The sequence below is a fragment of the Paroedura picta genome, chromosome 2, assembly GCF_049243985.1.
Source record: "Paroedura picta isolate Pp20150507F chromosome 2, Ppicta_v3.0, whole genome shotgun sequence".
Classification (NCBI taxonomy): domain Eukaryota; kingdom Metazoa; phylum Chordata; class Lepidosauria; order Squamata; family Gekkonidae; genus Paroedura; species Paroedura picta.
This window is the reverse complement of record NC_135370.1, coordinates 899,097-1,130,655: the sequence shown is the minus strand read 5'-3', so window position 1 is coordinate 1,130,655 and position 231,559 is coordinate 899,097. Positions and strand designations below refer to the sequence as shown.

The 231,559-nt window shown below is 49.8% G+C and overlaps 6 protein-coding genes across 13 annotated transcripts; 4 read left to right on the top strand and 2 right to left on the bottom strand.

Moving 5' to 3' along the window:
- Window positions 1-5,496: 5,496 nt before the first annotated feature.
- MPP4 (MAGUK p55 scaffold protein 4) lies at window positions 5,497-52,223 on the top strand. 3 transcript variants are annotated; one of them, XM_077319159.1, is made up of 21 exons: window positions 5,497-5,979; window positions 8,482-8,544; window positions 9,527-9,648; window positions 11,167-11,244; window positions 11,361-11,441; window positions 12,400-12,531; window positions 14,015-14,096; window positions 18,538-18,623; window positions 19,186-19,257; window positions 20,252-20,448; window positions 20,706-20,770; window positions 24,623-24,640; window positions 26,710-26,748; window positions 32,695-32,709; window positions 34,683-34,724; window positions 38,320-38,490; window positions 40,275-40,355; window positions 46,733-46,826; window positions 47,572-47,680; window positions 49,275-49,409; window positions 51,764-52,223. In XM_077319159.1, the coding sequence occupies exons 2-21, from the start codon at window positions 8,487-8,489 to the stop codon at window positions 51,953-51,955; spliced, it is 1,869 nt and encodes a 622-aa protein (XP_077175274.1). In that variant the 5' UTR covers window positions 5,497-5,979; window positions 8,482-8,486; the 3' UTR covers window positions 51,956-52,223. The 3 variants fall into 3 exon arrangements, with proteins under 3 accessions (XP_077175274.1, XP_077175273.1, XP_077175272.1); XM_077319158.1 differs by having other exon boundaries at window positions 8,482-8,571; window positions 26,713-26,748; XM_077319157.1 differs by having other exon boundaries at window positions 5,498-5,979; window positions 8,482-8,571.
- A 1,537-nt stretch (window positions 52,224-53,760) lies between these two features.
- On the top strand, window positions 53,761-89,838 carry CATSPERT (catsper channel auxiliary subunit tau). Its single transcript, XM_077319155.1, has 17 exons — window positions 53,761-54,152; window positions 55,625-55,711; window positions 57,221-57,272; window positions 59,264-59,415; window positions 61,019-61,141; window positions 62,542-62,586; window positions 63,082-63,150; window positions 65,647-65,738; window positions 68,564-68,713; window positions 70,346-70,460; window positions 72,043-72,112; window positions 73,228-73,265; window positions 75,402-75,791; window positions 80,788-80,854; window positions 81,922-81,968; window positions 84,752-87,556; window positions 89,484-89,838. Exons 1-17 carry the CDS (start codon window positions 53,832-53,834, stop codon window positions 89,820-89,822), a joined length of 4,962 nt encoding a protein of 1,653 aa, XP_077175270.1. The 5' UTR covers window positions 53,761-53,831; the 3' UTR covers window positions 89,823-89,838.
- A 1,395-nt stretch (window positions 89,839-91,233) lies between these two features.
- Window positions 91,234-113,955, bottom strand: STRADB (STE20 related adaptor beta). 3 transcript variants are annotated; one of them, XM_077319152.1, is made up of 13 exons: window positions 113,831-113,955; window positions 111,786-111,842; window positions 110,919-110,999; window positions 107,490-107,513; window positions 106,381-106,483; window positions 104,372-104,493; window positions 103,488-103,596; window positions 102,871-102,994; window positions 101,820-101,991; window positions 100,682-100,786; window positions 98,839-99,065; window positions 97,065-97,107; window positions 91,234-93,391 (listed from the first exon to the last, which is right to left on the bottom strand). In XM_077319152.1, the coding sequence occupies exons 2-13, from the start codon at window positions 111,795-111,797 to the stop codon at window positions 93,239-93,241; spliced, it is 1,275 nt and encodes a 424-aa protein (XP_077175267.1). In that variant the 5' UTR covers window positions 111,798-111,842; window positions 113,831-113,955; the 3' UTR covers window positions 91,234-93,238. The 3 variants fall into 3 exon arrangements, with proteins under 3 accessions (XP_077175267.1, XP_077175268.1, XP_077175269.1); XM_077319153.1 differs by lacking the exon at window positions 107,490-107,513 and having other exon boundaries at window positions 113,831-113,951; XM_077319154.1 differs by lacking the exons at window positions 107,490-107,513; window positions 113,831-113,955 and adding an exon at window positions 109,706-109,818 and having other exon boundaries at window positions 111,786-111,848.
- On the top strand, window positions 113,858-158,589 carry TRAK2 (trafficking kinesin protein 2). 3 transcript variants are annotated; one of them, XM_077319149.1, is made up of 16 exons: window positions 113,858-114,030; window positions 125,753-126,023; window positions 127,095-127,286; window positions 134,724-134,800; window positions 137,353-137,469; window positions 138,525-138,734; window positions 140,716-140,794; window positions 142,140-142,270; window positions 142,367-142,441; window positions 143,359-143,496; window positions 146,080-146,156; window positions 147,489-147,683; window positions 150,274-150,572; window positions 152,577-152,852; window positions 154,663-154,762; window positions 155,873-158,589. In XM_077319149.1, exons 2-16 carry the CDS (start codon window positions 125,987-125,989, stop codon window positions 156,543-156,545), a joined length of 2,676 nt encoding a protein of 891 aa, XP_077175264.1. In that variant the 5' UTR covers window positions 113,858-114,030; window positions 125,753-125,986; the 3' UTR covers window positions 156,546-158,589. The 3 variants fall into 3 exon arrangements, with proteins under 3 accessions (XP_077175264.1, XP_077175265.1, XP_077175266.1); XM_077319150.1 differs by lacking the exon at window positions 113,858-114,030 and adding an exon at window positions 119,518-119,641; XM_077319151.1 differs by lacking the exons at window positions 113,858-114,030; window positions 125,753-126,023; window positions 127,095-127,286 and adding an exon at window positions 132,424-132,731.
- A 5,331-nt stretch (window positions 158,590-163,920) lies between these two features.
- Window positions 163,921-196,418, top strand: FLACC1 (flagellum associated containing coiled-coil domains 1). The gene is made up of 16 exons (XM_077319148.1): window positions 163,921-164,075; window positions 167,395-167,535; window positions 169,833-169,907; window positions 171,688-171,745; window positions 172,975-173,111; window positions 176,479-176,496; window positions 177,159-177,252; window positions 179,203-179,264; window positions 180,363-180,460; window positions 182,459-182,511; window positions 184,702-184,801; window positions 185,918-186,021; window positions 188,325-188,387; window positions 190,852-190,941; window positions 193,433-193,542; window positions 196,223-196,418. Coding segments are annotated over exons 1-16 (1,272 nt in total). The 5' UTR covers window positions 163,921-164,073; the 3' UTR covers window positions 196,290-196,418.
- Window positions 196,419-197,195: 777 nt separating this feature from the next.
- Window positions 197,196-219,444, bottom strand: LOC143828973 (caspase-8-like). 2 transcript variants are annotated; one of them, XM_077319146.1, is made up of 10 exons: window positions 219,092-219,444; window positions 217,755-217,857; window positions 215,029-215,164; window positions 213,608-213,699; window positions 212,076-212,109; window positions 208,222-208,281; window positions 205,301-205,386; window positions 204,370-204,472; window positions 202,051-202,570; window positions 197,196-198,904 (listed from the first exon to the last, which is right to left on the bottom strand). In XM_077319146.1, exons 1-10 carry the CDS (start codon window positions 219,403-219,405, stop codon window positions 198,742-198,744), a joined length of 1,611 nt encoding a protein of 536 aa, XP_077175261.1. In that variant the 5' UTR covers window positions 219,406-219,444; the 3' UTR covers window positions 197,196-198,741. The 2 variants fall into 2 exon arrangements, with proteins under 2 accessions (XP_077175261.1, XP_077175262.1); XM_077319147.1 differs by having other exon boundaries at window positions 204,370-204,469.
- Window positions 219,445-231,559: the final 12,115 nt, after the last annotated feature.

Sequence of the window (231,559 nt, the reverse complement as noted above, 5' to 3'; positions counted from 1 at the left end):
CACCTTGTGACACCTGCATTTAGGAAAATAACAATCAACTTCAGAGGACATGAACAATATCCAACAACAGCTAATAATTCACACCTGTTGTCTTTGGACAGACAGGGCCTCAGTCTTTCTGACTTCCGTGGAAGAGGCACAAACTGGTAGCTGAGCTCTGCATTGGGAGGTCTTCTGCTCTTCACATAGTCTCTGGTATCCTTGAAGGCTCAAGATGAAAGGAATCAGGGTGCAGAGAACAGTACAACTCTTTACCTAAAAATGTTGATCTATAGTTGTTATACCCAGGCTGAATCTGCATGGAGCTTTTCTTCCAATCCCAGGTTGATTCAATCTCTGCCGTCTCCACTGAATGCGATTTCCATTTTGATTTTGGGGGGCTTTAAATTTTAAACAAGCAGGATTGATCTGGAGTGACCCTACCTTTTCCCCACAATATCCTGGAGTGGATATAACCCTCAACATTTGAAATTTCGGCATGCGTAAAGGTGCAGCTCTCTGCTTTTCCCCAAAATAACTTGCTGCCTCCAGCCTCCAAAACTATAGAAAAGCACTAATTGGCTAGAGCTTCAGTTCAAAGCCTTCCTTTGTTCCCAGGTTTCAAGGCTTCCCTTAAAAGGGAAGCCCTAACTTATCTCGGCAAAAGCCCTAACTTCTCTTGGCAGAGATTTTCCTCTTGGATTTATTCCTTCTCCTCTGCTGTGTCCAATCCTCTTCTCCCCCCCCCCCCGGAAGGGAAGACCCGAGTTCCTCAATCTGAATTCAGCAGGATTCACAATGGAATAAACTAAGTGCAGAATCAGCCCTGGTCTGGATGAGGGCAGCTGAGTTTGTCCAAAATGCAACAGTGTCATAGGGCACTGTCAACAGACTAAGGTGTGTCATGACATCTTGTGGGAGAGGAGAGGAAATTGGTAGATTAGTAGTGTGATGGTGGAAAGGAGAGGTATGGGGAGAGGAGGGAGGACAGGGTGCGACCCAGAAGCATTCATGCGCCCTACCCTTCTGAAATTGCTACAGAATGGGATACGCCTGGATGAGCCTAGCTAGGGACTGCTTTGCACGTGGCTTCTATCCCCCTGGGGCTGGGCTCTCTTGGACTCAGACAGCTCAGTCCTAAGTCTGTTTTCTTCTGCATGGAAATCATATTTTGGTCATGTCACGAGAAGGGAGGAATCACTAGAGAAGACAATAATGAACGTGGCAGGAAAAAAGGAAGACTCAACAGAAGAGGACTTGACTTCAATTTCCAAGTCCTGAGCAAGACTGCTAGTAACAAGAGGACTTGGGGGACGTCATGGATCCAGAGGGTCTCCATCCATGGGAAGTGACTTGATGGCACTGGGCATGCACACAACACACATAAATCATTTATTTTCATCCTAGTAGGGCAGGGGTGGCCAAACTGTGGCTCTTCAGATGTCCGTGGACTACAATTCCCATGAATAAGCCATAAAAGACTGTCATGAAAAGCTGAGAAAAGGTTTCTATGAATGCCAAGTGCCTCCTTCCATATTTTATTGAATAAGTTTGTGTTTGAAAATGCTTTTGCACAGGCATTTGAAATCCCTTTCTAACTGGTAGCTATTTTAGTTTCTCATCTTTTGAAATCCAAACTATGACTTCTTCAAAGTCTTAGATGATCTGAAGCTCATTATCCTCTGCACGGGCTTCCTCGGGAGGTGGTGGGTTCTCCTTCTTTGGAAGTTCTTAAGCAGAGGCTGAAGAGCCATCTGACGGAGAGGCTGATTTTATGAACTTAGGTGGATTGTGGGGGGCAGGCAGGAAAGGATGTGCCAGGGTTTGTCTCTTGTGGTCCTCCCTTGCATACCCAAGAGATTTTTGGTGTGGGGGGGGATCATTTGACCATGAAATTAGGGGTCACTGTGGGTGGGCAGGTAGTTGTGCATTGTGCAGGGGGTTGGACTAGATGACCCTGGAGATCCCTTCCAACTCTATGATTCTGTGCATTGTCTGGGATGGGAAGGGATTCCTAACAGAAATGACCTCTTTTCTTCCCTGCTTCTTTTGAGAGAAGTAAAGGTAAAGGTGAAGGTATCCCCTGTGCAAGCACCGAGTCATGTCTGACCCTTGGGGTGACGCCCTCCAGCGTTTTCATGGCAGACTCAATACGGGGTGGTTTGCCAGTGCCTTCCCCAGTCATTACCGTTTACCCCCCAGCAAGCTGGGTACTCATTTTACCAACCTCGGAAGGATGAATCAACCTTGAGCCGGCTGCTGGGATCGAACTCCCAGCCTCATGGGCAAAGCTTACAGACGGCTGCCTTACCACTCTGCGCCACAAGAGGCTCTTTTGAGAGAAGTAGAGAGGTAGAATTCCTCGGGACCTTTTCTCTGGGCAGCCAATAATACTTTATGTTGCCATTTGACAAAATGCCCTTCAGTAGATCAGATCATGTCACCTAAGGAGGATCTACCACCATGCTGGTGACCAGAGGGTGCCGTTCCCCTTGACGCCCGGCTGGCACTCAGCCATGGTGGGCGAGGGTTGGTTTTTACTGCCATGATTTACTGCCATGATTTATGTTTTGTATGCATTTTATTAGGGGTTTTATTGTAATTGGCCAATCTTGTAAGCCTCCATGAGCCTCATGTTGAGAGTGGCGGGAAATAAATATCAGTAAAATGGGACAATTCCCCTTGCAGATCTCCTCTACAAGCAACTGGCTAGAAAAGTACACAATTGGTGCCTAAAGAAAACATGATAGACACAAATTTAGCAACCAATAAAGCTACATCTGGATCACTATCCAGCATCAGGGAATAACAATCCCCACTGAAAATTATTAAAAACAGGTAAAATCCAGCAATTTCTAAGAATAGTTTTTAAAAGGAGCGTCTATCTATTGAATAATTGCTGCCTACATGTGGGGGATTTGAAATGGAAAAGTGTGGATAGAGAGATGGGATTTTTGTCTCTACCAAAAGTTTGCCACTGACCTCAAGGGCCCTGCTGTCTAATCCTGCCTGTGTTTATCCTGGAGTAAGTCCTCTTGAGCTCAGGGGGACTTGCTGCCAAGTAATTGTGCACAGGAGCGTAACCTCACAACAACTCCAGAAAGCAGCTGTAGCAAGTCTACGCAAGCAGAGTTCTTTAATAGACCTTTGCACAGAGGTGTTCAGGGCTTGGATAATCTGGTCCTCTTTATCCACTAAAAACTGTTCCCGGGTAGGCTGGGGGTGAGTTTGGAATCTAAGCAGGGTCAGCCATGGTCAGTTCTAGGGATGTGCAAGGGGGGGGGGGAAGTGGACCGTTTCAGATTACGTCTCAATCGCTTTGGCCCAAATCTGATTAGTCCAAATCACCCATAGTATTTTCAGATTCAGCCAAATCCAAATCGATTTGGTGCCATTAAAGTCTCTGGGGATTTCCCCCTTTTGTCTTTTCTGGGCACTGGGGAGTGGGGGTTATTATTTCCGATATTGAGGGGGAGGGAAATAGATTCTCTGGTCTGTTCTTAAATTCCCATCTTTTTGAAACCTGGGGGTTCTTCTGAGGAAAGACTCCTGCAGCCGCACTGCAAGTTTGGTGCCTCTACCTCAACCCGCCCCCCTCCCCCAGAAGACAAAAAGGGGGGACTTTCTCCTTTCTCTTTCCCTTTAAAACTTAAATGGCTGCTTGTCTGAATTGGCGAATCATGGCAAATTGCAATTCAGGGATTGATTTGGCCATTTAAACTTGTTGGGGAATGCTGATTCAGCTTATTTGTGCCTGAATCAAAGCTGATTCAGATACTTTTCAGCCAATCCAAATCAAATTGCACACTAGGAAGGAACCACCAAGGGCAGGAATCCAAATCACTAGCGTTTCCCAGCCCCAGTGGGAAGGGGGAGCTGGCAACCCTGGCAGCCGAAATCCTGAACATTTCCCTCCTTACCTGAAGGCTGCCCCAACCCCCAACCCCCACCCCCCACCCCGAGATAGATTTGGGCCTTTGAAAGGGCCCTCGGGTTTTTCTTTCTGACTCATCCAGCAGGGAATATTGGGGCAGGCCAGATCCAGGCGGGGAAACTCCTGGAGATATGAGGAGGACCTCAGTGGTGTACAAGGCTAGGGAGTCCCCTCCAAAGTGGCCGTTTTCTCCAGAGGACCTGATCTCTCCAGTCCGGAGAGGAGCTGCAACTTCAGGGGATCCCCAGGCCCCACCAGGAGGCTGGCATCTCTCGTCTTTATCTGCAAAATGTTTGTTTTCTTAGCTGCTTTTCCCATTCTTCAAGAAAAGAATGGGACAGCTTTGCTAAATCCCAGTGTTCGGCAGCTTGGCTGTGTAGTGTATAGAAAGATTCTTTAAAGGAGTGTGCCCCAAACTACACCGAAAAGTCTGGATATTTGGTCCGCCACAACTAAAGGAAGACATCCAGAGACAGCGGGAGTCATCTGGCAACAGTTTGCAAGAGCGAGTGGAAGTGTGCAGAGAATTAATGCAAATGTGCAGGGCCCTGATCTCGGGCTCCCCCTCTGGCATCCCCAGTGAGGTCATGCCGAAGGCCTCCTTGAGACGGCAGAGAGCCAAGCCCGGTCTGAAGAGGGCTGCAGGTCTTTCACACAAGCCAAGTAACGCCATTTCTACCACTTCAGCAACTGTTTGTGTGCACAGGTCAGTTCTGTGTCTCTCTGGATCCTGCCTCGGACCTCAGGCTCCGTCCCCGGCAGACCCCCCCACCCACTACGGTCTGCAAGTAGATGTTGTCTTTCCACGCAGCCAAGCCCAGGGGCAAGGTGGACTGAAGTGGCCTGGTTTCGTGGATGGGAGAGAGCATGAGGCAGCTTCTTTGGCCGAGTTGCCAGTTCTGGGTTAGGAAATACCTAGATGTGGGGGAGGGGGCCTGGGAAGGGCTTGGGTGGCCCAGCGAGGGACCTCAGCAAAGTGCAAGGCCTCAGTCCACCCTCCAAAAGCTGGGAAATGGTCTCTGGTGCCGGGAGACCAGTTGTAATAGTGGGACATCTCCAGGCCCCAACTGGAGGCCACCAAGGCTAGTCATGTGTTCTTGGATTGAGTCATCTGCCATCTTAAGATCCCCGAAAGGGGTCCAAAGAGATAGGAAGATGGTCCTTTAAAAGGACAGCCAGGAGCAGAGGGCTGGAAGAATTCTTCTAAACCAGGAGCCTCTAAAAACTCTGAGGAATCTGATAAACTTTGCTGTATCGTTTTTCCTATCAGTCTTTTAAAATTTCTTGGGATGAAGTTATCGGAAGAGTTGGGTCACTCCAACACCACCATTTCTTCTCCTCTGGAAGGGGAGGGGAGGGGTCCCAGGTGGGCGTGTCCACAGCCCTGCTTCCCAACCCTATTCTGCACCTTCACACCACCTCTGGAGCCTGAAGAACATTTCAGGGGTTTCTCAATAGTAAAAAAGTTGAGAGAGGCTGTTTTGGAGGGTGGATCTCACTGGTCTGACCTCCCTGACCGCCCCTGGCCCCACCCCCAGGTCTCCAGGAGTTCCCCAGCTTAGATCCGGCATCTCCTACCGGTGGCCGCGGGGAGACCACCTGGCAGCCCAGTTTGAGAGACATGCTTGTCTTGCCAGGGCACTCCCTGTTCTTGCCCTGCTTTTCCTCTCTCTGATGTCACGTGCCCCATTTCCTGCTCTCCAATCCCCGAGGAGCGGCTGGTTTGCCGTCGGGTGGCATTATCTTCAGGCATTGGCTGCACTCCCGAATGTACCAGGTGGCTGCGCGAATTGGGCTCTCTTGGATTCTGTTTTCTTCCCCCCTGTTCTTCCTAGTTACCTCCTCATCTGCTGCAGCAGAAGAAAGGGAGCATGTTCTAAATATAGGCCCTAAGAAGGGCAGTAAAAGTGACAGTAATTCCTTCGCCTCTGGTAAGAAGATTGAGGTAATTCATCTCCTGCTGCACTCTACAAGTTTCCCATCTGCAGGACGATCCGGGAGGGGAATGGCGGCCGCCTGGCCCGGCTGACTCGGGAGACAGCGATTCGGAGCGCACGATATTCCCGGTCAGTATGCTGGTTCACTTGCTTGCCTTTGGATGCATTTTAGTGCAATGGATGTCTCGTTCCTACTTTACACGTAGCATTTTGGTATTTTGTAAATTTTCCACATAACAAGTGTATTTGTGCTTATAGCATCCTGCTGATTTTCACAGCACTCTGTTCTTCTTGGAGTCAGTGAATTTCAGGCTAAGATATTCAGTGGTGTGATAGCCGCTTGTAACGGACAGAAAACACTTGAAGGAGGGCAGGGCCAGGCTCCTGTTGGCGACCGAGGAGAGGAATCCCAGTCATGGGTTTATATTACAGGCAGAAAGAAACCAGGTGGAGAGAGAGAGAGAGATTTACAGTAAGTGGAGCACAGCAGTGGGATGGGCTGCCTGGGGAGGTGGTGAGTTCCTTCTTCAAGCAGCAGCTGCACAGATATTTATCCTGGATGTTTTAGGCTGAGCTTGCATTGGGTTGGACTAGACGGCCTCTGTGGACCCTTCCAACTCTATGATGCTATGAAAATAATTGTCTTGTAAGTGCAAACAGGATTACTGTTCACAGAGGACTGGACGGCCACTAGCCTTCCCTCTGAGGCCCAGATTTTTCAAAGACTACACCAGGCATTAGAGAATTACTTTGGGGGGCGGGGGGAGCACATGGATTTTTCTTCTCACCCCTCGTGATGGTAGTTCATAGTCTGACGAAGAGTGCTTGCACTCGAAAGCTCACACCTTGAATAAATCTTTGTTGCTCTTGAAGGTGCCTGACTGGACTCTGATGTTGTTGTTTTATTGGTGCAAATCATCTTTTCGCAAAGTTGGTCCAAGCGTTAAAATACTGAGCTCAGCTTTAGCCCAGCATGCATCCCCTGCAATAACAACCAAACTAATCTCTTCTTTTCACATTTCTTAACCCCCGCCCGGACTAAATAAAGCCATAAGGGCTTGGGGGGAGGAGTTAGGGCGGGCTCTGTCCGGGATGAGGAAGGGTGCCGATTGGCCCCTTCCTCCGGACAGACAATCAGCGGGGCCAATCGGCAGGCACGAACCGCCTGCCGATTGGCCGGTGCGTGGGACATGGCAGCCTGCCAACTCGCCGGCCGCACGCTGCCCCGCTAGCGCCCGCTGTATTTGGAAGTACAGCGGGCTTGATAACTAGTTTTACATATTCCTGTCAATTTAAATAGGTTATCTTTCAGATAACCTATTTAAATCATGTGAGTTAACAAACTTTAAACAGAGGTGAAAGTTTCCCTTTTTAACAGAAGCTAACTTTGTTCCAGGGGATCCCCTCATTCCCTCAAGGTTAGCGCAACATGGAATGTTGAGTTCATCCAAAGTGCATTCAAATGTGGTTGTTTGCTGATGAGGAAATGAGGTGTTTTTCCTTGGCAGCTTGATGCATTGATCTTGCATTTTCTGATTGGAATATGGATGTGCAAACCTCACAAGCACCTATTGGGTAATGTCTGTGGCATCACTCATTGGGATGATGCCTCTTTTCTTCCCCTGCATCGGTGCTTCCCCTTCTTTCCTTTTTTCCCCTCTTACTGAAGTGGGAAAACCTCTTGGGAATGTTGGTTTTGTGTTTAATAAAGAATTGGGGCCAGCTGGAAAGACCTTGTGTTATAATTCCCCATCTAGATATAAACAATCTTAGCTTTCCTAAAGATAAATCAGCTGGTATTAATAGAGGGTGGTCAGGTCTCCTCCTGGCAAACTCCACTTTCTGCTGCCACTCAGTCAATTAGCAGAAGAATTAATAATTTAAAAATTGCCCCCAGCACCATGGCATGCTGCCACTCCCAGAAAAGCCCAGAATTGACTACTCTAGGAGTCACCAGAAACTGTATTGCAAGGGTAGCCAAACTGTGGCTCTCCAGATGTTCATGGACTACAATTTCCATGAGCCCCTGCCAGGCTGGCAGGAGCTCATGGGAACTGTAGTCCATGGACACACAGTACGGCCATCCCTGATCTATGATTTTACCCCCTCGTATTCCTGCTCCCCCCCCCCAAAAAAAATCTCAGGTTAGATGCCAGTCATCAGTTGGCAACCAAGCCTCAAAAGTTAGTCTTTTGGTCACTCTAAACGAAATTTGAAGAGATCTGTAAACGGAACGCATCTATTTATTTAACCCCCGCAAAGCTCTCCAGTGTTACCACCCTTATAATTAGAAGCTCCGACAGAAAAGTCAATATTCTTAAGGTCCCGTTCACCCTGTCTAAAAGGGTAGGAGCTACTTCCTTGTGGTCTGTTTCCTTGCCTCTCAAGCAGGGACTGCAGAATATCCTCCATATCCCATTTCTGTCTTCGGCATCCCATAATATCCTTGGCATCCCTCATTATCCCAGGAAGGCAGTTCCAGAGATTCACATGTTGAATATTTAAAAGCCTTCTCCGATCAGAAAGGGCATCATTCTTCCTAAAGTACAAAATCTTATATGAAACAATATAAATGGCTTTACATGGTGCTTTGTTTCCTAGTTATGCGTTTGTTGTTGTTTTTTAATGCAGAATACATGATCCGCTCAGGGAGACGGGGGGAATCTGCAAGAATGAAGGAGAAAACGGAGAAAGGTGCTTCACTGGGCAGTCATGAAAATGGTGTGGTCCTTATTTCCCTTTCTGCAAATGTTTCATATTGTGGAAACCATTCCATAAAAATAATAGCAGATATTGCTAAGATCTACATGTAGACGAACCTCACTGTCTGCTTAGAGACACATGCCTATTTTCATTGAAACATATACCTTTTAAAATTGCTCAGTAGCTAGGGGTTTTTTTTTAGAAAAGCAAAATTTGCTTTAATAATTTGTTTACAATATTCGTATACTACCCTTCTGATAGGCTCAGGACAGGTACAGTAAACAAAGCTGAGGCAAAGTATGAGAACAATTCACAAAAATACAAATATTAAGAAAAAATGTTCTGCCGTCAATGTTCGCCATGTCCCCTGCCACGCCCCCAGAAGAGACATCACTTACCTGCACCCTTAGCCCTCCTTTAGCTCCCTTCCCCCACCTTCACCACTACTAAAAAAGGAGTAGACGTAGGAGCTGAGGAGACAGCCCAGACCCCCCCCCCCCGTGGTCCACGGACCCCTGGCGGGGAATCCCTGCCCTAAAGGCTTGCACAAGGAACCTGGTAATCAAGCCCGCTGTATTGCCAGGGGCTCCCTTGCCTAGCGCCCGCTGTATTTTAAGTACAGTGGGCTTGATTACTAGTATAGTTTATAATTCCATTTCAGGAATGCAGCTTGGTATCCATAGTTTTGTAGCATAATCCAACAACATGACGTGGCTGCAAACTTTAGTCTGGAGAGCCCAAGAAGTCCTGCTAAGGCTGCGGACGCATACCATTTCCCCTTGTCCCTTTTTCAAATGGCCCAGTGGGAATACTGGAGCTCCCATAATCCAACACTGTTGTGTACAAAACCAGGCTATGTCTAGTGTCACTTGACTTGCTTATGCTGTGTCTTGCCATTATCCCAACAAGATGTCTGTAGATAAATTTGGGGAATTTATCTAACTTTGTATTGTCTGTGGGGTTTCGGGATTAGGTTTATCGCACATCCTGTCTCTGGTCCTGCAAGAGCTAAGCCAGTTCTACAAAAGAGACCTCAACGGGGCTAGCGTCTTGTATGACCTCCTCCGCTCGCCATGGCTGCAGTCTCTTCTTAAGGTGACTCCTCTTCCATCGAGAACCAACTCGTTTTAGAAACGGCTGTGCTTCCCCCAGCAGCCCACGGAATATATTTCTGGCTGTGTCATCTAGGATTAATTTTAACTATATTTCATGGTGGAGAATTGTGATGATCAAAGGTTTGGGGTACAAAGAGAATTCATTCTTCCACAAGTGATTTGCTGTCTCCAGCTCTGCATGGGGTGTTTCAGTTGATTTTTGTCTGAGAGGGAAAAAAGTGGGTGTTACATAAGAAACTCTATTCCCGCTCAGGACACGAAGCATCCTGAATCATCTGTTCTCATCTAAAAGCTGGGGCACTGTGCGGCTCACCCCTAATTCCACAATCTCTATGAACAGCTACAGTGGCACCAGTCCTCACACCCATTCTTATGGGACCCAGACCCTCGTCTGGTTCAGGAAATCAAATTTATGACCCTTTTCTGATTTGCAAAGTGAACTGAAGAACTGCGGCAAAGTCCCACAAATGTTGATGCAGTTTGTGTGAAGTTCACTCAGGGGTCTTTGGGACCATCTCAAAAGCCCTTTAGGAGTCTCTGGAGGGGGGGAGAGAAATGAGTCAAGGAGGGGATGAAGTTGAGCAAACGGTGTTATGAGTAGGTTGCTCGTTGCTGTGATTATTAAAGGTAAAAGTAAAGGTATCCCCTGTGCAAGCACCAGGTCATGTCTGACCCTTGGGGTGACGCCCTCCAGCGTTTTCATGGCAGACTCAATACGGGGTGGTTTGCCAGTGCCTTCCCCAGTCATTACCGTTTACCCCCCAGCAAGCAAGCTGGGTACTCATTTTACCGACCTCAGAAGGATGGAAGGCTGAGTCAACCTTGAGCCGGCTGCTGGGATCGAACTCCCAGCCTCATGGGCAGAGCTTCAGACTGCATGTCTGCTGCCTTACCACCCTGCGCCACAAGAGGCTCATTCATACATGCTATTAGGTGGAAGCTAATTCGCAGGGATTCCCTTGGGGTGTGGTATGCAGTAGTTCTAGTCATAGAACGGCCAGCAGTGCCTTTACTGGGTTCCATTGCGGTGCTAGAACGGCAAATGGTTGACTTGTGTTATACAGCAGTGCTTTTTTGGGCAGTTGGGTGTACTGGTTTTGTGCCAGTTTGGTGTAGTGGATTTCTAGTCTGGCCAGCCGGGTTCGATTCTGCACTCCCCCACATGCAGCCAGCTGGGTGGACCTTGGCCTAGTCACAGCACTGATAGAGCTATTCTGACCAAGCAGGAATCTCAAGGCTCTCTCAGCCTCACCCACCTCACAGGGTGTCTGTAGTGTGGAGAGGAAAGGGAAGGCAACTAGAAGCCACTTTGAGACTCCTTCAGGTTGGAAAAGAGGCCCCTCCAGGCAAGGCAGATGCTTATGACTGAAACCCACCTGGAAGGAAATGGGGTAGTGATGGGGAGGAAAGTGTAGAACGTGGGTCCAGCACCCCCATCTGCTTCATTTATGTTTCCCACCTGATACTGTTCTTGATTTCTTGATCCTTCTACGCTTAGGTTTATGAATGTCTCCATCAGTACATCAAAAGGAGGCCAGTTCCAGTTACGCCGCATGCACGCTCGTTGACCCAGGAGGTAAGGTGGGCAGACTGGGGGCTGACCCTCTCTGACAGGAAACAGCCCTGTACTTTTCTTGTGGTTTTCACACACCCTTTCTGAAGGTTCACCCAGTGTTCCTCTCTCCTCCTCAGGTAGCGGAGTTGTTGCGTGGAGTCCACCCGTCTTCAGAGGTCAGGGAGCTGAGGCGACTTTTACGTAGCCCCCACCTGAAGGCAAGTACTGATTCACCCCCAAAATGTGTCACATGGCAGGTTGGTTGGAAGGAGGAGGAGCAGAAGATTATGAAGATGTAGAGTTGAAAGAGGACAACTGGTTTCTAGACGACCTTTTCTGTTCTGCCAACTGGCCACTCAGTGTTTTATTACCATGAAAATATGATTATTATTTGGGGAGGGCCTGTGGCTCAGTGGAAGAACATTTGCTTGGCATGCAGAAGGTTCCAGGTTCAATCCCCAGTGGCATCTCCAGGGCTGGGCCAATCGAGGATGGGAAAATATCTCACAGCGGTACAGCTGCTAACAGCCGAGGACACGATGCTGACTTTGATGGGCCACAGTTTCATGTTTGCCTTGGGATATCTGGTTCATATAGCAGAGCCTCCCCCTTCATAAATGTGTGATACGGAGTTCAGTAAATAAATCTCCCAAGAAGTATATTGCAAAAAAAAAAAGTTAACTCACATTTTTTTTTCTCAAGTAGATCCAGTTCACATTCAGGTTGCAGTTGAAAGAAGAGACAGGAGTCTGATCTTAAGAGTCTTTCCCCCATCCCAAATGTCCAGCTTGTTCAGCATGATCTGTGGGGATGTGTGAGGGCAGGAGAGGCCTGCAGAGACATGTTTCTCCATGGAAGGCCATGTGCAGACAGTGAGAGGACAAAGAAATGAGAGAGGAGGGGCTGGAGGAGACCTTGTAGGTTAAGACAAAGGGAGTGTCCAGGCATGCTGAGTCACTCTCTCCAATGTGTTTATGCATAATAGGAAAGTTCCCAATCCCTGGCATCTCCAGTTGTCCCCAGGATCCGTCCCCAAATCTCCAGAAGTTTCCCAACTGGGATCTGGCAACCCTATCCTGGTAACCCCCCCTGTCAACTGGAATACATTTTCCCACAGATGACTTCCCAGAATTTGCATTCCGAGGTGGCCTAATTCTTCCGTTTCCATCCTTACAGGCTTTACTTTCGGCCCACGACACCGTGGCCCAGAAGGATTACGAACCGATTCTTCCACCTCTGCCAGACAACATCCCGGAGAACGAGGAAGCCATGCGGATTGTCTGCCTCGTGAAGAACAAACAGCCCCTCGTAAAGTCCCATTTTAGATTTCAACTTGTACAACCTATTCTAGAAACAAATGTCCCCCCCAAGTTCTAAAGTATGACATACAAAACTGGGGTCTCCTCCCCCTTTCACTTGTGTTCATTATGCTAAATTCAAGCTTACTTTGAAACTTATGTTTAAAGGTAGGATGCTCTTCTAAGGCTGAGGATGTCCTTGTGGGCGGAAGATTTAGTGGCAAAGAAATTTCTTCTAAAGGACCTGGCCAGATATCAGAAGTGGTTTAAGGACTCACGGGCCCTCGCAGAGGACAAATGTGGTGGGAGCAGCCAGACTGGGGGCAGAGGGCCCCCCCTCCGTGGAAAGGGGTGTCCCTCCACGTGTCCTTAAAGAAGGGAAAGGGGGCAAGAGAGAGGCTAGGGCCCTGATCCATGGGGGGGAGGCATTGTGTGGGGCGCAGGGCCTGTAGCACGTGCTAAACTGGCCCTGGCAGATAACGCTGTTTTTAGATTTAGATTAAAGCGGTGCCCAGCAACACCTTTGTGGCACATGTCAAGTGTTTTTAGGAAAGGTGTGAAGCCGGGTCGTCTTTCGCCCAGCAAGACTTCTGGTGACTTTTGGAGATTTGATTGGCTTTGCGGATTTTTTAAATGTTACATTGGCAGCGGCTGTCACCAGGGCACAAGGATCTGCCTCCGGGGAGGGCGGTATATAAGTATGATAAATCACTCAATCAATCAATCAATCAATCACATAACTGAAGTTAAGCTTCGGCAGCCATTTTGTGGCCGGCCCTGCCCCCCGCAGCAGCCATTTTGCAGCAGCTGATTGGTTGCTGTGCCCACCAAGCTGTGTCAGAATTCGTAATGAGCCTGCAGGCTAGAAAAGTTTTGGGACTCCTGATTTAGATCACACTTTACCTGTTTTTCTAAAACTGTTGGCTGCTGTGAGAAACACACCGCTGCCTTAGATGGACCCCTGGCCTGATTCAGCAGGTTCTCCTCCTGTTCTTATGCTTTCAGCCTGGATTTTTCTACATATGAGTAGAGGTTTCCGACATTATGATCCTGCCCGTCCTCCAAGGAGGGTCAGTCCATGGTTCTCCTTCTCATGATTTCTTTCAAATGATCCTGTTAGAAATAGAGCTATGGGAGATAGTGTGGCTTTCATATTAATGAAATCCGGTTGTGTGGTGGCTCATATTGGGTGCTTCTTCAGAAACATGATCCCTCTCTCTGCTAGCTTGGATCCTGCCTGTCCGTTGGCTCAATAGCAAGGGTGGCCAAACCAGATGTCCATGGACTACAGTGCTGGCAGGGGCTCATGGCAATTGTAGTCCATGGACATCTGGAGAGCCAAGGGGGCAGGCAGAGGTTGGCAGAAAAATGGACCGTCTGCAGAAGGGAGTAACATCTCCATGCAAACTCTTCCTGCCCTCTCTAATACTCTACACTTTGAATGAATACAATGGGAAAAGAAAAGGCATAATGCATTTTAATTTTCCTCCTAGGGGGCCACTATTAAACGCCACGAGCTCACCGGAGACATCACGGTGGCAAGAGTCATCCATGGCGGCCTGGCAGACAGAAGTGGTAAGATTAATTCAAAAGGCCCGTCAAGGAAGGGGTGGTGGGTAGCGGCTTTGTAGCGGGGGAAAGGGGGAAAGGTGTGCCGTGGGGTACTGGGCATGGTGACCTTTTGTGAACCCTTTTCAGAGCAAACTGAACAAAGACCTTTCCTTTGAACAGGATGGGTGCAATCTCAAGAGAATGCCTGTTTCTAATACTGGAGAAAGAGCATTTTGTTTTGCCTTTTTAAAAATCCCCCCACCCTTCTCCCCCCTCCCCCCACCCCACTCTTTTTTGCTGTGGACCTTTATATAAAGACGTCTTTTTGGCTTTGCCTTTTCAGTCCTGGCCCCCACCTGGTGGAATGAGCTCCCGGAAGAGCTGCGGGCCCTGCAGGATTTGTCTGCTTTCCGCAGGGCCTGCAAAATGGAGCTCTTCCGCCAGGCTTATGGTTGAGGCCGGCGCCTCGACGGTAGATCGGACCCCTCTCCAAGGTCATCTGATGGTGGTTGTTACTCCCCCTGGAGATGGGTTTTGTGGTAGTTGCCACTGCTGGTGTGGACTAGGTTGGGAATCGCCGGTTTTCTGATGGGTTTTATTGTATTAGGGGTTTTAAATGGGATTTTACTGATTGTGACGGCCACGAGCGTTACGGGAGTGGCATGATATAAATCAAATAAATAAATAAATAATTTTATTATTGGCTGCAGAGGAGAGGACGCGCAGTAATGGGTTTAAACTTCAAGTACAACGATATAGGCTAGATATCAGGAAAAAAATTTTCACAGTCAGAGTAGTTCAGCAGAGGTGGTGAGCTCCCCCTCACTGGCAGTCTTCAAGCAAAGGTTGGATGCACACTTTTCTTGGATGCTTTAGGATGCTTAGGGCTGATCCTGCGTTGAGCAGGGGGTTGGACTAGATGGCCTGTGTGGCCCCTTCCAACTCTATGATTCTATGATTCTAGTTCATCAGTGGAATAGGCTGCCTAAGGAGGTGGTGAGCTCCCCCTCACTGGCAGTCTTCAAGCAAAGGTTGGATACACGCTTTTCTTGGATGCTTTAGGATGCTTTGGGCTGATCCTGCGTTGATCAGGGGGTTGGACTAGATGGCCTGTATGGCCCCTTCCAACTCTAGGATTCTATTATTCTAGTTCAGCAGTGGAATAGGCTGCCTAAGGAGGTGGTGAGCTCTCCCTCACTGGCAGTCTTCAAGCAAAGGTTGGATGCACATTTTTCTTGGATGCTTTAGGATGCTTTGGGCTGATCCTGCGTTGATCAGGGGGTTGGACTAGATGGCCTGTATGGCCCCTTCCAACTCTAGGATTCTATTATTCTAGTTCAGCAGAGGAATGGGCTGCCTAAGGAGGTGGTGAGCTCCCCCTCACTGGCAGTCTTCAAGCAAAGGTTGGATACACACTTTTCTTGGATGCTTTAGGATGCTTAGGGCTGATCCTGCGTTGAGCAGGGGGTTGGACTAGATGGCCTGTATGGCCCCTTCCCACTCTATGATTCTAATTAATTAATTAATTGATTGATTAATTAATTAATTAATAAAATCTATTTCTCCAGAAAATTTAACTTAATCTCCTCCCCATGTGCCAGACTTTTGAGTTATTTTCTTCTTGGTCTACTACTGCTCAGGAAGAATGCCTTCTCAGTAGGTCAGTCTAGATGTTCTCCGGAGGAACTAAGTGGCAGCAACTGATGACTAGTGTACTTTTGGAGTTTCCCAGAAAAGAAAGATGCCTTTCCCCCTTCCCAGCATAACAGGGCCCATGTCCACTAATGCTTCTTTCTCACTGTCGATAGCCACAACCTGCTGTTGTAATTCCTAAGAGTCCACTGTACTTTTGGCTACAGCTGGAAAGGGTGAGGCCAAAAATGTCTGTAATCAGCCCTGTGCTCAAGGGGTTGGATCCAGACTAAAATGTCCAGCGTCAGAACGGAGCTTCCCTGCCTCCCCCGTCACCCACAGCCCAAGGGTCTCCAAGAACTCTCCAAGAAATGCTTCTTCCAGCGGAGAGGAGACCCCAAGGAACAGCCTCAGGAAGGGGAAAATCAACAGAAATGGCCGGTTAAATCTAAACCTAACCCATGAATATCACCGGATATAAGCCACTGTTCTTTTCTTAGCTGTAATGCCTGAGAAATACCGCTGCTCCCTGGCTAGCCCACTAGGGACAAAACCACACCTTACAGCGGGGGTAGTCAACCTGTGATCCTCCAGATGTCCATGGACTACAATTCCCATGAGCCCCCTGCCAGCAAATGCTGCCAGGGGCTCATGGGAATTTTAGTCCATGGACATCTGGAGGATCACAGGTTGACTAGCCCTGCCTTACAGCACACACGGGTGGCCACTGATGCTATTTTAAATGGAAAGGTAGTCCCTGGGCTGTTTCAGCACTTGGGAAACCATCTGGGGAGGGGGAGAGACAAAGTCAAACACACCTCCAGCCAGGAGTGGATTAGGAAGTGCCAGCGGCCCAGGAACCAGCTGACCTGAATGACCCCCGCTGTGCTCCATTCCAGCACTACAGGGCCATTCGTCTTAGCAAGGCCAGCAATGGGCATTATCTCACCTGCTATGCTGGCCTCCAGACTGGAAGCAGGAGGAAGATGGTGAGCAGGCACAAAGTGCTGACTGATGAGTAGGGAGGCCAGCCTCCAGGTGCTACCTGGGGATCCCCTGGAATTACAGCTCATCTCCAGACCAAAGAGATCCCCAGAGAAAATGGCTGCTTGAGAGGGTGGGCTGCATAGCATTAGATTTCACGGAGATCTTTCTCCATGTCAAATCCCCCCAAATCTTCCCCCAGGTCACTCCTGAATTGTTGAGAGAAGAGATGTTTCTGTGAGCTGGAAAGGCTGTGCTAAAACTGTGGAGAATTGTTCTAGGATGGCTCTGCCATTGTCCCCCCAGTGTCCTCCCCAGGGCTCCTTTCCTTGGGCACATATCTAGACACGGATCCCAGGTGGCTGAGTGAGTCCACTGAGGAAACAAGAATGAAAGGTCATCCGGGTCTTTTTGTGATTCTGAGATTTGGGAGTGGAGCCTGGGGAGGACAGGGACCCCAGTGGGGTACAATGCCAGAGAGTCCCCCCCTCCCCAAGCACCCTCTCTGTGGTTTGGAGCCGAGCTGTCATTCAGGAGGATCCCCAGGTCCCCCCTGGAGACTGGCAACCCTGCCCACTCCTCCAGTACTTGGGCTTTCTAGGCAAGCTTGAGCAGACTTTCTCAGCCAGGGTTCTGCGAGACCCTGGGGTTTCTTGACTGCCCTGGAAGGGTTTCCCAAGTGGGTGGGAGGGAATGAGTTTTTACAGAAGAGATCTGTAAGATCTGAGACCTCACTCCCAGAAGGAGAACAGCAGGATCTGGTCCCCAGCTGAATGAGGGAAACGGTCAGTAGAAGAAGAAGAAGAAGAGTTGGTTCTTATATGCTGCTTTTCCCTACCCGAAGAAGGGCTCAAAGTGGCTTACAATCGCCTTCCCTTTCCTCTCCCCACAACAGACACCCTGTGGGGTGGGTGAGGCTGAGAGAGCCCTGAGATTACTGAAGAAGAAGAAGAAGAGTTGGTTCTTATATGCCACTTTTCCCTACCCGAAGGAGGCTCAAAGCGGCTTACAATCGCCTTCCCTTTCCTCTCCCCACAACAGACACCCTGTGAGGGAGGGGAGGCTGAGAGAGCCCTGAGATTACTGAAGAAGAAGAGTTGGTTCTTAGATGCCGCTTTTCCCTACCTGAAGAAGGGCTCAAAGCGGCTTACACAGACACCCTGTGGGGTGGGTGAGGCTGAGAGAGCGCTGATATCACTGCCCGGTCAGAACAGTTTTATCAGTGCCGTGGCGAGCCCAAGGTCACCCAGCTGGCTGCACGAGGGGGAGCGCAGAATCGAACTGGCATGCCAGATTAGAAGTCCCCACTCTTAACCACTACACCAAACTGGCTCTCAGTTAGTGGTTCGATTTTGATTTTGATACTGATGTTGGTATCGATAGTAACAGTTTTATTAAGGGGAATTATGGGGTTTTATTGTATTTTATCTTTTTATCTTGTGAACCGCTGTGACCCCACTTGGGAACGGTGGTATATAACTGCAATAATAAATAATTTTTTACATTAGTCAAACATTTATTGAGTGATAGAATCATAGAATCATAGAGTTGGAAGGGACCTCCAGGATATGACCATACATGGTCATGTTGACCTGCCCCCCTCCCAAAATGGCCAATGATGGGAAAGTGGGGAGGGGAGGGGCCCTGTCCACGGCTATGCCTCGCACCACTTGTGGGGTTTCTCAAAGCCTAGAGAGCTGTAAAAGGGTTGAGACCGGCTGAGGCTGCATCTCATCAGGGTCAGCTCTGAGGCCAAGCGGCCTCTCCTGGAAGCGCAGCATGTCCTTGCCCCCCGCCCCCCCCCCGTCTTCTTGGGTGAGGCTCCTCATGCCGGCCTCTTCCGTTGCAGGGCTGCTGTATGCTGGAGACAAACTGGTGGAGGTGAACGGCGTTCCAGTGGAGGGGCTGGAGCCGGAACAAGTCATCCACATTCTGGTACAGTCCTACACAGATCTTAAGAGCACCCAACAGCAGCATAGAATGGAAGTAAACATCAGGACAGGCGCCTAGGACTGTTGGCCCCATGTGGTCCATGATGTTGGCTTTTGTGCGAGCCATTGCTATAATTTGCATATGCTCTTTTGGGGCACCACATGCTGTATGGATTACTCCCCCCCCCTCCGTGATTTCCCTGCTTTGACAGGTTCATGCTGTTATTTTAGGGGGACCCTCTGGAATTACAGCGCCTCTCTGGACTACATAATTCAGCTCCCCTGGAGAAAATGGCTGCTTTGGAGGGTGGAGTCTGTGCCATTGCCCTCCCTAGGCCCTCCCCACTGCCCTCCCTAGGCTCCACCCCCAATCTCCAGGGGTTTCCCAAGCTGGGTCCAGCGACTCTACCCCCCACTCCTGTCAGTGTCCCAGGGGACCAGGAAACCCTGGATTTGCTTGAGGGGTCAATATCTGTCAAGGACTCAAGCCTGGGAGTCACTGGCAGTTAAAATTTGGGATGAGAATAACAACCTCCCCCCCCTTTTTTCCCCCTGCCTTCTTGCAGTCCCAGCCCCAGGGGACCATCATGTTCAAGCTGATTCCTGTTTCAGATCGACCCGTCAGTAATCAGACAATGGTAAGCACAGATACTTCTCCAGAGCTTGATTCAGGGAACCCAGTGAAGGGGATGGAGTTCATTTTTTAAAAATTCCATCTAAACCTCCGGAAGGAGTTCCTGACAGTCAGAGCGGTTCCTCAGTGGAACAGGCTTCCTCGGGAGGTGGTGGGTTCTCCTTCTTTGGAGGAGGGGCTGGATAGTCATCCAACAGAAATGCTGAGTCTGTGAACTCAGGCGGATGGTGGGCAGCAGGGATGGGGTCTGAGCTTGCGTCTTGTGGCCCTTCCTTGCATGGCCAGGGAAATGCTGGTTGCCCCTTGAGGTCAGAAGGCAAATTTCCTCCAGACCAGACTGGCCAGGGATTCTGGGTCTTTTCAGGATGGGGGCATCATCTGGCCATGGAAATGGGGTCACGGGGGGTGGGCAGGTAGTTGTGAATTTCACGTATTCTGCAGGAGGTTGGACTAAATCAGTTGGTTCAAAGGAAGCCAGGCCAGTGGGAGATCAAGCCACTCTTTAATAGGACCTTACCATGGTGGCACAAGAACCAAACTGAACCTCCCACCCCCCCCCCCCCAGCATATATACACAGGACCGACAATGGATCTTCCTGCACAATTGGTCAGTTTCAGGTTTAAACTGATTGGATGCAGCTGATGGGATCTAGTGGCATGTTGGTCCATTACATGTCTGCTTGGATCCTGCCTCGGACCTCAAGCTTAGCCCTCAGCAGACACACAAACACAACTCCCGAGGAATCTCAAGCACACGTTTTTTTGTCTCGCTGTCAGCTTCTACGCTCTGCAGGCCACTGGGAGGCTGGCCAATCCAGTCGGTTCTCCTGATCCTGGCTGAGAATGACACAGGACTCGGTGTGATTCAGCTGTAATTCAGTTGGAGGGGGGGGGGGAACCAGACCCAGGCTGATGCCGGTCAGCTCTGACTAAAGTGGTACTCAGCGGTTCACACATCTGGAGCGATTCTTTTTCTGTCTTCCATGTGGCTGCGTCAGCTGTATGTGCGTGCGATGGCCGACTACTGGCCCCTTCAGGACCCCACCATTCCTTGTGCCGATGCAGGGCTTCCGTTTAAGAAGGGAGAGATTCTTCAGATCGTCGACCAGAACGACAACCTCTGGTGGCAGGCGAGGAAAGTCTCGGACCTCAGCGCCTGCGCCGGGCTGATCCCCTCCAATCACCTTCTGAAGAGGTAATCTAGACCAAATATTATAGGGCTGGGGTTGGACTAGATGACCCTGGAGGTCCCTCCCACCTCCATGTTTGTATGAAATGGCTGCTCTTCTGAGTGGGTGAGATTTCATTACTGACATTTTTAGCTTCTTAACCAGTCTGCTGGTTCTTCCCTTTTCTCATCAATTAGTGGTCCAGTGATGGAGCTCAGTTTAAGACCTAGAGATATTCTGGCCTGTTTTCTTAATGTGTTACACTTTTTATTTCCTTGTTCAGGAAGCAGCGGGAATTCTGGTGGTCTCAGCCCCTCCAGCCTCACCCGTGTCTCAAGTCAACCATCTGTGAGTGCAAAGGTTGTTGCCAGTTGTGAGGGGCAGATGTTTCTCCTTCCCTTAAAGGACGAATAAATTGGGAAATGATTGTGCTCTTAAATAAATAGCTATTTCATTTGTTCATTTTCATGTTGACCCCAAAATTGCTCCTGGCTCTTCATGGGACTACCTGATGATCATTAAAGAGCTCTCTGTCGGAAGCATGTTTGCTGTTTTTAAACAGCTTAATAGGGAGGAAAAATAACACCCCATATCAAAGGGACCCCGTATGAACATATGGGCTTCCTCTTGCTTCCTTCAGGGGGTTCTCCCATTAATACAGTTGACCTCCTCTCTCAGCCCCACTTACCTCACAGGGGTCTGTTGTGTGAAGAGGTAGGAAAGGTGTTTGTAAGAAACTCTGAGACACGCTGGGCTTGCTGGGTGACCTTGGGCCAGTCCAAGCTCTCTCAGAGCTCTCCCAGCCCCACCTACCCCGCAGGGTGTTCCTTGCGGGGAGAGGAAGGGAAAGGGGGTTGTCAGGTCCTCTGTGACTCCTTTGGGTATAAAAACCTAGTTCTTCTCCTCTTTATCTTCAGACTACAAGTGATGCTGTCATTTCCCTCCAGGGCACCAAAAACTCATTTCCACATATGAAGTTTTTATTAAAGGAACAAGACATTTTTCTCCAGACCTTTGGGCCAAAGGATTGCCAGGTCTCCTGCTATCACAGAGCAAGAAGCCGCTGCTGAGGCAAACAATAAACCTTGTGAAATCAGACATGAGAGCAGCCTCCTCTTGGCTATTCTTTCTCTGCTCTCTTTGCTTGTTCTCTATTTGTCGGGACTTTTGCCAGAACAGGATCCTGGTAATGTCTGTTTTCAATGGAGAAAAACTTTCCTCAGGGGAAAGTCCTCCAAGGAATTGACACTTTCTCCCCCTGCTGTCAAGAGCTGTCGGCCGCTTGTATACCATTACTAAGAAGGTTTAAAACAAGCTGTTGGATTCTGATCCGTTGCATTAAGAAAACTGACTAATTAGAGCGGTGGTCCGTAACCTTTTTTAGGCTGCAGACCGGGGGGGGAGGGCGATCCAGCTGCTGCGCATGCACAGCAGCCCATGCGCAAATGCGCACGCATGGCAGCCCATGTACAAATGTGCATGCGTAGCAGGTCCACGCATGCGCATTTGCACCATGCGCATGTGCGAAACTGCCGCGCATGTGCGTTTGCGCCGGCGACCGCGCTTCCCTCTCCCCCCCTCCCGCAAAAAGAAGCTTGCCGGGACGCAAGCTAATCGCTTGCGGCGTGGGAAGTTTCTTACTGGGGGGGGGGGCGGGGAGAGGGAGCCGCGGCCCGGTGGTTGGGGACCACTGAATTAGAGGACTTCCCACTGAGGAAAGTTGTTTTCCAAGGCCCCCTGGGACGTTCACCTGGTCCTGGCCCCAGCCTGGTGGACTGAGCTCCCGGAAGAGCTACGGGCCCTGTTGGAACTGTCAGCTTTCCGCAGGGCCTGTAAGACGGAGCTCTTCCGCCAGGCGTATGGTTGAGGCCAGGGTGAGTCCGGAGTTTCCACTGATGGATCCCTCCGCTTTGGTACATCTGGACCCTCACTCCCAACGAGGAAGAGCTCTGGCCCTCCCCTCTACAGTTGGGCAGAGGGAGAGGGTGGGGGGTTAGAACGCTTTATCGCCATCTTTTAATGCTTTTAATGCTTAGTGTTGATGTTTATTTTAATGGGTTTTAATGGGGTTATACTGGTTTTTATTGTTTTATCGTGAACTGCCGCACGTCCAAATGGAATGCAGTGGTAAGTAAATACATAAATAAATAGATAAATACTAAAATGGACGTTACCAGGAGGCCATTCGGGTAGAAGTCCTGACAAATAAAGAGCAAGCAAAGAAAGACTAGGCCGCTCTCGGTTTTGATTTCATGAGGTTTACTGTTTGCCTTAGGATAGGTCTCTTGTTCTGCTCTGGTCTCGTGCTGTAGCAGACAACTGGGAGGTCTCGTCAGCTGAAGACAATGATCAACCAAGAAAACAAGCTAGCGAGGTGACTCTGATAAAAAGTATCCTTGGGCAAATCTTTCAGGTATTTTTTTCCAAGTAATGCAGTCTTTAGAATATCCCATAGACCATTGGTTCAACACATTCAAAACACTGTTTTCAACATTTCAAGTTAAGGGGGATCAGAGTTCGAGGTAGGCTGTAGCCACGTTGATGCCCCATAAATAAGGGTGACCACTTGCCCCCTTGATCCCTGTCCATCTTGGCTGCTCAGAGAGGGCGGCCAGTGGATAGGAGGCCCTCTCAGGGACATTATCAACCTCTCCCTGTCTACTGGGGAGTTCCCTGAGGTGCTGAAGGAGGCAGTGGTTCGTCCTTTACTAAAGAAACCCTCACTGGATCCATGGGCCCTGGCCAGCTACCACCCATCTTGCGTTTCTGGGTAAGGGAGTTGACAGGGCTGCCGCAGGAAACTTCAGCACTCAACCCATACCAGTCGGGTTTCCGTCCTGGCTGTGGGGTGGAGATGGTGCTGGTCGCCCTGTTGGGTGATCTCCGGGGCCAGCTGCAGAGGGGCGGTTCAGCCATTCTTGTGATGAATGAATCTGTTGGCCCGTTTGACGAGGTCCACCACGAGCTCTTGGCCCACCACCTCACCGGGAGAGAGATACACGGGAAAGCCCTTCAGTGGCTGCTCTCCGGACACAGAGGGTTGCAGTGGGAGAAGGATTTTTGCGCTCTTTTGGCTCCCCTGTGGAATGCCACCCAGACTTTTAAAGATCTTTATGCTCCCTCTGGCCCAGCTGGTCCGGAGTTTGTAAGGCAGAGCTCTTCCACCAGGTCTTTGTTGGAGGCCAGGGCACAGAAGGTCTGAGAGGCATCTCCAAATTAGACATCTAACGATTTTCCGAGGCACTGGGGAGGGGTGGCTGGAAAATGGGGTGGAGCTGGGAGGTTATTTCTCACCTCCGGGACTTTATAAGGGAGGGCTGATAATGGTGTTCATTTTTATGTGGGGTTTTATCTTTTATGTAACCTGCCGTGAGTTGGCTCACCGATAGCTGTGAGAAAGAAATCCATAAATAAATAATAACTTAAACATTTGAAAAGCATTTTTTGAATTGTTTGAATCAATGGTCTATGGGGTATTCTAAAGATTGCATTACTATAACTCAGAAGTTGTCATGAGGATCCTTTTATGAGGTCTCTCGCTATGGCAGGAGTCTTCCTGCTGGAAAACCCCAAATTCTGTGTGCTCCACAACCACACTGGCAGCACATCCTCAAGCCCCTGCTAGAGTTGCCGGGTCCCTCGTAGCGGCTAGGGTGGGGGTAGGGGTGGGGGTGGGGGGCACACTTAATGGGAGCAGGGTGGAGCGCTGAACATGAGCGTGTTGTGAACCAAAAGTGACATCGGCACATTGGGGGTATCTCTGGCTTTGGGGCTGTGGTAGAATTGGGCAAAGACTCTATGGTAGGCAGATCATGTTAATTTCTGGCCTTCTTCCCTTTTGGGGGGATTAATGGGGAAGGCGTGGGGGATCTCTACTCCAGTCAGGGAGTCTGGGAACCCTAGTCCCTGCCTCCCAGCTCCCACCAGCTGTCAGGCCGTCGGCAACCCTGTTGTGAAGTCTGCTTGTGAAGTCTAATGATTTATGCGGCTACACCTTCCATTCACTTGGACATGCAAGACGCTGTGTCAAAAGTAGCTCTGTGTTTTTATTAGAAGTTGATCGATTACGATGTTGATCCATATTATCGTCTCTTAGATGAAATGATGCAACGTTTTGTTCCCAGCAACAAAACCCTTCAGGTCTCCTGTGTGTGTGTTTTTGTTTTTAAATAACTGCTTCTGTGGATCTGCTGTGGACAGTGAGTACGGTGGAAGAAGGTGAGTAGAATCTGTTTCTTTCTGCCCCCTTGCCCAGCGCAGGACAGCTGCATCGGAGTCTAGAGGAGACCCACACTTCTCTTGATCAGCACCAGTGATTTGCGTTGGGTGCTCTCTCCTGGAAGCATCTGCAAAGACTAAATTGGTGGACTCCCCCCCCCCCACTTCACTAAGTTTAGCGTGTCACATATGGAGTGCTGCATTTTGTTTATTAGGCCTTTGTCTCTGCAAAGTAAATATAGAATTTAGGAACAACCCTGCTTTTAGGCTTGTTAAAACCCCCAATCACTGCGGGGAATCCCCCACCCCCAAGTCCTGCTGTCTGCTCCCACTCCAAGCCTTGAAGCTTTACCACAGAGTTCCTGGCAGTTCCTAGAACTACCCGCCCTTCTGGCTAAAGCCTCTGCTGAATTCTCAATCAGCAGACTCACTTGTTGGAAGAAAATCTTGTTGAGAAAAAGAACAAACAGAGAACCCAGGTTCCTTGAGAGCCAGCTTGGTGTAGTGGTTAGAATTGCGGACTTCTAATCTGGCAAGCCGGGTTTGATTCCCCGCTCCTCCTCCACTTGCAGCCAGCTGGGTGACCTGAGACTAGTCACAGCACTGAGAAAGCTGTTCTGACCAAGCAGGAATATCAGGGCTCTCTCAGCCTCCCCTCCCTCACAGGGAGTCTGTTGTGGGGAGAGGAAAGGGATTGTAAGTCACTTTGAGACTCCTTCAGGGAGAGAAAAGCGGCATATAAGAACCAACTCTTCTTCTCCTTCTGTAATATCAGGGCTTTCTCAGCCTCCCCTCCCTCACAGGGTGTCTGTTATGGGGAGAGGAAAGGGAAGGCGACTGTAAGCCGCTTTGAGCCCCCTTCAGGTAGAGAAAAGCGGCATATAAGAACCAACTCTTCTTCTTCTTCTTCTTCTTCCTTGCAAAAGCTGAAAAACCAAGCTGGCAAGCAGACCATAAGCTCAGTCCCCTCCCCACAATTTGAAATGAGGTAAACTGGACGAGATACAAGGTATGAACGTCATTTACCATGCAAAAGCATGTGCAACAGCTTAGACTAGGGGTGGCCAGACTGTGGCTCTCCAGATGTCCGTGGACCACAATTCCCATGAGCCCCTGCCAGCAGTTTGGACATCTGGAGAGCCACAGTCTGGCCACCCCTGGTCAGACTCTGCAAAGACATTCCTAAAAAGTACATCAAACTCGGAAGGTCAAAGCGATAAAACGCTCCCAGGAGATTTGTGAGGTCTCTAAGCTATAAAAATGACACAGCTTAAATAGGTCAAGGAAACGTAGCAAGAACAGGAGAAGGAGTGAGCAGGCAACTGGGGAACATGTGAACATGTCTTGACACCCAGAAATGTGCTCTCAATCCCAGTTCTCCCACATGAGTGCTGCCTGAAAATTAGATGGTATAAAACATTCCCCCCTCACTCTGGTTTCTCAAAGAAATCACAACCCGAGGCTGCTTTTCCCACTGCCAGGAAAGACTTAGAGGTACATGAATGGAGGTAACAGGAGAGGACCCACCGTCTTGACAGATGGGCGGAAGAGAAAGAGCAGCCTCCACTCCACACAAGTGGTCCCAGCCCACCCCACATGGGATGTGGCCCAGAGTGGCCCTGATGCTGTAGGGTTGCCAGGCAGCCAAGGACAGGGGATCCCCAGCTCCTGTTTCTCGGCACAGTTCTGATGAGAGGCTGTTGGGACCTACAGCATGATGCCAGTTCTGCGGAGATCTGGAAGTGACATTGGTCCTCTCTCTAGGAATTGGCAGAAGTTCTGTGCTGTTACTACAGAGTTTTTGGCACTTCCTAGAGAGGCATGACATCAAGCCACTACGTATGTGGAAATGAGATCCTCAGTTGTGATCTGAGACCTTTTTGCTCTATCCTTTGCACCATCAGAAGCAAATTACTGCTGCACCCTAGCACAGGGTTGAAATCTTAGAGACAAACTGTAAGGATTGAATAATGGTGTGGATTATTGATTGTACTTAGAGATTTAGATTTCCTGCATCACTGCGGCCTCAATCAGGTTCTTTTCTCACTTTTGCTTGCAACCCGGTAAAGAAGATGACATGCAGATCGATGAGAAGTGTGTGGAAACAGGTAATGTTGTGTCCAGAGAGAAGGGCCAGAAACCCTCTCCCCTGTCACCAAAAAGGGATCTGCCCCCGTAGGTCTTGATTAGCGATGGGCTGACAGCATAAGCAGACTACTGGTGTGTCTGTCCAGAAAAGGAAAACCAAGGTGGTCGTTAGAGCCAATACTTGATCTGGAAAGGATCAGCATCAGTTGGGCACCAGCCCCTGGGGGGAACGCTGGACTCTGGGTGGTGCATCTCTCTTTCAAGTGTTTATTTTAAATCATGAGTATTCGAGTGGCCAGTAAAACATTTTACATTTTAAATATCAGCCACGGAGGTGTAGCTAATCCCAGTGGCTTGATGGTTCTTCTGGCACAAGAACTGGTATCCAGTTCCCATTTTATTTTATGACAAGGCAATTCCCAATTTATATACTGCCGCTCCCCATTGGTCTTGTAGCGGTTCACAAAATAAAACATTAAAATACAATAAGACCCAATTAAACAACCAAGGCAGCCGTGGTCCCATCCTCCTCACCCAAACCTATCCCACCTCGTTCTCTACCCCAGGGGTAGTCAAACTGCGGCCCTCCAGATGTCCATGGACTACAATTCCCATGAGCCCCTGCCAGCGTTTGCTGGCAGGGGCTCATGGGAATTGTAGTCCACGGACACCTGGAGGGCCGCAGTTTGACTACCCCTGCTCTACCCTATGTGGAGTCTTCTTCCATGCTAAGGGCTGGATGGTGAAGCCAGAGCACCGTGGCCCAGCCCAGCCCAGCCCAGCCCAATCACATCGGAGTTTAGAAGCTAAGCTGGGCTGGCCCTGGCTAGGATTTGGATGGGAGACCTCCAAGGCAGAGGCGGGTTCCTGTGCAGAGGCAGACAGGGGCAAGATCCCTCTGAATGTATCTTGCTTCAAAATCCCTACAAGGTCACCCTTGTCGGGGTCTTCTTATGGTGCTGTGTTCTATTCCTGAAACAAAGGGGCTTTCCGCACCGGGATCCTTATAGCAAATTGTTTGCTGAACGAAAAATCGCCATTTAAAATAGTGGAATTCGTCATTATGCATACCTGACTTTGTAGTGGAATCCAGTTGCGTTTCTATCGTTTCCCAAAGGCTTCCGGTCTCAGCAAAAATCGCTAGCCAGGAAGCGCTATTGCCGAGCTCGTCCCGCTCCTGGCCGTCAAGCAGCCAATGGGCAGCCGTTAGCATGCTCCCAAATAGCCCCTTTCCCTTTAAGAAAGGTTTTTTTTTTTAAAAAAACACACCCATTGCAACGAATATGTGTTGATTCGTTGCAACGGAGAGACCCATCAGCTGGCAGGTGTGTTTGAGCTGTCATTTCATCGTTGCCACGCTCCTCCCGAGTAAAAAAAAAAATCCCCCCCCCCCTCACGGGCCCGATTTTCGGCCGAAAACAATGTAAAAAATAAAGGGAAAATACATCAGCAAACGGGCTTCTCTGTGCTTAGTGACTAAACAGCTCTGGGGAGGGACTGAAGCCGGGGAAGCCTCTAAACAGAGGTTCGCTGGTGGGTTGAACTTCACTCGCTCGGAGGAAAAAAAATGGCGATCGCTTTGCCGGAAGATCAGAGGAGAGAGCCAGGGGGAGGGACTTTGTAGAAACCACAACAATGGTAACACACAGAACTTTCCCACTAGTGTTGCAGATTGGTTGCAGGAGTGTAGCGCTTTCCGGAGGGTGAATCCACTTTTGGGGATTTCCCTGAAAGCGCTACAAGGAAGCGCTTTTTGCGGATCGGTTTCAGGTGTGTGGCAGATTGTCAACGACGTTGTGCATAATGGCAAATCAGTAGCGTTTTCAATTGGCAACCATTGTGTGATTTTGAAGGCGTGCGAAAAGCCCCAAAGTTTTGCTTCACGTTCTGCGTTTGCCTAATTTGGGGGACTTCTGCCATAGAGGACAGCCATACGTCACCTGCGACTTGAAAACGGGAAAAGTGGAATCCGAAAGAGTTACCCCACTCCAAGCCCACCCACCGTCTTCAATGGGCTGGGTGTCGGCAGAGCCTAAATTTGCAAAGAGATACGAAGCACCAAGCTGCTTAAAAGAATGAAAGAGTTGTGTTGAGAAGAGAAACCACTTTGCATATATACAGAGAGAGATTTCCAACTGTCTGACTACCTACCCTCTTCCGCTTTTCATTCTGCTCTGTTCGCAAGGAGGAAGAAAGAGTGCTCAGGGGAGAAGGAAGCCTCCAAGTGAGCTATTCAGGAGGCTGTTTGAAAATATCGGGAAGTTCCTCATCTCAATATGCTAATTACCCATCTCCCCTGACCCCCCTGCAGGGTGCTCTTTTTATGTTGCAGATCTTGCAGATCCCAAGACTCCGAGGGAATAACGCTGCTTAGGGTTGCACTGTAAAGAGCTTAAACATTAAATCCTGCAGGGAAATGCAAAAAACAAAATTAGCAACGTCAAATGAAATACTCTAAAGGGAAGCCACGGGCTGCCTTGCCCTTAAATGAAGGACCAATCCGTTGCATAAATCCAGTACTATCCTCCGGACTCTGACTTTGTAAGTCTGATCCAGTTTGCTGAGTTTTGCGTTCTTAATTCCAAGGGGAAGAAAGAAGGAGCCTCAGGGGTGGGCAGTACAGAAAGATAAATAAACAAACAAACAAATACATTCTGACTGTTTAATAAGCTTGAACTCAAAGCCTCTCTTAATAACCTCAAATGCTTAAGTGGAAGGCCGTCTTCCTGGTCAATATTTTGTTGTATAATCTTTCAGTGCATTTTGTATGTTTCAGCATATAAAATAGACTTGAAATCATAGAACCATAGAGTTGGAAGGGACCTACAGGGTCATCTAGTCCAACCCCCTGCACTAGGCAGGACACTCACAACTACCTGCTCACCCACAGTGACCCCCATTTCATGCCCATAAATCTCCAGAATCCAGCCTGGCCTGGAGGGAATTCACCCACCATCCCACAGTGGCAATCAGCACTTCCCTGGGGATGCCAGGAAGGGCCACAAGAGACAAACCCTGGCCCATCCCCTCCTGCCCACCCACTCACCATCTGCCTAAGATCATAAGAACAGCCTCTCCGTCAGATGACTATCTAGCCTCTGCTGAAAAACTTCCAAAGAAGGAGAACCCACCACCTCCCAAGGAAGCCTGTTCCACTAAGGAACCACTCTGTCAGGAACTTCTTCCAGATGTTTAGCCGAAAATTCTTTTGAATTAATTTCAAGCCATTGGTTCTGGTCCAACCCTCTGGGGCAACAGAAAACAACTCTGCTCCATCTTCTATACAGCAGTCCCTCAAGTATTTGAAGATGATCATCTTAGTCATCTTCTTTCCAGGTTAAACAAACCAAACTCCTGCAGCCTTTCCTCATACGACTTGGTCTCCAGACCCCCCCCCCATCTTCCTAGCCCTCCTCTGGACATGCTCCAGTTTCTCTACATCCATCTGCAGTTGTGGTGCCCAAAACTGAACAGAGGACTCCAAGTGAGGTCTTACCAGAGTGGAGTAAAGCGGTAACATCACCTCGCATACTTCTTTAAATACAGGCCAAAATCTCGTTTTCCTTTTTAGCCACCGAATCACACAGCTGACTCATATTCACTGTCTGATCTACTAAGACCCCCAGATCCTTTTCACACGTACTGCTGCCAAGACAAGTCTCGCCCATCCTCTAGGGATGCATGAGTTTTCCTACCTAAATTAAGAACTGTACATTTATAATTATTGAAATTCATCATATTCATTTTAACCCAGTTTTTAGCCTGTCAAGATCACCCTGTATACTGATTCTGTCTTATGGTGTGTTTGCTACCCCTCCCAGTTTAGTATCATCTGCAAATTTAATAAGCACCCCCTCTATTCCTTCATCTAAATCATTTATGAATTTGTTAACTAACACAGGGCCCAGGACAGATCTCTGAGGCCCTCCACTTGTCACTCCTCTCCAAGAAGATGGTGAACCATTTACAAGCACCCTCTGTCAACTAGTTCTCAATCCACCTAACAGTAATAGGATCCATACTGCATTTTACCAACTTGCCAATAAGAATATCATGCGGGATCTTATCAAAAGCCTTACTGAAATCAAGATAAACAATGTACACAGCAGTCTCCTGATCTAGCAAGGTAGTCACTTTCTAAAAATAAGAGATAAGGCTAGTCTGACGTGACGTGTTCTTGTGAAAGCCAGGCATTGAAAGTACATTATCCAACATGTGCAGTGTGTGGGGGGGAATTATACCCCAATGCCCTCCGGTTCCCATGGGTGGGGAAATCCTTTCTGATGCATTAGAATGATCTGAGAGAGGGATAGTATTGAAATTAAATATATTTGCTATTTTTGCTTACTGGATGACTTAAAAGATGAGGAAACTTTTGAGTCTGGTAAGTAGAAGTCTTTTTTTTTTTTAAGATTTGGGTTGTTAAATCATCCTTTTAATAGAGTTTCAAAGTATGTGGTAGAAAGGAGATTAAACTGTTCTGTCCCGAAAATGGACGATGACATCTTTGAGCAAAGTTTTGTTTCTAGTTCTGGAAAGCCATTTTGTCACGGCTTCTCTGTGATTTCCAAGTTGAAGATTTGCATGGCCAGCGCTTAAACCAGCTGGGTCCTCTTCTCTTTAACAACAGGGCTGTGCACATTACGGTGAGAAATGCCGAACGAGGCAGGTGCCAGTAAGGACAGATCAGGAGATTACATTACATAACTGAAGGCCTAATTGACTTCATCGTGTCCTTATTACTCTAGACTGAGGAGGATCCAATTTGGGCCCCTCAAGCATCAGGATGCATTTGTGCATTAGAAACCTAAAATGGGGCAGGTCACTCAGGATGTCTGAAGTCTTCCCTTCCCCGAGAAGAGAAAGGAAATGCGAATGGTCACAGTCCCTGGGAGATGGGATTAGGGTTGCCAGGCGACAATAGTGATCCCTGTGGATTCCAATGGCTTCGGCTGCTCTGCATGGAGTCCGTGGCAGGATATACCCTACGAGGTTCCTGCCCTTCCCAAACTCCACGCTCTTAAGGCACCCCCCCCCCCAAATCTCCAGGTATTTCCCAATCCAGAGCTGGCAACCCCAGATGAGATGCTATATTTTCCCCATTTTCCGAGCAGAACTTTTTAAAAAATCCTTAACCAACTATATTTCACTCCATATCCGAGAATTTTTCAGAGAATTCAGCAGGACAGAGCAAGTCAAGCGGGTAGCTCTCGTGGTTGTTTGCAGGGCCAGTTTATCCATGTAGCACAGGCCACAGGGCCCGTGTGTAGCCTTCCCTTCCCGCCATAGATCAGGGCCATAGCCTCTGACCTCCCCCCTTTTCCCTCTTCAAGGACACCCGTTCACACCACCCCCAGTCTGGCTGCTCCCACCCCCAGGGGACTCTGCTAGGGCTCCACGAGTGCTGAAGCTGGCTCTGGGGCTACAGGCCCCGCAGATCCTTAAACCTTGTAGTTTGGTGTTATGATCTCCTGGAGGAGATCACAGAACGATGGTAAATATGAATATCTCAAGGGGAGGTTTGAAACTGCAGGTGGAAACGGGTTTGCCCAGAGCTTTTTGTTGAAATAACTCAGAAGAGACAATGAGGCCAACGGGGATTTTAAAAAGTCAAGGAAAGGTGAAAGTGGAACTTTCCTTAGGACCGGACTGACTCTCAAGAGACTGAAGAAGCTGGTCGATGTGGAATCGAGACGTGAAATTTTGAAACTAGGTTGATGGAGTCGTAATGATAAGATCAGAAATACATGTCCTTGCGAAATATTTTGGAGAGGCTCGTAAGATGGTCAGCCTTTGTACTACCCTGCTTGTTCCATTGTGTTTAAGTTCCGGTAAACTTCATCAATCAATCGAACGATCAATTTTGGTCCACTCAGATGTGGCCTGGAAGTTCTGAGATCCCTCATTTTTAACACGTCTTCTTCTTCTTCTTCTTCTTCTTCTTCTGTTCTCTTCCTGTAAACCAGAGGAGCTTAAAGAAGGTAATCTGAACATTTCCTTTCCATTGGAGATTATATGGTTGTCAGTCATGTTTCTTACTGTCAGGAAACGGAAAGGCCCTGATGTGGCACTGATTTGTAAAAGCTGTACGGGATGACAGATTGTCGTCTTATCTGATAAACAGGCGCAGAGGTTAATGCAATGGCCCCTGTGGAACAGGACATCAGTGTTTGCTTACTGAATGGAAACACATCTGAGTGATGCAGGCACTAATTAGCCGCGGGGGCCCAGCCTAGCCCCAGGTGGCCAGACCTTGGGAGCTCAACAGGGTTGGCCAAGGTTGGTCTTTGGATGGGAGACCACCAAGAAAGACCACGTTTGCTGGGCAGAAGAAGACAAATGGCCTTGAAAACCTCATGATGGGTCACCATAAGGCACTTGCAAATTAATAGCACTTAATTATTGCCTTGACCTGAATGTAGGGTTGCCAGCCTCTACATGGGGCTTGGAGACCTCTCAGAATGACAGCTGATCTCTACAGAGATCAATTCCCCAGGAGAAAATGGTTGCTTTGAAGGGTGTCCTTCTATGGCATTGTGCCCTGCTGAGGTCCCCTGCCTTTGTCAGGCTCCACCCCCAAATCACCAGGGATTTCCCTACCCACAGCTAGAGAGCCCACCCCTGCCAGTACATGCTCATGGGAATCGTAGTCCCCATGGTCTGGCCACCCCTGCCCTACCTGAATGGCCCAGGCTAGCACAGCTTCACCATATCTCCAAAATCAACTAAGGTCAGCTCTAGTTAGTTCTTGGATGGGAGTCCACCAAGGAATGGGTTAGTACAGGGGTAGTCAACCTGTGGTCCTCCAGATGTCCATGGACTACAATTCCCATGAGCCACCACCAGCATTTGCTGGCAGGGGCCCATGGGAATTGTAGTCCATGGACATCTGGAGGACCACAGGTTGACTACCCCGGGGTTAGTCCACGGAGACAGACAATGGCAAGACACCCCTGAACACCTCTTGCCTTGAAAATCCCGTGGAGCTGCCATAAATTGGCTGCAGTTTGGAAGAAAAAAGGTCCGTCATCTGGCCGGACAGAGATGCTCCTTATGCATGTTGTGGCTGCAGACGGGACTTGTGGATATAACAGGGTTGATTGCACGCAGTGCCAGTCCATGAAGTCCATGGAAAATGGGTTAACGCAGGGATCCCAAAGCACTCTGTCTCTCGTAGCAGACAAGTGTCTCTGAACAGAACAGCACGACTCTGGAGTAGGGACTCCGGGCTACTCCTGGGGGAGAAATACCCAGATATCTTTGGCTAGAGGGACATCTGCCAGGGATAATGCCACAGAACCCTCCCTCCCAAGAGGGTATTGTCTCCAGATAAACAATTCTCCATTGTCTGAGGTCAGTTGTAATTCCAGGAGCTCTCCAGGTCCCACCTGGAGGCTGGCAACCCTACAATAGATGGAGTTCCTATTGTGAAAAGTTGCTTCTGGTTATATAATGATTTATATCATATTGAAAAATATTGGACATTTCCCCCTCAATACACTTCCCTGTCTTGTTCTTCTAGCTCCTTTCACATCTACTGTATTGGGAAGGGGGGAAAGGTGAAAGTCAACATAATTCACTTTCACATCTACTGTGTGGAGGGAGGGGAAAAGCCAGTCGTCCAGTGGCACATTAAAAAAAAAATGATTGTTTTCATCTCTCTGGGGTGGCCAAACTGTGGCTCCCTAGATGCTCATGGACATCCATGGACACCTGGAGAGCCCCAGTCTGGCCACCCCTGGTCTAGCATGTACTTCCAGGGAGTGGATTCTGCTTGTCAGTTGTGTACAAGATTCTGCGAAAATAAAGGCTGTGGAGTCCTCAAGGGGCCCCTAGGCACTTGTCTAATTTTGTTTCGACAGACTAACATGACTATCCCTCTGGAGCACTTTGACACTCCCTGTCCTTTCTCATTGTCCTCCCTCGCTTGCATGTGGCGGCTTTCGCATCCTAGAAGAGGAAGAATTCACTGGATCCGGTCAGCAAGTCTTTGTTGGTAGGTGGTCATTTTGAGATAGATGAAAGGTTTGCTGTTGCATCCCCAGATGTCCCTCTGCTCTTCCTTTCCCTTTGTCCTCCAAACAATCTGTTTTCCTTTAATCTGCTTATGGCAACTGCACTTAGAATCATCTGAGGATCATAAAGCTGTAGAGCTGGAAGGGGCCATACAGGTTCAGCCTCCAGCATCCAGGAGAAGGATCTGTCCAGCTGCTGCTTGAAGACGGCCAGTGAGGGGGAGCTCCCCACCTCCTCAGGCAGCCCCTTCCTCTGCTGAACTAGACTCCTAGAATCCTAGAGTGGGAAGGGGTCATGCAGGCCATCTAGTCCCACCCCCTGCTCAGTGCAGGATCAGCCTCAGGCATCCAGGAGAAGGATCTGTCCAGCTGCTGCTTGAAGACGGCCAGTGAGGGGGAGCTCCCCACCTCCTTAGGCAGCCCCTTCCACTGCTGAACTAGACTCCTAGAATCCTAGTGGGAAGGGGCCATGGAGGCCATCTAGTCCCACCCCCTGCTCAGTGCAGGATCAGCCTCAAGCATCCAGGAGAAGGATCTGTCCAACTGCTGCTTGAAAATGGCCAGTGAGGGGGAGCTCCCCACCTCCTTAGGCAGCCCCTTCTACTGCTGAACTAGACTCCTAGAATCCTAGAGTGGGAAGGGGACATGCAGGTCATCTAGTCCCACCCCCTGCTCAGTGCAGGATCAGCCTCAAGCATCCAGGATCAGTCTCTGTCCACCCACTGCTTGAAGACGGCCAGTGAGGGGGAGCTCCCCACCTCCTGAGGCAGCCCATTCCACTGCTGAACTGGACTCCTAGAATCCCAGAGTGGGAAGGGGACATGCAGGTCATCTAGTCCCACCCCCTGCTCAGTGCAGGATCAGCCTCAAGCATCCAGGAGAAGGATCTCTCCAGCCACTGCTTGAAGACCACCAGTGAGGGGGAGCTCCCCACCTCCTTAGGCAGCCCCTTCCTCTGCTGAACTAGACTCCTAGAATCCTAGAGTGGGAAGGGGCCATGCAGGCCATCTAGTCCCACCCCCTGCTCAGTGCAGGATCAGCCTCCAGCATCCAGGAGAAGGATCTGTCCAGCCGCTGCTTGAAGACGGCCAGTGAGGGGGAGCTCCCCACCTCCTTAGGCAGCCCCTTCCTCTGCTGAACTAGACTCCTAGAATCCTAGAGTGGGAAGGGGCCATGAAGGCCATCTAGTCCCACCCCCTGCTCAGTGCAGGATCAGCCTCCAGCATCCAGGAGAAGGATCTGTCCAGCCGCTGCTTGAAGACGGCCAGTGAGGGGGAGCTCCCCACCTCCTTAGGCAGCCCCTTCCTCTGCTGAACTAGACTCCTAGAATCCTAGAGTGGGAAGGGTCCATGAAGGCCATCCAGTCCCACCCCCTGCTCAGTGCAGGATCAGCCTCCAGCATCCAGGAGAAGGATCTGTCCAGCCGCTCCTTGAAGACGGCCAGTGAGGGGGAGCTCCCCACCTCCTCAGGCAGCCCCTTCCTCTGCTGAACTAGACTCCTAGAATCCTAGAGTGGGAAGGGGCCATGGAGGCCATCTAGTTCACCCCCTGCTCAGGGCAGGATCAGCCTCAAGCATCCAGGAGAAGGATCTGTCCAGCCGCTCCTTGAAGACGGCCAGTGAGGGGGAGCTCCCCACCTCCTCAGGCAGCCCCTTCCTCTGCTGAACTAGACTCCTAGAATCCTAGAGTGGGAAGGGGCCATGGAGGCCATCTAGTTCACCCCCTGCTCAGGGCAGGATCAGCCTCAAGCATCCAGGAGAAGGATCTGTCCAGCCGCTCCTTGAAGACGGCCAGTGAGGGGGAGCTCCCCACCTCCTCAGGCAGCCCCTTCCTCTGCTGAACTAGACTCCTAGAATCCCAGAGTGGGAAGGGGCCATGCAGGCCATCTAGTCCCACCCCCTGCTTAGTGCAGGATCAGCCTCCAGCATCCAGGAGAAGGATCTGTCCAGCCGCTGCTTGAAGACGGCCAGTGAGGGGGAGCTCCCCACCTCCTCAGGCAGCCCCTTCCTCTGCTGAACTAGACTCCTAGAATCCCAGAGTGGGAAGGGGCCATGGAGGCCATCCAGTCCCACCCCCTGCTCAGTGCCTCCAGCCTCCAGGAGAAGGATCTGTCCAGCCGGCACTTGAAGCCCACTAGCACCACCTCATTAGGCAGCCCATTCCACTATTCTTTGAAAAATTATTTGTTAATCTCCTGTCTGATACTTTTTAAAGATCTGTTAACCCTAAGCCTCTGTCACTCATGACTCCTTCTGCCGTGGATCTGTTTTGCAAAACATCTTAATTTCGCATCTATCCACAGCAGTAGCAGACGGGCTCATGAAGGATCATCTAACAATGGCTATGAAAGCAAACCTGAGTCATATTGGGAGGGTGGTAGAGAAAAACAAACAAACACACATTTATTTATATTCCACTTTTCTCCCCAAGGGGAACCTAAAACATCATTCTCCTCTCCCCTGGTTTCTCCTCACAACAGCCCTGTGAGGTGGGTGAGGCTGAGAGGACGTGACTCTGCACACTCCCGTGGGGGGGACTGGGTTTTCGAACTGGAGCTTCCCAGACCCTAATCGGACACTGGCGGCCTGTGGCTTCTGTGTCTCCAGACCTCTGAGCCCCACGGCCGCGGACCAAGCAGCCAATGGTGACGCTGGGCTAGCGGCTGCTGGAACAGGATCCCACTGCGCAGCTGGCAGGGGGCGAGGAGGGGGCTCACCAGGCACTGGGAGTTCATTGGCAGGTTGCAACGACATGCCCCCCAGGGCCCGTTTATCCATGTAGCACGTGCTCTGGGGCCCACTTTTCCTCCTCCCCCCTTTGCCCTCTTTAAGATTACATGGAATGGCAGCCCTTTCCCTCGGCCCCCAGTCTGGCTGCTCCCACAGCAGCAATTGTGGTCTGCCAGGGCCCCACAAACCTTTAAACTGGCTCTGGTGCTACTGGCCCTTGAGTCCTTAAACCCACATGATGCCCACATGACTTCCGGTGTGACCTGGCAGTGCCGCAGGCGTGTGAGGGACATCAGGACAACGCTCCGACTCTGGGGCAAAGATGGGAGCATGGCCCAGATATTCCTTACGTGCCTCTGGCCCTTCTGGGTCACACTGAGCTCCCAGGGGCACACTGCTGACCTGGCGGGTATTCCGCCCTTGTTTTGGAAGCAACCCCCTCCCCAGCCAGCGGATTGGTGGCAGAGAGGCGGGGCCTGGCAGCAGGAGACCCTTGCCCCCACCGAGGGGGGGGGGGTCTGGCATCAGATAGGCCTTGAGTTTGGTCAGCAAGGCAGTTCTTGAGTCCGTTCAGAACAGCCGTCCCTGAGCTTCCAGGTTTTGCTAAACGACACCGGGGGGAGAAGTGAGGTGGGAACCGTGGCATTAACTGTGGCAACAGGAAGAACGGGGGCGGCTCAGTCCAGGGGGCTGCAGACACCCTAGAAGGATCTGGTCCCACCAAACCCAGGAGCACCATGATCGGTTGTAGACCTAGGAACATTTGATGCGCTGAAAAATGTCAACCTGGCAGACCTGCCCCTTTTGTTCAACGACTGGTCTTTCTGTCTCTTTCTGTCTCCCCCAGCTGGCTTCCGCAGAAGCATGCGCCTGTGTCGCCGGAAATCGCGCAGCAGCCACTCGCCGTGCTATGCGCGCTGCCCCAATGCCTGCTACAGCGCTGTGGCGGCGCCTTATGAAGAGGTGGTGAGGTACCAGAGACACCCTGTGGACCGGCACAGACTAATCGTGCTCGTGGGTAAGCTGCATTGACTTCCAGCTGCGCCGTATGGGCAGCCTGGCACGACAGGACGGAAAGCATTGGTGGTGAGCTTGACCCATCCGAGTCACGAATGGGAGGGAGGCGTCGGACTGGCTTTCCTGGAAATGCAGCTTCTTGAAGCTGACCTCTTGAAAGGAAAGTTCTGTCTTCTGGAAATGCGGAGCTCTGGGGTAGCTGAAGAAAAGCAGAACTTTGAGTAGCTCAGGCAGGAAGTACGGAGTTCCCAGAATGAATGGACAGGTTGCAGCAAGTCTCTTTAGAAAAGCCGATGCACACAACCTCATGCTCTCTAGTGCAGGAGCCTCCAGCCTTTCTGAGCCTTCCGGGCCCTTGGGAATTCTGTCGCAGCTCTCTGGGTGAAGCCCAGAATGGCTGCCATGAAATGGCTGTCAGAGGAAGCGGAGTCGGCCACAACAGGATTGCCCCAGCTCCACTGCAGAAACGCAGGGCAGTTCCTGGGCTGTGGGGGCAACATTTCAAAAAATCTGCCCAGTCAACCAAACTGCAATAGGCAATCAGAAGCCTTGCTGGGCAAGAGCCCTGCCTGGCCCCACCCACTTCCTAAAAACACTTGACAGGCAAGAGAAAAGGTATCGGCAGCACACTGGGGATGCCTGCTACGGTATAATCACTTTGAGGGGACCATAAGGACAGAGGCCACGAGGGGAGTCTCTGCAGGAGTCACTCCATAAAGAGCAGCCACTGTATGTTCACTCTGTCTGTGCATCAGTTGTGTTGTTATGGTCAAACTTGCCCGAGAAGTGCTGGGCAGAGGGAGTAAACACTGCAGCACAATATAAGATATTCAAAGGTGACTGGCAAAATGCCATACGAGGCTTGTACTGGCAGAAAGCCTAGCCACACATGAAAACATGTGGAGCCAAAGCCTATGCTTGTGTCTTGTACAAAGGACCCAACAGAACCAGGGTGAGCCTAGAGCTGCCTGTGGTGGTGGTGGTGGTGGGGGCCCTGCTGCCAGAACCTGCTCTCAGCCACTGGTCAGCCAGCCAATGGAGGATCGAATGGACTGGTAGAAAGGAGGTCTAGACCATGTCGCCAGCATCGTCACACCAGTGACTTACAGGTGACACTATGGTATTTGAGTAAAATCTCTATTGTAGAAGCTAGTTTTACCATATAGTTTTGCTCAAATATCAGAGCATCACCCAGAAGTCACGGGCATGGTGACATCACTTCCTGTGCAATGCTGGCCACATGGCCTCCTCCTCCTTTCTCCCCTACTGCTACTAGTTGTTTGGAGGAACCTGAAAAACATAGGTGAGCATGGAAGACGGTCAAGCATGTAAAACTGCTCCCTAGATTACTTCAAATATAATAGTATGAGGGGATGAGAGATCCTGGCAGTCTTCAAGCAAAGGTTGGATACACACTTTTCTTGGATGCTTTAGGATGCTTTGGGCTGATCCTGCACTGAGCAGGGGGTTGGACTAGATGGCCTGTATGGCCCCTTCCAACTCTATGGTTCTGTGATTCTGTGATCCTTTTTGATATGGAGAGTATTTTGATCTCTTCTGCTCAGTTCCTCATGGTGCTCATATGATTTGATTTCCATGCAGTGATTTTGTTGTGTTATTTGAACAAATTGAGCTGTAACAGCAGACTTCAGCAGGGGTAACTTGACAAGTGTGTGGGTCCGTGGAGTTTTGAGAAAGGTCTTTGTGGGAGGGAGGTGAAAACCCTGAAGCAGGGGCTTGCAGTGTTCACACAGGAGTTATCTGTGCTTCTCTTTAAATACTCAGGTCCTTCAGGGGTTGGAGTGAATGAACTACGACGGCGACTTATTGGCGTCAACCCCCATCAGTTTCAGAGCGCAGTGCCACGTATGTAACGTCCTCTTTCTATAGTATTAACCCTAGCAGCAGAAGGAGAGGGCATGTGATGGGGCACACCATTTGGGCCTTGATAGCTGTTTGTGGACCTCAGATGATGCAGATGATACCACTCTAATGGCAGAAAGTGAACAGAAACTAAAGAGCCTGTTGATGCGGGTGAAGGAGGAGAGTGCAAAAGTTGGCTTGAAACTCAACATCAAGAAAACGAAGATCATGGCATCCGGCCCTCTCAATTCCTGGCAAATAGATGGGGAAAAATGGAGGTAGTGACAGATTTTATTTTCCTGGGCTCCAAGATCACTGCAGATGGGGACTGCAGCAAAAAGACGCTTGCTCCTGGGGAGGAAAGCTATGGCAAATCTAGACAGCATCCTAAAAAGCAGAGACATCACCCTGCCAACAAAAGTGCGTTTAGTCAAGGCTATGGTATTCCCAGTTGCAATGTATGGCTGCGAAAGTTGGACCATAAGGAAGGCCGAGCGTCAAAGAATTGAGGCTTTTGAACTCTGGTGCTGGAGAAGACTCTTGCGAGTCCCTTGGACTGCAAGGCGAACAAACCGGTCAGTCCTAGAGGAGATCAGCCCTGACTACTCCTTAGAAGGCCAGATCCTGTAGATACTTTGGCCACCTCATAAGAAGGAAGGACTCCCTGGAGAAGAGCCTGATGCTGGGAGTGATTGAGGGCAAAAGAAGAAGGGGACGACAGAGAATGAGGTGGCTGGATGGAGTCACTGAAGCAGTAGGTGCAAACTTAAATGGACTCCGGGGAATGGTAGAGGACAGGAAGGCTTGGAGGATCATTGTCCATGGGGTCGCGATGGGTCGGACACGACTTCGCACCTAACAACAAGCTGTTTGTGGTGAGATTTTTGTGACCCACACAGAACTTTCAAGACTAGGGATCCCCTGAACCAGTGGTCCCCGGGCCGCGGGCCGCGGCCCAGTGTCGGGCCATGAAGGCCTTGGCGCCGGGACGCAGCTCCCTCTTTCCGCCCCCCCCCAAAGCGAGAAGCTCGCCAGGCCATGAGCATGCCAAAGCAGCCGATTAGCTCGCGGCCCGGCAAGCTTCTTGTTTCGGGGGGGGGGGGAAGAGAAGCTTGCTGAGCCGCAAGCTAATCAGCTGCTTTGGCGGCCGATTTGCTGGCGGCCCAGAGGGGCCAGGAGAGGGAGCCACAGCCGCTGGCATGGCGGCGGTGCAAACGCACATGCGCGGACTGCCGCGCACACGCGTTTGCACGCCAGTCCACACATGCACGTTTGCGCTGGGGCTGCCGTGCGTGCGCGGGGCCCCAGGCCGCCCTCTTCCGCCACTCCAGAGCAGCGGTCTGCAGCAACCGGAAGGTTGCGGACCACTGCCCTGAACTATGACTCATCTCAAGTTTTAGCATTTCTAACACTCCCCCTACAAGCCTTGGTTCTTTGTTTATATTCCTCCTTGGTTATCAGGTCCTCCTTCCATTCCCTAAATGAGTCTCTTTTATTACTCAGTTCTTTTGAAAGCTGTTTGTGGAGCCACCCTGGTTTCTGTAGGTTCCTCCCAGTTTTCCTTATCAAGGGAATCGTCTGTGATTGTGCCTTCAGCATTTCACTTCTGAGAAACTCCCAACCTTTGTTAAAATTTGTTTGTTAAATTTGTTTGTTAATATTTGCTTTCCTTAAGTCCAGCCTGAATGTGTGCCTACATACAGCTTTCCTTTTCCCCAAGATCAGAAAGTCCAAAATCACATGGTCACGACTACCAAGCGCACCCGCCTCTTTTACTTCATCAACCAGTTCTTCCCTACTTGTAAGAATCAAGTCTAAAATAACAGACCCCCTGGTTGCCCCTTCTACTTTCTGGGAAATGAAGTTGTCATCAAGATAAGTCAAGAATTTATTGGGCTTTTCATTTTTAGCAGAGCTGGTCTTCCAACAGATATCTGGGTAACTCAATCATTGTGCCCATTGTGCCTATTTAAAAAAAAGGTGGCTCCAGCTCTCCAGAAAATTACCGCCCTATTAGCCTTCTATCCATTGCCAGCAAAATGTATGCCAAACATCTAGAACTTAAACTCCTAGATTGGGTGACTTCAAATGACCTAATAGGTTCTGAACAAATTGGCTTCACTAAAAACTGTTCCACCATAGACCACTGCTTAACCCTCTACTCTCTTGCAGACAAATATCTTCATACAGGTAGGAGGAAACTCTATGTAGCTTTTGTTGACCTCAAGGGTGCATTTGATTTTATCTCCAGGTGTTTACTATGGAGAAAATTGCAAGACCTTAATATTGATTTGCGCCTATTACTACTTCTAATGAACGTCCATTCCAAAAATACCTGTCAGGTTAAACTTACTGAAAAGGGTCATTTAACTAATCAAATTCCCATCCTGAGAGGAGTTAAACAAGGCTGGGTCCTTGCTCCTCACTTATTCAACCTCTTTTTACATGATCTTCCAAAAACCCTAAGACTCACAAACGGTCATCCACCCAAACTAGATAAACTGCCAATCCCACTTCTTCTATATGCTGATGACACCGTCTTGCTTTCCCATTCCAGAATTGGTCTGATTAGATACCTGAATGCTTTCCACGAATATTGCCAACTCAATGACCTATCGATAAACTTAAAAAAAAAACAAAGTGATGGTCTTTGCACAGAAGTGGTCTCCCTCAAACTGGCGCATTGGTGGTCATAAAATCGAGCAGGTCAAATGTTTCAAATACCTAGGAATCACCTTCCAACATAATTTACACTGGACCAAACACAGAAATAGGATTACTTTGCAGGCTAACTGTTCCATTACCCATCTAAACCGTTTTTTCTTCCTTAAAGGCAATCAGTTTGTCCCAGCTGTCTGTCGTGTGTTTGACTCTAAAATTCTTCCCCAAATTTTATATGGTATCCCTCTGTGGATTTCAGGTTTTAACAAAAACATAGAGAGGTTACAGTCGGCCTTCCTCTGGCAGATTTTGAGAACTCCAATTTGCGTCCCTTACTCCTCTTTATGTCTTGAAACTGGACACAATCTTCTTGAAACTAAGGCCTGGATTTTCACCTTTAAATATTGGCTAAAACTGCATTTTAGGGTTTGATCAGATAGTCTATTGGCCTGTTTACTGAGAGACACTTTTAAATTTAAATGGTTCTCTACCATCCTGACTACACTCCAACAAATTGGCATTGACTACGATTACATCCTATCTCTGAATGAATCCTCCATTATGTACCAGATCAAACAAAGGCTACTTGATCAGGAATTTCAAAAAATCCATCCCACTGTTCCAGCAATCTGCTCTCCCCGTGCGCTTGGTCTCCAAGTGAAGCACGGGATAATGCCGGCTTATTTCCATAACTTGGCAAATCCCCTCCATCGCAGAGCGTTTTCGCTTGCTCGGCTTAACGCCTTTCCATCTAAAGTATTACAAGGGAGATTTGCCAAGATCCCCTTCGAAAACAGACTATGCACCTGTGAATCAAGTTCTCCTGACACCATCCAACATATCCTACTGGATTGTCCCTTGTTCACTCAACAGAGAAGGCATATCATACCTCTCATACCAAAACGGAGAAACCATTCAAGAGACCTGATTTGCCAATTTTTACTGAGTGATAAGGATGCCGACATCACTTTTATTACGGCTGAATTTCTGTCCTCAGTTTTTAAATTTAAACTGTCTGATGTATCCTGACTAACTTTGTTTATCCTGCTTATCTGCTTTATGCCAATAAAGGTATTGTATTGTATTATTGTTATTGGGTAATTGAAATCTCCCATGACCATGAGGTCCCGTCTCTCTGAGAATTTTGCAACCTGGTCTAGGAGCATCTCATCCAAGTCGTCTGTCTAGCCTGGGTGTCTGTAGCAGACCCCCACCATAATGCCACTATTATTTCCTACTCCTTTTATTTTTACCCAAAGACTCTCAGCTGAATTCTCATGCTTGTTGTTGTTATGTGAGAAGTCGTGTCCGACCCATCGCGACCCCATGGACAATGATCCTCCAGGCCTTCCTGTCCTCTACCATTCCCCAGAATCCATTTAAGTTTGCACCTACTGCTTCAGTGACTCCATCCATCCACCTCATTCTCTGTCGTCCCCTTCTTCTTTTGCCCTCGATCTCTCCCAGCATTAGGCTCTTCTCCAGGGAGTCCTTCCTTCTCATGAGGTGGCCAAAGTATCTGAGTTTCATCTTCAGGATCTGGCTTTCTAAGGAGCAGTCTGGGCTGATCTCCTCTAGGACTGAGTGGTTTGTTCGCCTTGCAGTCCAAGGGACTCGCAAGGGTCTTCTCCAGCACCAGAGTTCAAAAGCCTCAATTCTTTGACGCTCGGCCTTCCTTATGGTCCAACTTTCGCAGCCATACATTGCAACTGGGAATACCATAGCCTTGACTAAACGCACTTTTGTTGGCAGGGTGATGTCTCTGCTTTTTAGGATGCTGTCTAGATTTGCCATAGCTTTCCTCCCCAGGAACAAGCGTCTTTTAATTTCTTCGCTGCAGTCCCCATCTGCAGTGATCTTGGAGCCCAGGAAAATAAAATCTGTCACTATCTCCATTTCTTCCCCATCTCATGCTTACACAGATGTATTTCCTCACACGTATATATATCTTAACATATAGTGCTGATCCTCCCCCTTCTTTGTCTGTCCCTTTTAAATAAGTTGTACCCCTCAATCCTATTATTCCAGATGTGTTATCCCTGGTTTCCGTAATGCCTATTAGATCATAGTCCCCTTCTGATGGGAGGACTTCTAGTTCTCCCTGCTTGTTTCCCAGACTCTGCGCATTAGTGTAGAGACATCGCAATCCTTCCTACGAATACCCGGGGGCTTCAGTTTTTGAACTTTCCTGTAAGTTATTCTGCAGTAAAGGGGTGTCTTTCCTTGGGCTTTACGAGTCTTTCCACCGTTTCCATCACATCCTTGATTCTCAAGCCAGGTAGACAGCAGACCTCCTGAGACAACAGGTCTGGTCGACTCCCTTTGGCTTCTACTCCTCTCAATAGAGAATCCACAATTACCAGAACACCTATCCTAGTCTTAATATATTGGGGATCAAAAGGGCTAGTCCTCTCATCCGCAGAGGCCTGTGAAATACCTTCTGAGCTTCGGTAGAGTTGGGAGAACAGCCCTTGTTCCTGGGGCCCAGAGTCACTGTCTATGGCAGGGGTAGTCAAACTGCGGCCCTCCAGATGTCCATGGACTACAATTCCCAGGAGCCCCCTGCCAGCATTCGCTGGCAGGGGGCTCCTGGGAATTGTAGTCCATGGACATCTGGAGGGCCACAGTTTGACTACCCCTGGTCTACGGGCAGATCCTGGAGACGATTTCTGAGTGTCAGAGGGGCAGAACATCTCCTTGTTTTTCGACACCTCTGGGTAACGTTCTTCCATCCGCTGTCCTCTTGTACCTGGTTCTCCTCTTATTGGTGAGCCACCTTTCCCACCTCTCCTAATTGCTCTCCAAAAAGTGCTCCATGAGTTCTTTCTAACTCTCCCTTGTAGAATGAAGTGTGGACAGGCGTTCTTGTAGCTTCTGAGCCTTCTCCTCCAGGAGTGCTCCTAACCTGCACTTGATGCATTTGTATTTAAAGCTTCTCTGTAAAAATACAAACATGGCACAGAGAGTGGAAGTCACAGCCTCTGGTCCGTCACCAGCTACGCCGCTTTGATCCATTGCGGGAAGAAGCAGACCCCGTCTGCAAACTCTGGAACACTTACAGAGTCTTCTGGCTTGATCCACAAGTCAAATGTCCTTTAGCTTTCCTACTTTCCTGCTCTGGCAAGCAACAGCCTTTTCTAGCCCAAAGGCCCACCCAAAAGAGGGTGGCCTTAGCAGTCAGCCCCAGGCAAAACTGCCACCTAATTCAGATCAGCTAGTGCAATTAGCTGCAATCCCCCATCACCCAGGCAAGGAAGAGACAAAAAACAGCAACACTCAAACAGCCCCCCCCCTCCTGCAGCCCATCTGCCCTCACACATGGTAAGAAACAAAGCAACACTCACCAGTAGCTCCCGAGCTGGCACTTTCTCCTTCTCCCTGCCCAGCTGCTTGTTCATGGTTGTATTCCTCAGATCTTCTTGAAATGGATTGTATTGACAGAGAAGGGACTGAAAGATCTTCTTGCCATATCTTGTCTTCACTCATTTTTTTTTTTTTTTGCCCCTAAACTGAATGCCATTTCTGAGGGTCTTCTGACTTTGGAGGCTTGGGTGGCATGCAGAACGGACAGGAGTAGAAAAGGAAAAGTTTGCCACAGGGCTTTTGACACAGGCTGGATCCAATGTTGAATGCTTATGCCTTGCCACAAATTTCCATCCTAATATTAATGTACAAATCTATTTAAATGTTTTCAATAAAGCGAATATTCCTTTAAACAGACACAACACGGGCTCAGAAGAGCTATGAAGACAATGGCAGAGAATATCACTATGTATCACGGGAAATATTTGAAAACATGGTATATAGTCACAGGTAATTCTTGGCTTTCCTTTGTTTCCTTAAATCTTCCTTTTTTAGCTCAAGGAGACATGAACCATGTGGCCACATGCTTGGATTGCAGGGTCAGTTAGATAGTGCTTGGTATCTTCCTATTTAACACAAGAGTCATGATAACGCTTCAACTGGTATTCCACTGTTAACTGATATGTATTTCTAAACATGTCACGTAGCTGTACCAAACATCTGAAGACTTATTTTTTTCACTCAAGGATCACATAAAGAGATCTTGCAGCTGAATCCTTGATGATTTTTAAATCCTCTTATGTATCTGACATGGTCTTTCTGCATAACTTCCAGATAATTTTGTCATCGTTGAACACAAAGATCTTAATTTTCTTTAAAGCACATCAGAATTGTTTGTCTCTACTTTGTATTGTTCTCAGCTCTGGATAGTCCTGACCTCAGATGCTAATCAGGGTCGGTCCTGCTTGGATGGGAGACCAACAACAAATACCGGGGTCACCATGCCGAGGCAGGCAATGGCAAACCATCTCTGGACATTTCTTGCCTTGAAAACTGGATGGGTTGCCAGAAGTTAGCTGAGAGCTGATGGCTAAAAGAAATACACACTCACCTGTGAACTGCAGCATCTATTAATGCTCACCGAGCTGGAATAACATGGGAATGTTGCCAGGCCTCCACACGTACCAGTGTCAGAGAATGTTACCTGAAGTAAGCCCTCTCACTTTACTCCTCTTTCTGTTGGTCCTATTTGCAGAATGTTGGAGTACGGAGAATACAAAGGAAACCTCTACGGCACGAGCACTGATGCTGTACGCGCAGTGCATGATGAAGGGAAAATCTGCGTCATAGATTTGGAGCCTCAGGTGAATGAGAAGAATTTGAATGCCTGAGTTTTATGGATCCAGCTGTTCCACTGAAACAAGAAGTAGCTGGACCAAATACAACAAATGGGTCCATGCTGATGGTGAACAGAATCTTGTAAAGACTCCAGTGTTAAGAGAACGTATTTTGTCAAACTTGTAATATAATAAATATGGCACTCAGTGAATAATTGGGTTACTGTTAATTCTGGAGAAAGTCTTTATTTATTTTCTTAGATTTTTATACTGCCCTCCCATATGGCCCAGGGCAGTATACATGAGGACATAGAACATTATACATTAATAACAATATATCAGTAACAATTCCAACAGTAAATATAAGTTTAACAGGTTACCATAATAAACGTATCGAACAATTTCAATAGAACAACTTTAACAAAGCCCCTAGGGATGTCAGAAACGTTCAGATTATGGAGGGTATGATTTGAGGGGGATGTTTCAAGGTCAGATTAACCTCAGTCGAATGTCTAGTGGAGGAGCTTCCTTTTGCAGGCCCTGCAGAATTCTGGGAGTTTGGTCAGGGCCCTGATCTCTTCAGGGCACCCGTTCCACCGAGAAGGCGCTGGCCCTTGTTGAGGTCCGATGTGCTTCTCTGGGGCTCGGGATCCGTAGCCAGTTGGAGGTGGCAGAGCATAAGGCTCTTTGAGGCTCTTTTATCTTCAATCCAGGATTGTCTTTGGTCTTACTGATCTCCATGGGTTCAAAGCCAAGCTAGACAAGATATGAAATGAATGCATTTTTCCTTTGTGGACTGTACAGCTGCTTCAGACATGACCTGATGGGGCTGAAAGGGGGGTGGTTAGCCCCCCACTTCCCACTTCCCAATACCTTGGCCCCAGTTGTGCCTGAGTCTCTGGAGATGCTTTTTAAAAAACTGCAGTAAATTTGATGAGGAATCACCGATTGTCTCAACTACTCCGGCCCTCAAATAGGAAAGTTTAAATGCAGGGCTGGAGCCTGTGGCCGGGACCCAAAGGACCCAACAGCTGTTTCCATGCACACCAGGGTCCTTGTGTTTCTTAAAGATGCTCCATAGCAACTTGCCTTCAAATGAGTTGTTTGAAAACTGCCCTGCTCTGATGTTAAAAGGGGGGGGGGGGGGAAATCCCACTTGGAAGCTAAATCAATTCTTTGCTTCCTGGTCTACAACACTTTCAGTTTCAAAGGGTAGCCATCTTGGTCTGTAGACAACAAGCTAGACTGAAGACCAGTAGCCCCTTAGAGACCAGGAGATTGTGGGGGTGTAAGTTTTTGAGAGTCAAAGCTCCCTTTGTCCGAGAGCTTTGGCTCTTGAAAGCTCATACCTGAACATCTGGTTGATCTCTAAGGGGCTACTAGATTTGAATCTAGCTTATCGAGCACAGACCAACATAGCTACCCTCTGAAACTATCAGTGTTGATGACCAGGAAGCAAAGAGTTGTTTTCACTTGAATCTATCTTGTCTACACTGTTGTTGCTTCTTAAAAATGAATAAACAATGACTTGTTTTTAATGGGGATAAAACCGGGACAGGATAAATGCTCTTAATTCAGTTCAGCAAACTGAAATGACTCCTTTTGTTTTGCGGTCTTGTAGAATATTCAACTGGCTCGTACTCATGAACTGAAACCCTACATTATATTTATTAAGCCGTCGAGTGTCAGTTGCATGAAGCAATCCCGGAAAAATGCCCGGATTATCACAGACTATTACGTGAACATGAAGTTTAAGGTGAGCATCACAAGGGTTATCTGACTTGTGTGGCATTACTGGGGACATAGCCAGCATGCTGTGCATTTTTGTTTTATTTTGAATGGGTTGTTATCACCTTCTATGGATGGCTCAAGCTAATCTGGTCAGCTCTTGGAAGCTAAGCAAGGTCAGCCCTTTGCTAGTACCTAGATCAGGGGTAGTCAAACCGCGGCCCTCCAGATGTCCATGGACTACAATTCCCACGAGCCCCTGGGAATTGTAGTCCATGGACATCTGGAGGGCCACAGTTTGACTACCCCTGACCTAGATGGAAGGGGGTTGGTCAGTCAACATGACCAAAGATGTATCACCAAATAAATGTTTTAACAAATTTTAAAAATATATTTAAAAATAATCAACTCTCACGCATTTGGGAAACCCTTCCCAGGGTTTCATGAAATCCAGGTTGAGAAAGCTGGACCTATGGGTTTACCATAAATTGGCTGCAACTTGACATGAAATAATGACTTACCTGTCCAGGTAAAGTTTAAGAGTTAACAGTTGAATTCAGTTTTATCAGAATTTTTATTTATTTATTTGATTTATTACTCACCGCTACCAGTGAGTTACAATGATAAAACCTCACAATAAAATGATAAAATAACCCTTAAAATCATTCCCTCCTGAGGGATGAAATACTAATCCTCCCGCTGCCCCCGTCCCGCTCAACAGCCTCCCTCTAGTGCCTCAGAGAAGAAGTTTAGGGGAGCCGGCTGTCAGGGTGAGGCGGGAGAGGGGCCTCTCATCTCAACTGCCCTGGCCCCAACCAAACGCTTGGTGGAAGAGCTCCATCTTGCAGGCCCTGTGGAACGGAGAAGGCTCCATCAGGGCTTTCCGCTCTTCCGGGAGCTCATTCCACCAGGTCGGAAAAGGCCAAGAGTACCTCTCGTGGGCTGGGGATCAACAGCGGATTAGTACTCACAGAGCACAACACCCTGTGGGGGAGCATAAGGCAATAGGCAGTCCCTCAGATAGGTGGGGACCAGACTACAGAGGGCCATAAAGATTAGCACCAAAACCTTGAACTTGATCCGGAATGCAACTGGCAACCAATGCAGCTGCCTCAGCACTGGCTGGATATGGGCCCTCCAAGATGCTTCAGTGAAGACCCTAGCAGCTGCATTCCACATCAGCTGTAATTTCCAGGTCAAAGACGAAGGAAGGCCTGAATAGAGCGAGTCAACAAAGTCAATCCTGGAGGTGACTGTCATATGGATCACCATGGCTAGGTGCTCTGGGGACAGATAGGGCGCTAGTAGCCTCACCTGGCGTAGATGGAAAAGCACCTGGCGGGCTACTTTCAGGGCCTATGTCTCCATGGATAAAGAGGCATCAGGAATCACCCCCCGATTCCTGGGGGAGGGCGAGATGTTCAGCTGCAACCCCGCCAGGCTGCATAAGCATGCTTCCTGATCTGATCTTTTCTTACCCTGCTATAGGACCTCTGTCTGGGAGGGGCTGAGTTTTAGGCCTCTGCTCAAGCCATTCAGCCACGGCTTCTAGACATCTGGTGAATGATTCCATGGGGGGAGGGGGAGGCCAGGTGGCCGTCCACCAGCCCCAAACACTGGACCAATGAAGCCAGAGGGAGCATATAGATGTTAAGAAGTGTGAGGGAGGGAACTATCCCCCCTGCGGAACTCCACAAGGGAGTTGAAAGGGGTGCAACGACTCTTCCCCCACTGCCACCTGTGTCCAGTTCTGCAGGAAGGAGATGAGCCACTGAAGGGCTGCCCCACGTATCCCAGATGTGGTGTGGCAGTGGGCTAACAAATGGTTGACTGCGTTAAATGTGGCCGACAGATCTAACATCACAAGGACAGCTGAACCGCCCCTATCTGGCTGGCACTGGCAGTCATCTGTCAGAGTGATCAGCACTGTCTCCCCTCCATGGCCCGGACGGAAGCCAGACTGGTATGGGTCCAGTGCTGATGCTTCATCCAAGGGTGCCAGGAGCTGGTCCACGGCAACCACCTTGCCCAGAAACATAAGCTGCAAGACTGGGTGGTGGTTGGCCGGGTCCTGTAAAGGGCGAACCACCTTCAGTGCCCCCAAGGAACTCCCCAGATGACAAGGAGAGATTAATATTATCCCTGAGGGGGCCTCCTATCAGCTGATCACAGCTGCTGTTCTAATATTCTTTACAAGTCATTTTCCCCCCCCCCCCCACACACAATCTCACCTACTCCATAGGATTATTCAGGGTATAAAATAAAGGAGACTCATACATGCCAACCTGTAAAAACAATGGGATTTAAAAACCCTAGGTAACAGAAAATGAGACATGTTGGAAGGCACTTTCCGTTTCTCATGGTTCTATTTTCTACACTCAGGAAGAAGATTTGCAGGAAATGGAAGAGTCAGCTAAAAAAATGGAGGTTCAGTTTGGGCAGTTCTTTGACCATGTTATTGTGAACGATAACTTAGAGGAGGCCTGCACACAGTTGCTGACTGCTGTCCGCAGAGCACAAGATGAGCCCCAGTGGGTCCCAGCAACATGGATCTGCTCAGACAATCAGCCGTAACTTTCAGGAGTAGCCAGCTTCACAAAAACTATAGTTTCTGCTTCCTGGCAACCATAATCCTAATGCAAGGGTTCAAAGACAGACATATCTTTGCAGGGAATGCAGAGGACTAGGCAAAGCACGACTGCAAGATGTAATCATAGTGTTCTGTGGCATGCCTAAACACTGTATGTTCAGTTAACATTACTTTTATTTTTAAAAATGGTTGCATTGTAGTCTATCATTTTAATTGTTAAGAAAATAAAAGGGATCTATTTTGCTGAACCTCTCCATGCGAGCCTGTTGTATTTATCCAATGAATCAATTTCCATGCTTTTAAATTTTGTAGATCTTTTGGGTCTTTCCTACAATAAATGAGGGAATCCTGTTCAAAATGGAATTTCTTTCAGAAGGGAAGATCAGTAGATATATGCACTAAAGATTTTTTAAAATGTTATTAATGGAGATCGGTGGGAAGGGCCTGGTCTAACCCAGTCTTGTCAGATCTTGGAAACTCAGCACTTGACTGAATACCACCCAGGAACAGTCTGCAGAGGAAGGCCATGGCAAACCTTGGCAGGGTCACCACAAGGCAGGGGCAACTTGACAACATTATATAGGTGTTAACTGAGATTGCTTCCTTTAATTGCTGGCTCTTCTGCTTTCAACTGCTAATGAGAATTAAAGTCTTCACTACGTCAACTAAAAGTCTGTGGCTTGCCAGGGATATTGCAGAATTGGATTTTGTAATGTTCAAATTCAGCATATTAATATGGTTTTGCTTATTTCTCATACTAGTGAAAGAATTACACTGGGTATTGAAACCCATTTCCTGTGGTTTTAGTGACTTTTCTCCAGGCTTTCAAGCATATCTTTGAGGTTGTAGGAATGTACTTTTCCTAACTGAAATCCAGCAGTGATTACCAAGATGCTGAATTCTCTTCCCAGTCCTGATTCCTGCTTTGGAGGTATTACGGATCCAATTCCAAAATGTATATCTTTTTATTATTATGTGTATGGCCAACCATGTGCAGATTGCCAACTAATTCCTGTTCAGAGCCATGGTATACACATCTGTCCATGCAGTATAATGTGTCCACTAGGATATGGAAGCTTGCCAAATTACATAGGAGCACAAGAACTTACCAGCTCTAACAGACTGGCCACTGATGGACCTCACCATGAATCCATCCAATCCCATCTATGCTATCAATCACAGTTGCATCCTGTGGCAGGGAGTTCCAAATGCCTCACTGAGTGATGCAGATCTTCCCCTTGAGCCCGTCCACAATACGTAGCTAGTTACACTTCCTCTGCCTAACCCTTTCCTCTCAAGATTGTGGTGTAAAACTGAGGAAGGGGGAAAAGACCCCAAAAGGCACCCTGTGACATAAAGATGTTCTGCAGAGATAATAGTGCTGCTGCAATTGTGAGAAGCCAGGGGGGGGGGTATTTCCAAGGGGGCGCACTCTGCTTGGCCTCAAAGTCTCTGCATCCTTAGACGTTCATCTTGTCCTGCTAATAAGAACAGCAGAGCACCGGGAAGCCCAACCGGGACTGATTCAAGGAGGGAGCGTGTGAGCGCAGGCACTCTGTGCGGCAGGCGGCATTCTGTGCAGGCACTCGCGCGCTCCCTCCTTGCGCCAGTCTCGGTTGGGCTTCCCGGGGCTCTGGCGCCGTGGTGCCCCTTCGGGCCCGCACTGATGCTGATAAGGGCCCGATTCCTCGCTCGCTCGCTCGCGGCCGCCCGGTCCCCTCTGCCTCCTCCCGAGGCGTCGGAACGCGGCCGGATTGTGACGCCGCCGCCGCCGCCGCCGTCGTGGGCGGCCTCCGGGCGTGGGCAGAGCGGCTCCGTCCGTCCGTCCGTCCCCTGCCCGGTCCTGCCCTGCCAGCCGCCATGCGGGGCGCGGGGCCTGCGCAGGATTCGCTGGTGCCCCCGAGCGGGGCCGGGGCCGGGGCCGGGCCGGGGGGGCGGCGCAGCAGCTGGCTGGACTCGATCCAGTGGGCGCTGTCCGGGTCGGGGGGCGCGCGGCGCGGGAGCGTGGCGCAGAGCAGCCACAGCGGGTCGTCGGAGCAGAGCTCTTCGGGCCACGAGTCCTCCTCGGCCGCCTCGGCCTTCTCGCGCCTGTCCGTGTCCACGCTGCTCGGCCTCTCCGCGCCCGCCGCCCGCACCTCCGCCGAGAAGCCCAAGGGCGAGAAGGCGCGCACCCTGCTCAAGGTGCCGCCCCGGGGTCCCTTTCGGAGCTCCTTCCACTGGGAGGGCCCGGGGGCCTCAATCTGGGGCCCCTCTGAGCAGAGGGCCAACACGGGCTTCCTTCTCGGGTGGCGAATCTCCTGCGCAGCTGCAAAGACCGCTCGTTTCCTGATGATGACCCCAGAGAAAAGGGCTGCTTTAGAGCAGGGGGGGTCAACCTGTGGACTACAATGACCATGAGCCCCTGCCCTAGAGCAGGGGGGGTCAACCTGTGGTCCTCCAGATGTCCATGGACTACAATGACCATGAGCCCCTGCCCTAGAGCAGGGGTGGTCAACCTGTGGTCCATGGACTACAATGACCATGAGCCCCTGCCAGCATTTGCTACCCCTGCTTTAGAGGGTGGAGCCTGCGGAGGTCCCTCCCCAGACGGGCTCCGGATCCCCAGGATTCTGCAAACCTGGCGTCGGAAGCCCTGCTACCCCGTGACCCTCCTGGCAAACAGTGTGGTGAAAGGTTGCCAAGTTCCAGGGGACCTGGAGATCTCCCAGATTTACAGCTGATTTCCCTACTATGGAAATCACTTGTTTATTAATTACTTACTTAATTTTAACAGATTTATTCCACTTCTCCTGGAAAAATGGCTGCCCCTGCTCTACTGAGAGCCCTCCCTTCCCTGACCTTGCCAAGACCCTACCCTCAAATCTCCAGGGGTGGCAACCCTGTCAAGGATAAAACTCCCAAGCTGCTGCGGCACCTCAAATGCAGCTGCATCCCTTAAGGAGGCCGTGACTAAGCTTGACTCTGGCGTGGCTGAAGTGGCCATTAGGCTGCCCTGGACGTGTCCCACACAGATGGGTGCAATTTAAGCCGTCGCCCTGCAGCAGACAAGAGGTTTAAACGGAACCACTGAGATAACCTGGGAGAGGCTTAGGAAACTACATCTAGCATGGGGGGGGGGGGCTTCTCACTCAAAATCTAGAAATTGGAACCGTCCCAGGGAGACCGGGTGGGCAATGGTCTCAGGATCTGCCAAAACAGGACTGCCTGCAGGGTAGCACTTGTCCCTGCGAAGCGTTACCGTGGCCAGTGGCAGATGTCAATTTCAAAGCCGGGTTCCTCAACCTTTTGGAGCCTGTGGGCAGCCACAAAACGGCAAAGCCATGTTTTTATAAATCTGTACTGCCAATCAAATCTTCACTGCCCAATCAGAAGCCTCGCTGGGCAAAGCCCTTTCCGGGCTCTGCCCACTTTGTGAAAGCACTTGAGGGGGGCAAGCAAAGCTATCGGTGGGTGCCAGGAAGGGTGTTGGCAGGTGTTGGCAGGCGCCTCGGCCCCCCTGGGCACCACATAGCACTGGACTGGCCAGTCTTGCAGGCTTAGCTTGGCCCAATCCAGCAGGACAATTTGTATGTTTATAATTTAATCCTTTTTTCCATTCCTCACAATCAGCTTTGTAGTTAACTGCAGAATCTCATTTCTCATTTATTCTGTAGATATTGTTGAAAAGCCAGAGGAGTCCTGAAAGCTCAGGATCGGAACTGGTCACTGATATCCACAGTTTAGTTCCTTGTGGTGATGTGGTAGGTATGATTAAAAACAAAACAAAAACATGCTCTGAATTATATTTCTCTGACTGCTGAATGATCAGTGGTTCCGTAGCATGACCACAGATGGTTGAGGGCCGTTCATCAACGTCCTTGAGGATCGCTTCCATTTGCTGCTTTTCTTGTTGAACAGATACTGTGGATTCGCTACACATTCTGTTGACTAGTGGAGGCGGGATGTGATTGTCCAGGAAGCATTTTTCACAGAATCACAGAATCATAGAGTGGGAAGGGGCCCTACAGGCCATCTAGTCCAACCCCCTGCTCAACGCAGGATCAGCCCTAAGCATCCTAAAGCATCCAAGAGAAGTGTGTATCCAACCTTTGCTTGAAGACTGCCATATGAAAAAACATTAAATTACTTCCTCAGTAAACTCTAATCTGTTCCACATAATATATTTCTGATCAGGCCTTGGAGGAGGAGCTGGTCTCATGGCTTAAGTGCCACTCAGCGCTTAACACCCACCCAGGGCGGCTGTCCCGCTCATGAATGCCTCCTCCTCCAACCGGCTTGCCTGTCTGTCCAGTGCCCAGCCAATCACCTTCCATCCCCCACCCCTAACCCCCCTCCTCCTTCCACTTCCCTCTGAGGCTCGGAGGCTGCAGTTCCCTGCCGCGTGAGAGCTGCCCCTGCCGGTGAGTTCCCCAACAACTGCCTGCAGCCTTTCCAGGTCCTGGGGGGAGGGGGAGGCCAGCCGCAGAGTTCTTCCGCTCCACCCCCAGTCTAGCACCCGTTATATTCCTGAATGCACCGTGCTTGGCCCCTGGTATAGAATCATAGAGTTGGAAGGGACCTCCTGGGTCATCTAGTCCAACCCCCTGCACTAGGCAGGACACTCACACAACCCTCTCACTCATCCCCTGTCACCTGCCACCCCCTTGAGCCTTCACAGAATCAGCCTCTCCGTCAGATGGCTCTCCAGCCTCTGTTTAGAAATCCCCAAAGATGGAGAACCCACCACCTCCCAAGGAAGCCTGTTCCACTGAGAAACCGCTCTGTCAGGAACGTCTTCTGGAGGTTGAGATGGAATTTAGAATCATAGAATCATAGAGTTGGAAGGGACCTCCTGGGTCATCTAGTCCAACCCCCTGCACCATGCAGGACACTCACAACCGTCTCGCTCCTCCACGATCACCTGCCACCCCCTTGAACCTTTCACAGAATCAGCCTCTCCGTCAGATGGCTCTCCAGCCTCTGTTTAACAATCTCCGAAGATGGAGTCTATACTTTGTGGTTAAGTGCAGAATCTCATTTCTTCTTTACTTCATAGCTGTTGCTGACAAATCCAGAGTGTCCTGAAAGCTCAGGATCTGAACTGATCACGGATGTCGACCGTTCAGTCCCTCTTGCTTGGCTTTCTAAACATTTAGCAACCCTTATGCATAAGGGTTTATAGACATGACTCCATTATATTTATAGACATGACTCCAAAATAGTTCTAAGAGGAAAAATGACTTTCAATTTGATGTTTTGTATTCTGATAGGTCGGCTTGCTGGCTGTTAGTGTGAAGCAGCTGAAAGATTTCACCACAAAATGTATCCTTTTTCCTAGTTCTTCAGGTGTACCAACAGCTCGGCTGTCCAAGAACTGAATTCTGATCATTTAAAAATATATATGCCTGAAGAATAATTACACATTGTGATATTAATATTAGTAGACCCCTGCAGATTTGGATATTATATGACCATTTGGGGATTGAAAGCAAAATATTAGCAGTTATTTTCTATAATTTCTTCACCCAAAAGAATACAAACCACAATGCCAGCAGAACATGGCTAAAGCCAGATTTGAGTCCAGTAGCATCTTAGCTTTTTAAAAAGTTGTTTTCATTTATTCAGAAAAGAGGATGACAGTACAAGAAAGGAGAAAGTTGCTACATATTTCATTTACAGAACTAGGAACATTAAGCTGTTATATCGCAGTATGCCTTATCCATTTTTCAAAAATACTAATCCCCCCTCAAGATTTCATTTCAAAATAACTGCTTCATCAGTTGATATATTCTAATACTGCACTCCGTTTTCTATTAACATCTGATATTTATCTGTTTTGCATCAAATATGTAAGTTTTTATATGTCCATTCTGTGAGATTTGGTGAAGATTCTTTTTTCCATTTTGATGCATATAAAATCCTGGCAGATGTTACCATATATTTAACAAGTTCACTATATGTTTTAATACTGTCTGGTACCATATTTAATAACATACATCCTGGATCTATTGTAAATTTGATTTTCAATATCTTTTTCATTTGATCATAAATCATAACCCAACATTTCTTCTCTTTCTGGCATGTCTACCACATATGATAAATGACATATTTCCAAAATTTTCCATTATAACTTTTATTAACTTTTACTATATGTTTTGTGGCTGTGGTTCATCTGTAAAACATTTTATACAGTAGCACCTTAGCTTTGATTCTTGAAAAATTATCCCTTGAACATTTTGTTGGTCCTTAAGGTGCTACTGGACTCGAATCTAGTGCTTCTACTGGAGACCAGTGGCTAGTTTGCCAGCTTGCAAGAGTGAATATAAGAATCCACCGTCCTAGAAAACTAGAGTCAATTTAGTGAATGAAGTTGCTTCAGTTTTTGTTACCTGCCATGGCCTAAGCACATAACCTCAGCACATAAAAGTAGCCTGTCGTTGTATGCCTAGAACTTACGCGAGGAACAATTTTGCACTGATTTTGAACACCTCAAGGTTTAACAACCTGGTCTGGTGCGGATTTATTTTTCAGAGTGAAATTACACAAAAATGTGTTATCCATTTCCCCACATACAAGTTGGAACTAGGAATACCAGGCCCCCGCACATGCCGCCCCTCCCGCACGCACAAACACACGCTTTCCTACAAAGTGTGTGTGTGTGTGTGTGTGTGTGTGTGTTCAGGGGAGGTGGCGGCAGCAGCAGCAAGGCCTTGTGGGAAGTGTGTGTGTGCATGCTGGGGGGAGGGACAGGGGCTTGGCAGCTTGGGCAGCGAGACAGCCACGGCAGCAGCGGTTACTTAGGATGGCTGGAGATAAAGATGGCGGTTGAGCTACTGCAGGGGAGGGGATCTCCCTCTCTCGCCCTGCTGTGTTTTCTTTGTGCTGTGTCTTGCATGGCAGTGCATATTCATTGCCACGCATCGGCTTCAGTTAAAAATTAAAAGAATCCCCGCTCGGGGGAACTTTGGAGGCACACAGACCTCTGATTGGTTGCCTCCATTGATTGACAGGCTGAGGAGCAGTGACTAAAAGAGCGCATGGCTCTCATTGGTGCCTTTTTCACTGCCAGTGAGAACGGGGAAAGGCGAGATGCCGCGGCAGAGTGCGGAGGGGAGAATTGACTATCACGCAATTGCGGGGAGGAGACATCACGCGATTTTGCCCCACGTGCGGAAGTGGTTAAAATGTCGGTTGTTGAGCTGCCATCCGTGTCGTCTCAGTTGCTCACCATTTTTATAACAGTATTCCTCCATGTTTGTCTTGCAAACTCACATGAAAGGCTTATGCAGTCTTAACTGGAGGTTCTTTTTCAGTCAACGTGAAGCGAGATACCAGCTTACTGGTCCGCATTAGTATTGACAGAATAATGAAATGTACAAATCCCCAAGTTTACAGAGCAAACCAAAAAAACTCCCGGAAGAGCACTACGGTTACTTTTGGAGACGTGAGATATTTTTCGGTCAAGGTATCAATAAGCTATTCCTATCTGGGGTGAAATAGTCTAAAACTCTCCGCTGCCCTCCCGGCCTTGCTGGCCGCTCGTCCCGTTGCTGCTTTGACAGCTGTTTGAGGGGCCCGAGGGGCAGAGAAGCTGAGTGGGTCGCAGGTGCTGCCCCACTGTCAGCCCCCGAACTCAGTCCACTAGAGGAGGCGGGATTGTGGTGAACAGTGGTGGAGGATTGCATAGGATCGCATCCGGCTAGATTTTGAACTCGGTTGCACCTAATCACCCTGTCCGTGCAAGTCCCGTGATTCGCAGCGGAGCCTTTTCCGTGGCCGAAGCGGACGCTGTCCTTGCTTTTTCGTGTGCAGAGAAGCTGGCTGGATCCAGCACAGGCCTTTGAAAGCAGTATTGGGTTGGGGGCCCCCCCCACTGTGATGACCACCTATGACGGTTGTCATTGACGGCCAGCCAGAGCTTGGCTCAAGGGCGTTTCCCGTCCCAGGTGCCGTGTGGCTTGGGTGCCCCTTCCCCTCCAGCCTCTGAACACAAACACAGACCATCAAGTGGCTGCACTACCTGGGAGTAGGGATGGGCATGAACCGCTCACAACCCCACATTCCTTCAGAAATAGGGCCAGTTGTGGGGAAGGTGCCTCCCCCAGGTGTTTCCCAGACCTTTTGTTCAAGTGGATTTGGACCATTTGGACCTGGTAGCGGAGGAGGGAAGCAAAATGGCCCTTTCAAGCTGATAGCAGCTGGGGTGCCCCCCCCCCCCCACTGTAACAGGCTGTTTCAGCCAGCCCTTCCAAGCAGGAGGAGGGAGCAAAATGGCTTGCTTGCAGCCCGTCGGCCTTACGTGGGGATGGGGGCACCGGTCTCCTGTGAGGCCGCACTAGCCAGCTGCAGTCCGTTTACTGCCCTCTCCTTCTACAACAGGCTTGTTTCTGGGCTTCTGGCTAGTTTGGGCTTATGGGATCCATTTGGGAACACCCCAAACTGAACTGGGATTCTCTGGTTTGTGCCCATCCCTACCTGGGAGTAAAGCACGCATGGAACGTATGGGGACTCGCATGTAGGCACAGCATACTGGAGAAACACTGGCTGGGTTCCCTCAGCATCCTACAGCTGCTGTCTGACTGTCCCGCTGTTGTCCCCAGCTCTGGCAGATAGCCTGTCTCAACTTTTTTTACTGTTGATGAACCCCTGAAACATTCCTTGGGCTTTGAGAAACCCCAGAAGGGGAATGATGGTGCAGAATACGGCTGGGAAGCAGAGCTGTGGGCACACCTGCCCTTTCCCCCCCCCCCAGGCCCATCACCCCCCTCCCAGGCTGGGAAGCAGAGCTGTGGGCACACCTGCCCTTTCCCACCCCCTCCAGGCCCATCACTGGCCACTGAAGGGAGGGGGGGTTGGAATGACCATATAGGGTCATGTCACCTGATAAATGTTTAACACATTTTAAAAATACGTAAAATATTAATTAACTCCCACCCATTTGGGAAACCCTTCCGGGGCTGTCAAGAAACCCCTGGTTGAGAAGGCCTGTTCTCGGAGATGGGCTGGCCTCCTCTGAGTGAGTGGGGCTGAACAAAATTGCTGTGTTTGTCCTGTGTTTCAATTCTCAGGTTCCAAACCATAAGAGCGATGCTAGGAATAAAATTGTCCTCGAGTTGGTGGGCTTTGAAGGTCCAAAAGACTTCCCCAGGCTGTTTGGGACGGTAACAATGCACCTTTATGAAGTGATTCAGGTAAGCACAACGCCCTTCTTTGAAACGGAGGAACAGAAATACAGAGAACGCTGGCAGGGGCTCCTGGGAATTGTAGTCCATGGACATCTGGAGGGCCGCAGCTTGACTACCCCTGGTCAAAACCAGCAGCTGTTCCCCGATATTTGTGGTCCCATCTGTGACTGCAGCGGAGTCTTTAAGGACTCTGCCCACACCCATCGATCCTAAAGAAGCAGGCTGGCAGGGCTGCCGTGTTGGCCATCTATGGAAGCCGCCCACCCAATACACGAAGATGCCCATGTGCCTCCATGATGTTTCTCCTTCCCTGCCACTCAGAACACGGAAAGACAAGGAGCAAAGGGAACATAACACCCTCTGTGTGAAAGACTGCAGTACAATCGTTGATTGATTGATTGATTGATTGATTGATTGATTGCATAGCACAGGGGGTTGATGACCCATGAGGTCCCGTCCAACTCTATGATTCTATGATTCTATGATTTCTAGCCCAGCACTCCCTTGAGCAGCTTGTGGCGGGTAACAGTGTCCACATTTCCTTGGTAAAGCCCCAATTAGAATCCCATTAAAACCCACAACAGTTAATCCAATATCCCAGAGACGATAAACCCTCCCCCCCCACCCTGACCAGGAGAAGGAGATGCAGCCCGATGATCTAGCTTAGCCTGGGAGGGGCTGTAATCATCCTTCCCCTGGCCTCAACCAAAGGCCTGGCAGAACAGCTCCATTTTGCAGACCCTGCAGAACTGGGACAGCTCCGTCATGGCCCTCAGCTCTCCCAGGAGCTCATTCCACCAGAAAGGTCAAGGCCAGGTGAACTTCCCTCAGGCCAGGGGGCTCCGACAGATTAGCACCCACAGAGGGAAAAGCCCTGCAGGGGGCAGAAGAAGGCAAGCGGTCACTCAGGTATGCGGGGGGGGGGGGGCAGGTTGCGTATGGCCTTGTGGGTCAATACCGAAACTTTGAACCTGATCCGGGCCTCAACCAGTAACCAACGCAGTTGCCTCAGCGCTGGCTGGATGTGGGCCCTCCGAGGTGTACTTCTGAGGATCCTCACAGCTGCATTTTGTACCAGCTTCAATTATCTGTGCACTACATTCTTGGGAATGCTGCAGGTGCTCATCCCATTTTGCACCATCCCCTTTCCACATGGCAACACGCAGGCCCCTCCAGCTGAAACCAGCCTAATAAAGAGGGCAGACTGGATGGACCCCCGTGGAACAGCACAGGCATTCTTAGCAAACGAAAGATCTCCGGTTCAAGGCCTTTGGTCTCTGCAGCCTTCTGCTTGGAATTGTGACTAACCCATTTGCTTGGATTTGTGTTTTGTTGTCTTTATGTGGTGAACGTTGCAAACGACATCCAACATTTTCCCCATTCTTCTCTCCCTTTCCCCCTTTCAGAAGCAGTCCTTCATTGAAACATGTGCCGTGAGAATCCGAAATATGGTAAACTTTTGTTGTTGTTGTTTTAAAAGTGAAGTAGATGCAGATTGTGGCGGGTTCTCTAAAAGGGCCCATTGCAATTGTAACCTGAAATGCAGTTGTCAAGAAGAGAAACTGGCTTTGATGTTGATAGGCCAGGGAAAAAGGAAGAGTTCTTCCACCCCAGGAGCGTCCTTGCACACGCCAGGATGGTCACGTCAAGAACACTGATTTTTTATCGCTGTATTGACAAGGTGGGAGCTTTCGAGTGCATGCACAGAGTGAGGGGCTGTGCAGGGAGTGCAGGCACTCGAAAGCTCCCACCTTGAATAAATCTTGGTTGGTCTTAAAGGTGCTTCTGGACTCTTGTGCTACTTCAGACCAACACAGCGACCCACTGGAATCTCTGCATATCATAGTAACACATGCGACAGATAGGTCATAAACATGGTTTAGATTTCATTTGTTATTTAAAATACGGGTGTTTTGCACTGGAAGACAGAGTTTTTCTACTTGCAGGTGTTCTGCACAATGGATGTGGAGTACATGTTCTGCTATGGAAGCCTTGGATATGGATATTCCCATCAGGTCACCATTTATTTGCTTCATCAGATTGTTTGCATTTGAGTTGCAGGGCTTCTCTTTTTATTCATCCCCCTATCATATGGCAGAGTTACACATAAGATGCATAAAATAACATAAAATATGCAGCCAACAAGGTGCAATGGTTATGCAGACAGATTGGGGAGTCCCCCTTAATCTAGTCGCAGCTGGGGAGAGTACAAAGAGCTCTGTCACATCTCCCTCGAAAGTGTGATGCTCACGTTCCTGTGACATATGGAAAATAATGTGGGCTGCACCACAATCACATTTGGGATCTGTTTTTTTGCCCCATTTGAACAACAGGTTGCACGACTGCCAAGGCCTTTTCATATTCTCCTCACTGTCTTACATGCTCTACATGGCAAGCCAGATCCTGCTGGCCTCTCACTGGTGCTTATCAAGTTATGAATGTCAAACAACTTATTTCATCCACGTCTGCAGCCACCCATTCCCTAGATAGAAATTTGGTGATTGCAGGATTTGTGTAGATTTTAGAGTCAGGATTTTAGGCTAGGCCCATATCAGCCGTGTCTTTGTGGATGAGCAGCTCTCTCTTTTCAGTTGTCTTTCTGTATTTACAACGAAGAGCATCTTGCGTTCGGAGATGCAGGGCAGCAGGTAGCCTATAGCTCACAAGGGTCAAATTGAGTTAGACATCAAGTTTGTGGGTCAGAAATGCATTGCATATTAAAAAGGGTCCAGATGATCTGGTTGAGAAATCGACTGGGACACGGGAAGATTCCTTCTCAGTCCCATATCAGCCCAAGTATTCTGTGGGCAAGCAGGGAGAATCATCGTGGTGTCCTAGTGGGATAAAAAGATGCCTGCCTTCGTTAACTGGCACAGCGATAAAAGGGGAGGCGAAAGTGCCGGGGAGCCATTGGCTGCACAAGTGGGGCTTCATGTTGACTCGTATGGCGACATGTCAGTTTTCCCAGCAAACAGTGGCTACCCTGGGAGGCCATCGAGGTCGGAGGGGCGTGGGGGGACGGGGGGCGGGATGGGACGTCTCAGTCCCCTGTGCTACTTGTGCCCGGGAAGCACAGAGCTCCCAGAATGGGTGTGTGAGTTGATCTGGGAATATACGTGTAAGACATAGTCAGCCCCCTGCTAATCAAATCTCTCACCCCTCGTTTAGGGTAAATAATTTATCATCCTGCTCCGTCCTCTGCTTGGACTGAGTATTCCGTCTTTTAAAATTAGCCAAGGCTCAAAACATTGTTATGCAGCTATGATGATATGTTACTCTTTTCTCTTTTCATATTTCTTCTGGGTGACATCATATTCTACGTGTAAGAGAGCAATTCCTACTCAATGCCCACATTGGGTTTCAAGTATATTTTCTGCATAGATGTCATTTTCTTGTGCCCAAGAGATATTACCCATTCAGTTATGTAGTAGGAGACTTTTCCTGCAGTCAAATATGCACTCTTAACTTTGCAGAAATATTAGTAAATGCAATCCCTCAAGTTTGGGACTGGACTGAAACAGGGGTAGGAGTCGTTGCCATGTTTCAGCATGTGTCTCAGCCAAGGCTGGCATTTCATTTCATGGCAATTCTGTCCTGCCCATTTGTCATTCCCTCTCTCTTCATTTGGTGTAGCAGGGAGTTAGTGGATACGATCTGCTGTTCAGGAAGCAGGGACAGAATTTGGACAGCGATGATTCCTGATGATGATTGGGGGGGGGGGTCCTGGAGTTCTGGCCCCACTGGTGGACCCCTTGATGGCGCATTGGCCTGGTCCAGCAGGGCTTCTCTTAGGTTCTTCTGCCCAAACTTCATGTTAACATTTTTTGATGAGTGGGACCCAGGTTCCTGGACCCTGCTTGTTTCCCCTACAGTCAAATGAGACCCAGCTTGTAAAAAAAAAAGTAATAAAATATTTGCCCCTTATAAGATGACCGTACATTAGGGGAGCTGTGAGACGGGGCCAAGAAGTCCTCCTCTATGGCTGCCTCCCTCGACTTGCTTCAGGGCTTGAGAACCCCCAGAGGTGGCTTGAGAAACCCCAGAGTATTGTTGCCACTTTACCCAGAGGTGGCACGATCACACAGAATGTGGTTGGGAAGTCATAGCCGGGCACATGCCCACCCAGGCCCCTCCCCACCCTTTCAGGCTCATCACCGGCCATTTTGGGAGGGGGGTACAGGTCAACCTAACCACATATGGTCATATCACCTGGTGTTTTAAGAAATTATTTAAAAATGAATTAACTCCCACCCATTCAGGAAACCCTTCCAGGGCTGAACCCTGGTTGAGAGAGCCTGTTTTAAGGCTAGAGCCAGGCTCCTTGCTGCAGTGGAATAGATTCGCATGCATCTATCGGATTTCTAGACTTGTTGAAACTTTTGCACTCTGCTTCCTCCCCCACATGAGTTACGAGAGAGAGAAATCATAAGAGGAGACCCTAATGAGTAGAGCTGATGGATGCCATGGGCTCCATCCTTATCCAATTTAAAGTAAATGACTTTCCTTTGCAGCTGAAACTGCCAGGAGCAGATCCTGCCAAGGCTGTGGCATATTCCATGTTCATGCGGGTTCCACCACCAAAAGACAGGAAAGATAGTACAAAGTAAGTATTGTTGGCACTTATGTATAGATCTCAGCATACAGCTCCTATGCAAATAGTCACATAATCAGAATTTTACTGTGGAAATTCCAATTTCAAATCCAGCTCATCCAAAAAACATAATATGTGACTTGGGTCTATGGACTTTTCTGCATTCCCATTTTTCTCCCTTATATGTTGTGTCATGGATTTTTTCTGCACATATTTTTCTCCCTCTTAGTGTCAATTTGATATTACATTAATTTGGGTCCAGCATAACTCCTTGCAGATTTAATCTGCAGTTTTTTATGCTGGACATCAAGCTATGTAGTAGTGAACTGACCACTAGAGGGAGCAAAACACAAGAGGAACATGAAAGGGACAAACAATGAAAATGTGGAAAAGCCCTGTGCCTTATAGCCCTGTGCTCAGCACGTGTGGAGAACCTCCGATTGCAAATATGTTGAGCTAGCTTTTAAGCACAAAACCCTCTTTCCCTTCAAAAATACGGTTCAGATTGAGTATGCCCATTTTACTAGGCAGCCCCAAAATGAATGCAAAACAAGGATAAAGCCAAATATTATACTGTTACGTGCTGCTGCTTTCTGACTGTCAGGCATAGAGCTGTAACTCTGGGGGTGAGGGGAGAGCCGACGGCCCGGGTGCCGTGCACACCCGCGGCAGCTGCGCACAAACGCGCATGCTCAGTTGCCACGCATGTGCGTTTTCGCCCCAGGGGGCGGAGAATAGAACAGTCATAATCTTAAAATAGGCAACCGGCAGCACAAGGCGCTACACCCCTCCCGATGGCTGCTGTGAGCGGCCGCCCACCTGCACAGCTTCGAGGGAACTCCGGTCCGGATCCTGATTGAGCCCGCATGAGCCTTATGGGAGGGCGGCCGAGAAACGCAACAAACAAACAAACAAATAATGGTGGGGCCAGGGGATCTCCTCCGCCTCCCATGCCCTTTCAAGTGCCCCATTTCCCCTCTGAAAGAGCGGTGGGAGCCACGGATGCCAGAACATCCAGTTTGGCTGCAATAGACTAGAGCCAGCTTGGGGTCGTGGTCAGGAGCGCCGACTTCTAATCTGGCGAACTGCGTTTGATTCCCCGCTCCTCCTCCACACGCAGCCAGCTGGGTGACCTTGGACTAGTCACAGCACTGATAAGGCTGTTAAGACCGAGCAGTGATCTCAGGGCTCTCTCAGCCTCACCCACCCCACAGGGTGTCTGTTGTGGGGAGAGGAAAGGGAAGGTGACTGGAAGCTGCTTTGAGACTCCTAGTAGAGAAAAGCAGCATATAAGACCCAACTCTTCTTCTTCTTCTTCAGTAATCTCAGGACTCTCTCAGCCTCCCCTCCCTCCCAGGGTGTCCGTTGTGGGGAGAGGAAAGGGAAGGCGACTGGAAGCTGCTTTGAGACTCCTTCGGGTAGAGAAAAGCGGCATATAAGAGCCAACTCTTCTTCTTCTTCTTCCTCTATAATCTCAGGGCTCTCTCAGCCTCCCCTCCCTCACAGGGTGTCTGTTGTGGGGAGAGGAAGGGAAGGCGACTGTAAGCTGCTTTGAGACTCCTTCGGGTAGAGAAAAGCGGCATATAAGAACCAACTCTTCTTCTTCAAATGCCCTACTGAACAGAGTAACCCCCTAAGCTAATTGAAGTCAGCAACGTATTTTAGGATTGCACTAGGAAAGCACAAGTGTTAATTTTCAAGGCACTTTTTTTTTCTTGTAGCTTCTGGAGAGATGTTTTAAGGACAACGAGAAAATCATTTATATTAAGTGTCCTGGGTGTTTAGATCAGTCTTTAACAAACTTTTGACCATGGAAAGTCCTTGAAATAATTTTTCAGAATTCGAGAGCCCCGTAAATGATGTCAGCTGGCCACGCCCCAGAAGTAACTTCACCACCCGCACCCTAAGCCCTCCTTTTGGTCCCTCCCCCCACCTTTACTACTGCCCCCCCCATTCCATGCCACTTCAGAGCTCCTGGGGACCCCCAGGGGTCCACGGCCCCCTGGTTGGGAATCCCTGATTTAGAAAGTGCTTTTACAGTATTAAGTAGTAATGACAGTATTAGATCAGGGTGGGTAACAGTATGTTGTTAGTTGAAGAATTCCAAAATTGTCAGCCCAAAGTACTGTTTTTTAGGATAAAGTTGAGCAGTTAGATTCAAGTCCAGGAGCACCTTAGGCACCAGCAAGAGTTTCAGCTTTTGAGAGTCAAGATCCCTTCGCCAGACACAAGCAATAGTGGAGATCAGAGTCCTTTTGCCACAAGTCTGCTGACCCTGCCCCCATTCACAGGGCATGCAGTGGTTGAGCGGGGCGTCGTGGTGCCAGCTGGGGAATGGCCCCGCAGATGGTTGGTGTGGTGTGCGGCAGCCAAGGTGGTAGCCGTGCTGGCAGGGGGGGTGGCGGCTGAGCTGCCATGGCTGCTGGCGGGCAGGCCAATCAGCGGTGACAGCAGAGGGCTGCGGGAGCACCTTCCTTGTTAGCCAGGCAGCATCTGGCCACGAGGGTGGCTGAGCGCCTCTCGATGTCTTCTGGAGCCGGGCACTCCAGGGGCCGGCCCAATCCCGGTGCGTCCGGCTTAGTTGGATTGGCCCATGCCAATGGAAGCGCAGGCTGGACACCCGGAGGTGTCCCAGACAGTGCTCCACCCAGAGTAGTTTTTCCCCAAATATTAGAGCCTCCAGTGGTTAGGATTGATTATTTCTAGAAAACTGACACTGAAGCCATTCTTAGTTGTAGATGTATAAGAACTTCCACCTGTTTTCAGCACCCTGGAGGATTCTGCGGGGGAAATGCCCTTGAATTCACTTGAATGCCCTCCTTTTTCTGGTCTTGCAGCAACGTCATCAAGCCGCAGCTCATGGACTACCCGGCCTTCTTGTCTCCGGACTTAAACGTCCGCATGGGGAGCTTTGAGCTGGAGCCTCCGGAGGAGACCGAGGAATACAGGAGGCTTCAGCGTGCTTTGCAGGAGCCGCCCCGAGAAAGGCAAGGCAGAGGGCCCCAGGCAGGCACGGGGGATCGGGGCAGGTTTGGGCAGACCGACTGTGGCACTCCAGACGTCTGTGGACTACAGCAACCATGAGCATGCTTGCAGGGGCTCATGGGAATCGTAGTCCATAAACCTGGAGAGCCACAGTTGGGCCTATGGATTAGTTTCCACAGACTGTGCCCATCCCACCAGAAGTCAGCGTTGCGACCTTTGGTGACGATACGAGGGGTGCCCAGGCAGAGAAGCCTCGCGTGACCCTGAGGCCAGGGAGGAAATCCCCCAAGACATAGAGTGTTGAAAGGAAAACTTCCATTTTAGGCAAGTTGATTCAGTTCGCATTCAGAATGCTGTGGAAAAGAGAGGAAGAAGCTGAATCTCAAGTGTACATTCCCTGCCTCCAACGGCCAGCCATTCCAGCACCCTGCGTGGGGGAGGAAGAGGGTGAAGGTGCTACAAGAGGGACCTGCAGAGGGGGGTGACTCCGTGAAGAGCCATACAGGGAACGGGGGAGTGGGTGGACTCCCAGCTGAAGTCAAAGAGGCTGCCGTCCCGTTCACGGAGATGGTGAATTTTCCCAAAAGAGTGGGGGGCAGGTTTTTTTCTGGCTGCTTTGTTAAGAGCGTAGAAATCAAGATGTAGAATTCTGCATTTTATTTATTTATTTATTTTATTTAGATTTTTATACTGCCCTTCCCTATGGCTCTGGGCAGTTTACAGAAAACAATTCAGAACATTTACATGGAACATTTATAACATTTATAACAATATAACAACAATAACATACCCACTGGAACTAGAACAGAATTTCGACAACAATAACTTTGACACACCCTTGGTAGGTTCGACCTCTCAGTCTGGGGTGGGGGGACCCGTGGATGTTATGGGTCAGTCGGCCTCAAGCCAATGCCTGGTGGGAGACCTCCTTTTCCGAAGTGTTTTTCTCCCACTAGCTTCCATCAGCTCCGAGGTATCACCCAGGTTCATGCCCCATTTGGGAGTTTTATGGTTTGGCAAAATCTGCCACATGCAAATATCATGATTTACTTTGGAAAGATGTATTTATTTATTTATGTTTATATTTATATACTGCTGCTCTTGAATGCCTCGTGGCGGTTTATAAGATCGATAAAATACAGTAAAATACCCTAAAATACCCCATTAATACAGTACAACATAGCGACAATAATAACGTAATAGGATGGCGGACAATAAAATACCAGTCCGTCCCTCCGTTCATCATGGGGTCAGTAGCTCTCTCTGTCTCTGGGAGCGAGGATCCTGGTTGACCTCAACTTAGATTGCCTCAAAATAAGTTCTTTTTAAAATTGTATGGGGGGTTTTAGCTGATGTTTTTAGGAATGTCATAATTGTACTTTTTTGTGATTTTAACCTGTATTTAAATTGTTGTTAGCTGCCACAAGCTGGCTGGCCTAAGAGCAGCGGCATACAAATAATAAAATTAAATAAGATTATTTTGTTTTTGCAAACCTAGGGATTTTCTGGATTTGCAATCCCTAAAATGAAATTGTAGACCTCTAAATGGTCACCATGGTTGCCCCCAGTGTGTGGATCTGGCTATTGGCATGGGAGCTAAATATTCTCTACCGTGGTTTCTCCTCTCCTTTTAGGCTGGTGAAAATGAAGCAAGAATATCGGAGTCTGAAAACGTGGCGTGAAAAGGCTGAATATTTAGACCAGCTTATCTTGAAACGAGGGCCCAAGACTAAGACCGGTCTAATGAAGGTGAGGCCAAGAAGCCAGTTACTGGCACCACTGGGACCAGGCTGCAGGGGATAGGCTGTTCCGCAATTCTTCCTTGCAGTCTTTCTTTGTGGTAAGCAAGCTGGCTTTTCAAAACCAGGAGCAGAGGGCTGCTTAACCCCTTCCTCCCCTCACTGCATCTTCAGGATTATCCCCAAAATGAAGGATCGTGGGACTTCTTATTTGGTTCCCAGTTGTAGTTCAGCCCTGCACTTGTGGATCTGATAGCCACGAGACCGTGTGGAGCCTTTTCCTGTTTGCTAGGTGACTCTCCTCTCCGGCCCTTGGAGGATCTAGTCCTGTTGGGATGCTGCTTGTGCTCTCTTTCACCATGACTTAGGTTTCACTGGTGGTGCAGGGATGCCTTTCGGCAGGATAAAGCTGCTCTGGGGTGTGTGGCCCACTGTATTTAGACTTGCCCCTTGCCCTGCATTGCTCTTGGAAGCTAACTGAGCTGGGTTGGTGGGATTGGCCCTCAAGGATAATGACATTCTTCTTTGTGAGAAGTGCCAGCCACCTTGGAAGAGGCTCCAGCAGCCTTAATATTGCTTCAGGCTAAGCTTCTTGCCCAACTCTTATACGGCACAATCCAGTTAGCAGCTTCGGAGAACAGGATGCTGGACTAGATGGAACTGTGGCCTGATCTAAGAGGCTCCAGTCAGTAGGAGAAGACTAGAGCAAGCTTCTCCCTGTTGTGCCTCCAAACCTACAGAACAAAATTCGATGGGATGTGCGCCAGTCAAGCTCTTGGTTTTCAGTGTTAACTCACTCACCCAGAGCAGCCACAAATTGGCAGGAATAATAAATAAATCTTTACTCTTGCCTCCCACCCTTCCTGGCAGCTCAGGGCAGATGATAACATATGTTAACAATCTAGAGACCAGTAAGTCCATTAAAACTTTGTATACATTATATCAGCCCCATTCAATAAAAAAAGGGGGTGGGTTCCAGATCTCCTTGGGGAGGCAGGTCTTCCTTCTGTTTCGGCGAGCACTGAGGCGAGCACTTTTGTTCTTCTGTTTGGCCTCAACCATTGGCCTGGCTGGACAGCTGTGTGACGTGCAAGCCCTACAGAAGCAGCTCCCACAGGGCCCGGGTCTCCTTTGGCAGAGCATTCTGCTAGGCCAGGGGCAGGGCCAAGAAGGCCAGTCTCACCTCTTTGGGGCCAGGGACCCTAAGAAAGTGTGGCTCCGACGACTTCAAGTGGAAGAGTCAGTCCCACAGAGAGAGGGGCCCCAGGCTGTTTAGGGCTCCTTGGCCCCTCGCAGCTGTCAGGAAGTGCAGGAAGAAGGCTTTTGCCTCATGAAGATTCAAGGAAAGAAACTTCCAATCATCTTCAAAAATGATCGTTTGTACAGAATGTGGCATCTTAAATGGTGGTTAGCTGTTAAGGCATATGGAACAGCAATCCCATAAAATGAAACAATATGCATGTTTTTAAAAAAAACCCCACATATATTTGTGACTATCCTCCTTAGCACAAAAAAGGAGAATTATTTGCACTGCTAAGCACAGCTGTCCATTCCACAATTCTGAAACGTTTCTCCCCTTCGCCCCCATGCAGGTGTCTCGATTCAGGCAGTTTGTGGAGAAGGTGCGTCCGCTCTCTAAAGACAGTTCGACCAGTCAAGCAGGTACGCAGAATGGTTGCAATCGGAGGATTAGGCAACATGTCAGTTAGGATTTTCTAACTTTCTAACACTCGTATTTGTAGTTCTTATTTTTAATTTCACTTTGTCAGCAGATAGGAAGAGAAATTGATCTGAATGTTAAACAAACTTAAAAAAATAATAGGAATAACTGTGGAATGGATGAGGGGATGCACTCAGGGGACCCCAGGGTGAAATTCACATCTCTGGCATCCCAGGAGGCGGCCTAGAGCATAACAAACCCAACAAAATGAAAAAGTTTGCACACATGAGGTGCTGTGACAGCCCTCAACCTGTGAACCACCACAAATCTTTCAGGTTCGTGCCCACCCCTAAGGTTACCTATTAATTTTTATCCATTGTAATATAGTCCTAATAGTCTCTGTTGAGGACTATTACTCACTGTGTGGTATGGAAAAGGGAAGATTTTAAGTCAGTTGCAGTTTGTTGAAGATTCATAACAGAAAAAGAGAGAACCTGTCCCAGGCTATCAAAATCAGTTAACAATATATTTATATAATCTCTATTTTAATGATAAATGAAACAACCAGAACGAACTCAAGATTTTGTTCTGTTTTCAAAGTAGACCTTTCATCGGTGGTTGTTTCCTCCTGTGATTTTGAAACTTATCCTAGAAGTTTTCAATATTTATAATTAATTTGTAATCAATATTTGTAATCAAAATCCTATGCATATAATACCGGCCTTCACCTCGCAGGTATGGGAGAGCTTTGTCCAGATACTGTTGAAGATTCATAACAGCTTGGGAAAATCATTTTTTAATTTGTCTGTCAGTCTATCATTACATTTTTAGGCCCCTGCTCCTGGCCAGCCAGAACATAGCGGCTAACAACAGGAAAAACAACACTAAAAGCAGAAAGCCCCTCACAAACCCACAACTAGAAGTCAGGGCCAACCCCCCCTCCCCTGTTCCTCTCTCCCCCAGATACGCCCCCTCCTGAGATGTTATAGGGGGGCTTGGGGGGGCTTGGGGAGGGGCCAGATCATCCGTTCATCAACTGGCCTCGACCAAACGCCTCGCGGAAAAACTCACTTTGCTCAAATATGCTGGTGTCTAATTATTTTTTTCACATCTGCAGAAACAGTAATACGTGAAGAAAAACTCTCTGAATCTCTGGTAGGAATATGCATTATTGCTATATTGTATTATGAAATGAAACCTCTGAGATACTGAAGTAACTGTACAGGTTCTTTGGGTTAGATTACTGTAAGGTAATACAACGGTCTCCAAACCCCTCACCATCTTTGCAGCCCTCCTCCGGACTCACTCCAGTTTCTCTACACCTTTCTCGAATTGTGGTGCCCAAAACTGAACACAGCACTCCAAGTGAGGCCGAACCAGAAAGGAGTAAAGTGGTAACATCAGCTGGCATGATCTAGACCAGGGGTAGTCAAACTGCAGCCCTCTAGATTAGCAATCCCCAACCTGTGGGCTGCGGACCACATGCGGTCCTTTGACTAATTGGAGGTGGGCCCCGAAGGACGCCTTCTCCTCCCCCCCCAGCCCTTTAGTTCATCCCCCCCAGCCCTTTACAACACACTTCATTGTTGTGGCGTGTCTGTATCTTATTTTGAGGGGACGTTTAAACATTACCATAGCGATCAGAGAGCGTTAGGGCAGTGGTTGAGAGTAGAGGAGTAAACTATCCCCCCCCACCGGGCCTCAGTAAAAGGCATTAAGTGGTCCCCGGTGAGTGGTCCCCGGCGTTGAGTGGTCCCCGGTGTTAAAAAGGTTGGGGACCACTGCTCTAGATGTCCATGGACTACAATTCCCACGAGCCCCTGCCAGCATTGTAACAGCCTAAAATCCTGTTTGCCTTTTTAGCTACCGAGTCACACTGCTGACTCACATTCAGTGTCTGGTCTACTAAGACTTCCAGATCCTTTTCACACGTACTACTGCCTAGACAAGTCTCACCTATCCTATAGTGATGCATTTGATTTTTCCTACCTAAATACAGAACTTTACATTTTTCACTATTAAAATTCATTTTATACATTTTAGCCCAGTTTTCCAGCCTGTCACGATCATCCTGTATACTTATTCTGAAGATGGGGACTACATTTGCCCACCTCCAGTCTTCTGGCACTTCACCTGTTCCCCAAGAATTGTCAAAAATAATGGGCAGAGGCTCAGAAACCACATCTGCAAGTTCTTTGAATACCCTTGGATGCAATTAATGTGGCCCAGAAGATTTAGTTTCATTTAAAGAAACTAGGTTTTTATGGACTTACCCCTACACTCATTTGGGTTCCTAGTCTCCGACTCCCGTCCTCATCACAATAAATGATTTCGCCATGTTGAGCAGGATTCCCCTCACAGGAGAAAACTGAGGAGAAGCAGGAATTGAGCAGTTCAGCCCTCTCTTCCTCACCTGTTACAACGTCCCTTTCTGGCCTCCCCAATGGTCCCGCCATGTCCCTATTCTTTTTCTTTGGATATAACTAAAGAACCTTTCTTGTTGTTTTTAGCATTTCTTGCTAGCCTAAGCTCATACTGTGCTTTAGATTTTCTAAGACTCTTCCTAGAAGCGTCAGTTATCTGTTTATATTCCTCCTTGGTTATCAGGTCTAACCCTAACCCTTCTTCTCAGCCAACTGTAAGTCTCTGCATTCTGGATTCAAATCCTACCATTTGCTTGCAAAATACTGAATGTTTCAAAGAGTTCTTTAAACACCATTTCGTGCGAGAGAGGAAGAAGTAAATTAATGGGGGAGCAATTTTTGTCGTGTGAATTTGATTTACCTGTCGAGTTTCAGTTTTGTGCATATTAATTGCAAGTTAAATGGGCATTGATATGCTTTGTTAATTTGTAAGTCAGTTCATGCTGAGAAGAAACAGGATATTTATCTTTAAACCTGAATGGTAAAAATAAAATGCTAAGGAGTAAAGGGGAGGAGAAAGGGTGGGCCCTGTCCATGATAAAAACTCGGAGGGGCGAATCAGGAGCCGCTTTGGGGCTCCTGATTCGCCCCTCCGAATGGCACTCAAGGGCCAAGTGGCCAAATGGGAGCAAAAGCAGCACGGCTGCCCATTGGCTACTTGACCCGTCCTGGGCTGGGCCCGTTTACAAATGGGCTTTGTTTCTGGCATTTCTATAAATAAGCTTTCACCTAAGTAGCTTGAGAAACAGGGTTGAAGTTCCTTCTTGGCAGAAATGTACTTTTCATGTATGTTGGCTCAAATAGTGTATGTGCCTCCCAGTCTCTGTTTTAAACAAGGTCTGTGCTTGTGTCTTCATTATAAAAACAGGCGTCTTTCCGAGACTCTCTGTACGAAATGGCCAGAACTAAATCCGAGCTGCCTTTAGCAGAGCTGAGTGCAGCAACAGACTCGGAGGCAGACTTAGGAAAGGAGGACAATCTGCCAGCATCTGCGGAGACACCAGCTTCTGTTCCAGCACCGGCTGTAACATCTGGCACATCTGTTTCTCATTTGGAGAGTATGGAGAGTACGGAAGGGGGGCTCCACCAAAGATCGGAAACCTCTCTGTCTGGTTCTAGTGAGATCGCAGCAGAATGTTCAGAGACTGGTGATTCGGAAAGCCCTGCTGCGGAAAGCCCCGAGGCCAAAGCTGCAGATGAGGAACCAGCTCCCCCCGTGAAGAAAGAAGCTGCCCTAGAAGATCTACAGTCAGTGAAGGTATCGGCAGGACTGATTGCGTGGTGGCAGGTGGCTTCCCATCTCCCCTTCCGCAGTGACGTTTTCCACGCTTTCATTTTCTGCTGGAGATGCTGAAGTTTTGAGGTTTCCGTTTTCATCTGCCCAGCGCCGGTGGCATTTGGTTAATGGGGATGCCCTCTGGTGAAGGGACACAGGGCCTAGTGGTGGCCGTGTACAAAGCTGTCATTCAGGTTCTTTGGACAATATAGCAGCGTTCTGCCCAGTCATAGAAGCGTGATACGGAGGGCAGGAAATAAATCTCCCAAGATGAATATTGCCAAAAAAGGGTCAACTTGCATCGAGGCAAGTAGATCGAGTTCCCATTCAGGTTGCAGCCCAAGGAAGAGAGAGGAGCCTAATCTCAAGAGTACTTTTCCTTCCACAAAGGGCCAGTTTGTCCGGCATCATGTGGGTGGGACTATGAGGGTGTTGTCCCAACAGGAGAGACCAGCTGAGACTCAGTGCCTCTGTGGAAGGCCAGGTGCTGAGAATGAGAAGGCAACGGGAGAGGAGACGGGGCCTGAGACTCAGGGGGTTTCTCTCCAGTTACAGCCAAGAGAAGCGTCCCAGATTAGGAGAGACCACCGATACACACTGAGATTAACGCAGTGCCCCTCCCTCAATGCCCAGGCATGCTGAGCTGCTTACTCCAACACAAGTAACTAAAAATGTGGTGGGGAAACACACATACGGAATTATCATTGTAAATTACAAAAAAAGCTAAAATTACATTATAATCTTTAATAATCAGATTATAAATATTAAAAACTGCATCAAAACGATCCTTGGTTACATGCCTTCCCTTCGTGTCAAAAAGGAGATGGTTTCTTTGGTGGCTCTGTGCACCCCATGGGAAGGCGAGAGAGGAATGGGAAGGCGACTGAAAGCTGCTTTGAGCCTCCTTCGGGTAGAGAAAAGCAGCATATAAGAACCAACTCTTCTTCTTCTTCTTCAGTACTCTCAGGGCTCTCTCAGCCTCCCCTCCCTCATAGGGGGTCTGTTGTGGGGAGAGGAAAGGGAAGGCGAATGGAAGCCGCTTTGAGCCTCCTTCGGGTAGAGAAAAGCAGCATATAAGAACCAACTCTTCTTCTTCTTCAGTAATCTCAGGGTTCTCTCAGCCTCACCCACCCCACAGGGTGTCTGTTGTGGGGAGAGGAAAGAGAAGGCGACTGTAAGCCGCTTTGAGCCTCCTTCGGGTAGAGAAAAGCAGCATATAAGAACCAACTCTTCTTCTTCTTCAGTAATCTCAGGGCTCCCTCAGCCTCCCTTCCCTCACAGGGCGTCTGTTGTGGGGAGAGGAAAGGGAAGGGGATTGGAAGCCGCTTTGAGACTCCTTCGGGTAGGGAAAAGCGGCATATAAGAACCAACTCTTCTTCTTCTTCAGTAATCTCAGGGCTCCCTCAGCCTCCCTTCCCTCACAGGGCGTCTGTTGTGGGGAGAGGAAAGGGAAGGGGATTGGAAGCTGCTTTGAGACTCCTTCGGGTAGGGAAAAGCGGCATATAAGAACCAACTCTTCTTCTTCTTCTTCTTTCATTGGGCAATGCTTCTTCCTGACCGGATTTATGTAGGAATTCGGACCACGGACTGTCTGGAGAGTTACCTCCGATGGTCCTCATTACCAGTGAAGAGAAACAGAGTACATGGGAAAAGGTTTTACAACTGGATGTTCAGCTCTTTCTCAAGCATGCTATAATTTTAACCCAAACACTGCTGGGTGTCTGTTGCACAGACTTAAACCCCTGAGAAGTCCCTGCAGCTGAAATGCATTGGTTTACATGTATTCTATGTGAACTCTCATTGTAGCTGACCATAGCAAAGATACTTGTGAGTTTCTGGCATTCCCATGTGGACAGGGCCATTTTACGAAAGCCTTTTTTTGCTCTAGGGCAGTGGTGGCCAAAGTACGGCTCTCCAGGTGTCCATAGACTACAATTCTCATGAGTCCCTGCCAGTTGCTAGCAGGGTCTCATGGGAATTGTAGTCCATGGACATCTAACGAGCCACAGTTTGGCCACCCCTGCTCTGTGAAACCACACATTGCTGTATTTAGTGTGCATTTTCCAGTATTTATAATTTGATAAAGCCATGACTTCTTAGGGATTAAAGCTTTCGGAATATAATTTGAGTGTTGTTGTTTTTTGGAAATTACAATGATAATTCTGCATAATCTCATTTTCCCCAGGCTTCTTGGCTCCCTGATCTGTTCCGGAGGGTTGAAATCCCTCCCCCACTTCTTGTTTATGCTAGCAGCGCTACAGCAGACTTAAGCTGCCGTCTTGGAGCACAGGGACACTACAGACTCAGGGCCAGACAATGAATCACAGAAGCTGTGGGGCTGTCCTGTAGCTGCCCACACCATCGTAAAAGTATTTGTAGTCCTTTGAACGTTGCTAGGAGGCTCTGATCCGGATCCGGAGTGGCGCAGCGTCCCCATGAGCTCTGGTTTCGGTACCACATGTTTTGCGGTGCAGGAGCAGCCCTTTCCGTGATGGTTTCTACACTTGATGAGTCCCAGGGGAAAGAGAGGAAAGCTCCTGAAGCCACCATGCTGGGTGCTTAGCCGGGGTCAGAACGACAAATGCTTTTAAAACGGTGTTGGTGGCCACAGGAGGGGCCCATAGACTCTGGCTGTTGTATTTTGTTTCTGATTTTTACAGCCCGCCTGGTGTGTGCCAAACGGTGTGCCAAATTCAGCAATCTCGGTGCCTACCTTCCCCCTGAGTAAAAAAAAGCCTTTTGTAAAATTGCCTTTCTACATGTGGGGGTGTGGGCCCTTCTGCATTTGCTGTGGCTATGAGAGCATCGTGACGCATAGTCCCCATGTGGAAGCAGCCTGAAACTGGTTAACATGCTTTTTTTGCCCACACCGGGCAGAGACCTCTAACAGTGGAATGTACTTCCTTCATGAAAGTATCACTCCCAAGATCCTCTGCAGGAGACATGGCAACTAAAATGACACATCACAGATGAGTGCATAAGATAGAAGCATGCCTTTGGGTAACTTTCACAAACAAACTTTCTCTGTATACTAATGACTGCAAATCTCTCCAACTCTTCCAAAAATATTTTACTTGCATTCCTTTCACTCCTCCAATCATCCTTTCCTGATAACATTAGGATTTTTTTTGTTTTGCCTGTAAATTTCCAGCCACAGGATACCCTAAAATGTATAAAGAACTCACGCTGCTATAAAATAGCTGAGCTTTTCCCATGAAATTCTGAACGGTTGAAAAGACTTGTACTGAACACTGTATGTTGGTACAGACTACTAAGGAGAGCATAATCTGGGAGTTAACAGTTTTGCCGTTTAATTAAGTAGGAGGGCTGCAAGGGATTCTCTGCCACTTTCTCTGCTCCTCCTCACCTGAATGATTCTAGCTTATGCCCCTCTCTCCATAGCAGCCTCAGTGTTGTGTGTGTGTGACGTGCCTTTTGTGTGAGTGTGTCTGTCTGTGTGTGTAAAGTGCCATCAAGTCCCAGCCAACTTATTTACTTATTTATTGTATTTACTAGATCTAAAGCCCATTTTATACTGAAATAAAACGGGCGCTAGATGTCTCCCCCCCTGGGGCGAGCCCTAAAGGCTTCTGCGTTGGCGTTTCTGGGCGCGGTGTCAATGGGGCCGCAGAAGGCTCCCCCGCCATCTTGGGGAAGGCTTGTGCTGGTGCGGGCGTAGGCTGTGGAAAGTGGGCCTACGAATCTTGTGGGCTGGGGGCTCCAGAGCGTCCGGCAGGCATGAGGTCGGTGAGTCTTGGGCGGCTGTGAGGCGGGCAGGCAGGGGCGCGGCGCAGGCGAGTTGGGTGGCGTGGGGGAAGGATTCACGTCCAGTAGGGCGCGCATGCGTGGTATGTTGTGGTGGGGTGGGGGAGGAAGCGACGCATGCGCCGAATGGTGCGCATGCGTGATTCATTCCCATTGTAGTGTGGGAGGTGCGCAGGTCGGACGGGCCGCAGCGTGGATGGGCCTGCAGAAGGGCTCATCCTGCTGGGCAGCTCTGCGGGTGGTACGGAGCGGACGGCGCGGGGGCGTGATGTTTGGGGCATCGGGTGCGGCCGTGGTCGGGGGAGGTGCGGCGATGAGGCGGCGAGACGAACCTTGCTGCGGGCGGGCTTGTGCGGCGGAGGCGGAGGTGCGTGGCTGGGAGCGGAGCGGCTGGGCGGCGGTGTGGCCGTTCGGGGGCGATGTTGTCGGCATTCGGAGGCTGTGAGGGCCTGGCGTGGAGGTCGCGGTGAAGCCGACGGACAGGCGGCGAAGCATGTGGTGGGTCTGCGGGCGGCGGCTGGGTGGGACGGGCGACTGTCATCGGGCTACTTCATTTTAAGACCCCTACTATTTAAACTGTGGCCATTGCTACCAACTAGGAATATTCCTAGCCTTCCAACCCCAAAAGAGAACATTTGCATTTCTATTTTAAAAAAGAGCCCCAAAGAGGATGGACACACACAAAAAGAGGACCTCTGGTGGCTTGAAGCCCTGGTCTTCTTGGGTGGTCTCCCTTGCATGACCCCGCTTAGCCTCTGAGACTTGGCACGATTGGGCTAGACAGGGCCTGAGCTCCGTGCACCAGCTGAAATAATGATGCCAACTGAAACAATTAAGACCATCAGTCCCTATGGTGAGCCTGAGAACTTCTTAGGTAGGTTATAATAAGCCAATACAGAATAAGTGTATTTTGTGCTGCAGCTGTACTGGCCTAAGGTCCATTTGGCTGGCTTATAGTTTGGTGTCTTGGTATCTTCCAGTGTAAATCAAGACATGCATCGGAAAGCTCCCGCCTTGAATCAGTCCTGGTTGGTCTTAAAGGAGCTATTGGACTCTGTTTTTGTTCTGTTAATTTGTTACTTTGGTGCATTATTTGTAGTACAGTTTTAGTATGATGAAGATTAGTGTGCTAAAAATATTCACTTCTACTCCACTGCCTGTTTTTCTACCTCGCTGCTTGCCTGCCTCGCATGTCGCCTCTGGAATGCCGAAGGAATCACGCTCCTGGTCTCAAGGGACTGTGAAATTCACAGAAGAGGTGGAAGCACCCAAAGCATCAGGTAAGGACTTTCAATAGAAACCACCTGGGGTCAGGAGACTGCAGCGCACAGGAAGACAGAGTACACATTCTAGGGCCAGCATCGCCCGCAGTGCTGTTTCAACCATGCTGCAGCTGAAGCCAAAACAGCTCTAGAGTCGGGCTGGCTTTTTAAAGTAATAGTTATTTCTCTTCTCTGGCCTATTAGACCCCCCCCCCCACTTTAATATTTCTGAAAAATTCCAGGTCCAAATATCAATAGAGAAAATACAGATGGGGGGGGGGGTGTCTAATAGACCAGGTCTAATTCCGCACTTACTTTGCTTTTTCCGTTGCAGAATTCAGATTGAGTTGAACTCGGGTCTTCCTCTATCCGCCCCCCTCCCCATTGAAACAGAAAAGTTTTCTGCACATGATTGGGAACGCTCAGAACGGGGAGGGGAGCCAAGCGCAGCAGGAATCTGTTTTCTTGAACGGGGAGGGGGGAAAGGATTGGAGACAGCAGAGGAGGGGAAATAAATCCAAGGGGCAGGTCTCTGTTGAGAGAAGTTAGGGTTTCTGGAGCGCTGTCACTTTAAGGGAAGTCTTGCAACTGGGAACCAGGATGGGAACCTGATGCCTTGGCCAATCAGGGAAGGCTGCTTTGCTCAAAGGCATGGAGCAGTGAGTTAATTAGAAAAAGCAAAAATCTGAACATTTACTCATGGCGTTTTTTTGAAATATCGAGGCTTATATTCACTTCAGGGTATCGCAGGGAGAAGGTAGGGTTACCATGAATCAAGCATGCATGTTGCAGAGGGAAAATATAAAGAGCTCAAAATCAAAATGGAAATCGAATTCAGTGTAGACAGCAAGGATTCATTTGAACTGGGACTAGGTAAAAAGCCACATGCAGACTCCACCTGAATTGAAAAATACCTCTGATTGGCCCTTGGAGATCTGTTAGATCTGTTAGTTATCGATCCCATTCAAATGTTTTGGCCTGTTAATGCCATGGGATCTATTTCAGGTCATGAATGTCTAATTAAAAAAAAATACATTTTGCCTCCTTGGCCCTTTTAACCTTCTGTTTTGGTTCATTGTTTCTAGAATCTGGTGCTGAAATTGTACCGCAGTGGCCCTGGAAGGAAGTGGAGGTAAGAAATAACCAGCATAGCAGATTCAGCATGATGGAAATATCTTGTTAATGGAGTTAATGAAGAGTGGGGGAGGGGGAACAGAATGGCGCCTCACAAGGTTTCCTGTCAAAATTGCCTGTGCCTGGAAAACGGTGCCATGGGGCTGACTTTGCCACCATCTCCAGCTGCTTTCTAGATGGCCTGTCCCAATCCTGCAGACTGTTTTACCAGTATCTTTTTAGGCTGTGCTGTTTCGCATGCATTTATGCCTCGGCTTGCTTATTTTAAAAATGGGCGTGCTTTTCATTTACTTGGTTCATATAGAATTGTCTTATTGAGCTTTTATTGTCTGTTTGGTTGGGAGCCACTTTGAGCAGGTCTGGAGAGGTAGCATGCAAGATACCTAAATAACGCCAAAGTTAGTACCTCTTCCAAAAGGTACTGAACTTTCTGCAAGACGTTTTGGGGGAAATGCCTGGCGAGGTCACTTCTGCTTACTGATCGCCTTGCCCTCCTCCTTCAATACAAGAGCCAGTTTGCAGCATTTTAAAACTAATCTTTGGGGAATGGAAGTCCTTGAACTTACAACAACAAAGAGAGATACCTAGTCTACATAAAAGTTTTTATATTTTATTTTATATTTTGTTGCTCAGGCAAGCTGTAGCACAAAACTCGCACAGTGTTTTAAACCACTGTGAGGTTTCTGTAGATTGCCCCAACAACGAATTCTTGACTTGATGCAAAAAATCAATTTTATTGCCAAGACCTGCTAGTAACAATAGAACCACAGCTTACATCCCTGAGCCCACACTGCCCCTCCAAAATCTTCAAAGAGAAAACAAAGGGAGCTGTGTGAAATCAACATGACCTTATCAAGGACACGACCATCCTAGGAGCAATTGGAAGATGAGTGGGGAATGGTGTGAACACAATCAGGAAGGGGCATCCAACAGGCAAGGGAGTAGAAGCACAAAGGGGCCCCCAAGTTACTCAGGGGAAAGGAAAGAAATGCCTACAACCACATTCCAAAGTGACTATATAATTATGGCAGAAAAGGCACAGAAAAGAGGAAGGCAGCATGGCTGAAATGCACTTGGTATGGATCCTTCTGGAGAGCCAGTTTGGTGTAGTGGTTAGGAGTGCGGACTTCTAATCTGGCATGCCGGGTTCGATTCTGCACTCCCCCACATGCAACCAGCTGGGTGACCTTGGGCTCGCCACGGCACTGATAAAACTGCTCTGACTGAGCAGTGATCTCAGGGCTCTCTCAGCCTCACCCACCCCACAGGGTGTCTGTTGTGGGGAGAGGAAAGGGAAGGCGACTGTAAGCCGCTTTGAGCCTCCTTCGGGTAGGGAAAAGCGGCATATAAGAACCAACTCTTCTTCTTCTTCTTCTCTCCCAGAAATCGTACATTAGCAGAATTGACGCATAGTGACCATTAAGTATTATTTGTATGCCACGTCCCCTATTTTTCTTAGTTGAAGGTTGAGCAGCAAAAAAGATTAAAATTCAAATACAAACATTTATTAAGTGCATGTCAAGAAGATTGAAAACAACATTAGAAGAAGAAGAAGAAGAAAGAAGAAGAAGAAGAAGAAGAAGAAGAAGAAGAAGAAGAAGAAGAAGAGTTGGTTCTTATCTGCCGTTTTTCTCTTAAAAGAAGACATTGTGCAGTATGCACAATTGCACATAATATGACCATAGACCAAACGTGTTCCAAGCCAGAGGGTCTTCATCAGTGGTCTTGTACATAATTTGTGGTTCATACTTCTGAAGATGTGCTAAACATTTGAGTAGGGTTGTGACTCGGTGCTTGCACAGGGGATACCTTTACCTTTTTGAGCCTCTTGTGGCGCAGAGAGGTAAGGCAGCAGACATGCAGTCTGAAAGCTCTGCCCATGAGGCTGGGAGTTCGATCCCAGCAGCCGACTCAGCCTTCCATCCTTCCGAGGTCGGTGAAATGAGTACCCAGCTTGCTACTGGGGGGTAGAACGGTAATGACTGGGGAAGGCACTGGCAAACCTCCCCGTATTGAGTCTGCCATGAAAACGCTGGAGGGCATCACCCCAAGGGTCAGGCATGACCCGGTGCTTGCACAGGGGATACCTTTACCTTTTTTAGAGTAGGGTTGTGTGCAGCGTTGCCCAAATCGGCCGCTCCAGGCTGCCACAGCTGGCACTTCACCGTGCACCTTCCCCCCTGCCCCCCGTGGCGAGGCAGAGGCCGGCACGGCTGATTTGGGCAACGCCACACACAACCCTACTCCAGAGTGAATCCTGTCTTCCAGGAGACTTCCAAACATTCAGAGCGCCAGGAGAAGTGCTCCGCCCCCACCGCTTGGCAGCATGGCATAGGCCAGGGGTAGTCAAACTGCGGCCCTCCAGATGTCCATGGACTACAATTCCCAGGAGCCCCCTGCCAGCATTCGCTGGCAGGGGCTTCTGGGAATTGTAGTCCATGGACATCTGGAGGGCCGCAGTTTGACTACCCCTGGCATTGGCTAATTTCTAAGGGACCGTACGTGGAAGGGAGACAAGCAAGGAAGACTCTGCCGAGGAAGGCCATGGCCAACCAGGTCTACTTCTCACTTGACTTGAAAGCCCCTTGCTGGAGTCACCATAAGTCGGTTGCGATGTGACAGCACTTTACACAACCATGCACAACCACACATTCTTCAGCATGATCCTTCCTGTACGGACCCAGGGCCTGTATAAGATGGCTCCGTCGTCCATAATCGTATTGAAGCCTCGTAAATATCACAGCTTTGTCTTTGTTTCTGTCTTTCTTTCTGTCTTTATAGTTCCAGGAAGCAGTTTTCACAGGGAACAAGTTTGAACCTTTCTTGAGACACATCAAAGGAGTTCAACCCCCGGAACCTCCTAAAGGCAAAGCAGAGGAAACATCCATTTCCAAGAATTTAGAAAAAATGCCCCCACATGTCGAAACCAAAGAACAGGAAGACCAAGATCCTCCTCATCAGATGTCTCCAACAAAAGCGACCAGTAGTTCAGACACAAAGTTAGTTAAGGACGGAAGGCAGCTTTCTATACTAAGATTAATAGAAAAAGGAATTGAACTAGAAGAGGAAAAGCCACAGATGGCTAAAGAGCCAAAGCCACCTGAGAAGACGCTGTCGGAATCAGAAGTAAAACAGGCCCATGATTCTTTTAAGAGGTCTGTTGAAGACTTTCTTGTGAACAGACTCACTAAGGTCATCGCACTGAAATCACTTTTAAGCAAACATGTTGAAAACCTTGTGGAAGACAGACTCTTGGAAGCGGAGATATCTGAAGAGCTCGAAGACAGCATGGATACCGTGGAGAGCGTGCCGGATGCGAAGGGGAAGCATTTGCTTGTGGGACGGACACCCTGCTCCACAGAGAGGCTTTCAGAACAGGACATCAGCGATTTGAAAGCTGCAGCGAGTCAAAACTTGCAGGCCAATCTCATGGGCAAACTCTGTGCCTATGGGATAATCCCAGTCGTAGAGCTAGCTGAGCACAACCAGAAGATCTCTGACTCAAGTGCTGCTGAGGAAGGTTTGGTCAAGAGAAAGAAACCGTTGTCCAAGGAGAACATCTCACAGCCTCAAATAAAAACCGTCAAAGCACTCAGTGACGGTCAGTCAGGAGAAAGTTCCGAGGCAGAATCCATGTCAAGCAGTCAAGAAACCCCACTGGCCATTAAAATCCTAGCAGGAATCAACACAGAGGCAGGCCTAGACAAGGAATGCCCCCCGAAATCTCTGGAAATCATTAGAGTGAGATTACCAGTGAGCACAGAGACAGAGTCAAGTAAGAAATCACTAGATGAACCTAACAAAACTGCTAATGACGCTCTGATTGAAAAACTTTTAAGAACAGAAGTAGCTGGTCTGAAGTCATTTCTAAGCAAAGGACTCCAAGATCACCTTAAAGATAAACTTTTGAAAACTGGATTGAACACAAAAGAAGACTTTCAAAAGGTGTTCCAGAAGTTGGCCTCGACCACAGAAGGTGAATTCATGGTGGCACCGGAGAAAGCTTTTCCTGAAACGAAACGGAAGTCTGCATTCGGCGAAAGTATTCAGAACTTTGTTTTGGACGCGCTTTCAGAAAGTGAGGTTGCCAATCTGAAGTCTGTATTAGACAAAACAATCCAAGACCATCTTTTGGAGAGACTTTCAGAAATAGGATTGATTACAGAGGAAGAGTTGAGGAAAGTACTTGAAAATTTCTTTCCAGTGGTAACCGAAGCGTCCCTACCCACAGGAAACAATGAAAAAGCCTCATTCAAGAAAGGGGAAGATGCACATTCAACATGCTCCTTAACTCAAAGTCTACACGACAGGTTTTCAGAAGAAGAGTTAAAAAACCTCAAGTCTCTCTTGAACAGACTTCTGAAAGAAGATCACAGAGACAAACTGTCCGAATCAGAAATAAAAGGTTTAACATCTGTCCTACAGAAGAACTTTAAGGATCTTCCTATACAGAGCAGTTCTGAAACAGGGATAAGCAAAGAGGTAGAAATAAAGGATGAATGTCAAAGTATACCTTTGCCTAACGTCGAAGAAAGTTCACCGGCGGATACCACTGTCAACGTGTCTGAGAAAGAAAGAAAGAAATCCAAGGACAGCCTTAGCAAAATATTTTTGGGTGAAAAGCCTGGCTTAGGCAAAACACCAGACCTCCCCGTAAACAGCGTTCCTGAAGCAGATAAGGAAACTCAAACCAACGGTTGCCTGTCTCCGCCCAAAAAAGTCACCTTAAAAGGGGAAATGCCAGAGTCTTCTGTTTTGGGTGTAGAAACGCCACAAAGGGAGACTCAGTCCAGGGCCTCTGCACGTCCTCCCAAAAAAGTCAAGCAAAGTCCCAAAAAAGAAAGCTACAGCTTGCAGAGTTCTGACCCACCAGAGGCGCCCAATTCCAGCAGGGGCTTTGAAACCGTATTGAAGAGCCAGCCATTCGATGAGCGTTTGGCGAGGCGCTCCGACCCATTCGTCTCCCCCTCTCTCACGAGGGTGTCTGAACCGTTCGCCTCCTCGTCTTTTCTGAGCGCTCATGATATCGGTGTCCAAACGGAGCTTAAAAATTACCTCTCGAGGCCTCCAGGGTATCTCTCCAAGCCCACCTTTCCCGTAAATCCTCAGACGTTCCTCTTTTTACATTCCGAATCTGAAGAAGAGGCAAAGCTGGCAAGCAGACTCCACCCGAGGTCCAAAAGCAGGAAGAAGCCTGAGAAGTCTTCCCGAAAGGATACTGGGCCACACCATCCGCACCCGGGGGTGCTCCACCCACAAGCCAAGAAGGAAAAGCCCCCCAGCGGGGTGACGCCGAAGGAGGCTGTAAAAGAGAGAGGCAGGAAGCACTTTGAGCCGCCTTCTCCGAGGCACAGCCTGACCGATAACAGGAAGGAGAGTAAGGCAACGGCATCCCCGAGCGCGGGGAGAATGGAAAGCTTCAAGTCGAAAGCTGAGAAGAAGCGGCAGGAAGTCAAGCCCAAAAAGTCATTTAGCAAGCTGTCTGCCCCATCCGACCCACAGCTGCAAAATTTGGAGGAAAATCTTCTGGACAAATCATCTTTGACTAAATTTCCACCTTCTTGGCACACAGCAGGAAATACACCGGTAAGAACCGTGATTGTCTGAATCTTGTGCGTGAAAAAGACGATGAGTGTGACACCTGGATCCCTAGGGTGTGTCCTCGGACGCCTAGGTCTATGCCTAATCAGGTCAGGTGCGTCGGCGGCTGTCCAACATAAATGTTGAAGCCGAATATACCTGAAGAAATATGGCAAACTTTAACGTGAGGATTCCTGTACTGCCTAAAAAAGTTTAATACCAGCTAGTTTAAACTGCACCTAACCACCACAGCGCATACCATTGGTTTGGATTGTGATATATTCCACTCAGCAGTGTTGCTTTCCATGTGTCCCAGATAAGAGTTTCAGAGACCCGAAAGTGCTGTAGAGCTACGTCCACCTTCAGTTTTCTGCCCTGCCAAGGACTGTGGTCAAACTCGATGCCAGCACTGATGCCTTTTTCCTTTGTGTGACCACTGCTGGTGGCTCTTGGGTGGCCTTTCCGAGTAACTCCCTTCCTCCCCGGTTGGTGGCTGGACACCCCCATCCCCTTTCTGGGCCTGCAACATTTTTACATCTGAGCAGTTTTCAACCCTGTAAAAGGATGGCCACTTCGCAATATGTAGACTTCTTTTCTGCTCCCATAGTGATGCCACACTATTCAGGGAAATGTTTTCAGTTTAGTGCACAGGACATCTGTTGAAGTCGCCTTCTGGTGGTTTCTGCAAGAGCTGTGCTGGCTAAAACATCTAGCATTAGAGAGGTCATGTCTAAGGTCCAAGATAATGCTTCTTGGCTGCAATCACAAGGCACATGGCAGAGATTCAAGCCTTGCTGTCCACCTCACTACTGTCCAGCTTCCTGCTTCTTGACACCCAAGTTCCTCCACCCAAAACTTTCTTCCCTGTGGGTATCACAGACCAGCCTTTGGCGATTCTCTCCAGCTTTTCTTTATCCTTATTTATCTCAATGTATAGCCTATCCCATTTGTAAGATAACAGCAACAACGACACGTTTCCCCAAACTCTTTTCTGTCTTAGGGCTTGTCCATATTCTCCATTTGTCCTGCCAGTAAGGTCCTGTTGCTTCCAGGGGGGGGGGGTGGCAGGTTTTTCTGTCCCGTGCATGTTTTGCACCTCCTAGTGGTCAATTCAATATTTCATCAGTTTATGGCTCCTTGTAGATGTAAACCAGATTTTAATGTCAGACGTAAACCAATGTATTGTCAAGTGACCACTAGAGAGGGAAAAAGACATGTAGAGAAGGGGGGAAGGCAGACTTCGCATTAACAGGAACTTACAGGCAAGGAAAATGAAAACGTGAAAAAGCCCTTAGCTGGGAGCTGCAGAGGCAAACCTAATCAAGAATTTTCTCCAATGTTTCTGAAATTTGGCTCAGGGGACATCTGTAATGGGAGGCGTTTCTGTGGTCCAGAGGCTGGCCCGTCCACTTCTCACCTAGAAGGAACACATATTGCCTCTGTGGCCATCCTTTTCCTTGTCCACTTACCGTAATAGCGAAACCAGCAGTCTTGAATGGCATCCCTTATCCCTTAGACTTGCTAAATGTTTCCCCTGCATGTTGACTCTCCATGACTCTCCCTGATCCCCATCCTGTTTGTGCCCATTTTTCTCCAAATAGCTGTTGTTTTTGTGACCAGTCCATGACATCAAGCAGCTCAACCAGTGGAGGAGAGCTCGCAGGGAGCAGCTAGGGCTGTGCCTAGGAGATGCCAGATTATATCCCTTTGGGCATTGACTTAATGTAGAGCGGTTAGCAGTTAGAGGAGTTTGGCCAATGCTGAGGGCGTGCGGAGTGATGAAGAGCAGTGTGTGCAGGATTCTGCAGTGAGCCGGCACTTGAGATCTGAAAAGCTTTGTAAGACATTCACTGTTATGAAGAACTTTGTCATCGTCGTAATTACTATTATTATGCACCCGAATGCTTAAACAACTTTATCTGGTTTTATTTAGAACATTCAAGGCACACTTGATTTAGACATGGACACTTTTAAGCATCTTGAGAAAGCAATAGAAAGGGCTCTGATAGATTTAGGGAAGGCCCCAGAAGGCAGCAGTAGCCAGGCACCGTACTCTGCAAGACCAAACGCTGCTCCAGGGGTTGCTGCCGCAGCCAGAGAGCTGCTCAGGTCCCTGGCTACAAACCCCTCCGCACTTGAGAACCCAAGACGGTCGGCAAGCTCCTTGTCAGAGGCCCTGGACAAGCAAGAACCTGCTTTAAAAATGAGTCCAGAACAGTTGGAGGTTGTCCTCCGGATCCTTCAAAATGTGCTGATGCGGTACATATGTTAATCTTTTCCATAGCTGTCCTGAGCAATAAAATGGTAACTTACGGAGTTCTGGGACATCTGTGGACTTTCTCCAAAAGGTCTGGTTCCTTAAAAAATATCTCTGCTTTCTGTTTCGAATGGGAATATGCCTAAGCAAGGTCTGTTGAAGGTCTTAAACTGGCTAATTCTACATATTTTTGGGGGGTAGTGCTGATTGGTATTCCACATGGCATGTATATAGTGACTAGAGTGTCAGATTAGGTGCTGGCAGATCCAGATGTGAATCCTTTTCTCTGCCAAGGAACTTCACTGGGTGACCTAGGGCCAATCCCACATGCTCAGCCTAGCCTACCTCACAGGGATGTTGTGAGGCTACAGTGGAGAATGATGATGTAAGCTGCTTTGGGTTGCCATGGGGGAGAAAGGCAGGATATCAATGAAATCCGTGCTTCCCATACTGTGTGTGAGCCACGTGTCGGTCCTAGTCTGGACACAGACAGAAGGAAGGGCCGTCTCTGGGTGGGACCCAGCCCCAGCCCTCCTCTGTGCCTGAAGGGAGGGCTGGCTGACTATTTCTCCTCCTCATTGCAAATGCTTCACACCATAAACTGCTACCAGGGAAGAGAAGAGCCAGCACACGCGGAAACCTTCCAGCACTGTGGTGTAGTTTCTAGGGATAAGCAGGAACCTATAGATGTTAAAAAGTGTGGGGGAGAATGTTTTCCCCTGTGGTACCCCACATGGGAGCACAAAGGGGTCAGACAATTCCTCCCCTACTGCAGCCCTCTGTATCCGCTTCCAAAGTAAGACCAGACCAGTGCTGTCCCCCTAATCCCAGTCCCAGCAGGACCGTAAGCAACCACCCGAGAGAAGACACATTGCCCAGTTACTGTATTCATATATGCAAAAGATGCTCATCCCAGTAAACAAAAAAGGAGGGAGCTTCATGCAGACCTTGCATAGAGAGAAGCCAGGCCTTTTACCTGGGCTGGAACACAATCCTAGTGGGGAATCCTCTGTAGGTATTTAAACAGATTATGTCCCTTGGTATACATCAGAGGTAGTCAGCCTGGGGTCCTCCAGATGTTCATGGACTACAATTCCCACGAGCCCCTGCCAGCGTTTGCTGGCAGGGGCTCGTGGGAATTGTAGTCCATGAACATCTGGAGGACCCCAGGCTGACTACCCCTGGTATACATGACCAAAGTGACAGTTCCAAGAGCTGGGATAGGGAATAGGCATTTCTGAGCAACTGGCCCATTCCTTTCGACGTTCTTCCATGGAGTCAGGAATTTGCCCATCAAGTCACATGTTCTAGTGCCAGACATGTGCAAAAGCCCAGCCTTCTCATGAATGTGGGTGTGTGGTCCCATAGCAGTCCAAGTCCTAATGAAACAAGAATATCAGCAGAAACAGATGAGACCAAAACCAACTTTAAACAAGTAGTTTATTTTATTCCAGTTGAACACGTGCGGCAGGGAGATTTTACCTCAGTAGTTTCCTAGTCAAAATAATGCTCGTGACGCTAACTGCATCACGTATCTGATTTAACCTTGTGAGATTACATGCTTATCAGCCATCCAAAAAACAAGCAAGCTAATTATTTTACAGGATCAAATAGAAAAGTACAAGAATAAAATACACTCGTGAATACCTCCGGGTATTAAAAGTCCTCTGAAACGGGATGCCACACAGAGAGCAAAAAAATGTGGTTAACAGTCGTGTTTATTCAGTCATTCACAGTACTGACAGACAGAAGGAGAGGAGGCAGGTGGCGCTTTCCTTTGTGCTCTTGCGACTCTTCGCTTCGGTCATTTGGGCTCATGTGTGTCATCTCGACAAAAAGGACATCAGAAAAACAGGTCAGATGCCGACCGGCGAAAGTCGTCTTTCCTTAGGAGCCAGTTTGCCTTCTCGGAGAAGGTGGAGCAGTGGGGCTCCCACAGACACGCAGCAGGGCACCCATTTCAGCAGGTGATTATTTGTGTGCCTCAACAGGTGTTCTGGCATCATTTATGGGCTTCCTTTCCGTACACGCGGGCCCTGTAGGCCGGGCATGCTACTCGAAAGATGGCCTCCTTTTTGAGTTTTAAGTGGTGTCGTTCCAGATAACTTTCAGAGTATGCATCAAATAATACCATCAAGTAATCTCAGGTTTTTGTTGACTGCTTTAAAAAAATGTATATATTCTGCCTTAGTTGGGTTTTGTGGAGAGGGCAAATGCTCTTTCCCGCAGAGGCAGAAAAGCCCTCGGAACGGAGATATGCTGTCCCATCGCCACTTTTTGCAAATCAGGAAAGGCAAGGGGAAAAGTGCGCATGTGTAGAGTGTTTACGCGACACATCAGAGGGAGACTAGAACGCGGATTTCAGGTCAGCACTTAGAAGGCAGCAACAGAGATGCACTCACCCCTCCCCATGGAGCCCAGCTTAAACAAATGGAGCTTGTTTGGGATAAAACTGCCTTTTTATTCAAGCTAAATTGGGGATTCCCAACTTGGGGTCTCCATGGGCTTTGGCGGGGGTCTGAGGCCTTTCACCTCGTGCCTTAGGGGGCTTGGCCACAGTCGCTTCTGTTGCTCCCCGGTCCCCTCTAGAGCGCACGAGTGAGTGCTCTTGTGCTTTCTGCACCTGGGAGGCTGCGAGGCCTGCACACCTGCGCCCACCATAAACTGCCTCGGTCCTCCTGGAGCCGATTAACGTAGGCGGTGATGTCACTTCCAGTGACATGTCACTACAAGGGGGCGTGGCCAGGAGGCGTGGCCAGCTGACATCATTTCTGGGGCTCCCTGAAGCCTGAAAAATTATTTTAGGGGTTCCTCCATTATCAAAAGGTTGAAAAGGGCTGATCTAAGCTCTCACGGAGCTGGGAACAAGGCACAGGAGAGTCAAGAGGCTTGAGGCAGCTCCTTTCTGTCTAACTGCCACGTGACAGGAAGTAACAGGAAGGCCGGATGAAGCAGCCGAGAAGACAGAAAATGCAGCATCAACATCCCCCCTCCCCTTTTTAGGCACTGCAGTTCTGAGAACACTTGACATTGATGATCGGGGTCTTAGGGACCCTGTTTCCAGGGTGCACACCACCTCCTTTTCTCCCTCCCCTAGCCAAGCCTCCCACAATATACTGGGGGGGGGGAGGAAGGAGATGTTGAAAGTATTTTTCCTCCTCTCGGAGTGAAGGCAATACCTGATCTGTCAGCATCTCAGGCAATCATGCAGACGTGTTCTCAGTGCTACGAGATGCCAGCCTTTCAGAGTCGGGCATGTGGCTCCCACTGGAATCCGCAAGAGGGAGGGAGAGCGGGTGGAGAGTCCAGGCTAGGATGACCTGAACATTGTTTACCATTTTCAAGTATACCGTCAATGCCTACATTTAAAAGCAGCCAAAAAAATCACATTTTTCTGGGAGATGCATGCTGCAAGTAGGACTTCGGTCCCTCTAGAATTCCCAGTATCTCTCTCGCGCATCTGTCCAGACACCCTTGGCCTGACTCCACGCAGCTGGCAAATGCTCCACTGGCATCTGCGACTGGGTGTGTTGCAGGGCGGGAGACAACAGCGACAGTAAGGAACCTCTGCCTTGTTCTTTCACCTGCAAGGGGAGAGTGCAAAGGGGAGAGGAGTGAATTCAGAGCCACAGCACTCCGCAAACAATTCTGAAGCCATTCAGATAAGGACTTTATCCCACCACTGGGGACTGATTGGGACTCTGAAATCCTGGCTCATTCCAGAAAGGGATGCCTTGATGTGAAATGTCACCTCCTTAGTGATAGGGTGGGATGGCGTGTCCTGCTGAAAGGCCGCCTGTGATCACAGGGCACTGCTGCAAACGGCTCCCTGGTGGCGAAGAGTGGCAGCCTCTCCTCTGGAGAGCTGGGCTCAATTCCCAACTCTTCCACATGCAGCCAGCTGGGTGACCTAGGTCCAGTCACAGTCCTGCTAGAGCTCTTCTCCCAGAGCAGTTTTATCAGAGCTCTCTCAGTCCTATCTGCCTCACAGGGGGTCTGTTGTGGGGAGAAGAAGGAAAGGCGATTGTAAACCGCTTTGGGATTCCTTCAGGGAGAGAAAAGTGGGGTATAAAACCAGCGCTTGTTTATGATCCCTTTACATGACCATAAAGCACAGGGCCATTCCCAACAGGAGTCCTTCAGCCATCCTCTAACAGGGGCAGGCGGAACAGAGGGCTCATCTTTGTGGCTTCTGGGACCTGCACCTTCGCAGGGCCTGCCCCGGACAGGAACTCGCAGACACAATCCCAGATGCTCCCAAGAGCTGGCAAAGGATCTGAGACCATCTCAGAACTATTATAAGGGCAAGGGCCTTCTGTCTATAGCCTATCCTAACCTTTGGTGGCTCTAATATTTCGGAAACAACACTTCCAGGCGTCTGGCCTGCACTTCCGCCAATCCGGTCGCGCCCGCCTCTAGAAGCCAGCCACGAGGCACTCAGCCAGCCTCACGGCCAGACCCTGCCGGGCTGATGAGGTGGGCAGTCCCACGGTGCCGAGCCTTCGCCGCCAGCTGACCTGCCCACCATCAGCTATGGTGGGCCAATCTGCAGTGCCGCCGTTGACCTACCCACCAGCGGGGCTCCCGCCTCGGCCACCGCACAGCCGCCCGAACTACTGCGGGGCCATCACCCTGGCCAGCAGTGCAACACCCCCCTCAACCACCAACCCGTCGCCCCTGCCGGAACGCCAAAGGTACGTCGGCTGCTGGCATGTCTGCATTAGCTGAAAATGGGATGTTTAGACTCACTGTGCTTATTTTGGATTGTTTTAAATTAAACCTCCCAGAGCCACCTTCAATGATTAGATCTGTTTGCCATCTCCCCCTCTTTTTTTTGAAATGGTGGGAAGGAAAATATATTTAATGGTGCTTAAGACCTCCTCATGAGAGGTCTCCTGGGCATAAGAGCAGTGAACTGCAACGCAGGATCGGGCAGGTATCGCCGGTCCCTTGAAGGCACGATGTTGCCCCTCACTGAGGCCTGGCTGAGTACAGGGGTCTGCTGGCGAAGGCCATCGTGGCAAGGGGCCACTGAATGCTTCCAGAATGGGGGCAAAAAGCCACAATGCAGCAATGCCAGCCAATATCGCAAGGCAACATCACTCTTGGCTAATCACTCCCCAGGGTGCCCAGAATCAGGGCTAAAACCTGGGGGTCTCCCTGTTGAAGGCAAACAGTTATTTAGTGCTCAGACACAGGAGATGCTTGGGCACATTAAGATGTTCAGATTGACAGCCAAAACATTGGCAACAGTAAGCAAGCAGGTTTTGTATAGTCGGGATCTTCTGCTATTGTGACCAGATGAACCAGCCAATCCTGCCCACTCAATCCCCCAAAACAGAAGGCTAGGGGATGCTAGGGATGGAAATCCCACTTAATCCCCAGGGAATCCACAGCCCCAGCACTGGGGGTCCATTGGATGTCTTCTGGAAACTTATCCTATTGTTCCCATGTTTGGGATCTGTGATAAGACTAATAATCTTGGTTTTGTATATTTACTTGGTGTAGCCTCTGTTTGGCCATTCCCCGTTCCTGATCAATGAAGCGGCAGCTATCCTCAGAGAGTGTTGCTGTATACCTGTGTATTTGTGCGTATCTATATTAGTCCCATGGGGAAGGCACTGGCAAACTACCCCGTATTGAGTCTGCCATGAAAACGCTGGAGGGCGTCACCCCAAGGGTCAGACATGACCCAGTGCTTGCACAGGGGATACCTTTACCTTTTTATATTAGTCCTAAGAGAGTAGGTGAAACACCTCTCCTGTATCGGGGGCGACACTCTAAGACCAGAGCGATCGAGGAGTCCAGAATGCCATGAACAAAAGTCTCCCTCATCTGTCTGTCAAGAGGCTTCTGGTCTGCCAGGATCCCTCTTAAGGGCACTGGCTTCATGCATCCATTCCTGCATTTCCACCTAAGACTTTTCATTATGTATATAACGTGTGGCTTTTTGGCCTCGGGTCTGCAACTTGGTCCTTCATTCACATCTTGCAGTGGCTCCCATGAGGCCATATAGCAGCTGGCTGTATCTGGACGGGCAGGCAGGTTCCCTCTTGACTTTTGCATCCAGTCCTCAGTGAGCCTTGGCCAAGCGGTCCAGGCCGCGCTTCTGCATCGTCTCTGCTCCTGCCCTGTTGGAGTGTGGCATTCTGGGGTCTAGATGACCACAATTTCTGCAATGTTTTTCCAGTGAAAGGACTACTGAGGTTATCCCCCTGGAAAGCAGACCCCCACCTCCTGGGAGGGGGGAGGGAAAAAAGAAAATAACTAGAATCCTTAAGGGATCACCTTTGGTTGAAACTCACTATTCCCTTGACATTATCATGTTGAATGATGTTTCCATTCAACTATCGTCAGTTAAACTAACTACTAATGTTGATGGCCCTATTGGCATCTCTCTGAATTACACATGTTCAGAGGAGTTTTTTTCTGCAGCCTTCATGGCTGGATTACGTCTAATAGACATCTGCAGTAGGGCAACCTGGGCAATGAGCCAGTTTGGTGTAGTGGTTAGGAGTGTGGACTTCTAATCTGGCATGCCGGGTTCGATTCTGCGCTCCCCCACATTCAGCCGGCTGGGTGACCTTGGGCTCCCCACAGCACTGATAAAGCTGTTCTGACCGGGCAGTGATATCAGGGCTCTCTCAGCCTCACCCACCTCACAGGGTGTCTATTGTGGGGAGAGGAAAGGGAGGTGATTGGAAGCCGCTTTGAGACTCCTTCGGGTAGAGAAAAGCGGCATATAAGAACCAACTCTTCTTCAGTAATATCAGGGCTCTCCCAGCCTCACCTCCCTCACAGGGTGTCTGTTGTGGGGAGAGTAAGGGAAGGTGACTGTAAGCCACTTTGAGCCTCCTTCAGGTAGAGAAAAGGGGAGAGTGCAAACCCCTCCCACATCATATGACTCTGGGCAGGAAAAGTCACTCTGTCAGGGGAGCGGTGAGCACTCTTGGGAGCGTCTACATTTTATATATATATAGCTTGCGAGTTCTTCTCTGTGGCAGGCCCTGCGTTAGATGCAGACCCCAGGTGCGACTGCACAGAAGGCCACTCGATGAACACCAGCTACAGGTCAGGGCAACCCTGTTTTCTTTCTCGATCAATGAGTAGCTGGAACCCGCAAGGCTCGGTGTTTTCCATGCTCCACAGAAAGGAAGGGTCTCTACGTGAAGGCACAGGTGGGTTTTCTGGATTGCAGCTTGTGTGATAATCCTTAGCTGCAGGTAGCAAATCTGATAAAAATCACAGTGGGCTCACCTGCTTGAAAAAAGCATGTGACAGGAGTCCTCTTGCTGAAGGCCTAGATCCCGGGAGGAGAAAAACACAAGGCTTAGGAGTTCACCCTTTTGCAGGAGGAGCTGGCTGACCGTTCTCTTCCCCTTCTCCTGTCAACTCTAGCAGAGGTGATTGGTTGGCAGGGAGCAAAATCAAGAAGGAGCTTTCCATTTTCGTCAGAGTTTCTACTTGCTGAAGTTGCTTAACATTTTCAAAAGCCTTCACAGCCTCAGCAAGAGACATTTCATTTTCAGGATCTCCAAAGCTAAACAGCTGTGATACCAAATGGACTGTCAGCCCATTAGAGATTTTTAGCTGATGAATCAATTAAATGGCAGAAGAGTTAAAACAATTTTGAATACTGTCAAAACCTAAATATGAATGTTGAAAGAACAGCAAGATAGCATTATTTGTGTCGTTATTACACCATAAAGTTACCAATTCACATAAGATCACTTTAATAGTTTAGTTTATTGACCAGCGATCCCTTAATATTTTCTAATGGCTTAATCGGATAAACCTTTAGCAATGTGCCCTCCCCAAATCAGCCACCGAAGACCCAGCTGCAGACCTGCCTGGCAAGAGCTCTAAAGCAGCGGTCCCCAACCTGTGGGCTGCGGCCCGGTGGCGGGCCGCGAAGGCCATGGCGCCGGGCCGCGGCTCCCTCTCCCCGCCCCCCCCCGCAGTAAAAAACTTCTCAGGCCGCAAGCTTGCGGCCCGGGAAGCTACTTATTGCGGGAGGGCGGGGAGAGGGAATCGGGGCCGGGCCGCGCCCGTGCGGGCGCGGCCCGATGCGCGGGCGCGGCCCGATGCGGGGGCGTGGCCCGTGCAGGCGCGGGCCGCGGGCCGCGCCCCAATGCCCTGCCGGTCCCCAACCTCCGAAAGGTTGGGGACCACTGCTCTAAAGGGCATTATTCACTTGCACTTTGACGGAGAGCCCATAAAAAGGGGGCCAACTCGCCCCCTGGTGCTGCCTCGGCCCTCTCACCAGAGACACACATCAAGTGGCATCTGAAGCTCAGGAGAGCTGGAGGCCTGGCTCAGCCTGCCTTCCTTGCCCATCGCCTCCAAGTTAGTTGCATTCAGAAGTACAAGTAACAAGAGGGGAGATGGGGGGGACTGAAGGGGCATCTTACGGAGGCGCTTTCTGTTTCCTCCCACTGTGGTCATGGGCCCACGCCAAGGAAAGGGGATGTGAGAAAAGCCAGGGAGTCCCACTCCTCACATTCAATGCTGCACCTCTGGCAAAAGGGGAACGTGCCCCAAATGCACAGATTCACCTCTCTCAATGGGAACATCGGCCTCCAGTCTCAGGAAACAGCTGTCGGCAGATGTATAGAATCCTAGAATCATAGAGTGGGAAGGGACCTCCTGGGTCATCTAGTCCAACCCTCTGCACTAGGCATTTGAACAAGCTTCTGACTTGCCTTTACTGCCTGCAGCCCTGGTGTTTTCATGCAGAAGCATCTGGCTCCCTGAGGACCTTGGCTTTCTTTAGACACATTAAAAAGGGCCCGTGCCTCTGCAGAAGGGAACCAGTTTCCTCCCCCGCCCTCCCTTCCCTGTGAAAAACACATATCTTTCCAAAACAGGATCTAAAGTATATGAAGAGATGTAGAAAATGCCAGGCTCACAGCTAAGATGAGCTTCTCCGCCCCCTGAGGCCTGGCTGGAGCCACACCGTTTTAACTGTGCTATACGAGAACTAAACGCCGCCCTGCTGTGGGCGGTGCTGTTGCCCTTGCTGAGGAATTACCTTTTCTCGGGGTCCTGCTGCAAGCAGAGCTCTATCAAGTTATGAAAAGCAGGCGAGAAGGTCTTGGGTGGGGTCTGCAGCCTTTCACTGGCCGTGGTGTGCATCAGGCTCTCACCGATGCCGGAGTCAATCCCCGACCGAGAATTTTTGATCCTGGACTCACCGCGTGGAAAAGTATTTATGCTCCAGGGACAGTAAGGTGGACCTTTGAGTTTCTGCAGCAGCATCTGATGGGAAAGTTTAAGGCAATGCAGGTTTTAAACACACCCAGCGACTCTCACAGCCTATGGAGGATACACCATACTTAGGAGTGTGTTTATGCCCACTCCGGATTCTTCATTAGAAGCAGTGCCGGGGGGGGGGTCATATTAGTGTAAAGATTTGTCTTTGTGAATGTTCAACTTTCCCCCCACACAGAGCAGCTAGTGTGGGATCCCCATGGAAAAAAACTTCTGCCACTCGCCACTCTTTCTGCAGCACATCATGGATCATTTTGATGATTTCTCAGTGCTACATAGCCATAGGATCACAGAGTCATCCAGTGGGAAGGGGCCATGCAGGCCATCTAGTCTAAGGGGACCAGAGTTTAACATAGGTAAAGCAGGACATCATTGACCGGGGGGGGGGGTCTTGATTAAAAATTTGGTCTATATGGAGCAACAAAATTTGTCATAGAGTGCATAGGACACAAAAATAGTATTGTAATATATATTTTTAAAATTTCAACATAAGAAGAAGGAGAAGAAGAGTTGGTTCTTATATGCCGCTTTTCCCTACCTGAAGAAGGGCTCAAAGCGGCTTACACAGACACCCTGTGGGGTAGGTGAGGCTGAGAGAGCCCTGATATCACTGCTCGGTCAGAACAGTTTTATCAGTGCCATGGCGAGCCCAAGGTCACCAAGCTGGCTGCATGTGGGGGAGCGCAGAATCGAACTTGGCATGCCAGATTAGAATTCCGCACTCCTAACCCTGAGTACAATTTGCCAGATGCCCCCAGATGTTCCTCCAAAAGTGGGACAATCTGGTCACCTTACTCTAGTCCCACCCCCTGCTCAGTGCAGGATCAGCATCAAGCATCCAGGAGAAGGATCTGTCCAGCCGCTGCTTGAAGACAGCCAATGAGGGGGAGCTCCCCACCCCCTGAGGCAGCCCTTTCCCCTGATGAACTACTCAGACTTTGAAAAAAAATTGCCCTGATAGCTAGCTGGTACCGTTCTACATGTGGTTTAAAGCCACTGCTGTAGATCCTATCCTCTGCTGCCAACAGGAACCACTCCCTGCCCTCCTCAATGCGACAACCTTTCAGATCCTTAAAGACAGCCGTCCTGTCCCCTCCCAGCCTCCTCTTCTCCAGGCTCAACATTCCCAAGTCCCTCAGCCTTTTCTTATGGGGCCTGGTCTCCACACACCCCCCCCCAGCCCCCGGATCCTCCTTGTCGCTCTCCTCTGCACCCTCTCCATTTAGTGAACCGGACTGGCTACCAGATACCATCATGCAAGGAAAGCAAAGCTGATTCTGACTGAGTTGCAAGTAATTCTTGGGCTGGCCTCACTGCCAATCCAGTCAGGGATCGCAGAGGAAAAGCAGTGCCGTCCATGATGGGCTCACACTTGCGTCCCTTTTGCAGCCATCAGGAGGAGGGCCAGGAGCTTGGGTGGGGCCGCAGCGGTGGGTGTTTTTGATACAGCATTGTCAAGCATGCTCACAGGCACTGAAGCCCCCTCGCGTTCACCTCAGTCCTGCCTACGCTGTTTCAGAAACATCATTCTCTGCATCACACTCTGTACCAGGCAGGTCTTTAAAGCGGATCGGCTGAGCCACTAGCTGGAGAACTGCACGTACCTGCGTGCGAGGCATGTCCTGGAAGGGCACGCGCCCATTCGCCAGTTCACAGGCTGTAATCCCCACACTGTAGATGTCCGATTTCACATTGTAGCCATAAATATCCTGCGGAAGGAGACGAGCAGTGATCAGCCTCGGCAGCTGTGAATGAGCAAGAGCCTTTGCATGTCAGAAACTGAAGTTCTGCTGCTGTTGGTCCGAGGATTCCCGCACCCGCGGCTGTAGGATGGGAGTTCATATTCTATAAAATTAAACGTGTACTAAATATTCCTTCCCTGAAGCATAAAATTCTGAATGGTGAGGTTATGCGACACGGGGCTTTTCTGTACAGCTGCAATGGTGGGAACCGGGGAGCAGGGATTCTTCCCTTATGTGCTGGGGAGGGAGGGCGGTGTGGTAATGTCAGGCTCTGGGCCAATTCTCTCCAAGGCAAACTCTTGAGTCTTAGAGAGAAACTCCTGAGTTTATTGTTCAGACTGCAAACGGCTACATAGGATGCCTTGCTGATGCAGCTGAAAACATACAAAGGTTAGGAGCAGATCTAGAAAAAAGCCTCCCCCCCCTTTTGTTCCCACCGTCTGTGATCTTACAGGAAGCATCACCACCTCATCAAAGAGCCTGTACAGGCAAGAAAGGTCAGCCTTAATATTCAGAACATGATTGGCATCCAGGTGGCCCAGGGGCCTGACAATCAGGAGGGGAGGGACTTGAGGGAGAGCCAGCTGGTTGCCCCAAGAGGATTCTGGGACCTCGGTCAAGCCACGATGGCATAATCCAGAGGAGACATGACCAGGGTTGCACTTTGGCTGCTTTGGCGAGAACTGAAGCTGCGCTGGTGCTCATCAAAGCATCTGAAACGCGCAACCCTAGACTCGACAGGTATATCCGATTGTGTCAGATCTCAAAGGCTAAGCAATTAGTACGCGGAAGGGAGACCACCAAGGCAGACTCTGCAGAGGACGGCAATCAAAGCCCCTCCCCTCTGCTTCTCGCTGGCCTTGAAATCCCCTTGCCAAATTGCCCTAACTTGGCTGCGACTTGACTGCCCGTGATATACCCCACGAGAGCCGGAGGTTGGAACATTAACCAGGCCTATAGAGGTGATATAGATACACAGCAAGACGCCCTGTTTACTAACCTGTCTCAGTAGTTCAGGACTCAGCCAAGGAAGCACTGATGTACTGAACTCCGGGAAGTCATAGACAGCTTTTAGCCTTTGCCCGTTGTTGATTAAACTGTACAGGTGATTTAAGCCAGATAGGTAAACCAGGCCGTCCCCTGATATCAGTATGTGGCTGGCTTTAATACTTCTGAAACACACATAATAAAGTTTTTATCAGAAGAGGGATTCCAAGAAACACAACTTGAGAGGGTGGCACAGATCATAACTACCTTATCTGTGTTGGAGTGAGAAACTCAGCAAGGCTGGACTGGGGGGGGGGGGGGCTACATCACTCTAAGGCAGGGGTAGTCAAACTGCGGCCCTCCAGATGTCCACGGACTACAATTCCCACAAGCCCCTGCCAGCATTCGCTGGCAGGGGCTTGTGGGAATTGTAGTCCGTGAACATCTGGAGGGCCCCAGTTTGACTACCCCTGCTCTAAGGGTGTACAGGAGTTATCTCCTTGAATACCTCTCTTTGTCGCCCTCTGACTCCTCCTCTATTTGTCTTCCTACTCTCTCCCTTTCATGGGGACACATGCCTCTGTAGCCCTCTCCTGTGGAGACAACGCCTTCACACTCCCCAAAGCTGGCCATTTGTGATAAGGACTCTTCAGATTAGGCGTCTCTCTGTCCTTCCGGCGGCAATCTGAATGTAAACTGAGTCTACGATGAAATGTGGGGTTTCTGCAAGTGACTTCTTGCACTCACTATCACACCTCTAGGCCTGGGCAGACTCTGTTATATGAACCAAATATCCCAATAACCTGAAAGCCGTTCCCCTAAAGCACACAACACATGGAGCCCGCCTGTTGGTGACCTGCAGTCTGTATTAGTTTTGGGGCTGGCGCTGATCACAACAAAGAAGCATTTCTGGGTGTTGGAAATACCAGAGACCAGTGTGCAGGTACTTTCCCTCCTTTGAAGGGCAGAGCCAACGAAAGTGAGAAAAGAACAGCTGAAGCCGACAAGCTTTCACACTGAAAAGAGAGTCTTCTGAACCTCTCCTCCATGCTGCTTGGCCGTACCTGTGGATGTAGCCCTGGTGGTGCATGTAGCTTAGGCCGCTAAGGGCTCCAAACAGGATGTTTCCTATCAGGGCTTCACTCATGCCGTCGGGGAAGTAAGTCCTCAGCAGATGGGCAGCTGAGCCTAGGAGAACCACATGGAAATGGAAAGTCTTCATTGACATCAACAAGCATTCTGAAAACCCAAGAAGACCCACAAAGGGCTTTCGATGTCGCAGAGACTGCTCACGAACACACACGCACACACACTCAAAACACATGGGTCTTGGGACACGACATGATCCAGAAATGGAGGCGCATGTGGCAAAGAAGTCTGGGGGAGCTTTTCTCCTGTCGTTCACTGGCACACCCAGGAGGAGCTACTCCAATGGTTTGGTGGCCTTGGGCATCCAGGCCAGCCTTTTTCCTTGGCCCACTGATCTACGTCTCCCTCTCTTCTTCCTTCCTTCACGTGAACAGAGCCATGGGTTTTTTCAGCATAAGGGCTTTAGAAAAGGAAGCAATTCACCTGGCTCTAGATCACTCTCAGTCCAGGTGCCCTATATGCTCAACTGGCCTGTGCAGATCCAACAAACAGGCATCTTTCTTTGTTTAGCGTCTGCAAAGGGGAGACTTACTATAGGCCATGAATGGAGAAATGACCCACAGCCAGCTTCCAGCGGTGAACACGGCCCAAAGAGTCATGATGTTGGGGTGTCGAAAGACATGGGATAAAGTCACTTCGTCCTGGAGAAGCAAACAAATGTTTTGACCATTCATGAAACAATGGCGTAAAAGTCCGCTACTCGCCTGACGAAAGCCTCTGAATGAAGGGCCCGTGGATTCCTGCAGGGCCAGGAAGGGAAACCCCAGCCACGTGACAAAACTGTCATCTAATCTGATTGTTGCAGTTTCTGGATGTTTTATGGTAATGCAACATTCGTGGTCCGGAACACGTAGAGTTACTATTCTTGAATGACCCTGTGGAACAGCGATTCTCAACCTTTTGCACCTGATGCCTCACCAAGTGCTCTACTGAAGAATTATTACGGAAATAAAGGGGCCACTTCTTCTATAAAGTGCATCTCATGTGTTCCCAGGCATTCCCCTGGCTATATATCTCTTATAGGAATGTTACAGATTTTAAAAAATCGTAGAAACACAAGGGATAATCCCTAGCAGGGAGGGTCAATAGGAAGTAGCACCCCAAGGGCATGGATTGGCATGCAGGGGGAATGGAACACAAGGTGTCCAACATGACTACTAGCATGCCAAAAGATCACAAACGGGTCAGCAGGACGCAGGGCATCCGTGTGCAGGTGGACGAAGAAGCAATTGAGGGGGAGGGAATTCTTCCACCGTCATGGAAACCTGGCACCCCACAGGCGGAGAACCTCTGGTGTAAGAGCACTTGTTCCTGGGGCCTCTACGCATCACTTTTCGGTTTTATAAATCATGATGATGATGGCTTCCTTTACAGCTCACTTCCACTATTCCTTCCAAGGTGAAACGTCTCTTTTACTTGCAAGGCTTTCAAGTGGTCTTCAGAACATCTCTCCAAATCGGTAATCCTGACAGCCACCGGGGTCCCTGTAGGGATGTGACGCGCAAGGAAGACCGAAGTCAAGTTGCTGCATCCCTTTCCTGTGAGCAAGAGAGGAGAGCACTTTCAGCAACTCTGCTGGTTCTCTGAACGATTGCATCACCATGCAGCACTCAAACAATCGTGACATTCTAGACAAGAGACATACAAGAGCCAGTTTGGTGGAGTGTTTAGGAGTGCAGACTTCTAATCTGGCATGCCGGGTTCGATTCTGCGCTCCCCCACATGCAGCCAGCTGGGTGACCTTGGGCTCGCCATGGCACTGATAAAACTGTTCTGACTGAGCAGTGATACCCGGGCTCTCTCAGCCTCACCCACCCCACAGGGTGCCGCCTCCTCCTCCTCCCCCTCCTCCTCCTTCTTTTCTTCTTCTTCTACAAGTTGTAGGACAGCTGCCAGACTGAAACAGGAGACGGCCAATGAAAAGAGTTGGTTCTTATATCCCACTCTTCACTATCGGAAGGAGTCTCAAAGCAGCTTACATGAGCCTTCCCTTCCTCTCCCCACAACAGACACCTTGTGAGGGAGGCGGGGCTGAAAGACCTCTGACAAAACTGCTCAGAGCAGCTCAGGCTAGCCCAAGATCACCCAGCTGGCTACCTGTGGAGGAGGAGTGGGGAATCAAACCCGGCTCTTCCAGATTAGAGGCCACTGCTCTTGACCATGACACCCAGCTAGTTGGTTTTAAGACTGAATCTGGTTTAGCTGAGTACAATCTCATGATTTCAGCAGACGCTAATGTGGCGGCATCTCACAGAACCATAGAGTTGGAGGGGACCTCCAAGGTCATCAGTGCAGGAACTCACAACTACTTGCCCGCCCACAGTGACCCCAATTTCATGCCCAAGTGATCCCCTCCCCCACCAAAAATCCCCAGAATCCAGCCTGGCCAGGGGAATTCACCCACCATCCCACAGTGGCAATCAGCAGTTCCCTGGGGATGCAAGGAAGGGCCACAGGAGACAAACCCTGGCACATCCCTTCCTGCCCACCCACTCACAACCTGCTTAAGTTAATAAAATCAGCCTTTCTGTCAGATGACTATGTAGCCTCTGCTTAAATACCTCCAAAGGAGGAGAGCCCACCACCTCCTGAGGAAGCCTGTTCCACTAAGGAATCTAAAGGACAATAGTCAAGCAAAGTATTTTGCCAGGTCCTACCGCACGATATCTAAAAGGGCAGCAGGGCACAAAGCAAGGGACATTGAGACAATGACCACGAAACTGGGCCTTGAGGCATGATCCTATGAAGGCAGCCAGATGCATCACAGGGCGAGCACCGATCCACAAGCGCTTTCCCCATAACAGTCCCTGAGCAGCCAGCGACAGTTCTGAACACTGTGCAGCAGCAACTCGCAAGGAGACTCTCTGCCCGGAGCCAAATGAGAGCCAGCGCTGGGAAGGGTCTCTGAGGGTGGGTCACTCCTCACAGAAAAGCAGCCCCTCGGGAGGGATGCTACCGCCCAATATTCAGCTCACAACAGAAACCGCCAGCTACTCTGAAGGAACAAGCGACACGATGGCAGATGGGGAAGCATGTGGGAGGAGTAGGAATCGAGATTTTTGTCTCATGGAATTCTTTCTTTCTTTCTTTCTTTCTTTCTTTCTTTCTTTCTTTCTTTCTTTCTTTCTTTCTTTCTTTCTTTCTTTCTTTCTTTCTTTCTTTCTGCTATCAAGTCCCAGCTGACCAAAGGCACCCCCTCCCTGAGTTTTCCAGGCAAGACGCAGAGTGGAAGCTTGCCATTGCCCCTCTCCGGGTCATGACCCTGGTCTTCCTTGGTGGTCTCCCATCCAAATACTGGCCAGGGCCTACCCTGCTTAGCTGCAGAGAGCTGACTGGGCTCACCTGAACCACCCAGGCCGAAGCCTGGAACCACCCACCCAATTAAGCCACGTGGAACGGACCAGTGTTCAGATCACAAGCTGTACCTATTTCCACCTGGAGATCATAATGGGAGACATCAGAGGACCACGAGACTGTTTCATCTCCTCTTCTAGATGACTGGCTCCAAAATACAGCAGACTCATCTGTCTAAATAAGAAACAGATTGTAAACATGAAAAAAAACATGCTGACAGCAGTGAAAGGTCACAAAAGACTTGCACATCTGCCAACAGCCAAACCCAAGCGTCCTTCAGAGGGGAAAATGTAAAGTCTTTTCATTCTGTCTATATTTAGGGGTGGGCTCAAATTTAGGGATGGAGTTTATATGTCCACGTTTCTTAAATCTCTGGACTGGTTAAGTGTTGAGACTAATCAGTTGTTCGAGACAGAAGCCAAGTAATCTGTTGAGAGGAACGGGATAAGGGGAGCAAATAACCATCAAACAGAAATAAGAAAACAAAGAAACTTGGGAGGAACGGGGAAAAGATTCTTAGATGGCCAGTGAAGGAAAGGGAAACAGGGAAGGGAGCAAAAGAATAACCACTGAGGGGGAAGAAATGGAGCCGGCGGGAAGAAAAGGGGAGAAGGAAGATGAGGTGCCCTGTCTGTCAAGCACACGCATCCTGGCTGCAGCAGCAGTGAGCTCTTTACTGGAAAGAGAAGGGACAGACAAGACAACCACCAAGAAAGGAAGGAGCAAGGGCCAGTCACGGAAGCATAGAAGCTGGGAGCTGGCGCTGCTCCTGGGGAAAGTTTTAGGGGCCACTGATGGTGCAGAGGAAACTGTACCCTGTCGGCCTTCTAGGACACGCTGCAGGCTCTCGGCCCAAGCTGGGGAGTCCTCCTGCCGACAGGCCTGCTGAAGCTACCGTCAGATGACACAATAAACTAAGGCTTGATTCAACACCAGTTTATTGAGATGGTCCAAGGGCGCCTGCTCAGCAAATGGGTTTGTTTGGGGGAGCTAAGTGGAGATCTTAAACCTCGGCTTGCACCAAACCAAGAAAGACCAGTCTTGTTCATGAGCAGAAGGTCTCTCCGTGCCCTACGGGCAGAAAAGGCCACATGGAGCAACACAAAACCTTGTTGTCCCAGCCTCTGCCCCTGCTTCTCATTAATCGTGCTCCCTGCCCCCGCCTGTAGTTGTGACTCACCAAGCAGAAGTATGTTGCTTCAGCCTCTCCAGTGGGAAAAATTAAAAGACAGTAGAACAAAAGATCTCACTTATTCATATGCTTTAAGTTTGCCAACACACACAACCAAAAGTGCTCTTCACAGAATGAAGTGACGGTCAACAACAATTCACAACCTGCAATTCCTCCTTCCCAACAAGCCCGTTTTTTTATTTCAAGCAAGGCTGAGTGAGCGCCATGTCCGCGATCCGGGAGTCTTTAGGAGTCTTTTAAAAAGATTATTTCTCAGAAAACAGAAGGTTAGGAACATGGCCACATGGCAAGGGTGCCTGCAAGAAGGCTGCAAAAGATTGTTTCAGATTTAAAAAGGGTTTGGGGAAGGCATTAAAACAGTAGACAGACATAAGGGGAAGGGGAACTGAGGAGGGAGGAAGAACAAGAACAAGAACAAGAACAAGGAGAACAAGAACAATTGGTTCTTATATGCCCCTTTTCTTTACCTGGAGACTCAAAGCGGCTTACAGTCGCCTTCCCATTCCTCTCCCCACAACAGACACCCTGTGAGGGAGGGGAGGCTGAGAGAGCCTTCCCATTCCTCTCCCCACAACAGACACCCTGTGAGGGAGGGGAGGCTGAGAGAGCCTTGAGATTACTGAAGAAGGAGAGTTGGTTCTTATATGCCGCTTTTCTCTCCCAGAAGAAGTCTCAAAGAGGCTTCCATTTGCCTTCCCTTCCTCTCCCCACAACAGACACCCTGTGAGGGAGGGGAGGCTGAGAGAGCCCTGAGATTACTGAAGAAGAAGAAGAGTTGGTTCTTAGATGCCACTTTTCTCTAACCGAAGGAGTCTCAAAGTGGCTTACAGTCACCTTCCCTTTCCTCTCCACACAGCAGACCCCCTTTGAGGTGGGTGAGGCTGAGAGAGCCCTGGTATTACTGCTCAGTTAGAACAACTTTATCAGTGCCGTGGCGAGCCCAAGGTCACCCAGAAGGCTGCATGTGGGGGAGCGGGGAATCAAACTAGGCTCACCAGGTTAGGTGTCGCCATTCCTAACCACTGCACCAAGCCGGCCAGGGGCTTCCCTGAATTTCCCTGCCTAATGACTGTAGCTGGCCATTACAAAGGGATTGTGGGTGGGCAGCATCAGGGAGCTCAGGAGAGCAACCAGGTATTCAGCTTGGAGGCAGGAAAAGAGACAAGCCACAGACCTGAAATGGATTTGCAAAGTGCGGTCCATGTGCACACCCAGGAGACTAGTTAGCATTGTCCAATGGGCACAAATAAGCACGAAGTGCAAGTCAGCTGTCCAGTCCTCAAGGAAGGAGCCAGAAGCCATTTTGTTTGCCACCCCAGCATGCCATGGGCTCTCACCACAGCTGTGCTGCCTCCAGTATCTGAAGGGCACCACAATAAAAGCGCAGATGGCCGAAGAGATGCCCTCTCAGGCCTGCTGGAGGCGGCGGCTTGGGCGTTGCAGTTTCCCAGGGTTTTAATCCTGGCTGACTTCAGTGTCTGAGTGGACTCATCGTCTCCAGGACTTACTTATTAATTTCCCGCCACTCCCTAACAGGCTCGTGGCGGGTAACAACAGTCTTAAAATCCCCATTAAAACCCCTATTAAAAGACTCAAGACCCCCAACGTGGCGGAGAAGGATAACCCACTCCCACCCAACTGCCAAGGCAACGGGGGAAAATGGATGGGAAAAAAAATTGGCCCAAACCGGGTGTTCCCGTTGCCATGGCAACACAGGGGTTCTCGCAATCTACCCATCAGGCTGGCCATACCATTGATCTGACCTTTGGCGCAGGGGTAGAGATGGATCTGGTGGCAAGCAACACTGTCCCGTGGTCAGACCACCATGCCCTGAAGGGTCCCAACCCCTCCGTGTTTGAGTGACGGGCGTATTTTAGCCCACCTGCTGAGACTTATGGAGCCCAAAGGATTCCTGAATGCTCTGCGGGACCCAATGCCTTCCAGAGACCCTCCTGGATCCCTGTCCGTGATGCTTGCTCAAATTGGGCGACCGACAGATAGGAGGCCCTTTGAGGGATACTGCCAACCTCGTCATCCGGAGAGTTCCCTGAAGGGCTTAAGGAGACAGTGGTTCAACCTCTTCTGAAAAAAAAACATTGCTAGAACCGCAGGACCCTGCCAGCTATCACCCGGTCTTGCATTTCTGGGCTGCTGCAGACCAGCTCCTGGCATTCTTGGAAAAAGCTTCGGCCCTTGACCCATACCATTCAGTCTTCTGTCCTGGCAGCATATGAGAACCAACTCTTCTTCTTCACTGTCTGTTCTGACTGAGCAGTAATCTCAGGGCTCCCTCAGCCTCACCTACCTCGCAGGGTGTCTGTTGTGGGGAGAGGAAAGGGGAGGTCAATGTAAGCTGCTTTGAGACTCCTCAGGTAGAGAAAAGCGGCATATATGAACCAACAACAAGATCAACAATACACTAAGTTAAGAAACTCTCACATTCGCCCATCTGTTACCAGACTCGCTTTAAGGTGTGGCCTATCAGATGCAAAGCCCCTCATGGCCTGGGCCCCTCTTATTTGCGGGGATGCCACCACCACTTTGCTCAAGTCAACAGGGACATCTGTTTGTGCCAACCTGCAAATGGACAAAAGTCAACCACTGCCTGAAAAATGTGCTTCCTCCAGCATGGCACCAACCTTGTGGACAGGTTTGCCCAAAAAGTCAGGAAAGCTCCCCCTCTCCTGGCCTTGTACAAACTATGTAGAACTGTTCACGGGCTTTTCTGCAATGGTGATAAGGTTGCACTGTACAAAAACGATTTCTCAGACTTGACTGGAGAAAGGATTAGGGACCACACTGCCGCGACTCACTTGCTGTAAGGAGGTTCCTATTTATGTGGTTTCTGTACTGCTTAACATGTCATGTGAACACTTCTGCTGCCCTTCAGTTCTTTCTGGGGGCTCCGGATGTCTGAAATCCGAGTGCATGGCCACTGAGCGCTCCAAGTTGTCATTTGTACTGACTCACTGTGTGTAATCCGCCTTTATTCCCCGTGAGAAAATGAATGGGCCGCTTAATAAATGGTGAACAATAAAAATACACGGGACTCTCTGAAACAACCAGGAAAAGAGAGATCTATACAACAAGCAGGAGATCCTCAGTGCTGGATGGGTGATCAGGAAATCCACAGAGATTTACTGTGCTGCCTTCACCCGTTTCCACCAGTCCGAGTCAGTCAGTCGCCCAATCTGCGCAGGCGTGGGAGACTTGATCACAGCCATGTTTCAGCTGCAGCTGCTGTGGCTGTATGTGCAGACCCCTCAGACTTCTCAGGCAGGAGCAGCACCAAAGGGGACACCTGGCCAGGACTAAATCGAGTGGGGCTGGCTGAAAATAACAAGGTGTGCTTTTGTACGGCATGCCAGCGAGTGGCCTAAAGTTATTAACATGGACCAAGTAAAGGTTTCCTCTTACCGAGTCTTGACTGCTGCTGTCCTCGGAGTTCTTTTCTGCCCCAAAAGACTCAACTCGTGTCCGTAGAATACAGGAACAGTCCTTGAAATGCATAAATGTTACACAGCACACACTGTATTGCACACCACACAACTCTGTGCTTATTCACAGCCTTAGTGTGCAGTCCTAAGAATACTTTCCTGGCAGTAAGTGCCACTGAATAAAATGGGACTTCCTGGTGAGTAGGCCCATTTAAAAGTGCTCTCTTACTGGCTGATCTATGAGGAGCTGGAACCCTCGCTAAACTGTGAAAGAGCTCATCCAAGAAACATAGTAATGCTGACTAATCCAGATAAGAACAGACAATATTTTTTACAAATCTGGGCACACTAAGCAATTAACTGTTAAATGTTTCCCAAAAATGCTGAAAGGCCAATCCATACGGGGCAGAGATGGCCAAACCGTGGTTCTGCAGATGTCCATGGATTACAGCACGTGCTGGCAGGGGCTCATGGGAATTGTAGTCCATGGACATCTAATGAGCCAGTTTGGCCACCCGATATAGAGCAACTTAAACCAGACAACTGGCTGCATAGAGCTGTGGTCAATGGCTACGTGTTTCTGAGTCAGACCAACCATGGGTCAGCGCTATCGAGTTCTTACTTTCTTGGCTGTAGCCCTTGCTTACAACTCAGAGGAGAACACTCAACAAAGTAGCTGCGGTTCTCCGAGGGCAATATTCTTGAAGAACTGAATTCCCCCATTCCCTCTGTTACCTAAAAAAGATCTAGTAAATTTAACTTAAAGAACCAAAGGTAATTTAAAAAAGAAGCCGTTGTCATGATGGCTTTTAAAAGGAAAGCAAGGGTAGATGAAATACATGCTTACCAAGCAAGACATGGAACTGCCTTAGTTTGTAGGAAATATCACGCAAACCCATTTACCCTGAAAACAAAATATTCAGATTAAGGCGACAGTCAATCCAGCATCCTAATACAAAACAGGCAAAGGTGCCAAGTAAACCACAAACCCCCAGATCTCTCCCCAACTAGGACATCCAAATGACATAGAACTATCTTGGACGTAGCCCTCTCTTGTGGTCTCTTTGTGCCAGAACTACAGCAATTCAAATTCAAGTATCAAGAAATTGCATAGGGTGTTTGGTGTTCAGCTGTGAGGTGTCACGCATTTGTAGAAGCACCACATTTTAAGAGGACACACAATTCCCTGTCGAGAATAAAGCAGAGTGGTTTCCAGCTCTGCCCAGTGCTGACTGCCTGGTGCTCTGAATGTCACACACCTTCCTTACCAGCCCAGCGCCTGACTAAATGAGTTTTCTGCTCTTTTTTTAAAAGCAACAAATAGGTCCTTATATGAATACATTTTCACACAGCATTAAATGCGGGGAAAAGAACACTCTGCCTGAAATCGTGTTGGGACAGGAGGACTACAGCTGCAGACATCTGAATTACCGACTTTTGTGTCTGGGGCCTATGCTGGAAAGGCACCGTCTTGAAGACTAACAATGCTTATTCCAGCATGAGTGCTTGTAAGTTGGAGCTTCTTTCATCAGATCCATATGTAACCTCTGGGGGAGAAAGCAATATTCGGTGCGTAAAAGAGAAGAGCGCGGGATCCGCACCCTTCTCCCTGACAAGTGACACTCCTTGCCTGTCTCCCAATCGCTACTCTGAGAGTAGGGGTTCCCAAAGTGGGTGACTCCCCCCTCCCCCTGCCAGCAGTGGGACGATCCATTGGAGCGGTGAGGAATCCAGCTAGGCACAGGGCTGGCTCCAGGTCCTAAGGGCACCCTCCCCCTCCTCGACCCCCCAGCACCTGCCCCTCTTCCCTTTCCCCCACCAGCCTGCCTCCCGTCTGCGTGAGGGTCCTCTCCCTGCCGGCTGGGGGGCACTCCCAGTGCCCAGGCTAGCCCTGGCTCGTGCCCATCCAGGTGAGCAAACAGTGCTGGGTCCACGTCCTGTCAGCGGCCCGGCCAGAGGGGAGGCTGCAGCTGGCCCTGGCTAGGAGCCTATGTTGACTAGCAAGCGGGCTCACTCCTGAACAAAGGCTTCTCTACAATTTAATCCATTCCAGAGAATCGCAGAGTTGGAGGGGACCTCCAGGGTCATCTGTGCAGCTCCCTCAAAGGAGGCAGGGGGTGGGGGGTGGGGAGACAAACATCCTCCTTAAACAGGTGATAGAACTCAGCAGAACTGACTTCTGAGCAAACGCAGAGTGGGCAGCAAGGCAGCCTCCAGGGCTAAGCGACCGTGACCGGCTTTGTGCCTGTTAGAGAGCACTGGGCTGGACCTACACTAGAGCAGGGCTTCTCCGCCTTCCTCTTGGCCCGGCCCTTTGGCAGGGTTCCTCCTGGGGTGGGGACCCCAGCCATGGAGTGATGCCTTTCACGGGGCCTTTCACAGAGATGAGGCCGAAAGTGGCCCCAGCGGGAAGGTCCTTGGTCCAGGACTGTACAGAAATTGGGCTTTCTCTTCCGGGGGCGCTGCTGGAGGGGCGAGCAGGGGCCCCTGCGGGAGAAGCGGCGACTGTGGCGGGGCCTCCCCCCGCTCAGCCCAGCCGCGACCCCCGTGGAAGACCCCCAGAGGGCTCCTGCGGCTGCGCGGCCCGGGCACGGGGCCTGCGGGGGGGGCGGGGGGGCTCGGGCCTGGCGCTTCTGCTCCTGCGCCCCCGGGAGGGCCACAGCCCCCTGGCCCCAGAGGATGCCGACTCCCGCCGGGAGGAAAGAAGGGAGGAAGGCTGTCCCTGCCCGCCCCGCCCCGCCCCGCCCCGCTCGGGCCCAGCCCTTGGCCGCCCCCCCCCTCCCTGGCCGGAGAGAGCTCTGGCAGGCCTGCTGCGAGGGGACAGCTCTGGCCGGAGCGCAGCGGAGCCCCTGGGGAAGACCCCGCCCCCTCGCCCCTCTCCGACCGACCGACCTCGGCCACGCGGCGGCTCCGCTCCGGCGCCTGAGGGGGACGCGGCTTCCCGGCCACGGCGAGCGGGGGGGAGGGAGGGACTACGAGTCCCGGCAGGCCCCGCGCGGAGAGAGGCCATCCGGGCACCTCCCGCCGCCTCCTCCGGCCCTGCGTCGCCCGCGCCACCCGCCACGGCCACGACCACGACCCCGGCCCGGAGGGTAAGAGGCGGGGGGGCGGGGCGGAGGGAGGGAGGGTCTCCCCCACCCAGGGCCACCCATGGGCCACCCATGGGCCACCCCTGGGCCCTCTAGACCGGGCGGTGTCGCCGGGCGATAAAGGCTTAGCCAGTTCAGAAGGGATCCCCGTGGATGAGGGCCCCCCCCCACCCGGGAAGGGCTGCAGGTCACCTGTGGGAAGCGCCCGCCCCGCCTGGACCCCTGAGGGCCACCCTTCCCCCCCACCCCCCTCCCGCGCCCTCCGGAGACGCGGCTGCCCCGCCCCAACCCCCCCCCCCTGGGTGGCAGGGCAAGCCCCCCTGGGCCCTCCAGAGGCCCACGGACTGCAGTTCCCAGGACTTCCCCTGCCCGCGGGGGCCGACATCTGGAGGGCCCCAGGGGGACTTCCCCTGCCCGTCGCGTGCAGCGGCTTTTAGCCTAAAGCCATTAAATGTATACTTTTTGATCGCTCCAGAAAACCTCTTGGGCACACTCGGCCAGGGCCTCCTGCATCCCCGGGGCTTCTTGGTGGCCCTGGAAGGGCTTCCCTAAGGGGACCAGGTGGAGGGACCTCTGGGGGCACCTGCCAAATGGTACGGATGTTGAAGTTAAATATATATACTATTTTTGCGTTCTATGAAACTTTTTGTTGCTCCATATAGACCAAATTTTAAATCAAGAACCCCCCCTCCCCCCATCAATGGTGTCCCACTTTACCAATGTTAAAATCGGGTCACCTTAGGTTTCCCAAATGAGTGGGAGTTCATGTGTGTGTGGAAGGGAGTGGAAAGCCCCCTCCCCCAGCCGCAGCAGCAGGGCTTTGCAGCCCACAGGGAGGCTGCCCACACACACACAAACACACACACACCCCAGCTCCCCCCCCCCCCCGGCAGGAGTGTCCCTGCGGGCCACAAAGCCCTGTTGCTGCCTCTCTCCTGGTGGGCGACAATGGAGGCCACAGCTGGAGGGGAAGGCCAATCAGGGTGGACCTGGACAGACAGGGCCCTGGACAGTCTCCTCCCAGGAGGCTCTTTCCCAAATATATAAGGGAGCAAAATAGTGTTAAGGATAACATTTATCAGGTGATATGACCATATGTGGTCATGTTAATCCACTCTCTGCTCCCCAAATGGCCAGTGATGGGTCTGCAGGGGGTGGGGAGAGGCCCCAGGGGTGTGTGTGTGTGTGTACACAGCTGTGCTTCCAGTGGCATGTTCACGCAACTTCTGGAGATTCTCGAAGCCATTTCAGGGGTTTCTCGTTGGTAAAAAAGTTGAGAAAGGCTGCTCTAGCCACTACACCACACTGTTGTGTTAACTGTCACTGTTGAGTAGCCAGTAATTTACTTGTAAGAACGATGCACATTGTGCAGTGTGACTGTTCTTCCGTGGTGCGCTTCGTTCCATGTCCTCATCATTTAATGCAGACTGATGGAAAAGCATCCAAACATGGATCCCTGTCATAATTCTTTGTAGTGCGTCATGCATCCTTGGTCTGTTATCTCAGATGTCCAGAAGTCTCAGTGGGACTTCTTCTGGGGCAGTCAGAAGCATGTAGAGCATTTTAGTGTTGGTGTTTCATTATGTCCACAAGATATCAAATATTGCAAGAGGGGGGAATGCCGAAGGGGGAAGAAAGACACAAAGACTCAAATTGTTTCGAATGAAGCTCTAATTGGGGTCTCTGTATCCCCTCCCCGCTATATGGTTCTGATCTAACCCACTGTAGAGTTTGTTGAATGTGCCAGTGGCCGCTTTGCAGGGAGCTCCCCTTTAAGAGATTTAATCCATCCGGGCTGCAATCTGTCACATCATTTATTCCCAACTGTTCTGTCTGGCTCAGCAGAGTAGCCCATGGACAGGAGCCAAACCACTCCGTAAGTGTTGAAAACGTGCTCTTTTGTGCTCATCAGTATGTTGTGATGCTTAGAAAAGAGATTCCCAACCAGGGATCAGCGGTGGTCCCCCAGTGGTCCATGCATGCCCTTTCCCCTTCTAAATCTTAATGGACTTGACCGCAAGCTGGAAAACCAGCCACGTCTGTTGACCCCCTGGCAAGCAAGAGTGAGTTCGCGTGTGGCCTCTGCACCTGGGAGGGGGTGGAGCCTGCATGCCTACTCCGGCTTTAAGCCGCCTTCTGTCCTCCTCGAGCTTGCCAGTCTCTGGGCTCAATTCTTGGCTTCTGCCCTTCTGTCTGGTTTACAGGAGGTAGCAATAAAGGAGGGAGGAGGTAGTGAAATGAGGACGAAGGTGCTGTACTGATGTTGCTTCCAGTGGTGTGCCACTTCTGGGGGCGTGGCTGGGGGGCGTGGCCAGTTGACATCAATTCCAGGGGTCCTCGAAGGAAAATGTATTTAAGGCGCTCCTCCATGGTCAAAAGGTTGGGAAAGGCTGCCCTAGACAGAGGTGTGTGTTAAGGGCTATTAAGTCAACTTATGGCGACCCAATGAACTACTGTCCTCCTAAAAACTGTATCATTAATAGCCTTGCTCAGGCTTGCAAACTGCAGGCTGTAGGAAGTGGTGCATACAAAAGGGATGTTTTTTTCCAGGTACACTTGCAGGAAAACCATCTGGGCACAAATCCTGAAAACCACTTGCACTTTTGATTGAAAGCACTCCTTTTAGGGGAACATCTGGATTCCAGCCAAAGAGCACCACAGAGACCCGCAAGATTCTGGGGATACAGAGGCTTTGTCAGAGATCAGAGCTTTGACTCTCAAAAGCTTATTATACCTCAAATATCTGATTGTTCTCTGCTGCAGACCCACACGGCTGCCCTCCAAAGCTCTTTTTTAGGGGAAGGGTCCACGGCTCAGGGATGGAGCGCCTGCTGGGCACGCAGGAGGCCTCTGACTGGGTCTCTGGCATTTCTCGGTAGAATGTCAAAGACTGGCCGCCCTTCATGCCCCTCATAGATCAAGGATAAGGCGGGTTCTGTGCCTGCCGTGCAGTTCAGGGGCCGATCTCGGGCAGTCGCCATCTGTCAGCCTCGCCTGCTTCACAAGGGTTGCTGTGAGAATAAACTGGTGTTGGTTAGAGAGCGTCCCGGATTTATCCCTCTGACATCTGGTGTGCCGGGTGGGGACATCCATTTGCAGGAAAACAAATGTCAATCTCTCCAGCAAAGCTGGAATTGTGCTGAGCCGAGTTCACCTCTGGGAGAAAGACGTTTCCCGCATGAATTCCTTGCTTGTAAAGCACTCCTTTTTTTTTGAGCCCTGCTCCAGGAGGTGTCCGGTGGATGGATTTATGCATTTAAATAATTGCCAGCTCCAAGTTGAGACGTACCTGGACACTAGGGGGGGGGCAGAGGGGAGGAACCAATGGGGTACAGTGCTCTAGAGTCCACCTCCCAAAGTTGCCCAAAGATCAGTTTGTAATCATGTGTAATCCCAGGAGATCTCAGCCACCACATGGAGGTTGGGAGCCCTGCTCATAGCCTGATCTCATCGGAGCTGGGTCGCTCAGGCAGCCGGCCGCAGTTAGTGGGTGGACGGGAACCAGCAACGAAGTCCAGCAGGGCTGCCATGCAGAAGTTCTAGAGTGTTTTAGAAAGTGTAGAACGTGTTTAGATTAGGGCATCTTGCAGTTTCCCAGCCTGCTCAGGAGTGTTTATAGTTGGACTGCAGTTCTGAAGGGGAGAAGCTTGGCAGGAAGCAACAACAGGCTTGGCTCAGCACAGAGAGCCTGAAAATAGCTCTGACACATGATGCGCCATCAGGGTACTCCCTTCGATCCATTTAAGCATCGTCTCACCCTTTGGTAGTATGCATCTGTTGCCTTATCCTCACGCTAAACTTCACTTTGCAAATGCCTTCTTCCTCCTCCTCCTCCTCCTCAGTGTGCATGTCCATGTTTTTGTGTTTGTGTTACCCTGTTAATTCAAGGAACCGTAGAAGTCCTGGAAGGTGTGTTGAAATGCTAGTCTTCTGAACTCTGGGTGGTGTCAGAGGACCTTTATTGGCCTAGGCCAGGGGTAGTCCAACTGCGGCCCTCCAGATGTCCATGGACTACAATTCCCATGAACGAATGCTGGCAGGGGCTCTTGGGAATTGTAGTCCATGGACATCTGGAGGGCTGCAGTTGGACTACCCCTGGCCTACACTGTGAGTGGTGCTTGCAGTATGTCACTTCCCAGGGGCATTTTGCCTGTTCTACTGGGGGAATTCATACAGCCCCCTTGGACTTACTCAGCATAATCAGCTTTTGAGCCTTTGTGAGAAAGATGGACTAGAACTAGAGCAGGGGTAGTCAGACTGTGGCCCTCCAGATGTCCATGGACTACAATTCCCAGGAGCCCCCTGCCAGCGAATGCTGGCAGGGGGCTCCTGGGAATTGTAGTCCATGGACATCTGGAGGGCCGCAGTTTGACTACCCCTGAACTAGAGGGGTGCTTAAAAAGAAACAAAATTGTCTACTCTGGCAAAAGGCCACTGGAAAGTAACAACACTCACATGAACATGTATGGTCTCAGTCTAGCAGATTACTGTTTTATTCTCTTTCATTTCTGTCAAGCATGCATGTGTTATATTCCGTAGTCTGCATTCCATAACGGTGTTGCAGCAGTTGCCTTCCCCGCAGAGATGCCAGCCTCCAGGTGGCACCTGAGGATCCCCTGGAATTGCAGTTCATCTCCACAAATGTCCAGGTGTTTCCTAGGCTGAAGCCGGCAGCCCTACCTGGCAACCCTACTTCCAAAATAAATTCAGGTGGGCAGCCATGTTGGTCTGAAGTCGGAGAACAAAATTTGAGCCCCACAGCGCCCTAATACCTGTACCTTGAAACCTGATTCCAGCGGCACTTGTATATCTCACTCCTTGGTTGGAATTCCCCAATAAATGTTTGGTGTATCCAGGGAACTCGGCAAGGGCCAAGGCTATTTATGCGGCAGGAAAACTAAAGGTCACGGATAACAAAATTAGCAGCATGCTGTTAAATATAGTCCTGGGGTGGCCCTTGGAAGTTAGCGGCAGCTTTCTTGACTCTTCTGCTGCATCTCATTTCACTGATGCTTTGTCCTGAAGAGTCCCTGCCTGGTTCAGCTGCATTCTACTGATGAGGTTTTGTCCTGAGCTTTAACTCTGCAAAAAATTTTGGGGCTTGGCACAATTAATTTTGAAATAATCATATTGATGTTTAAAATGGGATTGAAGCTCCATCAGTGAAACGTAACTTCCTGTTATGCTCTCAGTTATCATTTCATCTACACTGACTGATACCCGGAATAGGCGAGATGGTTATATTAGGTCGCCGCCATTTCCTGTTTGCTGCTATTTATTATATGTAGAAATTGTTTTAACTCTTTATGGGGATTTTAAATTGTATGGATTTTGCTATTTGTTAACTGCTGTGAGCCAGTTAGTGGGAGCAGCGGTATAAAAATCAAATTAATAATAATAATAACAACAACTTGCTCTTCTATAACCTGGATGAAAGAAGAGATTTTGCAAAACCTTTTTCGTCCATTCATCATATCTCATTTGGTTTAGAAACATAAAATCCCAAAGTGGGAAGGGGCCATGGAGGCCATCTAATACCACCCCCTGCTCAGGGCAGGATCAACCTCGTGCATCCAGGTGAAGGATCTGCCTAGCTGCTGCTTAAAAACCATGGGTGAGTCCCATAGTCCTTAAAATGGGAGGGGATCTCTCTCCTAAGGGAACCTCAGATCCTCTTAGCTGCAGTAATTGATATTCTGTAAGAAAAAAGCAGTGCAGTGAGATTTCACAAATGAAAACATTTGCAGTTAGCAATTGGACGTTTTAATGGCAGATGTTCAGCTGTGGAAAAGCCAGAGGTGCTGCGGGATCCGTCAGGACAGCTGCCTAGAAGCGGGGTTAGCAGAGGAGCAGATGGGAGTGGAGAAGAAATAGAATTGCATTCTGTGTGCTCTAATTTTAACATACAAATGATGATGGTAAATCTAAGTGGAGTAACCTATTGCACAAATCCTTTTATTTTGAGACATTAGCATAGACAAAACCTTTTGATCTTATAGTATTAAACTTATATAGTGTGGCGAGTTCATACTGTGTGACTTGACTACCGGCTTTATTTGACAAAATGTGCTTTCAAAATACTCTGGCCTTTGGATGAATTCTTTATGTATTGATCTTGTTTTCTGCTGTTGGGCTGGCCCAGTTCTCAGCATTTTTCCTGCCCTGGACTCTTCAATGTGTCCTCTACTTTTCCTGCCCTCTTTATTGGGGAGAGGAAGTTGATGACAACCTGTCTCACATGAAAGTCCTTCAAACCCTCAGGAAGCCTCTGTGATTCCCCCCCCCCAAGAGATTGAAGAGGGTTTGTCCAAGCTGCCTTTGTAAACAAAGTGCCACATGGCATGGGGAGGGGGCTGCAGCAAGGAGGAGGCAAAACTCCTCCTTCCCTCCCCACTCCCCCTTGCTCTGTCGGCTTCCCCTGCTAACGGAAGACCAACGTGGGTCATCCCCCCCCTGGTCCCCTGATCCCCTCCTATTGCTCTTTGGGAGAATCACGGGGGTCTGCCAGGGGGATTGGAAACAGAAGTCTGCTTCTGCTGATGCCTGTAGTCTTTGGGATGCCGCCCCCCCATTTGTTCAGCTAGAAAGCTGTCCTCCTGATCTGGGTGGGCCAGGCTAGCCCAGTCCTGAAAGCTAAGCAGGATTGGCCTTGGTGTGTATTTGGATGGGGGACCACCAAAGAAGGTCCAGGGCTGTGCAAGCCCGCTCTGTCCATCTCTTGCCTTGAAAGCCCTATGAGGTTACCAGGAGTCAGCTGTGACTCCACAGCACTTTCCCTTACCTAGAGCCGTGGTTCTCTTTGGCAGCTGAAGCAGCCGGTCCATCCCGAGGCCACGGCACTGGCTGCTGCAGGCTGGAATGGGCACTCTGGCAGCTGAAGCGCCCAACCCTAGTCCGTAGCCACTCTGGAGAGGAGGCTGGCAGGCAGCCGTTTCGCTCCCAGTAGCGGAGGTGCTTCAAACTGTGCCCCTGAAGATGCAGAGGCTGGGGCATATGTGGGAGTGCGCATCGACCATGTGTAGAGTGTCCTAAGTGTTGGACTTCTGGCTAAAAACAAGCTGGCAACCAATGAAGGTTTTTTTCCCAAAACGAATGCGATACAGACCTGCTGGCTGCCCCATGGAGGTTCAGATGGGTGGCCATGCTGGTCTGAAGCAGCAGAACAAGGTTTTGATCCAAGTTCCCGTTGGCTGTGAACTTAATGGGGTGGAGGTCAGCCTCGATTAACTCCCCCCCCCCCTAAAATGTCACCCTGAGTCCCTTGGAGGCAGAGGGGTCCAGGCGATGAGTAAATTTTTTTAAGTATCCAGAATTAAGTTGATAGTTTTGTGGAAAACTTCATAAATTTTAAAAATATTAATTTCTGATGAATTGGACATCAAGATTAGTTACGATGTAAAAAGAAACTAGACCGTGTCTGCTTTGGGAAGCTAAAAGTGAGGCTGCACTGTCTCACATAAACAGTGCTGTACAGTTTTAAAAGGACATGTTCTTGTTTGGATTGTGTTTTTATTGTTGGAGGTTAAAAGCTTTCTTGGATCACTGTCTTAAGCTTTCAAGGAAAAGTATTTTATATAAATAATCTAGATGGATCTGTTGTAAACAGAAGACATTCCAGCGCCCTTGAAAATACATCCTTTCCCCTTGGTTTTAATTTGTAAGGGGAAGTCTCCCTAGCTGATTTATATAATCACTAATGAAGGGAGGAAATCATTTTTTTCTTCATTTTCTTAATATGCCTGAAACAGCTGAGTGAGGTTGATCTAGAACAAAGTAAATAAATAAATAACCTGCTTCCTGTATTGGACTCTCTTCCAGTTGGAGCAGGTCCATTTTCACAAGGAGAACAGTTTTCTAAAGGATGCACATGGTACACGGATACTTAAAGTTTCACTCCAGAGGCACCTTTAAGGCCAAAAAAATGCACTAGGATCAGATTGTCGTAGGTTATGTGGGAACCCATCCGCTGCCACAGCCTGATTACTGCGCCGCTGATGCCGCCAGCGCACTCAAGAGGGCCCTTCTGCTCCCTGTCCCGGGCCTCCTGCTCAGCGGCTGCCCCAGGGGTGGCTCCTGGCCGGCTGCTGGACGGGGCTGGCCTGGTGTTTGTGGCTGGGCCCACAGCACCGATTCTGCAGGCGGCTTTGGCCCTCCCTCCTCCCGGGGAAGGCCTGGAGGGGATCAGGGGAGCTGCTGGCTCCCCACCGGCCAAACCAGGCCAGATGGGTGGCGGAGGTGGAGTGGATTGTGCCTGCCCCTCATCCCGCCAGTGCTGGGCCGGGCTCCCTGTTCGTTGGCACTACTCCCTGCTCCCACTGCCCCGCCTCTTGCCCGGGCCTCCTGCTCTGCCGCCATCTTCCATGGCAGGCCCCCCCCCCAACCCCTGCTGCTGTGTCCGCCGAGTCCAGGCACCCCCCTCTGTGGCTGCCCCCACTGCCGTCCCCATTGTCACCACTGCAGCCGTCGACCCTGATGCTGCTGCTGTTCCCACCTGGTGGAGTTAAAAAACTGAATCAGAAATTAGTAAATTAACTGATATTTATGAAATATCTGGGTCCATAGGGGATAAAAACAGCTCAGATTTTAAAAATGAAGAATTAAACATATTAGACATAAAGACAACGTAAAGATTATTGTATATAAAGCAAAATATTATTAATTAGAAGGAAATGTGCTAAACTAATAGCAAATAGGATCAAAGGAAATCAGGAAAAATATGGATTTCTGGAAGAAAGAAATTTTATAATAATTTGTACGGGGATAATAAGGTAAAGTCTTAAAGGATTGATAAATATGTTAGTAATGCAAACGTCTCACATTTAATTTCTGAAGATATAAGTTAGAGATTCAAATAAAAAGGAATTGATTAATACAGCAATTAACTCATTAAAAACAGGGTAGGCACCAGGAACATATGGATTTACAGCAGTTTTCTATAAACAATTCAAGGAAGTACTGGAATATCTTCTTTAAGATATCAGTCACTAAAACACGGGGGTTAAGGAATACCAAATATTTCATTATATTATGAATCATATCAATTAAGGCATATCATTCCCTTTCTATCACTTTATAAAGAATTAAAGAGACTAAATATTGATAGTGATAATTTAGTGGAATTAGGAAGTCATCAAGTTTTGTCTTCTAAAAAATTGGAGAGAAATATTACTTTGAGTTCAATGTCCACACTACATAGCCCAATATTGACCTTGAAAAAATGGAGGGAAAAATTGTACCCTGGGATCTCTCCCCTTATACCTATTTTTTTTCACCCTGACTTTCAGTCACTTAAACAGTATGATATGGGTGTGAAAGGATACCCAGGTACACAAATATAACGTAAAAATGTTATAAAATCATTAAAAGCAGATGGAGAAGGGGCTCTATCAGATATAAAACGTTTTTTTCCCTCCTGAGTACATGCATCCTCTCTTGGACTGGACTTCTCCCTAAGGAGCAGGAGGACATCTCAGTGGGCATTTCCCACCACTAGCCTAGGGAGGCAGGACTCCTTGGTGGTGGGAGGCACCCTCATCAGTCTTGTTCCTGCCTCGATGGGGAGTAGTAGGCAAGACAACCTTCTCTCACGTCTTTGTCTACTTTGCCCTTATCCTACCAACCAGCTTTATAAATTGTCATACGTGCTGGTCACGCTGAACATACAGGATAAATGGGAGGGCTTGTGGCTCCGTGGCAGAGCATCTGCTTGTTCTGAGAAGGTCCCAGGTTTAATCCCAGCAGTGGAAAGGATCAGGTAGGAGGGGATGGGAAAGACCTCTGCCTGAGACCTGGGACAGCTGCTGCCAGCCTGAGTAGACAAGACTGATTTGAAGGGCCTCGGGTACATTCAGTATAAGACAACTTCATGTGTTAAGCAGATAATGTAGTAAATGAATTCTGAATCACTCGTTGGCAAGTCTTCAGCTATACAGAAAGGGAAAGAAAAGGAGCATTCTCAGAACACTGAGACAGCTGAGGGATTGGACTTTTGGAAGCAAAATAGCTAGGTTTAAACAAAAATTAATTTATATTCCACAAGAGGAGTTGGGATGGGGCCTAACAAATTTAGAGAGATACTTTGAGGCATTTCAAATTAAACATTTATTGGATGCGGAGATAAACAGAGAAAGAAAATGGGTAAGGATAGAAAACGAAGTAAATAAGGGGAAAGGAAAATGGGGGGTGTTTACAAAGAATTTAACATTAGAAACTAAAGAAACAACAGGGCCGAGGGCGATTGCCCTCAGAGCCTGGAAAAGATGGGAAGGAGTATGGTCAGCAGACTTCGTGAAATGGATACCAGTAGAATTACTACAAGAACTAGATGACCCTATATGGTGGGAAAATTTAAAAAAGAAAGGGTTGAATAGAGTAAAGGATTTATTAGACCAATCGGGAGTAATGATATCAAAAGAAAAATGTATGGAATTGTTGGGGGAAAGGAATTGGTTGAGGGTCCACGGACTATACGAGGCTATGAGTAAACTCTCACGCTTAGGGATATTATCTAAGGATAGTCGGATGAAGGGGATTATGCAAAGAATGGAAACTGCAAAAAAAGGAGTAGTGGGGGTGTTATATAAGCTAATGGTAAGCGATGAGGATTATATAGGACGTGTGATTCAAATAAAATGGCAGAGGGACATCCAATTGCCTGATCAAGTAGTACATAAAATTATAAAGGGAAATAAACAGATAAAATTAGACAAATATAAGGAAATGACTAGAAAGTTAATTTGGAAATGGTATAGAACGCCGGCCCAGTTGGCGTATATGATAAAAGGGCTGACCCCAAAATGTTGGCACTGTGGAAAGGATAAGGGATATTATATACATATGTGGTGGGAGTGTACCGAAGTTTCTGAATATTGGAGAAATATAATTCAGGAAATGGAAAATATTCTAGGAATTACAATAGTGAAAGAAGCAAATATGTTGTTTGCAGGTATTTTGGGATATGATTTAAAGGAAAAAAAGGATCTCAAATTATATAAAGCCATGGTACTTGCAATACAAGCCGCTGTTGCTAGGGGATGGAAAGATAAATCAAAGTGGACATGGGAAAGCTGGTTTCAGTATCTCTATGAGGATGTTAGCTCTGAAATTGTGATCTGTTTAAGAGGGGAGGCCTTATGGGAAGAGAAAAAGGAAAGGATAAATAGTAATTGGACAAAGTATTTCCATTGGTTGAGGTCGACTGGGAACAGGGAGAGTAAGAATAAAGCCTTGAGCGGGATCAAGAAGCTGTGTACATGGTTGAAAGAGTTATAAGGAAACGGCAGGTAGGGTGGAGGGTGGGGGTGGAGTGAGGGAGGGAGAAAATGAGAAATGTAATTATAACATGAACAACTATTGTCAATAATCAAGATTGAATAAAATTTATTTTGTTGAAAAAAAAAAAAAGAACACTGAGACAGAAAATCATGAGCTTATTTTACTTGGAGTTTGTTGGGCAGAGTGGAATTAAGTAAATTGATGGGAGTATTTTGTTAGATGCTTCTGCAGGAGCTAAAATTTGGTGCTTGTGGATTAACTTGGGATTAGTTTTGCGAGGTGATCATTAGTGAATTGTTATCTGATTATTTGTTGTGTTATGACAACAGTACCAGGGGCACGTTTGTAAGATGCTCTGTTTGCTTGTGCTTTGAGTTCCGTTCATTAGCGTCTGGAACTTCTTTACACCCATACTTTTAATAGCTGCCTGCCTGTCTGTGTGTCTTTCAAGGTGACAGCTGTTCCAGGAAGAGCCTAAGGATGAGGTCCAAGTGGCAGAGCTGTCATCAACAAGTCTAAATTCCTCAGCCTACAAACCTCAACTGAGGAGAACTTACCGGCAGTGTCATGGCGAGTGGATGGTCCTCCTAACCCAAAGCCATCTTTCAACCAGAGTGAGAAGGGGCAATGCACAACGTAAAGCCAGGATGTCGTTTCCAGACAACTGAAGCGTGAAGCAAACCTCATGAATTTCAACCGCCGAGATTCAGAGAGCATCGCGGGTAAGATGGGAGGCTTTAGAAGTCATGCTGGCAATCGTTTTCAGGACCCCTTTAAATCTGAGATAATAGGCAGCTTTAGGACAAAACGAGACTTCACAGGCTATTGTGGTGGGGTTGCTTTGGGGAGAATAGGAAGCTTCCCCACAGGAGCAGAAGATGGAAAAAGGATAATTGCAGTACGAGAGAGAGAGAGAGAGAGAGAGAGAGAGAGAGAGAGAGAGAGAGAGAGAGAGAGAGAGAGAGAACTAACTAACTAACTAACTAACTAACTAACTAACTAACTAACTAACTAGAGCTGGAAACCCTGGTTGAGAAAGCCCGTCCTACCCTGTAGGGCGGGGGTGGCTAATCTGTGGCTCTCCAGAAGCCCTCCTTGGCTTGCAATTGTGGGGAACCCCTGCCGGCGTGTAGAGTGACAGGTGAGAGGACCGGTGCTTATCTGCAGACCATGGAGAGTTTTTGCGTGTTGTGAGATGTGCTAGAGAAAACCATTTTATTTGCCAGTATGTTTGTTGTGAGTCCTTTTGAGAGTTCCGGTGGAAAGGCCCTGTGAGGGATAAATGACCTGCCCCTTTTAGAGCCTGGTACTTTATTGCACATTCAGGTACACCCGGTCTCCTCAGAATATATGTTTACATTGGGATTGCAAAGAGAAGGCTGGTCCCTCGTTTGCAACTTGCATAGGGGGAAGAATGCTAACGTGGGAGAGCTACCTGTTCTGCAGATTGGTCATAAGAACTATTAATTTCATTCATCCAAATGAATCTGTAGTCTGAGAGCTAATTTCCAATAATATGGATTAGACCAAAGCTTGAGTCCAACGGCACCTTTAAGACCAACAATGTATAATTCTGGGTATAATTATTATACTTTGTTGCTCTTAAAGGTGCCACTGGAGTCAAACTTTGTTGTGTTGCTGGAGACCCACCTGAATCCATCTGCATGGGTTTGTCCAGTGTGTGATTTGAAAACGGGTGAATTTTTTCCAGCTCACTTCCCAAACCAGACCTGCAGCTTCGGCTTGTCCTTGATGAACTTGTGTCACACACGCTGCCTGCTGATACCTTTTAGATACCTGCCCTGAGGACCTCCCTGAAGTTGAGCTGGTGAGCCTGCTAGAAGAACAGCTGCCGCAGTACAAATTGCGCGTGGACTCCTTGTATCTCTCCGAAAATGAAGACTGGGCCCCGACTCCAGGCCACCACGGCCCCCTCCCTGAAATCACCTCTCCGGTCCTTGCCCAGGAGACCTTCCGTTACATGAGTAGGTATTTCTGTTCCTGTCAATGGCACCTTTCTTTCTTGAAAGACAGAAGCTTTCAGTCATGACTGAGCCGGGTGATGATGTGGGACAAAATGGGGGGGGGGGGGGGTTGGTGGCCTGCGAAGCATTTGCACACTAGAAATGCTCTTCAGGTGGATAAGTCGGTTAATGACCACGGACCTACCGTGAGTGACACAGTCTGGCTTCTGTTCCTTTGCATGAGGGCATCACTGTCAGGCCCCGGAGGAGGAGAAAGGGGGCCCAAGGAGAGCCGTGTGGGGCTTCCAGTGGATTGGACAGGAGACATTTTATTCCCAGCATTTCACCCTCTCTCTCTCTCTCTCTCCATCCACACTGCCTGCCAATATCTTAGGGTATCACTATCACTATTTTAAATTTTTTATTTTTATTTGATCCATTACAGTTTGGGCAAACGTGAATAGTTAGATAAATCTGCACGATTTTTCTCATAATGAGTTTGAAAAACGTTGGCCTTGGATGCTGGGTAACCTGAAGTTCCTATGTGATTTTTTTTTAAGATTATAGTTGTAATAGTCTGTGCAAAATCCACAAACTGGTATGTTTATTGGGGAAATCGTCTTCTGTGAGTTGAGCTGTAAAGGGCATTATAGCACCGGTATCCATACAGTAGAGTGAGTAGAACATAGAATCATAGAATTGGAAGGGACCTCCAGGGTCACCTAGTCCAACCCTCTGTGCAAGGCAGGACTCACAACTACCTGACCCCAATTCCATGCCCAAGTGATGCCCCCACCCAAAATCCAGCCTGGCCTGGAGGGAATTCACCAGATGCTGAAGTGTGTCCCTGAAGTCCAGGTCCAGTGGGCAGTGGTTGGCTAACACTGGCTCTTGCGGCCTGCCTGTTCTGCAGTGGAAGTTTTCAGCTGTTTCACGTGAAGAGTGCAAGAGTTACTCACAGGTTTGCATCCTGGGCTGCATTTCTGGAAGGCTGTTTATTCTTTGAAGGTGGCAGTGCACAGGGAGAGGGAAGCCAGAGAGAACAGGATTATTACTCACACTGCATAGTTTTATTACAGAACTATAATCAAAACTGTAAACCTGAATTGTTGCTGTCAGTGTGAAGACCACAGCATTGTGTTTAGTTTTTTCTTAAACTAAACATCGGTCACTCACCATACAAAGTTAACCTGCAGGGAATCCAAGGCATGTGGAATTGCACACGAGCAGAAGGAAGGGGAGTGTGTGGGTCATAATATTTGTTCCGAGGAACTTTTGTTTTTTGGTGCCATGGTTGGGTAAACAACAGTGGGGCGGGGGGGGGGGGGGGCGTGGGGAGCAAGGCACAGGAGCTAAAAAGAATTCCAGGCTGTTTAAAAATGGTTGTTTGGTTACCATAGAAAATATTGATCTCAAGGGGAGGGCAAGGCCCAGAAAACAAACAGAGTCTTGGAATCTTTCTTCTTCTTTCTTGAGGTTGTGTGTATGTCGGGGGTGGGGTTAAAGGTTTCATTTACAGCACAGTAAAAATATCAATACTGGTTAAATATTGAAGAATACAACTTTATATGCCCTCCCTTTGATCAAATACCTTTAACCTGTAGTGCCTTTGCCAAATGAATTGCTTTGTGTACGATTCACTTTCTGACTCCAGAAAAACAAAGCTCTGGGGTGGGGTGGGGTGGGGTGGGGTGACTGGGGAACATTAGATGAGCAAAGATGGAGCCCAGGGGCACCTTTAAGACCAACCGCTTTAGTCAAGGGAGGACTTTCCATTCTTCTGCCTTAAAGGAAACTTGGCTGGCCTTACAAGTGCTGCTGCCGGACTCCACTGTGCCAGACCCCCCTGGGGAGGGCGGAATCAGACCCGGCTTGCCAGATGAGAAGTCCGCACTCGGAACCACCACACCAGGCTGGCTTGCGCTCTGCAGGAGCAGTGGTTGGAGTGGCTGCAAAGAAGGGGAGGAATAGCACGATACGTTAAGAATATAGAGCCAGTTTGGTGCAGTGGTCAGGAGTGCGGACTTCTAATCTGGTGAGCCAGGTTCAATTCTGCACTCCCCCACATGCAGCCAGCTGGGTGACCGTGGGTTCTCCATGGCACTGATAAAACTGTTCTCTCCGAGCAGGAATATTAGCGCTTTCTCAATCTGACCCACCTCACAAGGTGTCTGTTGTGGGGAGAGGAAAGGGAAGGTAACTGTAAGCCACTTTGAGACTCCTTAGAGAAAAGCGGCATAGAAGAATCAAGAAGAGTGCTTGCACTCGAAAGCTCACGCCTTGAATAAATCTTTGTTGGTCTTAAAGGTGCTACCATCCATATGGGAGGAATAACTATTCAGCAAAGGTCCAGTCTCTTCCTTGCATGAGAAGGGTAAAAATAAAAGGAGTAGAAAATAATAGTGGTATTATGGTGAGGGTCTGCTATAGACCACCAGGCCAGGCAGAGGACTTGGATGAGATGCTTCTAGGCCAGATTCTCAGGCAGACCGGACCTCATGGTCATGGGAGTTTTCAATTACCCAGATATCTGTTGGAAGACCAGCTCTGCTAAAAATGAAAAGCCCAATAAATTCTTGACTTGTCTTGCTGACAACTTCATTTCCCAGAAAGTAGAAGGGGCAACCAGGGGGTCTGTTATTTTAGATTTGATTCTTACCAGTAGGGAAGAACTGGTTGATGAAGTAAAAGAGGCGGGTACGCTTGGTAGTCGTGACCATGTGATTCTGGTCTTTCTGATCTTGGGGAAGAGAAAAGCTGTGCATAGTCACACATACAGGCTGGACTTCACAGGAGCAAATTTTAACAAACTCCCACAGCCAGAATCCCGTGGTCAGAAAAACCTAAGGAAATGAAAGTCCAAGGAAGTCAGGAGTTTCTCAGAAGTGAAATGCTGAAGGCTCAATTGCTGACAATTCCCTTGATAAGGAAAACTGGGAGGAACCTACAGAAACCAGCGTGGCTCCATAAACAGCTTACCAAAGAATTCAGTGATAAGCGAGACTCATTAGGAAATGGAAGGAGGGCCATATAACCAAGGAGGAATGTAAACAAACAACCAATGCTTGTAGGGGGAGTGGTAGAAAAGCTAAAGCTCAGTATGAGCTTAGGCTAGCAAGAAATGCTAAAAACAACAAAAAGGGTTCTTTAGTTATGTTCAAAGTAAGAAAAAGAATAAGGACATGATAGGACCATTGCAGGGAATCCAAAGGTTGGGTTGCAAAATTTTTTTTTTTTTAAAGAAGCTTTATGTGACATGGGTGGGAATGCCCTGGTGACTGAGAGCTGGGCAAAAGCTGAGAGAGGGGCCTCTGGAAGGGCATGTTTTAGAAGTTGGGCTCCAAACCAGATACCTTGACCTTAGAAAGACTAGTTGGAGCAGCACCTCACAGATTAATCTTTGCCACCCAGCAAGCTTTTCGATGTTGGTTTCATCCATGAGTGCATCCCTCACCGTAATTTGAGCACTGAGGAAGACCCTTCGGGGTCAAAACACTTTGGGTCCACTCTGTGTTGGTCTGTTCCATGTGCAGCTAGAAATGCAATGTTTTTACATTATAACAACTATGTTTTAATATGTTGAATGAGTACACTTTATGTAATAAATATCTGAAAATTTTAAAAATTATTTTGCAGCTCAACCTATGCAGCTCTCTCTGTCCCACCTCCCTCACAGGGTGTCTCTTGTGGGGAGGAGAAAGGGAAGGGGACTGGAAACCACTTTGAGACTCCTTTGGGTAGAGAAAAGTGGCATCTAAGAACCAACTCTTTTTCTTCTTCAGTGATCTCAGGGCTCTCTCAGCCTCCCCTCCCTCGCAGGGTGTCTGTTGTGGGGAGAGGAAAGGGAAGGAGATTGTAAGCTGCTTTGAGACTCCTTCGGGTAGGGAAAAGCGGCATATAAGAACCAACTCTTCTTCTTCTTCTTCAGTAATCTCAGGGCTCTCTCAGCCTCCCCTCCCTCACAGGGGGTCTGTTGTGGGGAGAGGAAAGAAAGCCACTTGGAGACTCCTTTGGGTAGAGAAAAGCGGCAGATAAGAACCAATTCATATAGAAGATGGAACAGAGTTGTTATCTGTTAGACCAGACCAACAGGTTGAAATTAATTCAAAAGAATTTTTGGCTAAACCTCTGGAAGAAGTTCCTGACAGTTATAGCGATTTCTCAGTGGAACAGGCTTCCTTGGGAGGTAGTGGGTTCTCCTTCTTTGGAAGTTTTTCAGCAGAGGCTAGGTAGTCATCTGACGGAGAGGCTGTTCTTATGATCTTAGGCAGGTGGTGAGTGGGTGGGCAGGAAGGGATGTGCCAGGGTTTGTCTCTTGTGGCCCTTCCTTGCATCCCCAGGGAATTGCTGATCACCACTGTGGGATGGGAGGTGAATTTCCTCCAGGCCAGGCTGGATTCTGGAGGTTTTTGGTGGGGGGATCACTGGGGCATGAAACTGGGGTCACCGTGGGTGGGCATGTAGTTGTGAATTTCCTGCATTGTGCAGGGGGTTGGACTAGGTGGCCTTGGAGGTCCCTTCCAACTATGATTCTAACGGAATGGATAGGCCTCCGTTTCAGGGCAGGAAAAGGAAATGCTGTTGTACTCAAAGAGTGGCTTAACGGGGAGAGGCGTTGCCAGCGGCCATTTCAATATAAAAGAAAAGGGCCGTCAGTCACAGCGGACTTCTGGCAACCCTGAAGGGCTTTCCGGGCAAGAGGCGTTCAGAGGTGGTTTCCCTTTGCCTTTGAGAAAAGCGAGGTGAAGAAGCCACCCTTCAGGTAGTGAAAAGCAAATTAAAAAAAAAACCCAACTCTTCTTCCAGAAGGGGACCAGACAGATTTGTGGAGGATGAGTCCAGCCATTGTGAGCAAAGGGGAACCTCCACATTCAGAGGCAGCAGACATCTGACTCCCAGTTTTAGGAAGCTGCCGTGGAGAAGCCCTTGCCCTCCCTGTCCTGTTTGCCGACTGGTTGGACACTGTGTGAAATGAGGTGGGTCTACATGGACCCCTGGCCTCATCCGCATCTTGTTTTCACAGTTTGTGGAATGAAATTAGCCCAAGCAGGTGAGAGCAGTTTTAGAGTAAGGCCGTCTCCAACTCACAACCGGAGACAACAGAATTGCGAGTACACCGAGCTAGGCCGAGCTAGGGAACTGGGGCGACCCACTTCTTTTGCCCTCCCGACTGTCGTGTGTTAGCTGGGTCTGCGCTGGCAGCACCATGTCGCAATCTGGCGCCTGTTTTTATGGCACGGCTGCTTCAAAGAGTGCTGGTTTGATGGACAGCTGGGCAAGCGCCAGGTCGCCTTTATTGTGGCAGCGCCGTGTGGTGTGCTGCAGAACCAGAAAACAAACTGAACGGGCACGGCTGCTTCCAAGCTAGTCCTGCCGGCGCGTCCGCGTCCTGGAGCTGGGGCATGGCGCTGGGTGCCAGGGAGATGAACCAGAACGAGGAGCTGCTTTCGGTGTTCAGCCTTCAAGGTGAGGGGGCCGCATCCTGCTTACGGCTTTCCAGAAACGGTCGGGGGGGGGGGGTCTCGATGGCACAGCGACTTTGTTCGGCTGTACCTGATGGTGGCCGTGGTGGATGGAGGTCTTCCTGGCTCCCCAAAACCTGGGGTGACCATTCTTGTTATTCTAGCAAGGCATTAGATTGGGCTTCACGGTGCCTGCATATTTGTGGGCTGTCTCCATGATGCGCTTTACTGATTCACTGCTCTTTTACTCTCTCCTCATACCTGTACTCTGAGGGTTCCTGTTTCATTGTCTGAGGAAGTGTGCCTGCACGCAAATACTCACACCTTGAATAGAACTTTGTTTGCCTTAAAGGTGCCCCTGGGCTCCAATTTTGTTCGGCTGCTTCAGGCAGATGTGGCTACACACCTGAATTCATCTCCCCTCCTCCATCAGCTATAAAGCCATCAATAATGTCTGCTTGTTTGTATTCCTGAGTTTCTCGGAGGAAGGAAAAGGCACCTCCAGGGTGCTCCTCCCTTTGATTCTTGTCCTCCCTGCAGCCCCTCCAACTAAGCTGGGCTGAGAGGCCACAGGCGAGCTTCCTAGCTGGAGAGGGGCTCCCAAGTCCAAGTGCTGCTCTAACCCATAATACTTCACCGGGTCAGGGTATAAACAGGCCCAGGTGTGTGATCGGCATTTGCTGCAGGGCTCTGCATTGAAATCAGATTGTGCCCCCCTCCGATTTTGGCCTTGGCCTCAAGCTCCACCGAGCTCTTTTCCAGCCCCCTCTAACCAGTTCTGTCTTGGTGTGCGTGGCATGGACATGTGGGGTTAGTGGAAGATTTAATAGACCTTTCTTGTGTCAGTGTTTCTAAAACCAGTTTCTGACTTCACTGTTTTGAAGAAGAGGTTTTTTACAACATACCCCACTTTTCACTGCCTGAAGGAGTCTCAGAGCAGCTCCAGTCTCCTTCCCTTGCTCTCCCCACAGCAGGCACCCTGTGAGGCAGGTGGGGCTTAAAGAGCTCTGACAGAACTGTTCTGCGGGAGCAGATCTAATGGGACTGTGACTAGCCCAAGGTCACCCAGCTGGCTGCCTGTGGCCGCCCCTCTTAACCACGAAGCCAGGCTGGTTCTTCCTCCCTCGCGTTGTGCATCCTTGTGGCCACTGAAGCCAGTGCTCCTCTTACTTGGAAGTTCTCGAGGGGACCCTGCTGGGCCACCATGCACAAGGGACCGGGCCCTGGGCACTCTGTTCTGCAAGACATAAGTGCTTGGCCCCTGCCGAGACCTCGGCCCAGCAAGGCTCGGGTGGGTGTGACCCTGTGGGCCAGCTCCTCAGACGGGGCTAGCACTGCTGGGAGTGGCTGGAGAGGCTGTTTGCACAGGCCCCGTCTGTCTCGGGCACGGGGGCTGGGGCTGGGGCTGCGCTGGGATCGTCTGCAAACTTGAGGAAGTTTCTGATTTTGTTGCTAAATGTAGATTGTCTGTGGAGGAGGAAGAAACGGGAGAAATGTGCAGAGGGCACAGGTGCTGATAGCGGTGGCAGAAGCACAAACATGCACCCGCACACCGTGTTGTGGCTGCTGGCGTTTTCTCCTTTTTCCCGTGCCCTTTCCTGCCAGCTCTTCTTGAGCCTCCTCCCTTCCCTGGCCGGATCTCACAAATCCCTGCCGGGTAACTCAAGTTCCATCCCTTCCGATGCAGGAAATGGAAACGGCCGGTTTATCTCTCCCCGTTCTTTCTCGACACGCAGTCCTGTCATCCAGGGCCACGGACATGCTGAGAGAGGAGCCTGACAGATGTTTGTCACTCTTTTTACTCCCGAGTGTGCTGATATCATGATCATTTCATGCTCGGATTTCGCGGGGGCCCTTGTTCCGGAAGCCCCCTGTGGCTCCAGGGGGCCTTCCCTCGAATCCTCTCTCGTGTCCTGGGAAGGTCCCCAGGAGGCCACTGCCGCTGTGCACCGCAGTTCTGCATGAATGACGCTAAGGAAGCTCTCTTGGTTTTCAGTTCTTGGCACCGACAGCAGAGAGCAGGCGATGAAAAACGGCAGCGATGTGGAAGTGGTTACTCATCTGCTGGCAGAGGTAGGCCCGCTCACTCGCTGTTCTTTTTATGGCGTTGGTTTACACGGCAGATTTATCCTTCCGTCCCAGATCCCCTTAAACGCTTTAAGGAAACAAAAGTGTTCTAAAAATCCAGTTTTGGGGAAGCTGAACTGCAGCAGGCTTTAGCCTGAGCATAACTCACGTATTTATTGATCTCGCCTCTCCCTACAGCCACGAGTGAGGCAGCTCACTATGCAAGGAGAGCACAGAAAGTGAATTAAAAATAAAGCCACACACAAGGGAGAGCCCCCATAGCTATGAAGCTGACAGACTGCTTGGGCTGGCCCGCATTGTAGCTAATGGATGGTGCACTAACTGAGCGTCAGGGCAAGAGTTTGGCAAGGACACGGTCCATGGCAGAGACGGGCAGACAGAGGGAGGGGGCCATTTTCACGGCATCCTGCCATTGCAGAGGCGTTCAGAGGCCCGCTCATCATGGGGCAGCCTTGCCCGCCGGGTCTTTACCCAGTCAAAGGCACCCAGCTTTGGGCCGAGTGATCTGCGTGTAGAGAAGGGAGGGAGCGGGGGGGGGGTATCGAGGGATAGACCACCCCAAGTTCACATCAGATGCCTCCCGGCTTCTCGAAAGACTCCTCAGGTGCTGGACCTCTCCGAGGGCATGGGTTGGATCCAAAGGGGCATTTCTCTATGGGTGCCAGGTGTGCTGGCCGTGGAATCTCCCCCACCCACCCACCCTCCATAATCCTGTTCTTAGGAGCCTCCTCTGCCAAGAACACACTGCAGGGAGCATTTCAGGCTGCTGTGGCAGGGGAAGAAAAACAAACAGATGGTCACTGAGTTGTAGGATAATCAGACCAAGGAACAAATCTGTATTGAGGCTATGAGGGGTAGCTGTTTATTCAAAACTGTAGCTGAAAACCTCACCCGTTGAACTGGACTTCCTCAGCAGCCCATTTCATTCAGTTTCAGTAAAACAATATAAATTTTACAGAGAGAGACTTACCCAAAACGAATGAAAACACAGTGTTTTACTCTTGACTGAAATTGTCATGCATGACATGGTTTCTCAATGAAATTCTGCTTTTGTAGCTTTCTAAAGAAGAGCCTCTTGTGGCGCAGAGTGGTAAGGCAGCAGAAATGTTGTCTGAAGCTGTCTGCCCATGAGGCTGGGAGTTCGATCCCAGCAGCCGGCTCAAGGTTGACTCAGCCTTCCATCCTTCCGAGGTCGGTAAAATGAGTATCCAGCTTGCTGGGGGGTAAACTGTAATGACTGGGGAAGGCACTGGCAAACCACCCCGTATTGAGTCTGCCATGAAAACACTAGAGGGCGTCACCCCAAGGGTCAGAGATGACTCGGTGCTTGTACAGGGGATACCTTTACCTTTACCTAAAGAAGGTTATTTATGCTCCCTCTAAATGTAATATCAGAATGTTATTTGTTTGATTGTTTTTGGATCTTGTATCCATCTGACATCTTCTACATGTTATAAATAGAATACAGATAAACCAGTTCAGCTCGTGTGGTTTTCAGCTGTCTTTCAAATAAGCAGTTTCACTTCTCACAGATTATCTGTCGCAGGGGAAATCACTCCATGAGCCTTTGAGTCTGCAGAAGTGCCCCGTCTACCTTTCTTCTTATTTACACCCAGGGATGGGTGGGGCTTGGACCCATCCCTGATCTGTGAGATTATTGCGAGGTTCATGCTAATTAGACCCCCCCCCCCCCGGTATGAATGATCTGCATGCAGCCAACTGAGCATTTGCGTGAGCCGATGACTGTAGATGAGAGAGAGTTTCGTACTGACTCGTTTGTATCCCGCCTTCTTCCCTGGTTGGGGGCCCAAAGTGCCTCATAACACAGGCACCGTGAAGAATGAGAGTTTCCAAATATCCCCTCCCCGGTCGGTCTCTGGCAGGAGACTTTCCTGGCAGCTCTAGGCTCCTGCCCTCCGGCTCAGAGGCTCCCAGGCTGGATGCTTCCTCTCTAGAATTCGTGCCATACAAGGCGGTCACGGCAGCTGGTTCAAATGGCTTTAAGTCCACAGAAGGGAGGTCCCCCAAGGACCGCGAGCCACCAGAATGCCACACGGAGCCTCCTTGCTCAGAGGCAGGGGATCTCTGGAGGGCTGGTGGCTGGTGGGACGAACCAGGATGGGAAGGAGGCTGAACGTTGTTAGGGAGTCGTCTTGGGTTTTGCTGGCAGCTGCTTAGGAGTGTCGCTTCTCCCTTTCCGAAGCCCCTTGTATGCTGACATCGCACCACAAAGGCATGCGTTGCCCCTCGTCCCATTCCCTCTTCTGGGTCTTCTTAGGCACAGCGGGGGGGGTGGTTTGGGGGGCGACGCCTGAGTCACGTCGAGTGGACATTAAAGGAAATATCATGAGGTGCACAGTGGACAAAACGGATGCATTTCATTTTGAGAGTAGAATTTGGATCCCTGACCCTCCCCTTCCTGTGACATGATTCTTGGTCTCACGTGCACGCTGGCCTGCGGGGCCTGGTCTGGAAAGGCCGGAGGCCACAGTCTTACGAGGGGAAGAAATGAACTTGGCGTTGGTGTTTCTGAACAGAGGGATCGGGACCTGGAGTTGGCTGCTCGGATCGGCCAGGCCCTCCTCAAGCGGAACCATATCCTGGCGGAGCAAAATGAAGCTCTGGAAGAGCAGCTGGGCCAAGCGTTCGACAAGGTGAGCAGCAGCGGGAGAAGGGGGAGAAGGTTTTGGGGCTTGACTGGCACGCGGAGTGGCAAGTTGGAGCTCCATCGGGGTTTACAGCAAGGGGAACAGGGCCTCTGTCTGGGACAGGGCAGAGCTGAGCAGAAGAGGGTGACGGCTCACCTGCAAAGACTCTCTCTCGCTCACTCATGGAGGAGGCAGGAGGGGGAACTGCTGTGGTGATAAGAACAATTGCATATGGATCCAGTGTAAAAATATTAGTGTTTAGGGTTGGTCCAGCTCTGCCTTATTTTTATAGCTACCCAAGCAAATTTGGCAATGACAGTCAAACATCACTACTTGCATGTAGTAATGGGAAGGCAAATGAGCTCTCTGGGGAACCTGAGTCAGATCTCTGTCCTTAAATAACGAGCCCGTCTTGAGCTGTGGAGGTGCCACGCTCCCACACTACTGCTGGGTCGGATCTGAGATGAGTTTCCACCCGTAATGCTCAGTATTGCTTCAGACAGATTAGCCCTTCCTTTGGCCGGTTTCTCCCCACGGCAGACCCTTCCCTTTGCCCAGCCATGCTGTTCCTTGAGATGCCCGTGGCCATCCAGGGACACAAGTGGGAGGGAGATTCAACGGGCCACAGCGGGAGCAGGGAGGGGGAGACCACCCTTCAGTCTCTGCCCACAAGCCCTTAAGGTTGGAGCCCAAAGGGACCGCCTGCACAGCATTCCAAGAACTGTCCTCCTTTCTTCTCTCTTCAAGGCCAGATTTAGGGAACGTCGTCCTCACCCCTCAGAACCACCGTGCTTTATTAATTGCTTCATTTATCATTTATTAGAGATTGGAGTTAATATGATTATCGTCTCTCTGAGATCCATATTTGGTGGTGCCACAATGTCAACAAAAAAAACAACAACCCTGCAATAACTGTGGCATGAACTGTCGCTAATGAGGAAGAGGAGAAGGCAGGGATGGGGCCGGGGGGGGGGGGGGCGGGACGTCCTATTCCGTGTCTCTCTATCGGGGGCCGTGCGAAGTTGGCTGTGTTCATGGAACAAAACCTTGTTTCACATCAGGTTCACCAGCTGCAGCACGAGCTGACGAAGAAGGACGAACTGCTCCGGGTCGTGTCCATCGCTTCTGAGGAAAGCGAGTCGGACTCGAGCTGCTCCACGCCCCTCCGCTTCAACGAATCCTTCCACTGGTCTCAGGGGCTCCTGCAGCTGGACACGTTGCAGGACAAGCTCAGGGAAATGGAGGAGGAGAACCTGGCTCTTCGCACCAAGGTGAGTGGCCCCCGGGCACCTGGTCGAGCGGCAGGGAAGAAGGAGCACGGAAGGAAGGCGCTGAAGGTTGGCGGGGGAGGCGCCGGAAGGGGAGGGAGGCTCTCCGGGAAACACGGCGGTTGTGACCCACCAGCAGCCCTGCTAGGGAAGAGGGAAGAGGGAAGGCTTCCTTACCGCTGTTCTGTGGAGGATGAGTAGCCTGAGGGTGATCGATTTCTAAATCTCATCAAGGCGTGCGGCAGGTAAGCCCCACGGGACGTAAGGAAGCTCCAGCTGTCCTTTGTGGTAAGCAAGGCTGAGGAAGCTGCGGATGGCCGTTCCCTTTAGGTTTTGCCATGATTGACTACTTTTCTCATGCATGCATATTTTAAAAAAGATTACTCATTCTTTTCCCTCTTTTACACCCCTCTGGATATTCAGTGTAGCGATAATCACAGCTATAGGTAAAAGTATCCCCTGTGCAAGCACCGGGTCATGTCTGACCCTTGGGGTGACGCCCTCTAGCGTTTTCATGGCAGACTCAATACGGGGTGGTTTGCCAGTGCCTTCCCCAGTCATTACCATTTACCCCCCAGCAGAAAGCTGGGTGCTCATTTTACCAACCTCGGAAGGATGGAAGGCTGAGTCAACCCTGAGCCGGCTACTGGGATCGAACTCCCAGCCTCATGGGCAGAGCTTCAGACTGCATGTCTGCTACCTTACCACTCTGCACCACAAGAGGCTCTAATCACGGCTATACTGACTTGCATATCCCTCCTCCCCGATTGTGCATTTCTAGAATGTGAGTTAAGGATCCGGGATCTCAAGTAAAGTTCATTCAGATCTCCTGTGAGCATATCCTTTTTTAACCGGACATGCTGGGGATGGAGCCTGGGACCTCCTGCCACTGAGCCCCGGCTGCTGTTCTCCTCTCTCTCTGGTTCTCTGTCTGTCTGTCTGTCTCTCTCTCTCTCTCTGTCTCTGTCTCTCTCTCTCTCTCTCTGTCTCTGTCTCTGTCTCTGTCTCTCTCTCTCTCTCTCTCTCTCTCTCTCTCTCTCTCTCTCTGTAAGGCCTTAAAGATATATGTCGCAGCAATCTAGCATTGTAAAGTACCATTGCAGCCGTGGCTTAAATATTGCCAGTTTTGATTTTGATCGATGGCACTATCATTCTGAGAACTCTTTTTAGCATTTTAGTGCATTCTATGATAGAGTTGTAAACTTTAACCACATGTTTGGTTTTTACACATTAATTTTTACACAGTTGAAGCCATGCCAAGGTGAATGGTGAGGCTTGGCACCTGGTGTGCAGTCACCTCCGCATTTACTTTGCCCTGGAAATTGAACAGGTGATAACATCAGCACGAAGTTCAAAAAAAGACAGGCGTCATCATGGTCACTGTGCGGTGCCATATGAGTCCTGCGCCTCTCCCCAAACAAACTTGCTGTGTGGGGTTTTTTGCTTTTTATGCTATTGAGTCCTCTGTTCTTCCCTAAAATATAGCCTGCAGTTGCTTGTGGAGCTTGCAGTCCAGTCCACATTGATGAATAAGCCAGTGGGCAGTCTAATTCCCCGCCATATCATCCCCTCGCACGACTGTTGTTCATGTGCAGAAGTGCCCTCCTTCTGACCTTCCCAGTTCCCACTCCAGTCAGCAGCCATCTTGCCTGCAGAAAGCTGCACGTGCAGGGCAGCTGGATATCCCTCGTGGGGTTGTCTTTATTGGTATGGCCGAGAGCCAGTATTGGTACCGTTGGACATCTCGTAGAGTCCTCCGTTATGATATCAGCTGTCTTATTCTAGAATTATGGGTGACAGATCTTTGTAATCGTCCACGTGCGTGGTGGAAGCAGGGGAGCGTGGCTTTGGACACCAATGGCAGTGTTGAAATTCTCACACACAATTGCATTCTGCTTCTGAGTTGGAGGTGGGAGAAGGTGGAATGTGTCTAGACGTAGGACCAGCTTGAAACTAACATGCGGTCTCTTCCCTGTCCTCGAAGGCCTGCCGATTGAAGACCGAAACCATAAGCTACGAAGAGATGGAGCAGCAATTGGTCAGCGACTGTGTCAAAGAGATCCGTAAGTAGCTATCAGTATGGCCACGTAACCACATTCAGGGTGGACCCCTCTATCCTGTCTGATATAAATGATTAACATGCAGCAATGTGTATGCTTTTCTACTTTGGATTTATAAAAATAGGCGTACACACAGCAACTGATAGGTGTTTTTTCTAGTCTAAATTCATACAAATATATCTGGACACAGCAAAAAGAGAAACGATTGGATTTCACGACAGGGACAGTCCATTACAAGGCAGTTTCTCACTGGCACGGGCAACATCACAGTTCGGTTGAGATGGTTGATCTTATTTATTTGTTTGTTTATTTATTTGCAGTATTTATCATCCACCTTTCTAGCTGAGGCTCAAGGTGGGCCACACAGGATAAGTCAGTATGATCAACATTAGATACACAATGCAGAATTGGATTGCAGAAATCGGTAATAACTGGAAATCTGACACATTAAACAGCACAGCAATTACTTAGGAGGAGCCTACTGGACAGCAGTAGAGACAATGCAGGATGGCTTCGTCTTGAGCCGTTACAGTGTTAGTTCACTGCAGAATAACTAGTAGGATTAAGGAAAATAAAACTTCCAGATGGATTTGCAAAAATATGGAAGCTTTTCAAAAAAAAAAAAGAAAAAAGTCCTGCACAGATTTGAACTTTATCTGCAGCTGGTAAAGGATTGTTTTAAATTATTGTTATCATGACAGTAGGTCATTCCACACGCATTGCAGAAGCCTTTCTCAGCGTTTATACCATTGTGAAATCCGTGAAACATTTTTCAGGCTTCCAGAAGCCCCGGAAGTGGCTTCAATCATGCAGAAGGTGGTTGAGAAGTCTAGCCGTGGACCTGCCCACCCGGGGCCCCTCTAGGCCCATCACTGGCCATTGGGCAGGGCAGGTCTACATTACCATATATGAACAAGTCACCCAATAAATGTTAACAATTTTTTAAAAATATAAAAGATTAATTAACTCCCCCCCATTCAGGAAACCCTTCCAGGGGTGTCCAGAAACCCCACGGTTTGACAAAACCCTAGGTGAGAAAGCCCACATTAGAGAATGCACTTTTATTAATTTTTTTTTAGGGTTTGCATTTTAGTGTAAACCGCTGCAAGTCTCTTTGAGAGCGATGGTATACAAGTCCAAGAATAAATGAAAATAAATTAAAAATAAATTCGGTGTGCTTTTGCAGCTGGATTTTCCCGCGTGAAGCAGGAAAATCTACTTTGAAAGTGCGTCATCCAACGTGTGCGGAATGCTCCTGTGCCCTGGGGATGGGCTCTCTTCATGCTGGGGGAGCTTATTCCAGCCCCCTGCTGCCTGGCCCGACTGCATCCCCACTTGTGTGTTTCAGGAGAAACCAGTGCTCAGATGGCCCAGATGAGTGAGGAGCTGGCAGCAAAGAACGAAGAGCTGCTCCATTACCAGGAAGAGATCTCCTCCCTCCTGGCCCAGGTGGTGGATCTTCAGCACTCGATCAAAGAGGTTGGTGGGCTTGGAGCTCAGGGGGAGGAGGGGTTGGGGCCCCGGCGGTTTGGTGCTTCAGGAAGGGGATGCTGATGAGTCTCTTTCGCCCCCCAGCATGTCATCGAGAAGGAAGAGCTCAGACTTCACCTACAAGCTTCCAAAGATGCCCAGCGACAGCTGACGGCAGAGGTAGGGCCTTTGAAAAAACACACACACACTTTGAGAGGTGAGGCCAAATGGGCAGAAGTAGCGAAAGCAGTTTTCCTTTTAAATTTGTGGAATGAAGCAACATCAAATTACTTTTTCCTTATAATTTGAGCAGAATTTAACGGCCAACTGAAAGACTTGCCGGGGTGCTGGGAGTGGGCAAATTCTTGAAAATAGAATGCTGCAATGTTGGATTCTTAGCTAGAATGGGGGCTTTTTTGCCAGTTTTTATGAAACTTGAGAAGAAAATTAGAAAAATACAAGTAGGAGACCTCAAGGTCTGGGGGGGGGGGTGTTATCTCTTTCCCCCCTGTAGCTTCCTCCTCCTCTGTTTCCTCTTTCCCTTCCTTAGCAGGCCGTACAGCCTCTCCCCTTCTCTTGCTTCTTTTTTTCCTCCCCTCCCTCCCCGTCTTCCTCTTTTCCTCCTTCCCTTCGTCAGCATCCTCTCCCCAGGAAATCTTAATATCAGTAGTGAGGCTTCCCTCCATCAATGGACATGACAGTGAGGACCCCTTGCAGTGATACGTTGGCCCCCAGGTTCACTCTCTGCTCTCCCCAGCTTTGCTTTAGCAGAATCAGGGCTTGGAAAGTTCAGCAATATTGTTGAGGTTGCCTAGCAACCTCCAAAATGCCCCCTGAGAGCTCAGTAGGCATTCTTTCATTGAAGCAACAGGTGCTGTTTCTATTTCCTTCAGGTCTGTAGATAAATCCCCCCCCCCTCCTCCACTGCCCCTGGCTCTATTGATCATATCCTTTATGACATGGTTCGTAATTAGATTTGTGAAACTGATCTACTTGAGCAAAGCAAGAGGACATAAAGTAGGGACTAAGGAACGTATGGATAATACTTTGTCAGCCAATCTTTTCAGATAGTTTATTGACTGGCCGCCTTTTTGCAGCTGCACGATTTACAAGAGCGGAACGCAGAGTGTCTGGGGATGCTGCAGGAATCGCAGGAAGAAGTGAGAGGGTTGCGCAGCAAGTCCAGCCCTGCTGTTCTCCTCGGCCGCCCACAGTCATACGGAGCGTTTCCTGGGGTAAGATGGCCAGCCCTCCCAGGGCACCCAGCAAAGCCTGCCCACCGAGCGGAATCTGTAATGCTGGCAACTGGTCTGAGTGACGTGAAACCCCAAGGTCAGAGTCCGGGGTGGCTGCCCTCGTCTCTCAGAACGCTCACGACCGCGAGCGCCAGCCAGCGCCTCTTAGGACTCCCTGCCTTACATTTAGCCTCCAGTTTGCTTTGGAGGAACGAGAATGTCCTGAGTCCTCCTACTGTGGCCTCTGGGTCACTTTTCAGTGTGTCTTTCAAAGGGCCGGGATTGTGCTTTGAGCAGGAGAGTTCAGAGCGGTGGGAGTTCCCAGAGACCCCCTTTGCTGTTCAGTTTCTTTGCTGCCATGATGTTACAGCCTGCAGGGCCCTCTGCAGTCCCCTCTCTGCTAGCTGAGGACCCCATTGCCCGCCTTGTCCCTCTACGCTGGCGCTCTAGCAGCAAAGAGAAAGGCAGGAACGGATTCCTCGGACAGCTCTTTTGTCACCTGTGAGTCCAGACAGCCTGTGGAAAAAGCTGCTGCCTCATTTTTCCCCTTCATTTATTCTGGTGCGGTTGGGGAGGGGGCCAGGGAGGGACGGGGAAGGCAGTTCAGTGTGTAGTCCCCGGGGGCTATGCCGTCTGAGGAATGTTGGTTGCAGTTACTCATATGGACTGGGAGGGCCACAACAAAGTGTCTTGTGGCACCTGAAAGATCAATATACTTACTGTCAGGCGCATGAAGTTTACAGATACGCACCCAGAGCTGCAAGCAGGACACGGGGGGAGGGGCCCACAAGAGCACGAGATCCAGCCAGAAGTCTGATCTGTGCAGGGATGGGCTCCTTGGAGTAAGAGCCAGCTTGGTGTTGAGAGCGGTTAAGAGCAGTGGCCTCTCATCTGGAGAACAGGGTTTGGTTCCCCACTCCTGCTCCACACGCAGCCAGCTGGGTGACCTGGGGCCAGTCACAGTTCTCTCAGAGCTCCCTCAGCCCCACCTACCTCCCAGGGTGTCTTTTATGAGGACAGGAAGGGAAGGCGATTGGAAGCCGCTTTGAGACTCCTTCGGGTGGTAAAAAGCGGGGTACAAAAGCCCAGCTGTTCTTTTTCTCCCAGGAGTTATGAGCCAGAGAGGGATCAGCTCAGCTGAACCGGCAAGGGAGAGGGGGGAACCTTCCGCAGGGAACCGGCCATTCCCAGAGTGCAGCCGGGTCTGCCAGGGAGAGGCTGCCAGTGATCTGCAGCTCAGCAGCTTCTCCTTCAGCCTTGAGCATCCGTCGTGTGGGTTGCTCCCCTGAAGTGTTGGGAGCCATTCAGAAACCCTACAGATGGGCGTGGCTGCAAGAGACGTGAGCCTTAAAGGAAGACGGAATGAAAACCTTCAGGACCTTTGATCGATGGCAGCTGAACTGGATGGGCGAAGCTCGTCAGGCCCTGGGATGCAGGGCATCAAGGAAGTCCGGGGTCCCCATGCAGAGGCAGCCGGGGCAAACCACCCCTGTCGTGCCGTGAAAACACGCTGAGGTTGCCAGAACTCGGCTGTGATGAATAGATGTATTTGCAGTTTCTTCCACCGGCAAGGGTATCAACGTAATTGCAGTCTCTCTGCCTAGGGAAGACTCCATGTTACCCCTATACAAAAAAAAAGATGGACGGTAAAATGATTTTTTCCAATTTAAACAAGTTGCAAATTTTATTGCAAATAAAGGAAGGAAAAAGGAAGGAAGCGCGGAAGGAGAAGGAAAGAAATGAAGGCAGGAAGGAAGAAGGGAGGGAGGGTTAATATATTTATTTATTTATTTTTATTATTTATTATTTGATTTATTTCCCGCCACTCCCTGCGTAGGCTCGTGGCGGGTGACAGTTGTCCTAAAAATCCCATGAAAAGACATTAAAAATCATAACATAACATGGCGGCAGCCAATCACAATCTACTCCCACCTACCAAGGCGATAGAGAATGGGGGAGGTGATGTATACTTCAGAGCCCCTGGGGGGGGGGCAACGCTCTACCTCGCAGACCCCAGCCTCAACCATAGACCTGGCGGAAAAGCTCCGTTTCACAGGCCCTGCGGAAAGCTGACAAGTCCCGCAGGGCCCGCAGCTCATCCGGGAGCTCATTCCACCAGGTGGGGGCCAGGACCGAAAAAGCCCTGGCCCTGGTTGAGGCTACGCTTCTCTAGATCTGGGAACGACCAATAGATTTTCCCCTGCAGAGTGGGGGAATTTATATACCGCCGTTTACACAATAAACGAATAGAAATATACAGTAAAACCCCTTGAATCCCCCAATTACACTGTTAAAATGGCGGCAGCTAATAAATCAGTGTATCCCCTCGAGCCGCCAGGCCACAGTCTTGCTACCCTGCTGAGGCAAGTGGGGACAGATGGACACAGTGGAGATATTCGAATTTTGCTTGTACCTTTCTAAGGTGCTGATCAGGAGTATTTCCGTTTATACTGAAGGGCTCTAAGCCAAATAGTGAAAGGGGACCTTGGAAATGTTGGGCTGAGCCACAAAATGCACGTTATCCAGTTTCTCTGGGGGTGTTTTCAGGGACATGCTGACTCTTGTTGTGTCCTCCACTTTAAGGACTCTCTGGCTGCCGAGATCAGGGGCACAATGCGGAAAGAGTTCAGCTCGGATGAGGAATCAGTCTCCGAAAACAAGTAAGTCCTCCTGATGGCCTTCTGCCACCCACTCACTGTGACATCTCCCAGCAGGGGTGGGGACTGTGGTCTTCTCTTGGTCACAGCCAGACAGCTCATCTATATTGCTAGTTTTATGGTCTGGCTTTTTCATTTAAGCTTCATCGAACCAGTCTCTGGAGAGGCAGAATATCCGTTCCCTAAATAAATTTTAAATAAATGGACTCGGGGAATAAATGGATTCAGGGGAATGGTAGAAGACAGGAAAGCCTGGAGGATCATTGTCCATGAGGTTGCGATGGGTCGGACAAGACTCCACTCCTAACAACAACAAAATAAATTTTAAAAAATGAATGTATTGACATGATGACTATTGCTGAAGAATTTCCGGTGGTCTTTCGAGCACGGAACACGGTTATCTGGTGCCTGCAGGCCTCTCGAGCTGCTTTCTTCCCTCCTTCTGAGGCACCCCCTCGCGGAAGGGAAGGTCCTGAGCACTGCCAGTTCCCGAATGAATTCTCCCTGCCCGGACTTGGGGCAGAACTGGGCTTGTGCCTTGCTGAGCTGGAAGATTCCTTGTGCTGGGCTCCCTCTAAGCCAGGCTTTCTCAGCCAGACCTTCCTGACTACCTTGGAAGACTTTCCTGAATGGATTGGAGTCAATTCATTTGTATTTATTTTTAAAAATGTGTTATAAATTTATTGGGTGACCATATGTGGTCATGTTAATCCATCCACCCCCTCCCCAACTGGCCAGTGATGGGCCTGGAGGGGGTGGGGAAGGGAGGGGCCTTGGGAGGGCGTGTCCCAGCCACATTGTGCCGGTCCCATCACTTCTGGGGCTTCTCAAAGCCTGAAGGTCGTTTCAGGGGGTTCTCAAGGGTAAAAAAGTTGAGAAAGGCTGCTCTAAGCTGTTCACGTACGTGGCCACTCATTAGCCAGGAGCAATATGCCCACTGCCCATTGTAAGTTCGCAGCAGTTTGATTCTCTCGGGATGTGAACTGCTCTGCTTGGTAGGGAAAACAAATGAGAGGGAAGGTTGGGCCTGCTGATCTAGTGAGAAGAAGGCAGAAGGAGTCGCTGTCCGATTCAGCAGTGGGGAGAAGGAATCAGAAACGCAGTGAGAGGGAAGAGACCCTTGGAAAGAAAGGCGTGCCTGGGGGCATGGAGGGCGGGGCAGCTGACGGCAGCCCTGCGAGGGGGTAGAGAGCGCGCTATGAGGAGTGCTTTGGGCATCCTGGAAGTGGCCGCGGTGTCCGTGGCTTCCAGGCGGTCCTTGCACGTTTCCTCCCAGAGCATCTTGGCAGCTCTTTGTTGTGTGAGCCTCGGTGTCCCATTCCGCTTCTTCTCTAGGATCCGGCAGAAACGCGTATTTGATGCCGTCAGAGCTGCCAATGATGCCCGCCCCGCCCGCCCCGCCCCGCTGCCCATTCCAGGGTCGAACCGTTCCAGCGTGGTCATGACGTCTAAGCCCTTTCATTCTGGCTTGGCCCCGGGAGAAGGAGAGGCCCGTCCCGCCCACGGCAGCGGCCCAGAGAGCGTTGCCAGGTAGGTCAGGCTAGGGCCAGCCCAGGGACCTTCCTGCGTGACGCCTGCGCGTGGATGGGGGGGCGGGAGGGGGGGGCGGAGTTCCTGCTACTCCCGGGGGACGCGGGAAGGACAGGGGAAGGACCCCTGTTTCCTGCTTAGCGTGCTGCTCTGTTTGATCTCTGCTGCAAACATTTTCTCACCATCCCTACAAAGCATGAAGAGAACGTGCATTTCTCCTCTCGACACATTGCTTCAAGCTAAGCTGCATGTTATCAGATCTCCTGTTTTGTTTTGTTTTCAAAGTTGCCACTAATGGGAGGGGGGGGGGTTGGATGAGTAAGCAAAATTTAGCACCCATTCATCAAAAATTAGCACCCTAAGGAGTAAGATAATCACAGTGGATAAAGTGCATAAAAATAGGCACATAAAAAGAAACAAACTACCATTTAAGGAGCTTTAGATTTTATACTAAAATTTTCTTCTCGGAATATTGAGACAACCCAAAAAGCTTCAAGGACAGCATCCCTCAGCAGTTCCTTGCTCGCGTACCTTCTGAACTGCAGATGGCCTAGGAGAGATTTTCAGGGGAGATCCCCAACGGAGCACGCTCAAGGACGGTCTTGTGGATAGCATCAGGGGGTTCGGCCCCCCAGGGCAGAGTCTTTCCCGAAACGGAATACGTTGGTATCTTCCAGAGAGTACGTTGGAGGGGAAGGCATTTAAATGGGCCCGCGTGAAAGATCTGCGAGGAAAAGGGATACCTTAGGAAGTGAATACAGCACTGCACATCATGTGGGGGAGGACCTGCAGCAACACGGTGCAATGTAGAACCCCCCCCCCCCCCCCGCAGATCACCGTCATTGTTCTGTGCAGGTCCAAAGCACTCCGACTGGGAAGGGCCCCTCCTGCTCTGTTACTAGGCCATCTGGAAATCTCCCAGTGAGTGGCCTGTGCGCATGCGCAGTCTCATGTGTGCCTGCACGGAGACAGCTAGATGAACAAGTCACAGGCAAGGGCAACGCTGCCCTCGCCCGCCTTAGATGTCGAGCTGGGTCCCCTTCATAATGGGTCTGGCACCGTTAGATGACTTCAGCAAAGGTAACCTCTCCAGGGAGCAATAAGGAGCACTGATCTCCTTTTCTTAGCACAAAACCAAGGCAGGCGACCCAGCGGCCATGGCATGTGGAAGAGAAATACAACTGTTTAGAGCTGAGCACCACGAACAACTGAATTAAATCCCAAGAATGTTGTTTCCTTGTTTTTTCTTTGATTTATTTTGATAGAAGATTCTCAAAATTCAAATCTAAACATTTCAGACATTAGTATCTTCTTACTATAAATCAATATTGATATAATTTTACTAGAGAGACGTCACCAGGAAGAGCATGTAACATGTGAGAAACATCCGTTTGGCTCCCCAGTCCTTTTCCGCATGGACCGTTCACAATCCGGGTCACAAAGTACACTCACAATTCTGAAAATTAACATGAACTGCTCAAGTCAAATACAATTTCTTAATACCAGAAATGTGTCCATTTAGTTCAGTTGGTTATTGTCCTCCGCTACACGCAGTTGTATCTCTCTTGTATACAGGCTGTACTTTTTATGGCAGAGGCTTCTTTTGCTGAGATCTGCAATTTGCTCAAACTGTTTGGAGAACAGTCCAGTTGCCTTTATGTCCAATGCTGCTGCTGCTGCTGCAGCGTTTGAAGATGGGCCGAGTGGTGGGGGGGGGTCTGGCGGTGCATCCGTTGCCCTCCCCAAAGCCACAAACAAACTGTGACTTCCCAAGCCAAGGAGGGGGTTTGAGTCTGGGCAGGGGGGAGAGCTGGGAGAGCTGTGAGCACAGGGAGGTTTTTAAAATTGTGCTATTTTTACAAACAAGATAATAAAATGTGAGGGGCACAACAGAAAAGGAGGGGCTTCCTAATAAATTGCACAAATGGAGCCGCCTCTCTGAATAGGTCTCCAGAGGAGCCTGACGTTCAGCCAATAACAACTGGCTCGGGGCCCCCAGCTCCAAGGAGATCTGGCTTGCCTTTTCTTAAAAGATTTTTTCTATTTTCAACATGATACCATGGCGCATGGGTCTCTGAAGAGCCCCAGTTTGGCCACCCCTCCCTGCTCTAGAGTAGCGGTCCCCGACCTTTCTCAGGTCAGGGACCGCCTCCGGAGTGAGGGAAGAGCCGACGGCCCGGGTGCTGTGAAAACGCGCGTGCGTGTGCAATTTCCGCACATGCGTGTTTTCGCCACCAGGTGGCGCTAACGCACATGCGCGGCAACAGCACGCATGCGCGTTTGCGCCACCGCCATGCCGGCGGTGGCGCCTGCCTCTTCCCTTCCTTCTTGCTGCCGGCGGGGGAAGGCAGGCGTGGCTGGCGGCGGCCTGGTACCATGGCCTTTGCGGCCCGTCACCAGGCCGCGGACCGGGGGTTGATGACCCCTGCTCTAGAGGAAAGCAACAGCAAACCGCCTCTGCTGCTCACAGTCCTTGAAAGCTCCTTGCTGGAGGGGCCCTCGGTGGGCTGCAGTGTGACAGCACTCCCCACGTACACAGGGCAGCAGTGGCGTTGCGCGTCAGTATAACTCCGTACCGTCTTTCCGACAGGGAAGACCCAAAGGCGGGCCAGCCTGCTGCCCCCGGAGACGACAGCCTAGCCGCGGCCCTGCACAGGCTCAGCCTCCGTCGGCAGAACTACCTGAGCGAGAAGCAGTTCTTTGAAGAGGAGTGGGAGCGAAGGATGCGTCTGCTGGCCGGCCAGAAGGAAGGGCTCGTCTGCTGCAGCGCCCCGGGGGACAGCGGCCTCTCCTCGGGGAACGGCTGGGACCTCGCTGACTTCTCTGGCGCCTGCGGCAGCCTCCGCAGCCTCCTCCCGGAGAAGCTGCAGATCGTCAAGCCGCTGGAAGGTACCTGGCCGGGGCGGTCCGTGCGCGGTTCCTCCACCGTGGGGCCATCACTGATTTCTCCTGCCTCCTGCCATAGACTAGGCCAGGGCCACTCCCAGGAGGCTCAAGCACTTCGGCTCGGTTCAGGCACCTCGGCGATCACCGAAGCCTGAGGCGGCGCGGAGAGGAGGGGTGGCGGTGCACCAGCCAGCAGCCGCACGAAAGAGCAGAGCGCTGCACCCACCGGCTGGCACACCGCTGCCACCTCCCCTCGGGCGTCAGTGATCTCCTGAGCGTCCGGACCACACCAAAGCACTCAGCCCTGGTTCCCGTCTCTGGCTGCTGCTAAGTACATGGCTGTTTGTGTTCTGATCAGCTTGAGCTTGAAACCCTCAAACCAGGGGTAGTCAAACTGCGGCCCTTCAGATGCTGGCAGGGGCTCATGGGAATTGTAGTCCATGGACATCTGGAGGGCCGCAGTTTGACTACCCCTGTCTCAAACCCTCAAACAGTTAGTGAAAGGCACAAACCTCCTTCCATCTTCCCCTTCCTCGGTGGCCTCTGTTGAGCACGGTGGAAGACACCGGCTTATCTGGAAGTCCTTCATCTAGCTCTGTTTTCCCTTTCCCCCTCTGTCTCTGTGATGCCTGAATGCAGCCGCCCGGAGAAACTGCAGCCTGCTTATTTCCCACAGAGACAAATGCCGAACCACAGGAAAGCCATGGCATCTGAAGTTTGTGGGGGAAAACAGACTCAGGTTTTGTTTCCGGGCTCTCCTGTTTGGACCAGGCGGCCTTCCATCGCTCTCTCTGCTGGGGGAGGAGGAAATGCCACCCTTACCTCCTGCTGAAAATGAAGGGCTTCCTCTCAGGATCCGAATCGCTCCAGGGACTGTGCAGACTGGAGCTGGCCAAGACCAGGTGTTCTTTGGGACCTTTTGATCCGCGGTTTGCCTGCAGCTCTTGTGGCGTTCTCATGAGCCCCTATCCTGGCTTTCAGTTTTACGGAAAAACTAGCTACCTGGATACACACCTGAAACGGCCTCATCCTGACTCAGGCCCTTGGTACTGTCTAGGCCAGGGGTAGTCAAACTGCGGCCCTCCAGATGTCCATGGACTACAATTCCCAGGAGCCCCCTGCCAGCATTCGCTGGCAGGGGGCTCCTGGGAATTGTAGTCCATGGACATCTGGAGGGCCGCAGTTTGACTACCCCTGGTCTAGGCAGACTGGCAGCAGCTCTGCAGGGTCTCAGGCCGCAGTCTCCCACATCACCTCCTGGAGATGCTGGGGGTTGAACTGGGGACCCTCTACTGGTTGAGCAGTTGCTGTTCCACTGACCCACAGCCCCTCCCAGTGGGATGCACATGAAGCTGCCTTGCACTAGTCAGACCCTTGACCCATCAAGGTCAGTGTTGTCTACGCAGACGGGCAGCAGTTATCCGGGATTTCGGGTGTGTGTCTTTCACCTCACCTAGAGCCTAATCTTTACTAGGGATGCCGGGGATTGAACCAAGCAAGTAACCTGCCCCGGAGCCATAGTTGGCTTTTGTACCCTGCTTTTCACTGCCTGGAGGAGTCTCAAAGCGACTTCCAATCACCTTCCCTTCCTCTCCCCACAAGAGACACCCTGTGAGGGAGGCGGGGCTGAGAGAGCCCTGAGATTCCTGCTCGGTCAGAACACCACTTATAAGGACTGTGACTAGGCCAAGGTCACCCAGCTGGCTGCATGTGGAGGAGGAGCAGGGAATCAAACCTGGCTCACCAGATTAGAAGCCACCACCCTTAACCATACACCCATCAGTAGCTAGGGTAAGGGCAGACCCCCACACAAAAGTTTCCTTTTGGTAAAGCAGAAAGTGTAACGTCGTAACTCACAAGGTTTGCAGAGATGAGCAATGAGTAAAATTAAATGACTACTAAAATTAACAAGTTCCTTTGTGCATATTTTTCCACCTGACTGCCTAAAGCCAAAGGGCCCCGTGCATTTGAGATCTTTGTGCTGCTTCCCCCCCTCCCTCCCCCCAGGCTCTCAGACCCTCTTCCAGTGGCAGCAGCTGGCCCAGCCCAACCTGGGCACGATCCTGGACCCGCGTCCTGGTGTTGTCACCAAAGGGTTCACACCATTGTCAGAGGACGACGTCTACCATCTGTCCGACTTGGAGGAAGACGAGGAAGAAAAGGACGAAGGCATAACCTTCCATGTGCAGCAGTCTCCTTTGGAGGAGAGGAAGGCCACCGAACCCTCATCAGTGGCAGGCATCTTCCTTCCACCCATTAAATTAGCCACAGCAACCCCTGCAGGTAAGACACGAAGCCCTTGCTGAGATCTCTCTGATCTGCCTCTGTGACCGCCAGTCTGCCTCTGCTCTTAAGAGCACTTTATGTGGATTTGTTCTTGATTGGCGGGGAAATGTTCCGTTCCATATGCGGGAAGCTCTGATCCTTGTTTTCTCTTTAGGCCTGTGTGTAATCAGAGGGCAGTAGCTGAGTAAAGAGGCGTCTTCCTTGTGTCTTTATTCAGAGAACTTGATGTGTTTTAAGGGAAATGGAAGCTTAACTTGTCCTGGTATTGAATGCCGTCCCGCTGTTCTGCTGAGGCAGAGACCGAACATTCCTGCACGGGAGCAGATCATGGAACTCTGTGCCGTCTCCTCCTTTCCTTCATTACAAGGGCAGGTTCATAAGCCATGTGCCATCAAGTCATATCTGGCGGATGGGGACGCTGTGATTAATGACCTCCAGAACATTGATGGCCTAGCCCCGGTCAAGAAAGTGGAGGGCTGCGGCTTCCTTTACCGAGTCCACCCATGTCCTGTTGGGTCTCCCTCTTTTCCCGCTGCCTTCAGCTTTTCCTAGCATTGTTGTCCTTTCCATTGACTCTGGTCTTTTCAAGATGTGGTCAAATGTGGTACCAGCATGAGCCTAACAAAGGTTGATGTGTCATCTAGGAATGTGCACTGGGGAAAATTTTGGTATTTTTCAGATTCAAGTTCTGATTCAGTATAACTCGATTCAGCCATTGATTTGTTATATATTCAAGTTTGGCTGATTCAGGAATCGCTAACCAATTCAGCTGAACATGGGTCCCTTTAAATGCCTCCAGCTGGCCCTTCCAGCCCAGCCCGGGCTGGGTGGGAAGGGCAGCAGAGACAAGCTTTGGGTCTGCTGAGCTGGTCCCAGCAAGGATAGGGACGGTAGGCTCAGGGCTGACATGTCAGCTTCATGCCCCCTCATCCCAGCCTGCCACCAGCTCCAGCAGCCATTTGAGGGGGTCTTTAAAGGTGTCCTCAGCGGACCCATCTGAGAGCTTTCCACGGCCTTATCCGGGTCTGCTGGGGAGAAAGAGCGACTGTCCTGTGGGGTCTTTAAATAGCTCCCCAGCAGACCCCTCTAAAGTTCTTGGCTTTCTGCAGCCTCAAAGGGATCTTTCTCAGTCAGCCAAATCAAGCCCGAATCACTTCAATCTACTCTGATTCTGCCTGTTTAACCTGAAGGGATGGTAGATTTGGCTCAAATAAGCCCCCCAAAATACTCCGTGTTGGTTTTCAAGCTTATCCCAGCTGACTCTCTCATCCCTTGTGTCAGCAGCAGACAAGCTACTTCGTTGCCCCAATGAGGGTCTGGGTGTTCCCCCCGCCTGCTCCCGGTCCTTGATCTATGGGAAGGACCCAAGACGGCAGCTTCTCTACCTTCCTTGGTTAAGGTGTTCAACACAGCTGACTCTAGAGTTGCAGAAACCAGCATTCAGGTGGCGCAGTCTGTCTCACTGGTGGGAGGGGAGCATTTTATGGCAGTGACTCGAAAACATAATTCAGTAGAATGTCTGTTGCCTTGAAATTTTAAGGTTTTTGAAAACGTAGTATTTCATTATCTCAAACATCTTAGCCTACTGTTAACCTCCTTCTCATTGGACTTTTCAATATTATAATTTTTATTTTATTTATAAGATTTATGTGACTGCTCCTCCCAGGGTACCAGCTTGGGGCAGTTTACATCATATCAACAGCATAATTTAGTAAATAACCTTAAAAACGATAAAATCGCAATTTTAAGAGCAATAAAACTCAACATCAGTCATAGAATCACGATTGAACACAATTATGTCTTGTAGCTTCCAATCCAGGAAAATGCCTGTCCTCTACGAACTCTACATTTACTTATACGACCTGCAGGATCCTCCACCCCTCTGATGTCACACAGGTTACCCCCAGGTAAGAAGCAGGTGGCTGGCCTTCTCAGAAGTGGGCATGCAATCAGATTGGCTGTTGGCTCTTGATATGCCAGCGAGGGCTTTCCAGTGCTTATTTCTGAGGGGCCAAAATAGGCAACAATATATGAATGTTACTAATTGCACTCTCATAGCTCAGGGTCGCGGACTTTTGACCCAGTTCGTACATTGGAATGCTTTGAGGTTTCTCAGTGGGCGCCAGAACACTTGGGGACTGACCCGCAGGGCCCAAAGCCACCTGCCTGAGCCACCGAATCAGTGGGTGGGCCTGTCTTGTCTGCCTTATCTGAAAAGAGGTTTTTCGTTGTGGGTTTGCCTCTCGTAGAAGGGGAGGCGCTCACAATCTCCTCTGGACATGTTTAAAGATTAAAGATGCTTGTATTCCAGAAGCTCTTCTCTTCAGAGTCCTTAATAATAACTTTAAAATAAATCCCGAAGACTAGTACCCTCTGTTCTGCTCCCAAGAGACCTTGAGCTCTGCTTGAATTTTTGGTGCCTGCAGTCACTATTACAAAACTGAGGACGTCTAACAGTGAAACTAGATATTATCTAGGATACTAGTCTTTGGTTGTTTTGATAATGAGGATTAAAGACTCTGAAGATAAGAACTTTTCTTCGTGCTTAATGTTGACCTCAAGTTGGAATACAAAAATTCACCTGTAACCTTCAGGCTTTATTGAGCTGCACAGTTATTTTCTTGTTTGTGTTTATTCAAGAAAGCCTGGGAGGTGCTCTACAGTGGCTTCTATTTTTGTCTTGCAGTTATGACAATTTACTGTTTTGCTTGGAGGAGAGGTGTTTTTTTTTGGGGGGGGGGTTACTATTTCCTCCCCCCCCTTTTTTTTTCTCTTTTTGCTGCTTTTACAGATTCACTTGCTTTTTTAGGGGAGTGTCAAGTGTACTCCATATGATTTCATGTTCTTGTCATCCTTACGTGGTCAGGAAATCAGTGATACAGATGAGTCAGTCTTTTTGTTCAAGCGGGATAAAGACGTTCTTGACTCCTGGAAATTCTCCCCTCCTTCTGCTCTTTCCATAGAAAGAGGCTTCTAGAGGTAACCTTCAACAGGCTTCTCTCCCATTTGTTTTTCAGTGTGTCGTACGGCCCTCCGTGTTCTGGCAGCAATTGCACTGTGAGCAATGCGGGCACAAACTCGTCAGCCATGTCCTGCAGGCTCAGTACTGGAGAATTCCTCACCAACAGAGGAGACGCAACAACCACGTTCAGCAGCACCACGGGCTTAGCCAAGCTTCTGCAGGAAAAAGGCATCTCGGCCAAGGTCTACAGCAGCCCAGCCCTGGAGAAACCGCCGCTCCTTCGGCCCTTCAAGGCCCCCGCTGTTCCCACCACACCGCCAAATTCGCCCACGCACTCTCCTTGCCCTCCCCCTCTGCCATTCGAGTCTCGGACGAACTTGCCGGAAAACTTCTTAGCCTCCCGGCCGGCCGAAACATTACTGCAGGAGAAGTACGGGAAGAAGTCCTCCAGCGCTCCTGATGTTGGGCAGCTGAAGATGAACCTGGTGGAGAGGCTAAAGAAGCTGGGCATCGCCAGAGCTGTCAAGCATCCCGAGGCAGGGGACAATAAAACAGGGCAAGGGGCAAAGCCCGGCCTGCTGAGGCAGGACTCTGTTGTGTACATCAGTACAGGAAGCCACCTGATGGCTGGGCTGAGAAGAAACCACAGTCTCCCCGTCTTGATCGGGGCCCTCGGGGGGCCCTTGGCCATGTCCTCGTCTAAAATGCGGGTGCTGAACGAGGACTGAATGATGGGCTTCTGGGGGGAGGAAGGTATGAACTGGGAGGCAGGCCATGATGGTTGAAAGAATGTAGAAGAAGCGTTGGTGTGGGATACAGGGGCATGTTGAAAAGGGGAAAGGACAGGTGGGAGGGAGGGAGCAGAGAGTCTGCGGGGGAAATGGAAGGCAAAGAACAAACCAAAGGCTCCGTCTGGAGACCACTGAGATTTCCACCACCCTTCTGTCTCCAAAGACCGGAATCCTGCAGAAATCATTCCGCAATATTCCGCACGTGGATTAGCAAATAACTGCATACGTTCGTTTGCCAGGTGTATTTTGTTCAGAGTTGTTGGAAAGTTTAAGAGAGAGGAGCCAAAATAGTCTGTCAGATACTGAGAGAGCTCAGCATTCCATTAGAATTGGTGCTTTCCGGTTTCTCAATAATTCTGAACCTTCCTCTGAAAACGCAAGGTGCAGAACACAGTGCTGCAAAAAATCTCCATGCCCAGGAGTGCTCTCCTGTGTTTGCTCAGGCAAATATTAACAGTGCGAAAGGGAATGAAATCCACATGCTTTATTCTGGGCTTGTATTTGACTTGAGCAGGAGCGAACATTAGGCCGACAGAGATAGTGAGCCAGGCCAGTGATTGGGGAAAGTTCTGATTCATACGTCACTTCTGCTAAAATAGCCCTTTGCTTAACAAGACAGCCGCAAGGATAGTTCTGAGTGTGAGCGGCTGGAGAGGAACTAGGCCTGGGATCATCTGTTGTACAAACTGACGGCTCGATGTCTCAGGGCACTTTCCCCCTCCTGATTCCGTGGAAGGGGCCTCTTGCACTTCAAGGGCTGTGGCGTCTCTTCTGGCAATTGCGGCAGCGCAGAGCTTCAGCTTCCAATACCGAACAAGGTGGCAGCAGCTGCCTTTAATCTGCAGCAGCCTCGGATATCGGCCTGGGTGCCAGGGAAGGCTTCCTTCTCTGGACAGAAAGGTCCCGGAGCTTCTGGATTAATCGGTTGGGGGACAGTTCTTTGCACTAGGAGAGGAAAGCAATTCAGCCTCTCCCAAGATGGCTCTGGGAGCCAGAAGAAAAGCACAGGTGGCAGCTGCCTTCTGGTTTGGCTCAAAGTGGGAACTTGCCGTGCACAGATCCTGGGCACATCTTAAAAGGAGCATGCGAGGGTACTCCGATAGCCTAGCATGCTTGCAGGGAGTGTCCAGTTGGCTAACGCACACCTAAGCCCGTCTCCGTGGGCAAATCCCAACCCATGCAGGGAGGGAGGCCTGTATGGTTTGAAAATCAAGCACAAACAGTAAGTAGATGTGGGGCTTAGCAAGAGAGCATGCCACGTAAGAGCTCCAGTTATTGTGGGATATCTCCGAAAGCTCTGGATAGATTTCCCGAGGAACCTACAATTGCTCCATACGTGGCTACGGACCAGCAACACGGCCCAACCAGTCCCATCGGCCTTCCAGCTGAGGCCTGTTTTAAGTGTAATTTTGGGAAGCATTAAGATTCTTAAACATGCCAAACAGCTGCACAAGTGAATGGAACAAAGGTATTTATTACAAATGGTGACTATATACGGGTTGACTCTGTTTTAAGTTATAAGCCTATCCAGAAATCGGGAATGCTTTCGACGTGTATTTCTTTTGTGTTGTGTGAAACCGGGCCGTCTGTGGCAAAGACTAACAAAGGGGATTTTTTGTTTTCTCTTGGTCTCCATTGAGTCTGGAGCCCAGCTTCTCGTACTATATTTTTATGAAGCCTGGGAAAGATCAGGTGATAAAACTAGCGTTTGTCCAAAGCAGCCAGAAATACGTGGGGAAACATACAAAATATATGGATGTCTGATTTATTGCAGTGGGTAAATCCCTGATGCATTCTTTAAAAAAAATAAATCGGAATGAATGAGGATTTCTTACAGCTTTGTAATTACATCTGCTTTTTAGTTACCTGTATTTATCACCAGCAGAGGAATTATTTGTAAGCCTGGATTTCTTTCTGCAGCCCATATTCATGTTAGAATCATCAGTTTTATAAGTATGCTCAGTAAATGCATGTTCATATATGCTTGAGGAAAGCTTTTTTTCCTTCTTCTCCTAAGACTTCATCAGAAGGGATCAAAATGAAATGAAACAGAAAAGATGCTGGAGGTAAAAACCAGGTCAGCTGATGAAAAAGAAGAGTTGGTTCTTCTATGCCACTTCTCTCTACCCGAAGGAGTCTCAAAGCGGCTTCCAGTCGCCTTCCCTTTCCTCTCCCCACAACAGACACCCTGTGAGGTGGGCGAGGCTGAGGGAGCCCTGATATTCCTCCTCAGTCAGAACAGCTCTATCAGTGCCGTGGTGAGCCCAAGGTCACCCAGCTGGCTGCATGTGGAGGAGCAGGGAATCAAACCTGGCTCACCAGACTAGAAGCCGCTGCTCTTAACCTCCACATCCATGACCCTGTAACCCTTCCTGGCCAGTGGCATTCTTGGATCCATGGAAAGCTGAATAACATTAATGTCTCATTCTCAGCAGTTCAAGTACTTTTCGTACGGTCGACCTGGTCCCTTTCCGCCAGGACGTTGGCTGGGAAGATGGTCTAGCAGGCCGCTTGTGCCTGCCTCCCCCGATCTCCGAGTTTGGAAGCCTAGATCACTAGCAAGAACCAGTTCAAGCCATGCCAGTGGATATACAGCCTTTATACAGGAAATACGGGGACGCCTGGAAGGAAATAATGATAATTATACAGGGGAGATGATTAAACTGGCCATCTTTTTCTTTGCCTATCATGTCGTTTTACAGTGTGTGAATAGGCCAGGCTAGCTTGATCCCATCAGATCTTAGAAGCCAAGCAGACGTGATCCTGGCTGCTATTTGAATGGGAGACCTCTAAGGAATGACATGAAGGCCAGCAGTGGCAATCCACCCCTGAATGTGTCTGACCTTGACATCGCCTTTAGGGGTCACCATAATTCAGCTGTGACTGGTCAGCCCCTTTCCACTAGCACCAGATGTTGTTCTGCTCCTCCTCGCTCGCAGGATCTTCCTCAATTCCTCCCTTGTCAGAGTGGGTGTAGCAAATCACTCTACAACAGGGGTGGCCAACTGGCTCTCCAGATGTTCATGGACTAACATGACCGCACTGGCGGGGACCCATGGTCCATGAACATCTGGAGAGCCCATTTGGCCACCCCTGTTGTAGAGTAACTTCACAGTTTCAACATTATCATCAACATAGCTTAAATTCGAGAGGGGTCCTTCCTATGACCCATATCTGCCCCCAACAATTTTAGCTCTTCCTACAAATCCCTGTAAACCACTGCCCTGGTTCAGTCCCTTCTGGGTGTTATACAAAGTTATGTATTTATTAAACTTTCCGCAGCGATAATCCCATTTTCTCCTTTTGTACCCAGCATGCTTGTGAGAGGGGGGATCCAGAAAGGGAAGCTACTCCAGTGCTGGATCTTCCCAGCCAAGAATCTTCCCGACAAAAGTGTCCTCAGCTGGGGGCGGGGCGGGGGGGCTGGAATAGCACAACAAAATTACTCTGCAGTCTACGTGATTCTTGAAATAAAGTTTTTTATTCATTTATAACATTCTGTGTCCTCAGCAATTCACCTGTTTATTTTTTATTTATACTTTAATTTCAAGACTCCCTACACCTCCCTGCAAGCCGGTTTACAACCATAATTAACATTTAAAACAATAAAATACAGTTAAACACAATAAAACACAGTCAAATGTATACTAAATCTAACAGTTTTCGTAGAACCCCACTAGTTTTTGAGGGGTTTTGCATTGAAGTTGAATCGTTTATGAATTGCATTTCTGGTGGATTTGTTACCTGTTCAGCTTTTCTTTCACTTTCACTGTGAATCTCAGTTGGTGTTAATTTAGGCTTATCCATCCGTTTTGCTCACTTCAGCCCTCGGCTCCCTATCCGGACACTTTGTTCCCAGCTTACCTTAGAGTGATTTGGGGGTACTCAGAAGCCAAAGTTAAACCAACAGCATAAGGATTCCGTCAGGTTTGTTCCCTCCAGGTTTGTTCCACCCCTCTGAGGACCCCCACCCCCACCCCCTTATTTGCCTTGTAATCTCTGTGACTATTTCCCAGCTTGAAACGTTGCCTTTGTTCTTGATAGGTGTCCTCTGTCTAGTGAAAATAAATGTCGGAAGTCTGTGCAGTCCCGGAAAGGGCAGGAGGAGGAAGACATGGGTGTGGGGGCATGATTTGAACTGCAAATGGTTTCCGCAGCAAATACAGGGGACTGTCAGCCTTACTTGGCTGGGTGTGTTTCTGTGTGTTCCTACAGATTGTTAGTTTGTACACGGATGTGGGGGGTGGGGAGCAGTTATTGTTCCCTGCCGAAACAGTTCCCTGAGAGTAGACCCAACCAACTGCTTGAGGAACCACCTCCATCTTACCATGGCAAAATTGACCATTTGGGAAGTTCATGCCAAATGCAATTCCCTGTCCCTGCACCAAACCAGGTCCGGTTCTTCTCATTCTTCTGATTGGAATGTGAGTGGCTAAATAGGGAGGGAGGGAGGGATGGGCCAGAGCTTGTCTCTTGCGGCCCTTCCTGGCATCCCCAGGGAACTGCTAATTGCCGCTGTGGGTAGGTGAATTCCCTGCAAGCCAGGCTGGATTCTGGGGATTTATGGGCATTAAATGGGGGTCACTTTGGTTGGGCAGGTAGTTGGGAGTGTCTGTGCCTAGTGCAGGGGGTTGGACTAGATGGCCCTGGAGGTCCCTTCCAACCCTGTGATTGTATGAATGCAGAGTATATACTCTGTGTATCCATGGGGGGAAATCAAATGCATTTTTTGTGAAGAATGCACAAATACCAATCGAATTAAGCCAAGCTAACTCAAGTAATGTTAAAATTGAGATCAAGCTGTGAGTACAGAAAGGACCCAAGTCACCAAAATGCAGGGGGAGGGGTAAATGAACAAGGAGCCAGAGTAATCTGGTGGCAATGTCGTTTGTTGATGCCAGGGGCAGGAAGTTCTGAAATCCCAAAAGGGAAAGGGATTGCAGGTGCAAAATGAGACAGAGAAGTGGGACTTGAAAATAAGACAAGACCCACTGCAAAACAGTTGCTAGTAGCAGCAGTACTACTACTACTAGTAGTAGTAGTAGTAGTAGTAGTTTTATTATGGTTTATTACACCAGGCATATAACAAGGGAAATTATACAACGCATCCCAGATAAAACAATGTTAAAATACAAATATATCTATTATTAAAAGTTACTTTAAAACTTGGTAGTAAAATGTATAGTGAATTTTGAAAACTAGAGCAGAAATAGCTTTGAGCCTGAAACAAAATACTCATATTTCATTTTTCATAGCAGACCCTACCAGCTCCACGAACTCTACATACTAGAACAGAATTTAGCAACAGGTTTGGTGATTTTAGGGGATTCGTCAGACAGTAATCCTTATCCATTGTTGTTCCTCTATATATTTATGAAACAGCCTAGGGGGTGGGACATGTCAGGCTGTCCAAGTTAGAATAGGGCCAATCACGGTGCAGCCCGCTTTGCCCTGATTGGCCCTGCCCCTGCAGCTCCCGCCCTCCGTCCCTGGCCTCTGGCCTCTTTGCTCTCAGACGCCTCAGTGCCTGGAGCCAGCAGCAGGTAAGAGGAGAGGGCCTGGGGCAAAGGGTCGTGGTGGAGGGCTTGCTAACGAGGGCCTCCCGGCCTCCTAGGCTGGGCCTGCTGATAAGCTGCGGCCAAAACCCACCTTAAGCTGCCTGGCCAGGGGAGAAGACCCTTTCAGGGCTCATTCTTAGGAACGGGCTTTGAAGCTAGTTTATTAATAACTAGGAATAAAGCCCATTTGTTAAAATGGGCAGAGTAGGGGTGCCGGGCGGTATCCTCTCCCTGCGCATAAGCGGGGGGAGGCAGAATCGTGGTGGCGGCGGGGAAGCGTGGGAATCGGCGCGGCTTTGCCGGGGGGCGGTGTAGGCGACAGGGAGGGCAAAAACACATGCGCGGGAGGCAGCACATGCGTGGTGGAGGGGGGACTGGGCCTGCGTTGGTGCGCTGGGAAGGGCAACCACGCATGCACGGGAGTCTGTGCATGCCTGGTTCAGTTTAGCACCGTGGCGGCGGCCGCGCAGGGACAGTGGCGGGGAGAGGGGTCCGGTGGCCATCGGGGCGTGGCAGCGGCATGGGAAGGTCTGGGGGGGCGAGGGGGGGTAGTTTGTGGTCTCTGTGTGTGTGTGCACGTGTGTGTGTTGTATTGGAAGCGGCTGTGGCGTGGGAAGGGGTCTGGGGGCAAGGGTGAGTAGTTGGCGGTTGGTGCGTTTTGGGGGGGTGGGAAAGGAGCAGGAGATTCCTCAATAAAATGAGAACGAGATACAAATGCTCTCAAAAGGCTTGACGGATGGCCTGCGGTCAGTAACACAATCTCTCAGCCTGCCATACCTCAAAGGGTTGTTGTGAGAATGCAGTGGAGGAGGGGAATGTTGTTAGCCACTTTGGGTCCCCCTTGAAGAGGTCGTAAGTATGCTACGCTTGTGCACAGTTGCGTGTCTGCTACAGACATCATTACTACTTCTGGTTTGTACAAAACACAAAATAGGGAAATGAATTGAAAAGCTGTCCTGGAGGAATTCTGCAACAGGCAGCTGGGGGGGGGGGATCCAAAGAATCCGAGAGGGCTAGAATAGATTAGCAGATGTACACACAATGGCGTTTGTTTTATTTATATTTTTTAAATTTGTATGCTGCCTCTCTCTGGATGGTCTTGAGGCGGCTTACATCAGTGAATTAAAAACCCGTATAGATTAAAAGTTAAAATACATTAACGCCAATTCATGCCCTGACTCCAACCCTGGCTGTTAAGAGGTCCAGTTACTGGCCAGGCACAGAATGGAAGAGGATGGGGGGGTTGGCTGGAGGCCACCTTGGGTGGGGTGGGGATCCCTGGCCCCGTGCAAGAATGCTGTCTCACAAGCACTCCTTGTAGCCTCAGAGAGGGAAAGAGAACATTTTGCAATAATAGCTTGACTTGACAGAGTTGTCAGACTGAAGCGTATTTTGACAGGTGCCAGTTTTACCGTGCCATATGCAAGGGTAACACAGTATGCACAAGCTAGGTTTGTACACCGATTACATCTATTTCAACAAAATCACAGGGGGTTGGACTAGATGGCTCTGGAGATCCCACCCAGCTCTATGATTCTACGTGAGCTCTGGCCTGTGAAAATGAGCCTTTCTGGTACCCCAGGGGTGGCTTTTCTGCTCCGTTTTAACTTGCTGCTTCACCTGGTTCGATAGTTAAACAAAACTCTGAAACAAAGTTTATTTTTTGTACAAGTGGGCTTAAAGCAGTTGGGAGAGCGATATGGAACAATTGTGTAGTATGCCTTTAACATAGAATGGAAGGAAGCAGCCAGTGACTTGGTTCCCATGGTGAGAAGGAAAACTAAAAGTGACCAAGAGAGAGAGAGGGAGTGGACGAAAGAAATCTTCTTGGTCTGTCTTCAAAGGCCTCTGTATTTCAAGGCTCAACACCTGGGACAGACAACTGCTGACCAAAAAACTCTCTGGAAATGTAAGTTTCTGTCTGCTGTTTCAGATCGCCAAGGGCTGACTCTAGCAGTTGCCCGGCTGTGGTGGGAGACAGACCGGCCGCTCAGAACGGGTAGTGCTCGTTTATTTATTTATTTATAATTAGATTTGTATACTGCTGCTCACGAATGTCTCGCGGCAGTTTACAGATTTCAATAAAAACGCAATAAATCCCCTAACAGGACCCTTAAAAATAACAGTATAAACATACAGCAATGTAAACAGGATGGCGAACAATAAAACTGTATCCACCTTCCCTCCGTTCAGGGCGTGGGTCAATAACTCCCCCTCACTCTCTCCCGGGAGGCGAGGGTCCTGGCTAGTCTCCATTGGGCCAAACGTTTGCTGGGACTTGCCGCTCTACTCTCTTCAGGTTCCCTGTAACCACACTCCAAATATAAGGCCCTGTTTCCACCCCAGGTGGTTTCCTCTGACCAAATTTTCATGTTTGACATTCTGCCTCTCCGCTTTCGGAATCTGGCTGAGACGGAGGTCTCTCTGACCCCTTGTTTGGTTGGTACTTTATGTCGCCTAGCTTTGCAAGCTTTTCTCTTTTGAGGCCTTTTTTAAAAAGTGCTTCTGCTCCTGATGATGGCTGGATCCTGTCCCGTTGCTTTAAGTATTTGAACCTGCTGGCTGCCTAGGAAACTTGATTAAGAGGCAAATAGATTCCACAAAGCAACCCAACGAGGCTGTCAAATGGATATCAAATAACAAATTGGCAGCTTTCCCTTTCAGCAATGCCCAAAATTTGCCTGGCCTAGGAAAGACTCAGGTGCTTGAAAGGGCAGCGAGGGAAACTCTGAACGGTGCTTCCATGGACATCTCCGGCCTTTGCCATTTCCTCCTCTGGCTTCGGCTTCTAGGCACTATGGCCGACATCCAAATCCCCCCCCCCCTTAACATTACGGGAAAGATCCAGTCGTACATCGAAGGCCGCCTTTCTCAACTTGTTTGCCATTGAGGAACCCCTGAAATATTCTTCAGGCTTCGAGACACCCCAGAAATGGTACAATTGTGCAGAATGTGGTTGGGAATCAGAGCTGTGGACACACCCGCTCCCTCCAGGCCCATCAGTGGACATTTTGGGAGGGGGTCAATATTACCACATATGATCATATCACCATCCGTTCCACATAATATATTTCTGGTAAGGGCTTGGAGGAGGAACATGTCTCATGGATTAAGTGCCACTCAGAGCTTAACAGCCACTCAGGGCGGCTTTCCTGTCCCTGAGTGCCTCCTCCTCCAACCGGCTTGCCTGTCTGTCCAGTGGCCAGCCAATCCCCTTCCATCCCCCACCCCTAACCCTCCCTCCTTCCACTTCATTCCGAGGCTCGGAGGCTGCAGATCCCTGTTGCGTGAGAGCTGCCCCTGCCGGTGAATTCCCCAACAGCTGCCGGCAGCCTTTCCAGGTCCTGGGGGGAGGCCGTCCGCAGAGTTCTTCCACCTCCCTGCCCCAACCTATTGTTACTGTTACTGTTACTGTTACTGTTACTGTTACTGTTACTGTTACTGTTACTGTTACTGTTATTTCCTGCCATTTCCTGACAGGCTTATGGCAGGTAACAATAGTCTTAAAACCCCATTAAAATTCCCACTAAAAACTTCAAAAGTCCCCAACATGGCGGAAAAGGGAAAAAATACCATTCCCACCCCTACTACCAAGCCGGTGGAGAAAATGGAGAGGAACAATGTTCGCTTCAAACCCTGGGGGGGGGGGCAGTAGATCTACTCCGCTGATCCCAGCCTCAACTGTAGACCTGGCAGAAGAGCTCCATTTTACAGGCCCTGCGGATTTTTGGTGGAGAGATCACTTGGGCATGGAATTGGGGTAACCGTAGATGAGCAGGTACTTGTGAGTTCCTGCATTGTGCAGGGGGTTGGACTAGATGACCCTGGGGCTCCCATAATTATATACTCCACCTCTCCAGCCAGCTGAAAGAGCTAGGTCAGCAAGTGATGTATGAAGGGTTGGGAAATGCCTGCAGATTTTAGGGATGGAGCCAGAGGAAAGGGGCTTTTGGGTGGGGAGGGGCTTCAGTGGGGTCAAACGCCACAAATTCCAACTTCAAAAGCATCCATTTTCTCCCCGTGAACTGACCTCTGTTGCCTGGAGACCAGTTGCAATTGATCTGATCAGATTTCTGTAACCCCCCCTTGGGCCCATGTGGCTCTGGTGTCAGGCATCTCTTGAGCGGGGGGGGGGGGGGGAGTTGTCGCGTCGCCGACATGAGGTGGTTTTACTGGAGTTTTAATGACTGTAATTGGGGGTTTAATTACTGTTTTATGGGGTTTTACTTTAATTGGATTTAAACCTCCTCTTTCGAGGAGAACACTGCTCACGTGTTCTGCTTACATCTGAAGCTACAGCCTGTAGATGCTTCCCTTATCCCAGCGGAGGGTTCTTGCAGGAGGGGGTCAACTCAATGATGTTGCTAGACTGTGGCCCCAACCAAATGCCTGGCGGAAGACCGGCCCTTTGAAATGGAGCCAGCTCTTAAAGGGCCCGCAGTTTCTCTGGGAGTTGGTTCCACCAGGTGGGGGCCAGGACTGAAAAGGCCCCGGCCCTAGTTGAGGTTGAATGTACATCTCGGGGGCCAGAGATCGCTAGTCTGTTCATGTTGGCCAAGTGCAATGCCCTTCAGGGGGTCCCTCAGGTATGTGGGGCCCGGGTCGCAAATGGCCTTAAAGGTGAGAACCAAAACCTTGAACCTCATCAGCATTCATCCAAGGGCCACTGCAGCTGCTTATGGATCGGCCTAATGTGGACGCTCCATGGTGTTTGTGAGAAACCGGGCAGCTGCGTTTTGGACCAGTTTCTGGATCAGGGACATGTAGAGCGAGTGACAGTAATCTAGTCGGGGGGCGACTGTTGCGTGGATCACCGTGGCTAGGTGTTCTGGGGAGCTCTCCAGCTGGAGATCTCCAGTCACCACCTAGAGCAGGGCTAGTCAAGCTGCGGCCCTCCAGATGTCCATGGACTACAATTCCCATGAGCCCCTGCCAGCTTTTGCTGGCAGGGGCTCATGGGAATTGTAGTCCATGGACATCTGGAGGGCCGCAGTTTGACTACCCCTGACCTAGAGTTTGGCAACCTGGGTGTCTGCCATTGTTAAAAAGATGAGAAACGAGTAGCTTTCTGCAACGTGTCCCCCTTCAGCCTCCTCCCAATTTTCTCTGCCTGGCTGAAGCTTAATAGCATTTCTGTAGAGAAGGCGGCTTCCTCTTTCATCAGAGAGCTTTGATTTCCTTGCTCGGATTTGAATTCTCAAATGCTGTTCTTGTCTTTCCCCTTGCAGGCATCTGGCCACGCCCCTCTCCAGGTCGGTAAACCCGTCCCGGACAGACTTCATGACCTGCCCTTGCTGGGACCCCTGGAAAATAGGATGTAAAAGAATTAAGAAGGGCAAGACCGCGACACTGACTACTCAGATGCCAAAGTAAATGGAAATGAGTTGGGGGCGTGTTTGGGAGGGGAGAATGGTTTGAAGTGGGTCACGCACTTGTGGGACGGAAGGTCTGTTCATAGGCAGACTTGTTGTTTGATGACTTATGTAAAGCACTTCCCAGCATCCTAGTGACATAAAAGAAGAAAATACCTGAAAACATTGAACAACCGAGCCGGTCAAAGGAACGCCCAGTTTGGTGGTAGTAGAGAAGCAGATTTATGGCAAAAGATATTCATGGCTGGTTTGCCATAACTTTCCTGTGCATCACAACCTTGGACTAGCTGAGATCCAGCATGGCATAGTGGCCAAGAGCAGTGACCTCTAATCTGGACTGCCAGGTTTGATTCTGGCAACACCACATAAAGCTGGGTGACCTTGGGCTAGTCACAGGCCTGTTAGAGCTGTTCTCACAGACCAGTGCTGTCAGAGCTTTCTCAGCCCCACCTCCTTCACAGGGTGTCTGTTGTGGGGAGAGGAAGGGAAGGCGACTGAGAGCCGCTTTGAGCCTCCTTCAGGTAGAGAATAGCGGCATATAAGAACCAACTCTTCTTCTTCTTCTGCAGTAATTTCAGGGCTCTCTCAGCCTCCCCTCCCTCACAGAGTGTCTGTTGTGGGGAGAGGAAAGGGAAGGCAAATGTGAGCCGCGTTGAGCCTCCTTTGGGTGGAGAAAAGCGGCATCTAAGAACCAATTCTTCTTCTGTTTTTGTTTTCTCCCATCCGGTTACTAACTCAAGTCAGCACTCCTTAGTTCCCCAGATCTGATGCCCTCAGGCTCGCCTGGGTCGTCTAGATCAGGGCGTCTGGCTAGACTCAAGTTCTGACAGCTAAGTGGAAAAGGCTTCCTGTAGTCCCTCATCAACGAAAGCCGAGAGGAACTATCCTTAACTCTAGTGGGTCGCTGTGTTGGTCCGAAGCAGCACAACCAAAATAGATTCCAGGAGCACCTTTAAGACCAACCAAGATTAATTCAAGGTGGGAGCTTTTGAGTGCTGCGGAAGAGGGCTTGCACTCGAAAGCTCCCACCTTGAATAAATCTTGGTTGGTCTTAAAGGTGCTCTTGGGTTCTGTTTTTGTTATCCTCAATTCGGGAATGGATCATCCTGCTGGTAGTGGAAAGTGCCATCGAGTCAAAGCAGACTTGCAGTGACCCCCTGGGGCAGGGGTGGCCAAACTGTGCCTCTCCAGGTGACCATGAGCCCCAGACAGGTTGTAGTCCATGGACATCTGGCGAGCCACGCTTTGGCCTCTCTGCCCTGGTCTTTTCAACGCAAGAGATGTGCAGAGATCCCACCCAAATGCTCACCATGGCCCACCCTGCTTAGATTCCTGGCCTATCCGGGTGGGGGGGGGGAGAGAAAAGATTGTGATAGACGTAGATCGGCCCTCGTGGTCCCAAGACAGAAGAGATCACCGCAGATATTATTGCTTTACACCAAAACCTGTCCTTGAAGGATTCCAAGAGGGCTCACTCTCAGAGGGAATTCTGAATCCGGCTGAAAAGCAAACGTCGTCTTAAACCTTTGATGAATTCATGTGACGCTGGCGGAATTCCCCCAAGGTGGCTTCAGCTCCAGAGTAATAGATCATTAAAGACTTGCATATTTCTCCCCAAAGACTTGCATATTTCTCTTCTCTGGTGAACAGACTTTGTTAGCACAATAAAATCAGTCGGGCACCTTTAAGACCAACAAAGATTGATTCAAGGCGTGAGCTTTCGAGTGCAAGCACCCTTCGTCAGACTATAAACATGCTTGCACTCGAAAGCTCCCGCCTTGAATCAATCTTTGTTTGTCTTAAAGGTGCCCCTGCTGGACTCTGATTTTATTGTGCTACTTCAGACCAACATGGCGACTCATTTGAATCTAGACTTTGTTAGCGTTTGGGTTTGGGTTTATTTTTAAACCTTCCAAAAGTGGTTCAATTGGAGGAAGCAACTTATGCAATGAAGCGTTTTCAAATGCTCTCCAGCTCTATTGTCCCTCTTCAGCTGTAGTGCCCGGGGCTGGCAGCTCTGGGTTGGAAAATGCCTGCAGATTTTGGGGATGGGGCCTGAGGAAGGCAGCCTTCAGCAGACTCCCCCCTCCAAGGCAGCCATTTCCCCCCAGGGGGGCTGATCTTGGACATCTGGAGGTCATTGTAACATCAGGAGATTTCCAGGTGCCACCTGGACGTTGGCCATCCTAGTAGTGACTAGCCCATAATCTTGCAGATTCAAGAATAGCCCAAAATATTGTAGGCCTTTTGATAAACAACACGTTTCTAAACAACTTTTTCCCCCCAAAAAATAGGACATGTTCAGTTCATGCGGAAATGAAATACCAAGGGAAATCCCAGCTTTCTCTACAACCTCCAAGCCGATCCAAGTGAGTGTTCCCACACCTGCAGAAGAACCTCACGTGAGCCGCTCTCTCCTTTCCGTGAGAGCTTTGTGCTGAAATACAGCAGACTTCCATCCCTGCATCTGCTTGGCCCTGGAGCCAGGAGTGGTTGAGGGATTCGTGTAGCACCAGAGCCGCCAGCTGAAGGATTCCCAGGGCCCTAGCAGGATGCGACTGCAGAGGGGGCAGCCGGCCTGGGGGCACAAGTGGAAAGGGGTTGCCGCTCCCAGTGTGGGGGGAAGGAGAAAGGCTATGGCCCTGAGCCATGGGGGGAAGGCACCATGTGGGGCCCCTGGAAGAGTGGGCCCCCATAGCATGTGCTCTGTGGGTAAAGTGGCCCTGCCTGTGGTCGCCTGAAATGGTCTTTTTGGCCCTTTTTATTTTGGTCTCCATGCTGCAGCGTTCTCATGGCAGCCCTTCCCTCCTCCAACTCTGCTCCCCGCAGACCAGATGGCTCTTCTCTTATTCATTCCCCTTCACCGGCCATGATCTCCTCCCAGGCGTCCCGGGTGGCAGGGCTCCCCCTTATCTCACCCCTCGGATGGCCAATTCCAGGTTGGGAAGTTCCTGAAGATTTGGGGGTGGAGCCCTGGGAGGGTGACGTTTTGGGGAGGGACGTTGGGTCAAATGCCACAGAATCCCTCCCCCAAAGCAGTCGTTTTCTCCACGGGAGCTGGTAGCCTGACTTCTACGATGCGGTGAGGCTGTCCCTGGGGCTGGGAGAAGGCCGCCCGCCCGCCTGCCCACCCACCCGCGACCCGGTAGCGCCCGCTGTATTTTTCTTACAGCGGGCTTAAATTCTAGTACAATAATATACAATATAAACAAGGTAAGCAAGAGTAACCCTTCAGAATGAGAGTGGAAACGTTCACGGTCATGCCCACTCAGTGCAAGTTTTTAAAACTCTGCAGACAGAATTCTGGAAAGTCAAAAGAAACGACTCTAATCTCATCAGACTGCCGTTCTCTTTTAAAAGGAAGCGGGTTTAGGAACTTTGCTTGGATAGTGAAATGAAGTGGAGAAGGGGGGAGGGGAAACTTGTTTCATTGATTCTGTCAGCATCATTCACAAGGACAAAGCCTAGCTTGAAAATCCTCCCCTATAGCCCAGCAGAAGGTAGAGCACAGCAGGTTCCAGCTCCCACAAACGCTCCGTCCTGGTCAACTCTCTTCGTAGCCTTTGGGAAACCCACATTCCCTCAGGCACCGTGGGAAGAAGCCCCTACGGGAGCCCTCCCCCGTGAATCTAGTCACCTGGATGCCGGGGTTAAGAGAGGCAGCCTGTAATCTGGGGAGCTGAGTTTGGTTCCCCACTCCTTCTCCACATGCAGCCTGCTGGGTGACCTTGGGCCAGTCACAGTTCTCTCAGAGCTCTCGCAGGTTGTGGGGAGAGGAAAGGGAAGGCGATTGTGAGCCGCTACGAGACTCCTTCCGGTAGTGAAAAGTAAAGTATAGAAGCCCACTTTCTTCCTCTTTTTTTTTTAAAGCTGTCTGTTCCTATGGCCATCACTACATCCTCAGGCAGAGAATTCCAGACGATCAAGCATCCCGTCTCCCCCAGTGGCCAGCCAGTTCCTTGGGATGTCTGATCCCAGGGCATCTTGCCCTGAGGTTGCCTCCTGGCCCTGGGAGGTCTGCGAAAGCATCCCCAGTAAATCCTGGCCGTCTTGAAGGGAAAGTCTCAAGTGTTTGGGGCTGCCAGCTGGTTCAGCTGAGGGAACCGTGCTTTCTCTTCCGCCCCCTGAGGCCGTTCTTCTCTCTTCCAGAATGAAGTTTGTTCCTGGAACACACAAAATACCTTTACGGTGCCGGGAGCCTCACGATGTGAGTAGAAGACACAGTTCCCTGGTTTCTCAAAAATATATGGTTAAATATGAAAAGCGTTGTCAGTTTTCAAGCCTTCATTGTCCCAACCAGCCTTTCCTCCTTCCCCCCTCTCCCTCTGTCCTGCCATGAGCCCTTCCATGGGGGGAAGGACAGAACCTGGGAGGAGGGATGACTTATGCCTGGGAAATGTTGTGGTAAAAAAGGTTGCATCCCTCTCACCTCACAATCATGGCCGTCCTGGGCTGCTTTTGATCCAGCAATGGATCTATCATGGGGGTGGTCAGTCTGGGGCCCTCCGGATTCCCGTGGACTACAATTCCCATAAGCCCACATGTTGGCCGGGGCTCATGGGAATTGTAGTCCATTGACCTCTGAAGAGGTACAGGCTGAGCCATCTGATTCAAACGAGGGCCTAACTTACACTCACAGAAATCTGCCTCCTTGATCAAAGGGTTGAAAGAGGCTGCTCTGGGGTTGCAGGAGATCTCAGGACCTCTTTCATGCCACGTGGATGCTCTGCCACTGAGCCACAGCCCCTGCCCTGCCCTAAGCTGCCTGTTTCAAGCCATCAGTCCAAGGGGAGCTCCTAGCAACTTTTAAAACTTGATTTTGGGGCGCATGGGGCCCCAGTTCAGACCAGGATCGTGCTGCGTGGAGAAGGGGGGCTTCCACCTCCCGCCTCCTCTACAAAGCCCAAGGGAGCCCCTGTTTGCCCCACTGGGAGTTTGTGACCTGGAAGCCATCTGGCCTTGTAGTTGTGCCTGTTGGATGCGGGGGCAGACCCCAGGCCATCTGTCTGATTGAGATATTGTTTATTAGTTTCATTTGGGGGCTAGAGTTAGGAAATTCCAGGAGATGGAGGGGGGAGACCCTGGAGAAGGCAGGGGGGAGCTCAGTGGAGTGTAAGGCCATGGAGTCCACCCTTCTGCATCTAGGGATCAGTTGTTCTTCTAGGAGATCCCGCCTGGAGGCTGGCAGCCTCAAGCTGAGACCTACACAGATTTCTTCTTCACTTTCATCAGGTTAAACTGGTGTTCTGTTGGAAGGTACTGCTCAAAAATTCAACGAAAGATTCCATTCCCGGATTCCTCCTCCCCCTTAAGGAAATAATACATTTAATACACAAATTATCTGACCCCTTTCAAATTCTTCCTTGGAGAGTAAATAATCCTCAGATTTTAGAATCTGGGACCCTGCTGCTTAGTGGCTTTTGTTTATGTACCCAGATATCCAAGACCTTTTCAGATCTTTCTCCTGACCTTCTTTGGACTCATGGGAAAGGGCAAGTCTCTTTTACGCTGGATGAGACCCCTGAGAAGAAACTATCTCCTGAGACAACCTTTTCTAAGCCCAAAATAGCCAGGTAATCTTACAAAATGGTCAAGAGTGTCCATGTGTCTGCCAAGTCGACAGCATGGTCTCCGGTATGCTGGTGTGGGCTTATTTTATAGCATATACCACTTACGGTATATTTTCTATTTCGGCACGGATGGAAACGCATGATGCTTGACAATCATAACTAATAATTAAGACTTAGTAATGCGTGACTAAAGGTAAAGGTATCCCCTGTGCAAGCACCGAGTCATGTCTAACCCTTGGGGTGACGCCCTCCAGCGTTTTCATGGCAGACTCAATACGGGGTGGTTTGCCAGTGCCTTCCCCAGTCATTACCGTTTACCCCCCAGCAAGCAAGCTGGGTACTCATTTTACCGACCTCGGAAGGATGGAAGGCTGAGTCAACCTTGAGCCGGCTGCTGGGATTGAACTCCCAACCTCATGGGCAAAGCTTTCAGACGGCTGCCTTACCACTCTGCTTGACTAGTAACCAATAATAACATTCAAATAGCACTTCCTCAGTTAAGTCCTAAGCAGAGTGATGCCCTGACATGGAGGCATTTGTAGTTACACCATTTGTAGTGACACTGGTTGTAGTAACACTGGAGTACTCATGTGGAAATCTTAACCATTTCTGTACAGAGGGCTAAAACGCGCGTGGTCTTCTCCTTGCAAACGTGGAATGGTAAACCTCGCGTTTGCAGCCCTCCTCATGGGAGATGCAGTTTTTTGCCTCCTAACAAGACTGCAAGAGAAAACAAGCCGAATTTCTCCCCCCCCCCCCCCCGCAGCTTGTCAAGCACAGCAGTTCCCTTGTGGACTGAAACTTTCTACCCCCCACCCCCCACCCCAGGCCCCAATTTTTTAAAGGCACTTCTGCGTTGCTGTCTTGTCATGCCACAACATGGATGCAGTTTTAATTTTAAAAGTAACACTTCCGCGTTGCTGTGGAGAAATGCCAGAACATTCCCTTTTGGGAGATTCATGGTGTTTTGGACTCTATGTCTGGGTGGATTTCGGAGATATTGGAAATGGTAACTGAAGCTCAGAGAGGGCTTGTGTGTGAATGGAAGGCTTTAAAACGTGGAGCATGGATGCCTGGACGACCCACAGAAGGCTGCTTGATCACCCACACCCCCCCCTCTTTCCCCTTTCATTCCCCACCTCCAAAAAACAAATGGGACTGGGTCTTGCCTGCCTGATCCCAAAAATAAAAAAATAAACAAACAAACAAACAAATAAAAGACCGTGGACACTTTAAAGAAGATTTTATTTTATCTTTGACAATGTAGCTTTGCAGTTGCATTGCAATGCTGAACATGCCATTTAAAAACATACTTGGAGCAGGAAATGGAGAGGGGAGGGTGGGACAACACTACAATTGCATCTTTCCGCCTCCATACGGGCTTGCCCCTGGTTGCTCATTGGTTGCTTACCGATGGAATGTGAGATAAAAAGTGGCAAATCCACTTTTTGCGACTACTTCCGCATGAGGAATCTGCCTCTGGATAGCCTCTGGTTGCTGGCGGGTTTTATAGCCTGCTCCACATGACATCGCCTGCCTCCTGAGACTGTCCAGGGGCTGGCTTGAGTTTTGTCCAGGTTTGCCTCGGAACGTGGAAGTGTTACTTTTTATTAAAAATGCATTTGTGTAGTGGCATTACCGCATAGCAATGCGGAAGTGCCTTTAAGAAAAAATTAGTTTTGGGACTCGGGAGAAAGAAAGTTTCTGTTCAAGAGAGAACTGCTGTGCTGTAATTGGTGGCTTGCTGTGATTGACAAGCATTGAGGGGGAGAAATTTGTTTTGCTTTCCCTTGCAGCCTTGTCAGGAGGCAAAAAGCTGCAACGGGACAGAGGGAAAACCCTGGAGGGGTCTCCCATGAAGAGGGCTGCAAACATGAAACCATTCTGCGTTTGCAAGCAGGAGGCCACTTGTGTTTTAGCCCTCCATACGGAAACGTTCTGCGATTTCTTTCATCCTGAGGCAAATCTTGAGCCAGGCACTGGACAGCTTCAGGATGCAGACGACATCATGTGGAGGGCACTCTAAAACTCACCAGCAACCAGAGACTGTCCAGGGGCATATTCCTCATGCGGAAATGGTCCTTCTCTGTGCTTTCCTTGGTCTGGTGGCACAGGGAAGAATGGCAGGTTGCCCTTTAACCTGCCATTCTTCCCTGTGCCACCAGAGGGCTTTGCAAATGTTAGCTGCTACATCGCAATAGTGCTATAACAGGGGAAAACAGGGGAAATCCCAGAAAGGGCAGTGTTATGTAAATGCTCCAAAAAACACTTGCTCCAGTTTGATCACTAAACTAGACTAAAAGCTCCATGTAAAAGCAACCATTGTTGGTCACACAGTTATAGCACATCATAATACTGCAGAGCTGTAAAAATCCATTACAAAACCCATTAGTACGGACTGGTCTTAGGGTCCAGGGCCAAAGGAATGTGTTATATTGGAAAGCGTGCTTCCTCAGTCTTTATTTTTTTTTTATTCAAAGCAGCTGTGGGAAGCTAGATTTCAAAGTCATTGGAAAATAGGACCCGTTTCCCTTTCAGCTATGTTTTGAGTGGAAATTGCCTGTGTGTCTTATTTTTCCATCCTGAGTGTGTGTGTGTGTGTCTGTCTGATTTACTCTTCTTTTGAGATTCTGGTAAAACACACTGCTTCTCTAGCTGCTTTTCTTTTGTTGAAAAGTGTCAGTGGTGTCTCTGTTGTAATATTTTGGCCACCTGGAAGGCAGGTATTTTAGTATTTTTAAGAACAACCGGATTCGGCTTTGCTGGGTGGCTTTTTTTGCTGTTCTTTGGTGTCTGTATTTTCCTCCTGCCCAATGGGACCAGTTCAATAATTAAGTAGGAGTTATTCGGTACCCTTAGTCACGAAACACTCGCTCTGGAGGTCTGAGTGTCATGACCAGGGGTAGTCAAACTGCGGCCCTCCAGATGTCCATGGACTGCAATTCCCAGGAGCCCCTGCCAGCAAATGCTGGCAGGGGCTCCTGGGAATTGCAGTCCATGGACATCTGGAGGGCTGCAGTTTGACTACCCCTGGTCATGATCAACTGGGATTCTTACAGCTCTGATGCCATCCTCATGGCTGCGGACAGAAATTCTTCCAGTAATGCTTCGGCAACCCAGAGACCTCTTTCAGGCCTACCATGTTACGTGATGTAGCCCTGGCGGAGGTTGGTCACACAGACCCCCCCACGAGGGAAGAATGGCTAACCTTGCTGTGTGTGATAACTGTAGATGTGGCAACAGATTTTGCAAACGTTAATTTTAAAAGGCTGCTTTGCAATGTGAGCATGTTTTTCTGCCTGAAACAATTCCATAACCATCCTTTCTTTCTCTCTCTCTTTCTCTTTTGACACCCTCCCCCCCATGGCAGTCCACCCAAGCTGCAGACGTAAGTAATATTTCCTAACCCCACCCCTGTCAGTATTCTGGAGTATGATCAAAACTATTAGTTTCCTCCTCACTCGTTTCCTCCAATGCTTCCCACAGTGCTGTAGGGTGATCCCTTCTCAGGGGTCCTGTCTGGACAAGACTTTGTAACACTGGGCATTTCACACTATTTCTCTGGCCAAGGAGAATTGCTGTCTCGAGGTGGGCATAATTCAGTTTGGTCTGCTCCAGTGGCTAACAAGTTCGTGTCCTGCACATGTAAGGTGGCTCCTCCTTCTTTCTCCTCTCCAGCAAGCAGCCAACCTACTTTAAGGGACCCTAGAATTGGAGAGGAGCCTTGGCCAAAATAGGTTGGGAATGGCTGCTCTAGATTACAGGCATAGTTTCCCTGGAGAAAATGGCTGCTTCAGAAGGCAGACTCCGTGGCTTTATACCCTGCTGAGTTCCCTCTCCTTCCAAGCCCCGCCCTCCCCAGGCTCCACCTCCAAATCCCTAGACTGACCAACCCTGGTGACTGGCAGAAAACAGAGTCCAGGGGAGACTTCTGCGGTCATTCTTGATCAGATCGCTCTTGTTGGTTGGTCCTTCTGACACGGTGCGATGGGCATCATGATGCAGAATTTTTTGGCAGAGGCACAACTGGGCTGGCATTTCCTCTTGCAGGGAAGATATCGTCGCTGACTTAGTGGAACAGATTTCGGAGCTCACGGGCATTATGGAGCAGCTGCGCCGAGATCATGAAACGACCCACAAGCAGGTGAGCCCCTTCAGTGAGACACACTCTGGTCAAGCAGGCACCATTTTTGAGAGGAGGTGTGAAAGGAAGGTGCTGTCAAAATCTTTGTCAAAAAGAGAAGGTATTTTAAAATAGTTATTTATTTATTCAATTTACTTGAATAAAGCCTGTTGTGAGCTATAATACGAGTGCTAGTTCATGGTTTGGGGTGGGTTTGGTGTCTCACTTGGAAGCTGGCAACCCTAAGAGAAGGTCTCTCTGTGCACAGCAGTCTTGACCCAAGACAGGTTCATGCACACCTAGGAAATGTGGAATTCCAGAATCTACACCTGTCTGGCAACCTTACCTCCTTTGTGCAACATTTTCTTGACCTGGAGTATGTTAGCAGGGCGGATAAGTCATTGATATACACACGCTATTTGTTGTTGTTGTTAGGTGCGAAGTCGTGTCTGACCCGTCGCGACCCCATGGACAATGATCCTCCAGGCCTTCCTGTCCTCTACCATTCCCCGGAGTCCATTTAAGTTTGCACCGACTGCTTCAGTGACTCCATCCAGCCACCTCATTCTCTGTTGTCCCCTTCTTCTTTTGCCCTCGGTCGCTCCCAGCATTTGGCTCTTCTCCAGGGAGTCCTTCCTTCTTATGAGGTGGCCAAAGTATTTGAGTTTCATCTTAAGGATCTGGCCTTCTAAGGAGCAGTCAGGGCTGATCTTCTCTAGGACTGAGGAAACATGCTATATTTCAGGTTAAAGGAGGGAAAAGTTTATTCATGGAAGAACATTTGTGATAGTGCAGAGGGAGAAACAGGTCTGCACACATGGAGAAAAAGAGGCAGAGAAACTTCCATGAAGAAAGAGGAAATTGCCCTGAGAGTATCAGTCTAGGGACAGACAAAAGGCACACTTAATAGGTAGACAGGTCCTGAACTCTCTGACCTACCTAACAGTCTTCTTGCTGCCCCCTTCAGGGTCTTCTTCTTCCCCTTAACTTAACTCTGTACACCAGACATTGCCTTCTCCAACAGAATAGGCCAGGGGGCAGAAAAGGAAAGCACACCCATGCCCTCAAACTCCCCTGCTGTCATGCCCCCGCCAACGCCTCCTTAGCCCTCTGAGGCATTGCCAGAGCAAGCAGAGCTGGCCGAAGAGGCAGATTCATCTGAATGCAATGAAGATCACGCAGAGAGCGACAGGAAGGAGCTGGTCGTGTGCCCAGACTCAGCTCCAACACAGCCCGGAGGAGTTTGCTGAACGCTTTAGACGGCGGAGAGGAGTGGCTGTCACGGAGCGCAGGGGGAGTGCAAGGCTGCTGGCTCGCTGTCAGCATAGGCAGGACACAGCTGATACGGCTTGGTGGGAGAGGGACTGGTTTCCCAGCCTGTGTGTTCTGGCCTCAGCCACATGCCTGGCAGAATAGCATCATGTTGCAGGCCCTGAGGAACTTTGGTAGCATATTGGCAGCATATTCCACCGGGCCGGGGCTTCGGCCAAAAAAGCCCTGACCCTGGTCAAGGCCAGGGCCATGCATGTTTGCATTTCTAGATCATTTATACTAGAGTTTGTCTGGAGGCATATTGAGAGAGGCGGTCCCTTTGACACGCAGAGCCCAGACCATGGAGGGCCTTAAAGGTTAAAGCAACACCATGAAACTAACACCTTAAAAACAGCAACCAGTGCAGCTTTTTAAGTAAAACAAAATCTCCTAAAGATTACGTTGTTAGCTGCCGTGGGCTAGCTGGTTTAGGTGCGGCAGCATAGAAATGAATGAATGAATGAATGAATGAATGAATGAATGAATGAATGAATGAATGAATGAATGAATGAATGAATGAAAAGAGTTAAAATTTCTGCGGTGATATGAAGCCCTCCAGATTAGAAAAAGCCTCTTTATGGAATGAAGCTTTCTGGAAATTCCTGTAAAGAATGCTGATCGCGTGTTCATGGCACATGGTTTGTCTTCTTATTTTCCCAGCTGGAGATTGAGATGGGAGAAAAATGCAGCGAACTTCAAAAAGAACATGAAAACAAAGTCCGGTACCTTGCACATGTTTATTTTTATACCTTTATTCAGAAATATTTCTAAGGCCACCCCTGACTGCAATTCAAGGGCAAGTCATAGTGACAGAAATGTCTCTCTAGGTCAGAAGAATTTGGGGCGTCTAGCCCAATTCAGTCTGTGTTTCCTCAGCAGTGAGCCCAAATGCTGGGTGGAACAGACTCCCCAAGGGCCACAGAGGGCACCGTGGAACTGCTGCTGCCACCTGTGTAGAACCCGTGGGCGTTGTTTGAATTTTGAGAAACGGGTTGGGGCTGCCCGGAGATGAGGATGCTCCAAGCAGGGCTGTCAGCTCTGGGTTGAGAAGCACCTGAAGATTTTGGGGGTGGAGCCAGAGAAGGGTGGGTTTTGGAAAGGGGAGGGACTTCAGTGGGCTATAATGTCATCATCAATACATGATTCATTTAAAAATTAATTTTAAAAATACACCATTTTTTAAAGGTGCAATTTTCGGAATGGGGGGAGGGAGGGAGGGAGCGAGGGAGGAGGATAGGGATGAGGAAAGGGATGTGCACAAACTACTCAAAATGGCGAGCACGTGAAAAAACCCAAATGGACATGTTTCCCCATTGGGTAACCCCAAATTCGTTTCCACCTTGACGGATGGAATTTCCGAAACGCCCAGTCTGTCAGAGGGCCATTTGGGGCTGTGCCTGGAAAGGCAGGTTTTAATGTGGGAATGGATGGGAAAGTCCGCCCTTCAAAAACCCACATCCACAAGATATCACGAGGCTGGGAATGGTCAGAGAGGAGCAGTCATGGCCGTCTCCTTCTCACCGCTGGTCCTGTTCCTCGAGGCGTTGACTCCTCCAGTTGAAACTGTGCAATGCCAGCGAAATGACAAGGCTGAAGCTGGTTCCCAACTTTTAAACTATCCTTGATCGTTTTTGGTGGGCTTCACGGAGAGGAAGAAGAGTTGGCTTCCTTCCCTCTCCCGAATTCCGAATAAGGACCGACTAGGGAAGTGGGAACCGTCGTCAGCCTTGCAGGAAGGTGGCATCTGATCCCTGCCGAGAATTGTCCCTAGTTGCCAAAGCCTTGTTTGACCCTCCTCGTTTTGCACGTTGTCCTCGCAGGCAGATTGAAGCGCTTCATAAAACGAAAATGGAAGCCTTGGAAGAGCAGTACAAGAAGGAGATGCGGACAGAGCGGGCAACCGCCCAGGAGAAGCTGAGTATGGCTTGTGGCCAAAGGACCCTCTACAGATACATGAAAGACCCCCCGGTCCTTCCCAGGGGCCCTTCGTAGGCAGCAGAAGCTGCTTACTGACAATTCATTCTATCTTATTGCATTTAAAGTCCGCCCTCCCTTGCAGGCCAGGGGGGTTTAGAGCGAAGGTTCATGGGGCAAGACAAGGGAACAACATCAGTGAGAACGTATCATGTCTCTAACAATAGAATTCATAACAATAGAATATTTAACGTTTAACACTTCACATTATAACTTTACAACTCAACAGTTGTGTATTGTTTACAGTGCCGTGCATTGACATTTTCGTCTGCAAGACATAGGTGGGGGCGAGGGGGGCCTCTGGGCTCCGGTTGATGGAGTTGCGTCACTGGACTTGACTGAAAACCTGGTGGAAGAGCTCCATTTTGCAGGCGCTGCGGAACTGCTTTAGTTCTGGCAGGGCCTGATCTCTTCTGTGGGCTCATTCCATCAGGTTTCAGAAGTACAGGGACCATTTGCTCACAGGCTCAATAAGAGCCCTGCACAGGCCACTTCTGGCCCACGGGCCCAATGTTTGACATGCTCTAACCACTGCAGCCAACTGGCAGAGATGATCTGGTCATCTATGCTGTCAGTCCAAGGCTAGGGCAGGTGACAAGCACACTGAGCCAGAGGAAAGCTGTAGATTGTAGCAATCAATTGGATTCGGCCACAAATTACAAAAACGGAGAGGTTGCACCAGGAAGCACATGGAATGTGTGACGTTGTGCAAATCCAGGGAGGAGTCGGGCCGTCAGTTCTGGATTGGGGCATACACAGAGATGCTGGGGCCTGAGGAGGGAGGGGCTTGGTGTGTTGGAATATTGTGAGAAGTGAAGACATCAGAGTGTGACCCTCTAGTTTTTGGGCAAAACTTTATGGTAGCATTTGCTTCAAGCCATCTGGTCCAGTTCCCTGCACAATGTATGAAATTCACAGCTGCCTCCCCTGCCCCCCCCCCACTCCCTCAATGCCCTCTGCTCTGATCCAAGATCCCTACTCCTTTGGACCCATGGAGGCAGCTTTTCCTGTGCAAAATTAATCAATGGGTTAACCTAACATAAGAGCCTCTTGTGGCGCAGAGTGGTAAGGCAGCAGACATGCAGTCTGAAAGCTCTGCCCATGGGGATGGGAGTTCAATCCCAGCAGCCCGCTCAAGGTTGACTCAGCCTTCCATCCTTCCGAGGTCGGTAAAACGAGTACCCAGCTTGCTGCTGGGGGGTAACCGGTAATGACTGGGGAAGGCACTGGCAAGGCCAACCTGCATTGAGTCTGCCATGAAAATGCTAGAGGGAGTCACCCCAAGGGTCAGACATGACTCGGTGCTTGCACAGGGGAGACCTTTACCTTTACCTTTAGCCTAACATGTTCTGGTATGTGGGTGAACATTGAGCTTCTGAGAGAGGCCTGCTGACACCAGAAGGCTGCAGTTCTTCTCATTCTGCCTGGAGCCTAAATAGGTGTTATGCTTTTCTTTCTGGAGTTTGGCCCTGCTGGGGGACCTCCTGAGGGCCCCTGGGTTTTGGCCACTGTGTGACACAGAATGTCGGACTGGAGGGGCCACCGGCCTGACCCCACTGGCCTGACTCTCATGTTCTTATAACATCCATCCACCAGTTCAAACCTTCCCTCCCTCCTTCCTTCCTTGATAATATTGATTTAGCCTAGAGGTTTTGCATAGGGTCACATTAGAATCCAAATTTTCTACTTGCTATAACCTATGAAAAAAAATTGCAAGAGTACCCTTGGAATCCACCCAGCCAGAAGTCTCCCTGGCTTTACTCCCTCTGAGGCACCGACCATCCCACATGCGGGTGGAATGTGACACAAGTTTCTCCCATTTGAGATAAAAGGGGTTCCTGTTTTTGGCTATCCTCCAGAGAACCAAATGGAAAAGGGAAGGTTTGAATCGAGTCAGAGACAGGACATGTGCTGTGTTTAATCCTTCCCTGTGTTTTCTCAGGTGGCATGCAGAAGGAATACAAGTACCTGAAGAATGCCTTCCGTGTGTACCAGGTAAGGCTTAAAGTACCTCCTCCCCAATCATGTCTAATGCGATGCTTGGAAAAATGTTAGAATTACTTGTTTGTTTGTTTATTTATTACTCACTTCCCCCTGAAGGCTCAAGGTAAGTTAAAACATCAAAATAAACCTCCCAATAAAACCCCTTAAAAACTAACAATACAAATGCAGTCAAAAACCCCCTTGGGGATAAGATGCTATGGCAACACACATCCCATTCTAACCATCCATCCCATAAAACATTCTAGAGGGGAAGGGTGAACAGAGGACGCTGTTGGAATTCACTACTGCTGCTCCTGTAAGGGGGCCATGATCTTCCTTGCCTCCCAGCCTCAACCGTAGACCTGGCGGAAGAGCCCCATTTTGCAGGCCCTGCGGAACTCCGAAAGTTAGAATTCAGGGCTGAAGCAGAGAGGGGGGAGATCTGTGGTCAGATCTCCAGCATGTTCCTAAACTTGAAAGCTAAATTCTGTTCACTGATAACAATCGAAAACTGACGTGGAACGTTGCCAAGTTACTGGCCTCTCAAACTAAGAAAGAGCTTAGGGCCCACTGCAACCAGACCCCTGAAATGGAACCAGCACTTCCAGACCCTGGATTATAACCAGTGTAAACCAGACCCTCTGGACTGTATTCCACGGGGCCAGAAACTCTGGATCAGCACCTATAATCAGACCTCATCGTGGGACAAGAACAGCACTTGTGTGCTTCTTCAGTCAAGACTCTGGACTCTGGACAGTTGCTCTGGCCTAGACACACGGCACAAGTCAGGCCCGCCGTTCTCTGCATAGCACCAGTGAACCTTGGCATGGCTGGCTGGCCACATGAACCCAGCATCCGAGGGAAGCACAGTGCAGACAGCCTCAGCCTCCTTCCTGACCCCCCACCCCCACCCCACTAAACCGGCAGATCTCAGAAGCAGCTCCTTACCTCTGAAATCCCCTTCCTGTCCACCCAACCTAATGCCGGCTTGCCAAGAGCCTTATTGGTCTACAGTCACTATAGACACACTAGTATTAAAGCCCGTTGTAGCTGTTACAACAGGTGCTAGCAGAGTGGGAAGGGAGGAAAATAGCAAAGAGAGAAGGAGGTAGAAAGGAAGAGAGTGATTAAGATAAAGAGAGTTTGGCATTGGGAAAAGTAAGGGGGGGGGGGGTTGTCCAGTCTGTAACGGGATGAGGCTGAATATGTGTGTTGTGAGGGGGGGGGGAGGTTCCTGGTGGCATGGTGGCAAATGAGGCCATGGGTGTGGAGAGTTGGGTGTCAAGAACCTGTGGTGTGGAATGTCCGCTGAGTGTGGGAGAAGACTGACCTTTGGGAATTGTGGCATAGTGGTTACAGATGAGCTTTCCAGAGCCATGTCCTCAGGTTTGGGAAGGGAAAATCAGACTGGAGACTCTTCTTAGGGGGAGATTACGTGGCAACCAGTTCCTCCCAGTTCCGTGGCCCTGCTCCTTCTGTCTCCATTTTTTCCCTTATGATATAATGTTCTGTGCCCACATGCTTCTGGGGCCCTGATTCAGGAGTCATCACAAGTTTCTTTAGAAAATGCTTCACACATTGGAGGCAAAACAATCTCCCTGCTCAGCCCAAACATTCTTTGTTTCTTGAAAGGAGGCAGGGTCACCGAGGCAAACCAGGCGGCCTTTTTCTCTGGTTTGCTTGTCAGTCTTTGTCTTTTTAGCAAGAGTCGGCCACTGACCGTCAGAGCAAGGGTTAACTATTGGTTGACACTGGTTGCTAGTGGAGACAGGCGGAGCGGGTCAGGGGGATTTGCTTATTGGTTTGTAAATGTTGTTCCTCCATTGACTACATGTCTGTTTACTCGCAAGCAACAGTGACCAGAAGAGAAGGTCTGTCCATCCCCCCTTTGTTTCGGAAGAGATCTGCTTTAGGCAGAGGGGGATCCATTTTACGCTTTCACCATGTAACGGTGAATGGTAGAAGTTATGTGTTTTTCTTGTTTTACCTTCTGGTACTCCCTACCCCGATAGTTCTAGTAAAATAGTCTTTTTCAAAGAGTTTAATGCCACCTTTTCTGGTCTCATCATTTATATATTAACTCTGCTACTTTTAAACAAGATATCTCCAACCTGGCTGCCCCACGAGCTTTGGGTGAAGGGGGGAGGTGGTTTCTGCACAGGCATCTTTGGGAACGGTTCAGATCCCTTTCTCGCTCTGTAGGACAGCATTTCTGATGAAATGGAGGAGAAGTGGCTGAGGAGGCAGGCCGAGTGGAAGAAAAGCGAGAGGACCGAGCGGGAGAAGGCGTTGCTGCAGCAGAGTGAGTCTTGGCCGACAGGCTTGTGCGATCCACACCTGGATCTGAGCCCCGGGGGTCTGGCTCCCCAGCGCCTCCTCTCCTTCGCCCTGTGCCTAGTGCCACTGTCGACTCAAACGGTCTTCTCATTTATCTGCATTTCTGATTACGCTGACTTTTCAGCCTGCGCCAGGCCTCTCGGATGTAGGCACCCAGGACGCACATGGGTTGGGATGCCTTAATTCAGGGGTCCTCAACCTCAGGTCCGCAGCAGAGGGGGGGAAGAAGCAGGCACGGCCGCCGGCACGCCAGCGACACAAACGCGCATGCACGGAGCTGCCGCGCGCGCGTGTTTGCGCCCCCTGCTGGCGAAAACCCGCGCGCGCGGCAGCTTTGCGCATGCGTGTTAGTGCCACCTAGTGGCGAAAACGTGCATACGAGACAACTGCGCGTGCGCGTTTGTGGGCGGCGGCGGCAGCCGGGCCGCCGGCTCTCTCCAACCCTCGGAGGCGGTCCCCGACTACTAGAAGATTGGGGACCGCTGCCTTAATTCACTTTGTCCTTGGTGATGTAAACAAGATTGGGCCAACATGGAGCACGAGGATGTTGATTTTTTCATTGAACGTTATCCTCATCGTTCCCACCTATGAAGTGCAATTGAGGGTGTGTGTGTGTGCGTGTGTGTGCGTGTTCTTATAGCAGTGGTCCCCAACCCATGGTCCGGAGACCGGTCCCGGTCCATTGATCAGTCAGTACCAGGCCGTGGCTGCTTCTCATCCTCCTCCACGGGTGCTGCCTTGGGGGCCGCCCTGCCACTCTGCTGCTGGCTCACCTTTGGTGCTCTCCAGCGGCTGCCATGGCTGGGGCTCCCCCTCGGCGTGGCAGTGCGCAGCTGCTGCTGGCAGCGCCCCCCAGCGGGCAGCGGGAAGTCAGGGGCACTGATAGCAATGACCTCAAATACACTTACTATCCCACTAAGAGTCTTACAGAACAACCCCCGTAGTCGCTCTTCTCCTAGATGGCAGGTCTTCTGCACAATTTCCATTGCAAAAGGAATGACAAGAGGTCAACAAAAATATGTGGAAGTTTCTGTGACTCCCCATGATTAACACACATCCCAAATATTCATGCTTTCCTCAGAGCAGTCCCTGACAAGGAAGTTTGAGATTCAGATTGAGGAACACCTGAAGCTGACCCAGAACAATAGCTTCCTGTTAGGCAAGGCCTACAAAGAAGAGAAAGAGGTAAGGAACGTTTCCCGGGGAGCAAACACTGTGCTCATTCAGTGATGGACGCTTTGCAGGAGCCCTCCCGTGCCTTCAAAATAGAACTGTGTCCCTGGAGGTGCCTTGAACATCATCTTGTTCCCCACCTCAGTTTTTAAAAATGAAATGATTGATTGATTGATTGCATTTATATACCAGCCTCCCGGCAAGGCAGCTCTAGGTGGGGTACAGCAGCAAACACTAACAAGAACTGTGTAAATTAAAAATCAATAATCTTTAAAATGGTTTAAAACCACATCTGTCACTTGCAGCAGCATCCATAGGATTATTCTTCCTGGAAGATTCCCCTTCAAATAGGTCCTTATCCAGGTTAAGATGTTTCTGGGGAGCTGCTTTTGTGTGTGAGGGGGGTGCTGATGGTGTAGAATCGCTGCCCCCAAGCAAAAAGCTTGTTGTTTACGGTGCTTAGTTCTCTTACATCAGCAGACAATGTCTTCTTATGTCATCAAGCAATCCATAACCATCAACCATGCCCAGAAGAAACCATTACAGCCAGAGGGGTTACGAGAATCTGGGGGATTGCATTCGATTCCCCGAGGTCTCCGCATTTGGGTTCATTGTGCTTCTCCCAGAACTCTCTCAGTCTCATCTGCCTTGCTGGGTGTCTGTTGTGTGGAAGGGCAGGCAGGCAATATTAATCTTCTCTGAGAGACCTTAGGGCAGAGAAAAACGGGATTTAAAAGTCCGTTCTTCTTTTTTATCATTACATTCATCATCAGCTTGATGAAGTAGTTAAGAGTGGCAGCGAACTGAATCTGGAGAACTGAATTTGGTTCCCAGCTCCTCCTCCATATACAGCTAGGTGGATGACCTTGGGCCAGTCACAGTCCTATTAGAACTGTTCTCGCAGAGCAGTTCTGTCAGAGTTTTCTCAGTCCCGCCTACCTCACAGGGTGTCTCTTGTGGAGAGAGGAATGGAAAGGAATTTGTAAGCCATTTCAGGACTCCTTCAGGTAGTGAAAAGGGGGGTATAAAATACCTCTTCTTTTTCTTCATGTGTCCAATTCAGTTTGCGAAACAGAAATTAAAACAATCAAACCCAAAGTCTTAAAATCTATTATCTACAAATACTATGCTCAGATTGAAATTTACACCTATCAAACTGATATTTCTCTATCAATCTGATATCCAAATGTTTCCTAAAATATTTTCTTTTATTTGCTTCTTTGATTTGTTTGTATTCCAGTATTCAAGGTAGAGGGACCGCATGCCCACAAATGGCTCCCCCCAAATCTCCAGGGATTTCCCAACCCAGAGATGGCAACTGACCTGACTGGCTCCTACATGTTCCAAGGGGCCTCAGTATATTCAGTTCAGTCCAGTTTTATTGACTTGGCCACACACAACCATTACGTGCTAATATAAAAGAACACTGCAAACTAAAACTACAAAGTACCTCAATGCAAATTTAAAAAATGAAATACCCAGCTTTATATATAGTCCACTCGAAAGCTCCCTCCTTGAATAAATCTTGGTTGGTCTTAAAGGTGCTCCTGGACTCTATTTTGGCTGTGATGGATGTAGTAGTTTTCCTTAATTAAATATTTTTATTTAAGGGAGTAAATTGACAGAGTTTGTATTCAAATCTGCAGAGACCTGGATTGAATAAATCCAGAATAAATATTTGTTGGTCTTAAAGGTGCTATTGGACTGCATTTTTGTTGTGCTACTTCAGCCCAACACGGCCACCCACTTGAATCTTTCCTTACGGCATTTTATGCTCATCTGTATAAAGCAGAACATTATGATAATTCATGTTACTGCTGCAGAAAATGAGCCATATTCAACAATAACTCAGCAATTATTTAAAAATTCCCCTGCAATGGTCTACATCTAAATCAACTACAAAATTAAAGTTTTATTTTAGAAAGGCCTGCAAACTAATTAAAACAAAACTTAATTCGAATTTTAGCCTGTGGTATCTAGAGCCGGGCTTGATTCTCCACTCCTTCACACGCAGCCAGCTGCGTGACCTTGGGCTAGTCACAGTCTGTTAGAGCTGTTCTCACAGAGCATGCGGCTGGCAGGGACTCATGGGAATTGTAGTCTATGGACATCTGGAGAGCCACAGTTTGCCCACCCTTGGTATTAAGGAATTAAATTAATAAATAAGAATTTTTGTGCTGGATCAGTCAATGTATGACTTTTTGAAGTATGTAACACTCCCCAGACCCACAGTGAGGCCAGCAAAAGAATTTAGAATTATGTCTGCTGAATTTTTAATTTTCTTACATCATTCTCTAGCAGTTTTCCTTTTCCAGGATTATATCAAGAAACATAACGAAGACTTGGAAAAGATAAAGATTTTGTCTGAAAAGATCGATGTGAGTATGGTGAACAGTTCTGAGTAGGGAAAGGGAAAGCCTTCGTAGGACATTCTGCCCCAAGAGAGCCTGGAGAGGAGACGGCTGAGAGGGGATTTGATCACCATCTTCAAGTATTTAAAAGGCTGCCATAGGGAGGATGGAGCAGAGTTGTTCTCTCTTGCCCCAGAGGGATGGACCAGAATGAATGGGATGAAATTAATTCCGAATTCCATCTAAACATCAGGAAGAAGTTCCTGACAGTCAGAGCGGTTCCTCAGTGGAACAGGCTTCCTCGGGAGGTGGTGGGTTCTCCATCTTTGGAAATTTTTAAACAGAGGCTGGAGAGCCATCTGGCAGAGAGGCTGATTCTGTGAAGGTTCAAGGGGGTGGCAGGTTACAGTAGATGAGCGATTGGGATGTGAGTGTCCTGCATAGTGCAGGGGGTTGGACTAGATGACCCCTGAGATCCCTTCCAACTCTATGATTCTATGATTCCAAGAACATTGGCCACTTGAGGTCAGCACACACTGAGAACCAAACGATTCCAATCTGAATGTCTTTTAAGAGTCAACAAGGAGTCATTCCATTAAGTGGCTGGTTCCCCTTCATGTTCAAGATGAACAAGGTGTTTGGGGCCCCGCCCAGGAGCTCCTGGTCTGCAGAAACCCCAAGGAAATGATGTGCAAGATCCAGGTTTGCTTACAAGCTTACAGAAACCGCAGTCTGAGCTCCCATCCACTGGGTCTGCAATGCACACACACACACGCCACGAAACTTAGCCAGACCTCGAGACAAGACGCATCGCTAAAATTAAGCATCGTGAGGCCTCCAGTGCTGGCTATGAGCCCAAATGCATTACTCCAGCTATCCCAGACACGAGCAGGAGGGCTCAGGCCACCTTCCCCCGGCATCCAGTTGCAGGGCAAAACCAGTCAGGCTTCCTAGACAGGAGCTGCTGAAAGTGTGAGGGAGGAGGGTGTTCTCTTGGGAGCAGCCCGGCACCCTCCCCCCTCACAGATCTCAAGCATCAACCCGCAACAAAGATGGAGTGACCAAGACTATTCACAAGGCAAGTTAGAATCCTTTATTATTTCATGGACCGACTCGCAGCTACAGGGCAGCATTCTCAGTCAGGGACCGGCATAGATTCTAAACCAAAGTTGTAATTATTACAAAAAGAATTAGAAAAGGATTGAATGAAGTGGTGTAAATTCTTGAAATGTCACAGCAGCTTTTAACCCTCATGTCCTGTGGTTTCCGTCCTTAGTCTGACGAAGAGTGCTCTCGCCTTGAATAAATCTTTGTTGGTCTTAAAGGTGCTACTGGACTCCGATTTTATTCTGATTTTATATGTCCTTCTGTTATTCTCAGCCAACAGAGCCTGATGCATTAAGATAGCGGTCCCCAACCTTTTTAGGGTTGAGGACCACCTCTGGGGGTGGGGAAGAGCCGGCGTCCCGGATGCTGCGCATGCGCGTTTATGTCCGCCAGCATGCCAGCGGCTGCACCTGCCTCTTCCCCCCCCCCCCCACAGCAAAAAGCTAGCCAGGCCACTTCTCTCACAGCCTGGTGAGCTTCTTGCTGCGGGGGGGGGGGGGGAGGCAGGCATGGCGGCCCGTTACCGAGGCCTTCACGGCCCGGTAGCAGGCTGCGGACCGGGGGGTTAATGACCCCTGCATTAAGAGACTGAATCCAAGAATGGTGGACTCCAAAGTCTACGCAGGGGTGGTCCTAGTTGTAGGGCACCCAGGGCAGCTGCCCTGACCCCACACCACTCCCCAAATCAGCAATTTCCTCAAGAGAACCTGATCTCATCATCTAGAGCAGAGTTAGTCAACCTGTGGTCATCCAGATGTCCATGGACCGCAATTCCCATGAAATTGTAGTCCATGAACATCTGGAGGACCACAGGTTGACTACCCCTGATCTAGGGATCAATTGTGATAGCAGGAGATCCCCAGGTGCTACCTGGAGGCTGGCAAGCCTACATGACCTCTATGAATCAATCCAGCTTTAGGAAAAGGAATACGTGTCCTAATTCAGTTTTCCTGATGAAGTACAAGCAAGAGTGTGACAAATAAATGGGTGGCTACAAATTACAGTGATGCATAAAGCTGCCTTTCAAAGATCTGAAGTGAAAGTCCTGTTTTGGGAGGCTGAATTGTACTCAAGAGGGTTTGGTCAGAGGCAGCCCTAGTTTTGTGGTATGGCCTTCCCCAGATGGTCTTCTGGTGCCCTTTCCTCTTGGCCTTTAGACACTTCTGCAAGATGACAGGTGAAAGCACAAGTCAACATTTTTGATGGTGTTATTGACTTAGGTTTTGACCCCGAATCCTCCCCCTCACACACACACACACACACACACACACACACACACACCATGTTTACAATTATTCTAAGTTGGTATTTTGAGCAGCTGTTAACATACGGAATGTAAATGCTTTAAAATAAACCCCTTTTTTGTTGTTGTGCTCCATAAAAGGCTTTGGAGGAAGAGGTGAAGGAGAAGAACGAGACCTTGAATGCGATCGCTTCCTCCCTTCACAACACAGAGATGGAGCTCCAACATGAGGTGAAGAACCAGGGGGAAATGCTCCTGGGGAAAGTTCAAGAGGGACAGCCAGGTTTTCCTTCCAGCATGAGCTCTTGTCAACTAGAGCCCATCCAAGCCAGGAAGTGGGCTCTAATCCCCGGTAGCCAATGCTGGAATAAAAATGTGTTAAATCTGGAAGGTGTCAGAAGATGCCAATCTATTTCTGGAGGCCTCAGTGCCCGGTAGCAGTCAGGAGAGCAGGGCAAAGGGTATGGGAGAGGCTGTGGCCCAGGCTCACACGAGACGGTCTTTAATAGGACCCGACTAGACAGAGCATTGATCTCGTCTCTTCTTATGCTCTTGGGAGGCTGAGGATGACCACAAATCACTCTGCAGTGCCGTCTGCAGGACTTCAGTCCAGACACCCCTCGCTGTGTCACTGGTGCCCATGGAGTACAACATGGAGTTCCCACCCCCCGCAACGTCTCTACCTAGCCCATAAAATTCAACCCCATGGAATTAACTAGCCCATAAAATGTTCTTTAAGAGTCAGCCCCGTTTCCCCTCCCAATAAGTCACTGGTGTTTTAGGAATGGGACGCTGCAGCCCAAGGCTGAATGGAGGTCTTAACCCAGGTTTCCCATGTTCATATTTTCCAAAAGAAACAGACGTGGAATACCCCTGGCAGATTTTGGAAATGTGAGGCAAAAGTAGTCTAAATAAATAAACGTCTTTCAGAACTGAGACTTAAAAAATGCACAAAAGAGAGGAGGGGTTTTGGCCTCCCCCAGACTTCTCCCTCAGGCTCTGTACACAAACCACATCCAAGGAAAAGGGGTGTGGGGAACGCGACGTTTCAGAGCAGGGTGGAGACCCCCCCCCCCAACCCACCCCCCAGCGGCCTTTTCTTACCAAACACGCAGCCGGACAAAAATTCTGAGGGAAGGAAGGAAGGAAGCTCAGGCAACCTGTTGGGTGATATTCTTATCAGTCCCAATGAAAAAGTTATTTCACAAGTGTTATTTTTTGGAATTTTTCTCTGCAACAGTGTTTTTCACATCCTTATCTTTCATTTATCTTTTACTGTGGATTTCAACTGGGTTATGGTTAAGCGAGCAGGATTCTTCCCGCCCCATTTAATAAATCCAAATGGTTTTATGGATACTCTGTCCATTTGGATCTGGAGCATTGCTGTCCTAAAAGGGTAAGGCCAGTCATAAGGAACTGCGTATCTTCCCCTGCCTTATCTTAGCAACATGAGCCTGGAGCTGTTTGCACTCCACCTCCCTCCTTGGGGCCAGACCTCTGCAAAGGATCAGTGGGTCGGTGGTTACAGGATGGAGGCCATTAAATTGCACTCCTGCTTATAGTCTCTGGAGGGGAGAAGAACAGTGAGGCTCCATTTCAGAGCAGCGGAAGCCCCACATGTCCGTTTGCCCCACCGTCTCACCCCTCACGCAGGCATCGGGGGCAGCCTCACGCTGGCAACAAAGTTCAACCAGAACACCTCTGCCTAGGATTTATTTTAAAAATGGCCTGTCTGTAATCAGATATTTAGCCATCCTTCTGTAGACGGCACCAGGTGTCCATAAAAGAAGAGGCCCACTTGCTGTGCATGCCCAGTGGGACCGGGGATCCCCCAGGACAACGGAGATCAGTTCCCCTGGAGAAAATGGATGCTTTGACGGGGGGTCCCCAGGGCATTAGACCTTGCTGAGGCTCCTCCCCTCTGCAGGCTCCGCCCCCAAATTTCCACTCGTTGCCCCCTCCCACCCTCACCAGTGGCCAGTGGGATCCTGACAGCCCATGACTATTGGTTGTCGTCATTCAAGTGATTGCTCACCTAGCAATGGTGGGATGGCTGGGCCGTGCATTTCTGTGGTGCAGTCACTCTGACGTTGCATGGGTTCACGATTGGGTTCCCAACCTCCAGGAAGCACCTGGAGACCTATTAAAATTGATCTCAAGATGACCGAGATCCGTTCCCGTCTAAAACATGGCTGCTTTGGAAGGTGGCCTCTGAGGCCCCTCCCCTCCCCAAGCCCCCCCCTTCCCAGGCTCCACCCCCACCCCCAAATCTCCAGGCATTCCCCAACTTTCCTCCCTTAGTGGCTCATAGGGCCTAGACCAGGGGTAGTCAAACTGCGGCCCTCCAGATGTCCATGGACTACAATTCCCAGGAGCCCCCTGCCAGCATTCGCTGGCAGGGGGCTCCTGGGAATTGTAGTCCATGGACATCTGGAGGGCCGCAGTTTGACTACCCCTGGCCTAGACCTTCCATTCTAAAGCAAGGGACCCTTAGTAAACAAGGAAGCCCGTTTAATTCTCAGCCTCTCCGGTTAAAAGGCCACCTCTGATAACAAGGCAGAGAGAGAGAGAGAGAGAGAGAGCCAGGGTAGCCTTTCCCTGCTTGAGACCCCCAAAGTCTGCTGCCAGTCCCAGGAGGCAGCGGGTGGGCCTTCAGCATGCACGGGGGCTTCATTTCTCACCCCCCCCTCTTCCTTCCCGTCCCCCATAACCCGACTCACAGAAAGCCACCGTGCTGGAGATGGAGAAGACGGTCCAGCAGCGGATTGCGGCCGTGGAAGAGAAACACCGCATCCACTCCAACACTCTGATGGAGGAGAACGTCGCTCTGAGGTAGGACGGAAAGGCAGGGCTCGACAGAAGAGAACAGAGTTTGAGTCCTGTGGTACCTTCAGAACCACGTCCTGTCCTGGGTCTCATCCTTCGTGTGCATGTGCACGCGCATGCAATCTTACCAAAGTACCACAGAGCGCAACTTTGTTCTGCTGTTCCAGACCCACACGGCTTCCCGCTTGACTCTGCTTTCGGGGCTGTGTGTGAAGCAGAATCCAGGCTCCTGTTCAGCCTGGGAATGATGGCATTCCCCAGGAGAACGGCGTCCTTTCCTCTGCAGCAGCAGGGCTCGTGCCCCGTCTCCACTTTCACAACGTCACAACCTCTCTGTGAGAATAAGTCTGTTCCTACAGCCAGACTGTATTCGTCAAAGAATTGGCCTGCCGCTGCTTATTTTGCCCCAAGTGTGATGCTCACATGGGCTTTCTTTTGTTGTAAGTTTTTGTTTAGGGAACTTCTGTCCTGACACCTCTAAAGCTGCTCTCAGCCATGCCGGCTGCTTCCTGGTCGTCTTGAATGCCGAGGGTGGGGCCGGCTTCCCAGAGGGGGGGACCTCTTCAGAAGTATTCAGCAGCAAGCGGAGCCAGAATGCGGGGACTCTACTCCGCCTCATTCACCCTTTCCCCCTCACTGCCTCCCTTCTCCCTTGTAGCCTCATAGAATAGATTCAGGTGGGCAGCCGGTTGGTCTGAAGCAGCCGAACAAATTCAGAGTCCAGTGAGGCACCATTAAGACCGGCACCGTTTTCGTCAAGGGATGAGCTTTCGGGGCCCCCGCAGTTCCTCAGAGACAAAGTCCCAGAAGCTGACAGAAGAGAGCAGCCCTTCTCAACCTCTTTACCCTGAAACGTTCTTCTAGATTTGTGAAGCCCCAGAAGTGATGTCACCAGAAGTGATGCCTTCCAGACACGACCCCAGAAGTCACATGTCACTAGAAGTGACATCACCAAGACACCCCCCACAGGATGTGACATCACTGGGCAGCAAGGATTTTTTTTGGCCAGGGCTCCTTCCCTTCCCACCTCCTCCAGGCCCATAATTGGCCATTTTGTGTGTGTGTGTGTGTGGGGGGGGGGTCGAGTGGGAAGGGACAATCCAGGCCATCTAGTCCAGACCCCTGCTCAGGGCAGGATCAGCCTCCAGCATCCAGGAGAAGGATCTGTCCAGCCGCTGCTTGAAGACGGCCAGTGAGGGGGAGCTCCCCACCTCCTCAGGCCGCCCATTCCACTGCTGAACAAGACTCCTAGAATCCTAGAGTGGGAAGGGGCCATGCAGGCCATCTAGTCCACCCCCTGCTCAGTGCAGGATAAGCCTCCAGCATCCAGGAGAAGGATCTGTCCAGCCGCTGCTTGGCCAGTGAGGGGGAGCTCCCCACCTCCTTAGGCAGCCCATTCCACTGCTGAAGTAGACTCCTAGAATCCTAGAGTGGGAAGGGGCCATGCAGGCCATCTAGTCCACCCCCTGCTCAGTGCAGGATAAGCCTCCAGCATCCAGGAGAAGGATCTGTCCAGCCGCTGCTTGAAGACGGCCAGTGAGGGGGAGCTCCCCACCTCCTTAGGCAGCCCATTCCACTGCTGAAGTAGACTCCTAGAATCCTAGAGTGGGAAGGGGCCATGCAGGCCATCTAGTCCACCCCCTGCTCAGTGCAGGATAAGCCTCCAGCATCCAGGAGAAGGATCTGTCCAGCTGCTGCTTGAAGACGGCCAGTGAGGGGGAGCTCCCCACCTCCTTAGGCAGCCCCTTCCACTGCTGAACTGGACTCCTAGAATCCCAGAGTGGGAAGGGGCCATGCAGGCCATCTAGTCCCACCCCCTGCTCAGGGCAGGATCAGCCTCCAGCATCCAGGAAAAGGATCTGTCCAGCCGCTGCTTGAAGACGGCCAGTGAAGGGGAGCTCCCCACCTCCTGAGGCAGCCCCTTCCCCTGCTGAACTACCGGGGCTGTGAAATTTCTTTTGCTGAAATCTAGCCATACCATTCTACAGATAGTGTAATCCCATTACTGTGGGTCTTATCCTCTGCTGCCAACAGGAACCTCCAACCTTTTAGATACTTGAACAATCATGACAGCTCATCCTCCTCTTCTCCAGGCTGAACATTCCCAAGTCCCCCCCTTCCCCCGGATCCTCCTCGTCGCTCTCCTCTGCCCCCCCTCCATTTTGCCCACCTCCTTTTTGAATCAACGCCTCCAGAACTGCACACAGAACTCCAGGTGTGGTCTGACCACCGCAGTATGTGTACTTACTGTGAAGTAAGTTAGGCTGAGAGTACAACACAATACAAAACCTTTAATGCCATTCATGATATAAAACAATATACAAATCGGTTCTGCAATACAAGTCTAAAAAAACTGTGAGGAAAGTTACAGCAGGCAAGGGAGCAGCAAATACAAGAAGATGAAGCCACTGACGTTTACTGCTTGACCCTGTGGGTCATTACTATAGATAAGAACTTGGCTACCGGTTCAGTGGTCTCCGAGCAGTTATCATAAGCAGCCATCCAGGAGCCCACCCACCTGAGGCATTAGGGGAGGGTAGCAGTGGGGAGGTCAAGAGAGAGCACGGCCGGCCCAAGGCCAGAGGGAGGCTTCCAGCCGGGGTCTCCCAGGATCTGAGCCTGACCACCAGCCCACGCTGCTAACCTCATTCTGCCTCTCTAACCGGACTCCCGTTGTCCCCCACAGGCGCAAGCTGATGGAGAAAAACGAAGAGCTCTTAAACGAGCGGGCCCAGAGGAGCTTTATATTGTAGCTGGGTGGACTGGCATGGACAGCGAGGACCCCGCGCTTCTTCTGCAGGCCCTACAGTGTTGCAGCCGTGGACTGAATGTCAGTGGCCTGCCAGTGGCACCGCTTTGTGGTACTTTGTTCCTCTTAAGTAAAAGGGATGTGGCTGTTTGCTTATATGCACTGCTTCTCTGGCAGGGGCAGAGTGTGTGTGTGTGTGTGTGTGTGTGATGGGATGCCAGCCTCCGGGAGGACCTGGAGACCCCCCCCCCACCACCACCAAATTACAGCTCATCTCCCAACTAGAGACTAGATCTCCTGGGGGAAATGGATGCTTTGGTGGACTGTATGGGGTTGTGCCCCACGGAGATCCTTCTCCTCGTTCGGCTGCACCTCCAAATCTCCAGTTCACCAACCTGAGCCTGGTACCTGTCCAACACCCCGTCCCTTCCAGTGGCCACCCTCCTTGTTGCATGCAGGGCCAGAATGGAGCCTCAGCTCTGGTAAAGCTGATCCATTAGAGCATGGGTAGTCAGCCTGTGGTTTGCTGGCAGGGGCTCATGGGAATTGTAGTCCATGAACATCTGGAAGACCACAGGCTGACTACCCCTGCATTAGAGACCGCACTGATCCCATGCTGATCCTGAAGCTGATTCCCTGAAACCAATGGGGACTTACCAGTTTCTCAGAGGTGCAAGTATGTGTGTTAGCAATGAGCATAATGGGACTTTAACAAGCCCCGTTTACAAGTGATAAAGAACTTTTGGTATCACGTCAAGTTTTGGGCCCAGGTATCCGTAGGTAGAGGAGAAACCCCCCCCCCCCCAACACTCCAGGGTCCAGAAGCTAGAATTTGCTATAGCCACTTCGGATGCATCAGCTTGTACAATTTCATCCTCTCCCCAGGTGAGATGCCAAGAACGCACAGCAATTTTGAACAAAGTTTATTCTTTATTCGGATTTCCATGGTAAATCACACTGAGGTAATTATTGGTGCCCTTTTGGGGCGTACAGCAAACAGCAGCTGCTTGTCTGAGGCCTCCTTGCCCTCCTCCTTCCTCCTTCAGGGCATCCTCTTCCCATCATGAAACCCTCCTTCCATCTGCCACAGAATGGCTCATGCTGGCCTTCCCAAACCCAGCATGCCTTAGGAGAACAAGCCAGCAGGGTCGAGACCATTTTGTGAGGCTTCGCTTGTGAGGCTTGGCTACACCAGCTTGGTGTTTTGGGTAGGAAGGCAGACTCTTCTTCTTCTTCTTCTTCCTTTTCAAACATCTCAGGTGTGAGCCATGAATTCATTGTGCAGCACAACCTTCACTACGTCTGTTACCAGATGACACAGCATCTATGTTCAACGGCTGGTTTTCACTTGGGCTTCTTAAAAAGGCCTGCAACCCACCTCCCCTGAGTTTTGATCAGCTCCCTGGATTTTAATCTCATGCAGGCGTGTGGGAAAAGGTCTCCTGATCCACTGACAGTAGCTATACAAAAGAGTTTACTGAGCAAAATTAGTGCTTGACCACTAGGAGTACATTTTATCTTCTAAGGAACTCAAATCACACACCACACACCACACACACACACACACACACACACTCCTTTCCTCCAGTTTCATCTCAGAAAAACCCATCCAGTGAGGTAGGTCAGATAAGGCTGGTGAAATTCTTAGCCCTGTGAGTTTCACAGTGGGGGGATCTGAGCCTGGCTAGGCCTCAGTTCAAATACGCTGCCCATCTAATGGAGTGCAGACAGGCGCTTCCGGAAGCTGGAAAAACAGACCTCAGCTGAGCTGTCTGGAAACGTCCTTTGTGGAACAGCTTCCCTGGAGCACCAGCCCTTTCCCAAACACACCTGCCGCACAGAGGCTGTTCCCCTCCCTAGTCAAGGGAGGTTTGAGGCCACGCAATCTGAAATGATCCTTGGGCCATCCCAGTGGCAGGATCAGGCCGAGGGCTTTGCAGTGCAGCCTGCTGTTTTCCGTAGGGGCCTCAAAGCCCAGCAGGAAGGCACAGAAGAGCGGCCGGCACCCGTGACTGAGGAGGTCATGAGCTCACCTCAGGCTCCCACTTTTGGCACTTCGGACTGACGGGCACCCCTGAGTGGAACGGAACAGAGCTGTGGTGTGGACAGGAGGCAACAGCGAAGGCCTCACGACATCAGGCCCTGTTTGGGGATCAGGTGGGGCCGGTCCCATTTTCTGTGAAAGAAGTTTACCTCAGAGGGGGAGAAACAAATCTTTTGTGAATCTGAGCAGTTCTCTGTTGGCTGGTATTTGTTTTTTAAAAATGGCCGTGAAGAGTCACCAGGACATGGATGAAGCCCCATGAGAAAAACTGGTTTGTGCTTAAGGGGAGAATTCAAATTTTAAAAATGGAAATCTTCAGCATCTTAAGTCTTGGTGCAAAACATACAGAAGCGAGAGAATGGAGTAGTCCTCTGTAATAGTTTCTGCAATTCCACAAATCCCAAATGAGTCCCTACTGCCGCGGGGACGGAGGGGGCTCCTTTGGCACGGGGAAGACCAGCTTTCTCCTCAGGGTGAACGCAGGCTGCGGCATCTGTTTCTGCATCCCCTGGGGGTCTGCACGATAGCTGACTTCTTTATTGACTTCAGTAAGAATGGACAAAATGTCTTCCCCTCTGCAGAGCAAACAAAAGGCATTCTCAGACCAACAAAACATTTATCTTTTTATTATGCAACTTTTATACCGCTCCCTCACGACTGGACACCTCAGGGCAATGAAGATAAAGGTATCCCCTTTGCAAACACTGAGTCATGCCTGACCCTTGGGGTGACGCCCTCCAGCGTTTTCATGGCAGACTCAATACGGGGTGGTTTGCCAGTGCCTTCCCCAGTCATTACCGTTTACCCCCCAGCAAGCTGGGTACTCATTTGACCGACCTCGGAAGGATGGAAGGCTGAGTCAACCTTGAGCCGGCTGCTGGGATTGAACTCCCAGCCTCATGGGCAGAGCTTTCAGACTGCATGTCTGCTGCCTTACCACTCTGCGCCACAAGAGGCTCTTCCCTCTTCTCTCAGGGCAACGAACACAGGCATTAATAGAACGAGCAATATAAAAACCGGGAACATACCATTTCCACGGAAGTCCACTAAAATACTGAAAACAGTTTAAATTCATATAAAATGAACTGAAATTAGAACGATCCCCTCCCAAGGGGGAGGAGGAATGAGGGAGGCCCTAATCAAATATTAGTGTACTTTGGCTCCACTAGCCTCAGTCATAAGTGTAGCAGAAGAGCTTTGTCTTGCAGGCCCTGCGGAACTGCTGAAGTTCCGCCAGGGCCCTGATCTCCCCAGGGAGCTCCTTCCACCAAGTGGGAACTAAGGCCAAAAAGGCCCTTTGGTCTTTGGTTGAGGCCGAGTGTATTTCTTTGGGGCCAGGGACCACCAACCAGTTAGCGTTGGCCAATCACTAAATAAAGAACCCAAATTCTGCGTTAGCCGATCAAAGGGCTCTCTGAGGGACCTAATCAGATGGGCGTTCCCTTACATACGGAGGGCCCTGCCTACATAAAGCCTTAAAAGTCAAGACCAAAGCCTTGAACCAGATCTGGAAGCCAACTGGGAGCCAGTGCAGCGGCTTGGAGACCAGGTGAATGGAGGCCCTCCAGGGTATTCGGACTGAGAACCATCCTGGCTGTATCCTGGACCAGTTGCCATTTCCAGAGTAGGAACAAAGGAAGGCTTTGTCCCTGGGGCAGATGGGAAATTATCAAGTCAATTGCAAGGTCGGAACTGGAGACCACGGCCCCTAAAACCCCAAACATTTGCATGCGGTGTCTCTGCTGCCAAGAATGGGAGGAGAGAAACAGGGGGGAGGGGATGACAGCTGCATTCATGCCCCCTCCCCAAGATAATCAGCCTTGCCAGGCAGCCCAGACTGCTGGGGGGGGGGGTGTCAATTTGGTGGGGACTCAAGACGCTGCCCTCACTCAGAGAAATTTTCCTCCTTGGACTAGCAAAGCCCAGGAATTGCCTGCCCTGGGGGGTTTATCCTCTCCAAGCCTGAATAAATCCTCAGCACTTTATTCAATTTCCATTTTGATTTGGGGCACTTTAAATTTTCCCTCTGTAAACTCCATGATAGAATCCGCAGTGACCTGACATTTCTCTGCAATATCCAGGAGTGGATCTAACTTGCTACTTGTGAGAAAAACACTCCAAGAGCCCCAGGATTACAAGTGTAGAGGTCGGCGTTTTGCTGGATTAACATCCTTCCCCTTCTCTGTGCTTCCAATGCTGACGTATCATGGTAGTCGGTCGCTGACTGGTTAGGGCAGGGGTAGTCAAACTGCGGCCCTCCAGATGTCCATGGACTACAATTCCCACAAGCCCCTGCCAGCATTCACTGGCAGGGGCTTGTGGGAATTGTAGTTCGTGGACATCCGGAGGGCCGCAGTTTGACTACCCCTGGGTTAGGGTGTCAGTTCAAAGACTGCAGGAAAACTGGGGCTCCCGGTTGCCATTCCCTCGCAAGTTTAATTTTTGCCCTCATTTTTGGGATCGTGCTTAAGTGACTGTGCTCCTCAATGAACAGAGGTTTGCCTTTTGGAGTCTCCCCCCCACGTTCCTCTCTCTCCTGCTGCTGACGCTCTACACGCCCCCCACTCGCACAGGTGGAAGAAAAATAAAAATAAATAAGCAGCCTTATGTGCCACTTGCCCCTCCCCTGGCTTGCTCTGGCTGTGTCCGGAGACAAAAGGCAGGAAATAAAGCCCACTCTAGACTTGTGCTCCTTCAATGCTGGCTGGAGCTTCATGTGACCACTGCTCTGCCCCCCCCCCCCCGGAATCAAGCGGGAAGGAGACAAGAGATTGGCAACTGGGACAAAATACAGTGCAGAAGGCACAGACTGAGTGGGACCTGTTTCGGGTTGGGAAAAAGAAAGGCTGCAGATCTGTTGGAAGATCCGGCTTCAAATCGATTAGAATTTGGCAAGATCGAGAACGGGGAAAATGTGAGTGCAGAAAAGGACAGAGGCATTTGCAAGATCCCTTCCCAAGGTCTCATTGCTGACTACTTCTCTAGCAAGGAGAGAAACTCTCCCCATCCCTGATAGGGGAAAAACACTCCTGCACTTTACTTATTTACAGCTGTGTATCTATCTTTGGGCGTAGTACACAAAAACTGATTTACCAACTGCATTAGCTGCCTAGCCTATATTGCAGAGTTGCTTCCAGGAAGTCAATTAGATAATGAAAACAGATCAAGGGGGCAGCCATGTTAGCCGGAACTGCAGCGGAAGAAAAGAGCCAGAGTCAGGAGCACGGAAGGGTGCGGCAAGGAAGGAGCGTTTGTGCGTCAGTCTGAAGCAGTGAGTGCTGTAGCTTTGAAGGGGCTCCTGGATGCTGGCACTTTCCCACGTGCCCCACCTGGTGGAAGGAGCTCCCGGAGGAGATCCGGGCCCTGATGGGGCTTAAACTGTTCCGCAGGGCCTGCAAAAGGGAGCTCTTCCGCCAGGCATTTGGCTGAGACCAGACATATTCAACAGCGACTGAAGGGCCCCTGCTCCCCCCCTGCCCCCCCCCTCAGAACTCCACCAGTATGCTCTGGACCTGTTGCACTTATATTGTTTATACTGTTATATTGTTATATGATTACAACTATTAGTTATTATTATTGTATGGTTATTTACATGTTACTGTTTCATGTACTGTTCTTACGTTCTTATGTAAACCGCCCTGAGCCTCCGGGAAGGGCGGTATATAAATAATATCAACATCAACATCAATATCAATAAAATGCATGCCGACAGAAGCCTTACCGTGGCACCAGCAGCTGCAGATTGGCACAGAGCGCCTGGATGTACCACGTGCCCTCCCGCGTGTGCCGGAAGGAGAGGTAGCCGTCCACAGTGGCCATGCCGAGGAGGAAATCTGCTTCTTCTGGAATGCTCGGCTGGGCTTGGCTGGGGGGTCCTGCGCTTTGGGCGTCTGCGCTCAGGAGGTCACGCTCGTCCGAGTCCCGTTCAAGGTAGACGGGCCTCTGCGTCTTCTCGCCTTGACACGCCTGGATGAAGAACAGTTTGGGCTTCCTGGCCAGCAGCGGGCACACGTTGGCTGTGAAGTAGGACATGATGGTGCGGATGGGGATCAGCTGGGCGTCCGTCCCGTAGATTTCTCCAGATCTGCCGTGAGACAGAATGCAGCAGACGAAGCAGTTGCTGTCCTTCCAGTGGTCGGACGTCTGCCACTTCTGCAACTGCTGGTGAATTTCTACCGAGGTCTGGTCGTTGTACGTCACCACTTCTAGCCCGAGCCATCTAAACACTTTTTCCAGTTCCTCTGTTTGAGAGAAGGAAGGGGGCGAGGGAGAGGGAGGCAGAGTTTAGGGTGAAAAAGATCCCTACAATATACATACAGAGGCTTAAAGAGAGGGATCCCACTGATTTAACATTTGCAAAAGTCTTGTAGACCATGGTCATGCTTTCACCACTTGACATCAGCTTTCTAATGGAAAGTTAGCATTATTATAGAAGAGACTGGAGAGGATAATGGAGAAATGCCTCTGCATTGGTTTTATCTTCTTTCTGCAAGACAATGAGTGGGGGGATCGTGAATGCAATCCAGAGAAGAGTTTGAGCTTGCTCAAGCCCCATGGAAATCACTCAATGATATTAAGGCTACAATGTAGAGAGGATGGAGCAGAGTTGTTCTTCTTCAGTAATCTCAGGGCTCTCTCAGCCTCCCTTCCCTCACAGGGTGTCTGTTGTGGGGAGAGGAAAGGGAAGGCAAATGGAAGCCACCTTGAGACTCCTTCTGGTAGAGAAAAGCAGCATATAAGAACCAGCTCTTCTTCTTCTTCAGTAATCTCAGGGCTCTCTCAGCCTCATCTCCCTCCCAGGGTCTCTGATTTGGGGAGAGGAAAGGGAAGGCAAATGGAAGCTGCTTTGAGATCCTTCTGGTAGAGAAAAGCAGCATAAATAGGCTGGAGAGGTGGGCTAAACTGAATAAAATGAAGTTCAATAGGGACAAGAGTAAAGTTCTGCATTTAGGTAGGAAAAACCAAATACACCAATATAAGATGGGAGAGACATGTCTTGGCAGTAGCATGTGCGAAAAGGATCTAGGAGTCTTAGTAGACCATACATTGAACATGAGTCACCTGTACCCCTTTCCTTGTTGACACTGAGATGAGGGTGCGGCTGGAGACCCTGACGGCAGAATGCGAGCAAGTCCGTCGGAGGGGGCTAGTAGACAGGGGCCCTGGCAGCTGCCCCAACTCCGGCCATGCCAAGGCTGGCCCTGATGGCAGCAGCAGTGGATGGCGCCCCGGAGAGAGGGAGGGAGGGAGGGAGGGAGGAAGGAAAGGAAAGGAAAGGAAAGGAAAGGAAAGGAAAGGAAAGGAAAGGAAAGGAAAGGAAAGGAAAGGAAAGGAGGAAGGAAGAAGGGAAGAAAGGAAGAAAGAAAGAAAAAGGAAGGAAGGAAGGAAGGAAGGAAGGAAGGAAGGAAGGAAGGAAGGAAGGAAGGAAGGAAGGAAGGAAGGAAGGAAGGAAGGAAGGAAGGAAGGAAGGAAGGGCCTCTCTGACTCTTGACAGAATCACTTCCCATTTATGGGCATGAGTCCCTTTACTGCAGCCAACTATCTTGGAGCTAAAAAAAATCCACGCACTGCATTCAAGACACACACACACACACACCTCTCTTTTGTAGAGAAAGAGTTTCCTCCAAAGTACCCCTAACAAAAAGCTGTCACTTGGAAGGGCACAAAAGGCTTGAAGCCACCAGCAGTGTTTCCCTGCAGCACACAGATAAAGAGCTTTCCGTTCAGGCGAGAAGAAGAAGAAGAAGAAGAGTTGGTTCTTATATGCCACTTTTCTCTACCTGAAGGAGTCTCAAAGCGGCTTACAGTTACCTTCCCTTCCTCTCCCCCCAACAGACACCCTGTGGGGTGGGTGAGGCTGAGAGAGCCCTGAGATACCTGCTTGTTTAGAACAGCTTTATCAGTGCCGTGGCGAGCCCAAGGTCACCCAGCTGGTTGCATGTGGGGGAGGAGCGGGGAATCAAACCCGGCTCGCCAGATTAGAAGTCCGCACTCCTGACCACTACACCGATGCAGAAGCGCCTCCTTTTCATTGGCTTACCAACGTCTTTCTGGGATCCCTTCCTCTCTGCAAGATGCCCTTCAAAGTTGACATTGTTAAAAATGAGGCAGTGTCCTTTACATGGCACGTCCATTTCATACTGCTGCGGAACAAGAAGACAAGAAGGCCTTATGCCCATTTGGAACACAAGAGTCTCCCACCATGAGAGCAGAAGCACTTTCCCATATCCACAGGCTTCAAAACAAGGTCCTCTCAACCGGGGTGGATGCCAGTCTCTGCAGTCCTAGCATGAAATATGTCTTCCTGACAGCAGTAACTTATTCTATGCCAACTCCCTTATTCCCTCCTAAAAAGCCAATTCAAAAATTAAGAGCCGCCCAGCTGGGTCAGCCCAAAGGTCCACCTGGGCCAGCACTGTCACTGTCTGAGAAACCTGAAAACTTTACCCCTCCGCACCTGGCATTCATTTTGCCACGACGCCTCTGAAAGCGGAGGTCCCATTTCAGCTTCTCACGTGATGGGCACACAAGGCAGAACACTTCTCCTTTTGTCTGAAAGGGGCCACACGCCTTTCAGACAAAATAAAAATTGTGTGCATCTGTGGTCCTGGTTTCTCCCCTGCACCCAAGGCCAAAGGCCCAAAAAGGGCTTTTGTTATGGTGACCTGGACACAGGACTATTATCTCCAGGGACAGAAGCTCCTCGGCCACCTGGACTGCCCCCCCCCCCCACGGCTTGTCCATGACTTGATCGGCAGGCCCTGCTTGCACTCCTTTAGTCACTAAGGCCAGAGTTGGGGGTTCTGCGTGGGACAGCAGGCACCATTTTAGTCGCTGTAGGATTGGCCCACCGCTCCGAAAACAGGGCAAGAGAATTAGGCCACGTGTAGAAATGACCAAACTGAAAACAACGAAAGGAAGTTCACGGATCTTAAACCCATACAGGGACAGATTTGAGTGGAGCTATTAACCTCGGCTGCCATTTTTGATTCCCCATCCTGTTTGCGCACTGGAAAGGTCTGTTCTGAGCTGCCAACCACGTTCCCTGCTTTGACATCTAAAAAAAAAAAACATGGCAAAGAAATTGGCAATTAAAATCCTAATTAAGCACGTGTATGTTTTTGTTCAAATAACCCCCTAAAAGTTTAGGCAATAAAAAAGGATAACAATTCAAACACACACACATCATCTTGCTCCATGGATCTTATTCCCTTGTACATTCTTTTAAATTAAACATTTTGAGGGACACGTGTTCTCTTTTCTGATGCACAGGCGGCTCCCTTATTCCATGATAAAAGTTTTATGAACTGGTTATGAAGACTAAAAAGGGGGAAACAGTCATCAATTCACAGCCAGTGTGTGAAGCGTCCAGGAGGATAACTACAGGTGATCATGCCAAGAGCCGGCAAGGATGACTAATGGCTTTCAATGACTAATACTGTTCACGCCAAGACCCAAAGATAAGGATTAACATGGGGAGATTTGGATCCCACATGGGGAGATTTGGATCAAGTGGCAGCAAGGCCAAAGAGAAGCCAGGGGGGCCCAGGACCCATGGCATCATAGAGCTGGGACACCCAGGGACATCTAGTCCAGCCCCTTGCACAATGCAGGAACTCACAACTACCTGCCCACCCACTCACAATCTTCCTAAGTTCATAAAATCAGCATTTCTGAACAGGTGATGTGCCAGAAGATTGGAGGTGGGCAAATGTTGTCCCCATCTTCAAGAAGGGGAAAAAGGAGGATCCTGGTAACTACCAACCCGTCAGGTTGACGTCTATAGCTGGCAAAATTTTAGAACAAATCATCAGTCAGTCCTTGAACAGCTAGAGCGGATGGCTGTAATTACTGAGAGTCACCATGGCTTTCTCAAGAACAAGTCATGTCAGACTAACCTTATCTCTTTTGGGGGGGGATTTACTCCCTGTCTAGATCAGGGGACTGCTGTGGACATTGTTTATCTTGATTTCAGTGAGGCTTTCGGTAAGGTTCTGCATGATATTCTTATTGACAAGTTGGTAAAATGTGGTAAGGATCCTGCTACTGGTTGACAGATCTGGTTGACCAAAGGGCCCTTGTAAATGGAGTGATGATTGGAGTACATCAGGGAACTGTCCTGGGCCCTGTGTTGTTCAACATATTCATACATTAGTTGGATGAAGGAACAGAGGGGGTCCTCATTCAATTTGCAGATGACACTAAACTTGGAGGGGTAGCAAACACACCAGAATCAGGATACCGGGATGATCGTGACAGGCTGGAAAACTGGGCTACAATGAATTTTGATAGTGATAAATGTAAAGTTCTGCATTTAGGTAAGAAAAATCAAATGCATCACTAGATGATGGGTGAGACTTGTCTCGGCACTAATACGTGTGAAAAAGATCTGGGGGTCTTAGTACACTGTACACTGAATGTGAGTCAGCAATGTGACTCGGTAGCTAAAAAGGCAAATGGGATTTTGGGCTGTATTAAGTATAGTGTCCAGATCACACAAGGTGATGGTACTGCTTTACTCCGCTCTGGTTTATCCTCACTTGGAGTCCTGTGTTCAGTTTTGTCCACCACAACTGAGGAAAGATTTAGAGGAAGGCTACAAAGATGATGAGGGGTTTGGAGGCCAAGTTGTATGGGGAAAGGTTGAGGGAGCTTGACCTGGAGAACTTGACCTGGAGAGAAGGCAACTAAGAGGTGATATGATCACCATCTTCAAATACTCTAGGGGCTGCCATGGAGAAGATGGAGCATTGTTTTCTGTTGCCCTAAAGGATCAGACCAGAACCAAAGGGTTGAAATTAATTCCAAAGAATCCAGAAGAAGTTCCTGACAGTAAGAGCAGTTCCTAGGTGGTTCCTGTTCTTTGGGAGATTTTAAGCAGAGGCTAGAGAGTTATCTGACAGAAATGCTGATTTTATGAACTTCGGCAGATGGGGAGTGGGATGGTGAGTTACTGTGCATATACCTCTTTTTTTCTTTATCTTAAGTTTATTATTGAATTAAATTCGATAAATTTTAAGACAGCACCTTCCTAAACATCACACCCACATCCCGTGCTCATTGGAATTACTAGTTACTTGCAACTCCAGAACCTCAAAACCAGGGGTAGTCAAACTGCGGCCCTCCAGATGTCCATGGACTACAATTCCCAGGAGCCCCCTGCCAGCGAATGCTGGCAGGGGGCTCCTGGGAATTGTAGTCCATGGACATCTGGAGGGCCGCAGTTTGACTACCCCTGCTCAAAACGGTGTGCTTGTTCCTTTTGCATAGGCATGCCTGCCTGCGATTGAGCCACTGATTTTAGGGCACCCCTCCCTGCACAGCTGACTTGGGCTGGCTTGCAACAGAGTTTTTACACAGCTGAGACCATAAAAACAGTTTTAAAAATTCAATAACCAGTCATTCTACTGCTAAGAGTAGGGCTCCCATAAGGTTTTTTAAAAAGATCTGACCTTTCCCCTGGTAGGGAAGGAGAGAGGAGGGAAGAGAGGCCGATCTGACGTTCGGCTTGTTCCTTTTGGTCTCAAGCAGAGGGCCGGCAGAAGAGTGCTCTTTTGCAGCCCCTTTGAGGCCAAGCACTCTTCTTTGGGATAAATCGACAGTCTGGCCAGGCACCTTTAAGACCAGCCAAGTTTTATTCAAGGGGGATGAGCTTTCCTGTGTCGGTACACTTCCTCAGAGACAGTGTCCTGGGGCCAGAGATGACCAACAGACTGGAAGTAGTGGAACACAGCTCTCTTCAGGGCCAATACCCAGAGAGGCTGTCCCTTGGGCATGCTCCTGTTGAGTCTCCGCTCAACTCTCCCTTCCAAATTGCTTTCCCTTCCGCAATAACAGGCAGGGCGGCTTCAAGGAAGGAAATCTGGCACTCACGGAGCACCTTATGACCAACCTTGATTGGATCCAAAGGATTGGACGTGACCAATGAGCTCCCTCAGGCTGCTGCCAGAATCTTTCGGGAGAAAGGACAAAACACAAGACAAGGGTCATCAAAGACACGCCGTGAGTGTTCTCTGCCTACTTTAACCACAATTGCATACACGACCACAAATTACAGACATTTTTCTGAGGAAGCATTTCTCTTCTAAATACCGCTGGAAAGAACCCCCGGTTTCCTTCCTCCAGTAATCTCCACGGATTCTTTTACGGAGCTGGACCCAAAACAGGCTCCTGCTGAAACTAGACTTGGATTTAGAGGTGGGATGCCTGCCTCATTTCCTGGTGCAATACTCCACCACTCACCAGACGCCTTCTTCCTTTAACGTAGCAGAGCCCGCAGTTGCTTCAAAGTGGATGTTGAAGGCATAGTCAAACACACATATTTATAACTTGAGAAAGCCAAAGCTGAGCTCAACCATTATTTACATATAGATTTCTTCAAATTTATCTCCTAATGCTAACAGCCATCCCCACAGGAGGGAAGAACAACCGTTAAACGGGACACACGGAGAGGGGAGGGGCTGATTTCGGAGCAGAGCCTTCAGGCCCCTCCCCCTGGAATCAGAGAGATTGAGCTGAGGCTCCGGAGATCTCCCTACATTTATGTCTTCCAGAACCCACAACAACAGACCAGTAAAGACAGTGATGCCAACCTCCAGGGGGGACCAGGATCCCCTGGAATCCCCTGGACCTTCCAGCGTTCCGCAGGGCCTGCAAAATGGAGCTCTTCCACCAGGTCTACGGTTGAGGCCGGGGCAATGGGGGGAGATCGATGGGCCCCCCCTGGTGTTAAGCTGCAACCTGATTACTTCATCTCTCCTGCCTCCTCCCTCTAGAAGTTAGGGGTAGGGGTAGAGGTTGGGGGGGGGGGTGTTCTACGCCATGTTGTTGGTCCATTGTATTGTATTTTTTGTCCATTTTAATAGGGTTTTAATGGGGGGTTTTAACTAGACATCTGTAACCCGCCACAAGCCTGCTTGGGCGTGGCAGGTAATAACAGCAACAACAACAAAATCACAGCTCATTAGGGTTGAATGCTCTGGCTTGGTTCGGTCAACTTGGTGATCCCTGAAGCCCGAGGCGGCCAGCACCGCAGCACGGAGAGGAGGGGTGGTGCACCAGCCGGTGGCTGCACACTACATGTGCACCACCACCGCCTCGCCTCTCTGCACCACGGGCCGCCTCGGGCTTTGGTGATTGCTGAGGCAGCCAAACCGAGCTGAAGCACTCAACCCCACAGCTCATCTTCACACCACAAAGACCGCTCCCCCTAGAGAAAACGGGTGCTTCGGAAGGGGGATTCCAAGCCACCTTCAGCTGCTGAAGTCCTGTCCTCCCCAGGCTCCACTCCCAACCTGGATCTGGAAACCCTAATTTTGGACCTAGCTTTGTATGCCTAATTAGCAACAGGACACAAAGACTACATTTACGCACATTACAAGAATGCACACTCGGTGGTCACACATACTCGGTTATAGTGCCTTTATGACATCGTTCCAGGCATGATATACCATACCAGAATATTTGTGATGGTGAGAGGCCTGTCAATTACTCCCAATAAACAGACTTTGTTGAAAGAAAATCTCTTTATTGAGCATCGTTTTTTAGGGACTCTGTTTTACTCAACAGTCTTGGCAAGCATGGCAGAGGAGGGAAGGCGTACATCAGACCACAGGGCCACACTGCCGTAAGAGCATCTGTGATTTCCACCATGGGATGAAAGAACCATGTGCAAAACCATGGGATCTGGGCATTGTTGTTGGGAGGAAAAAGGTCCATCACCATTGTCCTGGTGACTAACAGGGAAGTCTCCCTCCTTGAGACTGTCACTGTCTGCCAGCTTAGAAAATCCGCCTGGACATCTAGTGTGCCTCTCAGGTGCTCTGCCCTTCAGGAGGCGAGCTGTTTCTCCGCCCACTCCAACCATTTGCAGGCTTCCCTCTGGGTGACCTTGAACACCCTTGGTGGCTTATATAGGCCTTGGTTGCTGCATTGTCTGTTCTTACCAGTACATAACATGGATGGGTCTGTCCTACAAAATGTTTGAGTGCTCTCAACTCTAAAACACTGATGGTTTGTTTGGACTCCTCTGTGGACCACCATCCCTGTATGTCCCGGCTGTTCCACACAGCTCCCCAGCCGAGGAGGCTGGCGTCCATAAAGATCTGTTCTTCCTTGGGAACTTTCCCTGACTCAAATGGCTGAAGATTGTCCACCAGCGTAAGACTAGCTTCGTGCTGGTAAGAACCTTTGTAGACATACCTATTTCCCTTGCTGTCTGGAACTGATAAAGTTTGAGTAATGCTTGAAGGGACCTGGTATGAAATCTCCCCCAGCTGGATGCCTCCACATTGGAGATCAGCAGTCCCATGAGGCTGGCCGGTTGGAGGAGATCGGTGTGCCTCGCCTGTATAATTGACACGGCCAACTGTTTTGTCTTGGTCATCTTTTGGGGAGTCGTGAACATCTTGTTCTGCTGTGTGTCTACAATTACCCCCAAATGCTCTAATTTCTGTGTTGGTGTTCACGAACTCTTGACAACATTTACTAAGAACTCAAAGTGCTGAAGAGTTGCTACGGTTCTTCTTAAGATGCCCTCCATTCTTAGGGACATGAGCACGTCTATAAGAATCTTTGTGAAGACTCTGAGTGCGGATGAGAGCCTGAACGGAAGAGCCCTCTACTGATAATGGATGCCTTGAACACAGAACCCGAGGAACTTCCTGTGGGGAGGAAGTATTGGAATGTGCAGGTGGGCCTCCTGGAGGTCCAGAGAGGTCAGAAAGTCTCCTGGCTGGAGGGCCTCTGCAATTGACTTTAAGGTCTCCATGCAGAGATGATGTAGCTTGATGAATTTGTTCAAAACTTGAGGTCCAGGATGGCTCTCTAGTCTCCTGACCATGAAAAATATAGGTTCCTTTCCCCTGGTCTTGTGTGATTAGCTCTATGGCCCTGATGGAAAGGGGGTGCTCTACTGCTGTCTTAGTCTTTTTGTAAGATCCTTTAGTCTTGGGGAAGGGAGAAATGTGAGGGAACTGGTAGGAGTTCTAGTTATTTCTGCTCTAGTTTTGAAGACAGTTTCAGAGGACAGATGTGTTGGTCTACAGAGGAACAGATGGAGTTCAGTTGCACCTTTGAAACCCACCAGGTTTTCAGGGCATAAGCTCTCAAGAGTCAAAGGTCCCTTTATCAGATACCTGAAATATCTGACAAAGAGCACTTTGACTCTTGAAAGCTAAAACCCATAAAATCTTGCCAGTCTCAAAGGTGCTACTAGACTTGAATTCAGTTGAATTGACGACACTCCCAATCTATGAATGTGCTTTGAATAAATGGGTGATGAATAGCCACCAAAACGCTCATGAAGCATTCCCAACAGTTTATGCTATTTCATATTTAAGCAGAATCCCAAGTGAAGAATAAAATTCAGCAACTCTGGGGGAGGGGAAACTGCTTAGTGTTCATTGCTCCCCAGACATATACTAATCCAGGGGTAGTCAAACTGCAGCCCTCCAGATGCCCATGGACTACAATTCCCATGAGCCCCTGCCAGCATTTTCTGGCAGGGGCTCATGGGAATTGTAGTCCATGGACATCTGGAGGGCTGCAGTTTAACTACCCCTACACTAATTGTTCCACCCTCCAACCCACATGTCCACATCAGCAGAACAGCTCCCAAAAAAAGGCAATATTCACACAGCAGTTATGCCTAGACATAACCGGTGAGGAATGCCAGAACACCAGAATAGACGCGTGTAGAAGACCATCCATCACTCGATAGGGCTACTAATTTCAACAAAGACTTACCAAGACTTTTTGTTGGGTATTCAACAGATTCTTCCTGTTCAGGAGGGAAAAGGGACATAACATCAGATTTCCACCGGCTGAGGTTTGTTTTGCACAAGCTCCATTCAGATATCTGCCTGGACCGAGGGGGACAAGATGCTAAGCGGGGGACCCAGATCACAAATTATTCCTTCCATTTCGTCTCACTTCCCTCTCTCACCACAACCATTCCAGCCTTGATGGACACACATGCAACTACCTCCCAGAACTGAGTATTCAGGAGTTTAAAATAATCTTTAAACACTAACGCTAAAAGGTTTCTTTTAAAACCAGGACCTAAGCTTTTAATGAATAGGTTTTATCTTGCCAGATATTTAATGGGTTGCTTCTGTTTTATGGAGAGTTTTGATGATTGATTTTGATGCTGCTCATACCCAATGGCTTGGGCTTCTTTCTTTCTGGTTTTTACTGGTTTTTATACTGTGGCTTTCATCTCAGCTCCATGATAGGCTCCTCCCAAATGCCACCAAAATAGCTGAAAACTGCCAGCAAGATGGTGCCAACCTGAATGAAATGGTGCAATGGAGAAGCATTTTAGAATTGATAGATTTTATTGTGTTTTAATGAATTGGTTTTATTTCTTTATATTAGATTAGATTTATATCCTGCCCTTCCCAAAAATATTGGCTCGAGCGGCTTACAGATAAAATGGTGAGGGGAGGGGCTGAGCCAGCCTCAGCTAAGAAGCGGGAAGAGAAACATCTCCGTTTTGGGGCAGGGATTTTAGCATCAGGTTAGCTTTCAAGTCAGGGCTGGCTTAGGGAAGAAAGCTTGTTTTAGTGCAGGGGTAGTCAAACTGCGGCCCTCCAGAGGTCCATGGACTACAGTTCCCATGAGCCCCTGCCAGCGAATGCTGGAAGGGGTTCATGGGGATTGTAGTCCATTGACCTCTGGAGGGCCACAGTTTGACTACCCCTGTTTTAGCGTGAGCAAGAGGCATGCTGGGAAGGGCCTGAGGTTCCTCACGGGGGCCCTGCAGGTTCTGGGTCAGGCGCTCTGGGAGAGAGAAGGGCAGCCCTGAACCGGCTGAGGGGTCCTTCCCAAAGAAAGGGGAATCAAATCTCCCCTCAGGGGTTGTTTATTAGAAAGCCAGCTTTACTTTCCATATTTAAGTGATCCATCCACCACATTTACCTTATTATAGATGTGATTTTCTGTGGTTCATCACCACCTGTGTCTTGTCAAAAACTTAAGAATCAGGAGTCTCCATTAGCCTCACGCCTAAACACAGCCTTTGTAAGTTTTCCAGAAAAGACCCCTTTAGGGAGCACACCCCCTTACATGCTTCCAATCTTTAATTTAAAGCTTGTGTCCCCCTTTTAATTGGATCATGGTGGCTGGGGTATAAATTGTGGTGGCTGGGCTATAAAGAATCCACAGGAGAGGCCGGAGTGGAGGCCACACAGGTGCTAACTCTATGGAATATGCTAACAGAACATCATCTTCTCCGTCCAAGTGAGACAGCAAAAGATGACAGCTTCTACACAACCTACCTGGTTACCAGCAGACAGGCTAGAACCTTCCAAAGATGACTTCCGAACTGAAGAGGGTTCGGTTTCTTTGCTTTCTTGTACTGACAGAGAAACTTAAGACAGGGCAGACAAAAAAAAATTAGGATCTCTCTTGCCTACAAAGAACCAAATTAAATAACAGTGATTCTAATAGGGCGGCACACAGAAATGCTCAAGAAATGAGCTGGCCGAGAAATCTGCAGATGGGCCACTCCTCAAGGGAATTTAGAAGCTTACACCAGGATTTCAAGTGCAGCATCAACTAGCTTAAAGGCATCCCTTTTTGGGAACTGAGGTAATTTGGTGCTGATAAAAGCTCCTGCTAGGTTAGAATTGTATCTCAGAAGTTGCCACCTGAAGCCAGAAGGGGCCACAGCTCAGGGACAGGGTCTGTGCAAGCAGTGTGCTATTAAGGACCCAGAATACTTTGAATTTTAAAAAGGGAGACCAGGGAGAATGGTGGAGATCCGGCCTGAGATTTCTGGAGAGACACCTGCCTGTTGGAGAAGGCAATGGTGTGAGACCACTCCAGAGGGCTTTCCAGTTGGCCCGACCTGGATGGCCCAGGCTAGCCTGACTGCATCAGGCCTCAGAAGCTAAGAAGGGTCAGCCCGGGACAGGGACTTGGATGGGACCCCCAAAGCAGCCCAGGATGGCTCTGCGGAGCAGACAAACCACCTCTGCTCATCTCTTGTCCTTCAAGTCCCACGAGGTCACCATAAGTTGGCAGCCAGCTTAACAGCACTTTCCGTCACCGTCACGACCAAGAGACAAATCTCTGTCACTGGAGAACTGCAAGAGGCACGGACTGCAGTGACCAAGAAGGCAACTAGGTCACTAGACTGGCGAGTCTGAGCCTGCCTGGACTCCGAACCGTTGAAACCTTCATCTCATTTGGGAAGACCTGTCAGTCAAGGGCTCTCCACTGAACAAGTGAAAAGTACCCTTCGTCAGCCCACAACTGAGATGCTGCAGCACAGGAGTACAGTCAGGATACGCCTGGGATCGCTTCAGGACGTCTTCGGCGCCTTTTATCCATCGCAGGGGAGTGAGAGCCAGTGTGCAAACTGAGAATGGATCTGGGAGAACCAGATTCAGACCCTTCCTCTGCCCTGGACTCACTGGGGGATTTGGGGACAGCCGTTCTTTCTCAGCCTAGCCTCCCCCACAGGGTTGGGAACGGGGATTAGGCAGAGGTCAGGAGAATGGTGCCAGCCCATTGGGTGGCCAAGGGGTAGAGAAAGGCAGTGGATATAAATGAAGTCGAGATTTCCAGTTTTTTTGCAGATGTCAGAGAACCTTAAACAACAAAGATGCACAGACACACTTCTGCTTACAGGATGCGACTGTTAGACATGTTTCTTTCACGGACTTTGATGGCACATGGTCGACTACACTCTCACCTCTTTTAAGTTTGTAGGTATTGATTTTCCTCAGTAAATCGGGTGATATTTGTTTGCACACTTTTTCCAACAAGGACAGGTCATCCTCAGATAAGAGGTCTTTCCTCTCTAGGATTGTCAGTAGCTCTACACCAGACTAGGAGAGAATAAATGGAATATATTTGAGTCTTTCGTGACACCTTGTCAACCAATCTGCCCCCATTGTCCATGGAGCTCTCTCGCATGTTTTGTTTTCATCCAAGTGTTGGAGCCCCTCTTAAGCCAGCACACAGTCCTCGGGTCAATCTCGGTCCTTCTACAACCCCTGACTTTTCTCATGTGAGGCTAAATTTAAGGTGCTGAAAATCTCAGGATCATCATCTTTTATTTCTGCGGCAATTTAGAGGTGTGGCGGGACTATTTCCGGACTGATGACCCCGGATTCAGAGGACTGGCCCATTTACTCTCTCACGGCAGTGGAGAATCCACCGTGGCAGGAATGACCACACGGACTACAGTTCCCACGGACGTCTGAGGAACCACAGTTTGGCCCCATGGCCCTTTCCCTTCCGGCACAGCAACCACTTTCGGCCATGCTGCAAGTCCCAAATGAGGAACCAGGCTGCACATCCCTTGGCAATCCTATGACGTGTGGCCACAATGTGGGATGCCCTCAACACCTTACTGTGGCCTGTCCACTAGGTCATGAACTGCCCAACCAAATCACGCCGGGACCATTTCAGTGCTGCTAACCCAGATGTTCAGCGGTAGGTTCAGCAGCATCTGTCTAGTGGAGTTCTCGTGTTCATGCACATCGAATTCCAAATAGTTGATTTTATTTATTTATTTTTAAATTCCTTTCATTTATATGCCGCCCCTCACTGTGGTGTACGTGGAACGAAAGAACAAGTACGTTTAAGACATGTACAACAATATGAAGAGAAAGGCACAGTGATCCTGAACAGTTTGGGGAAGCTGCACACAGGGCAATGGACTGCAGCAGACCAGAGCAGACCAGAGCAGAGCAGAGCAGAGCAGAAGGGCAGTAGCCCCATGGCAGGATTCCTCCACCAGGGTTTCTTCCTGGCCCTGGAAGGGTTTCCCAAATGGGTGGGAGTCAATTGATTTTTTTTAACATATATTTTTTTTAATTTCTTAAACATTTATCAGGTAATATGACCCTATATGGTTTCAAGTGAAAACCTGGCAGAAGAGTTCCATTTTGCAGGCCCTTCTATGGAATGCTTTGAGTTCTGGTAGGGCCTCAGTTTCATTGGGGAGTTTGTTCCACCAGGTTTCTTAGCAAGACTCAACACTGTTAACCTAAAAGCCCTATTCTTCTTATCCTTTTATTCCTCTGACTCAAAGTTCTTAAAAAGTTCTCAAAATCCAACCCTCTTGCAAGCAGAGTTAAATGTATAGCCATGGTAAAGGTGATTTCCCAGTCTTCATCTACAAGGAAAAACTGGACAATGTTTTGAGAAGATACACTCACATGGGCAACGCGAGGACAAATACATTTCTCTCAAATAAGACCAGTTTACACACTCCAGGCAAATGTTTCCTAAGGAGTCAATAGCTGATCACACTCCTATTTACAAGCTTTGCGTGGACACACGGTGCCTGAAAAGTGGCCTTCCAACATCCCTGGGGGCAAAGAACATAACGGAGCTACGATAAAAGCTCTTCTATTATGAGGGACTGTCAAGCCTTTTCAATAGCTTGGGGCAGCACAAGAGGAGGCCTATTCCTAATCGAGGGGGGATGCAAGCAGTGATGGCGAGGGCTTGTGCACGTGTAGGTTAGTTGTTAAACATCTGGCGACCCAGCCTTCCCTTCCTGAACGTCTGAACCAGGGGTAGTCAAACTGCGGCCCTCCAGATGTCCATGGACTACAATTCCCAGGAGCCTCTGCCAGCAAATGCTGGCAGGGGCTCCTGGGAATTGTAGTCCATGGACATCTGGAGGGCCGCAGTTTGACTACCCCTGGTCTGAACAATGCAATAAATGCAGCAACTCAATATTGGTGCCCTGCCAATAATCTCTTCCGGCATTAATCACAGTTGCTGCTATGATGAATGACTCTACTTTTTTTTCCCATTCCATTTGAGTATTTTCAATATTTACGGACATTTCATTTTCAGAATACCAAAATAATGTCCATAAAGCCCTCTTTAGTCCCATCTTTGGTAATGAAATAATTACTGTATCATCTGCATACAATTGTGTAGAACGGTGATCTTCAAAGTTCTTTAGCCTGTGGGCACCTTTGGAATTTTGACCGTCTAGTGCAGGGGGAGTCAAACTGTGGCCCTCCAGATGTCCATGGACTACAATTCCCAGGTGCCCCTGCCAGCGTTTGCTGGCAGGGGCTCCTGGGAATTGCAGTCCATGGACATCTGGAGGGCCGCAGTTTGACTACCCATGGTGTAGTGGGTACAGCCACAAAATGGCTTCAAAAATAGCTGCTGCGGGAGATCAACCACTGGTTCTTCACCGAGAAGGGTCTTTCTCCCACGAGGACAGGAGGACATCCGGGGGGGGGGGGGATTCCCACCTCTCTTCCTGACCTTGCGGGAGAAGGAAGGTCCCAGTTGCAAAAAAGCTGCCGCAGCTTATCTTTGATCATACAGTCTTTACCATCCTGAGCTCTGGTCTTATGAATCATTTATACTGTAATTAAAATGTCTCAGGTTAAATTGCCACATCATCAAGGAATTGTTCTTCAGCCATTATTCCTTACTCACCATGACAGTGGACTGCCTCTTTGGAAGATGTCCCCTCAACAGGAATTCAGCCGATCTGAGATCGTTCTCCGTTAACTCTTCCGACAACTCATACAGCATCTGTCTGCGTGACAAGTCTCACAGGGTGAGCTAGCTATTATACAGGATGCCTGCGGAATCTCTTACTTGTTTTGATTGGCTTTCTTTATTGCCTCTCTTTCTTGCTAAGGCCGCAGAGAGATAACACAGTGGGGTGGCCCAACCGTGGCTCTCCAGAAGCCCATGGACTACAACTACCATGACATGCCGGCAGGGGCTCATGGTAATTGTAGTCCAGGGATATCTGGAGAGCCACCCCTGCTGTAAGGCAAGGCAATAAAACCATTTGAGACATTTAACAAACAACGCAAAAGGATGAGGATCCTCCAAATTGGACACGATGTAAAAAAGAAAGGTGAAAAAGAATGGTATTACGTAAATCAAGAGTAATGGAATAATATTAACAATGGAACAGACTCACTACAATCATGATTTACTCATTTTAAAATGCTGCCAAGTAGTTCCCACCTCGAGTCAACCTTATGAATTAACAACCCCCACAGTGTTACAACCTCGATGGCCTTGCTCACGCCTTGCAAACAGAAGGCCCTGGCTTTCTCTGCTGAGCCAATCCACCTCATGTTGGATCTTCTTACCGTTATGCTACAGACTTATTCCCTGAACAAAATTGCCCTCCTGAACAATCTTGTTTTATGCAATCTGAGGAAGGAGAAAAGTATGGGAGTCTTCCTGACCCTCTTGATCCATTCCAGACCTCTGCAGATTTGAATACAAGCTCTACGTCCATTTACTCCCTTAAATAAAAATATTTAATTAAGGAAAACAACCACATCTATAGTCTGAGGAAGAGTGCTTGCACTTGAAAGCTCACGCCTTGAATAAATCTTTGTTGGTCTTAAAGGTGCCCAACTAGACTCTGATTTTATTGTGCTATTTCCGACCAACACGGCTACCCATTTGAATCTAACAAAAATAGAGTCCGATAGCACCTTTAAGGCCAACAAAGATTTATTCAAGGCATGAACATTTTAAAACAACAAAATTAGAGTCCAATAGCACCTTTAAGACCAACCATTTATAAATCTTGGTTGATCTTTAAGGTGCACTCTGTGCATGCACTCAGATGCTCCCACCTTGAATAAATCTTGGTTGATCTTGGTTGATCTCAAAGATGCTATTGGACTCTATTTTTGTTGTGCTACTTCGGACCAACACAGCAACCCACTTGAAACTACATCCATCAGTACCAGTCAATACAATTTCAAGCAGGATTTATTACTTGGATCCAAAAGACTTACCGGAATTCAGACACTATCCCTTTCAAATGTAGATTTTCTTGAACCATCTGTTTGGTATAGCCAATTCGGGGCAGCAGATAATTACGCCGAATCCTGTAGAGAAGTTCCGCTATGACAAAAACGTCCTCCTGATTTACTACGTCGTTACTTATGAGGAACTGGAAGACTTCACGTGCTGTTGGCATAGCTTGCAGCTTACTGAAGGGGATCAAGTCTTTGCAGAGGAATTTGAGGCCCTCCACATCTTCCTTTCCCAAGCCTTCAGCAACCTGCAGAAGTTGCCGGCGAAACTGCATGCTGTCACCCTCGTCCATAATGGCAAGCACTTCAGACTGCTAAAAGAAAAGGATTAGAAAACAAACAAACACACAAAGTTGTGGTAAAAGAGTGTTCGTGCTACTGGGAATGAGCTCCACCCCCAGTCCCAGGAGCTCCAGGCACCTGCCCAGTGTAAAAGGAGCGAATTAGTGTTGCCAGGACCCATCTGAACTCAGCAAAACATTTCACGGGAGTCAGACCAGTGACTGGAGGCAGAAGAGATGGGCTCTTTTGACCCTTTCTGGCATTCCCAAGGAAATGCTGATCGCCACTTTGAGGTGGGCAGGTGAATTTCCTGGGGGAGGGGATCCCCTGGCCATGGAATTGGGGTCACTGAGGGCAGGCAGGCAGTTGGAATAAGTAACCCTCCAGGTCCCTTTCAACGCTATGATTCTACATCAATTTTAGGTGAATTTTATTTATTTTTATATTTTTGTTCTGCTATTCCCCAGAGTGCTCAGGGCAGTTTACAACAGAGTTAAAAGGGAGCTCCTCCACCAGGTATTTGCTTGAGGTTGAGGGACTCAAAACAATTGCTGGTCCCCCCCCCCTAGACTGAACCATCTGACCTCCCCAGGGATATGTCAGTGTTGTTGTTCTGTTGAAATGTTGTTCGGGTTGACATGCTTTGTTATGATTGTTATAAATGTTTACAACATTCTATGTGAACCGGCCAGAGCTGTATGGAAGGGTGGTATAAAAATCCAAATAATAAACTAACAAATAAACAAACAAACAGTTGTTGTTGTTGTTAGGTGCCGAAGTCGTGTCCGACCCATCGCGACCCCATGGACAATGATCCTCCAGGCCTTCCTGTCCTCTACCATTCCCAAATAAACAGTAGCTAAATATAATTTTGGTTTTAAAATCTGAAATGTAGTTTTAAAATTCAGCCAATCCATTTGTAAAGACCTATCACCGTCTCTTCTTCTGCCGGGGTGGCCTAGCGTTCTTTTGGGGCTGTACTGGGAGAGACAGACCCAAAGTTACAAGGTGCCGCTGGGATAGCACTGGCTGAACATGTACTCTCCACTGGGTCCCAGTAAGGATCAGAGCAGCGGCATTCTGGACCAGATGGAGTTTCCAGAGCAGTTTCTAGGGTAGTCTTGTGTTACGGTAGTCTAGTCTGGAGGTGACCATTGCATGACGGGAGCAAGTTGATGATGAAATGCCCGGAGATGATGAAATGCCCGGCAAGCAACATTTGTCACCTGGGCCTCCATACAGGGAAGCATCCAGCATCTCTCCCAGGCCCTTAATATTAGTCAAAGGTGTTACCTCCCCCGTGGCATGCCGACCCCGCCAGAGGACCTCCCCCTTAGCTAGATTCAGCTTCAGCCGACGCCACTTGAGCCTACCCACCACGGCCTCCAAACAGCCTGTCAAGGAATCTGGGGGAGCAGATGGATAGGAGGGCTCTCCGCCGCGTCATCCGAATCGGCCACTCCGGGCTGCAGCAGCCAGAGACTCACTGCGGGGGGGGGGGGGGGAGGTGCATGGCTGTGCACCCCCCCCCCCGCATGGTGAGGCGCTGGCTGCTGCGGCCCAGAGCGGCTGATTTGGACGACGCGGCGCAGAACCCTAATGGATGGCCGCCCATCAAAATCAGCATACTGGTGACAACCCAGCCTGAAACTCCAGATCAACTGAGCGAGGGAGGCATATAGAGGTTAAACCAGTCGTCCCCAACCTTTTTATCGCTGGGGACCGGTCAACGCTTGACAATTTTACTGAGGCCTGGTGGGGGGGGGGGTAGTCTTTTGCCGAGGCACGTGGTCGCCGCCTGAGCCCCTGCTCCACTGGCTTTCCTGCCACCCACTGGGGGGGGGGGAGCTGCCAGCAGCAGCTGTGCAGTGCCACGCCGAGGGGGAGCCCCAGCCATGGTGGCTGCCGGAGAGCACCCGTGAGCCAGAGGCAGAGTGGCAGGGCGGCCCCCGAGGCAGCAGCCGGGGAGGAGGGCGAGGAGGAGTTGCGGCCAGCCACCGACTGATCCACGGACCAAAGATCAAAGCAAAGGCAACTGCAAGGGAGGGGCTTGGTGCCAGCAGACCCCTCCAAACATTTCTGGCGACCCCAAAATATGTTCCCACGTAATGGTGTTTCCCATGTTTTAGGAATAGGCTGGTACCATTCCCCCCCCCCCCCCGGCCTCTCTATCAGAACCCCGCTGGATTCAAACAGTCCCTATGCTTAAGTCATGGAAAGTCCTGCTGACCCAGGCCGGTGCTTCTCGCCCAGGGGTGGCTCTCCGTGGACTACAATTCCCATGGGACGCTGGCTCTCCGGCTGTCCGTGGACTACCGTTCCCATGAACTCTGCCCCCCGTCCAGCCCTATGCAATGGGCCGCCAGTTCCTCCGGAGGTGGCCATGCAGGTGGCCCAAAGAGACCCCGGCCGGGGAAGGGCCCCCTCTTGGGCAGGGGGCCTGGGGAGCCGGCGGGGGGAGGGGGGCCCTGGGCTCCCTGGCCTGGCCCGGAATGGCTCCCGGCGGCCGCTGTCGGGGCTGGGCTGGGCGAGGCGGCACTGACCCAAGGGAGCGGATCGGGGCCCAAGGCGGCGGCGCCGGGGAGGCCCCGGGAGAACCGCGCGAGTCCGAAGCCCGGGAAGGGGCCTGCCCAGCGCCCGCCCGCCCGCCCGGGGAGCTCCGGGAGAACTGCTGCGCCGGGGGAGGCCGCCCCCCCCCCGCCCGTGCCGCGCCGCTTCCTCTGCGAAAGGATCCCCCGGGGCAGCCCCCTCCCCCCCCGCGCAGGAGGGCGGCGCCGAGGCCATCTAGTCGGGCGAGGGTCCCCAAGCGCCGCGGGGCGCCTCCCCTCCCCCCCCCGGGGAACTTCCGCCAACTTTCCCCGCAAGTTTCGCTTTCGGCGGCGGGAGGGGCGGGGGAGCGGGGGGGAGGGGGAGGAGGAGGGGGAGGGGGGGCTCCTCGCAGACCCTCCACCCCCCTCCTCCCGCGCGGCACCTACCCGGGGGGGGGGGGGTCCTGGCTCTCCGTCGAAGGGGCCCCGCGACGCCCGCCCGGCCCGGACCCGGGAGAGGAGGAGGAGGAGGAGGAGCCCGGCCAGGAAGCCCCGCCCACTCCCCCCGCCCCGCCCCGCCCAGGAGGAGGGCGCCCTGAACGCTCCGTCTAAAACGCCGCTCTTCCCCGACTCTCTCGGCGCCCACGGGGGGGGGGGGGGTTTGAGCCGCCGGGCATTCCGCCTCTAGGGCACGGGGGGGGGGGGTCGGGGGGCGACCCCGGCCCCGAGGAAGACCCCGAGGAAGACCCCGCAGGGCCCCGGGGGCGGCCAATTCCGCGGGGCGTGTAGGAAGTCTTCGTTCCCTTCTTAGTTCCGCAGGCCCATCAATGCCCCGCGCCGTCTCCATCCTTTGATGGGCCCGCTGGACCTCGGAGCCCCCCCCCGCCCCCCTCCCACCCGGAGGAAATGCGATGGGCCCGCAGGCTTCTGCCACGGCTGCGCCTCTTAGAGGAAGAAGGGCTGGAGTTTTGTGCCCTGCTGTTTGCTGCCCAAAGGAGTCTTCAAGCGGTTCACAAACCCCTTTTCCCTTCGTCTCCCCACAACAGTCAACCTGGGAGGGATGTGAGAGATCTGAGAGAACTGGGAATGGGCCGCAGTGACCCAGCAGGCCTCAGGCGTCTCAAAGCATTTTCCAATTGTCTTCCCTTCCTCTCCCCATAGCAGACTCCCCATGCGGGAGGTGGGGTAGAAAGCCTCACAGGGAAGCTGGCAGCCCTAAGAGGAAGACTCTCTGTGCACAGCAGTCTTGACCTTAGGAAGGTTTATGCACACCTAGGTAGGGTGGAATTCCAGAACATGAACCTACACCAATCTGGCAACCTTACCTCCTAGAATCCTAGAGTCGGAAGGAACCTCATGGGTCATCTAGTCTAACCCCCTGCACTATGCAGGACACTCACAACCCTTATTGCTCATCCACAGTCATCTGCCTCCCCCTTGAACCTTCACAGAATCAGCCTCTCCATCAGATGGCTCTCCAGCCTCTGTTTACAAATCTCCAAAGATGGAGAACCCACCACCTCCCCCAGGAAGCCTGTTCCACTGAGGAACTGCTCTGACTGTCAGGAACTTCTTCCGGATGTTTAAACGGAATTTCTTTTGCATTAATGTCATCCCATTCTGCTCCATCCTCCATATAAAGGTAAAGGTAAAGGTATCCCCTGTGCAAGCACCGAGTCGTGTCTGATCCTTGGGGTGACGCCCTCCACCATTTTCCTGGCAGACTCAATACGGGGTGGTTTGCCAGTGCCTTCCCCAGTCATTACCGTTTACCCCCCAGCAGCAAGCTGGGTACTCATTTTACCGACCTCGGAAGGATGGAAGGCTGAGTCAACCTTGAGCCTTGAACTCCCAGCCTCATGGGCAAAGCTTTCAGACGGCTGCCTTACCACTCTGCGCCACAAGAGGCTCCCATCCTCCATATAGCAGCCTTTTAAATACTTGAAGATGGTTATCAGATCCCCTCTCAGTCGTCTCCTCTCCAGGATAAACAGGCTAAGCTTCCTCAACCTTTCTTCGTAGGTCTTGGTCTCCAAACCCCTCACCATCTTTGTTGCCCTCCTCTGGACACGTTCCAGTTTGTCAATATCCCTCTTCAATTGGGGTGCCCAAAACTGAACACAGGACTCCAAGTGAGGCCGAACCAGAGCAGAGTAAAGCGGTACCATCACCTCCCGTGATCTGGACACGATACTCCGTTTGATACAGCCCAAAATCCCATTTGCCTTTTTAGCCACGGAGTCACACTGCTGACTCATGTTCAATGTATGGTCTACTAAGACTCCTAGATCCTTTTTGCACATGCTACTGCCAAGACATGTCTCCCCCCCCATCTTATATTGGTGTATTTGGTTTTTCCTACCTAAATGCAGAACTTTACATTTGTCCCTATTGAACTTCGTTTTATTCAGTTTAGCCCACTTCTCGAGCCTATCAAGATCATCCTGTATCCTGTTGCTAAAGAAGCCTTTTTTGTTATGTTTAGCATTTCTTGCTAGCCTAAGCTCATATTGAGCTTTAGCTTTTCTAACACTCCCCCTACAATTATTGGTTATTTGTTTATACTCATCCTTGGTGATAAGGCCTTCCTTCCATTTCCTAAATGACTCTGAATAGATTGTACCCTTCAATTTTAGTATTCCAATTGTGAGTATTATCCCACCAAATTTCTGTGATTCCTATTAGGTCATAGCCCCTTTCCTCAATTACGACTACTATTTCCTCCTGCTTGTTTCCCATACTCAGTGCATTAGTGTAGAGACATCGTAATCCATCCTTTGTGTGCCTCGTGGATTTGGGTTTTGAACTTCCTTGTAAGCTAGTAGTTCCCTGCTTATGTAACATTCCCAGTAGATTTGAGATCTGCTCATGTTCAGATCTTGCCATCACACCAAGTTCTGAGTTTATGTCTCGCTCTCCTTTTTTGTCTAGTTTAAAGCCCTCTTCACCAGGTGTGCAAGGGTTCTCCCAAAAATACTTTTCCATCCCCTGTGAGGTGCAAGCCGTCTCCTGATAATAGCCCCTCATATCGACATCGCTGACCATGATCCAGAAATCCGGATTGTTCCCATGGACACCAGTGACGTAGCCAGTCATTGACTTGGATAATTTTTCTCTCTCTTCCTATGCCTCGGCCACTGACAGGAAGGACTGATGAAAACACAACCTGTGCTCCCAGGCCCTTTACCTTTCCCCCCAGATCCACAAAGTCTTTCTGAATACGTTCCATGTTCTGCTGGGCAGTATTATTTGTTCCTACTTGGATGAGAAGGAAATCTGTGGGCTTGATGAGCCTGTCCAGCCATACTGTGTCATCCTTGATGTGTGCACCAGGTGGGCATCAGACCTCTCGAGACAACAAGTCTGGTCTGCACACTTTGGCCTCTACGCCTCTCAGCAGGGAATCCCCAATGACCAGTCCCCGTTTCTTCGTACCCTCGGGAGCAGAACTAAAACGCTTTCTTCTGGGGGAGTGTGAAGTGTTTCCTGAGCTTTGTGGGGTCGGCGGGGGAGAAGACCTACAGCTCTCACCTGTGACTTTTTTCCTGGTCTACGTTGTTGGGGCTCTCTGGATTGTTTTCTTGACCTGAAATAGGTCAGGGGGTGCTGGGGGGCTGCGGGGGCATTACACACTTTTGAGGCCCCACTTCCAGACTTCAAGGCATATGTTCAGACCAGGGACAGCCAACCTCCAGGTGGGGCCTGGAGATCTCCTGGAATTGCTGCTCATCTCCAGACTATAAAGATCAGCTCCCCTTGCAGAAAGGGCTGTTTTGGAGGGGTGACTCTGCAGCATTGTTTCCCATTGAGGTTTAGGGATGCCAAGCTTCAGGTGGGGACTGAGGGTGTTTCTGCACAAGGACCAATGTTGCCAATTGGTTCCACAAAGCGGAAATGCTATTTTAAATAGTGGAATCTCGGCATTACGCATACCTGCATTTTTAGTGGAATCCAGTAGCGTTTCATTCGTTCCCCACAGGTTTCCGATCTCGCGGGAATCCGGAAAGGAAGCTAGAAAGGAAGCAATTTTTTTCTGTGCTTGTTCCCACCCCTGGCCGTCAATCAAACGAACAGCCAATGGGCAGTTGTTATCATGCTCCGGAAAAGCCCTTTTCCCTTTAAGCACAGGTTTAAAAAAAACACGTTGCGACGAATATGCGTTGATTCGTTGCAACGGAGAGATCCATCTAGCTGGCGTGTGAGCTGGTGAGTCATCGATACCACGCTCCCCCGAGTGAAAAAAAAATTCCCCACCCCCACACGGGCACGATTTTCGGCTGAAAATAAAGGGAATTTTCAAACGGGGCTGTGTTGTGCTTGGGGACTTAGGGGAGCTTTAAAGCAGCTCTGTGGAGGGACTGTAGCCGGAGAAGCCTCGCTGGGTGAATGAAGCCTCACTGGTTCGTTGCTTTCCCCGCTCGCTCAGAGAGAAAAAAAATGGCGATCGCTTCGCCGGGAGTTCGGAGGAGAGAGCCAGGGAGAGGGACTTTGTTGCAACTGCAACATTGAGAACGCACAGGTCTTTTTCACAAGTGTTGCAGGTTGTTGGCAGGAGTGTATCGATTTTCTGAGGGTGAATCCACTTCTCCCGATTTCCCTAGAAGCGCTACAACAAATTGCTTTTTGTCCCTGGACTCAAACTTTGTTCTGCTGCTTCAGACCAACAGGGCTACCCATGAATCGTTCTTCAAACCAATGAATGGAATGACTGGATCTGAAAGGGAGGAATTCTTCTGAAATAAAACTATAGAAAGGTGGCTAGTCAAATACAAGCACACAAAGACACTCTACACAAATGTTTAAATGCTCACTTTTATTTCTTTAAAAAACAATACATTTTGCTCATCACGACCCATTAGAATGACGCAAACAGAAAAAAATGACATGCCACTTCATTTCTTTACTGTGAACTGACCAATCCGTACCTGACTCCGTGGCCTCCTCCTCCGTCCGTGTAACCCGCTTCCCTTGAGGCTAAACACCATGCGGGGGCTCTCCGCCCACTGCAGTCCTTGGCCCGGCAGGCAACGGCCTGTCACTCACCCTTTACTACTCCACGGGCTTCTAGGCACGGCTGGTCTTCTGTGATGTGTGTCTCTGAGGGGCTTTCCCAGCGTTTTACACTCTAGCTTCGGGAAAGGAAGAGCTTTTTCCGCAGGGTGTGCTTCAACAGGAGCGAGTATTGTTCCGCAGGGTGGTCTCTGTTCCTCTCGTACACTCTGCTGTTCAGCTCCAGAAGAATGTCTAGCAGAGGCAACTTCCTGTAAGCAACGGGGGGAGAAAGAATGAAAGGGGTGACAATTCTGCACAGCTGTGGAACCCAACGAAACATCTGTGTCCGAGACATCTGTGTAAAGCAGCATTTCATCTTGTCTCTCGTGAACCTAATTAGCTTTAAGATTCTGGGGCTTTCCGCACCGGGATCCTTGTAGCAAATTGTTTGCTGAACGAAAAATCGCCATTTAAAATAGTGGAATTCGTCATTATGCATACCTGACTTTGTAGTGGAATCCAGTTGCGTTTCCATCGTTTCCCACAAGCTTCCAGTCTCGGCAAAAATCGCTAGAAAGGAAGCGCTATTGTCGAGCTCGTCCCGCCCCTGGCCGTCAAGCAGCCAATGGGCAGCCGTTAGCATGCTCCCAAACAGCCCCTTTCCCTTTAAGAAAGGTTTTGTTTTTTTTAAACACACCCATTGCAACGAATATGTGTTGATTCGTTGGGAGAGACCCATCCAGCTGGCAGGTGTGTTTGAGCTGTCGTTTCATCGTTGCCACGCTCCCCCCGAGTGAAAAAAAAAATCCCCCCCCTCAGGGGCCCGATTTTCGGCCGAAAACAGTGTAAAAAATAAAGGGAAAATACATCAGCAAACGGGCTTCTCTGTTGTTTGTGCTTAGTGACTGTAAAGAGACTGTAAAGAGCTTTGGGGAGGGACTGCAGCTGGGGAAGCCTCACTGGGTAAACGAAGGCTTGCCGGTGATTTGATCTCCACTTGCTCAGAGAAAAAAAAATGGCGATCGCTTCGCCGGAAGATCAGAGGAGAGAGCCAGGGGGAGGGACTTTGTAGAAACCACAACAATGGTAACGCACAGAACTTTCCCGCTAGTGTTGCAGATTGGTTGCAGGAGTGTAGCGCTTTCCGGAGGGTGAATCCACTTTTGGGGATTTCCCTGAAAGCACTACAAGGAAGCGCTTTTTGCGGATCGGTTTCAGGTGTGTGACAGAGTCACAAAGAGCCCCTGCCACAAGCGCCAGTCCCCATTGTTCCCTGTGCAGGAAGGACAGAGTCACAAAGGGCCCCTGCCACAAGCGCCAGTCCCTATTGTTCCCTGTGCAGGAAGGACAGAGTCACAAAGGGCCCCTGCCACAAGCGCCCGTCCCTATTGTTCCCTGTGCGGGAAGGACAGAGTCACAAGGAGCCCCTGCCACAAGCGCCAGTCCCTATTGTTCCCTGAGCAGGAAGGACAGAGTCACAAAGTGCCCCTGCCAAAAGCGCCCGTCCCTATTGTTCCCTGAGCAGGAAGGACAGAGTCACAATGAGCCCCTGCCACAAGCGCCAGTCCCTATTGTTCCCTGTGCAGGAAGGACAGAGTCACAAAGGGCCCCTGCCACAAGCGCCAGTCCCTATTGTTCCCTGTGCAGGAAGGACAGAGTCACAAAGGGCCCCTGCCACAAGCGCCCGTCCCTATTGTTCCCTGTGCAGGAAGGACAGAGTCACAAAGGGCCCCTGCCACAAGCGCCCGTCCCTATTGTTCCCTGTGCTGGAAGGACAGAGTCACAAAGGGCCCCTGCCACAAGCGCCCGTCCCTATTGTTCCCTGTGCTGGAAGGACAGAGTCACAAAGAGCCCCTGCCACAAGCGCCAGTCCCTATTGTTCCCTGAGCAGGAAGGACAGAGTCACAAAGAGCCCCTGCCACAGGCGCCAGTCCCTATTGTAACCTGTGCAGGAAGGACAGAGTCACAAAGAGCCCCTGCCACAAGCGCCAGTCCCTATTGTTCCCTGTGCAGGAAGGACAGAGTCACAATGAGCCCCTGCCACAAGCGCCAGTCCCTATTGTTCCCTGTGCAGGAAGGACAGAGTCACAAAGGGCCCCTGCCACAAGCGCCAGTCCCTATTGTTCCCTGTGCAGGAAGGACTGAGTCACAAAGGGCCCCTGCCACAAGCGCCAGTCCCTATTGTTCCCTGTGCAGGAAGGACAGAGTCACAATGAGCCCCTGCCACAATCGCCAGTCCCTATGGTTCCCAGTGCAGGAAGGACAGAGTCACAATGAGCCCCTGCCACAAGCGCCAGTCCCTATTGTTCCCTGTGCAGGAAGGACAGAGTCACAATGAGCCCCTGCCACAAGCGCCAGTCCCTATTGTTCCCTGTGCAGGAAGGACAGAGTCACAAAGGGCCCCTGCCACAAGCGCCAGTCCCTATTGTTCCCTGTGCAGGAAGGACAGAGTCACAATGAGCCCCTGCCACAATCGCCAGTCCCTATTGTTCCCTGGGCAGGAAGGACAGAGTCACAATGAGCCCCTGACACAAGCGCCAGTCCCTATTGTTCCCTGTGCAGGAAGGACAGAGTCACAAAGGGCCCCTGCCACAAGCGCCAGTCCCTATTGTTCCCTGTGCAGGAAGGACAGAGTCACAATGAGCCCCTGCCACAATCGCCAGTCCCTATTGTTCCCTGCGCAGGAAGGACAGAGTCACAATGAGCCCCTGACACAAGCGCCAGTCCCTATTGTTCCCTGTGCAGGAAGGACAGAGTCACGAAGGGCCCCTGCCACAAGCGCCAGTCCCTATTGTTCCCTGTGCAGGAAGGACAGAGTCACAACGAGCCCCTGCCACAATCGCCAGTCCCTATTGTTCCCTGTGCAGGAAGGACAGAGTCACAATGAGCCCCTGCTACAAACGCCAGTCCCTATTGTTCCCTGTGCAGGAAGGACAGAGTCACAATGAGCCCCTGCCACAAGCGCCAGTCCCTATTGTTCCCTGTGCAGGAAGGACAGAGTCACAAAGGGCCCCTGCCACAAGCGCCAGTACCTATTGTTCCCTGTGCAGGAAGGACAGAGTCACAAAGGGCCCCTGCCACAATCGCCAGTCCTTATTGTTCCCTGTGCAGGAAGGACAGAGTCACAAAGGGCCCCTGCCACAATCGCCAGTCCTTATTGTTCCCTGTGCAGGAAGGACAGAGTCACAATGAGCCCCTGCCACAAGCGCCACTCCCTATTGTTCCCTGTGCAGGAAGGACAGAGTCACAATGAGCCCCTGCCACAAGCGCCAGTCCCTATTGTTCCCTGTGCAGGAAGGACAGAGTCACAATGAGCCCCTTCCACAAGCGCCAGTCCCTGTTGTTCCCTGAGCAGGAAGGACAGAGTCACAAAGGGCCCCTGCCACAAGCGCCAGTCCCTATTGTTCCCTGTGCAGGAAGGACAGAGTCACAAAGGGCCCCTGCCACAATCGCCAGTCCTTATTGTTCCCTGGGCAGGAAGGACAGAGTCACAAAGGGCCCCTGCCACAAGCGCCCGTCCCTATTGTTCCCTGTGCAGGAAGGACAGAGTCACAAAGAGCCCCTGCCACAAGCGCCAGTCCCTATTGTTCCCTGGGCAGGAAGGACAGAGTCACAAAGGGCCCCTGCCACAAGCGCCAGTCCCTATTGTTCCCTGGGCAGGAAGGACAGAGTCACAAAGGGCCCCTGCCACAAGCGCCAGTCCCTATTGTTCCCTGTGCAGGAAGGACAGAGTCACAAAGGGCCCCTGCCACAAGCGCCCGTCCCTATTGTTCCCTGTGCAGGAAGGACAGAGTCACAAAGGGCCCCTGCCACAAGCGCCCGTCCCTATTGTTCCCTGTGCAGGAAGGACAGAGTCACAAAGGGCCCCTGCCACAAGCGCCCGTCCCTATTGTTCCCTGTGCTGGAAGGACAGAGTCACAAAGGGCCCCTGCCACAAGCGCCCGTCCCTATTGTTCCCTGTGCTGGAAGGACAGAGTCACAAAGAGCCCCTGCCACAAGCGCCAGTCCCTATTGTTCCCTGAGCAGGAAGGACAGAGTCACAAAGAGCCCCTGCCACAGGCGCCAGTCCCTATTGTAACCTGTGCAGGAAGGACAGAGTCACAAAGAGCCCCTGCCACAAGCGCCAGTCCCTATTGTTCCCTGTGCAGGAAGGACAGAGTCACAATGAGCCCCTGCCACAAGCGCCAGTCCCTATTGTTCCCTGTGCAGGAAGGACAGAGTCACAAAGGGCCCCTGCCACAAGCGCCAGTCCCTATTGTTCCCTGTGCAGGAAGGACTGAGTCACAAAGGGCCCCTGCCACAAGCGCCAGTCCCTATTGTTCCCTGTGCAGGAAGGACAGAGTCACAATGAGCCCCTGCCACAATCGCCAGTCCCTATGGTTCCCAGTGCAGGAAGGACAGAGTCACAATGAGCCCCTGCCACAAGCGCCAGTCCCTATTGTTCCCTGTGCAGGAAGGACAGAGTCACAATGAGCCCCTGCCACAAGCGCCAGTCCCTATTGTTCCCTGTGCAGGAAGGACAGAGTCACAAAGGGCCCCTGCCACAAGCGCCAGTCCCTATTGTTCCCTGTGCAGGAAGGACAGAGTCACAATGAGCCCCTGCCACAATCGCCAGTCCCTATTGTTCCCTGGGCAGGAAGGACAG

Bases quoted from the DNA above. Each gene is read 5' to 3' on its own strand.
- MPP4 (XM_077319157.1), top strand. From the start codon at position 8,487: ATGATCCGCTCAGGGAGACGGGGGGAATCTGCAAGAATGAAGGAGAAA. The intron at 38,491-40,274 runs GTAAGCTGCATT...TTAAATACTCAG, and splicing joins CAGACTAATCGTGCTCGTGG to GTCCTTCAGGGGTTGGAGTG. The intron at 46,827-47,571 runs GTAATTCTTGGC...TCCTATTTGCAG, and splicing joins AACATGGTATATAGTCACAG to AATGTTGGAGTACGGAGAAT.
- CATSPERT (XM_077319155.1), top strand. From the start codon at position 53,832: ATGCGGGGCGCGGGGCCTGCGCAGGATTCGCTGGTGCCCCCGAGCGGG. The intron at 55,712-57,220 runs GTAGGTATGATT...GTATTCTGATAG, and splicing joins TAGTTCCTTGTGGTGATGTG to GTCGGCTTGCTGGCTGTTAG. The intron at 59,416-61,018 runs GTATCAATAAGC...TTCAATTCTCAG, and splicing joins TGAGATATTTTTCGGTCAAG to GTTCCAAACCATAAGAGCGA.
- STRADB (XM_077319152.1), bottom strand. The intron at 103,597-104,371 runs GTAAAAGAGACG...TTGCTTCTCCAG, and splicing joins ACCACTTGAAAGCCTTGCAA to GACGAAGTGACTTTATCCCA. The intron at 101,992-102,870 runs GTACGGCCAAGC...TGTGTGTTTCAG, and splicing joins CACCAGGGCTACATCCACAG to AAGTATTAAAGCCAGCCACA.
- TRAK2 (XM_077319149.1), top strand. From the start codon at position 125,987: ATGAATTTCAACCGCCGAGATTCAGAGAGCATCGCGG. The intron at 137,470-138,524 runs GTGAGCAGCAGC...GTTTCACATCAG, and splicing joins TGGGCCAAGCGTTCGACAAG to GTTCACCAGCTGCAGCACGA. The intron at 138,735-140,715 runs GTGAGTGGCCCC...CTGTCCTCGAAG, and splicing joins ACCTGGCTCTTCGCACCAAG to GCCTGCCGATTGAAGACCGA.
- FLACC1 (XM_077319148.1), top strand. The intron at 167,536-169,832 runs GTAAATGGAAAT...CCCAAAAAATAG, and splicing joins CTGACTACTCAGATGCCAAA to GACATGTTCAGTTCATGCGG. The intron at 190,942-193,432 runs GTGAAGAACCAG...CCCGACTCACAG, and splicing joins AGATGGAGCTCCAACATGAG to AAAGCCACCGTGCTGGAGAT.
- LOC143828973 (XM_077319146.1), bottom strand. From the start codon at position 219,405: ATGGACGAGGGTGACAGCATGCAGTTTCGCCGGCAACTTCTGCAGGTT. The intron at 215,165-217,754 runs GTGAGTAAGGAA...ATTCTCTCCTAG, and splicing joins AGAGGCAGTCCACTGTCATG to TCTGGTGTAGAGCTACTGAC. The intron at 202,571-204,369 runs GTAAGCCAATGA...TCTCTCAAACAG, and splicing joins GGGATCCCAGAAAGACGTTG to AGGAACTGGAAAAAGTGTTT.